This window comes from Micromys minutus (genome assembly GCF_963924665.1).
Source record: "Micromys minutus genome assembly, chromosome: 1".
Lineage (NCBI taxonomy): Eukaryota > Metazoa > Chordata > Mammalia > Rodentia > Muridae > Micromys > Micromys minutus.
The window spans coordinates 50,338,534-50,626,891 of record NC_137969.1 but is presented as its reverse complement, the minus strand read 5'-3'; the positions used below and the strand labels follow the sequence as shown (position 1 = coordinate 50,626,891).

Here is a 288,358-nt window from a genome sequence, read left to right as displayed (position 1 = left end):
GTAAAAGTGACCATTTTGCTCTATGGCAATGTACAAACTCAATGCAAACTCCATCAAAATTCCAACTCAATTCTTAAAGTTAGAAAGAGCAATTTGCAAATTTATTTGGAATAATAAGAATCCCAGAATAGCAAAAACCATTCTCAACAATAAAAAAAAAAAAAAAAAAAAAAAAAAAAAAAAAAAAACCTTCTGGGGTAATCACCATTTCTAACCTCAAGTTGTATTACAGATCAATTGTGATTAAAAACTGCCTGGTATTGGTCTAGAGACAGGCAAGTAGACCAATGGAATAGAGTCAAAGATCCAGAAATGAACCCAAACATCTAAGCTCACTTGATCTTTGACAAAAATGCTAAAATCATTCAATGGAATAAAGGACAACCTCTTCAACAAATGGTGCTGGTTCAATTGGCAGTCAGCCTGCAGAAGAATGCAAATCGATTTCTTTTTATCTCCTTATACAAAGCTCAAGTCCAAGTGGATCAATGACCTCCACATAAAACCAGGTACACTGAAACTAATAGAACAGAAAATAGGGAAGAGCTTAGAATACATAGGCACAGGGGAAAATTTCCAGAACAGAACACCAATGGCTTATGCTCTAAGATCAGGAATGAACAAATTGGACCTCATGAAATTGCAAAGCTTCTGTAAAGCCAAGGACACTGTAAAAAAGACAATACAATAACCAATGGATTGGAAAAAGGTCTTTACCAATTCTTTACTGATAGAGGGCTAGTATCTAATATATACAAAAAAAAAAAAAAAAAAAAAAAAAAAAAAGAAAGAAAGAAAAAGAAAAGAAAGAAAGAAACCCAAGAAGCTATATCCTAGAGCTTCAAAGAATCCTATTAAAAATGGGGTACAGAGCTACACAGAGACTTCTCAATGGAGGAATATCGAATGGCTGAGAAGCATATAAAGAAATGTTCCACATTCCTAGTCATCAGGGAAATGCAAATGGAAACAACCCTAAGATTCCACCTTGCACCAGTCAGAATGGCTAAGATCAAAATCTCAGGTGATGGCAGATGCTGTCGAGGATGTGGAGAAAGAGGAACACTCTTCCACTGTTGGTGGGATTGTAAACTGGTGCAACCACTCTGGAAATCAATCTGGTGGTTCCTCAGAATATTGGACATTGTTCCACCTGAGGACCCAGCTATACCACTCCTGGGCATATACCCAAAAGTAGCTCCAATATCTAACAAGGACACATGTTCAACAGTGTTCATAGCAACCTTATTTATAGCTAGCAGCTGGAAAGAACCCATATGTCTCTCAACAGAGGAATGGATTCAGAAATCGCAGGAAATATGCACAATGCAATACTTCTCACTTATTAAAAACAACGAGTTCATGAAATTCCTAGGCAAATGAATGGAACTTGAAGCTGCCATGCTGAGTGAGGTAACCCAGTCTCAAAAGAAAACTCATGGTATGAACTCACTTATATGTGGATACTAGCCACCCCTCCCCCCCAAAAAAAAGGGCTTGGAATACTCAAGAAAACATCCACAGAACTTATGAAACTCCAAAAGAAGGAAGACCAGAATGAAGATGTACCAGTCCTTCTTAGAAGGAAGAACAAAACAGGGAAGGAAATACAAGGTCAAATAGAGGAGCAGGGATTGAAGAAAAGATCTACAGAGGCTGCCTCACCTGGAGAACCACCTCATGTGCTGCCATCAAATCCAAGCACTATTTCTGATGCCAAGATGTGTTTACTGACAGAAACCAGACATGGAAGTCTCCTCAGAAGGTCTGCCAGAGTCAACAGATACAACTGAAGATGCTTGCAGGTAAACAGCAGACTGAACATGGGGACCTTAATGAAAAAGCTAAAGAAATGACTGAAATAGCTAAAAGATTTTTACTCTCATGGGAAGAGCATCATCATCATCAGTCAAGGCACTGAGATGGAGAGGGTAATCGGGAAAGGGAGGACCTTCATGAAAACAAGTTGAGGGGAAGGAGGGAGGGAAGTAGAGGGGTATAACATTTGAATTGTAAATACAGAGAATATCCCATTAAATAAACGAAAGAGAATCACCATCTCTCTTTTCTGTATTCCAGTTCTGGTCACATTCAGTTACTGTTAAACTTCCAAAATCCCAGGATTGGAATTTCAGAGTGAAATTTGACCTACAGAGGATAAACAACCTCCCTTGTATAACTGTGGACCTTCCCACCTACATACATGTTCCCTGAAATAAAGACTCTATGAGCTTATTATATTGATGAATACATTCCTAGGACATAAGCTTGGGCCCATTTCCTGAGTAGCTCATAACTTCCATATCCCATTTATTCTAGTTTAAGTCCTGATACCTGCCTGGTTACCTGATATCCTCAGTTTTTATGTGATTGTCTTACTCTGTGTCTGTGAGAATCTTCCCCCCCCCCCACATCCTAAATTTCTCTCTCTCTCTCTCTCTCTCTCTCTCTCTCTCTCTCTCTCTCTCTGTCTCTCTCTCTCTCTCTCTCTCTCTCTTCTGGATGTCCCACACTAATAATGTCTCAACTCATTGTCAGATGAAAATTTTATTGAGAAATGAATGCTTTTATTCGATGAGCAAGAAATTCTTTCTAGAACCTCGCTCCCAAGAACCTGCTTGAGTTGAGTCTGAGTTCTTATTTAGTACCCTACAGACTCATCTGACTCACAACATAATGTGGATAAATCTGAAATGTAAATATTTGCCTTTCTGGTTTGTAGCACATGACAAGAGATGAAAGAGCCTTGTAAGAAATTGGGGCAATAATTATAGCAACTCCATAGGGTTGGTTTAATAAGTAATTAATTTCATAAGAAAGATACTATGAACAGAAACCAGCACAAAGTTCTAATGAATTACTAGAAAAATCTTAGGTTATGTGTTGTTACCATCAAAGGCAATCTTCAGGCTGTTAGGCTGTGGAGAAAACACATTAGAAGGCTAAAATATGGCCATTCAGAATCAGTGAAGCAAAGATCTGTCCAAGGAAACCTAACCTGGAAACAAGGGAAACATTCCCCAATCAACAAAACCATAAGACTAATGTGTACCATCTCCTATTCTTTCAGACTTGCAGAGCAGTTGTCTAAATCCACAAAGCTTCAGATCCAGGTTTGTGTAGGATAGGCTTCTACCACCAAAGGGAGCTCAAAAATTATCTCTGCTAACTCACCTCTAAGTAGATTAAGCCACTGAAACCTAATTGTTCATGTGAGGAAACACTAGAAGACCATGGACCTGACCCTCTGGGTTAACTCAGCCCAGTGGGTCTATAGAAATTCTTAATGTAATCTACCCTTCCAAACTACCACTGGGAAGAATAGTTTAATTAATTAATTAGTTAGTTAATTAATAATTTTTTGGCAGGGAGCAGAGATTGCAAAGGGTAGAAAAAGAGGTTGTGGTAACCCATTACTTATCTAGCAAATTCATGTCACACCAATCTATGTGTTTAATGATTGTAACATCTATGGAGATTGGAAATTAGACTCAATGTTGATTTTAGGAGTTGGAATAGAAAGGTCTTAGAACCTGACATATGGGAAGGTAGGGAAAGTCGACTCTGCCAGTCCTGCAGTGCAGGATGCTGACTTAGTTGGTTGCAGTAACACATATTGCCCTAGTGGTCCTTAGAGAATCAGTGGTAATTCCCCAGAAAGGTCTTCCTTCCTTCCTTCCTTTCTTCCTTCCTTCCTTCCTTCCTTCCTTCCTTCCTTCCTTCCTTCCTTCCTTCTTTTCTTTCTTTTCTTTCTTTTCTTTCTTCCCTTCCTCCCTCCCTTCCTCCCTCTCTTCCCTCTGCTTCTCTCTCTCTCTCTCTCTCTCTCTCTCTCTCTCTCTCTCTCTCTCTCTCTCTCTCTCTCTCTCTTTCAGTTTTGTAATTATATTTATGTACAGAAAACTTCGTGTACATTTAACCCAGTCTAGTTCTTTAGCCTTTGCCTTTTCCAGCTTGGCAATGGGAGCTACAGAATATTGCATCCCCATTGGCGACGGATCTCGTCATATCCGTCATTACAATTGGTCCTAATAGCTTTCACCAGCTTAGCCAGAGCACCCTTGTCTTCTGAGTTAACCTGTGTGAAGGCAACAGTGGTGCATGTCTTTCTGTAGACCAGGTACCCTAGCCTTGCCTTTCCCTTGATAATGCAGTAGAGCACCCCCATCTTTTGACACAGAGCAAGCAGGAAAACCACCAGCTTAATGGGGTCTACATTCACAGGAAATCACCACCAGCTAAGTCTTCTTGTTCTCCACCAAGGTGGTGACTATACTGACTCCTGTTCAGAGGGCAGGTGGTCTTTTAGTTAGGATGTCTCCTTTACCAGCAGCTTTCTTCTCAACATGGCCAGTAGCCTTTGCGTCTTCTCTTACTTTGTCTCTGGTCTGTCCTTGTGGGCAAGCTTAAGTAGCTGCGTAGCTGTTTGCCTGTCCAGGGCCTAAGTGAACTGGTTAATGGCAGGAGGTACTTTGAGCTGCTTATAGAGTATGGCTCTTTGCCGCTGCAGCTTGATGTATCGTGGCCATTTGATGAATCATGTTAAATCTCTTTTGGGCTGAAAATCCTGCCCAGTGCTAAAGTTCTTGGGCCTTTTTTCAGACAAAGGATTGACCACCTTTTTGACTCCTGCTTCTTGCGGGGACTGGGCAACCTTCCTTTTGGACTTCTTTCCTTTGGGCTTCTTGCTCTGCTGGCCGAGAGAGACAGAAAGGTCTTTCTTTCTGGATGGAGGATAAAAACTCATCCAGGACAGTGAGGGCTGGAACTATGTCATCAGGACTCAGGGTCTGCCCACATGAAGCTGAGTTCCCAGATCAGCTGCACAGATGCCTTTCAACCTAGACCAGTGGTGAGCTTGGGGTCCAAGGCCTGGGGAGGTAACACCAGAAATTCTCAGATAGCTGAGAGTGTGTTGCTTTCTGGAAAAGGGTCTTTTCTGGCCCACGGGGCTAGGTCTCTGTTATCAAGACTTGGATCTGCCCAGGGAAGGCTGAGCTCCCAGATCAGCTGCACAGGTGCTTTTACACCTGGACAAGCAGCCAGCCTGAAGCATAGGCAAGCCGAATGTCCAGTGAGGAAACTCAGGGAGTTCTCTGAGTACAGGGAGCATGATCCTCTCTGGAAAAAGGTCCTTTTTGGCGTAGAGAAAGAGCTGGGTCCCTGCCATTAGGACTCAGGACCTGTGGGCAGAGGGCTGAACTCCCAGAACAGCCTTGTAAGAGTTCTCACACCTGACCCCAGGAAGACAGAACTGAATCATTGCCATCAGAACTCACTGCTTGCCCACAAAGAGTGGAAAAACCAGGAGCAATCTCCCCTACTGAGCACATGGGCCTTCAGATTCACAGAAGAGACAAGCACCAGTCACAAACAAAAAGATCACCAACAATCACTGAAAACAAGATGGCAAGAGGAAAGCATAAGAACACAAGCAATGGAAACCAAGACAAGCTAGCAACATCAGAACCCAGTTCTCTCACCACAGCAAGTATTGGATTTCCCAACACTCCAGATAAACAAGATTTAGACTAAAACAATCATACTTCATGATGATGATGGAGATATTCGAGAAGCACATGAATACCTCTATTAAACAATTACAGGAGAAATCACTCAAAGAACTACAGGAAAACACAGCCAAACAGGTGAAGAAATTGAAAATGGAAATAGATACAATAAAAAAAATCACAAAAAGGAAGAACCCTGAAAATAGAAAATCTAAGAAAGAAATCAGGAGTTGTATATACAATCATCACCAGCAGACTACAAGAAATGGAAGAGTTGGAACTCAGGGGCCAAAGACAACATAGAAAATACAAGCCAAACAGTCAGAGAAAAGATGCACAAACCAAAAAGCTCCTAACCCAAAATGTCTAGGAGATCCAGGACACAAAGAAAAGACAAAACCTAAGGATAATAGGTATAGAAGAGGCTGAAAAATATCAACTGAAAGGCACAGTAAATATCTTCAACAGAATAACAGAAGAAAACATCCCTTAAGAATGAGATGACCATGAACATACAACAAGCCTAAAGAACTCCAAATAGATTGGACCAGGAAAGAAATTCTTTCTGACACATAATAGTCAAAACACCAAATGTTCAAAACAAAGAAAGAATACTAAAAGCACTAAGGGAAAAAGGTCATTTAACATACAAAGGCAAATCAATCAGACTCATACCAGTCTTCTCAACAGAGATTATGATAGCTAGAAGATCCTGAAAAGTTGTCATACAGACCCTAAGAGAACACAAATGCCAGCCCAGGTTACTATATCCAGAAAAACTCTCAATCACCATAGATGGAAAAATCATGATATTCCAGAACAAAACAGAATTTACACAATATCTGTCCACAAATCTAACCCTACAAAGGATAATAGACAGAAAACCCAACACAAGGGGGGAAATTACACCTTAGGAAAATCAAGAAAATAACTATGCAAAAAACCAAAAGAAGAAAGATACACAAACATAATATTATCTCTAACAACAAAAATAGCAGAAAACAAGTTTCTGTAAGGCTAAAGACACTGTCAAGAAAATAAAACGGCATCCAACAGAGTGGGAAAAGATTTTTACCAACCCCACATCAGCTAGAGGCCTAGTATCCTAGGTGTACAAAGAACTCAAAAAGATAGACACCAGAGAATTAAACAACCCTATTAAAAATGGGGTATAGACTTAAACAAAAAGTTCTCAATTGAGGAATATCGAATGGCTGAGAAACATCTAAGGAAGTGCTCAACATCCTTAGCCATCAGGGAAATGCAAATCAAAACAACCCTGAGATTCCACCTCACGCCAGTCATATTGGCCAAGATCCAAAACTCAGATGACAATAGATGCTGGCTAGGATGTGGAGAAAGAGGAACAGTTCTCCACAGCTGTTGGGGTTATAAACTGACACAACCACTCTGGAAATCAGTCTGGCGGTTCCTCAGAAAAATGGACATAGAACTACCTGAAGACCCAGTTATTCCACTTCTGGGCATTTACCCCAGAGACGCTCCAACATACAACAAAGATACATGCACCACAATGTTCATTGCAGCTCTATTTATAATAGCCAGAAGCTGGAAAGAACCCAGATGTCCTTCAGTAGATGAATGGATACAAAAATTGTGGTACATTTACACAATGGAGTACTACTCAGCTATCAGAAACAATGACTTAACAAAATTCTTAAGAAAATGGATGCATCTAGAGAATATCATCCTGAGTGAGGTAATCCAGTCCCAAAAGAACAGACATAATATGCAGTCACTGATAATGGGATACTAATCCCAGAAAGCTCTGAACACCCCAAAAACAACTTACAGACTTTTGTGTGAAGTTCAACAAAAAAGAATATATTTTAATTAAAATAGAAATGTATCACATCGCCCTTTCCTCCCTACAGCCCCTACCAGTTTCTCTCCTATCCCCTCAAATTAATAGCCTGTTTTCCTATATTATTGTTACATATATACATATGTGTATGTATAAGTACCCAGAAATACTTAATTACAACCTTAAAAATGCATTCGTACACTTTTATGCAAAAATGGTGAAAATTTGTACATTTATCTTTGTTTTTAAAAATAAAGTAAAAAAAGAAAAAAGAAAGAAACTTTCAATCTTATTTAGTTCCATTTGTCAATATTTGACCTTTGATCTCGAGCTATTGGTGTTCTGTTCAGGAAATTTCCTCTGTGCCTATGTGTTCTAAGGTTTTCCCTACTTTCTCATCTAATAGTTTCAGTGTACCTGGTTTAATGTGGAGATCTTTGAACCACTTACACTTTAACTTTGTACAAGGAGATAAGAAAGGGTCTATTTTCAATCTTCTGTATGCTGAGTACCAGTTGGACCACCACCATTTGTTGAATACGCTGTCCTTTTTCCATTGAATGTTTACAGCTCCTTTGTCAAAAATCAGGTGACCAAATATGTGAGGGCTCATTTCTGGATCTTCTATTCTATTCCATTGATCCACGTCCCTATCCCTGTACCAGTACCATGCAGTTTTTAGCACAATTGCCTTGTAATATAGCTTGAGGTCAGGGGTAGTATTTCCCACAGATGTTTTCTTGTTGTTGAGGATGGATTTCGCTACTCTAGGTCTTTTGTTATTCCAGATGAAATTGCACATTGCTCTTTCCAACTCAATGAAGAACTAGGTTGGAATTTTGATGGGGATTGCATTGAATCTGTAGATTGCTTTTGGTAATATGGCCATTTTTAAAATGTTGATCCTTCTAATCCATGAGCATGGGAGATCATTCCATTTTCTGAGATCTTCCTCAATTTTTTTCTTTAGAGGTGTGAAGTTCTTGTCATACAGTTCCTTCGCTTACTTAGTTATATTCACACCAAGGTATTTCATAGTTTTTGTGACTATTGTGAAGTGTATCTTTTAACTAATTTCTTTCTCCACATGTTTGTCCTTTGAATATAGGAAGTCTACTGATTTGTTTGAGTTAATTTAGTATCCAGCCACTTTGCTGAACTTGTTTATCAGCTGTAGGAATTCTCTGGTGGAATTTGTGTGGTCGCTTAAGTACACTACCATGTCATCTGCAAATAGTGATGATTTTACTTCTTCCTTTCCAATTTGTATCCCTTTGATTTTCTTTTGCTGTCTAATTGCTCTAGCCAAGACTTCCAGTACTATGTTACATAGGTACGGGGAGAGTGGGCAGCCTTGTCGAGTCCCTGATTTTAGTGGGATTGCTTCATGTTTGCCACAGTTAAGTTTGATGTTGGCTGTTAGTTTGCTGTATATTGCTTTTATTATGTTTAGGTATGGGGCTTGGATTCCTGTTCTTTCCAAGACTTTTAACATGAAGTGGTGTTGAATTTTGTCAAATGCTTTCTCAGCATATAGTTAGATGACCTTGTGGTTTTTTCTTTGAGTTCGTTTATATGGTGGAGTACATTGATGGATTTCTGTATGTTAAACCACCCTGGCTTCCCAGGGATGAAGCCTACTTGATCATGGTGAATGATTGTTTTGATGTCTTCTTGGATTCGGTTTGCAAGGATTTTGTTGAGTATTTTTGCATCAATGTTCATAAGTGAGATCGGTCTGAAGTTCTTTATCCTTGTAGGGTGTTTGTGTGGGTTAGGAATGAGGGTTATTGCAGCCTCAAAAAATGAGTTAGGTAGTGTTCCATTGAATTCTATTTTGTGGAATAGTTTGGAGAGTATTGGTATCATGTCATCAATAAATGTCTGATGAAATTCTGCTCTACACCCATCTGGACCTGTGCATTTTTTGGTTGGGAGGCTTTTGATGACTGCTTCTATTTTTTAGTTGTTTTGGAATTATTTAGATGGTTTACCTGGTCCTGATTTAACTTAAATATCTTGTGTCTTTCTAGGAATTCATCCATTTCCTACAGATTTTTCAGCTTTGTTGGGTATAAGCTTTTGTAGTAGGGTCTGATGATTTCTTGAATTTCTTAAGTTTCACATGTTATTTCTCCACTTACCTTTCTGATTTTGTTAATTTGGATACTCTTTCTTTGCCCTCTAGTTAGTCTGGCTAAGGGTTTATTAATCTTATTATATCTATTGAGGTCAGTTTTCAAGAAGGTGCCATGAGGTGTTGAGAAGAACCTTTTTCTTTTGTTTAGGATGATATGTTCTGTAGATATCTATTATTTCTAGTTGGTTCATAACCTCTTCTTGTTTTACAGTATCCTTGTTCAGTTTCTGTTTCCATGATCTTTCCTTTGGTGAGAGTGGGGTATTGAGGTCTCTCACTATTATTATGTCGGGTGCAATATATTTTTTGAACTTCAGTAGGGTTTCTTCTATGAATATGGTTTTTTTTTTTGTATTTGGAGCATATATGTTAAGGATTGAGAGTTCCTCTTGACAGATTTCCCCTGTAATGAGTAAAAAGTGTCCTTCCTTGTCTTTTTTGACTCTAGCTTGCTTCTTGGGACCATTTTCTTGGAAGGTTTTTTTTCCCAATATTTTACTCTGAGATAGTGTCTGTCTTTTTCTCTGAGATGAGTTTCCTGTATGTAGCAAATTGCTGGGTTTTGTTTATGTATCCAATCTGATAACTTATGTCTTTTTATTGGGGAACTGAATCCATTTATTTTAACAGATACCAAGGAATAGTGGTAACTCTTTCCTGCTATTTTAGCTTTTGGTGGTTGAATTGTGCTTGTATGTATTTCTTCTTTTGGTTTTCTTTCTTAGGAGTTTTCCTCTTTTTATTAGGATGTAGTTCCCCTCAATGTATTGGGGTTTCCCCCTATAATTCGTTGCAGTGCTGAGTTTGTTGCCAGATATCGTGTAAATTTAGTTTTGTGTTAGAATATCTTCATCTCACCATCTATGGTGATTGAGAGTTTTGCTGGGTATAGCAGCTTGGGTTGGCACCTGTGCTCTCTTAGGGTCTGCATGATGTCTGTCCAGGCTCTTCTAGCTTTCATAGTTTCTGTTGAGAAATCAGGTGTGATTCTGATTGGTCTGTCTTTATCTGGCCTTTTTCCCTTACTGCTTTTAATATTTTTTTCTTTGCTTTGGGCACTTGGCGCTTTGACTATTATGTGTCGGGAGGAATTTCTCTTCTGGTCCAATCTATTAGGAGTTTGGTAGGCTTGTTTTATGCTCATAGTCATCTCATTCTTAAGGGTAGGGAAGTTTTCTTCTATGAGTTTCTTGAAGATATTTACTCTGCCTCTTAGTTGATATTCTTCGCCCTCTTTTATTCCTATTATCCTTAGGTTTGGTCTTCTCATTGTGTCCTGGATCTCCTGGACATTTTGGGTTAGGAGCTTTTTGGTTTTTGCATCTTCTTTGACCATTTTGTCTATGTTTTCAATATTGTCTTCGGCCCCAGAGATTCTCCCTTCCATCTCTTGTAGTCTTTTGGAAATGCTTGCTTCTGTGACTACTGATTTTTTTTTTTTTTAGGTTTTCTATGCTTAGGGTTGTCTTTTTTAGTGTTTTCTTTATTGTGTCCATTTCCGTTTTAAATTCCTTCTTCCATTTCTTCATCTCTTTCATTCTGTTTTCCTCTAGTTCTTTGAGTTCTTTGAGGGTTTTTTTTGTTTCCTTTTTAAAAGCTTCTGATTCTTTTTGCTTTTCCTCCCATTCTTGTTTAAGGATCTCTATCATTGTCTTGAGGTATGATTTTAGGTCTGCTTCTTCTTTTTCTGGAGTGTTTAGCATTCCAATGTTTGCCGTTATGGGAGAGCTGGGTACTGGTGTTGCCAGGTTTTCTTGGTTTCCCTGTGGTATGTTCTTTCCCTTTCCTCTTGCAATCTTGTTGTCAGTCTTGTGTCTCTGGCTCACTGCTGGCTCACCGCTGTTCCTGGTGGTGGATGGTCTGAGTTCAAGTTCTGCACTTAATGTCGTCTGGCTGAGTATAGCCCGATGCCGGGTTACTGATTCTCTGAACCAAGCTTGGGTAGGGAGGGGTACTGGGGAATCGCAATTTTCTCTTGCTCTGTAGAGATCTCTCTGCACCCAGGCTAGTGGGAATGCCTCCTCGCCAGTGTCCCTGGATCATTGCTGTTCCTGGTGTCGGATGGTTTGAGTGCATGTTCTGCAGGCTATATTTTTAAAGTTTGGAATATTTGAAAATAACCTTTTCAAGATTAAGAAGAAAGAAAAAATACTCCTATATTTACATCAAAAAATTACTTGTGTGTATGTAAATGTGCACATGTGTGTATATGTGTTTGTGTGTGAGAGTGTGTGAATGTATTTATATGCATGCGTGAGAGTGTGCTGATGTGTTTGTGTTTGTGTGTGTGTGAGAGAGAGAGTATGTGAATGTGTAGATGTATGTTAGTGTGTGTGAATGTTTGTGTGAGAGTATGTATGAATGTGTTTTTGTGCATGCACGTGTGTGTAGCGTATGTGTAGAAATTAAAAGGCAACTTAGGATAACTCGTTCTCTCTTCTACTTTGTTTATATACTATCTTTCTTATTGTTTTTGACATAGTGCATACTCTAGGCTATCTGACTTTCAAGCTTCTGAATGATCCTCCAGTTTTTAGCTCCCATAGGAATGCTGGCATTACAGATATGCACCACCACATCCAGGGATTGTATAAATTCTGGGGTTCAAACTGAGGTTGTGAAGTTTGTACAGCAAGTACTTTTACCTGCTCAGCTATCTTGGCTACAGATGGTCAGTGACTGCTGAGAGTAAGAGAATTACTTTCCTCCAGGGACAAGGTCCTGCACAGAATTTCCAATACCAAGTGGCCCTGGACACATGTACAATACAAGGAACATTAAATGGACTCAGTAAGATGTATACACATTCATGTAAATATGTATGTATGCAATAATAAAGACGAAACTATAAATTTTGGAGGAGGGCATGAAAGGAATTTGAGAGGGGAGGAGAGCATGGTAGGTGCAATGTATATGCCACATTTATACATGCCTCTAGGCTCTAAAAAACCCTAAAATTTAAAACGTTTGAAAAACTTTATAGTTTGCTGTATGTAAATTTGAATTCTCTTAACTCTGTATCTATCACCTCTCTATCTATTTGTCTGTCTGTCTATCTATCTCTATCTATCTATCTATCTATCTATCTATCTACCTATCTATCTCTACCTACCTATCATCTCTCTCTCTCTCTATCTATCTATCTATCTATCTATCTATCTATCTATCTATCTATCTATCTATATACCTATCTATCTCTACCTACCTATCATCTATCTATCTATCTATCTATCTATCTATCTATCTATCTATCTATCTATCTATCTATCTATCTATCCAATCTATCATCTATCTATCTATCTATCTATCTATCTATCTATCTATCTATCTATCTATCTACCTACCTCTCTATCTCTATCATTTATCTATATCTATCTTTATCCGTCTTTTTATATCTATATTTAATCTATACATATTTACCTATCCATCTTAGCTCATTATTTTGTAGACTGAAATGAGTATGTAGGCAGAAAGCAATTGAAAGTTGTAATAGGGTGCCATCTACTGGAGAAGCAGAAGAATATATTTAAAAAATGGTTTAATTGCAAAAGAAAAGAATGTGAAGCAGAAGAAAACAAAGGAAGAGATGTAATGTTTTGTTTAATACTGGAAATTTTCATTTAAACTTTATTATGCAACACTTATGTCATATTTTGTTTTAACATTTGGTCAGACATTAAGCATCTATAGAAACCTTCAGTATTTACTTAAAACTCTGCTATTTTCAAGACCTTCCTTTGCACTCTCATGATTCAGATGAAAAGTGGAGTCTCAGTGAGAAAGACTGACCCGTGCTCTCTAGCTGAGTGACAGATGATCCTTTGATCCTTCCATCACTGGGATGGCCTTCACTTAGATCTCATATCCATTTGGCTGAACATAAATTGATGACTTCTAGACAGTGATGCAGGACCAGGTTGGGCATCCTTGCCCTTGGCTGGTTTGACTTAGAGAGTTGTGTGATTGGTGCTGCTCTTTTATTTGGCTCTAATATTTCCTTATTTATGCTACACCTTCACGGAGACAGGCATTTCTGAATAGGTCTGTGGCCCTGTTTTGTTACAAGGCAATCACACAGTTGCTGCTTTAGGTCTAGTTCTAATGGGGAGATAAAGACGAGAATAAACATGACTTTACTGAAATGGTGGTATTTCTGGGATACATTGATGAGGCACAGACCCTTGGCATCAGACTTCCAAAAAAAAAGACAAACTTATTTGTTTTATTTGCATGGAATAAGGATGAAAAATAAAAAATGGATATACTGAGCTATCTTGTAGAGTCTCATCATAGAAATGCTAAATCATATGTCCTGCCACAATTTAGGGAAAGTCTGAATATGATAAGTGAAGTCCACAGCTAGAGATAGAACTCCATGTATAAAAGAAAACAAGAGTCCATGGAGCAGAGCGGGAGGGAAGACAGAGGAAGACAGAGGGTGAGGAAGGAGAGATGAAGGGTAAGAGGAAAAGAGAAATACAGAGACAGAAAGACAAACAGAGGAGAGTGGAAAGAATAAGAAAAAGAAGAGCCTGGATTCTGCAAATTGTAAAAATAGTAAGCTTGAAAGAGATGCTGTGTGCTAGAATAGGAAGATAATAACTCTAAATCTTAAAAAGCTACCACAACCAGTCAGGGTGAAAATGTCATCTATTCATTCTAAAGGAGAACTACAGTAGGAAACTACTTACTTCAAGGGTCAGGAATTGGCAGGCAAGATGGCCACAGAGGACCTCCACATAAAACCAGATATAAGGAAACAAAAAAGAGAAACTGGGGAAGAGCCTTGAACATATTGCACAGGGGAAATTTTCCTGAATAGAATACCAATGACTCATAAAGCTACAAAGTTTTGTAAGGTAAAGGACACTGTCAATAGGACAAAATGGATACCTACAGATTATCTTCACCAATAAAGATCTTTATCTGATAGAGGATTAATATCCAATTCATACACAGAACTCAAAAAAAAGTTAAACTCCAGAGAACCAAATAACCCTATTAAAAATGGGGCAAAGAGCTTTTCACCAAGTTGGTGCTGAAAGCGAAGAAGGAAGCTCCTGCCCCTCCCAAAGCCGAAGCCAAAGCAAAGGCGTTGAAAGCTAAGAAGGCAGTGCTGAAAGGCATCCACAGTCACAAGAAGAAGAAGATCAGAACATCAACCACTTTCAGCAGCCCAAGACCCTGCGGCTCTGGAGGCAGCCAAAATATCCTCAAAAGAGTGCACCCAGGAAAAACAAGCTTGACCACTATGCTATCATCAAATTTCCACTGACCAATGAGTCAGCCATGAAAAAAAATGAAAAAGGCACTCTTGTGTTTACTGTGGATGTTAAGGCCAACAAGTTCCAGATCAAACAGGCTGTGAAGAAATTCTATGACATTGATGTGGCCAAAGCCAATACCCTGATAAGGCTTGATGGAGAGAAGAAGGTGTATGTTCGCTTGGCTCCTGATTATGATGCTCTAGATGTTTCCAACAAGATTGGGATCATCTAAACTGAGTTCAGATTGTTAATTCTAAATATACACCCCTTTTCACCACAAAAAATGGGGCAAAAAATTCTCAGCTGAGAAAACTTGAATGTCCGAGAAGCACCTAAAGAAATGTTTAACATCCTTAGTCCTCAGGGAAATGCAAATCAAAACAACTCTAAAATTCTACTTCACACCAGTCAGAATAGCTAAGATCAAAAGCTCAGGTGACAGCAGATGCTGGTTAGGATGTAGAGAAAGAGAAACACTCCTTCATTGTTGGTGGGATTGCAAGCTGGTACAACCACTGTGTAAATCAGTGTGGTGGTTCCTCAAAAAATTAGATGTAGTACTAACTGAGGACCCAGATATGTTATTCCTTGGCATATACCCCAAAGCTGCTCCAACATATAGAAAGGACACATGCTCCACTGTGTTCATAGCAGCCTTATATATAGTAGACAGAAGCTGGAAAGAACTCAGATGTCCTCCAACAAAGGAATGGATAAAGAAAATGTGTTACATTTACACAATGGAGCACTACTCAGCTCTTTAAAACAACGACTTCATGAAATTCCTAGGTAAATGAATAGAACAAGAAAATATCTGAATGAGGAATCTAGTCACAAAAGAACACACATGGTATGCACTCACTGATGAGTGGATATTAGCCCAAAAGCTCAGAATACTCAAGACACAATTCACAGACCATATGAAGATCAATAAGAAGTAAGACCAAAGCTTGGATGCTTCAGTTCTTCTTAGAAGGGGGAACAAAATACTCAGTGGAGTTTTTGTACAGAGACAAAGTGTGTAGCAGAGACTGAAGGAAAGGCCATCCAGAAACTGCCTCATTTGGAAATTCATCCTATGTACTGACACCAAACCTAGACACTATTGCTGTTGCCAAGAAGTATTTGCTGACAGCAGCCTGATATAGCTATCTTCGGAGAGGCTCTGCCAGAGTCTGGCAAATACAGAAGCAGATGCTTGCAGCTAAGTACTGGGAAGTTAGAAAAAGGACTGAAGGAATGGAAGAATTTAAAATCCATAGGAAGAACAACAATATTAAACAGCTAGATCCTTCATAGCTCCCAGGGACTAAACCATCAACCAGAGAATACACATGGAAGGACCCATGGCTTCAGCTGCATGTGCTGCAGAGGAAGGCCTTGTAGGACATTAATGGGAAAAGACACACGTGGTCCAGTGTCCCAATGTAGGGGAATGCCAGGTTGGGGAGGCAGGAGTTGGTGGGTGAGCACCCTCATAGAAGCAGTGGGAAGAATGATGGGATAGAGGGTTTCCAGAGTAAAAATTTGGAAAGAGTATAACATTTGAAATATAAATAAACAAAATTAAAACAAAATAAAAAGGTGGCCACAGGTAATTATAAAGGTATGAAAGCAGCAGATAAGCCAGATACACGAGTATACATAAGAAGGCCCAGGGAGGCCCAGGAATCAGAGAGAAAAGTAGAGGAGGTACCTCAAATATAAAGTATATTTCCATTCTTTCAAGAACTTAAATTATTTCAAATTAATTTTCTAATAAGATGTAGATTGAACTATGTACATGGCATATGATATTGCCATGTCTGAATGCCAGTGATGGCCATGGATCAACAGTTTCATGGGGTCCACCCTCATGTAGAGTTTTAAAGCATGTTACCTAAAGTCTTCCATCACAATAGCAGGAGATACCCACGGTCATCCCACTCCAGCCTAATATTCCATTTGCAATTCTTATGGCTAATTTTAGCTATTTTTTTTTTTTTTTTTGCTGCTTATATTTACTGAGTACTACAATTTCTTTTTTCTAAGGTATATTTTTTCAATATTTATTTATTTATTGTATGTGAGTCCACTGCAGCTATCTTCAGACACAACATAAGAGGGTATTAAAACCCATTACAGATGTTTGTGAGCCACTATGTGGTTGTTGGGAATTGAACTCAGGACCTCTGGAAGAGCAGTCAGTGCTCTTAACCACTGAGCCATCTCTCTAGCCCATGGACTATGATTTCTTAATTTTCCATTTTAATGATATCTGTTAAACTTTTTATTATGAGGATGGAGACTTGACTGTCTTCTGTCAGCACTATCTTTTGTACCACATTCCTCTCTTTTGTGGCATTGTTATGATTTCTACTGAAATCTCTCTTCATATTTGCTTCCTTGATGTTGGAAGGGAACTCCTAACTCTCTATACTGTGAAGATGGTACCCAGCTAAACATTACAGTGCACTCTCTCGCTCTCGACTCATACATCTGCTCTTTCCATGGGTAGAAAAGGTCGACACTGTGTGTTGAACAGCCCTTTGCCTATCAGTTCCTCTGGATGTTCTCATGAAACAAAGATTAAAGATGCTTTGTATTTATTTCCCAGGCTGGCTCTACACTACTGACTGGGAAAATCTACCTATTTCTGGTATTGAAAGCCCATTTAACACTCAAAACCAAGCTATATGACCCAAATCAGTATTTTTGTTTGCTTGCTCATTTAAATAATTAATGTGATTCTATCAATTCTGTGGTTTGGGAAGTCCAAAAGTCAAGGTAGAAGTAGACTTTAGAATTTGGTGAGGGCCTCCACCATACAAGCAGCTGATAATTTTAACTCTACACAGTGGAAATGAGCCAAAGGGCTGTATCACAGACAGAGAGAGTGTGGGGGTGGGGGGGCATGTTGTCTTCAACCTGAATTCTTAAGCTTTCTTTGCCACATTGTTTAAAGCTTGGGTAGAAGAACAAAATGATCCATTAGACCCCATGGATTGCTCAGCAATGTGCCATGTGGTTCTGTGCCTTTGGGGTTTCTAAGTTTGTGAACAAACTCTTCTCTGAAAGCTCATCACTTCCAAGGACCTCTTTTCAGGTCTTTCCCAGTGTAGATGTAATTTCTTATCTCTGTCCCACCCATTCTTCAGTTCTCTGATAGTTGGTCTACTTTGAGGTTCATCATGAGCACACAGAAACTTGGTTTCCTTTCTTTCTTGTGCTGAACCATCAACATTATGGATTCCATGGCTTTTTCTTTCTTGGTTTGTGTTCTAAACTGACATTTTTTTTCCAAATAATTTTTTTAAGTATAGAATTTCATGGTAGATAAAATTCACCTGAGAATATCGAGGGAAGTGTTTTCTAGAGTTCTAGCATGTGATGGGGCATTTCAGGACCTCTCTTATAAATAAATACATTCTTCAAGGTAACAAAAAAGTTCAAGTGCTGTCTCATTTAAAGTGTCTGCCCCTCCATGGTCTTATTTTGTGCTTCTCTTTTCCCCTGGACTTCCTCTTGTCCTGAAGGTAGAACATTAGGCAAGTTCCAGATTGGAGCATCCATTTGTATAATTATTTCATCCTTTTCACTTTCTGTCAGAATTCTTATACTTTATCTTCCAACATAAGAGATAAATTTTAATTTGGCTCTTAGTTTGCCCTGAATTCCTGCCACCAGAACTCATGTCCAAGTCAAATTCACTGCTCCTTTGCAACAGAAACCAGTCACCCTAAGCTCACATACATGAGGGTGAGGGTGAAAATGGACTTCACAGCCTATGTCCATGAGTTTATAAATGGGAGTCAATTCTTCCTTTATGGAATCTCAAACAATGTTTTTATTTTCTGCTTCTCCTTATATATTTGTCTTTAGGAGTAATTTATTGGTCTAATTTCTGACACTTTCTGAAACACAAATTAACTGTTTTTATTATTTTATTTTATTCTTTACTTATTTTTACTTGTAGGTGTCTGTCTGTATGAGTGATGGAGCACACTGAGGCTGGACGTGGTCATTGGCTCCCGCAGAGCTGCCAATGTGAATGATATGAACTGTACTCTAGTTCTCTAGAAGAGCAACAATTGCTTCTAGAAAAACCAGCTTTCCAGGTCCTCCACTGGTTATAGTATTTTATTAATGTAACCATGACTAATTTTAGAACATTTTATTACCTGCAAAATAAATTCATACCCATTAATAATCTGTCCATTTTTATCTAGTCCTAGGCAACTACTGATCTACTTGTATATCTATAGATTTGCCTAATGTAGACATTCCATACACATGTAATCATATTATATGCCATTCGTATTTCTGATTTATTTATTTACTATGAAATGACATCTTTGTCATACTGTATTATGTTTCATTTTTACTCTTCAGTGATATTCTGCTATCTGAATATGCACTGTTGGTCTGCCTGCCTGTTGATAAGTAGCCACACTCTCCCCCATCTTAAGCAATTTTGAGTAATGCTGCCATAAATATTTGTGTACATTTTGTATGCAGACATGAGCTTTCAAACTTTCACCTCTTATGACTGAATTCTATGACTAGAATGACTGGATTGCTCTACTTGTTGTCTTTTGAGGAACTTCTGAACTTTTTCTCAAAGTGACTACACTGTTGCTGTATATTTCTGCTAAATGTGCGAGAGTTTTAATGTTCAACATCATTACAGCATTTTCTGTGATCTGTCTTCTAAATATAAGCATCCTAGTGAATGTGAATGCAAGATTATTGTGACTTACTTTACATTTTCCTGACAGATGGTCATGTTCAACATTCATATGTTTAATATGTTTCTTGGTCATTTTCTTTTCTTTTTCAGAATTAACTACCCAAATTTTTTGCTTGCTTTTAAATTGAGTCATTTGTGTTTTATTAATGAGTTCTAAGAATTATTTTTTATTTTTATTATATTATTTTTGTTTAGTATTTGACTGATATATAATCTGTAAATAGCTTACACTGAGTAAAGTATCCATACCTATGAAACTCACAGATTCAAAACTGTGTGTATATGTATTTGTACATATGCATTTCTATACATGGGATTTAGAATAATGGGAGATGAGCATGATGGCACACAACTGGACTTGTAGCACTTAGGAAGCTAAGGCAGGACAATCATAAATTTAAAGTCAGCCTAAGCAAGAGATTGTCTCAAAAAGTTTGTTTCAGTAAGTATATGTCAATAACAAACTATTATGAGTGCACATAGCAGACACAATTAAAGTCTGAGGCCTTTGTCCATTATGTAGTAGTCAAGAAAGAAGACAGGCACACATACCACAGAGGTTTGCTATGACCTCTGTCTGTTCCAACTTACTAAATGTTGCTATATTTTCTAAAAAAAATTAGATGCATAATACAACTCACAGACCATATGAAATTAACAAGAAGGAAGAAAAAAGGGTAGAGATGCTTTGATCCTACTTAGAACGGGGAACAAAATCATGGGAGGGAGGAAGGAACCTGGGAGAGAGGAGGGGAAGTGAAAAGGAGGGTAAGATCAGGTATTATAAGAGACAGGAGAAAAGTCCAAAGGGTTAGAAAAATTAATAGAAATATTTAACAGTGGGGAATGGGGAGGGGAACCCCTAAAAAATCCCAGACATGAGGGAAGTGAGAGGTTCCCAGGACCCAATGGGGATGACATTAACCAAAATATTCAACAGAGGGAAGATAGAACCTGAAGAGACCATCTATAGTAGATAAGCATGGCTTCCAGTTGAGGGATGGGGCTACCCACCCATCTCAAAAGTTTTAATCCAGAATTGTTCCTGTCTATAGGAGACAGAGCTATAAAAAATGGAGCAGAGACTAATAAAAACGCCATCCAGTGAACACCCCACCTGGAATCCATTTCATCTACAGACACCGAATACCGTACACTATTGCTGATGCCAAGAAGAGTTTCTAGACAGGAGCCTGATATAGCTGCTTCCTGAAAGGCTCTGTGAGATCCTGACTAAGATATGGATGCTCAAAGCCAACCACCGTACTGCGCATGGGGTCCCCAATGGAAGAGTTAGAGGAAGGACTGAAGGGGCAGTAAAGAATTGCAACCACATAGAAAGAACAACAACATAAAATAACTGGACCCCCACTCCCACCCCTGAACTCCCAGGGACTAAACTACCACCAAAGAGTTTACATGGATGAGTCCATGGCTCCAACTATATATGTAGCAGAGGATTGCCTTATCTGGCATTAATGGGGGGTGGGGGGGACTTTGGTCCTGTGGAGGCTTGTTAGAAGGGTGAGGTAGAAGTGAGTGGGTGGATGGGGAAGCACCCTCTTAAAGGCAAAAGGGAAAAAGGGATTGGATAAGGTGTTTGCAGAGGGGAGAACGAGAATGAAATGTAAATAAATAAAATAACCAATTAATTTTTAAAAGAGATGTAGATTCTCAATGATCAAGCAACAGATATTGAAACATTTGATTTATACAAATAATAAAGTTTGTTGTTTTGAACTAACTGTGCTTTCTCAGTAGATAAATTGTTCCATATAGTGATATACTCCACTATGATTGAAGTAAACCTTTACTCTTTTGTTACTGACAGGAGGTCACTTAGATATTATGTGAGTTTGAGTTGGGCTCCTAAGATTTCATACAAAGTCATTAACCACAATTTTCCACTAGGGAATTGAACTTAAAATGCTTGGCACAGTATTTTATTATAACACCATCTCAAAGTATAATTGTTTGAAATGACCTGGAAGAAAATTATTTTCCTATGCTAGTTTATATAAAAGGTCGTGATAGCGAGAAACCAGGAAAACAGAGAAGTGATAAAGATTGATGTGCATTTGAGAAATGATGGTTATCTCAGCTCTTGGACTAAAGCATAAAACCAGATCTGGAAAGCAAAATACTGTACCATAAGAGAAAGAATATTTGGTGACAATAAATCATCACTCATGAAGATGTTTCGAGTATTTACTATTTGACAGGTGCATGATATAGAAGAATGAATGAAATGAAAAATGTTTTTTTTACCCCATATAACTATTATAATAAAAGACATTATCTAATAATTTTTTCTCTGTTTTTTAAATTAGATACTCTGTATTTACATTTGAGATGTGATTCCTTTACCCCGCCCCACTTCCATCCCCCTCCCCCTCCAGTTGCCTTCACAAAGGTGCATTCTTTTCTGATCTCCATCTCCACCCCATTGCCTTGTCATTCCTGTACATTGGGAAAACGTGCTCTCTCTGGAACAATAGCCTCTTCTCATATTGATGCAAAACACTTTTATTTTCAGCTACATACATAACTGGATCAATAGGTCTCTCAAAGTGTGCACAAAGGCTGGTGTTTTACTCCATGGGAGTTTTGGAAGGTTTGGTTGGTTGATTATGTTATCCTCCCATGAGGTTGCAATCCCTTTCAGCTCTTTAGGTCCTTTCTTTAGCAATCTCATTGGGATCCCCGAGTTCACACTGATGGTTAGCTGCAAGAATGCTCAGCTGTATCTATATGACTCTACTATAGTCCCTGAGGGAGTATCTCTGTTTGGTTCTTGCCAGTAAATACTTTTTGAGATCAGCTAGAGTGCTTGGATTTGGTGACTGCATAGGTGGTGGATCTCCAGGTGAGTCGGCTTCTGAGTGATCATTTCTTCAATCCCTGCATCTCTATTTGACTTTGCATTCCTCCCATGAGAGTTTTGCTGTCTTTTCTAAGAAGGACTGAGGTATCTCCATTTCAGCCTTTCTTCTTTTTGAGCTTCATAAGGTTTGTGAATTGTTTCTTGAGTATTGGGTATTCAGATATTACTGAGGCTAGTATCCACTTATCAGTGAGTGCATACCGTGTGTGTTCCTTTGTGACTGGGTTACCTCACTCAGGATGATAGTCTCTAGTTCCATCCATTTGCCTATGAATATCATGAAGTCATTGTTTCTAATAGCTGAGTAGTACTCCATTGTGTAAATATACCACACTTTCTGAATCTATTCATCTGTTCATAGACATCTGGGTTCTTTCCAGATTCTTATTTCTATTATAAATAAGGCTGCTATAAACATGGTAGAACCTGTGTCCTTGTTATATGTTGGGGCATCTTTGGGGTATATGCCCAGAAGTGGAATAGCTGGGCTTTCAGGTAGTACTATGTTCAGTTTTCTGAGGAACCAGTGAATTGATTTCCAGAGTAATTGTTCCAGCTTACAACTCCACCAGCCTTGGAGGAGTATACCTCTTTCTCCACATCCTCTCCAGTATATGGTGTCATCTGAGTTTTTGTTCTTAGCCTTTATAACTGGTGTGAGGTAATCATTTGCATTTCCCTGATGACTAGGGATGTTGAACATTTCTTTAGGCGATTCTCAGCCATTCGATGTTTCTCAGTTGAGAATTCTTTGTTTAGCTCTGTACCCCATTTTTAATAGGATTATTTAATTCTCTATAGTCTCTAGCTTTCTGAATTCTTTGTATATATTGTATACTAACCCTTTATTAGATTTAGAATTGGTAACGTTTGTTTTTTTTTTTTTTTTTTTTCCCCAAACTGTTTGTTGTGGTTTGGCCTTTTGACAGTGACCTTGGCCTTACAGAACCTTTGCAATTTCAAGAGGTTCTATTTGTCCATTCTTGATCTTAGAGCATAAGCTATTGGTGTTCTGTTCAGGAAAATTTCCCCTGTGGCTCTAAGTTCTAAGCTCTTCCCCACTTTCTCTTCTAATAGTTTCAGTGTACCAGGTTTTATATGGAGATCTTTGATTCACTTGGACTTGAGATTTGTACTAGGAGATGGGAAAGGATCGATTTGCATTCTTCAGCACGCTGACCTCCAGTTTAACCAGCACCATTTGTTTAAGAGGCTGTCCTTTTTCTATTGAATGTTTTTAGCTCCTTTGTCAAATATCAAGTGACCATAGATGTGTGGGTTCATTTCTGGGTCCTCAAATCTGTTCCATTGATATACCTGCCGATCTCTTTATCAATATCATGCAGTTTTTTTTTTTTTTTTTTTTTTAAATCAAACTTGCTTTGCAATATAGCTTGAGATCAGGGATGGTGATTCCACCAGAAGTATTTTTGTTCTTGAGATTAGATTTCTCTATTCTAGGTTTTTTGTTATTCCAGATGAATTTGCAAATTGCTTTTTCCAACTCTATGAAGAATTGAAATAGAATTTTGATAGGGATTACATTGAATCTGTAGATTACTTTTGGCAAGATGGCCATTTTTACAATGTTGATCCTGCTAATCCATGAGCATGAGAGATCTTTTCATCTTCTGAGATCTTCTTCAATTTCCTTCTTCAGAGTCTGAAGTTCCCTTCATACAGATCCTTCCCTTGATTGGTTAGGGTCATCCCAAAGTATTTTATATTCTTTGTGACTATTATGAAGTGTTTTGATTCCCTAATTTATTTCTCAGCCTGTTTACCCATTGCATAGAGAAAGGTGGTTGGTTTGAGTTAATTTTATAACCAGTTACTTTGCTGAAGTTGTTTAACCATTGTAAAAGTTCTCTGATTGAATTTTTGGGGTATTCTATCATATCATCTGCAAATAGAGATATTTTGACTTCTTCCTTTCCAATGTGAATCCCTTTTATTTCTTTTTGTTATCTAATTGCTTTGGCCACAACTTCTAGTACTGTATTGAATAGGTAAGGAGACAGTGGGCAGCCTTGTCTAGTCCCTGATATTAATGGAATTGCTTCAAGTTTCTCTCCATTTAGTTTGATGTTGGCTTCTGATTTGCTGTATATTGCTTTTACTATATTAAGTTATGAGCCTTGGATTTCTGATCTTTCCGAAACATTTTTCATGAAGGGGTGTTGAATTATGTCAAATGCTTTCTAAGCATTTAGTGAGAGGATCATGTGGTTTTTTTTCTTTCTTCGAGTTTGTTTTTATGGTGGATTACGTTGATGGATTTCCATAGGTTGAACCATCCCTATAACTCTGGGATAATGCCTACTTAGTCATAGTGAATGATTGTTTTGATGTGTTCTTGAATTTGGTTTGCAAGAATTTTATTGAGTATTTTTGTGTAAATCTTAATGAGGAAAATTGGTCTGAAGTTCTCTTACTTTGTAGTGTCTTTGTGTCGTTTAGGTATGAGTATAATATTAGCTTCAAAGAATGAGTTTGGTAGTGTTCCTTCTGTTTCTATTTTGCGAAATAGTTTAGAGAGTATAGGTATTAGGTCTTCTATAAAAGTCTGATAGAATTCTCCACCAAACCCATCTGGTCCTGGGATTTTTTTGGTTGGGAGAATCTTAATGATTGCTTCTGTTTCTTTAGGTGTTATGGGACTGTTTAGATGTTTTATCCAATCCTCATTTAACTATAGCATCTGGTGTCTGTCTAGAAAATTTTCCATTTCCTTCAGGTTTTTTAGTTTTGTTGAGTATAGGGTTTTGTAGTAGGATCTGATGATTTCTTGAATTCTCTCAGTTTCTGTTGTTATGTCTTCCCTTTCATTTCTGATTTTGTTAATTTGGATACTCTCTCTTTGCCCTCTATTTAGTCTGGCTAAGGGTTTATTGATCTCTTTTCTTTTCAACCAGCTCTTGGTTTTGTTGATTCTTTGTATAGGTCTTTTTATTCCTATTTGGTTTATTTTTCTTCTAAGTTTGATGATTTCCTGCCATCTAGTCCATATATATATATATATATATATATATATATATATATATATATATCTGCTTCTTTTTGTTCTAGGGCTTTCAACTGTGCTGTCAAGCTGCTAGTGTATGTTCTTTTCAGTTTCTTTTTGGAGGCACTCAAAGCTATAAGTTTTTCTCTCAGTACTGCTTTTATTGCATCCCATATGTTTTGCATGTAGTGGTGTCATTTTTGACAAATTCTAAAAAATTCTTGATTTCTTTATTTAGTTTTTCCTTGATCATGTTATCATTAAGCAGAGCATGGTTCATCTTCCATGAGTATGTGGGCTTTTTGTGGTTTTTGTTGTTATCAAAAACAAGCCATAGTTCATGGTGATCTGATAAGATGCATGGGAGTATTTAGATCTTGTGTCTGTTACGGCCTGTTTTGTCACTGACTATTTGGTCAGTTTTGGAGAAGGTACCATGAGGTGTGGAGAAGAAAGGATATTCTTTTGTTTTTTTGGATGAAATGTCCTGTAGGTACCTGTTAATTCCAGTTGGTTCATAACCACTGCTAGTTTCACTATGTCTCTGTTCAGTTTCTGTCTCCATGATCTGTCCATTGATGAGAGTAAAAATTTGAAGTCTCTCACTATTATTGTGTGTGGTATAATATTTTGCTTTGAATTTAGTACAGTTTTTTTTTTTTTTTTTTTTTTTTTTTTTTTTGTAAATTTATGTGCCCCTGTATTTGGAGCATAGATGTTGAAGACTGAGAGTTCATCTTGACAGATTTTCCCTGTGATGAGTAAAAAGTGTTCTTCTTTATCTTTTTTGATAACTTTTGGTTGAAAATCTATTTTATTGGATATTAGAATAGTTACTCTAGCTTGTTTCCTAGGCCCATTGGCTTAGAAATTTTTTTCCCAGCCTGTTATTCTGAGGTACTGTCTGTTTTTGTCTCTGAGATGAGTTTCCTGTATGCAGCAAAATGCTGGATCTTGTTTACATATCCAGTCTGATAGTCTGTGTCTTTTTATTGGGGAATTGAGTCTATTGATGTTAAGAGAAATTAAGGAACAGCGATATTTGTTTTCTGTTACTTTTGTTTTTAGAGGTAGACTTATGTTTGTGTGCTTTTCTTCTTTTGGTTTCCTTGCATAATTATTATTATTATTAATATTATTGTTATTATTATTGCTTTTCCTTGGGTGTTGTTTCTTTCCTTGTGTTGGATTTTTCCATTTATCAACTTTGTAGGGCTGGATTTGTCGATAGATATTGTTTAAATTTTGTTTTGTCCTGGAATCACTTGGTTTCTCCATCTATGGTGAATGTGAGTTTTGCTGGATATAGTAAACTGGTTTGGCATTTATGTTTTCTTAGGGTCTGTATGATCTCTGTTTAGAATCTTCTAGCTTTAATAGTCTCTGTTGAGAAGTCTGGTATGATTCTGATTGGTCTGCCTTTATATGTTACTTGTCATTTTTCCTTACAGCTTTTAGGTTTCTTTCTTTGTTTCAAATATTTGGTGTTTTGACTATTATGTGTCAGGAGGAGTTTCTTTTTTGGTCTAATCTATTTGGAGTTCTGTAGGCTTCTTGTATCTTTTTGGCCATCTTGTTCTTAAGGGTGGGGAAGTTTTCTTCTATGATTTTGTTGAAGATATTTACTGTGTCTTTTAGTTGATATTCTTCACCCTCTTCTACATTTATTATTCTTAGGTTTGGTCTTCTCATTGTGTCCTGGATCTCCTGGACATTTTGGGTTAGGAGTTTTTTTTGGTTTTTGCGTCTTCTCTGACTGTTTTGTTTATGTTTTCTATGTTGTCTTTGGCCCCTGAGATCCTCTTTTCCATCTTTTATAGTCTTTTTCTGATGCATCTGTGACTCCTGATTTTTTTTTTTTTTTTTTTTTTTTTGGTTTTCCATCTCAAGGATTGTTTCTTTTTGTGTTTTCTTTATTGTTTTTATTTCTGATTTCAACTCCTTTATCTGTTTGATTGTGTTTTGCTGTAGTTCTTTGTGTGATCTCTCCTGGTTCTCCTGCAATTGTTTAAGAGAGTCATTTATATGCTTCTCCGAGATCTCCATTATGATCATGAAGTATGATTTAAAGTCTAAGTCTTGTTTTTCTTGTGTGTTTGGCAATTCCCTACTTGCTGTGGTGGGAGAGCTGGGTTCTGATGTTGCCATGTTGTCTTGGCTTTCATTGCTTAGGTTCTTTTGCTTACCTCTTGCCATCTTGTTTTCTGTGATTGTAGGTAATCTTGTTGTCTTTGAGCAGAGCTTATCTCTCCTGTGGATCTGAGGGCCCATGGGATTACTTCTGGGTATTTGGCTCTTTCTAGGCAGGCAGTGAGTTCTGGTTGCAGTGATACCTTTCTGTCTCTGTGGGCTCAGCTATTTGAGCTCTTCTGAGTCTATTCTGGGAGCTCAGCCATATGCAGGCAGGTCCCGAGTGTTGATGGTGGTCATTCGGCTCTCTTGCTGGGTCAGAGAGGACCTGCTCCCACAGTTCACCTCCCTGTCTGCTCAGGAGATCACCAGGTGTTCTTTCCCCTGACAGTGGTGAGTGTTTGTGGTAGCCTTAGGGCTTTCTGTGGGCTCAGGTTGGAGAGCCCTTTCAAGGCTCAGCCATGTGTAGACAGGTACTGAGTCTTCTGTATCAGGTTTTAAAGTATACAAATTTCTTCTGCTTAGAATAGAAAGTGTTCCTGCAGCTCCTCCAAGCACTCAGGAACCTGTGGGCATGTGGGCCGCCTGTCCCAATGCAACTTGGCCGACTCTGGCCTATGGTCGGAGGTGTGCACCCCAGGGCAGTTCAGCTGCTTGAACCTCAAGAGTTCTGTGCAGCCTTTCTCACGGTAGAACGTGGGCAGAAGTTGACTCACCCTTCCGCTTAGGATGGAAATTGTTCCTGCAGGTATTCTGAACTCCCAGGGACCTGTGCGCAGGTGGGCCTGCCGTTCCGATACAACTGATAAATTTTCTCTATGAAAGAAAAGAACAGGGTGCTGTGAAAAACAGAATGAAATAAATTCTCATAAAGGATGAGGTATCTCTAATAAGGTGGCACTGAAGCAAAGACATGAAGTTTGATAGGCGTCTAGATGCAGTTGAACCATCATTACTTCTGAAATGATGGATGGGGATAATATTTTATTCAAAGGTAACAGTAGCTGCAGAGGCTTCAGTTTAAACGTTTTGGTACCCAAAATAAATAAAAATATTCAATGAATCAAAGTACAATGAATGAGGAATGACACTAGGAGACAGCAGTTAATGTCTTGGAGAAAGGAAAGACTGTTTCTTTGAGATTTACACCAAAGGTGGGGAAAATGAGGTGAATTTTGATGCAAATAATATATATTAGTTTCTATATACTTTATCCTAAATTTCCAATTGTATGGGGCCAGTGTAGAAACATCTATAGTGCTGGCAGTTAGCAGTGACATTCAAGGCTGTATATATAGGCAATGAGCAATCTGGGTATTAGACTGTTTCTGTTTATAGCAGAAGTTGGTTTGATCTAAGTTGTCACACAAGATAACTCCTATACTAGTGTTTCATTATTGTTTAATTATGCTTCAGGTCTAACTAGAGAAAATCTCTGAATGTTGTATTTCATCTGCAGGGATGCATTTATATTTAAATGATGTCAAGGAGCCAGTAAGAATGAAACATGAAGGTCAGCAATGCCTTTGTCTCTATCAGATAAGCAACACCATCAGGTACCACATGTGACTATATGTCTGTAGGCCAGAAGTGGATTTTCTGTTTTCAAGGTAACCTTTAGTTTTAGCTATGAATATGCATTAATCTACGCTAGTCCGACACCAATTAATTCTACATTTTTATTATTATTCAATTCTTAGAAAATACATTAGTTTTATTGAAGTTACAAAATATACCTGAAATTCTTTCTTTCTTTCTTTCTTTCTTTCTTTCTTTCTTTCTTTCTTTTTTTCTTTCTTTTTTCTTTCTTTCTTTTTTTTTTAAAGATTTTAAACATTTTTTTGCTTAAAATTATACATTTTTGTCAGTACTGTTTGTTCAGACATTAAAATAAATTTTACATAAAACCATGTGAATATGTTTTTTAGTCAGTACTTGATTTTTTTCAAGGGCTTGACAGTATGCATTGAAAACGTACTAGTTGCAATAAGCGTAAAGTACATGCAAAACAAAACGCAACATGGAAATAGTTAAAGTCTTCTTGTTTTGTGAATATATGTATAGTTTTTGTTTTATTTATTTCTTGGACTTCATACAGTCTGTGAGTTGTTTCTGGGGGAGTGCAAGCCTCTGGGGTTAGCATCCCACTATCAGTGACTGCATATTATGTCTGTTCTTTTGTGACTGGGTTATCTCACTCAGGATGATCTTCTCTAGATGCAGCCATTTTCTTAAGAATTTGGTTAAGTCATTGTTTCTGGTGGCTGAGTAGTATTCCATTGTGTATATGTACCACAATTTTTGTATCCATTCATCTTCTGAAGGACATCTGGGTTCCTTCCAGCTTCTGGCTATTATAAATAGAGCCGCTATGAACATTGTGGTGCATATATCTTTGTTGTGTATTAAAGTGTCTCTGGGGTATATGCCCAGAAGTGGAATAGCTGGGTCTTCAGGTAGTACTATATATATCCAATTTTCTGAGGTATCGCCAGACAGATTTCCAGAGTGGTTGTATTAGCTTGCAACCCCACCAACAGTGAAGAAGTGTTCCTATTTCTCCGCAGCCTCGCCAGCATCTGTTGTCATCTGAGTTTTGGATCTTAGCCAATCTGACTGGTGTGAGGTGGAATCTTAGGGTTGTTTTGATTTGCATTTCCCTGATGGCTAAGGATGTCGAGCACTTCCTCAGATGTTTCTCGGCCATTCGGTGTTCCTCAACTGAAAATGATTTGTTTAGCTCTGTACCCCATTTTTTAATAGGGTTATTTGATTCTCTGGTGTCTAGCTTTTTGAGTTCCTTGTACACCTTGGATATTAGGCCTCTATCTGATGTGGTGTTGGTAAAAATCTTTTCCCATTCTGTTGGTTGCCGTTTTGTTTTCTTGACGATGTCCTTAGCCTTACAGAAACTTTGCAATCTCATTAAGTCCCATTTGTTAATCTTTGACCTTAGAGCTTGAGCCATTGGTGTTTTGTTCAGGAAATTTTCTCCTGTGCCTATGTGTTCTAAGGTTTTCCCTACTTTCTCATCTAATAGTTCCAGTGTATCTGGTTTAATGTGGAGATCTTTAATCCACTTACACTTGAGCTTTGTACAAGGAGATAAGAACGGGTCTATTTTCATTCTTTTGCATGTTGAGTGCCAGTTGGACCAGCACCATTTGTTGAATAGGCTGTCCTTTTTCTATTGAATGTTTACTGCTCCTTTGTCAAAAATCAGGTGACCATATACATGAGGGCTCATTTCTGGATCTTCTATTCTATTCCATTGATCCACTTGCCTATTTCTGTACCAGTACCATGCAGTTTTCAGCACAATTGCCTTGTAATATAGCTTGAGGTCAGGGATAGTGATTCCCGCAGATGTTTTTTTGTTGTTGAGGATGGATTTCGCTATTCTAGGTCTTTTGTTATTCCATATGAAATTGCACATTGATCTTTCCAATTCCATGAAGAACTGGATTGGAATTTTGATGGGGATTGCATTGAATCTGTAGATTGCTTTTGGTAGGATGGCCATTTTTAAGATGTTGCTCTTTCCAATCCATGAGCATGGGAGATCTTTCCATTTACTGAGATCCTCCTCAATTTCTTTCTTTAGAGGTTTGAAGTTCTTCTCATACAGGTCCTTTACTTCCTTAGTTAGAGTCACACCAAGGTATTTCATAGTTTTTGTAACTATTGTGAAGGGTACCTTTTCCCTAATTTCTTTCTCCACATGTTTGTCCTTTGAGTATAGGAAGGCTACTGATTTGTTTGAGTTAATTTTGTATCTGGCCACTTTGCTGAACTTGTTTATCAGCTGTAGGAGTTCTCTGGTGAAATTTTTGGGGTCACTCAAGTACACTATCATGTCATCGGCAAAAAGTGATGTTTTTATCTCTTCCTTTCCGATTTGTATCCCCTTGATCTCCTTTTGCTGTCTAATTGCTCCAGCCAGGACTTCCAGTACTATGTTGAATAGGTAGGGAGAGAGTGGGCAGCCTTGTCGAGTCCCTGATTTTAGTGGGATTGCTTCAAGTTTCTCGCCATTAAGTTTGATGTTGGCTGTTGGTTTGCTGTATATTGCTTTTATTATGTTTAAATATGGGCCTTGGATTCCTGTTCTTTCCAGGACTTTTAACAAGAAGGGGTGTTGGATTTTGTCGAATGCTTTCTCAGCATCTAGTGAGATGACCATGTGATTTTGGTCTTTAAGTTTGTTTATATGGTGGATTACATTGATGGATTTCCTTATGTTAAACCATCCCTGCATCCCAGGGATGAAGCCTACTTGGTCATGATGAATGATGCTTTTGATGTGTTCTTGGATTCGGTTTGCAAGGATTTTGTTGAGTATTTTTGCATCAATGTTCATAAGTGAGATTGGTCTGAAGTTCTCTTTCCTTGTAGGGTCTTTGTGTGGCTTAGGTACGAGGGTTATTGTAGCCTCAAAAAATGAGTTGGGTAATATTCCATCTGATTCTATCTTTTGGAATAGCTTGGCGAATATTGGTGTTATATCCCCAATAAATGTCTGATAAAATTCTGCACTGAACCCGTCTGGACCTTGGCTTTTTTTGGTTGGGAGGCTTTTGATGACTTCTTCTATTTCTTTAGGTGTTATAGGGTTATTTAGATGGTTTACTTGGTCCTGGTTCAACTTTGGGACCTTGTATCTGTCTAGGAATTCGTCCATTTCCTCCAGATTTTTCAATTTTGTGGAGTATAAGTTTTTGTAGTAGGATCTGATGATTTCTTGAGTTTCCTTAGTTTCAGTTGTTATGTCACCACTTTCCTTTCTGATTTTGTTAATTTGGATACTCTCTCTTTGCCCTGTAGTTAGTCTGGCTAGGGGTTTATCAATCTTGTTGATTTTCTCAAAGAACCAACTCTTTGTTTTGTTAATTTTTTCAATGTTTTTTTTTTTTTTGTTTCTATTTGGTCTATTTCTGCCCTAATTTTGTTTATTTCTTGCCGTCTACTCTTTTTGGGTATATCTGCTTCCTTTTGTTCTAGTGCTTTTAGCTGTGCTGTCAGGTTGCTGATGTGAGCTCTCTCCAGTTTCTTCTTGGAAGCACTTAGGGCAATGAGTTTTCCTCTCAATACTGCTTTCATTGCATCCCATAGGTTTGGGTATGTTGTGTTTTCGTTTTTGTTGAATTCTAGAAAATCCTTAATTTCTTTCTGTATTTCTTCTTTGACCTTGCTATCCTTTAACAGAGTGTTGTTTAGTTTCTATGTGTATGTGGGCATTTTGTTGTCTTTGTTGTTGTTAAAGACCAGCCGTAGACCAAGGTGATCTGAGAGGATGCATGGGAGTATTTCAATCTTCTTATATCGATGAAGGCTCGTTCTGTGTCCAATTATGTGTTCAATTTTCGAGAAGGTGCCATGAGGTGGTGAGAAGAAGGTGTATTCTTTTACTTTAGGATAGTATGTTCTGTATATATCTATTAATTCTAGTTGGTTCAAAGTCTCTGCTAGTTTTGCAGTGTCCTTGTTCAGTTTCTGTTTCCCTGATCTGTCCATTGGTGAGAGTGGGGTGTTAAAGTCTCCCACTATTATTGTGTGGGGTGAAATGTATTTTTTGAGCTTTAGTAGAGTTTCTTTTATGAATGTGGGTGATTTTTTATTTGGAGCATATATGTTAAAGATTGAGAGTTCCTCCTGACAGATTTCCACGGTAATGAGTGAAAAGTGTCCTTCTTTATCTTTTTTGATAACTTTTGGTTGGAAGTTTACTTTATTCGATATTAGAATAGCCACTCCAGCTTGCTTCTTGGAGCTGTTTGCTTGGAGGTTTTTTTCCCACTCTTTTACTCTGAGATAGTGTCTGTCTCTGTCTCTGAGATGAGTTTCCTGTATGCAGCAAAAGGCTGGATTTTGTTTATGTATCCAGTCTGATAGTCTATGTCTCTTTATTGGGGAGTTGAGACCATTTATGTTAATAGATATCAAGGAATAATTGTTTCTGTTTCCTGCCATTTTTGCTTTTTTGTGTTGAGTTGTGTCTGTGTTTTTTTCTTTAGTTTTCTTGTTTAGGAGTTTTCTTGTTTTTACTAGGCTGTATTTTCCCTCCTTGTATTGGGTTTTCCACCTATAATTCGTTGTAGTGCTGGGTTTGTGGTCAGATATTGTGTGAATTTTGATTTGTCTTGAAATATCTTTGTCTCTCCATCGATGGTGATTGATAGTTTTGCTGGGTATAGCAGCTTGGGCTGGCACTTGTGCTCTCTTAAGGAGTGCATGATGTCTGTCCAGGCTCTTCTAGCTTTCATAGTCTCTGTTGAGAAATCGGGTGTGAGTCTGATTGGTCTGCCTTTATATGTTACCTGACCTTTTTCCCTTACTGCTTTTAGTATTCTTTCTTTACTTTGGGCACTTGATGTTTTTACTATTATGTGTCGGGAGGTATTTCTTTTCTGGTCCAACCTATTTGGAGTTCTGAAGGCTTCTTTTATGCTCGTGGTCATCTCATTCTTGAGGGTAGGGAAGTTTTCTTCTATGATTTTGTTGAAGATATTTACTGTGCCTCTTAGTTGATACTCTTCTCCCTCTTCTATTCCTATTATCCTTAGGTTAGGTCTTCTCATTGTGTCTTGTATTTCCTGGACATTTTGGGTTAGGAGCTTTTTGTTTTTTGCATCTTCTCTGGCTGTTTTGTCTATGTTTGCAATGTTGTCTTCTGCCCCCGAGATTCTCTCCTCGATCTCTTGTAATCTGTTGGAAATGCTTGCTTCTGTGACTCCTGATTTCTTTTTTTGGTGTTCTGACTCTAGGGTTATCTCTTTTAGCGCTTTTTTTATTGTGTCAATTTCTGTTTTAATTTCCCTCTTCCATTCCTTTATTTCCTTGGTTCTGTTTTCGTCTCGTTCTTTGAGTTCTTTGAGTGTTTTTCTTGTTTCTTCTTTAAAAGCTTCTGAATTTTTTTGCTTTTCCTCCCTTTCTTGTTTAAGTAACTCTATCAGCGTCTTGAGGCATGTTTTCAGGTCTGTGTCTTCTTTCTCTGGAGTGTTTGGAATTCCTATGTTTGCTACTATCGGAGAGCTGGGTTCTGGTGTTGCTAGATCGTCTTGGTTTCCTTGGGATATACTCTTTCTCTTTCCTCTTGCCATTTTGTTGTCAGTGATATGTTCTTGCCTTTCCCTTGTATCTGGTCTGTGTCCCTGGTACACTTTCCTTGTGCACTCCTCAGAGATCTCTCTACTCCCCAGCAGCCCAGGTTCCGGGTGGCAGCTGGGCCAGGCTCTGCTCTGCGTACTGAAGTCACCTCCGGGTGGGAACAGATGTTCCTAAGATTTGTTCCTGGTCACAGTAGCTCAGCCTGTACGAGCCGCCTTTCCGGCTGGTGGTTGGGCCAGGCTCTGCTCTGCGACCTGAAGTCCTCTCTGGGTGGGAACAGAAGTTCCTAAGATCTGTTCCCGGTTACTGGATCGGGGAGGACAGGGCAGGTCAGGGCAGGGGGTGCCCTTTCCGTGTGCACTCCGCAGAGATCCCTCTGCTCCCCCGCAGCCTAGGTCTCCCACTCACCAGTTGCTCAGCCTGTACGAGCCGCCTTTCCAGCTGGTGGTTGGGCCAGGCTCTGCTCTGCGTCCTGAAGTCCTCTCCGGGTGGGAACAGAAGTTCCTAAGATCTGTTCCCGGTCACTGGATAGGGGAGGACAGGGCAGGTCAGGGCAGGGGGTGCCCTTTCCGTGTGCACTCCGCAGAGATCCCTCTGCTCCCCCGCAGCCTAGGTCTCCCACTCACCAGTTGCTCAGCCTGTACGCGCTGCCTTTCTCTTTCTTTCTTTTAAAGACACATTTATTCAGCATCATGATCAGACTATTCCATTTAGCAATCAACAGCATGAGTAAAAAAAAAAAAAAAAGGTCTACATTAAAACCATTTATTGGAATGTTTTCCACAGAACAGAAACTAAAATAATCTATTATACAATTAGTCACAAATATAGTCCTAAAAGGCTATCTTCTTAGCTCTTGAATTATTAATGATTTAAGGTCTAGTTGTACCCATCCTGACAGGGTGCCATACACTTGTTTTTGTTTTTGTTTTTGTTTTTGTTTTTCTAAAAATGGCTTAGGCTTCCACTTTTTGGCTTTTCTTTTTTTGATCTCCATATGATCTGTGAGTTGTGTCTTGGGTATTCAGATCTTTCTGGGGCTAGTATCCAATTACCAGTGACTGCATATTATGTCTGTTCTTTTGTGACTGGGTTACCTCACTCAGGATGATATTCTCTAGATACGTCCATTTTCCTAGGAATTTCATAAAGTCATTGTTTCTAATAGCGGAGTAGTACACCATTGTGTAAATATACCACAATTTCTGTATCCATTAATCTACTGAAGGACATCTAGGTTCCTTCTAGCTTCTGGCTATTATAAATAAGGCTGCTATGAGCATGGTGGAACATGTGTCCTTATTGTATGTTGTAGCATTTTTGGGGTATATGCCCAGAAGTGGAATTACTGGGTCTTCAGGTAGTACTATGCCCAATTTTCTGAGGAACTGCTAGACTGATTTCCAGAGTGGTTGTACCAGCTTACAACCCCACCAGCAGTGGAAGAGTGTTCCTTTTTCTCCACATCCTCACCAGCATCTGCTGTCATCTGAGTTTTTGATCTTAGCCATTCTGAGTGGTGTGAGGTAGAATCTTAGAATTATTTTGATTTGCATTTCCCTGATGACAGGGGATGTCAAGCATTTCCTTAGGTGCTTCTCAGCCATTCGATATTCCTCAATTGAGAATTCTTTGTTTAACTCTGTTCCCCATTTTTTAATAGGATTGTTTGATCCTCAGGAGTCTAACTTCTTGATTTCTTTACATATATTGGATGTGGGATTGCTGAAGATATTTTCCCAATCTTTTGGCTGCTGTTTTGTTTTCTTGACAGTGTCTTTAGCCTTACAGAAACTTTACTATCTCACTAAGTCCCATTTATTGATTCTTGATCTTAGTGCACAAGCCATTGGTGTTTTGTTCAGGCATTGTTTTCCTATGCCTATGTGTTCTAAGGTTTTCCCCACTTTCTGTTCTATTATTTAAAGTGTACCTGGCTAAGTATCTATTTTTATCATTTGCTAGTGGCTGCTTGGTATTGTAAGAACCATTGTGAGGTCTGATGCACATTTAGGAGAAAATAGTCTAGTGATCAATTAATAATGTCTGCCATTTACTTATTTATTACAGGAAATGAAAATGGCAGTTCTAGTGTAATATATCATAATCCCAGAGTGATGGGTTCATTAAAACTCTAGCGAACGTAAAGCATTTATGTTTAGTAGAATAAGTTAATAACGTGATCAGATTGGTTTGGTATAAAGTAAGAGCCAAAAATACAAATAAATGACATGAGCTTGTGTGTGTGTGTGTGTGTGTGTGTGTGTGTGTGCATGCATGCATGAGTGCATTTGTGTGTTAATGTTTTTCCTTTGGTAAATATTTATTAAACTTATACTAAATAATTTATTAATGTGTTAGCACCCTAGATTGGCTGTTACCCAAAGGAAAAATTGAAACAGAATCATTGTATGAATTTTGACCTTATGATGTTCTTGCACATCTACTCAGCCCTCCAGGTGTTTATATTTCAGAGTAAAATAATAATATTTATTCTTTGTTATTATGGTAAAAGCTAACCCAGGATTTTTGTTTTGTTGTGTTTTTAACTTTTGAAATATTTTTATTTTTTCATGGGAATTTTATAGACTGTATTTTTATCACAATATCCATCTCTTTTTAGATCTATTCCCATATTCCAAGTCCACCAAACTTTTGTCTTCATTTATTTATCTTAAACCATCAAGTTTTATTTGTGCTGCCTAAATACTTCCTAGTGTGTGGCCATCCACAGGAGCATCTTAGACATACCAGAATTTACACTATTAAAGAAAATTATCTCCTTTATTTTTTCCATTTATTCTATTTATATTCCAATATCAGATCTTCTCTCCAAGTCCCCTCTCACATCTTCTCCCCATGTTTCTCTACCTTTCTTCTCTGAGAAAGGGGAGCTCCTCCTAGGTTTTACTCCATTACCCTTTCCCAATCTACCCATCATCTCTGTTGTTGATGTTCAGCTTTAATTCACGCTAGTCTGATAAGGTACAAGGCACTTTAATTCTCTTGTATCTATTGAGACTTACTTTGTGACCAAGCTTATGGCCAATTTTGGAGGAGGTTCCCTGAGGTGCTGAGTAGAAAGTATATACTTTTGTGTTTGGATGAAATATTCTGTAGCTATCTTTTAGGTGTGTTTGATTTATAAGTTTTATAAGATTCATTTCTTTCTTTGTTCAGTTTCTATTTTGATGACCAACCCATTGGTGAGGATTGGATGTTGAAGTCTCCCACTCTTAACGTGTGGGGTTCGATGTGTAATTTAAGCTTTAGTAATGTTTCTTTCTTTGTTCTATGCATTTAGTGTTTTGATTAGTATATGGTGGAAGAACATTCCTTTTTGGTCCACTCTGTTTAGTATTCTGTAAGCTTCTTGTATGTTTATAGGCATCTTGTTGTTTAGGCTAGGAAAAATTTCTTCTACAATTTTGATGAAGGTATTTGCCAGACCTTTGATTTGGAAGTCTTCTTTTTATTCTTTTCCTATTATTATCTGAGTCTACTTTGAATAAATAACTTTCTGAGAGAGCAGTAAGAACTTTCAGGAACCCTTCAATTAGCACCACTCCTCCAGGATAGCACAGTCGTAAGGAAAGATTGTTGGCCTGAACATACTGCATATTCATCTGGTGCATACCAGTGACTGTGTAGATGCAATGTGGGTGCCAAATGTTGCCACATGCCTCTCTCACTACACTATGAAGTGCTGTGCAACCAACTCCTCTGGAGTCTATACTGTTGTATTCCTTAACCTGTGGAATGAATATTTCTAGACTGCCAGTGGTTACCTGAAACCATATAAAGCGCAAAACTCCATGTAAACCGCATTTCTCTTATAAACATACATATAAAGTGTAGTGCTATTTATGGTTGTCAACTTGACTATATCTGGAATGAACGACAATCCAGATTTGGAAGGCCCACCTTTGATCTTGATCTTGAGGCATAGGGGCTAAGAATCTTAGGAAACTAAGGCAAAGAGATCACTGAGCTCAAGGTCATCTGGGACAAGCAAGTCCCAGATCCAGGTGTGGTGGCACACACCTTTAATCTGGGAGACAGACACCTTCAGCTGGAGACCTACATAAGGCTCTCTCTCTCTCTCTCTCTCTCTCTCTCTCTCTCTCTCTCTCCCTCTCCCTCTCTCCCTCCCCCTCCCTCCCTCCCTCCTTCCTTCCCTCGCTCCCTCCTTCCCTCCCTCCACGTGCCTGCCTTGTGGGACTTTGCCTGCTTGCCTTGTGGGACTGAGCATTTGCTAGATCCTTGGACTTCACAGCTGCTGCTGGCCATTGTTAAGGAATTGGACTACAGACTGTAAGTCACCAACAAATACCTTGCTATATAGAGACTATTCATAAATTCTGTGACTCTAGAGACCCTGACTAATACATGAGGTTTGACTTATAACTTAGGTACAGTAAGAGATTAAAAACAGAAACTAATAAACAAATAGGATAGTTATAACAACAATCATGAAATCACCAACATTCTTGAACTTTAGGAGAATCATTAAGTGAAGTCTTACTTGAGCAGGGACTTCTGTGTTACCATAAGAGTTGATGTGATGATTTATAGCTAGGTAGTATGTAGCCTTTGTAGCATGACTGGATAAATAAAAGAGTGACCATGTACCTACTGAGGTGAAAAGGAATAAGTAAGTTTTCATCATAGTTGAAGATTTGCAAACTGTTTCTTTCTAGAACTTCCTATTTAATATTTTCATACTGTCATTTCTTTCAGGGAAAACTACAGGTAGGTGTGTAGAGGAGCACAATATCCACAACCTCACTCAGTGTCTGACACATTAAAGGAAGCACTTCAAAAGTATCTGTTAGCAGCACATGCTTAAAGTCTCAGATGCTTAGGAGACTAAAATAGAAGAATGATTTGGGCTAAGAAATTTGAGGCCAGCCTGGGCCATGTGATACAAACATTGAACCGAAGAATAGACAAAGAGAAAACTATCAGTTTAATATTAACTCCTGAGCAAGAAAGTGCAAGGGGATTTCATTTCTCTACATGGTAAGCAGTTTCCAAGGAAACAGCTTGTAGTAGCTAATGGTCTAGAATTTATCCATGACTGGCTTTATTTTTTTTGATTGGCAAGTGCAATATTAAACATCTCACCAATTTTCAACTAGATGATGCTGAGTAGATTATACCAATGAAATGTATAATCTCATGCTACTTCCAGTCCAGACATTTCAGCCAGTATGTTATGCCCAAGCTTCACTTTTTCTAGCAAGAAGGTTTCACAGTCCCGATTGTCCAGGATATGTTTAATACACAGAATGTCATATAGCTTTTCATTCTATGCCCGTGCACATTGAAACTACTCTTTGTCCCCCTAATCTGCACTGAGAGAGGTTGAAAATCATGAGAAACTTTTATTGAGATATTCATTTGAGACCTCAAAACCAAAGGGAAGCATCTGAGGCAACTCAGTACTCAAAGCAGAGGGAGAAACAAGAGCAAAGGCAAAGGCCCTAGGCTAGGACTTAGTGAAGTGTGTTAAATTGGATGTGGTACATGAAAGACAGTGGCAATAGCTTCAAGAGATGAGAGGGAACTCAGATGTGGATGGATTAACTTTGAGAAGTCCACTGGACATACATGATCTGCATGGAGATCGGACTAGTACACTGTCCAAGGAGTCAGGTGAGAAGCCATGTGTAATGGTTGGTCTTGGTGGGCAACTTTTCTGCACTAACAAGTGTCAGAAACCTGAAAAACATATCTCTGTGTGTCTGTGAGGATATTCTAGAGAAAACTGACATGTTGGACAGCAATTAATGAAGAACGACCTGCTCTCAATGCAAGTAGCAATTTCCATAGGGCTGTAGATCTTGGTGGCAAGAAGTGGAGGTAGGCAGCAGGTCTGGTTGGAAAGCCACTTTCTTTGCTGAGCAGTGGTGTCTGTCATCATTGTACTCACCAACCGATGCTGTGTAATCCAGCCCCCCCAAATCCCTTGCGTGATCCTTTTGTTTCTGTTATGCTAGAAGATCCTGACTAGGTCCAGTTTCACTAAGTGGGGAGTTAAATACTAAAGGCATTTGGAAGCTTGGATCATGAGTCTTGTGAACAGGTTGGTATGGTGTAAGCCTTAGTCAGGGCTTTTATTCCTGCACAAACGTCATGACCAAGAAGCAAGTTGGAAGGAAAGGGTTTATTCAACTTATACTTTCCACATTGCTCTTTATCACCAAAGGAAGTCAGGACTGGAACTCAAGCAGGTCAGGAAGCAGAAACTGATGCAGAGGCCATGGAGTGATGTTACTTACTGGCTTGCTTTGCCTGGCTTGCTCAGCCTGCTTTCTTATAGAACCCAGGTCTACCAGCCCAGGAATGGCATCACCCACAATGGGCTGGGCCCTTCTCTTTTGATTACTAGTTGAAAAAATGCCTTAGAGCTGGATCTCATGGAGGCATTTTTTTGAAACTGAGGCTTCTTTCTCTGTGACAACTCCAGCTCGTGTCAAGTTGACACAAAACTAGCCAGTACAGTATGCATTTCATTTTTTGTACAACTGAGATTAAGATGTTTCTATAAGAATTGATATTGATATGTTAGTAACTTCACTGGTACATGAGAGCTTTCTTTTACCATTAATAATTAGAATTTAACACTCTGAAATAATGGAGCTATAACCACCTATCTCTAAGATCCTGTCTCTTTATGTTTAGAACTATTTTCCTAGTTTTCAAATATAATGGATGAGCACAATTCATTTATATTTATTCTTTAAAATGTTTTTCAATTTTCAGAATTCTATGAATAAGTACACTGTATTTGCATTATTTGAGCCCCTTTCTCCCCATCTTACTCTTCCCATGTTCCCATAACACTCTTACATTTGACTTCTCTTATTATATATATACATGCATACATATACATCTTACAACGTTCAAGTAATGTTGCTCAGATGTTTAAGTGTTTAGGTCTGTCTACATAGGTATGAGTAACCTTTCATGGGTCTTGTACCTGAAGGAAACTGGTTCTTTTTCTCTTAGCAGCAATTGACTGCTTGCAGATTTTTATCTAGAAATAGGGACTTGTGAACTTTTCCCTCATCCCTGTTGGAATGTTGACTGTTTTAGTGAAGGTCATTTGCTACCAAAAGTATTGTTAAGAATTCATGGTCGACAGCTTCCCTGTCATGTCCAAGAGACACCATCTTTCTGCAGTCAATCAGATCCCCTGGCCCTTAAAATGTGCCTGTCTCCTCTTCACGATGGCCCACAAGCCTTAAGTATAAGGGTTATGTTGTAGATGACCTAGTAGGGCTCAGTCCTCCACATGTATTCTTGGCATTTTGTTCATGACTGTCTATAATGGTCTATCTGTTGGTAAAAACAAAAACAAAACAAAAATTTTTTAATAAGAGGGGATAGCTGCACTTTGGGTACGAGGACGACTAGAAGGCAGTTGGAAACTATATTATTTTTGAAAAATGGCAGAATAGATTTTCTTTCAAGGTCTATGACCTTTCCAGCCACAGATTCTTGGCTAGGTTTACAGTACAGGCATGAGTTCTTTCCTATTAACTTTCTCTTAAACCTAATTAGGCAATTGTTGGTTACTCCTAGTATATAATCACTACCATGTACCTGTGAGTTTCTTGCCAGGCTGGTCATTGCTTTGTTCAGTTTAAAATTTTCTAGGTCTATTGATAGTATTTTCCTTGGCAGCTTGCACAACACCATCTAACACTAGGAGATGGTGCTCAGGAAGGAGACTTTCAGGTTCTGTGATGGAAGTGTGTGGTGTCTCCAGCAACAGGGTCTTAGTCTCAGGTTCTGGCAGGCAACTAGGACAAATAGCCTATATTTTTGTAGGAGTCTCTTGGGCCTCCTGACTAACAACACAATGGGAAGTATAAATCACTAAATGGGGTTTTATCATATAGTTGATAGCTCCTGAGAAAGCATTATTTGCCATGTGGGGTAGCTCCATTTAAACTATATCTGTATACAAATGTATATATTATATATGTATTTAAAGTAATCTTATAGAATATAGGTTTTACTATGGCTTCCTCAAACATCTTTAGCATTATTTATCACTCCTCCTTTCCCCCCTGTACTCTGCTTTCTCTCCTTCCTCTGTTAGGTTGATCTGTTTGACTTCTGAGAATAAAAAAATTACATCTCCACTGCCGAGTCATATTTAGTTTCTAAGCCCGTTGCCATAGCAAGACCTCTCTGTTCCCCAGCTTTCCTGGCTGCATTGTTTATGTTCCTTGGCCAACATCTGAATCACTTCTCTCCCCACTCTCATGGTGCTGCTGTTCACTCCCTCCCTTGTCTTTGTCAAATATTTGTATACTGAACAAGGGAAATTGCACAGAGCCTTCAGGTGCATTCCTCCTCCTCCTCCATTTGTAGAATGGACAAATTAATGCTGACTGTTGTGTTCTGATACCAGCAGCACATTATTCTTAGGCTTAGGACATTGTACTCTGAGTTGTCACATATGTGCTGTACTTGACATAGCACCCTGTCTATGACTGGTAAACAGGGACTCATACCTTCTGTTACATATCTGCAACTTTTGGAACTCAGAACTCACAGAATGCTTACTCATTTTTATTTCTGTCAATTTTGAATTTATTTATATCATTCCTGTCCTTGATGACTCTCTTTTTCCCTTTCCTTGTTTATTTACTATTATTATTGTTGTTGTTGTTTGTTATTTTCTCTGTTCTCTTATTTCCAGCTCAGGTAAAAACTGTCACAGACACACCAGAAGGGAAAAGTCTGTGTTTTGTTTGTTTTGCTTTGTTCACTAAAAGGGAAGGTTCAGCATCATGCCCTTTCCCTGTGTGCTTCACTTAAGTTAGATAGTTTTCTGGAAGACCCTGTGTTAAAAACAAATAAACAAGCAAACAAGCAAACAAACAAACAAAGAAAGAAAAAAAAACATAAAAGTGATTTTTCATCCCAGTGGCTTATAAAAAAAGGCTACCTCTTCTTGTAGTATTAGATGTAGCCCAAATCAAGGTCAGTTCAGAAACTGAGAAGACATGAGGAAGGCTAGAGCGGAGGCCTATGGAGGCAAGACTCTAAGTACCAACTCTAGAAAACACCAGCAGTCCGTGGAGCAGATGTAATGTAGCCCATCCATGAGTCTACTATGGTACATAGTTCAGGGGAAATGGAGCTTGAATATGAGTGCAGCTTATGACCCACAATACACTGATGTATGGTGATTGATTTTGCTTTAATCTGACTGGGCCATTACATGTTACTATTTGTTTAAAATATTTTGGGCAAGTCTTTGAAGTATTTATGGACAAAGTTAACATCTGCAAGTTAGACTGTGTAAAGCAATCACATTTCCCACTGCAAGTAGAGCTCAATTGAGTTCCTAGAAAAACAAAGACAAGGTAGAGCGAGTGGAATTACCCGTCTATTCTCAAGCTGAGACAGTTTTTTTTTTCCCTTCTGATTTCAAACTTTGATACAGACTTTAACGTGCACAACTGTTCACCTGGGTTCCAGATCTTTAGTCATATACATTGATACTGTTGGCTCTCAGCAATCAGGTTCAGCTCTTGGGTCTTCTCAGCCTCTGTGATTATATTCTACAATAAATCTATATGTATAGGCTCTCTGTCTTCCATCCCTCCCTCCTCCCTCTCTCCCTCCATCCATCCTTCCATCCATCCATCCATCCATCCATCCATCCATCCATCCATCCACCCACCCACTCCATAGGTCTGTCTACCCAACTTTATTTATCAGGAGAACCCAGAGTAACACATAGCTGGAAACATCAGTGCAGAATAGTGCCTATTGCTAATTCTTACAAAGCTTCCCTTATGGATTAACCTAGGTTTCAGAATTGACTTGGGCATGGGTGTGGAGAGGTTGGTTGATATAGATTTGAATGTAGCTTAGGCATTGCCTGTGAGGTGAAACTCTTGTCCTTTACATAGTCAGTCTTGGAGTTCTGGAAGACAGAAACAAACCAGGGCATAGTTTCTTGGCTAGGTTAGTGGTGAATCTTTAGAGGAGACTTTGCTGGTTGGAGAGAGATTAGAATGTGGAGACAAATAATAACATCATAAATATTGTACTTTTAGAAACATGTTCCCTTCACAATTTTGATACAAAAGGTTTGATAAATATTGCTATCCTCATTTTAGTGGTACAGAAACCAGAGCAAGAGAGGGGCCACCTTGACCTAGTTGTACCTGGAGGTCAGTTTGCCTTCCTAGCTATCCCGTACACTGGGCTTCTGGTAACTTGCCATCTTTACCTATAGTCCCACAGGATTTCAGATATTTATAAAATCGTCTCACCTCATCTCTTAGAAAATTGAGATGATATATTCATGATCATACTTTTCAAATGGACAAACATTGGGAATTTGGGAGGTATAGAGTTCTGTTTGTTTCTTAATGAGAAAATGAGCTTATTGTTATACATGTCAGGGTAGATTTTTACTGTCATTGTCTGAGGCTTTCTGTATTTTAATTATAACTATAGAGAGGAGAATCTATATATATTCAAATGGACATGATAGAACACAGACATGCATTATCTATAGACACACACATATAGCATGGGCATTTTGTTCAGTGACTTGCTCAAATTAATAACTAAATATTTCTTAGGCATTACAAAAACCTCTGTAGCAGAGGCTGAATAAGAGGTTGTCTTTAGATTCTGCTATAATGCTCATCCTCAGCCAGTAGTGAAAAAATAGCAGGAATATTGTGATGCAGTTGAAAATTCTGTGTGCCCTAGGGAGAAGATGAAAGTCACTGAATAGAGAACCTGTGTTTCGATTTTGTTGTGCTTCCTACTACTCAAATTGACTTTATAATTTCTTGGCCTTTTACACAAGTTTCCCTTTGGGGCTCTGAATGAAAATTAAAGCAACATAGTTATCAACACTTTGAAATAAGCACATTAAATTTATGGGCATTATTAAAAGGTTCCTGAAAAGTTGTCTCAGCAATGGTGATCCCGACATTCACCCATTACCCCAGAAGAGTTGGGAAACATTCTAGTAAAGAATGATTAAAAGAGAATGGTTGAATTATATCTCAAAAACACTACAGAATCATCTTTATATGATATGTTACTGCTTATCCAAAGGTTTAGTTCTATGTGGAAAGGTTATGACATGTTTGGAACAGGAAGAAATTTAATGGACATTCTTAGGTCTCATGTGAACTTTCACTCTCTTTGAAAAGTGAAAGCCTTGCTTTCCAGGTTATATACTCTTGGATAGTATAGAAGCTTGGTGATTCTACAGAAGGATGCCCTCAAAGAGAGGAGCTAGAAGGATTTTACTCTAGTTCATCTTGACTTCTATTTGACTCTGGTTTGTGTTAACACCTCTCAGACTCTGGTGTGCTTACATATCACCCAGGGACCCTGTTTTAAAGCAGATGATTTTTCAGTAATTCTAAGATGCCGGTGGAGAGTCTGCCTGCCCAGTGCTTCTGGCTCATGGGAATAGCCTCAATATTAACTTTTTTTTGTTTAAGAATTATAACTCATCATATTTTGAAGGAAATATTATTTCTAGAATCTTGCTTATGCCTCTAGTATGTAGACAAATGGTACAGACAGCTCAATAGGACTCACGGGACTTTTTCAGGCATCAAAAACTCAAGTAAAGGGTCTGTAAAAAGGGCATCTTGTCATTACTCTTGCTGTCCATGGACAACCACAACCCCCAGCACCGCCAACACCAACAACAAATCAGACGAAGGAGATGGGCTAGGGTCCACATAGTTGTATTGACTAGTATTTTAAAAACAGCCTTCCAAGGGGCTATAGAGGTAGCTTGGCGGCTACCAACACTTTCTGCTTGGACCAGAGTTTGATTCTTAGCTCCCAAGTTAGACAACTTGTAAACTGTCTATAACTCCAGCTCATCTAATACTCTTTTTTGAACTCTGTGGAGATCCACATTTACTTGCACATGCTTTTCTACCCATAATTAAAACAAGGGTTTAAAGAGATGGCTCAGCAAGTAAGAACACTTACTGCTCTTGCAGAGATCCAATAGGTTTCCAGTAGCTACATGGAGGCTCATAACCATTTGTAACTCAAGTACTAAGGAATCTGAGGCTCATTTCTGGTCTCCACAAGCAGCAAGCACACCTGAGGTAAACACACATACATGCAGGCAAACACTTACAAAATAAAAACAAATATTAAAATGAAAATAAACATTAAAAGAAAAAAAAAACAGCTTTTTAATACATACTTGCATAGCTAATTTTTCACCAGTGGCGTGCAAATTTCCAGAGGGAATATGTTATGAAACATGCCACCGTTAGGAGCTCCCTATGCTGATCAGTAAATGTTATTAAATACCGAAAATGCATCCATTTCCTAAAAAAATTACGGAGTCATCTTATAGGGTAGACGACAGCAGCTGCCATGTTCCCCCAGGTACTCAGTTTACAGTGAAAATTAAGAGAATGGTAGTAAGAGCTGGTCTCTCTCCCTCCTGCCTCTCCTTCTTCAGCCTCTCCCCCTCATACCTCCCTCCCTCATGCCTCTCCGCTTCTACCTTTCTACCTCCTGTCTCTGCGGTTCTTCCTGACTCTCCTCCACTTCTCCTTGCCCTTCTATTTTTGCCTCTTCATCATATTTCCCAGGTAACTCTCTTCAATTTCAGTACTCAGGGGCAGAGATGGGTGGATAGTTGTGTTTATGTTCAGCATGATTGGCCTAACAATTTTTGGCCACACAATAAAACCCTGGGTTTTTTTTTGTTGTTGTTGTTTTTTGTTTGTTTGTTTGTTTGGTTGTTTGTTTTGTTGATGTTTTTACTGGGTTTTTTTTTTTTTTGGTTTGTTATTTTTTAAAGAATAGTAGTGGGAAATTTATAATATGTGTTGTGAAGGAAACAATGGGGTAGACTAAAGACAAAAGAATCCATCTATCCATTTTTAGAGGTGCTGGTCAGCAATGGGATGTGTTGTGGAGCTGACTTTTCAAGATGAAGGGATCACCCAGCAGCATGTGAAGCAGGGAGGTTTGTATGTAAGCATCTCTAATGGGCACAACATTAGGTTTAGCAACTTCTGCCAGTACTCCTAGAAAACCCAAAGAGACAAGCTACTACTGCCTTCCCAGTACATTATTCTGCAAGTGGGGGTCTTTACCAGGTGACAAAAGATTAAAGATTCCCTCTTATTCTCTCTTGCTCTTGCCTTCCTGTCCCCACTCTCTCCCCATTTCTTTCCCCCTCTCCCTCCACATGCTCATGGCTGTCCTCTACTTCTCTATCCTCTCTCTCTCTCTCTCTCTCTCTCTCTCTCTCTCTCTCTCTCTCTCTCTCTCTCTCTCTTTGCCTTTCTTCTCTACTGTCTTTCTCTCTGCCTTTCTATCTTCTTGACTTCCCTCCCAATGCCCTGAATAAACTCGATGATTCTATACTATATTTAAGAAAAAGACTAAAGATTTATTTTCTGACATCCCCACAGCCTCTTCTTATTGTTTGTTCTTTCCCTAAGGCCCACCCAATCTGTTCATTCTTTATTTGCTTTTGAATTTTAATTTATTTTATTCCATTTTATTTTTATTTGCTCTTTTGCTAATGTCCGGACTCTGTCTCACTGAATCCACCACAAAGGACCCACATGTTGCCCTCTTGAAGGCTCTCAAGCCTCTCTTCCCTCTTCTAGTGAATGTGAGCATTCGAAACCACTCTGATACCAGCTCCAAGAGTTTGGCCCTATCCTCCAACTTCTCTGCAGAATGGACTAGTAGCATGTATCCTGTAGGTGATTATGAAGACTGTGAGAAAGCACTTCTCCACTATGGTTATGGAACCCTGGTGGGGGTAGGGAGTAGTTGTCTGTTTTGAAGGGTACTCGGCAGGACTTCAATTTTAGTCTGATATTTATAACATTAAATGATTTGGAGGGGGGACTTGACCCAACATTTGGCTGATCCTGCAGCTGTTAGAGCCTGGACTGCTAGAGAAACACAAAGTTGATTTCTTTCCTAGCCTTCCTGATCCAGTATGAATACTTTGAGCAGTTTACTTCTGTACATAAAACAAAACAAACCTCACTTCAAATGTGTGATGAGGAGTGGTATTTTCCCGTGTAAGGCTCCTCATCATCTCCATTTCAGAGTCATGGGCAGACAGACTGGACTCTTCCTGGTGTTATGGCTTAGGATTTCGTGAGCACAGCAGCACCCGGCCAGTTCCACAGTTGCAGATTCTGCCTTGCAGTCAGGCCTGATAGGTAAACCCTGCATTTAACGTTCTCTTTTCTCTGTTTCCCAGGTTATGGATTCTCAGAAATACTCCAAGCGATGGGACCTGCAGGCAAGGCAGTGGCTGTGGTATTGTGTGTGATCTGTTGTTTCCTATGTGGAGATCACTTCGGGAAGTGGTTTCCCTTTTGTGCTTTTCTCTTTTGCACATCAGAGCACAAGCACCTCGGGGACTAAGCACTTTTGAGCAGCCTCTGCTGAACTTCAGCAGCAAATGCTTTACTTACCAGATGTGGTTGAGGAATGGGGTCCTTACACTCTAAAGAGGTAGAGGGCTAGATGGGACAGTAGGTATCCACTAGCTACACATTAGCCAAAGCACAATTGTACTTTGTTTTAAGTGGTGATTAATTTGTTTCCTGTCAAAGCTAAAAACCTACTGCCTTAAAACACAGAAAGCCAGAAGACTGAAGTGAATCTTCAAGAGTTAACAACAGTTTAATAGAGGCTATGTTCCTTTGAAATGCCTAGGCAGTATCTGTTTCTGTGTCTTTCTACTTCCGGTGGCTACTACAGAGACTGGAGGAGACTCAGAGACTCCAGCCTCTGCCTCAGTGGTCCTACCACCTTTGTCCTCTGTGAAAATGGCTCTCTTCCCAAACTGGTTGAGACTAACAGTGAGATGGCCTATTTCTTTTTTTCATTGTGACCATACCCAGCAAGAAGAAACTTATGGTAGGATGGATATAGTTTGGCTCATTGTGGGCAAGGAAAGTCCATGAACATGGGAGGCATAATTCTGGACTAGGAAATTAGGCATCAGAGGTGAACTGTAATGCATTTATGGTGAGTCTTATATATTTTCTGGGAAATTGGCTCTTGTTTAAATAAGTCGGAATGTGTGTATGGCTACCTGTATTACTGGGCTCAAAGCAGATAAAGTGAGGTCAGCCCTACATTACCATGCCAAATGCTATTGTCTGGCATCATCAAAAAATTATGAAATGAAATAAAGCACAGCAGCAACAGCAACAACAAAACTGTCAACTGGATGCAGTTTGCAGAAATTTGAGGCTAAGTAATTATAGGCACATTTTATCCTAGTTTTAAACAATTTGAAAAAGCTCCAACTCTGTACAACTTCTCTTTTTCAATAGTACAATACTAAACAGTAATTAATATTTTTAAAATTAAGGGTTTTTATATGTTGTGGGTTGTAAGACAATCCAATGAGGCTAAAAGAATGCCACAGATGAGTAAAAGTGCCTGATAATTTTGCTATCATCAGCCCTCTTTCTTTCCTCCTACTTTTATTTACTGCTTACTCTGAGGCAGAAGTTACCAGGTTCACAGAGATGAAAACTCACTTTCTTAGATAGCCTATTTGGGGCAACGTACAGACAATAGACAGTTCTTTCCCATGGTCTTGTGTCTCGGAAGACTAAGACTAGGACCAGTAGATGGGAGAATCTTCTGAAGGGGCACCTTGTCAAGGGGACTATGAAGGATGAGCGCATGACAAACAGAATAGAAAGGAAAAAAGGTAAGTCCTAAGAAATAAACGGAGCAAGGCAGTAGATTCTTGTCATCTAGGGATAAATACCATGGTGGTTCCAAGGTTCAGAGAAGAAGCTGCTCTGGGCACTGTGGTCAGTGGGGTGGGGTTTGCAGAGTCCTGTTGAAGCACTTAAAAGCATGCCATCTCCATGGGGCCAGAGTATTGGTGACTCAAGATTCATCAAAACCAACAACAAGAAATGATACTCATGATTTTTTATCTTACATCTCCTCATCACCAAACTGGTCTGAGGCATTGTTTTGAAAAACCTTCTGTGAATCTGAGAGACATGGAAATGTCAAGAAAATTGTACCAGACACAATTAAGACCATCAAGGCAGAGGAGAGACTGAGTTATCCGAAGTGAAAGGCTGGGAGGGTTATGCACTGAGGTGTGCAGTGGAAAGCCCTGCAATACTAACTAGGTCTTGGTCTCTTGAGGATGTTGTAGAAAGCTGTTACCAGGCTCCTCCCTTTGCTGAGACTTGAGAAAGGATCCAATTTCTTCTATGATTACAGTGCCTCACTGTATCAAGAAAGGCATTTTGGGGTTGCAAATATGACAAAAGATTAGTGGGGAGAAGAATTAGAACCCAGTATGTCAGACAGGTCAGAGGAAGTGCATGCTGTGAGAACAGAGATCAAACTTAGAGAGAAGTCTCTATGAGTGCAGGTGTGTGTGCATGTGTGTGTGTGTGTGTGTGTGTGTGTGTGTGGTGTTCTTGGTCCGGGGCAGTACTACTTTCCTTTGCTTTCTAGTAAGCAAAGGTCTCAGTCTCTCACTTGTCATTTTTTTTTACAAGCTTTAAAGTCCCTCATTAGAGGGACCGTGATTGAGGTCCTCATCTTAACAGAAACTCAGTTGATAGTGATTTTTTAATTTCCTGGTCCTGTCGGATTCCTATAAATGATGCTGTCAGGACCTTCTCCACCTGTCCTTTAGGAAAATAAGTATATTTGCAGCTGAAGAGGATCGTGCTACATTTAACCAGAAACTACCCCAAACATAGATCCCAAGTTATCTCCTTCCGGATAGGACCATCAAAGATCAGCCCAGTCTGCTGCAGAGAGGACTGAAAATCTGAGTTGGTATTTGTTGTGATAAACATTAAACAGTTCTGTTGTTATCTGCACCGTGGTCTCACTCCGTGGAGCCACCCTAGTGTGGAGCTATCACAAAATCCACAAGCCACTGACTCCACTCAGTTCACTTCCCAGGTGGTTTATTTCAGTAGTCCATCTCAGCAATAGCTCACACACTGTCCCACACACACTGTCCCCCATGGCGATCTCTCAGCGCTCTCTCCTTTAGTATGAAACTTTGGCTACTAGTTCTTGCACAGGCCACCACGCTGAAATCGTTCGCCCTGGCTACTTCTCTACCACCCAAGAACTTAGCACACATTCTCTACAGCCCGGTAAAAACATAACTCACAACTATCAATTTATAAACAGGTTTATATGTTAAATTCTCAATCCACAAACCCTCTACACAATAAGCTCACAACCAGCAGACAAAGATACAAACTACCCATCCAGAAAAGATAAATTAGACCCATAGAAACCCTTATTAATAATCATGACAACCTTATGAAGCTAGAGATGTGGGGGGAGGAACGTATAGGTCAGCTTCCATTCCCTTTCTCCATCCATCTCCGCCTACCGCCTCCCATTGGACTTCTCCAGCCTCTTTCCTTGCCTACCTCTCCACTGTCCAATCATGTACCACCTTAACCTAAACCTAAGGGTATTGGTTGGTATTTCAATTTATTTTGCTACAGGCAGTGGATGTGCAGACCTGAAAATCCAGGCCCTGGGAGAAGCCAAAGTTATTTTATTTTCTAAAGGGCTTGATGCTTCTCAAATGAATGTTTTAAAGGTCCAGTATTTCCTCCTGAACCTTCTTCATAAGGTGGTGAATTTTTAGAGAAAACAAAGACTTGGGAATGGGGTGAATGTCTCCAAAGGGCTGAGTTCAACGGCTTTTTGCCCTATTTTCCTGAGCTTGAGAATTTTGTGACCTCAGGTACAGGCTTTATTCCCTTTTCTCAAGTTCTCCGAAGTGTATCTAGCTAGCTATTCATAGGTCTTGCTCTGGAAATTTCTGCATCCAATTCTTCCAAGTACTGAATGTTTCTCATTTTGGTCAGCAGGCTGCCTCTCCGGCTTGGTAACAGTCTGACTTGCTGAGACAGAAGGGAGGGGACCGCCTTTTGTCACTTGGTGGCGCGCGCGAGCCTCGCAAGGCCCTGGCTGCACCTGCTCTAGACTCCAGCCCCACCCGCATCCCTGTGCTCTGGGAACCGCGCCCCCAGCCGTCCCTAGCAACAGAGCACCTAGTGCTCAGGGTACTATTGGGCAGTTTCGTCAGTGTTTGGCCCTTGCAGGAGGTGTTGAAGGATGCTGGAGTCCCGGGAGCCAGCTTCCTCCCCGCTGCCGCTCCTTAACCCCCGCCCATCCTCCCCTGGGCTCTTAAAGCCCAAGGTTTCCCAGACAGTTTAGGATCAGCGGCTGGACTACAACCAGCTGGTGGCGCAGAGCTTTCGGTGGACACCCTCTTCAGCCTCCTTGGGAAGCCCAGACGCCTAGCAAGTCCTGGGCGGCTAGGGGAGCAGCAGAGCCTCGGGGTTTAGCAAGGGGAAGGGAAGGGCGTGTGCGTGTGTGACAGACCGTGGGGGTGGCTGCCTCGATCTGAGCGAAGTAGAGGGCAGGAGATTGAGGCAGAGCTGTCTGCGTGTCCCCGCCCGTTCCTGCTCCTGGCGCCATTCACCATGGACTTGCGCGGAGTTGGAATGGACCACTGCAGCCACCGGGAGCTGGCTGTCGGGTTCCGGGATTCGGCAGGTACGCGCGCTTGGATGGCGAGGTAGGATGGCCGCGCAGCGCGATCCCCGCCATCCCCACGCAGCGGTCCCCGGGAGGTGCCGCTGACTCTCAAAGCACACAGGGGTGTGGGCGGAGGCCGCCCATCCGCGCCCGCACCTTCGCCAGTCGTTTCGCCTCTTCCACCCACGGGCACCTGCCGCTGCGCGGATACCATGTCGAAGGCTGCTGGAGGCACGGCGCCGGCGGCGGAAAGTTGTCCCTCGGCTTCGGCCAGCGTGTCGACACCCGCGGGCGTGGAGGATCTGTCTAAAGTGACGGACGAAGAGCTGCTGCAGTGGAGCAAGGAGGAGTTGATCCGTAGCTTGCGGCGAGCCGAAGCCGAGAAGGTGAGCGCGATGCTGGACCACAGCAACCTCATTCGCGAGGTCAACCGCCGCCTGCAGCTGCATCTCGGCGAGATCCGAGGGCTCAAGGTGAGTACTGGGCCTGGCAAGAAGGTTGGGCTGGGCGTGGCAAGAATCTAAGAGTCGCGGTGGGAGTAGGGTGGGAGAGCCAAACTTTCACCCCTCCGTCAACAGGTGAGCATCTCCCTTTTCCCAGAAGCACCCCTTGTCCCATCTCCAGTCCATAAAGTTTTCCAAACTTTGGAGGCCCTTTCTTTTCTTCTTACGGGACTGGCTTTCTCTGCTGCTTCTGAGACTAAGGGAACAGGAACCAAGGATGCCACGGTGAGCACTGGGGGCCTTTAAGGAACCAAGATGCACCAGGAATTAGGTTACAGTACCCCACGGGAGGAGACTAGCGAGCTTGCCAGCCCAGTACACCTTCACCTTTAGGGGTCGGGTGTAGCTGCTCGTGCGCCGCCACTAGCTTTCTGGTGAGCAAAGGGCAAAGAAAGGACACCACTGCTGGAAACAAGAGAAAAGCCTCGGGTATCACCCGCGGAGCCAGTGACTCTGTGCTGGGTGCAGGTGTGCGAAATCTCTGCCATTAAGCCTTTTACTAGCTTCAGTGATTATTCTTCTCTTACTAGTGTTGGCGTCACTTGGAGCTGCTTTAGTTCCCTGTACTTCCTTCACTCTGGATTTCATATTAATTATATGGAGTGGGGGCAAGTGTAGAGGGTGCCGGATAAACATTCTTAGCGATGCTTTGTTTTTAAGCCAGGCCTGCTCCCAAACCCTGGAACTTTCATTTCTCTTTGGAGAGCTTCAGTTTGCTAGTTCAGCCTCAGCAGACCTGGGAACCGCCCTGCAGTTGTGCACTGCAAACTTCCTCTGCTCATAGCTAGCCTGGAGCCTTCTGGTCCTCCTTCCTCTCATTGTTCTGCTTTTGTTTATAGGAAGTCAGACACAAACGAAATCAACATAGGAACCCCAGGGACCAAATCCCCCCCACCCCCCACCCCTGGCACAAAATGTTCCTGCTTCCCCCCTCCCCCCATTCTCAGGGAATAGTCACTATTCCTTAGATGCTCCAGCACTCCAGCTCTGGGAGTCTGGGTTGCTGAGGAATGTGAAGGGCCAGATGTTCCAGACTCACCTACGCGAGACCCAGATGACTCTAAACCTAATGTGAAACACTGTCTAGAGTGGGTGCAGATATGATTATTCCCACAGTCAAAACCTTTCTCGTTTTAATTTATTACTAATGAGTAAGTACCAGACTCCATGGGGAAATGAGAGGAAGGCTAAAATAGGAGAAATATGGTCTAGGAAGTAAGTTTGAAGAAACCTCATTTATCAGGGTGGCAAGCTTGTAATTAATTTCTCAGGTCCTTGTTTTATTGATTAAAGAAAATGTGAACGGTAAGGTCTATTTCCTAAGGTGCTGTAAGAATAAGCTACAGCAATGTGGAGGTTTGCTGGAAAGTGTGGTACTTACTGTCATCAGGAGACAGCATAAAGTAGGCCCAAGTGCCCCCGGGAGCTGGGTTTCTTGGCAAGGCTGGGCATTAGCTCTTGCTTGTAATGTCCCAGTTTAACCTTCTTCCATGGTTTGAAACCGTGTGGCTTGGGGGAGTTTTAATTAACTTCTAGAGATTTTACTTGGATGAAAAACTAATATTAATAACTCAAGAAATCCTCGGAAGATCTTTGGGGTGATGTCTGTTGACTGTGTGCATGTCTAGGATAGGGCAGGGAGAAGCAGCGGGAGTGGAACATTAGCTGGTTCCTCCAATGTCCTCATTGGGGCAAATAACTATTGAGCGTTAAGAGCAATTATTCTGCAAGCAGGCAGCTCTGAAGTCCGGATCCATGAGTCACCATTACTTAGTGGGTTACCTCTTCATTAGGTTCAGAATTGATGGAAGTGGGCACTGGATGTTCATGCATGGCTTGCATTCCAGATCCCTGACTGGGCCAAGGGCAGGAGGAAATGGCAGCACACAAACCCACAGAGAAGCTGGGATTGATTAGGGGGGATGTGCTCACTCTGGAGGAATAGAGCAGCATTCCTCAAGCTCAGTATGCTTATTATATCCAGTTGAACAGGGAGGCTGGATTATGGCATATAGGTGAAGAAGGAGGTGAGGTTGTTATATATATCTGGACAAGGAGGAAGGTTTAGCTAATCTCCCATAGGCTATCTCTGTAGGTTATGAACATCTGGTGAAGGGAGAATGTGGCGACACACTCTCATCTCTGCCATTTTTCTGAGCCTCACCTGAGGAAGGCTTTATCACTCTTGTGGGACTGTGAAATTAGGGTCCTTGACATGTTACTAACATACATCATTCATTCTTTATACCTCATTTTCTATTGCAGACTCTGTCCCTTTTTGTTGTAGGCATGGTAGAGCCAAGGAGTTTTGGTCCACCCTAAGTGCACTGTGGTATGAAGGCTCTTCTTCTGAGGCCATTGTTCACCCTTACACTTATCAGTTTGGATTAGACTTTCCTTGGATTCCACAGTGAGCCATGAATGTACTTGTCTAAATGAGTGATAGAAATACTTTCTTATTTTTGTTTTAAATGGAAGAAAGTGATTCCATTTTGGGTGCCTCTAAGGGCCTGGCACTTTTGAAGACTGTAAATGTTGGGTAATTGGACTTTAAAAATCATATCTAAACCTTTTGAAGGGACTAGGTGGCAGTGCCAGTGTACAGTTTGCTCAGTTTAGAGGAATCGTTGGCCCATCATCCCCAGTCTTTGATTCGTTCAGTGGTATATTATAATACTTTGTGAGCTTTTATGGAGGTTCAGTATTATGCAGTTATAGTGAGGCCAATGAATTGAGACTTCTTTCTCAAGAACACCCAGATGTGGAATGTCCAGAAAAGGCTTATCAGATACTCTTTGTCTAGTGTGTGGACTCAGAGCCATGGAGGGAGGAGATATTGGTTAGAAATGTTGGTTAGAGTGTGTACTGCTGAGCCTGGAATCCTGGTGGATTTTACTTTGGAGGAACTGAGTAGCTACAGATTTGTTGTCTGTATTGTATGATTTTTTTTTCTGAATATCTAAAGCGTCTAATTTCTTCTAAAGCATCACTATCAAGGACTAACCCTTCTACTGTACATTCCAACATAACAAAGGATATATAAACAGAACATGGGGTCCTTTCTCAGTAGTTACAGCTGTAGCTTGTTTGGGCTTAGAGCTTTAAAGAATTGAGATGCCCATACATATGTTTTATGTCCAGTGTATGCAGTATAGCATAAGTGTGCTACATATACAGAGACATAAGACACCTGCTTATTACATTGTCAGGGCGTATTACATGAGAAAAGAGAGGAAGGTGATGCCTAGTGAATGCTCAATGTATGTCAGAGGCTTATATGTTGGATAGGAGAGTCATTTCATCATCATATTATTACGGTTCTGGGGGACCTTCTCAGAGAAATCTCTTATAGTGTATAACTTCATATCAGTGAGGAGATATTTCTACTTGAAATGCATAATCAGATAGAAAAAGGGGAGGTACCTGAAGTGTTTCAGGACAGGCTCAATATGCATAAAGTGTTTTTGAAGAGCAGTCTGGAAGGAGTGCTGACTGAGGTTAGTGAGGAATGACAGAAGACAGAAGACAAGTCAGTGACTAAAGGTAGAAGGAAGAAGAAGGAAGAGGCAGGTTTCCCCCTAGCATGTTTTCATACATGTTAGTATTGTTTGAATTTGCTTTTTGATACTCCTTTACCAGAGTGAAAGCTGTAAGATGTTAGTTTCTAGGGTTTCATGAGTTTTCATTAACATTCCTAACATCTTCATCAGTCCCTAGCACTTTTTTTTGTTTGTCTATAGTTACTAACTCTTTATGAATGAACAAGCAGATGACCATTCATGCTACAGAAGTGGACAGAACATTTGAGGCTGTATTGTACTTGAGGAATTTGAGTTGTATCCTAAAGGGAATAGGAAACTACTAACACTTCATGGCAGGAGGAAAAAACATTAGCGTTTGGAGGTCCAAATTCCAAAGATTTGTTTGGCTCAGAAATGGAGGGTGAGGGAGAAGATACGGAATGACCCTGTATTTTTACAAAATGCAATAGGTGGCAGTGACATTTACTGAGAAGTGAACATTTAAAGAGGAGTATTAGAATAGCAGCAGCTTTGACTTATGTTAAAGATGAGTTGCCTAGGTAAACTTCAGTTGCTATGGCCAGTGAGGGTGGAGAAAATGCCCCTAATGGGGCATCTGTGCTTTTCCCCAGGGGGTGAGGACATTGGGTGGCTCCTGCTCTGTTGTATCTGAAAGTCACATCAACTTTTTCAAAGTGCTGCCACAGAGCTTCTCAGCATTTTCAAGACACAAGTAACTTCTTTTCTCTTTGTAATCTCCTCTTTTCTCCTTTCTTCTCTCGTTTCCTTTACTGGCATAAAATTCACCAGAGTTGCCTAAATTAGCCTTGAAGTCCTAGAAAGGCTCCTGCTTCAGCCTTGAGGGTTCCCGCGATTGCTATTTGATCCACCCTGCCACCATCTTTGTTTCTGGCAGGGAAATCTTGTCTCCAGACTAATTTCCTGTTCACCAACTGGCTACTCCCTAATTGCTGACTGAGTGAAGCTCCTTGAGGCCCAGGTTCTTCCGTAAAACTCTTAATTATTTTCTCCTAAGCTTTGGGGTAGAAAAACTGAATAAAATAACTGTTAGAATGTCCCGTAAGAACATAACCAGTACCTATAGTTTAACATTATGATTATCTTCAATTTTCATCTTTCTGTGGTCTCTCACCTGGCATGCAGTGGTTCTCAGTCTTCCTAATGCTGCAACTCTTTAATACCTTTCCTCATGCTATGGGGCCACCCTCATCCCCACCATAAATCACTTTCTTTGCTACTTTCTAACTATAATTTTGCTACTGCTATAAATAGTAATGTAAATACTTTTGGAGATACAGATTTGCTAAAGGGTTCAGAAACCACATGAGAACTACTGTAAGGATCATTCAGTTCTGGGGCTTTCCATATTGAGGGTCTAAATGAGATGCTGACTCTTCTGTCTGCCTCCCTTGAATTTCCATCTCTCTTTTCAGGATATTAACCAGAAACTCCAGGAAGACAACCAGGAACTGAGGGACTTATGCTGTTTCCTGGATGATGACCGGCAGAAAGGCAAAAGGGTGTCCCGGGAGTGGCAGAGATTGGGTCGCTATACAGCTGGAGTGATGCACAAGGAAGTGGCCTTATACTTGCAGAAGCTGAAGGAGTTGGAGGTGAAGCAGGAGGAGGTCGTGAAGGAGAACATGGAGCTTAAGGAACTCTGCGTGCTGCTGGACGAGGAGAAGGGCGCAGGATGTGCAGGTAGCCGCTGTTCCATCGACAGCCAGGCCAGCCTGTGCCAGCTGGTGGCCTCCACTGCCCCCTATGTGCGGGATGTGGGTGATGGCAGCAGCACCTCCAGCACTGGCAGCACTGACAGTCCTGACCACCACAAACACCATGCAAGCGGAGGCAGCCCTGAACATTTACAGAAGCCCCGGAGTGAGGGTAGCCCAGAGCACAACAAACACAGGAGCACCAGCCCTGAGCATCTACCCAAACCCAGGGCTTCCGGGACCTCAGATCACCCCAAAACACTGAAAGGACCCAGCCCTGAGCACCACAAGCCCTTGTGCAAGGGCAGCCCGGAGCAGCAGAGGCACCCACACCCAGGAAGCAGCCCAGAAATGCTGCCCAAGCACGTGTTGAGTGGGAGCCCTGAACATTTCCAGAAGCACAGGCCAGGAGGCAGCCCCGAACATGCCAGGCACAGCGGAGGGAGCCCTGAGCATCTTCAGAAACATGCCCTTGGTGGGAGCCTGGAGCACCTCCCCAGAGCCAGGGGAACAAGCCCAGAGCATCTCAAACAACATTACGGGGGCAGCCCTGATCACAAACATGCAAGTGGCGGTGGAAGCAGCGGCGGAGGTAGCAGGGAGGGCACCCTCCGGCGACCTGCTCAAGAGGACTCATCACCCCATCATCGGAGTATCTACAGCGGCATGAATGGTGGGTCAGTACGCGCTGGGCAGCTGCTTTGGCTTGGCAACTTAGTAGACCATTATGTACGCAGAGAGGATCTCCAGCAGTGTTAGGAAGTAGGAGCTTTGGTTAAAGGGTGGGTAGGTAGGAGATCTAACATTTGCCTGGAATAAAGATCATGTATTTCTTCCCCCTTCCGCCCTTATTCATTTTATCTTATACAAATATGAGCCAGATAGAGCTTGGGCGTGAGGGGTTACAGAGGAAAGGTGAACTGTTCATCTCATGCTGCCAAGTTGCCAGGGGGAAACCTATTCTTTATTGGTTAAAAATAGCTTCTTTTACTGTGTCCTTGAGCATTCTCTTAGTTGTATGCCGTTTCTTACCAGACATTACTTGAGGCATGGTTTCCAGATGAACCCAGTGAATAGCTCATGTACAGGAAGAAGTGAATATTTAAAAACAACAGTGCAATGTCACATTCCTAAGCAGACTCAATGGGGTTTGCTAAGAAATCTGCGCATGCGCCTTTATCTTGATTTTGTTTTAAATTCTCTGTTGAGTTGGGGTGAAAGCATCAATTGTGACCTTTTTAAAATTTACATCAATGCAGCAAATGACCCCTTCTCTACTCATAGTCTATCACTTCTTCACCAAAGTCTCAACCATATTCTGAACCTGATGTTCGGACATGGCAGGAGACATCTTTCTGGGTCAGTTAAATGTGCCTGTTTAAAATGTGCACTGTCTGGAGTCTGGAAAGTAGAACAATCACTGTAATTGCTGAAGTGACATTATGCTAGAGCTCTTAAACCTTCTGGAAGTGGCTTAATTTTCTGCATCCTGGTTCTGAAATCACATTTAACTTGAAAAAGAAACAATTTCTTAAAGGAAAAAAAAAAAAGTACTACCCCTGCCTCCAGCCCTGCCATCCAGTTCTTTTGTGTTATGTATGGTTAGGTTGGAGTGGTCATGATTGGGTTTTATTAATTATGGGGTTGCTATTCTAGATATCTGAGCTTTATCATTCTATTTGAAATCTGCTCCAGAGTCTGTGGACAGTCAGCTTCAAGCAAGGATGGAGGTGGCTGCCAGTTTTTAGCAATGACACAAAAGAGTGAATTTTCAATATTGTAGCTGGGGATTGACCTGCTGGATTCCATTTCATCTTAATCCTTTTCACTAGTGCTAAAATGGACTCAGCAAGCTGCTGTCCAGGATCCACTGCTCTGAGTGAGAAGGAAAAGAAAGGGGAGCAGGCAGGGAAAATATAAAGCTGTTGCTTTCTTTGTTATGCACATTGAGAGGTGGCTGGAAGAAGCCAGTTCCCTGTCCTGGTGCCTTGATGTCTGTGGGCAGATTTGGCCTCACAGTTCTCCACAAGAGAAAGTGATTTAGAGAGAGAGATTGGTGGCTGCTGTTATAAAAGGGGTGACTAATTATGATACTTGTCTTCAAGGACCACAATGGGTTATTGGGAAGGTAAAATGAAGGCCTTTTCCATTTGTGATTATTCTTTAATGAGCTTGAGAAATAACTCTGTGTACTATTTTAAGGAAATTTTCTTAAACAAAAAGACTGAGGGAGAAGTAATTCACTTACATACTTACAAAGTTTTTAAAATAAACTACAGTTTATTATTTTATCTTACTGTGTTGAAAACATTACTATTATTTTTATTTATAAATTATTATTGCATATGTATATTAGGTAAAATGGGTGTATTGGTTCTGTATATATAACACAGCATGGTTAAATCGATCTATTTAGCATATCTTTCATACAGCTTAGAAATCATGTTTGTGGAGAGACATTTGAAGTTTGCTTTTTAAATTTATTTTGAGATATGTAGTATCTTGTTAATGCCTATAGTAATCCTGCTGTGCGTACCCCCTCTGCCCTTCTGTCTGTGTGAAACTCTTAGCTCAGTCATAGAATGTTTGTGTAGAAGGTCTGTAAAGGTCCTTGGCTCTGAAAAAAAAATCAGTTGATCAAACATGTTTGTCTACTCTTGGATTTTTCTATCTTGTCCCAATGATCAGTGTGTCATTAAAAGTTTTTTATTGCACTATGTTGTTTTCATTATAATTAATTTATATTATAGTTTGAAATCAAGTGTGGTGTCTCCAGGTTTGCTTTTTTAAAATATTGTTTTGAATATCTAAGGTCATTTATATATTAATTTTAATTTAATAATTTTATAAATAACTTATTTGAAAAATTATATTGGGAGTTTGGTAAAGATTACTTTGATTAATCATGAATTATAGAGTATTCTTTAGTTTCTTTTTTGTATTTATTTTATTATTTTTATAGTTTCGGTATACAGGTTTTTTACTTCCTTGATATTGTGTGTGTGTATTTGTGTGTGTGTGTATGTGTGTGTGTGTGTGTGTGTGTGTGTGTGTAATATTGATGGTGAGTGCGCGTATGTGTTCATATGTAAAGTTTAGAGGAAGGACATCAGGAGTCAAGGGGATCCCTTCTCTTATTCCCTAGAGACAGGTTTTTTTGTTGAACCTGGAGCTAGGCTCATGCCCATTTGTCTCTGCAACCCACACCCTGACCTCTAGTGCTCAGCTTTTAGGCACATTATGGGCTATACCTGGCTTTTTATGTAGTTCCTGGGGATTAGAACTAAGGTCCTTATGCCTGCATAGCAAGTTTCCTTACCTACTAAACCATCTCATCAGACCCTTCATTAAATTCATATAGATCTTTTTACCTTTTGTTGCTTTTCCTAGTATAAATGGGATCCCTCTCCCCTAACCTCCCTTGTTGAATAGCAGCTAGTATCTAATAGATACTTATTTGGGAACTCTAGGTTTACATCTTTTAACTTCACCTAATTTGATTAACAGGTATAATGCATTTTTGTGGGGTTTTTTTTTTTTTGGTAGATACTTTAGACATTTCTCTATAAAAATCATGTTATCAAGAAACACGGGTGGTTTTCAGTTCATCCTATCCTATCAGGATGTGTTTGATTTCTGCCATGCCAAGGGCTGTCAGACCTGTCATAAATAGAGTGGCAGGAGTGCACACCTTAGAGAACTTACCTTCTGAGGTTGAGGATAGTGTAAGCTATGGGTTTATAGCGCTGGCCTTGACTGGACTGAAGCTCATTTCTTCAGTAATCTGTTTACTTCCTTTTTATGAAAAGATGTTGATTTTTGCCAAGTGTTTTTAAAGGTAGATATTTAGATAAAGATGATGTTATACATGACCTGAATTCATAGTGGACCAACAAAGAAATTTTAAAATTTAGCAGTATAATGATTTAAATCTAGTGCAATGGCTATATGGTTGAAAAAAATTCATAGCTCCTTCAGTTCTTGTCACTGTTTTCATTCCTAATGGCTCTTCTGCTGAGAGCTGATCTCACCATGCAACTTCAGTGCTTATGCACTGCATTTTTATTTCTGTAATTAATTGGAAACTGAAGTGGTACAATGAGATATTTATGGATCATCAACCTGAAAACTTGGGCATTGGTGACTGGTATTTATTCTGCCATTGCAAATTAATTTTTGATATGGATGGTAAGACATACTTTTCCCTACTTTTAAATCCACACACAATTTGTTGTAAATCATTGGTGTATGAACAGATAAGAACCAGCCAGAAAGTTAATCCTGAATTGCAGATTGGCTGAGCCATATCCAGAGCCACTCTGGTTGGGACTGGTGTGAAATGTGAGTGCTGCAGATTAAGCTCTTGCATATTTTTGCATAAAGAAGAAAGTAGGAAGAGGGTTTGAGATATGGCAGACTGACTCTGGTAAACTCTGTGCTGTCAGGGCATTGTCTTCCTAGAGGATTTGTATCCCTACAACCACAACCTTGCACACTAAGGAAATCTATCCCCAAACACAGCTATCTTACCTTATCATGTTTTTAGTCCTTGAAGTTTAACTACTAATGTCCTTTGGTTGTCATACTTGATGTAATCATCTCCATCTAGAAAGCAAAGGATACATTACACTCTTTAAGCTTCTAAACTCTTATAAATCATTCCTTCTAGTTCTTTGAAAAACAACAAAATCAGCATGCATAACCATGCATTTTCCAGACTAACTGAAATCTTCATTTATGGACATACTTTCTTATTTATTGTTTTTTATTTCTGTAACTACAAATCTGGAGTACAATCAACAATTTTAATAAATGGGAATATTTTTTAATGTTGCAATACTTCATTTTTTGAAAGTGTAACTCTTGGCTCTCTATATTTCTACCTAATAGAGAGCCAAGAGTTACACTTTCAAAAAATGAAGTATTGCAACATTAAAGAATATTCCCATTTATTAAAATTGCTGATTGTACTCCAGATTTGTAGTTACAGAAATCATGAGTAGCTATTCCTACCTTTAAATATATATATACAAAGAGAACCTCAAATATTGAAATGATGGGTTTTATTTACCTGATTTTGTGGAAATGAGACATTAAGTCGAAGTTTCCTAGGAGGTACAGGTATCTCCTTTCCCAAGTCTTGCTTACAGATACCAGCTAGAGAATCTTTCCCTTTTAACTAAATTCTAGCTCAGATCATGAATATCTTGGATGACTCCAGTTCTTTTAGCAACAACTCTTCTTTGTGGTTGATCTCAGACAGAGTCAGTTTACTCACTGGGCATTACCAGTGAGTCAAATACTTTTATTAAACAAACAGTTAAAAGTTTTTAATTCCATGCACTTTTTATTACTACTACTCTGTAATACAGCTTGAGGTTAGGGATAGTGATTCCCCCCAAAGTTCACTTATTGTTGAGAATTGTTTTGATATTCTGGGTTTTTTTGTTATTCCAAATGAATTTGCAAATTGCCCTTCCAAATTCTATGAAAAATTGAGTTGAAATTTTAGTGAGGATTTTATAGAATCTGTAGATTGTTTTTGATAAATGGTCATTTTTACTATATTAATCCTGCCTATCCATGAACATGGGAGATCTCTCCATCTTCTGAGATCTTCCTTGATTTCTGTCTTCAGAGACTTGAAGTTCTTGTTATACAGATCTTTCACTTGCTTGGCAGAGTCACACCAAGGTATTTCATATTATTTGTGACTATTGTGAAGCATATCATTTTCCTAATTTCTTTCTTAGTCCATTTACCTTTTAAGTAGAGGAATGTTACTGATTTGAGTTAATTTTATATCCAGTCACTTTGCTAAAGTTGTTTATCAGCTGGAGAAGATCTCTGGTAGAACTTTGGAGGTTGCTTATGTATACTATCATATCATCTGCAAATAGTGATACCTTACTTCTTCTTTGCTACTTGGTATCCCCTTGATTTTTTGTTGTTGTTGTTGTCTTATTGTTCTAGCTAGCACTTTGAGTACTATATTGAATAGATGTGGAGAAAGTGGGCAACCTTTTCCACAATTTTAGTGGGATTGCTTCAACTCTCCATCTAGTTTGATATTGGAGGTTGATTTACAATAAATTGTTTTTATTATGTTTAGGTATTGGCCTTTATTTCCTGCTTTTTAAAATATTTTTAATGTGGGGGGGTTTCATATTTTGTCAAATGCTTTTTCTGCATCTAAGGAGATGATTGTGATTTTTTTCTTTGAGTTTGTTCATATAGTAAATTACGTTTATTGATTTTTGTATATTGAACCAATCTTGCATCCCTGGAATGAAGCCTACTTGATCATGATGAATGATGGTTTCCATGTGTTTTTGAATTAGTTTTGCAAGAATTTTATTGAGTATTTTTGCATTGATATACATAAGTGAGATTTGACTGAAGTTCTTTTTTTTTTTTTTGGTTTGCTCCTTGTATGGTTTAGGTATCAGAGTAATTGTGGCTCCAGAGAATGAATTAGTCAGTGTTACTTCTGTTTCTACACTGCAGAATAGTTTGAGGAATATTATGATGAGGTCTTCTTTGAAGGTCTGATAGAATTATGCATTAAATCCATCTGACCCTGGCTTTTTTTGATTGGTGGATTTTTCCTTTGATGAATATGAAGTATACTTCCTCATCATGCTTAATAACTTTTGTTTTAAAGTCTATTTTACTGGATATAAGGATGCCAACTCCAGCTTGTTTCTTTGGACAATTTGATTGGAAGACCTTTTCCCATACATTTATCTGAGAAAGTGTCTGTGTTTGTTATTGAGGTGTTTTTCTGGTATACAGCAAAATGGTGGATCTTGTTTTCATATCCAGTCTGTTAGTTTATATCTTTATAGGTGAGTCGCGTCCATTCATATTGAGAGATATTAAAGACAGATGATTGTTGGTTCCTCTTGTATTTGTTTTTGTGGGTTACTTTATGTGCTTGTGGTTTTCTTCTTTTGGCTTTGTTGTGAGATGCTTAATATCTTGTCTTTTCTTTGGTGTAGGTACTTTCCTTATGTTGGGTTTTCCTTTTAGGATCCTCTGTAGGGCTGGATTGATAGACACTGTTTGAATTTGGTTTATGTCCTGGAATATTTTGGTTTCTTCATCTTTGTTGATTGAGAGTTTTGCTGGGTATAGTAGCTTGGGCTGTCATTCGTGTTCTCTTAGAGTCTGCATGATCTCTGACCTGCCTTTTCTGACTTTCATAGACTTTGTTGAGATGTCTGGTATAATTTTGATAGGTCTACCTTTGTTACTTGGCCCTTTTTCCGTGCAGCTTTTAATAGTCTTTCTGTGTTCTGTGCATTTATTATTGTGATTATTATCTGAGGAGAAGATTTTCTTTTCTGGTCCTAGTTGTTTAATGTTCTATAGGCTTCTTGTGCTTTTATGGCCATCTCTTTCTTTATGTTGAGGAAGTCTTGGTCTAAAATTTTATTGAAGATGTTTTTAGGTGCTTTGACCTGGGAATTTTCATTTTCCTCTATTCCAATTATTTTTAGATTTAGTCTGTTTATTATGTTCTAAATTTCCTGGATGTTTTGGGTTAGGAGTCTTTTTAATGTTTTGAATTTTCTTTGACAGTTGTGTTAATCTCTCCTATGCTACCTTCCATACCTGAGATTATTTCTTTTATCCATTGTATTTTATTGGTGATACTTACATTTGTAATTCCTGGCCTTTTTCTTAAGCTTTTCATTTACAGGTTTGCCTCCATTTTTGTTTTCTTTACTGTTTCTACTCCCACTTTTAGTTCTTGAACTGGTTTATGCAATTCCTTTACCTGTTTGTATTTTCCTGTATTTCTGTAAGGGACTTATTTGTTTCCTCCTTAAGGGCTTCTTCCTATTTAGCTATGTTTCCTTTTATTTGTTTCAGTGAGTTATTTATATGCTCCTTAAAGGACTCTATTATCTTTGTGAGATAGAATTTTAGGTCAGTTTTTTGATTTTTCAGGTGTGTTAGAGTATTAAGGTCTTGCTGTGGTGGGAGATGATGCCAGTGTAAGTTGGCTTCTGTAGCTTATGGTCTTGTGTTTGCTTCTGGTTATCCCTGATGTTTGCTGGTCTGCATGACTCTGTCTGGAGTGTGTCCCCTTTGTCCTTGGGTTGCTTCAGGTCTCCTAGTAGGCCTGTGGACCTTGCTGTATCAGATCTCCTGTGAGGAATTCCAACTGGGGGGTCTTCAGAAGGGCAGAAAAGCTGCTGATCTGTTGCCCTGGCTACAGTAGATATCCTGGCAGGCCTTCATACTGTTGGATCTTCAGTGAAGTAGTCAATCTCTTGTCCTGTGTGAAGCTATTTTCCAGAGGGGAATGTGGGCTGTGGCTTCTGTTTCCCTATCTGCAGCAGAACTACAGGGAGACATTCCGTCGTTTAGTTCAGTTGCCCTCCATGCTACAGAGCTCCTGGGAGGTCTTCAGTCTGTGGTGTCAGTTGTGCAGTTGCCCTGTGTACTGAGGATCTCCTGGGATGCCTCAGGATATGATGTCTTCTTGAGAGCAGACTACCTGGCAGTCTGCACCAGAAGAAAGTATTGGATGGAAGGGGAGTGGTATTTAGTGGGCAGAAATTTTGGGGTTGGGGGTCCCTGAGTTCATTTGGCATCCAGCAGCTGTGGAATTTCAGGAAGGTTCTTTCCAAATATTCTGAGTAGAGCAGAGCTTCTGGGATACCTCAGGTGTCTTCTGGGGAGCAGTTTGTTGAATAATTTGAGAAATATTGGTGCTAGATTTTCTTTGAATGTCTCCTTTTCTGTTGTTTGGAGGCTTTTAATGATTGCTTCTACTTTACCAGAGCTACTTTACTAGGGCTCATAGGTCTGTTTACACTGTTAATCTGTCTAGTTTAAACTTTGGCAAGTAGTACCTATTAAGAGTGTTATCTATTTCTTTTAGATTTTCCAATTTGATTGGTTACATGTTTGTAAAGTATGTCTTTACAATTCTCCTGATTTTTTTTTTTTTTTTGGTGTCTGTTGTTGTCCTATTTGTATCTAATTTTGTTAATTTTGATATTCTTTCTTCATCTTTTAGTTAGCTTGAATAAAGTTTGTCTATCTTACTAATTTTTTAAAAGAACCAACTCTTTGCTTCCTTGAATTTTTAAATCATTGCCTTTGTTTCTATTTTATTGATTTTAGTCCTCAGTTTGACTATTATTGCCATCTTGAATGTGTGTACTTCGTTTTGTTCTAGAGCTTTGAGGTATGTTTTTAAGTTCCAATCCCTTACCCTCAAGTAATATGTATCCTTGATGTTGAGTTGTGTTCCTCAAATGCAGCAGATAGATGAGTTCTGTTTTCATATCCATTGTGTTGATCCTTGTGCCTTTATTGGGAAATTGAGACCACTGATAGTGAAAGAGATAGGTGGTCAATGATCGTTAATTTCTATTATTTTGTTGTTGGTTTTGGTGATGTGTGTGTGTGTGTGTGTGTGTGTGTGTGTGTGTGTGTGTGTATGTGTGTGTATGTTTGTGCATGTGTATGTTTACCTTGCTTTGGTCTTGTTAGTGTGAGATTAATTATTTCTAGTGCTTCCCTGTGTGTAGTTAACCTCCTTGGTTTGGATTTTTCCTTCTAGCATATTCTGTAAAACTAGATTTGTAGTAGATATTGTTTAAATTTGACTTTATCATAAAATGTTTTGTTTTCTCTCTTGTGATTGAAAGTTTTGCTGAGTATAGTCACCTCTGCTGGCAACTTAGACTTTTAGAGGCTGTAGCACTTAAGCTCGTCTGGCTTTTAGTGTTTTCATTGAGAAATCACATGTGATTCTAACTATTTTATCTTACTTGGTTTTTTCCCCTTTGCAGTCATTAATAGTCTTTCTTTGTTCATTATGTTTTGTGTTTTGATTATCATGTGATGAGGGAATTTTCTTTTCTGGTCCAATATATTAGTGCTCAATATGTCTATTTTACCTTAATATGTATGTCACTCTTTATGTTAGAAAAAAAATTTTTATGTAGTTTTGCTGAAAATATTTTTTGGGCTTTTTTGTCTACCTTGATTCCTATTATTTTTAGGTTTGATCTTATCATAGTGCCCCTGACTTGTTAGATATTTTGTCTCAGAAAGTTTTTAGATTTTAACATTTTGACAGATGTATTTATTTCTTCTATTGTTATTTCGGTGACTCTGATTCTCATTTCCATCTGTTTATGAAGCTTGCCTCTATAGTTCCTATTCACTCATCTACAATGTTTTAGTTCTCAATGCCCCCCAGTTTGTGTTTTCTTTATTGCTTCTATTTCTATTTTCAGGTCTTAAACAGTTTTATTCATTTTCTCCAACTACTTTTCTTTCTTTAATGAATTTATTTATTTCCTCCAATTTGTTTGTCTTTTCCTGGTTTTCTATGAGGAATTTATTCCTTTCCCTTTTAAGAACTTCTATTATCTTTATAAAATTGGTTTTAAGGTCTTTTCCTTATGCTTCAGCTGTGCTGACATTTTTATGGCTTGCTGTGGTAAAATAGCCTGACTCTGATGTTGCTCTGGCTGTTGTTGAACATATTCTTTGCTAGCGTCTAAGAATCTGAGTCTGGGATAATTAGAGTGTTGATTTCTGAGTTTCTCTTTGTTAGGTGTGTGTTTTGTTCTTTTCTTTCTTTTTTTTTTTTTTTTTCCTCTCCTGTCCTCTAGTGTTTTTGGCTTATAGTTGAGCAGAGTGTTTTCCTCAGAGTCAGGGGCTGGATTATTTGCAGTCTCTATGTCTTCTGATTGAACAGGTGGTGTCTGCCAGAGAGTTGAGATCTGGGATGGGGCAAAAAGGAGCATTGGCATGATTGCAAATAGGGTAGGGGGCCCAGAGATAGGAGGATCTGTGGGTATCCATCCTACCTATTTTGCCGTCAGAGTGACTTTTTGTTGAGTTTGGGTTTTCTGCCTGAGTCAGGAGCATGTTGATGATAAGGCAGGGAAGATTGAGAATAATGGGGAGGAGAACAGCCAAAGAATCAGGGAAGTTCAAGGGTAGGTGGCCTACCTGGACTTCGTGTGGTCAGTTTTTGTTTGAGCAGAGAGTCTATACCTAAGTTGCTTTTGAGCACATTTCAACGGATAATAACTGTGTTTCTCTCAGGCCACTAAGACACATGAGAAGAAATTTTTCACTTAGCATAATGCAAGGTCTCTTTAGAAATTCCTTTGGCCACATTGGTAGGAGTTGCAGAATTATAAGCCTAGCTCTTGAAAGTTCCTTGTTTCTTCTTGTGTTAGCAGTTTAGAGAATATTTCTAGATACAGAAAGAGAGGTTGTATCTCCCAACAATTCTTAGTCCACAAGAGAAAAACTGAATCTAGATATTATCACTCCTTTCAAGTTGGCAGAGAGCAAAATTAAGACAGGGTTTTCTGGATGGCTCAAGCTAGCCTGCTTTCTAGTCCAGCTCCTCAGTGCTGTGATTAAATGTAACCCTGGCTCACAAAACTACTCTTCTATGAATTGCTTTCCACCTTGGCTGGAGACAAAATTTACTCTATTTTTGAAAATATCAGTGGTTGATATTTACTCAAGTATGCATATGATGATGACTGGGTGCTTACCCTGTACTCTTTCAGAAATTACTCACTAAGTAGCATGAATGACCAGGCCAGGGAAAAACCACTACATGTATAAGCAGATGATGCTTGGTGTGAATGCTTCAAATACTAAAATGTCCTGAGAAGAAGAAAGTCTATTTCTTCATTCCTTTGATTAACTCCATGGGTAGAAGGATTGAAAACAGAACACAGGACCAGTGAGTCACTTCTCTCAACTCTGTGTCAGGCTGCCTGAATGTTCAACTGCTTTGCAATAAAAAAAAAATCCGTGTTTTTTTCTGATTGAATTGTTTGACTAGATTCAGGGAAATGCTGTCATGTGAGCAGTGGAGGACTGCTTTAGTATTTAAAGATTTTGCATCTAGCTGGGAAGTGGAATAGAGCTTTTTAGCTTGTTCACAAAAGTACAATCCCTACAGTGCTGAGTATTTCCCACAGGAAGATGCTGCATTTCAAACCTCTCATATTGTTAGTTGTCATCCTGAGTTTTATACTACGCCTAAGTTTATACCAATGCTGTTATCAATAAGGAAAAACATGGAGTAGCTTCATCTGTGAGAGTACGATAACTAACCAGTGTAAGAGAAACTCTGAAGGATTTCTCCAGAGCAAGGTATGTAATGGTGTATCATAGTAGAAATGATAATGCTGACAAATCTGTTGCTTTGCTTTAAAAGTAAAAGCCAGAGAATTACTTATCCATGTATTCAGACTGTAGAAAGACTGGATTTTATCTCTCGCATGTTGTGTTGTGTTAAATAGTTGATGGAATGCATGGTGCTTTTTCTTAATATCTTAGCATAATTTGGTGACCTTATTTGTACTTGGATAGGAAATTATTGAAGAAGCTTTGAAAAGTAGTAATAATGTACCATACCTGCATGTGTAAAGCATATCATATTATCACAAAAGTCATTAAACTGGATGACAAAAAAAAACATATATAAGAGGGAAGCAATTGGAACACTTAGATGGATAAGCTTAATTTAAAATAATTTTAAAATTAGCATTTACTGTATTATACTTGTATGTGTAAAGCATGATGTATTAAACATCAAATATATTTGGCATAAACTGTTTCAAATATTATACTTTTTATTCATAAAAAAAACAGAGTATCTGAGAGGCCATTGGAAAATGTGGAAGATTTGGAAACGAACCGTTGTTGCTGTGATTGGTTTTCACCTCCCCTGAAAGTGAATGTATGTAAAGAACAAGTCATGTATGTTCTTTACATCTAGGTGGCCAGACTTTTCTATGAAAAGATTATTTGTGTTTGTTTATGTGTATGTATTTAAGTACATTTTGATAACTTAAATATTGTATCTGAAGAATGCCAAACACTGAGCTGATTGTTTAGTCAAGCAAATATTAAAATGTCTCTGGCATCCAGCTGCATGAGCTGTTGCTGCGAGTTCAACCAAGAATCGCTTTCCAATTATGGAAAGCCTATTCTTTTACACTTAATTCAAATCACTTAAATATGCCTATGTTCTGACAATTGTAACTTTTAGAAGATGTAATAGAAATAATAGTCATTGGATTAATTTGAATTTAGAGCAAAGTATAAGAAATGCAAACTTCTATGTTGTTGTGTGTCATGAGGTAAAGACTTTTAAAAATGACCTATGGATATAATGTTTATCCCCACATGAATAAGCAAATACTGTGGGAGCATGAACGATATAGAACTGCCAACTCAGCTATGATGCAGTATTCTGGAAGTATTGTCGTAGGATCTCAGTTAAGCTCACATTAGAAACAGAAATGTGAACCCAAAGTTTCCTAGACTGAAATTTCTGACAATCGTCTTTAATATTTCTCAAATTGCATTCGTATCCCTGGATGAACGCCCTGCTCTCAGTGGTGCTCTCTTTCACCCTCAGCAGGTTTCACTCATGCTATTGTTTTCTAACAGTCTACTGTAGCTGAGAAAATTTATAGCCACATTGTTTATAACTGTGTATATAGAAATTAAGAAATGACTTTGAGGGGTTCTTCTGTGAGTCATCTCTATGTATTTTATCTTTATCGTTCCCTATATCTCTCTGTTTACTTCTTCCATTGTTTCTTTCTTGTGTATAACACATGTTTGTGTGTGCATTTGTATGAGAGAACAGTAATGATACCAATAGACAAACTCACATGCAAGGGGGAAATATTATGGGGTATAAACCCTAGATAAAGAACTAGAGACAACTGAGGAATTCTGAGAGCAGAAAAAATAATTTTCCCCAGGGAAGAGCCCTGAAATTGGTTATCCAATGGTCAATATAATATATATATAGCTCCAGCCTTACACACATACAATAATTTTAAAAATAGAGAACAAGATGTACATGAAGATGTACATTCACATAGCACGTCATATCTTTTGAGACATACTCTCTTCTGAACTGAATACTTAATCTTTCTGGCTAGGAAGCTCTGGGATTTGCCTGCATTTGCCAGCCCTTCCAAGTCTAGTATTACAGATGTATATGATCTGAACTCAGATTTTCATATTTACCAACTCACATATTTCCAAGCACCTATTTTGCCTTTTTAATATCTATACTTTATTTCCCAGGTTTAGACTATACTTCAAATAATTAGCCCTCTGTGTAATATAAGAACTCAAATAGTTATGTTTTTTAGTTCTTTGGTATAAGCACACCTTGCTCTTAATCATATTTTAACACATAATGTGTATAGTAAGTGCCGAGTCCTGCTTGGACATATGGACAGGCTGGTTTTTCTTGGTTTCTTGCCACTAGTACAGAACCAGCAAAATGTGGGCCTCTGTGTATCTTGACAGTTGCTGGGCATGAAGCTTATTTGTGTATGTATTCACCTTTGGGAAATATTCTCCCTGCCAAGGTTATCAGGAAATATTCTTCCTACCAAGATTATGAGGAAATGTCCCCTCTGCCAAGGTTAATGACTTCATGATAATCCAAGATAGTATAAGTCCAGGAGGTGAGGATGAGTTCTTAGCAAAAATGGTAAATGCTGAGAGCTTCAAGACACCTGTTAAGGCTGTGGGAAAGAACTCTAAAAATATGAATTAAAAAATAGATAATTTCACAACTGTGCAAAATATAAGCATGCAATATAAATTATATGAGGGGCCTCACAAACCAAAAACAACAGACACAGCTGTACTATGAGCAAGCTATCAGAAAGATACAAAGTCAGGAAGATTTCTGAGTTCAAGGTCAGCCTGGCACAGTGAGGTGAGGCCCAGTGTTGGTAGCAAAGGCAGCTTTCTAAATCCATTTGTAATGTTTTTAAAAAATGGGCTTCCTATCTCTTTCTAAGAATGAAGGGGTTCTGAATGAATGTTGATTTCTGGGATAATCAGGAAGGAACTTGAAGTAAATGACTGAATTGATTGGTAAATAAAAGATTTGACATCCTTAGTCATCAGGAAAATGCAAATCAAAACAACCCTGAGATTCCACCTCACACCAGTCAGAATGGCTAAGGTCAAAAACTCACATGACAGCAGATGCTGGCGAGGATGCAGAGAAAGAGGAACACTTCTCCACTGTTGGTGGGATTGTAAACTGGTACAAGAACTCTGGAAATCAGTCTGGTGGTTCCTCAGAAAATTGGACATAGTAATATCTGAAGACCCAGTTATTCCACTCCTGGGAATATACCCCAGAGATGCTCCAACATACAATAAAGACACATGCACCACATTGTTCATAGCAGCCCTATTTATAATAGCCAGAAGCTGGAAAGAACCCAGATGTCTGTCAGTAGATGAATGGATACAAAAATTGTGGCATATTTACACACTGGAGTACTACTCAGCTATTAGAAAAAACGACTTTATGAAATTCTCAAGAAAATGGATGCATCTAGAGAATATCATCCTGAGTGAGGTAAACCAGTCACAAAAGGACAGACATAATATACAGTCACTGATAATTGGTTACTAACCCCAGAAAGCTCTGAACACCCCAGAAACAACTCACAGACTATATGAAGCTCAAGAAAAACAAAGGCCAAAAAAAAAAAAAAAAAGCCTCAGTCCTTTTTAGGAAATAAAATAAATGTATAACATCCTCTCAGAGTGTGATACACCTGGACCTTAAATCATTAATAATCCAAGAGCCAAGAATATAGCCTTGTGGCAATTTTTGGTATTCACAGATCATTATGCTTAATCTATACTCACCAAAAAATCTGTTTCAATGTTACATTTGGTCCTACATGTACTTTATGCTTATGGTAACTAGTGGGATTTCAATGCATGCTATCAAACCTCTAAAATAATTAAGTACTGACAAAAATATTCATATAGTATCATGCCAAAATGCCTTTAAAAACTGTATATGTATACCTCTTTTTAAAAAATAAAGATGTAAGTAAAAATAATAATAAATAAAAAATTTATTGCTAACTAACTATAAATAATCTTTAGTCATTTGCAATATGTATTTAATATAATCGAATTTATAAACATTTAAAACAGATTGGTCTTTGGCTTTCAAGGGAGTTATCAAGAGAAAGCTGCCTAGAGAGTGAACACAGCCCTTTAAAAATGTTTTATAGGAGCTGTTAGAGGACGCTGTCTGAAAACTGAATATATCCCTTTTAGAATGTTTTCTAGAAGCTATATATAGAGGACTGCTTTGAGAGCTAACACAGCTCTTTTAGATTCCTTCCTTATTTCTTTCTTTCTTTTTTCTTTTCTTCTTTCTTTCTTTCTTTCTTTCTTTCTTTCTTTCTTTCTTTCTTTCTGTCTTCCTTCCTTTTTTTTTTGTTTGCTTTCTGATTTTGATTAGAAAATTCAAAAATTACATTTATAATTTTTCTAATAGGATTTCTGACTTGATCAGAAAATCCATCAGTTGTTATCTAGAAATGGTTTCAAATTTGATGGGAAGACCCATGAGCTATTCAAAGAGGTTTTAGATTTTTTTTTCTAGCAAGAGAGATCTGTCTCAAAATGGTTTCTAGCAGAGAACTGTCTCAAGTGGAGATTTATTTGGAGAGCTGTCTCAAGCAGAATGCTGGCTGTCAGCTTGGACCCGTAATTTGACTTCAAATTACTTTTTCTCTGCACCATGACACCTTTCCTAACAATCCCTCTCCAAACCGAGGCTGATCCCTCTCAGATGTGCATTGTATATATTTGTGCAATTAATTTTGACCTTGTTTTTCTGAGACATATTAAGGATCTTTTCATGTTCTGAAATAAGCTGATTTTAAGCGAACCAGAAAATTTGAGAGCACACTATAAAACACTGTAAAACAGACATCTAAGATCTTGGCACTAATTTATATTGCCTATAATCTGTGAGATTCAAGTTACTGCTGTGCCTGACAGAAACCACATTCTTCTCTGAGTGCCATTCGACTATTTCTAGAAGAAAGAAGTGCTGCTCTTTCTTAAGTAGAGAAGCAGGAAGATGGCAGAGTGTGCCGCAGGTTACATTTTTATCTTGTGATTAGCACGGCTCCCTTTCCTTTATAAGATATCAGGGCTGGTCACTTACACCATTTATATTGCTACACTGTCCTGTGAATTCAGGAAGAGCAGCGCAGAATAGAGGAGTCCTGGTCCTCAGTTGAAACTGGACACACATTCAAGATCTGGGTAAATGAAACTCCAGGAACAGAACCTTCAGCAATTTAGTTCTTTGCATCTTCTTTAGGCTTTTCTATGGGGTAGAAAATGATGGATTTTATAGTTACTCAAAGGACATACCTAAATTGTATGCATTAGCCTCTGGGTTTCCTACTTCCTCCCACTTTCTTTTCCCTCTTACTTTTTTACTCACTATGTAATCTCTCTCTCCTCTTCTTCTTTTAATGTTTGTATTTATGTGGGCATGTGTGGGGATACATTTGTGCATTAGTGTTTATGTGTGTTTGTGTTGTATATGTATACATGACTGTGGAAAACAGAGGCACTTTAGGTATTGTCCTAGATAACTTTCCAATTTGTTTTCCATCGAACTAAAGAGCTCACTAATTGGCCATAGTGTCTGACTAGTAAGGCCTTGGGATTCATTTTTCTTGATGGACTTTTTAAATATCCCATCACTTCCATAAGTCCTGGAGTTACAAACATGTCATCAAGGCTTGCTTTTATATGTATGCTCAGTATCCAAAATGAGGCCCTCATATTTTTGTATGATAGGCAATTTGTCAACTGAGCCATCTTTCCAGCCCTTTTGTCCCTCTTTATCTTTGACTAGACATAGAATTAAGTACCTTATATGTACATTCATTTAACATTAAATGCTGTGAACTTAAATAATTGAGTGACTTTCCCACATGTACCTCTTTTACTTCATTTCCTTTAACAAAAAAGAAAATGGAATGATTTAAATCTGAAGAATATTTAGCACTACTTTTGCCTGCTGGTATGGTTGGGGCTATAAAATTTTAGTTGACTTGTTTAAAAATTGTGTTTTACTTTTAAAAATTAAAACATAATTTTCCCTTCTCCCTTTCTTTCCTTCAACCCTTCTTACGTACCTATGCTTTCCTTCTATCAAATTTATACCCAGTATTTATTTAATTGTTGTTACATGTGCATATGCCTAGCTATATAAATAAATACTGCTAAGACTGTTACTTGTATGTATATACTCTCATGGCTGCCCACTTGGTGTTGGATAACCAATTTTAGAACTCTTCCCTCTGAAAGAATATCTTTTCTGCTCTTAGAATTTTTTAGCTGTCTCTAGTTCGTCATGTAGAGTTGAAAAGCCATGATATTTTCCCCTTCCACATGAGTGTGTCTATTGCTTTCATCATTCTTCAGGTCTTGTTTAGTCAGCTGATGAGATTTCATAGGTCTAGCTTCTCCAACATTTGTAGGAGATTACATCTCACTGCCAACTGTTCCTTTGGCCCTTACAATCTTTCTACCCCTTTCCCCTAAAATAAGCCTTTAGCCTTAGGTATAGGAGTTGTGATTCAGATCAAGTCTGGGCTGGCAGCACAGAGTCACTTTTCTAGTTGCTTTGATCAGTTGTGATTTTCTGTAATGATCTGTGTTTGTGGCAAGGAGATATCTGTCTGTTTATCTGTCTGTCCATCCATCCATCTATATTCATCAATCAATCATTTATTTATTGGTGAAAGATGAAACCTGTACTTGTGTATATAGGATAAATATCTAAACATTCAGAATGTAAGAAGTCATGAACAGTTAGAGGGAGACCCACACACAGAAACACATGCACACAAAGATAGAGATAGATAGAGAGAAAATGGACCTATTATGGACTTCTCAAAGCTCTCTGCCACTGATAGAACTTCAACAAGGCAATACCTCCTCCAACAGGGACATACCTCCCAATTCTTCTCAAATAAATCTACTAACTGGGGATCAAGTATCAAGAAGATGAACCTATTGGGGTCATTTTAATCCAAACCACCACAATATTTATCTTTTTTTTTTTTTTTGTTCAACTTGACATAAGTTATTGTTGTCTGGGAAGAGAAACCTCACTGATAAAATCTCTTTATCAGATGGCCTATAGTCAAGAGTGTGGGGCTATTTTTCTTGATTACTGATTGCTATGAAAGGGCTCAGTCCACTGTAGATTGTGTCATTCCTGGGCTAGTGGTGATGAGTTATATTAGAAATCAGGCTGAGCAGACCTTGAGGAACAAGCTAGTAATCAGCATACTCTGATACTATCATGTTATAGTTGTTTACATGTTCAGGATAGTAACTTATAGTGTAAGAGTCACAGACAATCCTATGTAGCCTATCTGTGCCAAGGGTGTTATCATCTAGGTTCATTTAAGAACCTAGTATTTGTTTAATGACAAAATCACCCTTTTCATGTCTTGAGAGGTATCTTTGCTGAGCACAGGGATGTATGACATTCAGGAGGCTGAGACAGGGAGATCATTCGAGTCTAGGAGTTCTGGGTTTTTGGGTTTTATGTTGGTAAGAGGGTTTTCACTAAGTTCTTCATTAATATGGTAGCCCTTGGCAATTGGGGCTGGGTGTTGGATGGGTGGGACCTACCAGGCTAACCAAGGGGTAACTTTTCCAGGTCAGAAAATATCCCACCTACCTGGTCTATGTGTGCATATGCACAAATACACATTTAATTATTTGTTTTATTATTATTTCAGTTTTTACTAGATACTTATTTCTATATTTAAGAATATAAATTAGGGCAGTATAGTTGTGTTCAGTTCAGAAAGACATATGATCTTAAATATCTGTTACAGAGTGCTCTGTGTTACAGATATCCAATTATTCACGCCTCCAGACTTTTGGAGAAAAAAACTAAAACTGACTACTAGTGCTTAATGCATTGCTCAAGGCTGGTTTCCAGTTAGTTAGAGGGCTGGAGAAATTTAGTTACTGTAAGGTACAGAATAGTTTTATAAAAACAGAACAGTCTTGTGTTCTCTCGGCCTAACCCCAGGCTGCATTCTTTTATTTTAGATGCTTTCTTGGCAAGATGGACTGACCTTCATCCAGTCCTTACACAGGCTTTTGTACTGACTGCCAATATGCTATGTGTCTGGAAAGGTGTTGACTTCTGGACAGTAAGCAGCAGAAGAGAATCATAAGTGAGCAGATCAGCCAGATGGCAACACCAACTGGTCTCACAAAGCTGGGTTTTTAATAACCAAGCTTTCTGTAAACAAAACTAATTAAGCCAGTTCTTCTGATTAGAACACAATAGGCAGAAGTAAGTACAAAGTATACTCACATTCCACTTTTGATAGCCTATCAAACATCAGATATCTGATTTTTTCCCTCATAGCAGGCTGCACTTGAGAATTCAAATTAACTGTATTCATTAATTCAACAGCTCTCAATTTCTCCAGAGAGCAAGTACCAATTCACCTTCCACCTAATCAGAATAATAAGACCCTGAAAAGATAGCTGTTCATCATACCAGTAGGTGGTGAGTTGGATGGCATTTAATGGGAAAAGAAGATAAAAGTTGACATATGACAGGAGGGAGAATGAAAACGGAAGAGAAAGACAGTCTAGAAACACCACTAGTTTGAGAGGGAGAACTGCTATAAAGAACCTGAAGGAATTTGTCTGTTGGGTCATGCATACTGTTCTTGGGCTTAGGTTGATTGACAGGGTGTGTGTATTTGGTGTTACAGAAGCCACCCAGATTGCTGTTCCTGTAAAGCTATGGGGGAAAGTAGTTGAACCAATAATGCGCATTTTACACACGAGGAGAGCACATTTATAATTATGATGAACTTGAAGTCTTGGAGTCAACCATGGTATGTCAGGAATAACCTCTTTAGTATAGTGACTTTCATGAGAAGCTGTTAGGAGCATCAGGCTTCTCAAAAATCTGTAGGGCACAGACTTGAACTTGTTAATTTTTGCAGTATCTCCTCAGTACTTATACTTAAATCAGACCTTTAGCCTTTTGTATCCTAATACTATATACAATGTCAATTTCATGTTTAATATCTTTGGATTTTCATGTTGTGAATACAAAAGGAGTGAGCATACCCTATGGATTATTGGACTAATCTACAAACACATCTTCAAAAACATTTACCTAGCGTACATACAGTAGATGGTACTGACTTATAAAAGTTTCTGGTGTTACTGTGCTTTTGATAATAGACATGTAGTTAGTTTGATGTGTATAAATGTGTCTGAAGTTTCATCCCTGTGGTAAAGTAGATGCTCATCTTTAAATGGGGATATTTAAGATTTATTTATATAGCTTTAAAAAGACAGTGAAAAACAATTTGATAACCCCCCCCCCCTTATTTTCCCTCTTACTCTAAATTCCATTTTAGTCTTGAACAAAATGGCCAGACTTTGCTGTCAAACTCTTTAAAGTGATGGAATGTTGAACAGAGTCTAGAGAATGTGATGGACTAACTTATGAGGGGTAGGGTCGTGCCACATGTGTCCTGTCATAATTCAAATTGAGTTGACTCTGTTGGTGTCTTGCTGCGGGACCTTACATACAATGGGAAACATTGTGGACATACAATGTGTGCAGAATGATCTGTCTACCATGGGAAAAGCTAGTCAAGAAGTTTTACATTGGTAGTCTCAGAATTTGGACTTCACAACTAAAATTTAGGGATTTTATCTGGCAGGTTTTTGCAACATTGATTATAGACAATAAAATAATAGTTAAATGCTACCATTACCTCAAAAAAGGAGCCACTGTCATTCTAAAGTAAATCCACAATGGATTTAGTTAAAAGCAGTTTGTGCGGTGACATTTTACTGATATGTACCTTAAAATTATTCGTTCATTTTGAAGTAAAATGTGGTTCTGGGTTCTGATTCAACAATGCCATCACTGCGCATTTCTAGTATAGTATCTGGGAAATTTATTTTCATCCCATTATAAAATATAGTTTTTATTAATTAAACAACTTTATTTTATATAAAAAGGAGATAAATGTACAGATTTTAAGTGAATAAATATAGACAGAGTTGAGGTGAAGAAGCAGGAGTCATGGCCTATGCAGTTTCTATAGCTTCTTTCATTTCCTTTTCCTGGGACAGGAAGGATGAAGATTCATAGTCGAAGATTTAAGCCAGCTGGACCTGGGAGCTTCTTTTCCAATCTATTGCTCCACCTGACTTCCAGAAATTATGAAGCTAGTCTTAGTTTCAGCATGGAGAATAAGGACAACTTCTAAAAAGAATTATCTGCCAATGTGGACATTTCATCATGTATGGCATGACCTAAATCATTGATTTGGGTTTTGTCCTCAACTTTGTGCACAGTAGGAAACTATCAGGGTTCTATCAGTTTACCCCATATGGTGAATGGACCTTTTCCGCTCAGAATACCCACAGCAATGAGTCTGTACACTGTAGATGACAAAGAAAATCATGAAACTCTAGGGAGGTGGTGTGTGCTTGTATACTTCTTAAGTCTGCTGCTTCCGTTTTTTTGGCTTGGGCAGGTCTCAAATAGCACGCACACATATACTGGCTACTATAAAGTGCACACTGTGTTGAGATCCTTGTCTTTCTTACCTTTTCATGTTGCTTACTGTGATGGTAAGCTGGAAGATGAGAGTGAGTGCATCACTTTCTGTTCTTTTATACACAGAGTTATCTCAAAACTCTGCCAATGGCAGAGTGTAGTTTATCAGGAGAGTAAGCCATTGGCATACTAGAGGTGAGGCCATGGCCTCTGGCTTTCTTTGTAATTTTTTATGTTCTGTATCAACAGATTTTACTGTCTATTTTGGGTACAGTAACAGAATTCCTGAGAATGGGTACTTTGTGAAATAAAGAGGTACATTTTGGCTCATGAAGGCTATGTTCTTTGTTTTTCCCCATTTCATGGCAGAAAGCAGAAATATGAAAAACCAAGGATGATGCAAGACTATCTGTATAATCTGATTTCATGACAAATTAAGCCCTATTAAACACCCTTCTGCTGCTCAGCACCCTTGTCACACAGATAAAGAGCGAATGGGTAAATCCTATTCACTCTATACCACCAGATTTCCATTGTCCTTTCCCGGAATTGTTGGCTAAAGAGTCATATTATCTTTTATTGTTGGCACTTAAATATGGTTCATCTACAGCAAGAGCTTGGACTTGTTTGGAATAAAGCCTTCAGTGAAGGTGAGAAGGGCATAGTAACAAAAGGGATGGAATGGTTTCATTATATCATTTCTTGACTAATGAGGCAGTCACGCATTCTCAGTAATGTCAGCATACTGGAGATTTATCACAACACATGAAAGGCAGGTCGGAGTGTGTCCTCTGATAAACAGTGAAGTCAAACATACAGAAATGACAATAGAGAGAAGCACTGGGGAATAGTCAAAGGCTCATGAGTGTAGGTGCTCCAAAGAAGACCCTATCTACTCATATTTTCTTGTATGAATTTCTGCACTATTCCATATGCAGATGAGGAATTAAAAATACACATACACTACTTATTTCACAAATATTTATCTTTGATTTCCATGTGGGTACAATATGATAGACACTACTAGACAGAGTAGCATAGTGAGAGGCAAGAAGTTTGTGGTCTGCCCAACATATCCACAACTGAAGGAAAGTAGCCATGAGGAATATATTACTAAAGTGGAAATGCAGAAAAGCAAGAATGATACAAGACTATCTGAATATTCTGATCTCATGAAAAACTCATCCCTATTAAACAGGAGCCAGGGGATTGTTGGGGTTGTGGAATTTCATTCTTAGGGACATGGCTCACAGAATGCTTGTCATATTAGGATTGGCTACTCAAAAAAGCAATGATGTATGGTTGGTTCTTGAGCAATTTTGGGGTTTGGATGACAGGGATGTCTGAGGCTGTAGAGGTCAAAGTGAGTGGTGTTTTCAGGATCAGTGAGATTAGTAAGTCTGTGCTGAGCTCTTGCTTAGGTTGCGGGAGGTTGTTTTAGATAGTGTGTTGATGCCCAGCTATAGAGGGCATCATTCCTGGATGTTTTGTAATAGCAACATTAGTTTGTCACATAGGAATAATGGAAAATGGTCTCATATTAGCTGCATTACTTGTTAAGGTGACCAAATACCTGACAAGAAGCAACTGAAGGGAGAGGTTTTTATGGCTATTATTATTATAAGCCATAATACAGTCATTATGGCAGGCAAGACATGGAAGCAAGTTGCTCTATTGAAGACGCATGGTGGAGTGAGTCTGGCAGCAGCAGCGTGTTCACATTTCCTTAGCAGAACATGAAGTAGATACAAGGTTGGAATCAGGTTGGTGTAAACATGAAGAACTATCCCCTTCCCACCATGATCACTCTTCTAGTAGTCTCCTCCTAAAAGCTACACAACTTTGTAAAACATCACCACCAGCTGGGAACTGAGTGTGCAAATCGTTGAGCAGCCAGAACAGTTGTTCCTTCTTCAGACTTTGGATTTAAATTTAGTGGAGCAGTGAAGCTAGTTCCTTATTAGTTGGAGAGAGAACAGTAAAATTTCCTTAAAAGACATCAAGCTTTCTGTTGTCTTCCTATATGTACTGTGTTTCTTATTCTGCTTTCAATATTGTAGTCTTTCATGAACATAAACACTTTACCGGCAGTTTCTGTTTATAATATTCAGAATGCTAATTTTATTAACCCATAAGGGATAAATAACTGCTTATAGCTAATTCTATTTATAAATGAAATCTGAGTGTAGTCTCTCCCTGCTACCCCAGAATACACAACAATGCATGCATAAACCAAATGCTGGGATGGCAACACTGAGAGCTCTGTCTCATGGCATCAGAGTCTCTCGAAGGAGAAGTATGCATCACAACGCCGAAGTGCTCATCCATACAGTCCTCACTGTCAGAGTGATAAGTAATGAGCATTAAGAAGGGTTCATGGGAATTTTATTAGCTACATGGGGATTTACTTTCCTGGGGGTCAAGTTATTTCTACTTAAAGGGTCTTTCAGCTTTCATAGTGAATTTTAAGCTTTAGGATGATACAAATGATAGTGTCCCCATTCCAAGTCCATCCCTCATAGGCTCAACCGGCACTGTGGTAGGATGAAAGGGAGGAGAGCACAAAGAAACACTATTAGGGGAGCTTTGCTATTTGTCTTAGGGTGCATCATTTTATATTAATACTGGTTCACTTCATGGTCTTCAATTTATCTGTAAATGCCAGAGAAGCCAGAATTTCCCTGAAACTCCATACCCTACCCTCAAAACCCATCCACTTGTAAAACAGATAGGGAAAGGCAAGGATTCTTCAGCCTTCTAAAGACCTCCCTTATGCAAACCGATTACAAGAAAAAGAAAGTCAAAAGGGAGCTTCGGCCCTGGTACCAACATTTGGCTATTTTGAACGTCATACCTGAAGAAGCCCGGTTAGTGACAAGGTCTGAGGTTGGTGGCAGATGTGAATTGGCTGCCTGAATTTATATCTAAGCCTTTAGAATTAACTATAGATATTTCAGCTACAGGTCAGGTGGCTGTGGCACAGTGATTTTACAAAAAGTAGACAGAATGCTCATTTGTTCAAATGACACACTTGAAACTAAATGTTCTTATTGAATCTCATGTGAATTTCTTTCTGTGCTCCCTGGAAAGAAAATTAAATAAACACACAAACAGATAAAAACCCAAGTCACTTAAAAGAAGATTAAGTTAAGCCTGAATGATATTTACAGAGACGCAGATCTGTTTTCATTCTTTTTTTCTCATTATGAACAGTATTAAATTCTCCTTTTTGAGTAGTTAAATGGAAATTGCTTCTTTCAGTTGTTTAGTATGCTCATTTTAGACAAAGAGTTTACTTTATTGACTATGATGAACCGGCTCCATCGATAGGTCTCCACTTGTAATTGGAAATTTGAAGAACTCATCATTTCTGCTTCTGAGATCTAGCAATGCATATAATCCAGGAATAAGTGGTTCTGGGATATGGTAAGAAATTTCATTTTTATGGAGTTGTCAAAATGCAGAATAAAGGAAATCTAGATATTCAACTGACAAAGGCTACTTATTTCCTTATCTTTTTTGTCTTTATATATCTATGTATCTGTGTATATATGTATGTATGTATGTATATATGTATGTATGCATGTATGTATGTATTTATTCAGCTACTGTTATACATTAGATTTTGAGATGCTATTTTATAGTCCTGTTTCCTGGCTACTTGAACTTATATTTTCCTCTTAACAGGTCCTCAGCTTCAGATGGTCCCATCATTGCTTTCTATAACGAAATTGTGAACCATAAAATTCAGGGCAGATCTTGAAGAAAAGTAGATCTTAGAGAATTGTTCTGGAGATCGAAGTCCTCAGTAGAACTGCATCTTCTTTATTATGTAAGGAAAAGCAGCATCAGGTGATGCAAAGCAGTATTGATAACACAGAATTGCACTAGCTCTGTCCTCTTGGCAAGAGGGTCCATGTGGCTTCTCAAGATGTGGTAGGTTGTACTCAGTAGTCCAAGGGTTCAATCAAGTCACAGCCATGTTTTTATTTGGTCCTTATGCTTTATTAAGCAACTGAAAAAGTAACACAAAAATCTGCTTGACAAGTTGGTGAGTTTCCTGACACTGGCCCATCATCTACCCCCAACAGTGGGATCAGAGCATTACCTGTCTGTTGGAAGGAACATTCTAGTTTTTTATTTCTGTGTAGCCATATATAAAGTAAAACATCAACCATTTCATTATGTTTAGGGATTCTGTGTATTGGTGGGTGAGAATAGAGTAGTTTGTTTCCTCTCCATAGTGTGTGAGGTCTAAGCAAGAGGACATTAGTTCTGTGGTTGGAATACCATGGTGGTCTCTTTATATATGCATCCCATGCCTGGGATGGGAGAAGTAGGTTTTATTTGGTCAATCTGTGGTCCCTGGGATTCCAGAATTTCATGTGGTCTAAGTTTGAATCTAAATGTTTTGGGGAAAGCTCCTTTTATGAAGCTGAGTTAGTATGACTGAGGCTGCGAAGCAGGTCGCTGGAGGGGGCATTACATTCTTTGAGGTCTGGACTTGTTTTTTTCTTGCAGGGATGTGTTCTCTCTTTCACCCTCATTTCCTACTTCTCAACATTGGGTTTGTACATTTCTCCCCATCCTACCTCTTTCTTGGGATGTGACCATGATTTGCTTGATTACTTTTTAAAAATGTTCTAAGGATATTATTAATGTCATTGTGGACAATTAAATCATATTTCATAGTTCTTAGAACTCTCAGAAACTTTATAAATGAGAAAGTACCATTTTAGTAGGATTAAAATCCCTAAAACTAGCATTACAATCTCTTTTATTTCCACTGAAGTTCCCCCCTCAGTGAACTATTGATGGAAATAGTTTCAGCTGGAATATTGGAATATTGAGTGGAATATTGGACTCTCCCTCTCTTTCTTGAGTGTTTAGCATTCAGATTATCTGCAGACTTGGGCAATCTGTCCTCTCAACCAACCACTTCTTTTGTCCATCTTCATCACCTTAGCTTAGACCCACATAGCTTCTCTCCAGGGGCCTGCAGTTGTCTGCTATTTACCTTTGCTTTCTGTAATCTCTAGTACCTTCCCATTCAATGTGTCCTCTGTTTCAGAGTGATTATATTAAATCCTTATCAATTATTCTGATTCAGAGGATAATAAATCAATAGTAGAGTTTCATTACTACTGGGGGGTGAAACCCCCATGTCGTGTGCCCCACATCCCGCCGGCAAGAATGGTGTGCAACAACAGGATTCTTCTGCAAACAACCTTTATTGTACAGCTCTCTCAGCAGGGGACCCATGTGGAAGAAAAATGTCCTGCTTATATATGCCCCAGAGACTTGTGTTGCTACCTGATTGGTGCATCCTCCAGTAGCTCACTAGTATGCGGGCTGTGACCTCTCTGATATATGAGCACTATGTCTCTTGGGCCAGGCAACAGCTCTGTTAGCTGAGTCATTGGCGGGAAGCTGGCGCCATCTATTGGTGAGGTACCAACGGCTCCCAACACCCCCAGTCTTCTTTTATTGTATGTCATATGAAAAATCTGGATTTAGTTTAACTCTTATATCACATATCCAGGTCGCTTCATTCCTCTAACAAAGTTTTTCTCAATGTCCATGATCCCTTTAAAAGTTGAACGACACTTTCTCAGGGGTTGCATATCAGATATTTATATTATGATCCATAACAGTACAAAATTACAGATATGAAGTACCAATGAAAACAATTTTATAGTTGGGAGTCACCACAACATGAGGACGTCTCTTAAAGAGTCACAGCTTTAGGAAGGATGAAAACTACCAATCTAACACATCCACACTTCAAGTTGCTTTCATTAAAACTGACTGCTTGATTCTCAGTATTTGTTAAGTATATGTCCTAGGGTTTTATTGCTGTGAATAGATGCTAAGACCATGGAAACTCTTATAAATGAAAACATTTTACTAGGCCTTGCTTACAGTCCAGAGTTTTAATCCATTATTATCACGTTGGGAAGCTTGGTGACATGCATGCAGACATGATCATGGAGAGATAGTTGAGAGTTTTACATCTGGATCTACAGGAAGCAGGAAGAAAGAGAGATTTGGCTAGGCTCCAACAGCTGAAACCTCAAAGCCCACCCCCAAATGACACATTTTCTTCAACAATATCTTACCAACTTCAACAAGGTTACACCGTCCATAAAGCTACTCCTTATAAGTCTGTGGGAGCCAATGAAAGGACCACAGTATATCTGACCCAGATTCCCACTGGAAGCCTTCTCTGGTGTTAGGTTTCATTTGCATTTCATTTCCAGTGTTTTTAGTTTTATTTTTTCCTTCCATGTTTTGTAGCATCCCATAGCATTTGTTTGAGCATAATAGTTTTTATTGTCTGCCTGCCCAGTTCTAACTTAAATTTTCAAGGGAAGCAAATCTTCTGTCTCTTTTGATCAATACACAGGATAATAGGACTTATGGAAAGTGTCTGTGAAGTGGCTGTCTGATTGAAGCCCAGCAGTGAGCCCATTCCATATATCCCTGCATGAGCGCAGTGCTCTGTGTGCAGAGATGAGTTTGGTTTCATATTTGATAGAGAGAATGCATCACTTCTTGTGTTATTCACACTATAAGAAAAGGTGTATTTATTTATTTATTTTTTATATGTCAATAAGTCTTTATTTGTTATACACAGTGCTAACACAGCTACTATCAGAGAGCACACTGCAGTTTTCAAGTAATAACTGGGAAAGAGCAAGTCTGCATGCTGCCTTCATGGTGCATAGAAAACTGGTGTACTTACACTAGCTGGTAGGCTTAAGAATCACTCTGCAGTGTTAGTAAAGGCCACTTGAGTCTGGAAGGCTACTTCTCTGACAAGCTTTGAGCAGTTCTACACTGCAGGTCTCGTGAAGGATACAACAAGCACATACTGGGAAAATGTCATATCTTGTTTTGGATATGGAGAGTCGATTTTTGTACCGTTTGAGAGAGAGCCATCTTAGCTTAATGTTGGCTTTCCTTTATCACACATTGGCAATTTAAGAATCTAGAGTTGTTTTTTTTTTTTTTTTTTTTTTTTTTTTTTTTTAAGAACTTAGAGTTTTTGAAAAAGTTCTAGGGTTAAACAGAAAACTTGTCCACATAATAGAATTACTAGGTAATCACATTTGCCCAGTTCCCACCTGTTGCCCTGCCCACACCCCGAAGCTGATGAGGTTTTGTGATAGCCTCTAACAATTGTAACAGACTTCACATACTATGTATCGAAACGTGCCTAAGACATGGCTGTGTCCACAGGAAAATGGCAGTGCTTCTATTGCAGGTAAGTGTCAAGTTTTCTCTTGATGTTATCGAAAGAATCTGCTCCCATGTAATCAGCCTGGCCCTGTTCCCACCATTCCTTCCTTTCTTCTGAGGACATAGAAGGCTGTGGTGCAGGTGGGGCCTCCCCTAAGGACAGGTCTGACAAGGCTCCTGAGACATGTTCCATCATTAGATAGGAGCAGGTATCTTTGACAAGGCCATGCTGTTGGAGCAGGGGTAAGACGTTGGTGGTGAAGATCTCCCACCACAGGTTCAGAAACTCTGGGTGGCTCACAGTTGGGTCCTGGGATTCACATTTGACACTTTTTGTCTGGGGGTTGTAAGTATAATTCCATGGCTTGGTTCGTCCCAGGAAGTGTACAACTTTGGCATTTTTCCCAAACGCTTTAAATGCCGGGAGGTAGGAGTATATTGAGATGCTGCTCAGGTTATACACAAATGGCAGGTGTTTCGTGATATCTGTCATTGCCCAGCCACTAAAATATGTGTTCAGTAGGCCCTGGTCCCCGCCATCAAAACTACCTTGCTCAGAAGCAAGATGCAACAGCTGGTTATATGTTTCAATTGAGGGTTGATAGACAAAGACTCCAGAATTGAAACAGTCAGGCCACCCTGGGTCTGGTGCTGCTGACAATTCTTCAAAAAGATCATCAATATTTGAGATGACCAGAGTATCTGCATCCATGAACACACATTTGGAATACTGAGTAAGTGACCAGCAGTGGAGTTTAGTCAGTGTGACGCCCAGCTCAGGCCTCTTCATTAAGGTTAGATGAGCAGAATCACCATTGTCCAAGACATCTACCATGATGACTTCATCAAAGACAGTCTCTAAAACCTTTCTCATGGAGTCTGAAACCTGTGGGCTGGTGAGTACAACCATCCTCCTAGTAGTCCGGTGCTGTTTCAAAGATGAGCCCAGGACCAGTGCACCTTTGGCATAGGCATTGTTCGTGGTCAGCGTCACAAAAGCCTGATCTGTCATGGTGTGGCCGGGTGGGTTGGAGGAGCCGGGCGCCGGTAGGTGACCTCGGCCAGCAGGGAGCGAAAAGGTGTATTTATTTAGGAAGATAGTCATGACCTTTATTCAAAAACTATGTCTCTTGGTGGTGTCTTTTGTGTATCACCAAAGTATAAAGTTTACTGCTAAATGTCAAAACAAGCTTTCCTTTGTGTGTAACAGGACTTGCGATCCTGTTCCTGGGTCCTCTAGTGAAGAGCATGTATTTATTTCCACAAGATATTCATAGCTTCTATTAGTATCTATCTGGTAGGGAGAAGAACATGGTATTTGGATTCAGGTGACCTCATACAGATTCTGGCTTTTTTTTTCATAAACTTTATGCCAGTGAGGACAGCTTACACTACTTTTTGAAGGCTCATCTTATTTATAAAGTGTGGACATCAATTTTTGGTGGATGATGCTTGATTATTTTTTTCTCCAGAGAGAATGATGTAATAATGTTCTTTCTCACATTTTTATTGTTTAACAACAGAGTAGCCATCCCATCTCCTCTAACTCTTGAGATTCTGATTGTATCATTTCAACCTTGGCAACTAAGAAGCTAATAAACTTCATATACGAGCTATCATTAATGATGCAAATCAGGGCATAATCCCACAGTCCAAAAAGCTTGAGGTGAGAGCTTGCAGGGCAACAAAGACTTCGTTAGGGCTCTAGACATTTATGTTGATTCTTTAATATTGTGTTTTGAGACAGGGTCTTATGTAGCTCAGGTTAGTCTTGACCTTGACATATATATGTGAAGATGACCTTGAACTCCTGCTCACCTCTGTCTTCCAGGTTCTGGCATAAAAATCACAGTCACTATGGTTCATTTGTGGCAGTTCTAACAACCTGCAAATGGATCACTTTGGCCTCTAAAATTTACCACAATAAGCACTGAGCTAGGCTTTGACAACTTTTAGCCCACTTAGTCCTGGAATTGAGGCATCTTTTCACATGTTCTGTCACTCCTTGTAGAGACAGGCTGGCAGTGGCTCTACCACCTTATTTGACAAAGATCTGCCTTGAGATTAAGATCAGATTTTTAAGTTGCCATGAGGTGAAACTAAGAAGTTAAGATTACCTGTTTGAAACAAAAGAGGTTTTCTAGGGATTGCCTTTTTGTGAAGGATGCCGGAGGAAGGAAGAGAGAGAGATGACTTCTCCTTGGATCCCTCCACTCCAGGAACTAGGCCAAATGGGGATTGAACTGCCTCTTAAAATTTTTATTATTTTGCACTCTAGGAACCACTTGAAAAAGAGACTAATGCACAGTTAATGACTGGATTTTAAAGAGTATTTATTTCGAGTACAAAAAGTTGCTGTTAAAGTGATTCTTTTCTGCCTTGTTTCAGTTCAGATATAGGAAAGCCCAGTAACCGAAAATAGAACAATCCCAAAAGCCTCTTGTCTCAAATGTGGCCAAATCACAGAGGTTACAAGTTGGTAGGAAGGCTTTAGTATTAGCTCCCAGAAGGTCATTCAGAGGCAGGATGCAGCAGATTAAAAGAGAAGCACTACACTGCTCCAGATAAGGCTGTGTAGACATGTGGACCAGGATTGGCTGATAGAAGATGGTGATTCTGAACACTATTAAGATATTGCTAAATGAATAAGCACAACTTTTTGGGTGAAAAGTCACTATCACTGTACTGTGTGGTTAGCATGGTGGGCTTCAAGGACACATAGGTTTAAATCCTAGCATTTCCAGTTGTGAGTTGGATGACCTTAGACAAATTATAAAATGGTAGGACATAGGTTTATCACTTAAAGTATTTTATTTTATGTTTATGTGTATTCGGACTATGTTCATGGTTTTCTATTCACCATGTGTGTGCAGTACCTATAGAGGGCAGAAAGAGAGTCTCCTAAGGGCTAGAGTTACAGAGGGTAGTGAACTGCCAAAAATAAGTTCTGAAATTGAACCTGGGTCTTCTGGAAGAGCATCTAGTACTCTCAACCACCAAGCCATCTCTCTAGCATTTTAAGGGCTCTCCTTTTTAGTAAGAATGTTGTAATAACTCCCACTTTATAGAAGGTTGAATTAAGAGAATTGTGTAGGTAATTCAATGATATCTGTATGCAGTAAATGCTACACAAAGGTCTAATTTGAATAATCCGGATTTATACCATACAGTTTTCAAACTATAGATGAGGATTAATGGTAAGGTACATGGAAACCTTTACCAGCATGCATGTGGTCAGAGAGTTTTGTGATTGTGGTGGATTAAATAAGAATGCTCCATCTCCATAGATTCATGTATTAAATACTAGGTCACCAGGGAGTGGCACTACTTTAGGGACTAGGAGGTGTAACCTTTTTGGAGTAGGTGTGGCCTTGTTAGAATGTGTCACTAGGATTGGGCTTTCAGGTTTCAAAGGCCTAAGCCAGACCCAGTGTCTCTCTTTATCTGCTGCCTGTGGACCTGTATGTAGGACTCTCAACTTCTCCAGTGCCAGACCTACTTGTCTGCCACAATGCTCTCCACCATGATGACAATGAACTATAAGCCAGGTAAAGTTAAATGTTTCCCTTTATAAAAGTTGCTATGGTCACAGTGTCTCTGCACAACAATGGAACACCTATTAAGATGGTGGTTTATACTTAGGTATATGGTTCATTTTGGGTTAATTTTTATGAAGTTATAAAGTCAGTGCACACATTTTTGGATCAATATAAACCACCAGTTGTCTCAGCACTGTCTTCTGAAAGGATGCTTTTTCTCTATTGAACTGATTTTTTTTTTTTTTTTGATTAATTTAGTATAATTGTGTAGATCCATTTCTGAGTTCTCTCTTCTGCTTTGTTGATGTTTGTGACTATTGTTTTGGTAATTTCCTAGTGTTAATGGCTCAATAGTGGTTCTTTAGAGTAATTATGGAATTACTTTAAATGTTTTAGATGCTTCCTACAAGTTCATTGTTCTTTAGTATTGTGTTGGTCTTTCCTGTTTTTGTTTTTGTTTATATTTTTTCTTACCTGTGGAGGTTTGAATATGCTTAACATAGGGAGTGTTACTATTAGGAGGCATTGGCCTTGTTGGAGGAATTGTGTAGTTGTGGGTTGAGTTTTGAATCCCTTCTCCTAGCTGCCTAGAGACAATCTTCTCCTGACTGCCTTTGGATCAAAATGTAGAACTCTCAGCTTCTCCAGCACCATATCTACCTGCATGCTTCCATGCTTCTTGCCTAGATGATAATGGACTGAAACTCTGAGCCAGTAAGCCAGCTCCAATGAAATGTTACTTTTTACAGGAGTTGCCTTGGTCATGGTGTCTCTCATCACAGAAATGAACACCCTAACTAAGACACTACCTACATTAAAATGAATGCATTGATACACTTATAGTGTTTTGTTGGGAATTTTATTTAAAGTTCATCAAACCTATAAATCAAGCTTATTAAATTGAGTCTTCCAATTTACAGGCATAGGTTCTCTCTCTATTTAGATCTTTCATTTTATAAAAATCAATGTTGTAGTTTTCAGTGTATAAACTCATTTCATAAATTATTAAATATTTTAAATCTTTTATCTGCCGTTTTAAATAAAATGGCTTTAAAATTATGAATTTCCATTGTTCATTGTTTTAATTCTTAGCAATAGTTTTTATAACCTCATCTTTGACCTTGCTATTCTTACTTGCTAGTTTTAGAAAGCTTTTATTTCTTATCAATTTTGGAGATGTCCTACTTAGATAATTATGGCATCTGCCAGTATAAATGCAATGTTATTTCTCTTTCCAGATTTTACAGTATTTATTTCTTTTTCTCATCTTATTATGCGAGCTTGCATTTCTAGTACAATGTCCAACACAAATAGAGAGAGTATATTTCACATTATTCAGGATCTAGACTCTAGTTTCTTACTGTCAAATATGATGTTAACTCTAGGGTTTGGTGCCAGATCAAAGGTTCTCAGCCTGTGGGTCATGACTCCTCTAGTAAATTCCTATCTCAAAAAGTATTTACATTACAATTTATAAGAGTAGACAAGTTACAATTATGAAGTTATGATTGGAGATACCACAACATGAGGAACTGTATTAAAGGGTTGCAGCATTAAAATAGTTGAGAACCATAGACCACAGAAAAACAGATAATGTTTTATGTGTGTGTGTGCTCCCCTGAGCATCTCTCTTTTTCTCTTTTTTTCTCTCTCATTATATGCGTGTGCATGTGAGTGTATGCATGTATGTGTACATAAATGTTTGTGTATATGCATATGGAAACAAATGACAACCTCAGGTATAATTGCTTAGATGCCATACACTTTTATTTTTAGAGTTCTTCAGTGACCTAAACCTCAGCAAGCAGGCTAAGCTGACTGGCCAGCTATATTGGTATGCACCGCCTTCTCTACTTGAACACTGTGATTTTAGGCATATGCCACATGCTTGGCAATTTTTGTAAGGATTCTGGAGCTTGACCTTGGGTTCTCATGCTCTCAAGGCAAGTATCTTACTGACTGAGCTATCTCTGTAGCACTAAGTAATATTTATTAAGTTCTCTTCCTAGTGTTTATGGAGACTGGGTTTTAGGTTTTGTTAAATAATTCAAATGAGTCTGTGTCAATTGCCTCTTCAGGATGTGTTCTTTTTGAACTTGCTAATTTAATAACTTCAGTCTGTGCTGAAAAGTCTTTGGTCTTTTACAGGTAGATGTACCTTGTAAATTAAGAAATTGCTATATTGTAGAATTAGTAAACTCTATACTGTACTAGTTTTTATTTGACTCAAAAGCTAATGCTTTTTTAATATTATGACATACTTGAGAAAGATCTAAAAATGTTTGTGATATAAGTGTTATGCCTCTAAAGTTTCATTGTCCACCAACAGCTGGAACATAACTGCTCTTATTCAGGATTATAGGTTTTCCAGGTCTAAAATACTGAGCGCTTTGTGCAAGATATGTTTTTGTTATATAATATTCCACTATAAGAATAGCCCACAAACTACCTACTCATTCTAGTACCAATGAGCTCATTTTGCTAGTTCCTATTAATTGTGAAAATAAAAGCTACCATGAATATGTTTATGCAAGTATAATTGTGCATCTAAGCATGCAAACTTTGATTGGACTATCATTTCTGAGCCTGCAATGACTGTCCATGATTTTACTTGACAAGCTCTCAGTTTTTCAGAGAGCCTTGGTATTCAAGGCTCCATTTGCACTGTCAGTGGATGAAGTCCTGACTTTTTTAGGTGCTCACCTACAGAGCTTGTAGAGCTTAGTGTGTGTCCCAATATGGTAATGCAGTATTTATTGTAGGTTTTCCTTCCTGAAGAGCGATGGAGCCTAGTAAATTTCTGGATCTATTTCTGTAGTCTTTCTCCCTTTCAACACACTAATATTATATTATGTATGTTTTCTTTCATCAACTGTTATTCTAAGTCTGTCCACCTACTTCTCCCACCTTCTATTTTTATTCAAACTGGTGTGATTGTTGTGCCTACCTAAATCTCTACGTGCCATGTGCATACAATGCTTGAGGAGATGAAAAAGACGGTGTAAGATCCTGTAGGACTGAAGTTACACATGGTTTTGGGCCACTGTGTGTGTGTGCTATGAATGGAACTTTGGTCCTCTGGAAGAATGGTTAGTGCTCTGAATGTCTGACATGTCGTTCCAACCCCGGTCCACCTGTTTCTGATTTTGAACCTAATTGTATTTATACCACAAAGTTCTCTAATGTTTTTTTAGTTTAATAATAATTTCCCCCTTTCTACTAATTTTTATTTAAAGTCTATAGTCTATATACTTTCTCACAGGCAAACATTTCTACACATAGACTAAAATTTTTAAAAAGTTCTTGAAAAAATTGTTTAACATCAAGTTAAACTTGTATCTTGTAAGGATGAAATACTAAAGTATTAGCAGGATCAGAGAGTAAGGTGTAGTTATTTATTACTATTCAGTAAGCATTCATCAATTTAATATGGCTTATGAGTATAGTAATATTCTGAAGAAAAAAGATGGACTTTCAAGAACTGGGCAGCAAACCACACAAAGGGAGCGGCTGGTTGATTTCCAGAAACCATATTACTTAATATTCCTTTCATTGCAGGCAGCTTAGCAGGTCAGACATTTCTGAGAAGTCAGTTTGTACTCGATTATTTTCTTTCTCCATGCTAAATGGCATTCTGGATGATTACACATCAGAAATGTCAGTATTCTTAATGACAGTACAAACCACAAATGGATCGTCTGAAAACTCACTGTGACTTGCCTTGCCTAACAAAATAACAATAGCAGCTGATCTCTCCCTTCTTATTGCTTTCTCATTTCCAAAAATAGCATATAGTGAAAAAATTTCCACAAATCTGGAGGGGAAAATATATGCAAGTGGCCAAGAATATGGGGCTCTCGATTTAGCTATTAAACTACTTCTCCACTGTTACTAAAGGTCTTTCTCCATCCAGACAATTTGTAGCACTAGATTGATCTATATCCATTCCCTTTTCAAAATATATTTCTGTCTTGTGAGAACATTGCTTTTTAACGTTCCAATTCTCTATATATTTTCTGGGGGTTTTTGCTTTTCTGACTTTAGTTTCTGGTATATCCATAGCAAGCACTAGCTTATGAATAAGAGCTGAAGCTGAGGTAGACTGGACTCAGAGATAGTCACTCAAGAATAGAATCTGTCCACATGCAAGATTTACCTTGACATTTAAAACTGTCAGCTGCCAATTCAGTCAACCACAAACAGTGAAGTGCATGTAGATGACCAATGTTGGCCATTTATTTGACATATCTGGGAGGAGAGACTGTCAACTAAGGAACTGCTTCTGTGCAGCTGGCATGTAAGCAAGTGTGTGGGACATTTGCTTAATTGCTAGTTCATAAAGGAGGGCCCATCTACTGGCCCATTGTGGGTAGTGCCATTCCTAAGTAGGTGGGGTTTGGGCTGGAATCTAAAAAAGGAGATTGAGCAAGCCAGACAGAACAAACTGGCAAGCAGCAGTTTTTTTCATGACCACTGCTTCAGTTCTTGCTTTGGGTTCTCGCCCTGATGGACTAACATGTAAACCAAAGAATACGTTTCCACCCTAAGTTGGTTTTGTCCATGTTTTACCACGGAGACTAAAAGCAAGCTAGAGCATGAATTTATCCAACATCTGCTTTACCATCCCATTTTTCTGTGTCAAGCATTCAGACGGATGCTCATTTAGTTGAGCTGGACCAGGAGGAGATTACACAGATGCTTGTGAATGGGGCCCACTAGTGGTTTCCCGACTAGAGCTTGGCTTGTGTGCTTAAAAGTTTTCTTAATGTTGCTTGCACTTATTAAACATGTAATTTTAGAATTTAGTAAAACAGAGCATAGATGATGATTATAAGACTTATTTTCTATGAAAAATAAAAAAATACTCTGAAGAGTTTCAGTTAATGAGAACTGCCAGTAACTTAGAGATGAACAAGAAACTGATTCATATTTAGAAACACAATAAAAAATATGTAAATTCCCTAGGCTATAAATTTCTGATCCCATTGTGAGGTTTCTAGGGAGAGTTCTCATTTCTCTTTTGCTTTCTGAGAATGGTCTCACTTTGTAGCCCTAGCTGACCTAAAATTTTAGCTTTTGCCCCCTAAGTGCTGGGATTAAAGTATGTGCCACCATACTCAGCCAACTGTATTTTAGAAAACCCTTTTTGTTGTATTTTCTTCTCGGCTATAGTTCAGCCTTTAGAGAAATGCCTTTGTTTACATTTACTATTTTAATGTTGAATATCAAATGAAAGCTTTTAATTGGGATTCCATAATTCAGGTACAGGCATGATGTTTTGTTACTCATAATATGATTTCTAGCTCTAAAACTCACTAAGATATTTGTCACCATCTTAGGCCAAGATTCTGGAAGATAAGAACTCTTGTTTTTATGTGGAACTATGAAGAGGGAATATTCTCTGTGCTGGTGCTGGGCTAGAATACTTCACCTTTCAAAAAATAGAAGAATGAATTTCTGGACCTAGTCAGCAAAGGCAATGTAATGGCCCTTCAGCTATTAGGAAACCCATTATCAATAACTGAATCATGGAGAGTTAATGTCTTTGTAAATTTGTTTTCCTAGCACATACTATTCAGGGGCACATCAACCACATTTTCCTACCCATTGATAACACATGTATCTGAAGTTTCCAATTTAAAATGTGACTGGGAAATAAACAGACAGATTTAGCTAAAACTCTAGAATTTAGACATCCAAATAAAATTGCTTTTTCAAAATAGTGATAGTAGGAAGCTCAATAATTATTTGAGAGATGCTGTTTTTATTCAAATTACTATTTTAGAACTCATTTGGAATTACTTTTAAAGACAAGTTTACATGCTTTGTGGAATTATTGCTGAGTTACTTCAGAGACACACCTGATTTGTACAACAATGACAATTTAGCTATTGTGATTTCATTGCATTTCCAAACAGTAACCTATCTATCCCACAAACCAATGTTTTACATAGGTGTGATGCTCACATATATACATTCCAGGCTTAATTGGTCCAAGATAAATTTCAGGAATAGCAGGTTGGGCAATGCTAAACACCATTAAGATGTAAACTTCACAATGAGGTCAATGCTTTGAAGGAGTATCTGTTTGGATGTCTATATTGTTTAATAAAATTTAAATCATTAACACTTTCTGGAGAGATATCAACAAAATATTTTTATAAAAGACCTAATTATAGATATTTAAGGCATTTTATTCTGTATTTCTCTGTCACCCCATTTCACATTTTACAAAGCACAGAGAATACTTGAATGAACATACATGAGTGTTGTTTTCAAACACAGACAGACTGCAACTTGTATTTTGTCTGTAGACTACAGTATGTAAGTCATGGCACTGTCTTTTCTCTAAAGTACATTGATTGCAATATCTGTTTCATTCATTGAAAATATTCATTGCTATTATTGCATTAGTCTCAAATACAGTAATTACTATTGATAGAATAGCCTATATATAAAAGGAAAATGGGCCAAGGTATAATTATAATCCAGCATTCTTAGTACTCAGACAAACCACAGGGGAATTTGCTTGAATTTAGTTAGTTAAAAGGGCCTCTGTGTTATTCTGACCATCACGTTTGCTGTCCTGTCTGGGCACACATACACTTGTTACATTAGTATGTAAGAGGTGAAGAGCTAGGCCTTTCTTCTCTAAGTATGTCTCTCTGGGATGCACTTTAGTTTCTAGTGGCACTGTTAGGCTTCTGGCTTCCTTACTTCTGTTTTTCTGGTCTTCATTCTATTCCTTTAATATTGTGTATTATAAAATATAACCAGGTAAAGTGTGTGCTTTAAGTTGGGCCTGTGGCTCATGCCTATAATCTCCACTTGGTCAAGGAGAATCACTTCGGTTTAAGGTCAGTCTCATTATATAGTCTCAAAACTATAAGGAGTTCAATGGCTTTTTTATATATTTCCAGAAATATGGCTACAAATAAATTTAGAAAACATTTATCTCCTTAAGATATAATTTGCATTTAAGCATTGATAATTATTTTGAAATCTCTATTACCTCAAAGAAGCTAATAATTTGGTTTTTGTCTTAATAGTTTTTTACTATAAACATTTCATACAAATAGAATTATATAATATTTTGTTCTGTGGCTACTTTATTATTGTTTTTAATGGTTAGCCATCTTTTAGTTTATCTTAACCTCATAGTTTTGTTCTGATAAACAATATATTATTGTATACATTTATAAGGATTTTGGAATCTTCTTCAAACAATGGACTGTTAAATTGCTTTAACTTTGGTATCATGAATATCACTTCTGAATATTTGCACAAAAATGCTTCCACAAATTTGGAAAAATATTTAAGAATGGAATTCTTAGCTCATGTAACAATATATGTGCTTAATTCCTTTGTTGCTGTGATAAAACACCATGACCAAAAGCAACACAAACAAGACTGTATTTATGTTTACAGTTTCAGAGGTCTAAAACCTATAATAGTAGGTGTCCTATCTGCTTTCCGTTGTGGCAAAGCACATGATTAAAAGCAGCTTGGGGAAGAAAAAATTTATTCCAGCTTACACTTCCAGGTTACAGTCTATTAGTAAGAGAAGTCAAATAATTCAGGACAGGAATATTAAGGCAGAAAATGAAGTAGAAGCAATCAAGGGTGTTGCCTATTGGCTGGCTCCCATAACTTTTTCATCCTGCTTTCCTTTTTTTTAAATTCAATATTTAATTTATTTACATTTCAAATGGTATGCCCTTTCCCAGTTTCCCCTCCAAAACTCCCCTATCCCATCCCTACTCTTCCTGCTTTTGTGAGGGTAATCTCCCAGCCTTTCACTGACTCCCACCTCACTGCCCTGTCATACACTGGAGCACAGACCCTTCACAGGACCAAGGGCCTCTTCTCTCACTGATGCTGAATCATCCTGCTTTCTTATACAATCTAGAACAATCTGGCCAGTGATGGCACCACTCCTAATTAATGGCCCTCTCTTTCATCAACCATTAACAAGACATTATCTCACAGACTTTCCTATGGGCCATTTTTACTGAGAACATTTTCCAATGCTTACTATTGGAGAGACCTTTCAGCTTTAGAGAGTCTTGTGTTTAATGGGCCTGTATTAGTCTTTTTTAGTTACTGTCCTATTTCTGTGATGAAACACCATGACCAAGGCAAATAGAAGAAGTCATGTAACTGAGGTCTTATTTACAGTTTTAGAAAGTTATTTTATGACCATTAAGGCAGAGGGCAGAAAGACAAACATGGAGCTGGAACAGTAGCTGAAAGCTCACATTTGACTCACAAATTACAAGGGGTGAAGAAAGGAAGAAGGAGGGAGAGGAGAAGGAGGAGGAGAGAGAGAAAAAGAGAGATAGAGAGAGAGACTGACAGAAAAACAGACAGATACACACACACACACACACACACACACACACACACACACACACACACAGAGAGAGAGAGAGAGAGAGAGAGAGAGAGAGAGAGAGAGAGAGAGAGAGAGAGAGAGAGAGAGAGTAACACAGAGACACAGAGAGAGGGAGAGAAACTGAGACTGCTGTAAGATCTTCTCTAACAAGTACAATTCTCCTTATTCTTCCCAAACAGTTAAACTAACTGTGGATCAAGCATTCAAACAAATGAGCAACTCTATGGGGGAACTCTCTTTAAAACCACCACAGGACCCCTAATACTCCTCTCTGTATGCATATCCTTCCCCGAGGAGAGATCCTCAGCTATTTTGATTGTTTCTAGTTACAGGTTCTAGTTTCTCACTTCACTATCTTTCCTTCTTTCTTCCCAGTTCTCATTACTTTCCTGGGGCAACTAATGTCACGGTTATGCCAGAGAGCACCAATCCCTTGTCATTAGACACACATAATATTTATAATGTCTTATAATGTTTTATAATGTTTTTCTTAGCATACATATCATACCTCCTGTCCTTTTTTGTCTTTATGAATTTGTTCTTAATACTTTGCATATTCTGTCACTGTTGGAAAGCCCAAGAATTTCCTCATATGTGTCTCTTTTACTTTTGCTTGGTTAAGAAGATACATTTGACTCCATAGTAGCTTAACATGTTGACTTAATGTAGATGCTGTGCCCACAACTAGGTCTTCTCCAAGGTCTTCATTTGCTTGTTTGTAAATACCTCTTCAGCATAGGAGCATAGGGCATTCCACTAGTGAGTGTCTCAGAAATAACTTGGAACAGCCAGACTCCACTCTGACCTTAGAAAATGGCACCATTCTGGTTTTGTTGTTGTGTTGCTTTTTTCTTTTTTCTTTTTGGTTGATTTATTGCATAACTTTCTGCAACCAATTTACTGGCAAGTCCATTTCCATAATTCTACTAACAAAATTTTTCCAGAGCTGAATCTATCCTGGTATTCTTCCTGTCCCCAGGAATCAATGCTATGCCTGCCTGAAAAATTTGATTCCAGCCTCCCAACTGGCTGGTGCTTCTTTTGATGCAGATTGTATTGGATCATCTCCCCATAAAGGCTCAATAATGACTTAAAAATAACACCAGACATTTCTTTCCTTCCTCAGGAGAGTTCCTCCTGGTCTCCTTGCTCAGCCCATGTTGTCCACCCCCACCACACCCCCACATCTTTGGAGGACTCTGCAGGAGGTACTGCCTCTGTCTGGGGTGTTCCTTTATTTTTTCTTCCTGGCGTGTTCTCATTGTCACTTAGATTTCAGTTTACTACTCCAGGCTTCAAAAACTACTCAGCACGTTCTTAAGGTTTTACTATTGATTTAGTTACTAATTGACCCTGTGTAATACTCTCCTCTCTGTGGAGGAGGAAAGCTTGTATGCTCCATCCAGTGCAATCATGATAAGCCATGCTTCTCTCCCTTCAGCATCTCTGAGCGCTTCTGTATGGATAGTTATCTCATTCTGCCATGAATCTTGGCTCCTGAGGGCATCATTAGCATTTTTATCATTTTTTTTTTTTTTTTATTTCTGGATTACAAAGAGCTGTATGGCAAGGACAGCTTATCAGCTGTCTTCACATGGTATGTGTGTAGCTTCCAGTGGAACCTCACACTGAGTAGGACCTCACTAAATAGCTCTTGAATTGTATTAGTTCCCCCCCCAACTTCTTAGATCTTCATTTTAGCAGATGTTATTACCTGACAAAGCCTTAGCTTTTGTGATGAAAAACCAAGCTCAGAGAAAATCCCAGGAGAGGAGGCTGAAAGATCTAAATAATAAGCAGCAGGATGCAGGAAGCTGTGAAGTGCTGGCTTTCCTACTTGACTTGGCTATTAGAGGCATTTACAGACTCACAGCAGCCAGACTTACCTGCTCAATATATGCCTTAAGTCAAGTCTCTCACAATTTTAGCAAGGTTAAAGGAGGGGTCCCTGAGGCCCAACGCCATGCCTAGTTTAGAAGATGTTGAGGGTTAATGTCTGCTATGGGATAGAATTCACTCTTTTTTTTCTCTAAAGGAGTATAGGCAACGCTATACAGCAGATAGTTCCCTACATGTCCAGGAATGGGCAACATGAACTAGACTTGGCTCTACTAACTATAGGGAAAAAAGAAAAAAGAAGTGAAAAGAAGGGAAAGGAAGGGAATGGAAGGGAAGAGAAGGGAAGGGAAGGGAAGGAAAGAGAAAGGAAGGAAGGAAATAAAAGGAAAGGAAGGGAAAAGAACATAAACTTAGGGTACTGTGTTGGTCAGTTTTCTGTCAACCTGACACAAGGTAGAATCATTTGGAAAGAGGCATTTCAGATAATGCCTCCATAAGATTTGCCTGCAGTTGACTCTGTAATATATACTTTTTATCAGTGATCAGTGTTGGAGGGCCACCCATTCTCTTCTAACTCAACACCCTGGCATTCACCTAAACTGGGGAAACAAGACTTCATAGGACCATAGGGTTCTCCTATTGATGCCAGACAATGACATCTTCTGCTACATATGCAGTTGGAGCCACAGGTCCCAACACCCCTTCCCCTGAGTATACTCTTGGCTGGTAGTTTTGTCCCTAGATGCAGGTATGGTTGGTGAATATTGTTCTTCCTATGAGGTTGCAAACCCCTTAAGCTCCTTTAGTCTCTTTTAAACTCCTACAATGTGTTCCCCATGCTCAGTATGATAATAAGCTGCAAACATCTTAATCTGTATCAGTAAGACTCTGACAGAACCTCTTCAGAGACATCCATATCAGGTTCCTGTCAGCGAGCACTTCTTAGCTAGCATAAGCAATAGTGATGGATGTGGTGGTTGCATATTAGATTGATCCCCAGGTGGAGCAGTCTCTGGATAGCCTTTTCTTCAGTCTCTTCTATACTCTTTGCTCTTGTATTTTCTCCCATAAGTATTTTGTTCCCCATTCTAAGAGGGACTGAAGCATCCATATTTTAATTTTCCTTCTTGTTGACCCTCATATGGCTTGTGAATTTTATGTTCAGTGTTCCAAGGTTTTGGGCTAATATCCACTTATCTGTGAGTACATACCATCTGTGTTCTTTTGTGTCTGGATTGCCTAACTCAGCTTGACATTTTTTAGTTCCATCCATTTATCTAAAAATTTCATAAAGTCATTGTTTTTAACAGCCAAGTAGTACTCCTTTGTGTAAATATACTACATTTTCTGTAACTATTCCTCTGTTAAAGGACATCTGGGTACTTTCCAGCTTTTGGCTAATATAAATAAGGCTGTTAGGAACATAGTGGAGCCTGTGTTCTTGTTTATGTTGGGACATCTTTTGCATATAAGCCCAGGAGTGGTATAGTTGAATCCTCAGGTAGTACTTTGTCCAATTTTCTAAGGAACTTCCAGATTTATTTCCACAGTGGCAGTACCAGCTTACAATTTCACCAACATTGAAGGAGTGTTTTTCTTTCTCCACATTCTCTTCAGCATCTGCTGTCACGTGAGTTTTCAATCTTAGCAATTCTGTCTGGTGTGAGGGGAATCTCAGTGTTATTTTGTTTTGCATTTCCCTCATGAGTAAGGATGCTGAATATTTCTTTAGGTGCTTCTCATCCATTTGACATTTCTCAGTTAAGAATTCTTTGTTTAGCTCTGTCTGCAATTTTTTAATAGTGTTATTTGATTCTTTTGCAATTTTATGTGGTCTCATATGTCTATTCTTGATCTTAGAGCATAAGCCATTTGTGTTCTGTTCAGGAAGCTTTCCCAGTGCCCATGTGTTCAAGGCTCTTGCCCACTTTCTCTTCTATTAGTTTGAGTGTATCTGGTTTTGTGAGGAGGTCCTTAAACCACTTGGATTTGAGCCTTGTACAGGGCAGTAAGCATGGGTCAATTTGCAGTTTTCCACATGCTGACTGTCAGTTCGACCAGCACCATTTGTTGAAAACGTTACCTTTTTCCCACTGGATAGTTTTAGCATCTTTGTCAAAAATCAAGAGACCATATGTGTGTGGCTTCATTTCTGGGTTCTTCAATTTTATTTCAGTCATCTTTTTGCCTGTCTCTATATCAATACCATACAGTTTTTATTACCGTGGCTCTGTATTTAAGCTTGAGTTCAGGGATGGTGATTTCCCTAGAAGATCTTTTATTGTTGAGAATAGTTTTTGCTATCCTGAGTTTTTTAATATTCCAAATGAATTTGCAAATTAGTTTTCTTAACTTTATGAAAAATGGAGTTGGAATTTTGATAGGAATTGTATTGAATCTGTTGATTGTTCTTGTGAGGATGGCCATGTTTACTATATTAATCCTTCTAATCTATGAGCATAGAAGAACTTTTCATCTTCTGAGCTTTTCTTCAATTTCTTTCTTCAGAGACTTGAAGTTCTTGTCATACAGATTTTCACTTGTTTGTCAGAGTCATACTAATAGATTTTATATTATTTGTGACTATCAAGAGGGGTGTCATTTCCATAATTTCTTTCTCAGCCTGTGTATCCTTTGAGTATAGGAAGGCTCCTGATTTGTTTGACTTCATTTTTATCCAGCCACATTGCTGAAGTTGTTTATCAGGTATAGGAGTTCTCTGGTGAAATTTTTGAGGTCACATATGTATACTGTCATATTACGTACAAATAATGATATTTTGAGTTTTTCCTTTCCAATTTGTATCTCTTTGACCTCTGTTTTCTAACTGATCTGGCTATGACTTTTAGTACTAGATAACCATATGATAAGAGGGTATTTAGTGTCATCAGAAAGTAGTTCTCCTATCACAGCGAGCCCTGGATATCCCAAAAACTGGAAAAAGCAAGAATTGGACTTAAAAATCACATCTCATGATGATGATAGAGGACATTAAAAAAAACATAAATATTTCCCTTAAAGAAATAAAGGAGAATATTTTCTTTATTTATACAGGCAAATAAGTAGAAGTTCTTAAAAAGGAAACACATTAATTTCATAGAGTTACAGGAAAACACAATAAAACAGGTGAAGGAATTGAACAAAACTATCCAGCATCTTAAAATAAAAATAGAAACAATAAAGAAATTATAAAAAGAAACAATCATGGAGATAGAAAACTTAGGAAAGAGATCAGGAATCATAGATGTAAGTATCACCAATAGCGTACAAGAGAGAGTAGAGTGAATCTCAGAGGAAGAAAACATTGACACGGCAGTCAAATAAAACACAAAATACATAAAGCTCCTACCCTAAAACATCCAAAAAAAAAATTAGGACACAATGAAAAGGGCAAACCTAAGAAAATAGGTATAGAGGAGAGTGAAGATTCCCAACTTAATGGGTCAGAAAAATTATAGACAAAAATTTCCCTAACTTAATGAAAGAGATGCTTATGAATATACAAGAAGCCTAAATAAACACTAATAGATTAGACCAGAAAACAAATTTTTCTTGCTACATAATAGTCAAAACATCAAATCACAAAACAAAAAATATTAAAAGCAGTAAAGGAAAAAGATAAAGTAACATGTAAAGGCAGACCTATCCAAATTACAATTTGTAATGTTCAGACTTCTCAACAAAGAAAGCTAGAAGATCTGGGGCAGATGTTATACAGACCTTAAAAAAACATAAATGCAAGCCCAGGCTACTATATCCAGCAAAACTCTTAATTATCATAGATAAAGAAACCAAAATATTTCATGAACAAAAGAAAATCTACACAATATCTTTCTACATATGCAGTTCTACAAAAGATAATAGATGGAAAACTTTAACACAAGGAGGGAAACTACACCCTAGAAAAAGAAAGAAAGCAATCTTCCTTCAACAAACCCAAAAGAAGATAGCCAAACACACAATTCTACCTCTAACAATAGAAATAACAGGAAGCAACAATCACTATCCCTTAATATCTCTTGACATCAAAGGACTCACTTCCATAATAAAGGAAAAAGAGCAACAGACTGGATACATAAACAGCATCCAGCATTTTGCTGCATACAGGAAGCATACCTTAGTTACAAAGACAGATACTGTCTCCGAGTAAAATACTGGAAAAATATTTCCAAGCAAATGGTGTTAGGAAACAAGCTAAAGTATCCATTCTAATTTTGAATAAATTTGACTTTTCATGAAAAGTTATCAAAACAAGTGAGGAAAGTACACTTCATACTCATCAAAGCAAAAATCTACCAAGATGAAATCTCAATTCTGATCATCTAGGCCTCAAATGCAAGGGTACCCACGTTCAGAAAAGAAACTTTACTAGAGCTCGGAGCACACACCAAGCCTTACATAATAATAATGGGAGACTTCAACACCCCACTCTCATCAATGGACAGATCATGAAACCAGAAACTAAACAGAGACACAGTGAAACTAACAGATGTTATGAACCATATGGATTTAACACATGAGAATAGAATAAAATATTTCATTAAAAAGAATGTACCTTCTTCCTAGCACGTCATGATCTCTTCTGCAAAACTGACCATATCACCAGTACATCAAATAGGCCTTAAAAGATTGAAATCATCTCATATATCCTATTATATCACCAAGATCTAAAGCTGGTCTTCAATAACAACAACAAAAATGGAAAGCCCACATACACATGCGAGTTGAAACACACTCTACCCAATGATAACTTTGTCAAGGGAAGAAATAAGATAGGAATTAAAGACCTTTTAGAACTTAATGAAAATGAACCACAACATACCCAAACTCATGGTGCAAAATGAAAGCAGTGCTAAGAGGAAAACTCATATCTGTCAGTGCCTCCAAAAGGAAACTGGGGGGGAGCATAAATTAACAGCTTGACAGCACACCTGTAAGCTCTAGAATAGAAAAAAATATCAAACACACTAAAGAGGAATAGAACGCAGGTAATAATCAAAACAAGAGCTGAAATCAACCAAGTAGAAACACAAAGAAGTATACAAAGAATCAATGAAACCAGGAGCTTGTTCTTTGAGAAAATCAACAAGATAGAAAAACCCTTAGCCAGAATAATCAGCGGGCACAGAGAGAGTATCCAAATTAACAAAATCAGAAATGAAAAGAGAGACATAACCACACAAACTGAGGAAATTAAAAAAAATTATTAGATCCTACTACAAAATCCTATACCCAACAAAACTGGAAAATCTGGATGAAATGGACAGTTTTCTAATCAGATACAAGGTATCAAAGTTAAAAGAGGATTAGATAAACCATCTAAACAGTCTGATAACCCCTGAAGTAATAGAAACAGTTAATAAAAGGCTCCTAACCAAAAAAAGCCCAGGACTAGATAGGTTTATTTCAGAATTCTATCAGACTGTCATAGAAGACCTAATATCAATACTCTTCAACCTATTCCACAAAATAGAAACAGAAAAAACACTACCCAATTCCTTCTATGAAGTTAGAATTGCACTTATTCCTAAACCACACAAAGACACAACAAAGAGAAAAGTTTCTGTCATGAACATCGATGTAATAATACTCAATAAAATTCTTGCAAACTGAATCCAAGAACTCATCAAAAGGATAATCCATCATGATAAAGTGGGATTCATCCTAGTGACGCAGAGATGATTCAATACATGGAAATCCATCAATGTAATCCATTATATAAGCAAACTCAAAGGGAAAAAATTCATTAGATACTGAGAAGCCATTTGACAGAATTCTAAACCCCTTCATAATAAAAGTCTTGGAACAATCAGAAATTCAAGGCCTATACCTAAACATGGTAAAGGCAATATACAGCAAACCAGTAGCCACCACCAAACTAAAATGGTGAGAAACCTGAAGCAATCCCACTGAAATCAGGGACTAGACACAGCTTCCTACTCTGTCCCAACTTTCTTAATGATGGGCTATGCTATAGAAGTGTCAACTCAAATAAATCGTTTGCTTCCCACGTTGATTTGGTCATCTTTTATTACAACATTAGAGTCCTGAACATAGAGCCCCTGGCAGACACTAAGTGGAAATAGGAAAGTAAATAAAAATACTGAAATCCCAGAAGCTGAATGGGTTTTTCTTTATCTTCATATATTCCTCTGGACTATAACTTTGTTTCTTATGAAGTTTTTTTTTCATTTTCTTTTCTTTTATTTCCCTCTTTTCAATCTTGTCTGTTTCCTTACAGTCACTATTGTACATTTGCCTTGAGGTTTATTTCCTTTCAAAAGTGCATTTCTTCACAACCCACTTAGAATTTTCCTAATGGTATTCAGAAGTGATCTCCCTTTTCAGAGCGGCCTTCCTTTACCTTACTACATACACATTCTTTCCCTGTTCTTTTTTTCTGACTTTAGCGAAGACACTTTGTTTTAATTATTTGTTGAGTTATAATGAGCACATTATGAAAGGTTGGATAGTTTTTATCCTCTCTTCATGTAGAATAGCTTAGTAGATAGTCACATGTACTGGTTCACTTGGCATAAATGAGTTTATCTCAGGTTTTGAAAAACAGTTTAGTAAAGTCAGAAACAAATCAAAACTGAAGAGAAATGTGGGGGCCATTAATTTTTAAGAGGAATTAGAAAGAAGCTGAGAATATCTTCAGTGAGGTTTGGCAGTAACTTCTTCAATATTTGATGTGTGATGGGGAAGAATCTGAAGCCAAATGCTCATTCCCAGTCTGTTAGCTTATTAATGGCAGTGTGGACAAACTCACATGATATGGCTATTGACTTAGACATTCATAGCTCTTTGTACAGACTCTTAGCTTTTGCTAAAGGCCATTTACTGTAGTATCAACCAAAATCTGGATTAAAAAGTCTTAGTTAAGGCCTTATTGCTGTAAACAGACACCAGGACCAAGGCAACTATTATAAAGTCAACATTTAATTGGGGCTGGCTTACAGGTTCAGAGGTTCAGTCCATTATCATCAAGTTGGAAACATGGCACCATCCAGGCAGGCATGGTGCTGGAGGAACTGGGAGTTCTACATCTTCATCTGAAGGCTGCTATCAGAATACTTACTTCTAGGAAGCTAGGACAAAACCTAGCTTCTCCAATAGTGCCACTCCCTGGTCTTAGCATATATAAACTATCAGAAAGAGTCATCATGAAATCTATTTTGAATAATAATATAGTATTTACTACCTATATAATACTAAATTTACTCTATACTAATAATTATATAATATTTAATTATGCATAAATATATCATCTACATAAATTATTGTATTTCATATTATATCTATATGATTATATAACATATAATATGTATTTGTATAATTATATAAATTTATTACATATAACACATATCATACAACATGTAACATAATATATAATTAAGTTATATAGAATATATAATCAAATATAAAATCTTGTAATATATAATATAAGATTCATTCTGTATGATATATAATATTGATCATTATATATTTTAAGAGTATATAATTATAAGATATAATAAATATTATATTTATATTATAGCCTTCAGTGTTGTTTTTTTACATGTGAATGAAAAAGGTAAATTAAGGAAAAATGAAAATTGCAGAGAAAAGTATATATTAGACAGACCCTTAGAGCAGACATTAGGTATTTCTCTTTTCTAAGATGATGCTTCTCTGCAAGGCATTCCTGGAACAAGCACGAATACTGACCAGATGGCATTTTAGCAGAGGAGAGAGACCTACAAAATCAAATGCAAGTCTTATATATGTGCTACAAAAACAGGCAAAAATATATTTGTTTTTGATAAAAAGTTTAGGACATACTCAGAAAGGAGCTATGCTTAAGATCAGCTTTGAAAAGGGGGTCTTTTTAAATAAACCATATCTGCTAGTAAAAAAGCTACTAGCCAACAAGAGGTCAAAGGTGAAATACACAAAACAGTAGTAGAAAAGAATAACCCCAGATTGCTTGGTGGCCCAGAACAACTCTGGAAAAGAGGTTGAAAATTCATATTGACCAAGTACAGCATTATGAAATTATACTGGGAATAGTTACAATATCCCTCTAGTAGTAACGATAGAACCACAGCAGCTTTCTTTGGAATTTGCAAGTATTAGAAATCAAGAAGAAAAGGTCTCCTGTAGCACTGGTACTCAGAGTGCACTGTGACAATTGTGTGACAAGGTTTGTGGAGTGCGAGGAGCTATTCGATTACCGAGGCAACGGCAGAGTTTGGAGACACATATGCCTGAAGGATTGGGTTAGAGAGAGACTTGAAACAGCTGAGACACCAGAAAGAGTTACAGTGTGACCTGGGCTTGAATTCTGTGGTACAATTTTTTCCTGTCCTGCCTCCTGAGCCAGAAGATAGGCATTGGCGGTAGTGAGGGATGATGGCAGAGCAGTGGACCTGTCAGTTTGAGTTCCTGTCCGTCTCCTCTCTTGATTCCACATCCCAGTGCAGAGTCTAAAAACTCCTGGCAGATTGTCTGAATAAAGTGATAAGTCAGGGCAGAGGACCACTAGACTTAGCTTCAAAGGAATGTGCAGAACCCAGAACTCCCTCCAGAGTTAGTCCTTTCTTCTCTATAAATAGAGGTGTTTGCATTTTAGTTTCATACTTGTATAAAATTGTTAGATTTCCTAAATCCACATTGTTCTTACATCTGACCTCATCCCAGAGTGCCACAGGCATTCTATTTAAGGAATTAGCAAGGCAGGGACCTTCTGGTGTAAGAGTGATGATTCCTTCTGACCTGTTCTTTCTTGTCATGCCCAGTGTCCCTGTGAACTCCTCAATTATGGTGGTCCTTGGCATTTGTTTAGCTGATTACTAATCTCTGCAAAATGCTAATTTGACCCCAAAAGTCTAATTTTTGCTGGTGCCATGTTAGATGTCAGCCTTGCTCTGAGCTTGATTGCCTCTGCTAGCTGCACATCTTGTTCAGGATGGTGAGTTCATCACCTAGATGTGTTTGCATAGCTTCACCAGAGCCAAGCTATTCCTTTTAGATTTTTCTGGCTTGAATAGAGAGTAAAAGTAGCCTACAATTAGTATGTCAAATACATCTTGTTGTGGTGATAATTAAAATTACTGGCTGGCCTAGGTTCCTTGGTTAAGAAGGTTGAGCTCCAGAGCCAGACAGCAACTGTCTGCAGATGTCTCTGTCTTTATATTGCTTTGACTGAGACTCAGAAAATTGATCTTTAAAGCAATTCTGTGGGGAAAGTCATATGAGAATGTGCTAAGAGAGAGTAATAATTTCTAATGTGTTAAACATTTTGTTAAGCAATTTATCTAAACCCCACAACAATCGACTGAAAAAAAGTACCTCTCTACGCCTACTATGTAGACATACAGGGGTTGGGGATTTAGCTCAGTGGTAGAGCACTTGCCCCTCAAGCACAAGGTCCTGGGTTAGGTCTTCAGCTCTAGGGGAGTGGGGATGGGGTGGGAAATACAAACAGACTGAATTTGGGAGATTTGACTAAACTTGAGAAATTTGAGTAATGTCCACTAACTGGTATACAGCAGAAATAGGTTCGTCTCTCATTTTTTTGATCTCCCTGTGAGTGGAGCTCTTCCTGACGATCCTGTACTGCACTATCAAATAGAGCAAAAGTGGCTATGATGAAATGGGGTGTGTGGTACAAATTTCTTGTCTTGTTTCCTCAACTTTTTAATTAAACTTGCCAAAGTGCTATTTCCCTAGTAAATGAAGGGAAGACTATTGGCCCCTTGCGTCAGGTCTCCTCCCGGACATCAATGGCTTGCTCTAGCTTCTGGTGCTGAGGTATGCATGCAGTGTTGATTTTCCCAATGTGACTGTACATTGGGAAACTCAACCTTCATTGGGTTGTTGCAGCATTTGAAGGAAATGTCCTGACAAATTACTTAGCAATACGGTGACTTTAATGCGTATCATATTATAGCTCCTATTATTGAAGGGACAGGTGAGGGCTGATAAGGTGCCTGTGGCCTTCCCTAGTGCAGAGATCGGGACGAGACAGTGCTGGACTCAGTGCAGGTCAGTTAAAGCAGCTGGTCACCTCTTCTCTCAGCACGATACCTACATTATCTTTTCTCTGTCTAAAAAAATAGACAAACACAATAGATACCTTTTTACTGGCAATAATGTGTCATTCCTGGTATAGTACGCATAATCCATATTTTCAAATTTTTAGCTCTTGAACACTGTATAAATCAAACAATTAGAACATAAAGGGAGATTTTTGGAAGTTAATTCAAGGGCTTATTTTTTATGTGGATGTTAGGTTAATTGGAATAACTAAATTGTGAGATTTGTTCATAATCATAGGGTCTCTTTTCCTTATAAAAAACCTGGTAGTTTTTTTTTATACAGAAGTATTTTGTAAGAGTAAAAAACATCATGCTGCTTTTGAAACATGACCTCAGCACAAACTCATTTTTGCTACAGAATATTGACCCGCATCAGAGGTACCATGTCCTGTGCAGTCTTGGTTGTTTGGTTCCAGTTCTGCATTGGGTTTTGTTCAGGCTACTTAACTTTTCTAATTATTCTTTTAATTTGTTTTCCTAATGAATTGGAGTAGCATACCAATACACTTGCTTCTTACTCAGAAGTGCAAAGGATCCTTAGAATTATGCGTTTAATTATTAGCAAACTATGAATACAACAGAGTTTCCAAAGGGAAGACAGGGCTGCTTTTCAAACGTTTATATGCTGAAGCAGGAGGCTCTGCCTTTAGAAGGTCCTTGAGCAGACATTTTACTGTTTCTGCAAGTAGATCTCAAGGTCACTTTGCAACTTTCGAGGCTGTGTAACCATCCTGAGTGACTTAGAAACAGGGAAACTATGTGTTCTCATTCTCAGTGCGGAATCTGAGCACTCCTTTTGCTAGACATCTACCTCTGGATGGTGAAGCTCTGAGAGGACAGACTGGAGAGACACACTTGTGCAGGCACTGCCTTTCTTTGTGTAAGGTTTATCTGCATGTCTCTACTTCCTTTCTGAGTATCTTAGGAAACCACATGACAATGGGAGAGTGGTAAGTGCTGTCCAGTTGTCCAGTTTGAGTCCCTTGGGCTGGGAGTCTGTCAGAAAGCCCACACAACAGCTCAGATACCCACTACCCAGTACATGCTTAGGTTGTAATTAGTGGTTTGTTTTTAGAATGGATGCTCATTGAATAGGTTTCTGGGGTGAGGTGTGTTTTGCCTAAAGTATCTCAGCACTCATTTATCATGGTTCTTCAGGCCAAAACTGAAGCTAGCACCCGAGGTAGGCGGGGAAGGGTCTTGGTGTGGCTTACTTATTTCTGACCAGCAATGGCAATCACTGGAAACACGATTCAGCTGTTGACTGATTCTCTGAGAAGTTCTTTGAGAGACCACCTAGCCCACTTGGAAAATTGATCACAGCCTGAGATTTCTTGTCCCAGTGCTTTGCTTTAAGTATGTATGTTAGGTAACATGTTCTTAATGCAATTATTTGATCTTTAGCAAAAATTGCCATTTTAAATACATATGACTCAACTATAAACTTCTTTCCTAAAAAATTTGTAAATAGTTCATATATGCTATGATTTATTCAAGTTCCATGGTCTTAAATATTCAGGGATCTCTATAGCAATCAACTTATGTCATTTTAATTACTGTTTTTCCCTCTAAAGAGGAACAGCACACCTGTTAGCCATTACCCCATCTCTTCTTCTTTCACTGACTAGCAACCACTAATGTATGTGTGTCTGTCTAAATTTGCCTCTTGTGAATATTTCAAGCAGATGGACTTGTGTGGCATTACATGACCTTTGCATTTGTGTCTTTTACATCATATAATGATTTTAAAGGTTCATTCACTCTGTATAAGTAATATATCCAAGTCTGAGCAGTAGTTCATTCATTGTGTGATACATGTACATGATATATACATACACATATATATATATATATATATATATATATATATATATATATATATATATATATAGTTTTATTTCTTTATTTACCAGCTTATTTACACTGATTTATACTGACATTTTTACTATTATGAATGATGTTACATTAACTTTTATTATATTATTTATTATAATATATTATGTATTATATTATATTATACGTGTTTTGAACTTGCATTGGTTTTTGTTATGCTTTTAGGAACTACCAAACTGGCTCACAAAATGAATGTTTCATTTTATATTCACATGTGAATATTTTAGTTTCTCTATGTCTTTGCCAACCTTTGATATTGTCTATATTTTGATCAGTTATCCTAGGTGTGGAGCAGTAGCTCATTGTGTTTTTTATGTGTATTTCCTTACTGAAAAAGCATATTTTAGGTTATCAAATATGTTATCTGAATAAGTACTGGTTCAAATCCCTTGATACTTTTTGAGTTGGGTAATGGTATGATTTTAAAATAAAACATTTGGCTTGTGATATAGCATTACAAGGTAGGGTCTTTCTGAGGTGACATAAGCATCTGTATTCTTTTCTGATAGGATTACAATCCCTATAAAAAGCCTGCACTCTGTTTGGCTGACTTGCTTTGTGTTTCTTGTCATGTGTAGCTATGAAAAGCAGACTTTCATTTACATCTTCGGCCTTAGAGTGCTCAGTTTCCAGAACTGTGACAAATAGATTATATTCTTCATAAATTACTCTATTTCAGGTATCCTCTTGTAGCAACAGAGTGCAGACAGACATGTTTTATTGAGTCATAACAGTTCTTTATATGTAATCTAGGCAAACACTCTATGACTAAGCTCAAGGCCAAGTTCTTTACATAACCTCCACAAGCTGTTTATCAAGTATAATCTGCAAATGCCTTTTTCATCCTGTCCTTGCATTTCCTCAGGAGTGTTCTTTGAAGCACAGAATTGTTGATGTTGACAATAAAGTTCCTTTTACATTATTTAATTTTGCTTTTGGTGTCAGATCTGAGAAACTGGCTTATCTTTTAATGTTTTGACTGAGTATTTGTTTTCTTGTAGGAGTTTTATAGTTGTAGTTATAACTTTTAAACTTTTTATTAATTAATTGGTATAAGATATGAAGACAATTCAGACTTCTTTTAGTGTATTTGTATTTACGGTGTGTGAGTGGGTCTGTGTGTGTGTGTGTGTGTGTGTGTGTGTGTGTGTGTCTATTTAGTGTCTCAGTGCAATTAATTGGAAAGATTGTTTTTTTCTGCAGTGAATGGCATTATTACCTTGTCAGAACTCAGCTGGCCACACACATAGGCCTATGCTAATACACAGAGGCATTTGCTAACACACACAGGCCTGTGCGAACTTTTGATTCTACTACACTGATCTATGTGTCCATTGTCACACTGGCTTAATTGACAAAGCATATGATATAAGTCTTCACTCCATTTCTGACTTTTCCATCTTTGCTCTTCTTTCTCAAGTTTGTCTTATTTATTCTCCATCCCTTGGTTTTGTACTTATTTTAGGATAAAATGATTATTTCCAAAGAAGTATTTTTATTATTTTTATAGATTTTGCTAAATCTATAAATCCTTATCATATTTACAACTTTAAACTTTATAATTAATACCAATTTGTTCAGGGCAAGGTTTTGAATATTTCAGTGTACAAATTTTAAATTTGGTTGTTGAATTTATCCCTGTATGTTTTTACTTACTTTTTATGAGTGTTTTTATTTCAGTACTGATAATATGTAAACACAGTTTAATACTTTACATTGATGCAGTATATATTCTAAATTGAAAAATACAGCTCAGTAGAGTCGTAAAATGTAACATGATAGAATAATAAGATTAAGTGTGACTCTTTTAGTTGTCATTGTGTAGTTAGAAATATTTGCATTGAAAAAATTTAAGCTAAAAATTTACTTGGAGGTATGTTTTGATTGTGTTTTATAGAAGGTTGACTATTGAAGAATCCTTTGTTTCTACCTTCATGCTGTGAAAATATATAGATTTTGAGAGAAATCAGTTCTTTTCTGACAGGTTTATATCCAAGTTTATACAAAGGACTTGAAAGAGTCATATTATTATAACCTTCAAGAACATTTTATGTGTGGTCATTCACTCAGGGATGTTTTTACTAAAGCAGAATCCATTTGTCTTGTTACACTCAGTCGTATCCTCTAAACATCACTATGCCATTCTTTAGGTTTGTCTTGGAGAAAACATTTGCCTTAAACTTATACATATTTTAACACATTTACTCGAACTATCAACATAAGTAAGAATTCCACAAGTACCTAAAGATGCAGTACAAAGAATAGAAAAGGTTCATAGATTTATTTATAGGGTGAGGAGGAACTGAACTTAGAAAACAGAATTTCATGTAGAGATCATTCAGCATGGACTTGGAGGAGGAACTTCCTTGTCTAGTGAGAATGTTGTCCTGTTTTATTTACCTAATGGAGACTGATTTGGGCTTCTCAGTAGGACCCCACAATGAGAAATTAGGTCTTGGAAGCCACCTCATTTGAAGTTTGTTCAATTCAATGCTTTCTCCTGTTCTCCTATTAAAAGCTTTGTCTCCTCTCAATAGCTTCAAGGAACAGCAAGCAGGAAGGCACACTTGTACCATCCCCATTTCCTACTTGTTTGTTCAGCTCAGTGCTTCCATTTCTTTTCATAATGATCTCACACAGCTATAATATACATGATAATATTAGGGAAAGTGAATCTTCTACTATTGACCACGAATATCCTCAAAGCTATTTAGAGGTGGCTAAGCTATTATTAGGGGTAAGAGAAAGGTTCCTGCTGGGGCACAAGGAGTTGAATGCTTCACCCAATATTCAGAAAGCCAGAGAAACTTCATCTTTCTCTTTCACTGGATGCTTTTAGAAAGTGACAAGGGATATAAATGATTTTACTCAGATGACTGTTTCTAGATGTCTCAATTTCTGCAACTCAGAATATGTCATTGTGATACATGCCCCTACTTCTAAGTATTATACAGAAACATTGGCTATTGAGGGAGGATGTCTTGCCAGCTGGCATAAAATAAATGATGGACTTAAATGAAAAGTTATATCTTGAGCTTGGCTGTCCCTGATTGGCCTTGGTTGGCCTTTGTTTGGGTCTCTTTCCTGATGATTTCTGCTTTGGAGACAGTGCTGTCCTCATTAGGCACCAGGGTAGAACATTGCACTCACATGTATACTTATTTATTTATTTAATCAGTATAGTTGGCCTCCAGGGAAATGGTAAAACTAATAACACAAGCCTTTGGCATATGGTGAAAAGCCTTCCCTCCTGTGATACCGTCTGTAAACTCAGTTTCCAGCTAAATCCTTGGCATTCCAGGACTCCATTATAAAATCAGCTCTATTCTATCTGTACGGCCTGGTGTCATAACATTTTGAAAGCAACCAAAGTCAAATGAGAAGAGGAAACCTCAACTTGGAGCTGCTGGTAGAGCTCAGTGGTAATGATAGGCACTATTAGAAAGCAGGTTGAGAAAGCCAGTGAGTAGTATCCCTTCATGGCCTCTGCACCACCTCCTGTCTCCAGGTTCTTGCCAGGTTTATGTTCCTTCCTTTTCTTCCCATGGTGGACTGTGATTCTGGATATGGAAGTCAAATAAACCTTTTCCTCCTCAAGTTGCTATTGGTCACGGTGTTTAATCAGAGGATAGATATCTTTAATCTGGTCGTAGCCTGATTATGTGACTTCTGGCTACTCAGAGGCTGAACACAAATGTGGAAATTTCATATAGCAATGGAATTGCTGAGTGTTATTCTGGGTAATTTTAAAAGTAAACAACAGCAATAATAATGATAATTGATTTTTTGATTACTTTTATTATCTTTGATGATTTAATTTTATTTTTAATTATGTGTATATATGTGTCTATCAATATGTGCAGTTGAGTGCACGTGACCAAACAGGTCAGAGTTGGGCATGTGATCCTGTAGTTATATGTAGTTGAAGCTGCCTCATGTGTTGCTAGGAACCAAACTCAGTTCTTCTGCAAGGGTTTTAGGTGCTCTTAATTGCTGAGCAATTTCTCTTGTTCCTAAGCACTTTTATATGACAGAAACTGAGTCAATTGTCACATTTAAGATTTAATTGCCATTAAAATACTCCAAACTTTATTTCTAAGAAGCTTTACCATACAAAAGCTTGAATAAGGCAGGTCATTGATACAAAATCCTAGGACTATTTATTGGCATGTTCAGAATTTCTATTAGGTAGTCTGATTCTTTAATATATGTTCTGAGCTTCTATTATTGCTTTGAAGAACACATAAAGTTGGGTCTGTGTAGAGTAGTGCTCTGTCAGATTGTAGAGTTAGCAGGGGAAAAAGAAATTTCTGTGTCCTTTAGTCATAACGAACATGACCAGCCCAAGGTGACATTGGTAGTAGGTAGGTTAATAAGCATCATGCTCTTAACTTATACTGGATCACATTTCTTAAGTTGGTTCTTAGGTATCCATCCTGAAGGGCAGCAAGAGCCTGACAGTCTCTACTGATACTATTCATATAGATCTAAGTTGTAGGGGAGGAAATGTCCCTTACCAAAGACCATAGTCTTTGTCTTGTGATAAAAGAATGTATACTAGGTTACATGATAGGTTCCTTGGGAGTAAACCTACTACTATCATTCTTTGTTTTTACTTCTTTCAATTGACTATTATTGCCTGGGTTCAATGACAAGTTGAAAGACAGGTGCAACAGGTTGACATAGTCTTCTGGAACACAGATTTGGAGGCCAGAGTGAATCTGGGATATCTTACAGAACCTATTTGTGAATCCATTTTTGAAGGACAACCTTAGAAGACACATTATGGTGGCTTTGAGGTCAAAGAATCTTTGTAAACAGCTATATTTAGGCTAGTTTGCTTTGCATGCACATCTTTCCTTGACACAGAAACATGACATTTTTACACATCATGTGATTCCAGTCTTCAAGAAGAACCTTGTATTTGTTTATATTACCCTCTAAGTAAAAACTGTTTTTGCCGATAAAAGTTCTTCCTACATCTGGATGTCTTATATCCTTTGAAAATCCTTGCCCCTGGATGAGTATAACACATAATTGTTTCTTTGTGTCTACACCTGAGATCTGGGCCATTGTGTCCTTTGGATGCTCCTTTCTCTGCTAAACTTACTGAAAGTTCAGCATTTTCTTTGTCTCATTAAAGTTTAATTTGCTGTTATATTGCCAGCTCCTGCTGTGGCTATATTTAAATGGCTTTCTATCATACTTTGCATTGTTCTTTTTGAAGAGCCTGGAGCAGAAAATGCCTTCACTTGTGCCAACAGCCATGAAGGGCATGTGAGGTGTATAGGCGAAATGTATCTGTTCATTGGTTTTGCTCAACTGCAAAGCTTGAGAGTAACGAGGATGGGCAGGGTCTAGTGGGATCACTAGGAAACAAATAATTAAGGGCTTGGTTTTTCTTCAGTTTTTGGGAAGTTCACTCAAAGCTTTGTATTCTTAAATTTAGAATTCACTTATAACAGTGGAAATATTTCTGAACTCTGTTCTGTAACTGGAACAAAAACTACAGTAGTGTTTTAAAACCAAGCCCCAGTACATGAATAATATTTACAGAAGTCAAGATCTAGCATGAATTATTACATCATTGAGAAAGTTGGGCATTGCTGTGTCAAGAAGATGATAAAGAACTGATAAAGAAAAAGAGCCCCTTTTCCCTCCCTCCGGTAACATCCATAGAGCAGCCTGTTGATCTTTGAAAGAAAGCCGACAGAAGAAGGCAATAATGTTAACTACAATTTGTTAGTCAGTAGGTCTCCTAGGCGAGTTTCTCTTCCTAATTAGATGATTTTAGTTCATTTGGTTCAGGAAGCAGAGATGAGGAGGCTGAGTACCAACATTACAAAGCTTGTTTGTTTAGCAGCTAATAAACAGAGAGGCAGGAAGATGGAAACAAAATCCAAAAAGAGAGGCCAGGAGATCACTAGTTCACAAGTGCTTATGAACAAGGATTTGAGTTTTGATAGTAAACACATATGAAAAAACCTGACCACAGTCTTATAATTACAGTTTTAATGAGATACAAAGTTAGAATTCTTGGGCCTTGTTGGCCACAGAGCGTAGCTTGATTGGAGAGCCCCAAGTCTCAGGAAAACATTCTGATTGAGAAATAATGTAAATAATTCCTGTGGTATGACACCTGAGATCTGGCCTTTGCATTCACATGCATACATGTTAATGTGCATGTATGCATATACATATAGACATGTATACAAAATACTAAAAAAGCCTAACCAAAGAGGTAAAAGCTCTCTAAAATGAAAACTTGAAGACACTAAGGAAACAAGTGGAAGAAGACACTAGCAAATTGAAAGACCTTTCATACTTACGGATTGGCAGAACTAACATGAAATTGGCTATATGACTAAAAGTAATCTACAAATTTAATAAAATCTTACTGTATTCAATACAACCCCCACCAAGTTTGTAATTATATTCTCAACATAACTAAGTAAAACTATCCTAAAAATTATACAAAAATACAAATGATTATGAATAGCCAATCTAAACACAATTAAAAAAGAAAGCAAAGAAAATGAAAAGAATAAAGAGGTTCTATTCAGCACAATGAAAGAGCAAATCCACCACATCCAGATGAAAACACATCAATCCATTCTGAGAAGTAGCTTCTATTTTTTGCTGCTCAGTCTTGTTACATTTCTGTGTACTCTGGCTCAGCTACTCTGGCTGTGGGCTGGCATGTGCTGGCTCTTGTTTTCATTGTTGTCCTTAGTTCTGCACAATATCTTCTTCTTGGCTTCAGTCTTGTTCTGGAGATTAGGCCCTTTCCTTTTTCTCACTCAGTTTTCCCAAACAGCACAGGATTGTTCTTTTCAGTTTAAAAATAAATCTTCTAGTATATTATACCAGAATAAATACTAGAAAGTGAAAGGCTCCCTGAATAAGTAGAAGGTCCATAGTAGTCTAGAAGGTGGATGTGCTTAATTTATCAGAGATTCTGTGTCATTTGACTTGACCTAGTCTTGTATTTCTCAGTGGAGTTTATCCTGTTATAGTTACTTGGATGCAGTCACTGAATATATTCCTTACATAGTTTTCCTCTGTGCCAGTTACAATTGAGTGGGCGCATAGTAAGCATTAATCAAATGATATAAAATTTCATCTGTGAAATATGTAGTATATAAATCAGAATACATTATGTACATTGTGCACTATTTTTAAAAGATATTTACCAAAGCTAAATATGTAGGAAAGAAGCAAAGCTATTATAGATAATAGCTCAATGTATCTGCGCAGTTGATACACATATGGTTACTACAACATTACAAAAGAAAACCTCAGTACCCAGAACCTACTGGGACAAAGCTTGCCCCTCAGGAGTGCTGACACACCTGAGAGCACAGGTAAAATCACCACTTCTGCTCAAATTCCTGCCCCAAGAGAAGCTCACCTACAGCCCTCAAGACACAGGAACCCAGGAGCAGTTTGGGACAGGATCCTTCTAATATCTGCTTGTGCTCAGAGCTGACCCTGTGCCACAGCTCTCTAAACCTTGGCAACACTGGGAGAAAGCTGATTTCTCAAGACTGCTGACATACCAGAGACCACAGAGAAGACCACCACTTCTGCTTTAAGAGACCCTCCTGGAGTCTTCAGTACACAGGAATTGAGAAGCAGTTTGGGGAGCATTCTTCCAGTTTCTGTCTGCTCCCTGTGATGGCTTTGTGTCAATGCACTCTGTACCCAGGTCCCCCAGTTATGCTGACATACAGGCTTATAGGAGGGTCAAGCCACTGTCAGAATTAGCAAGACCAGCTAACCACAAAGATAAGCAAATGGTGAGAGGCAAGTCCAAGAAGCTAAGCAACAGAAATTAAGGCCACCTGGCATCCTCAGAATCTAGCTGCCCCATGATAGCAAGTTCTAAATATGCCAATATACCAGAAAAGCAACATTTTGATTTAAAATTACAACTTATGATGTTAGAGAACTTTAAGAATGTCATAAATGACAGCTTTAAAGAAATACAGGACAACACAGGTAAACAGGTAGAAGCCTTGAAAAAGAAAATACAAAATTAACCAAACAATTGAACAAAACCATCTGAGATCTAAAACGAAAAATAGAAACAATAAAGAAAGCACAAAGGTAGACAACTATGAAGATAGAAAACCTAGCAAAGAGATTAGGAGTCATAGACACAAGCATTATTAACAGAATATAAAAAATAAAGGACAAAATCTTGGGACAGAGTATACCATAAAAAACATTGACAGGATAGTCAAAGAGAGTGCAAAACACAAAATGTTCTAACCTGAAACATCCAGGAAATTCAGGACACAATAAGATAATTGTACCTGAGAATAATAGATATAGAAGAGAGTATAGCTTCTCAATGTAAAGTGTCAATAAACATTTTCAACAAAATTATAAAAGAAATCATCTCTAACCTAAAGAAAGAAATGCCCATGAATGTACAAGAAGCATACAAAATTCCAACTAGATTGGACCAGAAAAGACATTCCTCCAATCACATGATAGTCAAAACACAAAATGCACAAAACAGAAAGATTATTAAAGGAAATAAGAGGGAAAAGGTCAAGTAAGATATAAAGGAAGAACTTTTTTCTTTTTCTTTTTTGTATGGAATAGAGTTTATTCAGGTAGTGGGGGAGTTAAGAAGGTAGTAGAGGCAGAGAGAGGGGGATAGAGGAGTAGAGAAGTAGAGGAAAAAGTAGAGGAATAGAGGCCGGCCATATGCACATGGGTTGGGGGGGAAGAGGAGGAGTAAGGGTGAGAGAGCAAGAGTGCAAGAGAACAAGAGATCAAGGCAAAACTTTTAAAGATCAGAATCATATAAGACTTCTCAACAGAGACTATGAAAACTAAAAGATCATGGAGAGATGTTATACATATCCTAAGAGAACACAAATGCAGCCCAGGCTACTATATCTAACAAGAAACAACAATCATGGGTCCCTAATGTCTCTAAACATCAATGGACTCAATGACCCAATAAAAAGACATATACTAACAGACTGGATATTTAAATAGTACCCAGCATTTTCTTAAATAAAGGAAACACACCTCAGTAGCAAAAACTACCTCACAGTAAAATGCTGGAAAACAATTTTACAAGCAAATGGTCCCAAGAATCAAGCTGCAGTAGCTATTCTTAAATCGAATAAAATTGACTTTTCATCAAAAGTTATCAAAAAAGAAAAGGAAGGACACTTCATACTTGTCAAAGAAAAAATCCACAAAGATAAAAATCACAATTCTGAATATCTATGCTCCAAATGCAAGGGCATCTACATTCATAAAAAAAACCTTACTAAACATCAAAGCACACATTTTACCTCACACAGTAATAATAGAAAACCTTAATACCCCACTCTCATCAATGGACAGATCATGGAAACACAATTTTATTGGAGATACAGTGGAACTAACAGAACTTATGAATCAAATGAATTTGACAGATATCTATAGAACATTTCATCCTAAAACAAAATAATATACCTCTTTCTAAGCACCTCAAACTACCTTCTCCAAAATTGACCATATAATTGGTCACAAAACAGGGCTCAACAGATACAGAGGATAAAAATAATCCCATGCACCTTATTAGATCACTGTGGACTAATGCTGGTCCTCAATAACAACAACAACAACAAAAAAAGTAAAACAACCACATAAACATGGAAGCTGAACAATGCTCTAGTCAATAATAACTTGGTAAAGGAAGAAATAAAGAAATAAACTAAAAACTTTTTAGAAATTAATGAAAATGAAGGGCCAACATATTCAAACTTTTTCGTAAGCTGCTATTGTTAATTCTTCTGTTGTTTTGACCCTTTTATACAGTTCTTTATGTTATGATGATTTTCAACCATAAAATTATTTTGTTGCTAATTCATAAGTATAATTTTGCAACTGTTATGAATCATAATATAAATTTCTGATATGCATGCTCCTGATATAGGATCCCTTTGAAAGAGTTGTTCAACCCCCAATGGGTCATGATCCACAGTTTGGGAATTGCTATATTAGAGAGTTTTCATCACTTTTCTTGGTGAAGCTCCTCCATAGGTTTCATTGATACTGTCTCATTGTACTTGGGAAAGGGAGGTAGCAGTAGTATCAAAGATAAGTCTACTCTAGCCATGAAACAATTGAATAGATGTTATAGGGCATTTAGATGAGTATTTACTATTTATAGGAGTCTCATTCACTCCAATTATTGGATGTTTCAGCTACAAATAGAAACAACACACACTCAATTGAAATTCTTTTTCACTTTGTTACTTTTTCCCAGGGTTCATGCTATTTTAGAGTGAACTAAAACAAGCATGTTGTTTCTGATTATATTTACATCATATCTCTGGCCAGAAGAAGAAACGATCTAAAATCAAAGATTCAACAACAGTGACAATACTCTAAAAATAAATATATTGTGTTATAAAGACATAAAAGTAGAATATTATCTCTAGTTAGAAGTATCAGTGGAGGCTTGTCTGGAGAACTGATGAGATGAATGAAGAATAATATTATTTGGATGGAGAAAGTATAGAGAAGAATATTTTATTTAATGTATTTTAAAAAGTGAGAAGTGAAAAGATTAAGATATATGGAAATAACACACCCTAAATTCTAGGGAATAACAAAATTTTCTTTTTTTTCTTTTCAAGAAATGAATAATGTAGCTTGGTGTGGGCATTTTAATCTTCATAGTAACTTAGTGAACATTAAGTTATGGAAGCATTATTTTCCAAAGTATTGCAGTCACTGTAATGTGAAAAGAGAACACAGAATTTTCACACATGTGTTTTTCTCCCTTCCAATTTAGAAGTCACTTATTATGTTGGTTCATGACCCATGTAATTGGCCATGTGGTTTACACAACTTTACCTAAATGCTAGTTACCCTGTAATGTTTTCTGTGTGTGACTATCATAATGTTAATTGAGGTAATAGCATGGATATATAGTAGTAACACATGTCAATAGTATGTAAATTTTGTCTCATAGTGATTTAGCAGTTCACATGTGAGTTGGAAGGAATTTCAGAAAAGAGAAGTAGGTTTCGGTAGGTGATGATAAAGACCATGGGGAGAAAGAAAAAAAAAGGTTTAGTTTTCTTTTGTTGACAGTGTTAGAAGAATGCTCTGTTGGAAGTGTAGGAATAGGTCTTTCCAGAGCAGTGGGGACTGTAGAACACATTTTGGAGTTGCATTAATATGGATGTAAGAGGTAATGAGAAGAGGTGATAAATGTTTACACTGAAAAGCACTCCCATATCTATCACCAGAAGTAACAGCAGCATCAGAAGAGGGATGACAAGTCCGATGATGGTATCTGAACTAATGGCAGCCAGGATAAAGATATTTCAGGAGGTGTAACCAGCACTGTCAAATGCTAATGAAACAGAAGATGATGGAGAATATGACGCTGCTTTGGGGTCATTTGGGTATGTGTGAAAAGGACATGGTTCTTTAAGCTAGGAAGGAGGAAAATTAGTAGAATTTTGTGAGACTATTAAAGTCATCGTTCAGGGCCTTATTTTAAGTGGAGATATAATAATATTGGGCATGATGACAGGAATAAAGTAAAGAGGATGCAGAAAGAGGAGAGGAGACAGAGGATTCAAGAGTGAGTAGCATATACAGTTAGCTGTAGTAACCTGGAAGAACATTTCATTCTTAGAGATATGAGAAAGCACTATAAAGAAACTTCAAGAGCTACCCCCATTTAGCAATAAGGACATGACTCCATCACAGGAACCTACAAGAAAATGCTGGGTATGGGGCCACGTGCTTGTGTTCCCATGCTGGAGAGATTCAGAAAAGAGGTCTTGCATTCTCATTGGCCAGTTGTCTTAGATTAATTAGTGGGAACAAGATCAGTGAGAGAATCTGCCTCATAAGAAAAGTGGAGGGCTGCTGATGAATAAAACATAAGACTGTCTTCTGGCTTCTACATGCATACTCACTTAAGCAGTCATGAATCTATGTGAACCTATATACCTGGATATATACAAACACATATGAATGCACACACGTAATATACACATACACAGTAGAGAATTTAAAGTAATAAAGAATTATTGAAAGAATGTTTATAGGAATAATTGAAAATTATATATGCTATGAAATTCAAAATCTTTAAGAATTGCCTCTATACAATCCTAACAAATACAATAAACTTTGTATTAAATCTAGTTGGTCAGAAAGGTTAGAATTGAACTGTATTTTGATTACAGCTTAAAATATACATCACTTACACTGTAGTAGTAAATGTTTCATATTGAGTACATTCTGTGTTGCATTATTTTTGGAGAACTCAGGTCCAACCTGCTGGGTGAAAATGACTACAAGAGTACCTTGTATGACTGTGTGTGAATTAATTAATGAGAACACCATTCAGACATCAGGATGCTGCTTATTATCACCACTTGTTAAGTGAGCTCAATGTGTCCTTGGTGCCTCTTGACCAGTGTTATCAGCATTAAACTTATCAGTCACTCTAGGTGAGAATTGCCTGAAGAAAATTCAATTATAATGCAGTTGACTAAAATAAATAGCTCATCTATAAGGACATAATAAATTACATCTATCAGAAATCATTTGTAATATTACGTCAGGTACATTTTATGGGATTTTGTGTTTGCTGTTGATGTAAAATTAAAAGTAGAGGGCTTTTTATTCCTTGTGTAGGAGAAATACAGCTGACTTAGGTATTATTTGGCTAGATTTGATTTCAACCAGACAAACAGAACCTTTCTGGCTCAATCTCTACCCTGTTTGAATGACTTTTATTTATGTAAATTCACTGTAACCTCCTATTTAGTGAGGGGAAAAATCACACTCAGAAGATTACAAGATCATTACTTGTAAAGTATTGCTGGATGGATATGGTGTATATTTAATTTTATTTTTGAAGATTTATAAAACAGTTGCAGATTCAACATGTCAAAAATGTTTGTCAGAGACTGAGAAAAACTTGCTTATAGAGGTGAATTCAGTTTGATTCTGTATAGTAGTTGTACGCCATTGATAAATGTAGAACAACTGAAGAGATTGAGCACAGGTCATTAATATTAAAGGTGCTATGGTTTGGATATTAGAGAACTGTAAAGGTAAAATTTGGTTGCTGCCTTAAAGGACCTTAGAATATCACATAATTTATCCAAGGGGGAATTGGTGGCAAAGTAGGTTAAAGTAGAAAAGGCTTCATGAAGATTGTATTATTTATAATGTGAAGTCAAATTATAGTGCAGTAATGAAAGGTGTGGATGGGTGACAAGTATAATTGTACAATGAGAGTAAGAAGTATTGGAGAAAAAGAGATAGAAAGAAAGAGGTGCATGCCGTTATATGGCAGAAACAAGGGATAGTGAAGTAAGTCCCTGGAGAAGCATCTGGGAAGAATGTGACATTGTAAACATTGTGGGGACTTTTAAATGGTATGTAGGAAATTGATAATAAAACATTTAATAATCTTGGTCAGGTTTGTAGATGTCGGAGATGAGAAATCACAAAAGTATGAACCTGGAAAGTTTCTCTCTGAACCTGCCATGAGAGGAAGATATCAAAAGTGTTGTGGATGCCTCCTTATTGGGAAGGGAAGAGAAAGGATTGATGACAGGTAGCAAAACAAAGTTGATTTTCTTTCCATCAAAAGCAGTAGTGAGTTCAGAAGCAATAGTTGTTTTGATTAATGAATGTAACAGGTTTGCATATGTACTCATTATCCAGAGCATGACATGTCAGAATCTTCCATGATGTATCTTCCAATATGGCATAGGAAGAATGAATTAGTCTCCAAGGAGGGAGTAGGAGAATGTAGATGGCAGACTACAGTACAGCAGTTTACTGTGAGATAAGAAGTGTGCTTGTGGGTCAGGGAGAAGACACTGGCAAGGAGGATGTTGAAGAGGAGAGTGACTCTTTGGTCACTTTTCTGGGCACAGATCTGTCCACTCTGTGGCCACACTGAGAACGGGACAGTCAATGTGCCCATGGAGAACTTCCAGACCACTGGTAAATAAATGTGGAATTCATTATTTCTCCTGCACTATTCTTCTGGTTCTTGAGTGTCAACACACTTCTCCCTTCAGTTGATTTTCTCAACACTTGCAGGCTGTGGGAACATATATGCCTAGATTTCTGATTGCTTTTCCTTCTTGAAGTACATGATTACTCTGTACTTTGCTTGATTGACTGGTTTTTTTTTCTCTACATTTATTTAACAACTGTTCCCTCAGGACTAGGAAGTCATCTATTAGAGGACGTCATGTTTCCATTGAAGCAAATGATACCACCATTTTGCCTTTGTGAAAGGGATCTCTGAGACATGAGAATAATGGTGCTAAATATCTCAGTTCTATTGTGTTTAGTTGGTCTCTGAATAGACTCCAAACCTATAGTTACTCATGTAGGAGTCATTATGGCAGCTGAATTATCTCTATTGAACATAGGCAGGCCTGGTTTCTTGTGAACGGGATTACAAACCTCCTAAATGTTACTGAAAATATTAGTTTGGCAACCAGACTTAGATTTAGGATAGGAACACAGAATTAGAATAGGAAGGAAGAGAACTAGAGGTCAAAGTGCAAGAAGATGGACATTAGATAATACCAATAGATGTTTTTTGGTCTAAGTAGTTTAAAACCAAAACCATAGAGAAGAGTGGTCAAAACAATAGAGGGAAAGTGGCCTGTGTGGGTTCTAACAGCCATTGGGCCTCCTGCTGTATGGATTTTCTTTCTTTCTTTTCTTTTTTCTTTTTTGTTTTTGTTTTTTTTTTTCTTTTGGCCTGATTTTCTTAAGGATTTCAGCTAGAATTAGATTCAGTATGGGAATAAATGAGAAAGTAAAAGACCAGAATCTTTTCTTTGATCAATGTCCTTTTTTAGAAGGTGTTGGCTGGTGTCTATAATATGAGAAGTTATATTTGAAATAAGACTTTGTGGAAATAATTTGTTCACAGTGTACTGTGAAGTAAGAGAACTTTGTATAGTGTTTTTAAAAGTTTTTTTCTTCTCATTTTTTGTAATTAATGTGTGTTGAATGTGCCATGCCACACATGTAGAAGTCAGGGGACAATTTTGTCTTACCACTTTTCCCCAGCCACTTTTACCTGGATCCTGAGGAATGAATTCAGGATACCGTGTTTGTGTGATAGATAGGTTCCTGGCATACAGGTTCCTTAAGTTTCTCCAAGGTCTAGGTAGCTTATCTGGCGTACAGGTTCCTTAAGTTTCTCCAAGGTCTAGGTAGCTTATCTGGCAACAGAAGCACCCTAAGAAGTCCCTCCATATCTCAGTCCAATGAGAGGTCAAGGCTGTGTTAGGTATTATTCTATGTTGGTAACTTTTTTTAGGTATAGCAGGTCAGATTAATCATTTGAGGTGAGATGGCCTAGAAAAACTATGAATGTAAGTGGCCATGGAACACACATGTATCTGTGTTAATTTGAATAATCAGTGGTCTTATTCAGTCTATTTCTTGGGAATATAAAAAATGAATTAGACATTTAAAAGAGTGCCATCTTCTCAACATCTACTATAATTCTGTTTGTTGGCTGTTTTAGCTAGCACAAATTATCTTATTCTAGAGCAGTAAATTTTTTCCTATTCCTCATATTCCCTGCATTTACAAAAACTAATAATTTTAAAGTATTTCCTGTTACAAACTAATCCCATACAAATTTTTTGGTTTTATTTTTCTTTTTAAGACACAAAACCAACTTGGATACATAAGAAATCTGACTCTAGCAGCATGACCTTTGGTTTGTATCCTAGGTAATATTGGAGAATTTAGAAAATTGCTTCTTGGCAATTCACACTTCTTCCTCTTAAGTGGGAGACAGTGAAATGTCCTCTATTCAGAGGAATGCAAATGAAGCATGTTGAACTAGAGTACTATATAAAATACTGTTTCTGAGTTGTAACCAAGATGAAAACTTGCAGAGAGAAGCAGGCTGGAGAAGTGTTTACCATCAGAAGTGGAAACATTCTGCCCCTTCCTATATTGGTGTTCTCTGCTCATTACCATGGAATTTGGATGTACACTGAGGTGGGAGTGATGTTGGCATGGGCAGGCCCACAAAACATTCACTTTTCCCTCAACCAAATTTACATGCTAAAATTTATCTCTTCTAAACCCCTCTGGAATATAAAATGCATTGCATCCCAGTAGGACTTCTTTGATTTCATGCCAAAAACTTTTGTTTGTATTAGTATTAATTGCCTAACATATACAGAATGAGCATCCAACATGTTCAAGGTATGGTGTTAGACACTTGAAAGTATAAAGATTTGTATGCTATTGTTATGTCCTCAATAGCTTTCTTTTTTCCTTCCTTTCTCTCTCTCTTTCCTTTCCTTCCTTCCTTCCTTCCTTCCTTCCTTTCTTTTTTTTTCATTTTAAATTTATTTCTTTTTGCACGAGAATTTCTGGGCACTACTAGATACACTGGTATGAGTCAAGAGCCCTTAGGTAATCTAAAGTTGTATTCATCTTACTGGAATATAGTCATTCCCTATGGTGACCATCAGTAAACCATCTACACAATGCTCAGATTTCATTAAATTCTCTGTGGTGTCCAGTATCAAGTTGCAATCATGTTTGTGAGAAACCACAGCAGGGTCAAAACTCATGTTGAAAGGAAAGTGGAGGCCAAACACGAGTTTCCTTCATTTCTCTTATGCTTCATGAGAAAGCCATCCTAGGTAAGGTTCTTGATTCAAAAAAAATCGTATAAAATGAACATAACACCTAATAAATAGAAAATTTAAATACTTAATCTCTTGTCTTTATCAAGAAAGTTTTTTAACTCCTAAGTCTAGCAGATCACTCTATTACTTAGGCTAAATATAGCTACAATTTTCAATTCTATTGCTTGAAAATAAGACTGGCATCCGAAAACATTCCTTTTTTTAAAATCAAGATTACTTAAAGCCTTGATTAAGAAAGAGACCAATGAATAATTAGTTCAGAAGAGCACTAGAAATACTTTAAGTATTATAAAGCATGTGAAAGTACTTAATTAGAATGTGTAAAATTTGACCATTCTTGAGCACCATGACATCCTGTAGAAATACAATATAACCCACAGAATTCCTCCTACTGAGCCTATCAACCATAAGATTTCTATAGTCCTGATACCTCCCAAGAAAGAGACATTGCAGTATGCTTTGTCTGGTACTCTTAACTTCACTTTGTCAGTACTCATGGGCATGTGTTCATGATTCACCTACCTTATGGTATCTTTTCCGCTCTCTCTACCTTCTTCACTTTTGTCTCTCAAAGTCGCTACCTCAGACCCCAAGCATAGGGAAACAAAACCCCTGCCTACCTTTCTTCTGCTCAGCTACAGGCTGTAGGCATCTTTATTCAATCAATACTTTAAATTAAGAAGCAAGGTTACATAGCATCACTTGGTGCATGTAGCAATATCCTTATCCCTAGGGGCAACCAGATTTGGGGACCAGTATTTATCATTACAGTACAGAGCAACAGACCAAGCCTCAATGCTCTTTGTTTTCCTATCACTCTTGCATTCCCAGTTAACTCAGAAAAGTATCATATTTTCTTTAAACCATCTCTAATTTCTAAGGACAGGATCTTGGGAGTCACTCTCTACTCTTTCACATATTGATTACATCTCTTATATTTAAGGCAACAGGAAAACCTTTCTAGCTCTACATTCTGAATGTATTCAGAATTTACCTGTTTCTCCTGCCTACCTTATGTATCATCTGATCTAAGCTACTGTTGTTTCTTTCCTGGACTGCATTTTCTTCCTTGCTGAGCTCTCTGCTTATAACTTCCTCTTCCTGTCTTTTTCTCATGCAGAAAGCCCCTCTTTGTACAAAGCCCCCCAATAGGCTCCCATGAGTCTAAAAGTAAACGTTCTTACAGACTTAAAAACATACTGTGATCTGACCCATGCTTTGTATGACATTGCCTCTCTGCTCTCTACTTTTCTTATCTCTCTCTCCAAGCCATTGCTTTCCTTCTCTTTAGTCACATCAATAGCTCTTCTATCTTAGGACCACTGCATGTGTCATTCCCCCAATCTCCTTTTCAGGTACCTCATGATTCAGACCTTATGTTTTTTGGGTCTCTTTAAAAAGGTCACACTTTAAGAGGTTTTCTCTACACTTGTGTTTTTAAATACCACACTTGCAATTCTTTTGTTTTTCTCCAGTTTATCTTCTACATTGTGCCTTAGTGCGATAGTGGCTCAAATCTTGCTCATGGGTACGTCTCACACTTTTCAATCTTAGTCAAGGAGTAGAAAGAGGGAGAGAAAAAAATGTGCTGAAATACAAGCTATGGAGAAAGAAAAGAAAAGCTTTATATAATTTACCCCAAAGTTGTACATAATTTAAATAGCTTTCTGTTCTGATTAGAAGCGGTTTTCCTGCTGTCTCTAATTCATTACAGTCCTGTGTGCCCATACCCTCAATTGTGTTTTTTCTCCCAAAGATGCAGGTTGTTAGTGATGACACAGAGGATGCATGAGCAGTGATCCCAGCTCCCTGGATAACAGGATGAAGCCCAAGAACAGTATAGAGGATGAAACAGTTTTAAGAAAATTTTAGTCACAATGTCCAAGACACACTCCAAGTATCACAAGATCTTAGAAGATTGTACTTGTGAGTTTCCTCATGTGCTTGCATGCGTGTAAATAGGCTTATCATTTAGTTTATAAATGCCATATAGTGATAATATAATATGTAATTATGGATAATGGAATATGTTTATGGGCTTGGTCTGTGACATTTCCAACTGAGAAACAGACAATATTCTAAAATAGAACAGCTTTCATAGGCCCTAAAAATAGTCATTAATTCCTCCTTACTCGTCTGGCCCTATACTTTTTCTGACTCTGTGGGTCTCACCACCTCGAGCCAAAGCAACAGAATGGATTTTTAAACCAGCATTTTAGAACAAAACAATACATGGTATTGCTAGTTTTATTTTATTTTAATAACATATCTGAGCAAAGATTTAACACATCTATTGGCAGTGAATGTTTTTTAAGGTCATCTTTAGTGTTTGTACATAGTCTACACCTAAAATAACTTTAACTCTATCTTTGTTAATGTAGATTTTGATTCTTCTTCCAAAATATATTCGGTATATTTAACATAGTGTATAGAGCCCAGAATTAATTTGGACTTGGGCCAGATGGGACACGTGTATATGACAACCTGGCTCAGGCATGCTGACATGCAGTACTAGCCTTGGCAGCTGTAAGGTTTTACTGAGTGCTTACAGCCTTTACAGAGCAGAAAGTTGGCTGTTTTACACAGTGAACCTCAAAAGAGAATCAAACACACCTGTGTTTTACAAAGAACATTAGAGAATGGGATTTAGCATAATTCTACACTATTTTGAATTTTCTATTGAACCATATTTATGATAAAGTCTAATTGGTCGAATATCCATTCGAATTTTGAAACATCTGTAATAGTTCCTTGAACATAGTTAAAGCAACAGACTAAATGGTTAGCAGTCTTACTAGCTGGTAATGTTTGGTATGATGAATAGTAGTTTAAAAAAAGGCAATAGTTTTTTTTCTAAAACATTCTACTGAGAAATCAGGAAGGTAATTCAGACCCTGCCTCTAGCTAGAATTATTTAACTTTGCTTTTATTTTCTTAAATAATTATCAGGAGTTTAGAAAATTTTAAGTAGTCAAATCACATCCATATTTTTATGAATGATGTCAAATCTGGAAATTTTTACTAATGAAGCTTGTTTTGTTATCATTTTCTAATATTTGGAAGTATTTTTTTGTTTTTGAGACTAGTTTCTGGCTCTGTTCTTTTATTTTGAGGCTGTCTTTCTGCACACCATCCCTTCTTACCAATAGACATTGTAGGCTACATTTTTTTCATTTTTTTTTGTCTTGCATCCTTAGGTGACAACAGAGGGGCCATCGAGCAGTGGGTAGAAGAGTCATCAAACAGTGGGCAATACTAGCATTCCAGAAGCCTTTCTCTGTCCAGACCTGTAGAAATGAATTTCCTCCTCACACAAAATCACAATAACATAGCCCTACATCCCAGTACAATGTATTCTTCATTTTGTGACTGGGTACCCAAATAGATATCCACCTGTTCTACCCTTCAACAAGAATGTATGCATATAGGCAGGAAGACTAGTTGAATTAGAAGGAAGAAGTCGTGTGGTGATGGTGATTGATCACACTTGCTCAGAATCTGTAACAACATGAATCAGTGAGAATATTCAGAGGGCTCCTTCCAGGAGGCTTCTGTGAGAAGTTCTCTTTCATTATTTACACAGTAAATGGCCTTTGCTAATATACATTGATGATTCATTGAGTCCATCATTACGCATGCTCTCTAGAGGCAGCGTGACACTTCACCAGCAACTTCAATTCTCAGCATCACTTGGGTATCATAATTTATGCATAAGCCTTTGAAATTTCTCAGTGTAATTGATGCTTAGTTGTTCCCTCCACTGGCGCCATCCTGCTCTACACTCAAATTTCACTCCCTTTTAGGTTGGGAATATCTTGATAGTAGGCTGGTTCTGGCCAAAGTGGAGTCTATCCCCGTGAGATAGACTCAAATAATACACTCCTAGAAACAGTGTTATTTTTGTTTCCATATATATGAGCTTTGCTAGTGATTTTTTATTTTATACTTAATATGGAGTATGAAAACCTTTCATCAAGATCACTGGTAAATCAGTTGAATGTTTTCTCCCATTACTGGTACTTCCAGACTGACTCCATGTCAGAGTCATTTTGTACAAAAATAACCTGACCAGTATGCCTCATGTATTTGTATTATGTAGCAAGAATTCCTGAGATTTTTTGAGCATAATACATTTATGTGCTTGTAGGTCTGAAAAGGATGTTTACACTTTCATTTACACTAATTAGTCACAGGATCCCAAAATGGTGCAATGACTTGAGAATGAAAGTTGGCAAAGTTTCAGAAATTGATGAAAAATTTGCAACATTGTTTAAGTGTGATTCATATAACTTAATACTTTAGTAAGAAAAATGAAATCAAAAAATGGCAAAATAATTTTTTATCCCTGTTATTTCCCTAAATATCATTGAATGTATTATATGTTTTTAAGATGAGTCCTGTGTAGTCACATAGAATATTAGTACAATTTATGGATCTAAAAAAAATGTGATCGGGAAACACTAAAAGAAAGCTTTACAAGAAATAGTGTCCTAAAAGTTTTGTTTGCCAGGGGTAAAAACAAACAAACATACAAACAACCAATAGTTTAAGGTTATCTAAATTGTTTTAATGCTGTGTACTTCCTAGCAGAATTTCCATCAAAATTGATTAATCTATAGGACTAGTTTTTTGTTTATTTTATGGGTTCAAATTAATTTCATTATTTCTCAGGTTTTGTTTGTTTGCTTTTGTTGTTGTTGTTGTTTTTTTAGCGCACACTAGATGTTGCAATGTCTCAAAGGGTGTTTTGTCATATATAATTGAAATTTGACGTGCTTTGATCACCCAGATGTCAGACGAAACTATTGAAGTTAGTGCTAAAGAGATGGCTCAGTAGTTAAGAGTACATACTGCTCTTCTATATGATCCAAGTTTGGTTTCCAGCACCCATGTCTGGCCGTTTGCAACGACTGTAGCTCCAGCTTCAAGGGATCCAATGTTCCTGGCTTCTGTGGGCACTTCCACTCATATGTGCAGTTTATTATCCATTATTTTCTGAGATCTTCACGATTCTGTCCCAGCTTTAGCAGTCAAGGGGTCACACTCTCTTAGGGAGAGACTAGAGCTGCCTAGAGCAAGATGCTGTGCTGCAGAGCCAGTGGTGGGTGGAAGGAGCTGAAGGTAAGGTGCAGCAGCTAGGGCTGGCAGTAGTGGGTCTGGGGAGCTTCCTTTGGAAAAAGCTTCAGGAGAGAACTCTCTTCCCCAGGAAGTGTTACAGAAGCTCTAAAATAATCATTGTTGGAATAATTCTTATACCTTTACTTATTCTGCATAAGATCTTATACATTTTGGGATGGATTGGGGTCTGACAGATATTTTCTATTGGCTTGGTCTGAGATGTTAGGGATGCCTCATCTGCATGTGCAGGGACATGAGGCACTGACCCTATGTGACTGATTGTCATAATCCTCTCCATCGGTGCCATGGTCACATGACAGGGGCCTGGTCAGTAAGCAAGTGAAGCACCTATCATCTTCTGATATGAGGTTCCAGGATTTCCAAACCCACACAATCTTACCATGTTTCCTGGCATGATCTACTGCCCCACAACTCTTCTTTTTTATAAAGGAGGGGTGTCATCAGAATGACAGTCTCCTATGGTGAAAAAAGTTTGATATTGAATCAAGACCTTATTTGTAGTGATCTTTGCAGTTCTGCATATCTGCTGTTTAGATACTGGATAAGGCATAGAAATTGGATGAGGCAAGATGCTAAAACAGCAAGGCTCCAATGGCTAGTATGGGACCAAGAAGGGGAAGAAGACAAACTACCAAAAAAAAAAAAAAATGGGTGTTGGGAACATAGTTTCCCCAAAGATCCTCCTAGAGCTCTTTGAATTTGTTTGTCTGTTTGTTATTTTATAGCTACCTGAAAGTCTTTATTCCAGCCAGCTCTAAGAACATTCAGGTATTTGGGACCCAAGTATACCCCCAAGCACTTAGAGCAAAGCCCACATTCTGTTATCTTGCTCAGCAGCTGCAGGGGGAGCTTTTAACCAAGCAGGCAATTTTACAGAAGCCAAGATAAGCAGTTAACTGCACAAGGAGGTTTAATCACAAAGGGTATATAACAGAAGCCAAGATGCACATTTGTATATATTGTTCCACCAGCCCATATTCATTTACCTAGAAGCAACATTCCTTCCTCAGAAATATGCAAGTCCCTCCTTGTTCAGCAGTCAGTAAGTCCATGGTCCTCCACTTTGAAGAATAAGTCCTGCTAAGGAGGTTATTTGGAGTTGAAAGGACTCAAGACTGTCTGTCGTGGAAGCCATTGCCTAGTCCAGCTTGTCCTAGAAGTCATTGGCCAGATGTTGTATTTGAACAAGAGTTGCTTCAGAGGTTCCTGTCATGCCCAGTGAGACAGTAAGTTTCAGTCCAATTAGCAAAGGAATGAGGATCTCCTTCTTTTTTGTCTTCCTCCCATCTCTAAGGCAAGTTCTTCTGGTTTATAGATATAAACTTGGAGAACAATTATCATGAACGTGCAGGAACCTTGAAAGGTGTTTGGGGGGGTGTCTGGTTAATACAGGAACCTTTAGTGTCCTTGGTACAGATGAGAACAGGAGGGTTAGCACATATTGATTTGTTGATGTCGATATTAGAGGCTCATGAAAGATGGCATTTTGAGGAAGATCCTACAAGGCAAAAGGAAGTGAGGGTAAGTCAAAGAAGGAGAGGAATGTCCTGGGTAAGGGTCCATGGAGTTTATGAAGCAAAATGTTAATGAGAACAGCTGCTAATAGTGGTCAGGAGAGAGAAGCATAGAAAAAGCATTGGGAGGAGTTATTGTGGGTAGTTCAGGAAAGGTGGTCAGCTGCATATTGGATACTTTGTAACCAGGAAAGGGTAGCTTGGTGTTCCTTCTGAGATTGATTTTCCTGTTGAAGAATATTAACATGGGTAAATATTGTTTTGGAGTTGGGAACAAGCTCATGGGATACATGTAGGTCACCCATGGAGTACTTGGCATAGCTATTAGGGTAGAGTTTACCCTTGACTTCTATTCACCAGCCCTCATCACTGACAAAAAGCTATAAGAGTTTTAAACTTGGCAAGCATGGTGCTGCTAAGGCTGATGAATTCAGTTCTGCAGCTCCAATATCTTCAATCTCCATATGTGGGGACCTCTTGGAGACATTTCTTTACTTTTTCAAATATATTTGTCTACTTTGTTATATGCTGATGGTCTTCACCTTAAAGGGACATAGTTTAATATGACAGATTTTCTTTGGTTCTGCTAGTTCTCTTTTTGTTTATGTTATTAAACAATATTAAAATGCTTTGTGTTGATATTAAGTATAAATCCACTGCTAGATAAAATAGGATAGAATGTTAATCAAGAGTTTTTAATAAAGTTTGTCAGAGTAAAATGCTGAAAAAGAAGAGGTAAGGAACTTACCTAGACAGCATAAACTCATGTCTGCCATATGTAGAAGAAGATTCTAACCAGAAGCCAGAAGTAAGTAGATGGGTCTCACATGACTCCTTGTAATGGTGTAACTGATGAGCTATACAGAAGGGACTGGTGAGGTGAGTCTTAAACTCCTATATAATGTGATTCAATTACATCAGACACTGTGACAGGGTTTATAAATCCTAGTTTCTTTGTAGAAAAGAATCAAGATATATTTGTAGGAAAACATAACTTGGAAACTCTATGATCAGGGATATCTGTATAGCAGAAAGTGTGAATCACAGGACTGAAAAATCACTGATCTCATAAATCTATGTAGCAAGTGTTTCTGAGGTCAGAAAGTAGGATGTTAATGTCTTGTGAAACAGAATAATGTTTTGATAAAAAATTTCTGCCTGTATATTTGAGAGTATCTCAGAAGTGAGGAGGCGTATATGCTGGTTCATTAATCCTCATTGTGAAGTTCATGAATGTGAAAATGGAAATAAGTATTCCAGGCCACTTGAGGGGAATGTTCAATGGTAAAGGCAAAATAAGGCAAACTTGTGGAAAAAAGGTGAAGGCATGTCAAATAATATTTAAGCATATTTAACTTTTATATCTGAGTCAGCATTATATGAACTAAGAACAGATGGAAAGGACAATAATAAATAAAAGGTCTTATAAGATATATATCACCAAAATTTTGAAAAGTAAATAAAAGCAATAGAATGAAAAATGATGATATAAAACTTAGGAAAGCAAGATGAGAATGTTCATATCTAATATGAAATCTAGAAAGAAACCATAGAATAGAGAATAAAATATTAATGTATAACTAATTTAAAACTTTCAAGATTAGAAGAATCTTCCAAAAAACATAGTATTTGGTTGGAGAACCTAGGACAAGAAAAAGGATTGTTGAATTCTATAAGACTGGGGAAAAGAAATGTATAAAAAAGAAATTGATGTTACAGATATATAGTGACAACTTCAGATTTCAGAGAACATAGGAGTGACATCTTTAAAATGAGGAGCTCTGATTTTCAGCTTCATATTTTATTCCCAAGAGAATGAATATCCAGGTGTGCAGCAAAATAGCTGTGGTTTAGAAATATATTAAAATCTGCCTTTCATATAACCTTCCTCAGAAAGCTACTGGTGGGGGTACTCAGCAAAATGAATGGGTAACTGTGAAAAAAGAGAGGACTGGTTATCAAAAGTAAATTCAGTCATCACAGTAGAAAAAGCGGAAGCCCTAGGATTATAGCTGTGGTAAAGCTGAGACTGGGGAGAGCTAAGTAGCACAATGCTCAGTGAGGGGACCAGGAAAACAAAGTTGATAGACTTTCTGGCATTGCTTCACTGAGTTCAATTATTCAAATCTAGTGGTAAATATTATAGACAAGTATGTTAAACAATTTTAATGACTTTGGTAATTTTTCTTTTTTTTCTTTTTTACGAAAGAAAGCACCAAGTTGGACAAGGAAGGACACAGCTTCTTACATAAGATTAAAATGGTTTTATTTGGGTTTAAGGTGTCCTACTCAGACTTCCTCTCCATCCCTCTCTCTGTTGATCTAAATGGGTCCCTGAGCTCCTTCAGTGGCAGGTATTGGGTACTTGTCTCTGTAATTGTTGACTAGTAGGAATAAGAATGGGAAGCCTAACCTGCTGCTTTGCAGTGTAACAGATACAGAGAGAACAACTGCATGAGAGGGTACACTCACTCCTGGGAATAGAAAGCAGAAAGAAATAAAAATTTGCTGCCTATTTCTGGGGCACCAAGCAATAAAAAAAATCTTCAAACTGGGGCTATTTATGTTTTCTCTACTCTCATCCTAGAAGATCCTAGACACTAGAGACACAAGTCACCCTAAGCCTTGCTTGGCAAATCAGTAGCTGTATTGAGGTTTCTTACAGGAGAATACATAAGCCATTCACTCACAGAAGTGGGGGTAACTCAAAGGCAGCTGCAACACTTAAAAACCTCCTCCAATGTGGGTGACTCCTGTGGCTGCATCTTCAGAGCTCCCTGCCTTGAATGAGGAGGATCTGTCAGCTTCACCCTTTTCCTGAGGAATTGTACACTAGTTTTACAGTCTTAGGAACTTTGTGTGTCTTGAAACTTTCTCAGCTTCCTGAGCTTTTGTTTCTTAGCTTCCCAAGTCTCATGAGCCTCCTTCATTCCTCCAGTAAGAGCTGTTTTAATTTAGAGGAAATATTTACCCAATAATTCAGAAAGAGGGCCAAGATTTATCAGAGTCCAGGTATCATCAGAGTCACTTTCCTAACTCTAGTTTGATTTTCTGTTCTGGTGGCTAAACATTTTGACCAAAAAGCAACTAGGGGGAAGAAATAGGCTTATTTCACTTAACAGTTCCAGGTCACAATTTGTTTTGGGGGTAGATTAGGGCCAAACTCTTGATCCTGCCAACTCTTACCATACTTGCAGGAGGCCCTCTGAGTGCAGACACTGACTTGTTTTAAGGTAAAACTCTTCCCAATGATGGAATCAGGGGATTCTGGCAAGCCTGTCCTGGCACTTTGGTGGGACTGGTCGGGAGTGTCATTTGAATGGTGCTTCCTGTGTGTTCTGTTCATGTTCAGTATTCTCATAGTCTGGAGAGGCAGAGCCACCTAACTGGCTGGTCGCGCATGCAAATCAGCTCCAAAGGTGAGCTCTTCCTAACACCTTTCCAGTTGCTAGAGCTTAGAGGTAGAACATTCCTTCAAACAGCAAGGTGGAGGCACCCATCTACTGCCACGGTGCATTCTGGGAAGATGTCATATATATATGATTAGGGCCAAAACTCAAGGCAAGAATCTTGAATTATAGAAGAATTCTGCTTCCTGGCTCATTGACAGCTGGCATTGTATACATGCCAGGCCCCTGCTTTGGACAGCATTGCACACAGCAGCTGGCTCGTCTCCTATCTATAACCAGTCAAGGCAATCTCTCATACACATGGCCTCAGGTCACATGATTGAAAGCCCTAGTTTTTCAGGTGACTCAAGTTGACCCTAAAAATTATTCAAGGCAGTATCAATGTGTCCAGTTTAAATCTGATGTAGGAAAGAGGGATTTTAGTCTGTCTGACAGCCATTTATGAATTACATAAAATGAGTGTAACATCTTTATGTTTTTGGGGGGTGGGGATAGGTAAATTTAGAAAATCATTAATCTTTTTGTTTTTCTTTTTACTAGAGCTTTTGGGTGTAAATGTAAAATTATTCTGAGAATTCTATTATGATGATTTAACAATATTATAAACCTAGAGAATTGATTTTTCTTTAACGTATTGCTTTTGTATTTATGTTCTGATTGCTTGTGCACTAAGTTCAGCAGATGACTGCTGAATGGGTCCAGGGTACTTTCAGAGCCTTGGAAAGTGAGTTTTCACATGAAGGTGGACCTGCTCCTGGATTTCAAGTGCAAACTACTGGTCACTTAGCCAAGTTTCATCTGAAATGGACTCTGCTAATGACACTATTTGTTAGAAAAACCAGCCCCATCCTTAGATGTCCAGGACTCAGTCTTCAGTAGGCAAGTTCTAGGTTTCTCTGGTCTCTAAGACCCTCTGGGGCAACAAAGTGCTCCCCTTTTGACACCTTTAATTTTCAATTTCCCATTTATGTGAGGATATCAGTTTTTGGAAAAACTTTGACATCTTTATTAAAGCCATAGAGCAATACAAAGTGTGACTCTCCTAGATGTTTAATTAGAGCATTTACATTAACAATTTTTCTTCTGGTGGTTTCTCTATATAGCTCAGACTATGTTGTAATTCAGACTTTACCTTTGTCAACATCAAAGGGTTAAGATTACAAATATGTGCCATGCTGTTGAGATTTCATGGGTAAAACACCTTGCCATATCTAAAAGGAACTATCTGACAAGTTGTCCTGGCTCTTTGGTTTTTGAAATCATTTCATCTCCTTTTCCATGCTGCACTCTGTAACTTACCATGCGGTGATCTAAAGAAAAGATATAGAATGATCATACCAGGCTATAAGTCAACATGGATGGGGAAATTTTCAAAAAGTCCCACCCTTAGATGAAGAGCTTTAGGCAGTCATTGGCTGCTAAAAGAGAGAATCAATTTTTTTCAGCAGAGTGGTTAACCAGAAATATATGTACATAAGAACAACACTCAGTGTACTCAGTTGTATATGATTGATGTGTATTTATATAAATTTATATTTATGTATTATATATACATATAGTTACAGTTATTCGGAAGTAGAAAGGTAAGTAGTTAAAAAAATCCTGCATGCTCCCCCATTTTAACAATGCAACTGAGCCATTTACAATAGAGTGATTGGCTCTTCTCCTGAAAATTCTTTAAAAGAAAACTCCCAAGTATTACTCATTTTTTTCCTCTTCCTTGTGACTAACTTACATCTGCCTCATCCACTTGTCCTATTGGTTCTACAAAGAAATGCAGAGTCTAAGGTAGTTTTATAGTCAACAAAGGAACACTTTAGAGATTATTAAACCATTATTTTCAGTTGACAATGGTGATGTCCTTACGAAAAACTTATGGTTTGTTAAGTCATAGGAAAGTAACTATGTTTGACTTACTAAATAAAAACTGCTACATATGTTACATTTGAAAAAATTATAGAGGAAACTCATGCCAGGCATGTCTTCATTTACTCTCTCTCTCTCTTTTTTTCTCTTTAGTTAGCAATTATGGAGATACCTCTGGGAACCTGGCACATGGTTTAGTAGTGGAAATGGCAGCATGACTATACCTTTGACTCAAAGTCTCCTTGAAAGGTTCTTCTAAATTTCTTCTTAGCACATGCCATAACATGGTGGCGGTGCCTCTGTAGTTTTTAAGAGGCAATGAATGACTCTTGGTCTGAGTTTGGGCATGCAAGTTACGGTAGATCAAATAGGTATTGGAGGAAGAGCCATGGTTAAATAGACAACAGCATACATGACAAGTGATAGGAGAGGCCTTGAGGATCTGGAGAAGTTGCTCTGAATGAGAAAATGTAAACTCATGAGTATGTGTAGGTCCCCAGTGAGGCAGTCTGTGTCCATACCTGGGAGAAGAAGGTATCAGAGAACTTTCAAAGGGTTATATATAGAGACTGGGCTACAGTACTCTTTCGGAAGTCACAGGGGCAGCATCATGAAGAATGACTCACAGGAGGATAGGTAATGGCAGCCTCAAAAAAAGAGTTGTCCAAGAAAGAGCTACTGAATGCGTTAGGGTAGCCCTGGAAGGATAGGAAACACCGGAAGAGGATTATGAATGTGAAGGTGAAATTAGACATTGACAGGTCTGACACCTATGGAGTGAGGATAGCTTATAGATTGAGGGTGAGATGGCCAGTAGGCAGCTTGACAGGCTGCTCTTGATAAAGGCCTGGGCCCGGGATAGAGATGTGTGAAGGTCTACAACCGTGTCTTTAATGTCTTCCTATGCTGGAGAAATCTCTAGAACCTTGTCTAAGTTAAGCTTTCCATTGCTATGAAGCAACACCATGACCACTACAACCTTTGTAAAGGAAAGAATTTCACTGGAATGGCTTACAGTTCAGAGGTTTAGTCTATCATCATCATGATGGGATGCATGGCTGCACACAAGTAGATACCATGCTGGAGAAGCCAAGAGTTCTGCATCTAGCTTTGCAGGCAGAAGGAAGAGTGAGGCACTGGGTCTTGTTTTGGCTTCTGAAACCTTAAAGCCCACCACAAGTGAACATTTCCTCCAACAAGACCACACTTCCAATAGTGCCACTCCATATAAGTCTATGGGGGTCTTGTTTATTCAAACCACCATAATCTTTTATCTTAGTTTGCACATCTTTTCTAGCCCCAACCCTTTTCTTTGAGAAGCAAAACAATAGAATAATTTCTTTATAATATGCTATGCTCAATTGCTCTTGGTTGCATTTTGGGTTCATACCTTTCTTGCTATTTTAAAGTACATAACAGTGCAGCCTAATGTGCTGTACCATAGTACCTGGCTTGGATCCTGTAATACTGTTCTTCTCAGTATGATTGACACTTGGAGGGCCTTGGCACAGAAGCTGCATGGTTCATAATTCTATTTTTATTTCTTCTAGATTCTTTCTCCTTCAGTATATGTGTTTAAAAAACAAAACAAAACAAAAAAGGGAGATGAGAGAAATGCATGAACCACCTCCTTGACTCACAGTGAAACTCCTAATATTGTTGAATGGCTCAGTAAATTGTGTTGGCCTGAGCCCAGGGCTCCCTGGACAAACCCTTTCTTTTTACCCATGAGATGATGTTGCCCAGTTAGATCCTGTACTTTGCCTGTTCTTAGTTTTCTAATCCTTTTCTAGAGCAGTACAGATCTTATTTAAACATCTCAGATTTGGCTGTTTTAAAAGTCGTTTGCCAACAGTGGTGGCAATTAAAGTTTAGTAGCTGACAGAATCTCTTGTTTCTGTGTTTAGTTTAGGTAGTATCACAGGAAAAAAAAAATGAGCTGTAGGCGGGAGGCAGTGATGCTATAATTTATACATCTCAGTAAGAAGTTATTTCTGGCCCATTCTCTCGTTTTCCCTCCCAAAAAACATTTGCTGAGGGGGTAGTACTGTATGCTAATGACTTCCATTAGTATCTGGTCTACACTGATTAAACTTGAGAATTTCCCTTTCATGTTGGGAATTAATATTTATAGGTCATAGAAACTATCACAGATCTTAGTTTCTTACTTTTTAAAGATAAAACTTTAAATAGAATAAAATGCATATGGGAAATATGTAGCAGTTCTGCTTCCTGGACACACTGTCCCTCTCTCCTTGTCTGTGGTAATTTATCTTCATCTCTATTTTCCTTATCAGTTCAGCTGTGGCAGTGTCCATGTGTGCACCGTTCGCACGCTGTGCATTTTTTTTGTTAATGTCTTTGATCCTTTATATGGCTTTTGACTGTTTCAGTTAGACTTACTTAGAATATTTCTTTGTAATATCCTGGCTGATATTGTTAACGATGCTCTGACATTGCATATCATGTTTCTCTTTGTCCTAATTACTTTCCCTTCTCTTTGTCATATTTCCCTTATTCAGTCCAGTGTATACATTAATAAAATGTTTTAGCTATAACTTTATTAATGCTATTGCAAGGCTTTTTAAGTTTTTTTTTTTTTTAAGTTTGTGCCTGAAATTCGCAATCCTCCTGCCTTAGCTCGTTGTTTGACAAATGGCAGGTAAAATGTCCTACCTAGTTGAAAATTTTCAATAGTTATGTTTATTCGCCTTGTCTCTTATGTGTTATGTCATATAATTTACTTTTGTATGCATCTTAAACTCAACAGTGCAATATTACTCATTCTATACAACGTCTTTTTTGTGTTAATTAAGAGGGAAAGGTTGTTTCTCACTATTTACACATTAACTGTCTTCTCTGTTCCTCTTTTCTCCTTTGAAATTCGTATGGTTCTCATACAATTTGATGAAATCTCTTCATCCTGCAGAAAGGCTATTAGTGGTAAGGTAACACACACACACACACACACACACACACACAGAGAGAGAAAGAGAGAGAGAGAGAGAAAGAGAGAGGTGGGGGAGACAGAGATAGAGAGACACAGAGACAGACAGAGACAGACACAGAGACAGAGACAGATAGACACAGAGATAGAGATATGTTGGGTTAATGATGGGGAGTCCTACTCCTCCACAGCACCCCAGCCGCTGGGGAATGGGTGTCCGGCTGTAGCACAGTCACAGGACACTGCTCTGGGGTGGAGAAGCACTGTCTGAGGTGAGAGGGGGACAGTCAGTGCTCACTCAGGAGAAAATGCCTGAGGCCATCTTGTTTCCAGGCTCTTGGACACCCAGATGCCATGCCTCCGAAAGGAGTAGGGGACCTGCAGGTGGCATCTATCCCGGGCAGAGGGCGAAGGAGGGAGCTCTGGCTGGTTCTTCAGATCCTTGTCCTGATGGTGGTCTGTAGGCTTGGTTTTGGTGGCAGCTACAGCTAGGAGTGCAGGGATGCCTTCTACAGGAGAAGTGGATGAGTGAAACTGTACACCTCTCAGGACCGGCCTGAGATTTAATACCTTTTGCAGGGAGGAGTGTCTAGGAAGAAAGGCTAATTGGCTAAGTCTCCAGGCCTTTAGGTACCTCATTATAATGAGTGTCTGTCTTGAGCCTACAAGACCTGTGGCCCAATCCTCTCCTGTGAAGGAGGAGCTTGGGGCGTTGCCCAAAGTGACTGATGGCCACAAATCTATGGAGGGTGTGGCTAGTGAGGGAAGCCTGGTTTCTTAAGTAAAGTGAAACTCCTACCATCCCTTAGGGTCACTGGGGTTTCAAGCCTCATCTGAACTGGGAACCATTGTGCCTTTCATGGTCTCACAGAGGGAGGGAGAGAGGAAGGAAGGAAGGAAGGAAGGAATGAAGGAAGGAAGGGAGGAAGGAAGGGAGGGAGGGAGGGAAGGAGGGAGGGAGGGAGAGAGAGAGAGGGAGGGAGGGAGGGAGAGAGGAAAAGAGGGAGGAAGGAAGGAGAGAGAATGCCACACAGAGAAAGTCTTTCTACAAAGCAGAAGGCAAGTTCCTCATGAGATCTGGAGGTCTTTTGGGTCTTTGAGCTGGGTCTCTTTCTTTCCCAATTTACGGTTAGCGTATAACCAACACAGGGAGGCTGATTAACACACAAGTTTTAGTTGAACAAATTCTGGTCTGGCCTTTAACTTTTTTGATGTTTGATGGGTCCACACAATGGAGTCCTAGTGACAGGGGAGAAAAACCCATTAGCTTTTGTCTCAGGTCAGGAGGCAACCATCTTGGAAATTTACTATCCTTATTCTCTAGTTTTGGCTCTTTCCATATCTGTCTGCTTGTCAGAGAATCGATCCAACTGCGAGTCCCTCATTCTTCTAAGCAGTTTCTCTTTTGAGTGCAGATGGGTGGGATAAGCCCGAGATTTTGTATTTATGCTGAGCCTTTGTTTGCCTCCCTTGGCTGGATGTGGTCACAGGATAAGGAATGTTGAGTAGGGGATTCCCAGTCACTCCTGGGATGAACATGACTTTTCTGCCCATGATTGCTTTGAGGTAAAGTTCACTGTAGTCCAGATGCCTTCTCCTCCCGAGTCCTTTCATTTATTTTTCTGGCTGCTTTTGTGGTTTTTCTTTGTATCTTTAGTTCTCAAGTTTGACAGTATGAGCTTATTTGTGACTGTCTTCCCATTTGTGGTTCACTGAGCCTTTTAGAGCTGTAGGTATTTTTCACCAAAGTAAAGAATAGTCAGCCATTATTCCTTTAAGCACTTTCCTGCTCTGTTTTTTTTCATGTTCACCTAAAAGTTGCCCACCTTAGGCTAACCGGGATTATTGAGACTATCTTCACTGAAATTCTTATACTTTAAAAACTATTCCACCAATGTGTTTTAAATTTAATAATTAAAAACATCAATGTCTATTCTATTATCCCCAATTTGCTACTAGCTGGCTTGGTGCATTTTTAAAATTTTAAATATATTACTTTTCAGTTCTAGAATGGTGTGGTAAGAGTTCTCCATCTGTGTCCTCATATGTTCATATTTCTGTTGGGCCTCAACATATTTATAATACTCCTTTAAAAAGTTTTCTGCTCATTCCTACATCTGGGTCATCCCTTAGCCACATTTCATTTGCTGCTTAATTTTCTCTATTATGTCATATTTTCCTGCTTCTTTATATGATTTAGAATTTTCATTGTAAATTTAGTATCAAAGCTAATTCTCTATATGGAATCTGGAGTGTATTGTCTTCTTCAAAAGGAAATTGAGTTTATTTCCACTGGTGAGTTAAACTTCCTTTTGTCTTCTTGATTCCATCAAACATACCTCAAATTTATTTTATTATAGTTCTCTTTGTGGCTTATCCTTGCTCATAGTTCCTGAACTTGACTTTAGATGTGTACTCCAAGATGTGGCCTTTTCTGTTGCTTTAGTGCATGGCTTAGAACTCCAGTAAGGACTCTCCAGAGCATAACTGCCCCACTGTCTCTCAGCAGGGTGGGACACATGATGGCTTTGTTCATCTTTGTGTATCAAGCTATTTGTCCTGCCAGGTTCACTTTATCTGTGTAGGCCAGTCTTAAGTCTAGGACTCATGATGGACTTTTAAGTATACCCTGTCTTCTGGGGACACGATCTCACAACTATAACTTACCCCACAAAGTCTATTTGCTTTATCAATAATGAGTTTCCAGATCAAGCTCCTTGACTCTGGTCTTGTGATGTAGGCTCCACTTCCCTGTGGAAAGATTTGGGAGTGTTCAAGACAGGAAGCTCAAGCCTACATGGGCTGCATTTGTGGCTGCCTCCTCTTTTATGGGTTGCTGTGAAGTTCACGTCACAGTTCTGTACTGGTGTTCTGTCATCCTTACACTTTTTTTTTTTTTTATTACATCAGGCTCTGACATGTCACAAAACCCTTGTTTCTCAGCTCTCAGTAACCCTAAACTTTCTCCTTCATTTTTATTGTTTCTCAGTACTCTTTTCACAGTTTGCCTGATTGCAAGAGATGGGACATGACAGCACCCAGCACACAGTGTACTGTGCATATAAATAACTACTTTTGGGAGCATGAAACGTTTTCCATAATTTGGAATCTGATTTTAGGTCTCCAATCCCACCCCCACCCAGCCCCGTTACCTGTGGGTCTTCTTTCCTCCCCACATAGTTACCATGGGCAGACCAAGTCATGACAGACCTCCTCTAGGGACACTTGTGATCTCTTTTCTCCAGCCCTTCCTGGAGGCTGCCCATACAGAGCCTATTGTCAGTCTCAGGCCTGAATCCTACTGTTGACAGCTCACTGTCTGCTGATGAGTAGAGCAGCAATGGACTGATAAACTGACTGGAAGGAAGTCTACACTTTAGTTATTTATGGCAAGGTTTTCATGATACAACAGGCTTTGTAATTACTCACATCTCCTTACTTAAAATTTCCTTTTGTTCAATTTTTTTCTTTGAAGTATCAAGACAACCATCTGCATATGTATTACCTAAAGCAGAAAACTAGAGATGAATCACAAGGAAAAACGCTGCCAGTTTTAAAGTTTCTTTAATGTATAAAAAACTAGTGCGATGTTTTTGATTGACATGTTTCAATAAATAAATAATGAAGTTATTATGTGTTGCATTAAATTTTGTCATATCTCCTTGCATATTTTAGCTTTAGACAATGTGTTTAATTATGTACCTCTGATGTATTATACATCATTATGTTTATGTTGAAATTGGCATGAAATTTACATTTCTACAACCAAGTGATGTGGTATATTTTCAGACTAGTATTTCATCTCCCTGGCCCTATTTCTGCTTGCCCCAATATCCTAATACCATTAAAGTCAAACCGATGTGGGTTTTGTGTTGTTAATGGTGATAGTAGTGATACTTGTTATTTAATGAATCTCATTTCATCTAGCTTTCAAGACCAAAGCATCACATTTAGCACAACTCCTAGTACAATATGATGTAGTGTCTACATTCTGATTGAGAGGACCTGTGGGGCTTTCGTGCAATAACAATGTTAATTATATCCAAAAGTTGGAGTATCAAAAGCCTAGTATACATGATGTACAAACTGTGCCTACATCCACTGACTCTTCTGTTGCTGAGTTTCTTAATATGGCCTTAAGTGTCTTGATAGTGCAAGCAGCTGTGACTCAATAGCCTGGAGAGATTCAGCGTCCATGCCAGAGATCAGCTCCCAGATGGATCTGAGCTAAAGCTGTCATGTCAATTGAAAGTGGTTGTATCCACAAGTCAATAAACAAAAGGACCCATGACTTTTGATTATCTGCTCAATTCAGTCTCAGTTCTTCATCTCTTTTTGATGTGGATTTGTCATAGATGTGTTTATTCTCTTTGTATGTTTAGATTATTTCTTTTTTCCAAATTTTTTGGATATTTCATTTCAAATGTTTTACCCTCTCCCCAACTCTCTTCCCTCCTCCCCCTCAACTTGCTTCCATGAAGGTGCTCCTTCTCCCAATCACACTCTCCACCTCAGTGCCTTGGCTAGTTGATGATGTTGTTCTTCCCATGAGGTTGCAAACCTTTCAGCACTTTCAGTCCTTTCTTTAGCTCTTTCATTGGGGTCCCCGTGTTCAGTCTGATGTTTAGCTGCAAGCATCCTCATGTGTGTGTGTGTGTGTGTGTGTGTGTGTGTGTGTGTCTGTGTGTGTGTGTGTGTGTGTGTGTGTGTGTGTGTGTGTAAATGACTCTGGGAGCCCCTTTAAGGAGAAATTTATATATGACTCTGAGAGAGCCTTTAAGGAGAAATTTATATCTGGTTCCTGCCAGTAAACTTTTCTTGGTGTCAGCAATAGTGCTTGGGTTTGGTGGCTGTATATGGCATGATTCTCCAGGTGAGGCAGTCTCTGTAGATCTTTTCTTCACTCCCTGTTCCTCTATTTAATCTTGTATTTCCTCCCCTGTTTTGTTCTCCATTCTAGGAAGGACTAAGGCATCTACACTCTGGTCTTCCTTTTTTATTGAGTATCATAAGTTCTGTGAATGGCTTCTTGAATATTTCTAGCTTTTGGGGGAGGGGAAGGAGGGGCTAGGATCTGCTTATAAGTTGAGTGCATACCATGAGTGCTCTTTTGTGACTGGGTTACAACACTCAGGATGATAGCTTCAAGTTCCATCCATTTGCCTAGGAATTTCATGAACTTCTCGTTGTCAATAGCTGAGTAATACTCCATTGTGTATATGTACAACAATTTCTGTATCCATTCCTCTGTTGAAGGACATCTGGGTTCTTTCCAGTTTCTGGCTATTATAAATAAGGCTGCTAAGAACATTGTTGAACATGTGTTCTTGTTAGATGTTGGAGGTACTTTTAGGCATATACCCAGAAGTCTATAGCTGGGTCCTCAGGTAGTACTATGTTCAATTTACTGAGGAACCACCAGACTGATTTCCAGAGTGGTCGTACCGTTTACAATCCAACCAACAGAGAAGTGTTCCTCTTTCTCCACATTCTTTCCAGCATCTGTTGTCACCTGAGTTTTTGATCTTAGCCATTCTGACTGGTGTGAGGTGAAATCTTAGGGTTGTTTTGATTTGCATTTCCCTGTTGACTAGGAATGTTGAGCATTTCTTTAGGTGCTTCTCAGACATTCAGTGTTCCTAGATGAGAATTCTCTCTACAACTCTGTACCCTATTTTTAATAAGATTATTTGATTTTTTAGAGTCTAACTACTTAAGTTCTTAGTATATATATTGGATGCTAGCCCTCTATCAGATGTAGAATTGGTAAAGATTTTTTTCCCAAACTGTTGGTTGTCCTTAAGTCCTTTTGACAGTGTCCTTGGCCTTACAGAGCTTTGCAATTTCATGAGGTCTCATTTGTTAATTCTTGATCTTAGAGCATAAGCCATTGGTGTTCTGTTCAGGAAAATTTTCCCTGTGCCTATGCATTCTAAGATCATTCCCACTTTCTGTTCCATTAGTTTCAGTGTACCTGGTTTTATGTAGAGGTCTTTGATCCACTTGGACTTGAGCTTTGTACAAGAAGATAAGAAGGGATAAATTTATATTTTTCTCCATTCTTACTGTCAGTTAAGCCAGCACCAGTTTTTGAAGAGGCTGTCCTTTTTTCCATGGACTGGTTTTAGTTCTTTGTCAAAGTGCAAGTTACCATAGGTGTGTGGGTTCAATTCTGGGTCTTCGATTCTATTCCATTGGTCTACCTGCTTTTCTCTGTACCAACACCAGGCAAGTTTTACCACAATTGATCTGTAATACAGCTGGAGATCATAGATGGTGATTCCCACAGAAGTTTTTTTTTATTGTTGTGAAAGTTTTTTGCTATCTAGGTTTTTTTTTATTATTCTAACTGAATTTGCAAATTGCTCCTTCTAACTCTATAAAGAATTGAGTTGGAATTTTGATGGACATTGCATTGAATTTGTAGATTTCTTTAGGCAAGATGGAATTTTTACAATCCATAAGCATGAGAGATCTTTCCAATTATAGGATCTTCTGCAGTTTTCTTCTTCCTGTGCCTATGTGTTCTAAGGTTTTCCCTGCTTCTTTTCTAATAGTTACAGTGCACCTGGTTTAATGTGAAGATCTTTGATCCATTTTCACTTGAGCTTTGTACAAGTAGATAAGAAAGGGTCTATTGTCATTCTTCTGAATGCTGAGTGCCAGTTGGACCAACACTATTTGTTGAAGAGGCTGTCCTTATTCCTTTGAATGTTTACAGCTTCTTTGTCAAAAATCAAGTGACCATATATGTGAGAGCTCATTTCTATATCTTCTGTTCTATTCCATTGATCCACGTGCCTACCTCTGTACTACTACAATGCAGTTTTAACACAATTGCCTTCTAATATAGCTTGAGGTCTTGGATGGTAATTCCCGCAGATGTTTTCTTCTTGTTGAGGATGGATTTCGCTATTCTAGGTCTTTAGTTATTCCAGATGAAAGTGTACATTGCTTTTTCCAACTCTATGAAGAATTGGGTTAGAATTTTGATGAGGATTGCATTGAATCTGTTGATTGCTTTTGGTAAAATGGCCGTTTTTACAATGTTGACCCTTCCAATCCATGAGCATGGGAGATCTTTCCATTTTCTGAGATCTTCCTCGATTCCCTTCTTTAGAGATTTGAAGTTCTTATCTTACAGATCCTTCACTTGCTTAGAGTCACACCGAATTTCATATTGTTTGTGACTATTGTGAATGATATCTTGTCCCTAATTTTTTTCTCGGCATGTTTGTCCTTTGAGTAGGGGAAGGCTACTGATTTGTTTGAGTTAATTTTATATCCAGCCACTTTGCTGAACTTGTTTATCAGCTGTAGAAGTTCTCTGGTAAAATTTTTGGGGTCACTTACATACACTATCATGTCATCTGCAAACAGTGATGTTTTGACTTTTTATTTCCCAATTTGTATCTTTTTGATTTATTATTGCTGTCTAATTGTTCTGGCCAGGACTTCCAGTACTATATTGAATAGGTAGGGAGAGAGTGAGCAGCCTTGTCTAGACCCTGATTTTAGTGTGATTGCTTCAAGTTTCTCACCATTTCCTTTGATGCTGGCTACTGGTTTGCTGTATTTTGCTTTTTACTACCTTTAAGTATGAGACTTGAATACCTGACTTTTCTAAGACTTCTATCATGAAGGGGTGTTGAATATTGTCAAATGCTTTCTCAGCATCTAGAGAGAGAATTATGTGAGTTTTTCCCTCTGAGTTTGTTTATATAGTGTATGACATTGATGGATTTCCATATAGTAAACCATCCCTGCATCGCAGGGATGAAGCGTACTTGATCATGGTGAAGGATCTTTTGGATGTGTTCTTGGATTCAGTTTGCAAGAATTTTATTGACTACTTTTGCATCAATCTTGATGAAGAAAATTGTTTTAAAGTTCTCTTTCTTTGTAGGGTCTTTTGTGGTTTAGGAATGAGCATTATTGTGGATTCAAAGAATCAGTTGGGTAGTATTTCCTCTGTTTCTACTTTATGGAATAGTTTGGAGAGTAGTGGTATTAGGTCTTCTATGAAGGTCTGATATAATACTTCAGTAAACCTATCAGGTTCTGTGCTCTTTTTGGGAGGCTTTTGATGACTGCTTCTATTTCTTTATGGATTATGGGGCTGTTTAGACTGTTTATCTGATCCTTATTTAACTTTGGTACCTGGAATCTTTCTAAAAAATTGTCTTTTTCTTCTAGATTTTTCCAGTTTTGTTGAGTTTGGGCTTTTGTAATAGGCTCTGATGATTTCTTGAATTTCTTCAGTTACCATTGTATGTCTCTCCTTTTAGTTTTGATGTTGTTAATTTGGATACTTCCTCTGGGCCTTCTGGTTAGTCTGGTTAAGGGTTTAGCAATCTTGTTGATTTTGCCAACGAACCCCCTCCTGGTTTTGTTGAGTCTTTGTATAGTTCTTTTTGTTTCTATTTGGTTGATTTCATCTCTGAGTTTAATTATTTTCTGCTGTCTATTCTTTTTGAGTATATCTGCTTGTTTTTGTTCTAGAGCTTTCAGTTGTGCTGTGAAGTTATTAGTGTATGCTCACTCTAGGTTTTTTTTTTTTTTTTTTTTTTTTTTTTTTTTTTTTTTTTTTTGAGGTGCTATGAGTTTTTCTCTTAGCACTGCTTACCTTGTATTATTTAAGTTTGGGTATGTTGTGCCTTTATTTTCACTGAATTTTAAAAATTCTTTGATTTCTTTATTTCTTCTCTGAGTAGAGAATTGTTGAACTTCCATGTGTATGATTTTTGTTTTTGTTGTTGTTGTTATTATTGAAGAGCAGCTTAGTAGATGGTGATCTGATAGAATGCACAGGCTTATTTTTCTTTTATCTTATGAGGCCTGTTTTGTGATCGACTATACGGTCAGTTTTGGAGAAGGTGCTATGAGGTGCCAAAAAGAATATTCTTTTGTTTTAGGATGAAATATTTTATAGATGTCTGTTAAATCCATTTGGTTCATAACTTTTGTTAATCACGCTATATCTCTGTTCAGTTTCTGCATCCATGAATTGTCCATTGATGAGCGTGGGATGTTGAAGTCTCCCACTATTATTGTGTGTGGTGTAATATATGCTCTGAGCTTTAGTAGAGTTTCTTTTATGAATGTAGTAGCTCTTGTATTTGGAGCATAGATGTTCAAGATTGAGAGTTCATCTTGATAGATTTTTTTCTTTGATGATTAAAAAGTCTCCTTTCTTTTCTTTATGACTTTTGGGAGAAAATCTATTTTTATTCAATCTTCCAATGGCTACTCCAGCTTGCTTATTGGTACCATTTTCTTTCAACCATTTTTTCCTGTGGTAGTTCCTGTCTTTGTTGCTGAGATAAGTTTCCTGTATGTAATACATTTCTGAATCCTGTTTATGTAACTAGTCTGATAATCTATCTCATTTTATTGGAGAATTAAGTTCATTGATGTTAAAAGACATTAAGGAATAGTGACTGTTATTTCATGCTTTTTTTTTTGTTAGAGGTAGAATTATAATTGTGCATTTTCCTTTTTAGGTGTTTGTTGCAAGAAGATTAGTTTCTTGATTTTCCAAGGGTGAAGTTTTCATGTTTGTGGTGGAGTTTTCTATCGTTTATTCTTTGTAGTGCTGGATCTGTGAACAGATATTGTACAACTTTCTTCTGTCCAGGAATATCTCAGTTTTTCCATCTAAGGTAATTTAGAGTTTTACTGGATTAGTAACCTGGGCTGACATTTGAGTTCTCTAATAGTCTGTATAAAGTCAGCCCAGGATCTTCTCAGTTTCATAATCTGTTGAAATGTCTGGTATGATTTTGATTGATCTGCCTTTATATGTTACCTGTGTTTTTTTTTTCTTACAATTTTTAATATTCTTTCTTTGTTTTGTACATTGTTGTTTTGACTATTATCTTTTGGGTAAAATTTCTTTTCTGGTCAAATCTATTTGGGGTTCTGTAGGCTTCTCATAAATACATGCCCATCTCTTTCTTTAGGTTAGGGAAGTTTTCTTCTATAATTTTGTTGATGATATTTACTGAGCATTTTAGTTGAGAGTCCTCACTCTCTTCTAAACCTATTATTCTTAGGCCTAGTCTTCTCGTTTGTTCTGGGTTTCCTGGATGTTTTGATTTAGAAGCTTTTTGATTTTTACATTTTATCTGAATTTTTTTTTAACGATTTCTATAGTATCTTCTGCTCCTGAGATTCTCTCTTCCATCTCTTGTGTTCTGTTGGTGATGCTTGCATCTCTTACTCCCTATTCTTTTCCTAGATTTTCCAAATTCATGGTTGTCTCCTTTTGTGATTTTGTGATTTCTTCATTGTTTCTATTTGTGCTGTTAGTTCCTTCACTTGATTGTTTGTGTTTGCTTTTAGCTCTTTAAGTGATTTTTGTGGTTTATTTGTCTTTCCTCTTTAAGAGCTTCAACTTTTTTGCATGTGTCTCCTTGCTTTCTTGTATGCCTTGAAGCATGTTATTTATCTGCTTTTCCAGAATCTTCATCATCATCATATAGCATGATTTTTAAGCTTAAACCTTGTTTTTTTCCCCCCTTCAGTTAGTTTGCATGTCTACTATTTGCCATGTTAGGAGAACTGGGTTCTGATATTGCCAGGTTTTCTTGGTTTCTGTTTTTTTAGATTCTTGCTCTTGCCTCTTGCTATCTTGTTATAGGTGATATTAGGGGTGATCTTGCAGTCTCTTACTGGTGCTTGTCTCTCTTGTGGGTCTGTGGCCCTTTGGTCTCCATAGGGAGATTGTTCCTGGGTGTTTTTCTCTCTGGGTACTCTTTCTGTACCCTCTAGTTATTCTGAATAAGTGTTTATCAATCTTGATTTTTCTCAAGTATCCAAATCCTGGTTTTGCTTATTTTTTTGTATAGTTCTTTCTGTTTCTATTTGATTGATTTCAGCTCTGATTTTGATTATTTCCTGCCTTGCCTCATCTTCAGTGTATCTCCTTTTTGTTCTAGAGCTTTGAGGTGTGTTGCCAAGTTGTTACTGAATGCTCTCTTCAGTTTCTTTTTGGATGAGATGAGATCTATGTGTTTTTCTCTTTGCACTACTTTTACTGTATCACATTAGTTTGGGTATGCTATGCCTTTATTTTCATTAAATTCTAAAAAAGTGTTTTATGTCTTTATTTATTTTTTCCTTGACCAAGATATCTTTGAGTAGAGCATTGTTTCACTCCTATGTGTTCATGGGCTTTTGTTCTTTTTGTTAGTATTGAAGACCAGCCTTAGTCCACTGGTAATCTGATAGGATGCATGGGATTATTTCAATATTCTTGTATCTGTGGAGGTCTGTTTTGTAACTGAATATATAGTCAGTTTTATAAAAGGTGCTGTGAGGTGCTGAGAATAAAGTATATTCTTATGTTTTAGGATGAAATATTTTATAAATGTCTGTTAAATCCTCTTGGTTATAACTTTTTTAGTTTCACTGTGTCTCTGTTCAGTTTCTGCTTCCATGATCTGGCCAATTATGACTGTGGGTGTTGAAGTTTCCCACTTTTATTGTTTGTGGTGAAATACATGCTTTGAGCTTTCTTAGAGTGTCATTTACCAATGTGGGTGCCCTTGTATTTGGAGCATATATGTTCAGGATTGAGAGTTCATTTTGATACATTGTTCTTTGATGTGTCCTTCTTTATCTTTTTTGATGATTTATGGTTGAAAATCTATTTTATTCGATGTTAGGATGGCTACTCCAGTTTGTTTCTTGTGTCCATTTGCTTGGAAAGTTTTTTTCCCCAACCTTTTCTTCTGTGGTAGTGCTTGTCTTTGTTGCTGAGATGAGTTTTCTATATGCAGCAAAATGCTGGACCCTGTTTATGTATCCAGTCAGACAGCTTGTATCTTTTTATTGGAGAATTGAGTCCATTGATGTAAAGAGATATTAAGGAATAGTGATTGTTGTTTCCTGCTATTTTTGTTATTAGACATAGTGTTATGTTTGTGTTCTTTTTTTGATGTTTGTTGCAAGAGTATTAGTTTTGTGATTTTTCTAGGGTAAAGTTTCCCTCTTTTTTTCAGAGTTTTTCATCTATTATTCTTTGTAGGGTTGGATTTGTGGACAGATATTGTGTAAATTTGTTTCTTTCCTGGAATATCTTGTTTTCCCCAACAATGATGATTGAGAGTTTTGTTGGATGTAGTAACTTGGGTTGGAACTTGTTTCCCTTAGGGTGTGTATGATGTCAGTCCAGGATCTTCTAGCTTTCATAGTCTCTGTTGAAAAGTCTGTCATTATTCTAATCGGTCTGCCTTTATATGTTACCTGTCCCTTTTCTCTTACTGCGTTTACTATTCTTTCTTTGTTTTGAACATTCAGTGTTTTGACTATTATATGTCAGGAAGAATTTCTTTTATGGCCTATTTAATTTTGGTTTCTGTATGCTTTTTGTATGTTCGTGGTCATCTCTTTTTTTAGGTTAGGAAAGTTGTCTTCTATAAATTTGTTGAAGATGTTTACTGAACCTTTCAGTTGAGAGTCTTTGCCCTCTTTTATACATACTATCCTTAGGTTTGGTCTTTTTATTGTGTCCTGGATTATCTGAATATTTTCGGTTAGAATTTTTTTTAATTTTTGCATTTTCTCTGACTGTTGTGCTAATGATTTTTATCCTGTCTTCTGCTCCTGAGATTTGCTTCTCTATCTCTTGTATTGTGTTGGTGATGCTAGCATGTATGACTACTGATATCTTTCCTAGGTCTTCCAACTTCAGGGTTGTCTCCTTTTGTTATTTTTTCATTGTTTCTATTTCTGTTTTCACTTCCTTCGCCTGGTTGTTTGTGCTTTTCTGTAGCTGTTTAAGTAATCCTTGTGTTTTTTGTTTTTCCTTTTTAAGGGCTTCAACTTTTTTGGGTGTGTTCTCCTGGCTCTCCTGAACTTTTTAAGTGTGTTATTTATATGCTTCTCAAAGATCTCCATCATCACCTTGAAGTATGATATTAAGTCTAAATCTTGGTTTTCTGGTGAGTTGGGATATCCACTACTTGTGGTGGTGGGAAAACTGGTTTCTGATATTGCCAGGTTTTCTTGGTTTCTGTTTCTTAGAGATTTGCACTTGCTTCTTGCCATAGGTGATGCTAGGTGATCTTGTTGTCTCTTACTGGTGTTTGTCTCTCTTGTGAGTCTGTAGGCCTGTGGTCTCCAGAAAGAGATTGTTCCTGGGTGTTCATCTCTCTGGGTAGGCTGTGAGTCCCAATGTAGCTGTTCTGAGTCTGTCCTTGGGCTGGAAGTATGCACTCCTAGGCAGTACAGGGTTGACTCATCCTTCCACTTAGGATGGAGAGCACTCCTGCAGCTCTTCTATGCTCCCAGTGACCTGTGGGCAGCTAAGTCGCAGGTCCTAATGAAACCGGGCTGGATCTAGTTTTGGGCTGGAAGTGAGCTCTCCCAGATAATACCTCCACCCATGCATAAGAATTCTGTGTGGCCTCTTCCAGGGTAGACAGTGGGCAGAAGAATTTGACTCACCCTTCCCCTTAGGATAGAGAGTGCACCTACAACTCTTCTGAGCTCCCCACTACCTATAGGTGGGGTCCGGATGAGTTTAAGTCATTTGTTAATCATTAGTACAATAGAAACTGCACTAAGAAAGTGAGTTGTCAGTAAATAAATAATCCGACAGAACATAGGGTTTTGATATATTTGATATAGTTAAACTTCTGGCTAGCATGGAGGGCAACAATGAGAGGCAGTTGAAGTAAGGCATTAAAGATGAGCATGACATATCCCTGCAACAAGGAGTAACCTGAGTGCTGAAGGGCATGAAGTGAGAGCGTGTGGTCCTCAGGTAAAGGAACATGACTAGCCCAGTGCTGATGTCATGCCAAGCCCAGAGCAGTCTTGGTGTAGTTGGTTGAGAAATCCAACTGGACAAGTACATATAGATCAGTTTTTGAAAAGCCTCCTCAGTTGAAATCTAAGATCTTCTCTTCCAATGTTTCTCTGTTTATATGCTTTTTACAGAGTAATCTTTAGTTCTGATGTCTATGTTGTCATGAGTTTTAATTAGAATAGTTTAAACCTATTGTTTTATTATATTTAAAGGAAGTCAGTTCATCTCATTAAGAATTTTGAATTATATAGTGGGTTCTTCCTTTCTCTGTAATTCTTTGAAAAATTCCTTAGATTGAAGCCATCACTTTTCTGTCTTTCTAGATACTTGATTGTTTCAAAATACACATTCTATAAAAATCCTACAGGTTAATTATTTTTGTCTGGGCTAGAAGAGTACCCTCCTTTATTTCACTGTGTTTCATCATCCCTGGTTTTGTTGAGAGGTTCTTATGAACATGCTTTATCTTGGGACACAGGAAAGGAAAGTGCATGCTACTTGGTGCGGGTATATGCTACAATATGCCTAGGTCTACCCCTTCACAATAAAGCCAAATGACTTCTGTTTCTGTCTGTGGTGAAATCTTGTTGCATTATTTCAGAAATATCTAGGTACGGTTGAGTTTACAGTCATAAACAGCACTTATCATGATTCTTCAATAACATAGATGAAAATTAGAAGAAAACAGCAGAAAACAAAAACCTATAAAATCTTAGAATCATTGATTTGTAGAAAATTGACTTCTTTTTCTTTGTGTTTTAAATGTAGGTCAAAATTATGCCTTGAACCCAAAGTATGTTTTTCAAAGAAATTTATTTTGTTATTTATGTATACATATATACATTATTTTCCAGTATATTGTGAAGAATGTTGATTCTGATTATTATTTGTAAAACAATGGCTCTGCTATTAACTACTCAGAATCTTGGGTCAAACAGTTTATCTGGTTTCCCATGATCCAATTCTTTTGAAGCTCTTAAAATGCTAATGGGCAATGTGGAGTTCCTAGGCAAGAAAATAATGAAAACATATTTGTGTTCTTTTTAAATTTCATGTGACCATTAAATTCTTTCAGGATGTAATTTTATGAACTCATTATGAGTTGTATGATAATCACCAAGAACACAATTGAACTGAAAATTTTATGTTAAAATTTAAATTGATTGCTTTCTCATTTAGAGACAAATACTGAGAAGAAATAAACCACTGAGGAAAATATTATTTTAGAAACTTGATGATTGATATCAGAAACTGAATAAATTCATTCAATAGTTTACAGGATTTTATTAACATTCAAAAAGTACTGATCCTGTACTGGGATGGCTTGTGTGGTGAACACTGGGGATCCCTTTATATGCAGACAGCATTGATTATTACACTAGAAAACTCTCTACGAAGGAATGCTGTAGAGTGACAGTTGCTGTAGAGAGAATCAGAGGTGGGAGCCACTGTAGCAGGAGTAATTGAAAAAGTACTTTCCAAGTATGTGATCCTCAATCTCAGATGTAAAGAATATAGACACTCCATTCCTTGAAATGTGAAGAGGAATCAAATAGCAGAAACTCTCTAAAATGGGAAACAAGAGTCAATGTTGCTGAACCTTTGTAAGTTAAGGGAAACACAGAATGAAATGAGATAATAAATACAGATATAATATATTAAGCCCTGTAAGATAAGGTACGTTTTTAGCTTTTATTTACATAAAATGAGGACTCAATATAGAGATCTAGAAAGCAGCAACCTGCTTCCTGACTGAACCTGTGACCTGAGCAGACCTGGAGTACTGGCTTTACACACATTCCCACAATATCAAGAGGAAGCCCAATTCCCAGGTGCTCTTACATGCTAAGCATCACAGGTAAGGAGTCCACAACAACTACCCAACATCTGGAGTAACTGGGACCCCCTTGAATCTAAGGAAACAGAAACCCCTTTCTGTTCAGTGTCATGGGTTCCTTCCAGACTGAACCTGTGCCCAAAGCAGTCTTGGGGTGCTGGGTTCAAAACCAGTCCCACAATACCCAGAGGGAGCTCTACTCCCAGGTGCTCTCAAATGCACAAGATCACAGGATCCTAAAATTACAGGATCACATGATCACAGTGGAAGTTCCACTCCCATGAGATCAGACATACCCAGGAGCACTAGAGCTCTGACATGCTCAAGTTCCTGACACTGAATGTAACTAGGACCCCCATAGGAACCAGAGAAACAAAAACTCTTTTCCAGCCAGAGGCACTAGTTTCTTCCAGCTTGCACTTTTGCCCAGAGCAAACCCAGGGCTTTTGCTTCCCACATGCTCTTGCAACAACCAGAGAAAGCGTGATTCCGAGAATCTCTGACACAAGAGGATCATAGGTCGTTGGTCACAACAGGATTACAGAACTCCAGAGGCAACATGAGTATTAAGAAGTCTGACACATCCAGGATCTCAGGATTCCAGAACCCCATAATCACAGGACCACTGAGACAACAGGATTCTGAGAAGTTCTGACACAACCAGGAACACAGGCAGGACAGGCTCCACTCAGAGACTGCAAGGGCAGGGAGCATTACAGATAAACATATGGCAAGGGGCAAGCACAAGGATATAAGCAACAAAAACTGAAGTTACATGGCATCATCAGAACCCAGTTCTTCTACCACAGCAAGACCTGGATGCTTCATTACACCACAAAAGCAAGATTTGGATTTAAAATCACATCTCATAATAATGATAGAAGAGTTTAGGAAGGAAATAAATAACTCCCTTAAAGAAATACAGGAGAACACAAGAAAACAAGTAGAATCATTTAAAGAGAAAACACACAAAAAATCCCTTAAAAAATACAGAAGAACACAGTTAAATAGGAAAAGGAATTGAACAGAAGTATCCAGAATCTAAAAATGGAAATAGAAACAATAAGCATCACAAACAGAGACGAACCTGGAGATAGAAAACCTCAGATAGATTAGAAGTCATAGCTGTAAACATCACTAACAATGCATGAGAAAGAAGAGAGAATCTCAGGAGCAGAAGATACCATAGAAAACATTGACACAACAGTCAAGGAAAATGAAATGCAAAAAGCTCCTCATCCAAAACATCCAGGAAATCCAGGACACAATAAGAAGACCAAACCTAAGAATAAGGTATAGAAGAGAGTAAGAAGAGTAAGAAGAGAGTAATTTAAAGGGCTAGTAAATATATTCAACAAAATTATAGAAGAAAACATCACTAATCTAAGGAAAGGGATGACCATGAACATATGAGAAGCCTACAAAAATCCAAGTAGACTGGACCAGAAAAAAAATACACTTGTCACATAATAATCAAAACATCAATGCACAAAACCAAGAAAGAATATTAAAAGTAGTAAGGGAAAATGTCAAGTAACATAAAGGCAGATATATCAGAATTACACCAGACTGCTCACCAGAGACTCTAAAACCTAGAAGATCCTGGGCATATGTCATACAGACTCTCAGAGAACACAAATGAGAGCCCAGGCTACAATGTATAGCAAAACATTCAATCAACCTACATAAAGAAATCTGGGTATTCCATGGCAAAAACAAATTAACACAACATCTTTCCACAAATCCAGACCTACAGACACAAGGAGGGAAACTACACACTAGGAAAAGCAAGGAAGTAATTTTCTTTCAACAACCTCAAAAGAAGACAGCAGCAAAAACCTAATTCCACCTCTAACAACAGAAATAACAGGAAGCCACAACCACGTTTTCTTATTATCTCTTAACATTAAGGGACTCAATTCATTAATAAAAAGTTATAGACTAACTGACTGTTTACTTAGACAGGACCCTGCTAGTTTGCTGCATATGGGAAACAGACTTCAGTGACAAAGACAGACAATACTTCAGAGTAAAAGGTTAGTAAAAAAAAATTTTAAGCAAATGGTCCCAAGAAACAAGCTGGAGTAGTCATTCTAATATAAAATAAAATCAACTTGCTCCCAAAAACTATCAAAAAATAAAGAAAGGATATTTCGTAATCATCAAAGGAAAAAATCTACTAAGATAGACTCTTAATTCTGAACATCTCTTTTCCAAATACAAGGGCATTCACATTCATAAAAGAAACTTTACTACAGCTCAGAGCACACATTGTGCCACACAATAATAGTTGGAGACTTTTACACTCCACTACTATCAATGAACAGATCATGGAAAAAGAAACTAAACAGAAACACAACGGAACTAACAGAAGTTATGAACAAAATGGATTTAACAAATACCTATTGGACATTTCATCTTTAAACAAATGAATTTACCTTCCTCTCAGTATCTCATAGTAACTTCTCCAAAATTTACCATATAATTGGTCATAAAAGAGGGCTCATCAGGTATAAGAATACTAAAATAATGCCATGGACCCTATCAGATCACCATGGACTAAGGCTGGTCTTGAGTAACAACAAAAACAACAGAAAGCCTAAATTTACATGGAAGTTGAGCAATTTTTTATTCAATGATAACATAGTCAGGTAAGACATAAAGAAAGTAATTAAGAAATTTTTGGAATTTAATGATAATATACCCAAATTTATTGGACAAAATGAAAGCAGTACTAAGAAGAAAACTCATAGCTCTGCATGCCTCCAAAAAATGGAGAGAACATATATTAGCAGCCTGACAGCATACCTGAAACCAAAAGCAAGCAAATATGCCCAAGAAGAGTAGATGGCAGGAAACAAAGTCATGGGCTGAAATTAAATAAGTAGAAACGAAGAGAACTATACAAAAAATACTAGCAAAACCAGGAGCTGGTTTTTGAAGAAAATCAACAGAATAGATAAACCCTTATTCAGACTAATTTGAAGACACAGAGACAGCATCCAAATTAACAAAATTAGTAAGGAAATGGGAGACAAAAAAATAAAAACTGAGGATATTGAAAAAAAAAATTGTCAGATCCTACTAAAAACTCTTGTGCACAACAAAACTGAAAAAGATTGTTAAATGTACAATTTTCTAGGCAGGTACCAGGTACCAAGGTTAAGTCAGGATCATACAAATCATTCAAACAGTCCCAAAACTTCTAAAGAAATAGAAGCAGTCATAAAAATCTCCCAACAATAAAAAGCCCAGGATCAAATAATTTTAGTGCAGAATTGTATCAGACTGTCAAAGATTACCTAATACCAATACTCTTCAGATTATTCCACAGCAGAGAACCTATAGGAACACTGTCTAATTCATTCTATGAAGCGACACTTTTATGTATACCTAGCCCACACTGAGACCCAACAACAAAAGAGAATTTCAGACTAATTTTCCTTATGAATATTGATGCAAAAATATTTAATAAAATTTTTTCAAACAAAATCCAATTATTCTTCAACACTTAATCCATCATAATCAAGTAGGCTTTATCCTTGGTTTGCAGGAATGGTTCAATATATGGAAATCCATCAATGTAATCCACTATATAATGAAACTCAAAGGAAAAAAAAAGCCACATGATTATCTCATTAGATGCCTAGATAGCACTGACAAATTTCAACTTCTCTTTATGTTTAAAGTCTTATGATCAGAAATTCAAGGCCCATACCTAAACATGTCGGAACAAACCCACTAAAATCACTGTCCCCTTACCTATTCAATATAGTAGTGGAAGTCCTAGCCATAGCAATTAGAAAAGAAAAGGAAATCACAGGGATATAAATTGAAAAGGAAGAAGTCAAAATATCAGTCTTTGCTGATAGTATACATAAGTGACCCCAAAACTTTCACCAAAGAACTTCAACAACTGATAAACAATTTCAAATTTTGGCTGGATATAAAATTAAATAAGTAGCCTTCCTCAACTGAAAAAATAAACATGTTGAGAAAGAAATTAGGTAATCCATACCCTTAACAAGACTCCCAGATAACACAATATACTGTAGTGTGACTCTTTCTAAATAAGTGGTAGATCTGTCTGATAAGAACTTCAAAACTCTGAAGAAGGAACTTGAGAAAATCTCAGAATATGGGAAGTTATCCCATGCTCATGAATAGAAAAGAACAGTATAGTAAAAATGGCCATTTTTTCCAAAAGCATTCTACAGATTCAATGCAATCCCCATCAAAATATCAACTCAATTCTTCATAGAGTTATAAACAGCAATTTGCAAATTCATTTGGAATAACAAAAAGCACAGGATATAAAAAAACTATTCTCAACAGTAAAAGAACTTCCAGGGGAATCACCATCCCTAACCTCAAGCTGTATTACAGAGCATTAATGATAAAGTCAACATGATATTGGTACAAAGACAGGCAGGTAGATAAATGTAATAGACTTGAAGACATAGAAATTAACACACACAACTATGGCCACTTGATCTTTGACAAAGGAGCTAAAACTATTCAATGGAAAAAAAGACAGCCTCTTCAACAAATGGTGCTCCTTCAACTGGCACTCAGCTTGTAAAAGAATGCAAATCGATTCATTCTTATCTCCTTGTACAAAGGAGATAAGAATGTTCATGTGCGAAAGGCGGCTCATACAGGCTGAGCAACTGGTGAGTGGGAGACCTAGGCTGTGGGGGAGCAGAGGGATCTCTGCGGAGTGCACACGGAAAGGGCACCCCCTGCCCTGACCTGCCCTGTCCTCCCCGATCCAGTAACCGTGAACAGATCTTAGGAACTTCTGTTCCCACCCGGAGAGGACTTCAGGTCGCAGAGCAGAGCCTGGCCCAACCACCAGCCGGAAAGGCGGCTCCAGCCAGAAAGGCAGCTTGTACAGGCTGAGCTACTGAGACCTGGAACAGATCTTAGGAACTTCTGTTCCCACCGGAGAGGACTTCAGGTCGCAGAGCAGAGCCTGGCCCAACCACCAGCCGGAATGGCGGCTCCAGCCAGAAAGGCGGCTCGTACAGGCTGAGCAACTGGTGAGTGGGAGACCTAGGCTGCGGGGGAGCAGAGGGATCTCTGCGGAGTGCACACGGAAAGGGCACCCCCTGCCCTGACCTGCCCTGTCCTCCCCGATCCAGTAACCATGAACAGATCTTAGGAACTTCTGTTCCCACCCGGAGAGGACTTCAGGTCGCAGAGCAGAGCCTGGCCCAACCACCAGCCGGAAAGGCGGCTCGTACAGGCTGAGCTACTGTGACCAGGAACAAATCTTAGGAACATCTGTTCCCACCCGGAGGTGACTTCAGTACGCAGAGCAGCGCCTGGCCCAGCTGCCACCCGGAACCTGGGCTGCTGGGGAGTAGAGAGATCTCTGAGGAGTGCACACGGAAAGTGTACCAGGGACACAGACCAGATACAAGGGAAAGGCAAGAACATATCACTGACAACAAAATGGCAAGAGGAAAGAGAAAGAGTATATCCCAAGGAAACCAAGACAATCTAGCAACACCAGAACCCAGCTCTCCGATAGTAGCAAACATAGGAATTCCAAACACTCCAGAGAAAGAAGATACAGACCTGAAAACATGCCTCAAGACGCTGATAGAGTTACTTAAACAAGAAAGGGAGGAAAAGCAAAAAGATTCAGAAGCTTTTAAAGAAGAAACAAGAAAAACACTCAAAGAACTCAAAGAACGAGACGAAAACAGAACCAAGGATAAAGGAATGGAAGAGGGAAATTAAAACAGAAATTGACACAATAAAAAAAGCGCTAAAAGAGATAACCCTAGAGTCAGAACACCAAAAAAAGAAATCAGGAGTCACAGAAGCAAGCATTTCCAACAGATTACAAGAGATCGAGGAGAGAATCTCGGGGGCAGAAGACAACATTGCAAACATAGACAAAACAGCCAGAGAAGATGCAAAAAACAAAAAGCTCCTAACCCAAAATGTCCAGGAAATACAAGACACAATGAGAAGACCGAACCTAAGGATAATAGGAATAGAAGAGGGAGAAGAGTATCAACTAAGAGGCACAGTAAATATCTTCAACAAAATCATAGAAGAAAACTTCCCTACCCTCAAGAATGAGATGACCACGAGCATAAAAGAAGCCTTCAGAACTCCAAATAGGTTGGACCAGAAAAGAAATACCTCCCGACACATAATAGTAAAAACATCAAGTGCCCAAAGTAAAGAAAGAATACTAAAAGCAGTAAGGGAAAAAGGTCAGGTAACTTATAAAGGCAGACCAATCAGACTCACACCCGATTTCTCAGCAGAGACTATGAAAGCTAGAAGAGCCTGGACAGACATCATGCACTCCTTAAGAGAGCACAAGTGCCAGCCCAAGCTGCTATACCCAGCAAAACTATCAATCACCATCGATGGAGAGACAAAGATATTTCAAGACAAATCAAAATTCACACAATATATGACCACAAACCCAGCACTACAACGAATTACAGGTGGAAAACCCAATACAAGGAGGGAAAATACAGCCTAGTAAAAACAAGAAAACTCCTAAACAAGAAAACTAAAAAAAGAAAAAAAAAAAAAAACACGGACACAACTCAACCCAAAAAAGCAAAAATGGCAGGATAAAGAAACAATTATTCCTTGATATCTATTAACATAAATGGGCTCAACTCCCCAATAAAGAGACACAGACTATCAGACTGGATACATAAACAAAATCCAGCCTTTTGCTGCATACAGGAAACTCATCTCAGAGACAGAGACAGACACTATCTCACAGTAAAAGGGTGGGAAAAAAACTTCCAAGCAAACAGCTCCAAGAAGAAAGCTGGAGTGGCTATTCTAATATCGAATAAAGTAAGTTTCCAACCAAAAGTTATCAAAAAAGATAAAGAAGGACACTTTTTACTCATTACCGGGGAAATCTGTCAGGAGGAACTCTCAATCCTTAACATATATGCTCCAAATAAAAAATCACCCACATTCATAAAAGAAACTCTACTAAAGCTCAAAAAATACATTTTACCCCACACAATAATAGTGGGAGACTTTAACACCCCACTCTCACCAATGGACAGATCAGGGAAACAAAAACTGAACAAGGACACTGCAAAACTAGCAGAGAATTTGAACCAACTAGAATTAATAGATATATACAGAACATACTATCCTAAAGTAAAAGAATACACCTTCTTCTCACCACCCCATGGCACCTTCTCGAAAATTGACCACATAATTGGACACAGAACGAGCCTTCATCAATATAAGAAGATTGAAATACTCCCATGCATCCTCTCAGATCACCATGGTCTACGGCTGGTCTTTAACAACAACAAAGACAACAAAATGCCCACATACACATGGAAACTAAACAACACTCTGCTAAAGGATAGCAGGGTCAAAGAAGAAATAAAGAAAGAAATTAAGGATTTTCTAGAATTCAACGAAAACGAAAACACAACATACCCAAACCTATGGGATGCAATGAAAGCAGTATTGAGAGGAAAACTCATTGCTCTAAGTGCTTCCAAGAAGAAACTGGAGAGAGCTCACATCAGCAACCTGACAGCACAGCTAAAAGCCCTAGAACAAAAGGAAGCAGATTTACCCAAAAAGAGTAGACGGCAAGAAATAATCAAAATTAGGGCAGAAATAGACCAAATAGAAACAAAAAAAAAAAAAAAAACCATTGAAAAAATCAACAAAACAAAGAGTTGGTTCTTTGAGAAAATCAACAAGATTGATAAACCCCTAGCCAGACTAACTAAAGGGCAAAGAGAGAGTATCCAAATTAACAAAATCAGAAAGGAAAGTGGTGACATAACAACTGAAACTAAGGAAATTCAAGAAATCATCAGATCCTACTACAAAAACTTATACTCCACAAAATTGGAAAATCTGGAGGAAATGGACGAATTCCTAGACAGATACAAGGTACCAAAGTTGAACCAGGACCAAGTAAACCATCTAAATAACCCTATAACACCTAAAGAAATAGAAGAAGTCATCAAAAGCCTCCCAACCAAAAAAAGCCCAGGTCCAGACGGGTTCAGTGCAGAATTTTATCAGACATTTATTGGGGATATAACACCAATATTCACCAAGCTATTCCAAAAGATAGAATCAGATGGAATATTACCCAACTCATTTTTTGAGGCTACAATAAGCCTCGTACCTAAGCCACACAAAGACCCTACAAGGAAAGAGAACTTCAGACCAATCTCACTTATGAACATTGATGCAAAAATACTCAACAAAATCCTTGCAAACCGAATCCAAGAACACATCAAAATGATCATTCATCATGACCAAGTAGGCTTCATCCCTGGGATGCAGGGATGGTTTAACATAAGGAAATCCATCAATGTAATCCACCATATAAACAAACTTAAAGACCAAAATCACATGGTCATCTCACTAGACTCTGAGAAAGCATTCGACAAAATCCAACACCCCTTCATGTTAAAAGTCCTGGAAAGAACAGGAATCCAAGGCCCATATTTAAACATAATAAAAGCAATATACAGCAAACCAACAGCCAACATCAAACTTAATGGCGAGAAACTTGAAGCAATCCCACTAAAATCAGGGACTCTACAAGGCTGCCCACTCTCTCCCTACCTATTCAACATAGTACTGGAAGTCCTGGCTGGAGCAATTAGACAGCAAAAGGAGATCAAGGGGTTACAAATCGGAAAGGAAGAGATAAAAACATCACTCTTTGCCGATGACATGATAGTGTACTTGAGTGACCCAAAAAATTCCACCAGAGAACTCCTACAGCTGATAAATAAGTTCAGCAAAGTGGCCGGATACAAAATTAACTCAAACAAATCAGTAGCATTCCTATACTCAAAAAACAAACATGTGGAGAAAGAAATTGGGGAAAAGGTACCCTTCACAATAGTTACAAAAGCTATGAAATACCTTGGTGTGACTCTAACTAAGGAAGTGAAGGACCTGTATGACAAGAACTTCAAACCTCTGAAGAAAGAAATTGAGGAGGATCTCAGAAAATGGAAAGATCTCCCATGCTCATGGATTGGAAAGATCAACATCTTAAAAATGGCCATCCTACCAAAAGCAATCTACAGATTCAATGCAATCCCCATCAAAATTCCAACCCAGTTCTTCATGGAATTGGAAAGATCAATGTGCAATTTCATCTGGAATAACAAAAGACCTAGAACAGCGAAATCTATCCTCAACAACAAAAAAACATCAGTGGGAATCACTATCCCTGACCTCAAGCTATATTACAAGGCAATTGTGCTGAAAACTGCATGGTACTGGTACAGAAATAGGCAAGTGGATCAATGGAATAGAATAGAAGATTCAGAAATGAGCCCTCATGTATATGGTCACCTGATTTTTGACAAAGGAGCAGTAAACATTCAATGGAAAAAGGACAGCCTATTCAACAAATGGTGCTGGTCCAACTGGCACTCAACATGCAAAAGAATGAAAATAGACCCGTTCTTATCTCCTTGTACAAAGCTCAAGTGTAAGTGGATTAAAGATCTCCACATTAAACCTGATACACTGGAATTATTAGATGAGAAAGTAGGGAAAACCTTAGAACACATAGGCACAGGAGAAAATTTCCTAAACAAAACACCAATGGCTCAAGCTCTAAGGTCAAAGATTAACAAATGGGACTTAATGAGATTGCAAAGTTTCTGTAAGGCTAAGGACATTGTCAAGAAAACAAAACGGCAACCAACAGAATGGGAAAAGATCTTTACCAACACCACATCAGATAGAGGCCTAATATCTAAGGTGTACAAGGAACTCAAAAAGCTCGACACCAGAGAATCAAATAACCCTATTAAAAAATGGGGTACAGAGCTAAACAAATCTTTTTCAGTTGAGGAACTCCGAATGGCCGAAAAACATCTGAGGAAGTGCTCGACATCCTTAGCCATCAGGGAAATGCAAATCAAAACAACCCTAAGATTCAACCTCACTCCAGTCAGATTGGCCAAGATCCAAAACTCAGATGACAGCGGATGCTGGCGAGGCTGCGGAGAAATAGGAACACTTCTCCACTGTTGGTGGGGTTGCAAGCTAATACAACCACTCTGGAAATCTGTCTGGCGATACCTCAGAAAATTTTATATAGTTCTACCTGAAGACCCAGCTATTCCACTTCTGGGCATATACCCCAGAGACACTTTAATACACAACAAAGATATATGCACCACAATGTTCATAGCGGCTCTATTTATAATAGCCAGAAGCTGGAAGGAACCCAGATGTCCTTCAGAAGATGAATGGATACAAAAATTGTGGTACATATACACAATGGAATACTACTCAGCCACCAGAAACAATGACTTAACCAAATTCTTAAGAAAATGGCTGCATCTAGAGAATATCATCCTGAGTGAGATAACCCAGTCACAAAAGAACAGACATAATATGCAGTCACTGATAGTGGGATGCTAACCCCAGAGGCTTGCACTCCCCCAGAAACAACTCACAGACTGTATGAAGTCCAAGAAATAAAGAAAACAAAAACTATACATATATTCACAAAACAAGAAGACTTTGACTATTTCCATGTTGCGTTTTGTTTTGCATGTACTTTACGCTTATTGCAACTAGTACGTTTTCAATGCATACTGTCAAGCCCTTGAAAAAAATCAAGTACCGACTAAAAAACATATTCACATGGTTTTATGTAAAATTTATTTTAATGTCTGAAAAAACAGTACTGACAAAAATGTATAATTTTAAGCAAAAAATGTTTAAAATCTTTACATCTATCTTTGTTTTGAAAAATAAAATCGTTTAAAAAAAAAAATAGAATGTTCATGTGAATCTCAGACCTCCACCTAAAACAAGGTACACTGAAAGTAATAGAGAAAGTAGGGAAGAGCTTAGAACACATAAGCACAGGGGATAATTTTCTGAATAGAACACCAATAGCTTATGCTCTAAGATTGAGAATTGACAAATGGAACCACACAAAATAGAAAACATTCTGTAAGGCAAAGGACACTGTCAATAGGAAGAAATGGCAAACAATATATTGGAAATAAACTTTATCAATCCTACATCTGAAAGAGGGCTAATATGAAGAATGTACAAAGAACTCAAGGAGTTCGAGTCCAGAGAATCAAATAATCCGATTAAAAAGTGAAATACAGAACTAAAGAGAGAATTCTCAACTGAGGAATACTGAATGACTGAGAAATACCTAAAGAAATGGTCAATATCCCTAGTCATCAGAGAAATGCAAATTAAAACAATCACGAGATTCCACTTCACACCAGTCAGAATGGCTAAAATAAAAAATTCAGTTGACAGCAGATGCTGGGGAGGATGGGAAAAAGAGGTACCTTCCTCTGTTTAGGTGGAATGGCAAGCTGGTACAACAACTCTGCAAAGCACTCTCATGGTTCCTCAGAAAACTGGACATAGTACTACCTGATAACACAGCTATACCTCTCCTGGGCATATACCCAAAACATGCTTCAAAATATAACAAGGGCACATACTCCACTATGTTCATAGGAGCTTTTTTATAATGGCCATATTCTGGAAAGAACCCAGATGCCCTCAACAGAGGAATAAATAGAGAAAATATGGTACATTTACACAATGGAGTACTACTCAGCTATTAAAAACAATGACATCATGTAATTTATAGACAAATGGAAGGAAATAGAAGCTATCATCCTGAGTGAGGTAACCCAGTTACAAAAGAACACACAAGGTATGCACTCACTGATATGTGGATATTAGTCTAAAATATCAGAATACCCATGATAAAATCCACAGATTCCACGAAGTTCAAGAAGAATTAAGGCCAAAGTATGGATTCTTAAGTCCTTCTTAGAATGGGGAACAAAGTAATCACAGGAGAAAATATGGAGACAAAGTGTGGAGCAGAGACAGAAGTAAAGGCCATCTAAGACTGACCTACCTGGGGATCTATCCCATGTACAGCCACCAAACCCAGACATTATTGTGGATGCCAAGAAGTGCATGCTGAGAGGTGCCTGATATAGCTGTCTCCTGAGAGGCTCTGTCAGAGCCTGACATATAGAAGTGAATGCTCCCAGCCAACCATGGGACTGATCATGGGGACCCCAGTTGAAGAGTTAATGAAAGAACTGAAGAAACTGAAAGTATTTCCAACCCCATAGAAAGAATAATAATGAATCAACCATACAGACACCCCAGAGCTTCCAGGGACTAAACCAATGACCAAATAGTACACATGGAAGGGCATATGGCTCTAGCCATGTATGCATCAGTTGCTGGCCTTGAATAGCATTAATGGAAGGACAAGCTTGGTCTTGTTAAGGTTAGATGCCACAGTGTAGGGAAATAGCAGGTTGGGGAGTTGGGAGGCAGTGGGTGTGTATGTGGGGGAGCACTCTCTGGGGAAGGGGGATGGGATGCGCAGTTTCTGGAGTGGAAACTGGGAAAGGGGATAACATTTGAAATGTAAATAAAGAAAATATCCAATAAAAAAGAAGTAGAAAAGAAAGCAGCAACATACTCTGAATCTATATAATCTGATTTATAAGTTTGAAATTTATGTTGATTTCCCCATAATGAAAATTGTAAGACATGAAAGTAGATAGGTGAAGTGTATCCTGGTGAGGGCCTGTATGAGATATAATGAAGGCAAGTTTGCATTCATGAGATTTTCATAGTTATACCTGGACAAGACTATGAAAATTTGAGTCACAAGTCTTAGTAAGATGCAGAGTATTAAAATATTTACTTCTACAACATTACATTTAGAATTCCAATATATTTACTGCTTGAGAGAAGATGTACATTTTTGCTTACTTCTCTTGGATCTATCAAGCATATTATATCTATGGCCTGTGAGCCATATGTATACTAGGATAGCTGTGAATGTGGCTCAACACAAAGTTGTAAACTTAATTAACACATAAGATTGTGTTTGTGTGTAGGTTTGTATAGCTTGTTAGCAGGGTTCTCAAACGTGAGCTTTTCAGATTATGTCATGTCTGAATGACAAAAATTTGCATGGTTCTGGCATCCTCAATTTTTTGGCTTTAATACAGTCCTTCAACCTGTCTTAATCTTTTGGAACCCCTTCTCTGTCTCTGGGAAGGCGAGAGTGATAAGATTTAGTTGCTTTTAGGTAGTGTGGAGAATGATCTATCTTGTGCTGCTTTGATGTTGTGGATTAGTAACATCTGGTTCTCATATACAAGCAGCCCTTACCATAACTGCACATGATTTATGCAGGGGCCTCTGTGGAGTTTGGGGGTCCTTGGATGTGTTGTGTGTGTGTGTACCCCCTGGTACCACAAAAATACTGTGGAAAGATTTATGACTATAGAGCTTGAATTTTAGCTAGGCATAATCCCATTCTGCTAGAAGTGATATATATAGTGATATATATATATATATATATATATATATATATATATATATATATATATATATATATATATATATATATATATATATTACTTCTATAGAGGGAAGTTGTATTTTCACTGTATAAGTGCTGCTTTGTTTTGATGTTTAAAGACAGTTGCTCATCTTAGGAACCCAGCTGATTGAAAGAGGTATTAGTAGTCTTCTATGTTATGATATATATTGAAAAAAGAGTGCTTATAGAAATAGACGAAATTCACAAAGCCTCCCTTAATTGGAAGCTCAGGTCCTTAGGCACTAGGTAACAATGCTGATGGAGGAGTAGGTATCTCTGCATTCAGTAACTCATTAGCTACCCATTAGTTGTGTCAGTTGGACTGTTAAGGATTAAAGTTTTTGCACTGAAGAAAACCAAAGGTATCTGGAGATGTGCCTTTGATATCAGTCTGCTACATCATGGCATTTGTTTTCTTTACTTCAGAATAAATGACAAGGCTAGTGTTATCTGGTCACAGACTGTTTTGTTCTGTTCTTATTTATTATTTATCTCATTTCAACGAGATAAATCTCAGCGCTGACAATAATTATAAGCAATGTTGATTAACATCTGTTAAGTTACTTTTATTTTTAACCACAGAGGATCCAACTTACTACAGTAGATAAACTATTTACCCAAGCATCATTAAAATTCAGGGTTTTGGTATGGAAAGAGGAACATGTTTTTAGATTTAAGGGATAGAGAGGAGCCTTTTAAGAACCTCATATTTAAAGCTAAGTCCACTTCAAATACTGAAGCAAATGTTATCTGTTAGGGAGAGGATAGTGATTTCTATGATCTGTGTATCAATGTTTATCTTTTCCAAATGTCCAAGGTGAGTTTGCAGTATTAGTCTTAACCATAATAATGACAGTAATGACATTATATTACTGAGTAATGGAACTGTACATATTACTATGAATATGAGGTGAAACTTTGCAGTTCTTAATCACCCAGATTCTGGTTAGTTGGTTTTCTTTTGCCTAGTTTCCACAAACTCAAGTAGTTTCTATTTTTCCTATTCCCCAGATGAGATACTCTTTACTAAACATCTTCTATGCTGTCCCAGCCTAGAAAGAAATGATGTTTGATCAGAGCATCTTTTGTATTTTAAACTGAGTTTTCACTCTTGTTATTTTTAATATTTTGGCTTCTCAGCTTTTAAATTAGTTTGGTTTATTTTTTTTTCATAGTGAGTTCTACATAATAGTTCCATTATGCTTATGAAACATGTTCATTTATTTATTTATTTCTTCCCAAATAGTTTGATTTTACTATGCATAAATATAATTAATGTGTGGATAGCTTTTCACTTATGTGGTACATGAGTTCGGCCTACACATTGGTCAAGGAAAGTAGGTTGACCTTGTTCTGAAAGGATACTACCGGGGTCTACTCTTTGGGACCCAGAATGCTGGGAAAAGTTTGATTGACAAGTATGTGCCCATCTATTGAACTATGGGAGTCTTTTCCTTAGTACTGTTCCAAGTAACTTTTTGCTCAAATTAATAAGATAGGAAGTATGTGGAAATTTCTTTCTCATGAGTGTTGACATCATTACCTAGTACAAGGGAACTCTTTGAAGTATAAGAAAAAAGGCAAGGCCTGGTGGAAATATACATCCCATAGGAGAACAAGAAGGTAAGGAACAAGGCTGCATGTAGCACTTCCCAGGCAGTAGGTATCTGAGCATTTCCATGTCAGAATTCTGCCAATACAGCTGACAGGTTTTCTTCTATTTCCCAATTAAATCTGCCAGTATAATGTTTTGCATATAATAAAAAGAATATGGGAGGCAGGTAATTCTGAAATAGAAAAGAAGTAGGATTTTAAATTTTGAGTTATTGGTAGCAATTTTCATTTTTAGTATGTGAAAATGACATCAAGAACTTCAGCATGCCATCAAGAGCCATTGGGCATAGCTTTCACTGCTGTCAAATTCACCATATGCAGACATCATATATATCAGCATGCATGTATGTATATACTGTCAGAATTCCACCTTGTTAAAGGCTTATCCCAAAAATCTATTATTCTTCTTGTCCATATGTGCCAAAATCCTATGAAAGAGTTTTATATTTATAAACTACACACTGAGAATGTCCTAGGGGTGATGGTGGTGATAGTGTTAGTTTATTTTTAATTCCCCTTTCCATAAACCACAAATAAAATGAGGAGCTTGTAGACTATCCTACATCCACAGTACGTAGAAACATCTAGACTGTCACCAAGAGACCTTGCCATTAGCTGTTAGCTACGTGGAAGGATTATTCAGATTGTCTGCACTAGGGTTCTTGTTGAAAATGATGGCATAACATGGGAGTATGTAAGATAGTTTTAAAATTTTCTCATTTTGTTTGAACATTAAAGTATACTAAAATACATTGTTTGAGGATTATTGCCTGCTTTATAAAGGAATCATAAGACAGAGCACTTCAGTTGACTTTGGGTGTGAAAGGAGGTTAGACTATAATAAAGGACTTTTCGTTTTTCTTCAGAAATACTGAGTTGTCTCTAATAATGAAGAGAGAAAAGAGTTAGCAATTTAAACAATTTACATAGCAAATTAATAGTGCAATAATTATCCATTGGTTTATTTAAAATGGGCCAAGATTGCCTACTTTTCTCATGGAAGATTATTCATTGCATGTATTAAAATAGAATAATCCCATATAGAAAAGCAATAAAAATTAAATAAAACATTTGAAGACATATTAATGTATAAAATATTTATTGTACAGCCTGAGAAGTTTTGAATTTAATCATTTTTATTGGAGATTAGGGATTAGTCACTTCATTCTGAATTCTGAAAAATGAACAGAAGATGTTTTGCAAGCAATGCTTTTTTTGGAGTGTCTTCTCAGTAGGATTTACTGAGGTAATACTTACTTGCCTAAAAGCAGGATCATGTGTTTATAAGCACATTCTGAATGCTTTGCACAGTGAAACTAAAAAGATCAGAGGAAATGAAAGGCAAAGCTAGGCAAGGTTTCTTCAGTGCCATGAATTCTTACTGGTGTTTTCTATTGACTACAAATAAATTGAAAAACTCAGAACCATCTAGAAGCAGTTTCCTGTCTCTGCATTTAGACTTCTTCCTCTTTTCCTCTCCCTACCTTCCCTCATTTCTTTCTTCTCTTTTCTATCCCCTGTCTTGTCTTTGAATTAGCCTGTTTTTCATGTGTGATCCTTATGTGAAATACAACATGCATTCTCTACATAAAGTATACAGATATGTTTGTTTAACAATTAGGGGCAGGCCAGTGGGCTGGCTCAGCAGAAGGGCTCTTACTACCAAGCCTGATCACTTGAGCTTGATTCTCAGGACTCATATGGTAGGAGGAGAAAATTGACTTCTGCAAGTTGACCTCTGACCTCACAAGTGGCATGCATATTCCTCTCCCCCAGAATAACAAAAACAATTTTTTATGAGTTTTCCACACATTGGTGTATGATGTAGATACCAGGATAACTCAATTTAGTGAGCACTACACTGAAGAATTAAGGCCAAAAGTTGTGATATTGATGTTAACTGAGGAAATGGTCATAGGTTCAGGCTGCATCACAACACAGCCTTGGACAGTGATTTCTCTTTGACATGCTTTTTGTGTTACATTTTGAGGTCCTAAATGGCAGAATACCCTTCTCTTAGGAATCTCTAATAACACAGGCCAGAGGGCAAGGATGTTTGCACACGGATACCCACTGAATTTAGAGCATGTGCTTGAGATGAGTGGGTGTCTTGGATATTGACATATGGAACTAGGCCCTCAGCTTTACATTTCAGGCTACTTTGCCAGACTGAATGGCATTTGGCAGATGGTTACACAGAGCTTGGCTCCAACCACTGGCTGTTTAGGACTATAAAATGTTCTCTAAAACGGTAATACCTTCGAACCTGTCACATATTTGGGCCATCATGCTCTGATTTCAACAATGCATTTGTCTCTGGACAGGATTGGAGTTGTGATTTTCAGCTGTGTGCTTGCACAGACTTCTGGGGTGTACAACAAAGTAGGGCCTGTAGCCCGAAAGCCAGTCTTTATAGCCATGGATACTTCCTACGGTTGATCTCTGTTGGCAGGTAAAGTGGTTGAATGACAACTCTTCACAGAGATATTTTCAGGCAGTTGGGGACTGACTGAGCAGGACTAGTGGTGATATGGTAGAAGGAGCAAGCATATGGAAGACGGGAGTGATCTCCAGTGCTCTGAGACTGGTAGTGGGCTCATTGCTGAAGTAAGGCTCTGATTCGTGATCATGTTCTCTATAGACAAGATTTTCTGGAAAACAGTTAATTTTAGGTTAGAAAGGCACATCAGTGAAGGACAGCCCTTGTTTGCACTACTTTATTGGCTTCATTATGGGTTAAAAACAACCATGTTCTCTCATTAGTAAAGCAAATATGCTGAATGTTTAAATTCTGGATTGTATTTCAAGGCTGTGCTAAACTTTAAGAAATTCTAAATGTAAACTTTATTAATAGATATAGCATATATCGGAATCCCTAAGAAACTGGCAGATTTAGGAGATCCTTTTAGCCATTTTACAGTTTTAATGTTTTTCCATTTTCTTCTAGGATAATTGAGTCTAGCAGACCACCTAATCTTTGTAGTGATATTACTAATCCAAAGACCAGAAACAGCTGGAAATCAGAAGAAGGAGAGATAGGAGGTTAGAAATTTAGAGTGGCACTAATTGGGTATTTAACCATGCATATCACTTCTATTTACCCTGTGGCCTTTGAAATACTGTGGTTTTATTATCAAGTTAAGTTCTAGGAGTTGGGAGGGCAGATGCCTGGTTGGAGGTTGCCCATATAACAGCCAGAACAGCTAGAGAGAAGCTAAGGATGAGATCAAAGGTACAGCATCTTCCTCAGCTCTGCCATCCTCATTACCATTTGGAACACATAGGCTAGCAAATCCAGTCACAAGGCAGCAAATGCCAGGCTTGGCTCTGCATTAGCAGTAGGCTTGAATAAAGCTTCCTGCACCTGAAGTTCTCATGCATTATTTATTCCAGTACCTCCATTCTTGCTCCTCTTATAACTGCACTCAGTCTGGAAGATGAGGGAGCACAGGAAATCCTCAGTTCTTAGCCCTGTGCACTTAGAGAATATTGCCTGCCAATTTAGTAAGGGTAACAACAGCAGCAATGTCCTTGGATAGCTTGTTTCCAGGGCATCTTTAATGGGAGAAGAGGATGTAAGGAGGCTATTAGCCATGGCTGTGTTAAGTTTAGAGTGCTGTCAGTGATCTTCTGCATGAATGCCCCCTGCTGATTTCTTTCTTGATTAGTCTGTCTGAATGCTCTTATTTGGATGCATTGGCACTACATGATAGAATTAAAATTCATAACTTCTGCTTGAGATCCTGAGGCTGTACATGCTCTTTTCAGGAGTACCGATGTCTTACGTTCCTTGTTTACCACTGGAAACAAATCTTAGACCATGTTTGTTGATCACTGGTTGAATAGCTCTGGACATGCAAAGTACCCAGAATAGAAGGTAGTCAATTCACCTCTCTCACTTACAAGAGGGAATCCAGTTGCCACATAGATTAGCAAATCAAGAAACTAGGGAAGGGATAGGTGATTTTTAGCCTAGAAAAAGGCTAAATAAGTTCTTCAAAGTACAACTAGCCCTGACTCCTGTGCCCCATTTCTTTATTACCGCTGTTTCTCACAGCTGAAGTATAAGTTGTGCATGGGTTGGAAGTGAGTTTTCACTACAGGCCTGCCATATTTCAGTGTAAGTACAGTGACGTCAGAGTTCTAGAAGTTCTCTGATGAGATAATTCATATAACAATGTGGAATAAAGGATAAGAGAGCTTTATGTAGCTAGGGAGAACCCAAAGAGGTGAACAGTTAAATATACAAATGTGTGTACCAGTACTAACCTTAAGGCCATCACTATTCGAAAAGAGATGGTGAAGTTCTTTACTTCCTGAAGGGCTTGGCTTACTGGACACGTTATCAAGTTGTGGCCTTAAGAAATAAAGACATGTGTGACTGTTCTTGCACCAAAACAGGTGGCTTACAACTCCCTGAATTTCCATCTTGAAAGATATGACTTCTTCTTTGGGCTTTGCAGACATGTGCTCTCATATGCATATACTCCATCTCTCCGTGTCTAATTTTAAAGATAATAAGTCTTTAAAAAATACTCAGGAAGGGCAGACCAATTTTGACTTATTTAGTCAGTTAGACCCTTAAGGATAAAGGTCATGCATTTGTTCTGAATAAATATTCGTTGATTAAACATGGAAAATGTGCTTAATCTGAGAATAAACGCAGGTACAAGTTGGTAGCATGGGTAGAAGTGTTAATTTATTGGTGAACTAATTTAGATATACCTAACACTTTTCTCTCTCCTTTATTCCTGCCCCTTTGATCCTCTTGGATCAAGGCTGACCTTGGGTTTTGGAGGAGTATGTTTGAACTGCACTAAATGGTATTGATTGGATATAAGAAAATCATGGATGCTAAACTACAGCTATGCTGCCACATGCTCAGGCATGCTGCTGCCTGGCTACCAAGGAGAAGATTCCTTTGAGTACAGGTATTCTCCTGTCTTCTAGAGGATTGAGGGACTGTATCCAAAGTACATTCACGACAATCAGATGTAATAAAACAGGAGATAACACCTGGTGTGGAAATGTGATACAGGCCTGCTCATACAATATGCAGTTTTCAAGATGATAATTTTCCTAAGCACCACCTTCAGTGGTGAAGTTTTCCTTACAAAGTTAAAGAGTCCTTCATTGTAAACCTATGTTTTAACTACATTTAATCACATTTCTTCCTTTTCTTTTATTGCAAGCACAAACTGGGATCTTCTGGAGCACCATCTGGGTACTCTGTTTTTAAAAGCACTGCTCTTGTTCTGTAAGCAACAGCAATTGAAAGAATAGCATCCTTCCTGCTCTCCAAGGAGGAAATAAACAAGTTTGCAATGTAAATGGTAGAAGTAACCTCTGGGTTTCAGATGCTCTCATGGAAATAATAAAAGACTTTTATAAACACATTTCTTAAAGAAAATAACATGGTAGCATTTATGAGCAAATGAGCGAATGATGCAGATGCATGTTTTGTAAACAAATATTTGTGTTTATTGTGCCTATAATGTATCTCATGTGTGTTTAACATATAGGAGTTTGAAGAGTACTGTCAAAGATGTATTTACTATAGGGACTCTTTACTGGGGTATAATCTTTTGACCACTCATGACAGACCACCGAAATGTTGGTTAAAATGTGACTAGCACCAAGCTAACACAAGGGAGTAAGGAAGGAAGAGTTTGGAGATAGTACTAGAAGTATTAAAAAAAAAACAACAGAGACAGCCGAATATAAAATTTCTAGGGACTGGAGTAGACTTTAATACAAAACAAAGAGTGACTTAAGTAGAAAGTGGAATTAAAGAGAAAGAAACCTGCCCCAGAAGGAAAGATTTATTTGACAGAGTGTGGTATAATGAGGAGAAAGGAGAGAGAAGAGAGAAAGACACACACACACACACACACACACACACACACACAGAGAGAGAGAGAGAGAGAGAGAGAGAGAGAGAGAGACAGAGACAGAGACAGAGACAGAGACAGAGACAGAGAGAGAAAGAGAGAGAGAGACAGAGAAAGAGAGAGAGAGACAGAGACAGAGAGAGAGAGAGACAGAGAGAGAGAGAGAGAGAGAGAGAGAGAGAGAGAGAGAGAGAGAGAGAGAGAGAGAGAGAGAGAGAGAGAGAGAGAGAACTAGTACCTGGAGGGGAACATGTTTTAGGAAGTACCAGTTGACACAATACTCAGTGGAGTTGTTTCCTGCCACCCAGAAGATTCTGAAATAGAGAATGATGTTGACGTTTTAAATCGGCTGTGTGACAGATCAGGGGAACAGGGTTTTGGCTTTCAAGCTGGCACATTTTCCTCTAATGGACCACAGCTGTTTGGGCAGTCATTATGGGGTTTCAAACGCCACTCTCTTCCTAAAGAGAATCCATTACAAACCTGTTTCCTTGCACTGCAACTGCAATTGTTTCTATCAGCTGTATTAGATTTATTAGGGCTGGGGTCAGATATCTTCTTCACTATATATTTCTAGTCCTGACAATTACTAATCATTATATAAGCTCACATCCAAGAATACAAGCTGTTTTCCAAATAGAAATAGGTCAAAAGATGTAACACTAGATTTCAGGAAACTATATGGTGGCCACTGTTTGAATTTTTTTCTACTGTACTATCATTCTTGTTACAACACGTGACACAGTGCAAAGAATTCTTCAGTAATAATCACATAAAGAAATAGAGGAGAGTTAGGAGGCATAGTAAGGATGATTCCTGCTGTGAGTGAAGGCTAGGAAATATGGAGTTTCTCCTTAGAGGGCTGCATGGTTATCTTTCTCTAAATATTTACTGTGTTTCTAGTGCATAGAAGTTACTAGCAGCTTTCATATTTGATTGAGAAATTCAAGTTACTAGCTTCTTAAAAGCTGTGAGCTGCTCTGTCCAAATTCAAGGATCAATTGTTTGTCATGTATGGGTTATAATTTTAAACAATGACATTATTAATGGGTGAGCAATGTATTAGTAGATCCTGGTGTCTCTTTTGATACAGACTGCTTAGCACTGTGCATTCTGCTTGGAGATGCTAGAAAACTCGGCAGTAAGATCTGAGGATGCGGATTATAATGAGTGTGTCAGGACAGAGCTGTGAGAGAGATAGGACATAGACCAAAGAGAGGGTAGACTGGTTTTATATAGCCTGTTCTCATTTCCATCAAATGTAAGCACTTGGTTGAGCTGTTTTGGTTTGGTGGCAACTGTGTTTGTTCCTTTTATCACTGGGACCTGGGTTTTTGCAATTTGTATTTATATTAAGAAATTTTGTTCTTACATTCTAATTAGGAAATAGGAGGCAGTATCTGAAATCCCATTCCATTTCATGATCAGTGCCACTGAAGATGAGGTTCACCATTGCTCCTCTAGTTTCATTTTTAATTACATATCTTTATTTATTTTGGTAGCAAATAAGCACTTGCCACATTGTACATCTGGGGGAGAACAGAGAACAACTTGCAAGCATTGACTTTTTCTCTCTCCTTTTTAATATTTTTATTGGATATTCTCTACATTTACATTTCAGATGTTATGCCCTTGCCCTAGTACACATCCCCTTTCCTCCTTCCATTGCCTACCTGAAGGTGCTTCCTCTCCCAAGCACAATGGCATTCCCCTACACTGAGAAAACAAGCCTTCTCTGAATCAAAGGCCTCTCCTCCCATTGATGCCAGGAAATGCTGTCCTCTGCTGCATACACAGCTGGAGACATGGGTCTCTCCATGTGATCTCATTGGTTGGTGTTTTAGTCCCTGGGAGCTGTGGTGAGATTGGTTAGTTGATAATTTTGTTCTTCCCATGTGGTTGCAGATCCTTTCACCTCCTTCAGTCCTATCTCTAGCTCTTTCATTGGGGTCCCCATGTTCAGTCCTATGATTAGCTGCAAGCATCCTCCTCTGTATCAGTATGGCTCTGACAGAGCCTCTAAGAAGGCATCCATATCAGATTCCTGACAGTAAGCACTACTTGGCATCAGCAGTAGTGCTTGGGTTTATTGACTGCATATGGGATGAGTTGGAATTTTGCTGGGGATTGCATTGAATCTATAGATTGCCTTAGGCAAAATGGCCAATTTTGCTATGTTGATCCCTAGAACCCCTGAGATAGGAGGTCTTTCCACGTTCTGGGGTCTTTTTCAATCTCCTTCTTCAGAGACTTGAAGTTCTTGTCATACAGATCTTTCACTTGCTTGCTTAGGGTCACCCCAAGGTACTTTATATTCTTTGTGACTATTGTGATAGGTCTCAAAGAACCAGCTCTTTATTTTGTTGGTTTTTTGTACAGTTCTTTTTGTTTCTATTTGGTTTATTTCTGCTCTGAGTTTGATTATTTTCTGCCGTCTACTGTTCTTGGGTGTATCTGCTTCTTTTTGTTCTAGAACTTACAGGTTTGTTGTCAAGCTGTTAATGCATGCTATCTCCTGCTTCTTTGTCAAGGTGCTTAGAGCTAAAAGTTTTCCTCTTAGCACTGCTTTGATTGTATCCCATAACTTTGGGTAAGTTTTGCCTTCATTTTTGTTAAATTTTAAAAAGTTTTGATTTCTTTCTTTACTTCTTCCTTGACGAAGCTATCATCGTGTAGAGCACTGTTTAGCTTCAATATGTATGTGGCCTTTTTGATGTTTTTGTTGTTATTGAAGACCAGCCTTAGTCTATGGTGAACTGATAGGATGGGAGTATTTCAATCTTCTTGCATCTGATGAGGCTTGTTTTGTGACCAACTGCACAGTCAATTTTTGAGAAGGTGCCGTGAGGTGTCAAGAAGAAGGTGTATTCTTTTCTTTTAGGATAAAATATTCTATGGATATGTTAAATCTATAGATCTTAATTATAGATGTTAGTTTCACTGTGTCTCTGTTCAGTTTCTGCGTCCATGACCTGTCCACTGATGAGAGTGGGGTGTTGAAATCTTCCACTATTGTTGTATGTGGTGCCATATATGCTCTGAGCTTTAGTAGAGCTTCTTTTATAAATGGGGGTGCTCTTGTATTTGAAGCATAGATGTTTAGGATTGAGAATTCATCTTGATAGATTTTTCCTTTGATGAGTAAAAAGTGTTTTTCCTTATCTGTTTTTGATGGCTATTGGTAGAAAATCTATTTTATGTGATATTAGGATGGCATCTCCAGCTTAATTCTTGGGACCATAAGCTTGGAAAGTTTATTCCCAACCTTTTTTTCTGTGGTAGTACCTCTCTTTGTTGCTGAGATGAGTTTCCTGTATGCAGCAAAATACTGGACTCTGTTCACATATTCAGTCTGATAGTCTGTCTTTTTTTTTAAATTGGGGAATTGAGTCCATTGATGTTAAGAGTTATTAAGAAATAGTGATTGTTTCCTGCTATTTTTGTTGTTAGAGATAGAATTATGTTTGTGTGCTTTTCTTCTTTGGGGTCTGTTGCAAGAAGATAATTTTCTCACTTTTCCTGGGGTATAATTTCCTTCTTTGTGGTGAATATTTTATTTATTAACCTTTGTAGGACTGGATTTGTGGACAGATATTGTGTTAATTTGCTTTTGTCCTGGTCTTTCCACCTAACTGAGAGTTTTGCTGGATAAAATAACCTGGGCTGGCATTTGTGTTTTCTTAGGGTCTGTATGATGTCAACCCAGGATTGTCTACCTTTCACAGTCTTTTTTGAAAAGTCTGTTGTAATTCTGATCAGATCGCTTTTATATGTTACCTGTCCTTTTTCCCTTACTGCTTTTAGTATTATTATTATTTTTTGTTTTTAACATTTGTTATTTTGACTATTATGTTTCAGGAAGAATTTCTTTTCTGGTCCAATCTATTCGGGTTTTTTAGGCTTCTTGTATGTCCGTGGTCATCTCTTTCTTTAGGCTAGGAAATTTTTTTTTTTTTGATAATTTTCTTGAAGATATTTACTGAGCCTTTTATTTGAGAATCCTCGCTCTCTTCTATACCTATTATGCTTAGGTTTGGTCTCCTCATTTTCTCCTGGATTTCCTGGATGGTTTGGTTTAAAAGCATTTTAAATTATGCAATTTCTTTGACTGTTGTGTCAATGTTTTCTATGGTGTCTCCTGTCCCTGAGATTCTCTCTTCCATTTCTGGTATTCTGTTTGTGATGCTTGCATCTATGACTCCTGATGTCTTTCCTAGGTTTTCCAACTTCAGGGTTGTCTCCTTTTGTGATTTCTTCATTGTTTCTAGTTCTGTTTTTAATTTCTTCACCCATTTGGTTGTGTTTTCCGGTAGCTCCTTAAGTGATTTTTCTGTTTTGTGTTTCTTCTTTATCGGCTTCAACTTGTTTGTGTGTGTTCTCCTGGCTTTCCTATACTACTTTATGTGTTTTATTTATGCACTTCTCAAGGATCTCTACCATCATCCTGAAGTATGATTTTAAGTCTAAATACTGCTTTTCTACTGTGTTTGAATAGCCACTCTTTGCTGTGGTGGGAGAACTGGGTTCTGATGTTGCCAGGTTGTCTTGGTTTCTCTTTTATAGAATCTTGTGCTTCCCTCTTGCGTCCTTGTGATTGGTGATGCTGGGTGATCTTGTTGTCTCTTACTGGAGCTTGTTTCTCCTGTGGGTCTGTGGGCCCATAGTCTCCAGAGGGAGATGAGATTTCTGCTGGCAGTTTGGCTTTCTAGTAGGCTGTGAGTTCTGATTGTAGTGCCTGGTGTTGATGCAATTGGGAAGGCTCTGTCCTTGGCTCAGAAGTGTCTGTTCCCAGGCTAAACTGCTACTTAAGCCCTGAGATTTCTGGGCAGCCTCTCCAGGGATATTCAGTGGAGAGGTAGTATGAACTTGCCCCGGGGCTCAGGAGTGAGAGTCCTCTTGCAGCCCTTCCAGGTGCCCAGCCACTAACGGGCAGTACGGCAGTCTAGAGGAAAGTTACTTCTTTCCACTCTATGGTGACAGGGACTGAATTCAGATTATCAATCAAGGCAGCAAACACCTAAGCCAATTAACTTTTTTTTTAGCCCCTGATTCCATAGTTTTAATTAATTTTAACAACCACAGTTGGGATTTTCTGGAGTTATGGAAAATTTATAAAACTGACATTTCAAACAAATTATGATTTTAAAACGTTGCCATGCTAACCAATGGCAGTGAGAATGTTTTCTGCATCCAATCTTAGCTCTGAGAATGGTGTTATGCCTGAAAATGTGACTTTTCTTTTGTGGCACTGATAATTTCCTTTAGGACTGTGTGAGTTCACCAGGCCAAGACGACTTAATTACAAGGCAAATGACTTTCTGTGATTCTTTGTGACTTTAATGGTGATGGAATGAAAATGTTACGTCCTATGAAGAACTCACAACAGTATAATAAAAAGAAAACAAACACGTTGAAATAGCAAATATTCAAAAAATATTTTTCACTCTAGTTTTACTCATGGGAAATCTGGGAGACAGGAAAATATCTGACTTTGGTACAATCCTTTAAACAATATAGCAGAAATATTTATGGACAATTATTCTTGAGATAATTTGGAGAATTAAAAAAGCATAAGTCTCTTAATTATATTGGGGGATAGAATACTGCAGATACATGATTAAGCATTGGAGTTTAACACTTGCATTTATTAGTAACTATTCAACTGTTGCCATGTAGTAAGTACTATTTTAAGTGTTTCATAGGCATTAATTTGATCTCACAATAAGCATGTGGTATGGGTCCTACTGATGCATAAAGTACATCTCCCGAGCATTACAGTGACCCGTGCATAGTCACACAGGTGGGAAGTAGGAATTGGAACTCACATATTCTGTAGTTCTGTGCTTTTAATGTAGTTAAACTCCCTGAGTTTCAAGGCAGCAAGATGCTCTTGGAATACAGCCTCTGCTAGTTACTCAGAAGGCAAGGGCATAGCCCAGAGATACTGACATTTCCAAAAGATTCTGTAATTTGTGTATCTGCCACACAGGCAACAAGATTAGATTTCAGCAATGACTTAAGTTTTATTAGATGTAGAATTCAGCAAACTGTATCTCAGCTTTCGCTGATTAACGTCAGTCTTGATTTTAATTGGTTGGTTGGTTTAAATGGTTAAAACTCAATATTAATATTTACAAGTGACCACTGCTTTGATTAATTGCTGAACTGAATTCAATGCCTTCTCATTCTGCAATCAGCATTGCTGATTTAATAATCAAGGCCTCCTGTTGCCTGGATCATGATATTAATACCCAAAATGATTACTAAAGGATTGTCACATTTCTTCTTATTTCAACTCTAAACTCTCTCTATAGCGTGAGTCCCTCTTGCCTTTGTGAAGTTTCCCTGTATTGTGCCAAGTGTGACAGCTGTGGCAGGAAAGCTGTGGCTACTCTTCCATTTTGCAACTTTATTGAGACTTTTAATATTTCATCTCTCCTTAAGTAGTAGCTTTGAGTTAAGTTGAACATAACCAGTAATGTATTTAACTGTCTATTTGTATTAAGTGACCACTCAGACAAATATATAAAATAACATTAACTCGGCAAAATGTGAGATTGCAAGTTTAAGATGGTTTAAAATTTTATGAATGATGATTGTTTAACTACTCCACATTTATAGTAACCCAGTGGCTTATTAAATATTTCCAGCTAGGAACCTGGCAGGTATGCTCAAGTTACAAATAGGCTCATTAACCACCTGCGTTGTCAGTAGCTATTTATTGAGTATCTACTGTGCCAAACTGAAGTTAGAGGCTGAGCTACGGCAGTATAACCTACCCAGCCTTCACTGTTGAACAAATGATCCTAGTAAAAGATACTGATGGATTTGAGGAGATTGTCATCGGATCCCAGTCATGCCTTTTCTTTCCCAGCTGATGTTATTTTAGGAAAAAATATAAATATATATAGTCTTCTCAGATTATTTCATATTGGATGACTGAAAATTCAAAGTTCATAGTTTTACTTGGTTGGTGAAACTTTTCTTTCTTTCTTTTTTTTTTTTTTTTTTTTTTTTGTTTTGTTTTGTTTTGTTTTCTTCTTGGACTTCACATTGTCAGTGAGTTGTTTCTGGGGCAGTGCGAGCCTCTGGGGTTAGCATCCCACTATCAGTGACTGCATATTTTGTCTGTTCTTTTGTGACTGGGTTATCTCACTCAGGATGATATTCTCTAGATGCAGCCATTTTCTTAAGAATTTGGTTAAGTCATTGTTTCTGGTGGCTGAGTAGTATTCCATTGTGTAAATGTACCACAATTTTTGTATCCATTCATCTACTGAAGGACATCTGGGTTCTTTCCAGCTTCTGGCTATTATAAACAGAACTACTATGAACATTGTGGTGCATGTATCTTTGTTGTATATTGGAGTGTCTCTGGGGTATATGCCCAGAAGAGGAATAACTGGGTCTTCAGGTAGTATTATGTCCAATTTTCTGAGGTATCGCCAGACTGATTTCCAGAGTGTTTGTATCAGTTTACAACCCCACCAACAGTGCAGAAGGGTTCCTCTTTCTTCACAACCTCGCCAGCATCTGCTGTCATCTGAGTTTTGGATCTTGGCCAATCTGACTGGTGTGAGGTGGAATCTCAGGGTTGTTTTGATTTGCATTTCTCTGATGGCTAAGGATGTTGAGCACTTCCTCAGATGTTTCTCAGCCATTCGATATTCCTCAATTGAGAACGTTTTGTTTAGCTCTGTACCCCATTTTTTAATAGGGTTGTTTGATTCTCTGGTGTCTAGCTTTTTGAGTTCTTTGTATACCTTGGATATTAGGCTTCTATCTGATGTGGAGTTGGTAAAGATCTTTTCCCATTCTGTTGGCTGCCATTTTGTTTTCTTGACAATGTCCTTAGCCTTACAGAAACTTTGCAATCTCATTAAGTCCCATTTGTTAATCTTTGACCTTAGAGCTTGAGCCATTGGTGTTTTGTTCAGAAAATTTTCTCCTGTGCCTATATGATCTAAGGTTTTCCCTACTTTCTCATCTAATAGTTTCAGTGTATCTGGTTTAATGTGGAGGTCTTTGATCCACTTACACTTGAGCTTTGTACAAGGAGATAAGAAAGGGTCTATTTTTATTCTTTTGCTTGCTGAGTGCCAGTTGGACCAGCACCATTTGTTGAATAGGCTGTCCTTTTTCCATTGTATGTTTATGGCTTCTTTGTCAAAAATCAGGTGACCATATTCATGAGGGCTCATTTCTGGTTCTTCTATTCTATTCCATTGATCCACGTGCCTATTTCTGTACCAGTATCATGTTTTCAGCACAATTGCCTTGTAATATAGCTTGAGGTCAATACTAGACCTTAAAGATGGAGACAAGTATTTATTCAGAAAAAAAAAAATTCAAGAACTACATCTAAAGCCTCTAGAAATCTAAGAAATTGCCTTTGTGATTTAGTTCATTTATTTTGAAGTGATACAATTGAAGCTTTTATTTTATTGTTTTAACAATTTTTATTTTATTTTTTATTAATTATTCTATTTACTTAAATCCCAAATGCTGCCCCCTCCTGGTCTCTTCTGGCAAAATTCTTCCTTTATGCCTCTCCACTTCTGAGAAGATGCTCCAACCACGGGTATCACTCTAGCCTGAGGCCTGAAGTCTTTACAGGAGTAGGTACATCTTCTCCCACTGAGGCCACACAAATCAGCGCTCTGCTATGTATGGGTCAGGGGTCTCAGGTCAGTCCCGGTATTCTCTTTGGTTAGAGGCTTAGTCTCTGGGAACTCGCAGGGGTCCAGGTTAGTTGACACTATTGGTCTTCCTTTGGGGTTGTCAACCCCTTCAATCTTTCCTCTAATTCTTGCATAGGGTTCTCCAACCTCAAGTGAAGCTTTTATAAAGAAAGTCTTATTATAAATAATAGTTCTGAATTTAGTTTTACTTATTTCTAAGGAGTAGTCTTATGGGTTATAAAGGTTGCCTTTATGTTGAAATAGAAAGGCAACAGTACATCATGATTAAATAGAAACTGTACAGCCTGAGATTTATTGTAGATGTTCTAAAATATCTGCTTCAGATCCAAGGGCTTTTCACTAATGTTAAGTTCCAAGTATACTCCTCTTGCCAGCCCTTGTCTTTACTGGTGACTTTGACACATGAAAATCTCAGACTCATTCTTTTTACTTTTCCTAGCATGCAAAGGTAACAGCAATGAATGTTTACTTTGTTCCAAGTTAATTTTGCTGTTTCTTTATAGCTCTTTCACTGGATAATTTTATAGATCTGATAATCAAGGCTCAAAGAAATTAAGGTCAATGGAAATAATATACCTACGCATTTTCAGAGTCAGAACTCAGTTCCCTGTGATCTCAAAACTCAAGAGGCTTTTCTGCATTCTGTGAAGATGATAAGTGTGGTGTGGGTTTGTGATGAATAGCACCCATCCTTGGCCACAGGGTATCTGAATCTTGTTCCTGTGTGAAATGACTAGGGTAGTTCAAAATAGCTGTTTTTCTTCTTCTAATGACAGGGCGTTCTTGCTGTCTCCAACACTGCCTTGAAGAAATAGGTTCTCGTGCTAAAGAACACTCCCCAAAATTTTTTGACATTTTAAATTTTGTTTAATATAAACAGAAAACAATGTCAGAAGTGTCTGTTCTGTGCAGGCAGGTGGCATTATTCCTACACATGCCTGATGTCTTGAGTGTTTTGTGCAATGGCTGTTTTCAGGGAGTCGGGCTGGATGGTTGTATGTATGAGCACAGAGAAGAAAAGCCTCTTATACAGCCATAATTACATCATTGTTGACCACAAACCCTTAGGTGTTATCAGGACTTACATTTTACATGACTCACTCTGATTCTGGAGTTCATTCATGCCGATACAGTCTTATTTTATTCCCTTGGTGTAAACAAGCTTTTAGGGAGCTCTCTGGTGAGTCTGACATCTCTGGGCAGATCTTGACTTTTTTTTTTAAAACTAGCCATCAGGAGTCTGTAAACTTCATTACCTTCAGGTATTTTGTTTACTACAGTGTTTCTCCTCTGTGAGATGTTTATACTTCTGAGGAGATATCTCCACTGTCCCCACTAAGGCTTACATTGAAATGAAAAAGTATACTGGAGAATCTCTCACTGGCATATTAATTCATAGGTTCTTGATTCACCCACCCACATTTTTCAATTTTGTATTATGTAGAAAGTTATGACTTGTTATGATCGACTTGACATGGTAAGATTTAACTTCTTTGGACACAAAAAGACCAGGGCTCTCTGAACGTCAATAAGCTGCTTTCTAACTAATGGACATAGAAAGCAAAAGAGCAGCAAAACCAAACCTTAATCTCAATGTACTTCAGCATTCTTGAACTGAAGCTGAGACCTGAGAATACCCACCTTGGTTATCTGTTGCAAGTTTTCCTTCTGTTTGGGATTGTCATCTCCTAGTAACAGAGTGGTCACTCTTTGGACTCATATTTGTTAGTGAACAGGAAGAAAGACAACTCAGTTATTGAATGTGCACAGAACTGAGACCACTGGAAGATTCTCTGCTAGGGTTGCTGCCTATGAGATCAGCCCTGGAGGAAAAGAAAAGGGACTAGGCTTTGGAGTTTCATAGCTTCAGAACCAAGTCTTCTTTGTGTGTTCAGGAAGGTTACTAGATGGGGAAAAGAGGATGAAGAGTCCTAAATCTATGTTAAGAGGTGCTGGAGCAAAAACTGTAGAAACCAGTTAGCTCCCTAGAAAGTGAGAAATGGGGATCTGCTTAATTCTAGGCTTCTTTGGTTTGTGCCTGAAGCTGTCTCTGTGTAAACAATGAGAAGATAGTATTCTTCACAGACTAGTTCTACCAAGCCAGACATTTGATGGAAATGAAATGCTTATATGTAAAAAATAAATTAAAAAAGCATACAAATGAAGTTCTGTGGAAAGTCTTTTAATAAGAATACTATTTGTAGATTAAACATCAGTTTTATTTCTTGTTCAGGGGTCCTTCAGAAACAAGAAATATAAATGGTTTATGGTATGAGACCTTGCTAAGATTATTAAGATAAACTTTCTTGACAGCAGACCTAGCTCCTGGATGTGAAAGGCGTCTGTGTAGATCATAGCATATTTGTAAATGTGTTTTATATGGTTCAGCTTGTAACACATTGACATGGTCAACTTAATTATTCTAAAAGCTTCATGGAACCTCATTGCCTTTGCAGTTATATTACTAAAATAAATCATGGTATATTGATAAACTACATATTGCCACAAGTTACAATAATGTTCAAAATTAATGGTGATCTCTAAGAGAGGGCTATGAAAAATTTATGTGAATTTGGTTAACAAAGCAATTTCAAAAACAAAATTTGGGGTAGGTATGTCAACTGAGGGGAAAAGCAGTGAATTGGGTGAGGTAGATGTATTTGGAGATCATTCACTGTTTAGTTGTCTCTTTTAGAAAACAGCTCTGGGAGGAGATAGAACACATGAAACTACTGTATTCTGATATGAAAGGCTGCCATTGAATTTAACCATTTTGCAGCCAAGGCCTGAAAGGATGTAGCATACATTCTTTTGAGAAAATCCTGGGGTCTGGGCAGTGAAGTTTGTGGTTGAATCTGTCACAGCATAGCTGATTTATTCTCAGACTTTATGTGGTTGCTGGTCAGTTGTAACATGATATGCACTTTCCCAGAGTAGGAAAGACTGGGATTATTCTGCTTACATTCTTGATACTTTATATATTTAGCTCCTGATGTCATGAGGTTCACACTGCCTACCTTTACCCCCTTGCCTCAAATTACATAAAAAGAACTGGAGACCCAAAGAGATTACTTGTTTCCAGTCTCATCTCAGTATGACAGGGTTAAAATTATTTTCTGTCTCTACCTCCAGCCACTAATGAAAGACCCCCACAGAGGGGAGACCCTCAGTCAAGTCTCGGGATAACACGAGCCCCCAAGAACTCATAAGAGACCATCTTTGCTGCAATTACATGAGGTGTTTTATTAACCAGTACACTGGGGTCGAAACTCATATCCCATGCAGGGGTAGAGGAGTCTGACCTCAAGTGGCTGGGAGAAGGGGATTTTAAAAGAAGCCTGGGTGGGGGGGGATACATCATTGGAAAATACCAAAAATACCAGTGAAGAATTGTAAGGGAAATACCTGGTTTTGCCTGGAAATGCCTGGATTGCCTATAAGGTGAAAATTACCACTAAAGAATCATGAGGGGAACATCTGGTTTCTCAAGATTGCTTATGATGTGTTATTTAACTTTTCTGTTTTTATGGTCAGCCAGTTCCTGAAACAGAGTTGCTGCACCTGCTATCCTACATTTTTGTCTCTACTCTACCTGCTGGGGTTTTTTTACTTTACCTGTTATGGGGTCAGGATTTATTCCGGTCTTTCACTGTTAAGTACACTGACAGTCTTCAGTAAGGCGAGGGTATGTCCTGGGTGAAATGTTACGGCCATATTCACTGATGCAGCTGATGGTTGCTTTTTCATTTTGACATGGGGGGTGGATATCTAGATAGGGAAGTTCTCTGAAGGATAAGAAGCAGTTTCAGACTGAGTAAGGGCCGGCTTAGGATCTCGAAGAGGTTAGCACATCTTGCTGGAATTTAGTATCTTCTAATTGGTGTCCTATTCTGTAGCTAATACAAGTGACACGAAATCTCAGTGTTCATCGGCATCTAACCAATGGTTTAGAAGAATTTCACTCAGACAGAATAATAGGTTTCCTCTATTATAATCTGCAACAAAACATGTGCAGAGTTCAACCACATTAACGTTATATAAGTTAAGAACCAAGCAATTCAGATCTAGCAGAGAATAAGAAATACCAAACAAAATCACACCTGAAATAACTGATGTGCTGGGGAGCGCTTGAGAATGCGATGTAACGATGTTTCCCAAGGGAAGCAAAAGATAGGCTATCGATTTTCAGAGATATTCCCTTCCATATACTCACACGTGGTTGAGAATACTTCCCATGCCAGAGAAAAAAATAACAGCTGGCCTTTCCTCAGAATCCAAGTGAAGCAAAGCTATGGGGATAATAACTAATGTGTTCTTCAGTAAGAGAAGGTTCATTCCATTTGATTTCTACTCTAGTTTCTAGATCTAAATAAACAGAAAACAGACTCTGAGCAAGCCATGTTCTCCTTAAAGAATGATACATTTGTCTTTCTTCTAATTTGTCTTTCAAGGAACCCTTGCAATGGTAGTGACTTAATTTGGGGAGATGAACTGAGATCTCACATTTTCTCCTTAAATTTCCTGCAGGTTGAGTAGTAGCACACCTCACACATTTGCAGGCACACAGTTTTACATGCAAGTGTTTTGATGTGTGGTACAGAAGGTTAACGAAGTTTGATTCATATATGTAGTCGATTTAAAGCATTTTTGAATGTTCTCGATCTCTGGTAATAAGGGAGAGAAGAAGAAGAAACATGGACTCTTCTGTCTCAAGCTATAGTCAAGCATTAGGAGCACCCTTTCTCTTTGCTCTGGCTCACTGACTTCCCCCACCCACACTATGTAGTTTACCTCATCCTTCAGTTTCTATGTCTTATCCCACTTACTTGAGAGCTTCTGTCAACATCCCAACACAAGATCTGGCTTCTAGCAACTCTGATGAGAGTAGTTTTGAAATTGTTTCTAAAACCTCAAGCTAATAAGCTATTAATTGTTGACACTGTTACAATTTTTAACAACTTTGTAATAGAGAGACAGTAATTAACATTTATTGAGAATTGAGACATGTGTCAGGTATGGTGTAAGGAGTTTTCACATGAGTCTAGTTGATTATATGAATCTGCTAGGAGTGTGGGAGAGGTCTTGGGTTTGATACAGTACCAAAAATGTAGGATTGTAATTACTCTTAGCAGGCATTGAAAACATTCCGAGAACAGGTATGAGTAAATTGAGGTCTTCTACCTGGGAGATGGATTTAAGTACCCACTGTGGTTTAAATACTTTTCTTAACAGGTTATCATTAAATGAGTTCTGGAAGTATCCTTTCAAGACAGATCCATAGACTCTTGAGTGAAGTTTGAAGACAGAAGTTTAGGTATAGGAGACAGGAGATGAAGGTTTCGCCATCCCCTTTTGGTGGCCTTGTTTATGCGCCGGTGTGATGCTAGACATATCCCTTTCCAGCTTTAAATGAGGCAAATGATAGAATTGCAAAGGGCAGCACCAAGTGAGTGTGTTCTGTGGATGACTCTTTTCATGTAGGAGCAGAGTCATAGTTGTCATGGTCTATGGATGATGTTTTACACGTAGGAATGTAATCATGGCTGTCATGATCTAGTGACCACCTCTCAAGTGCCGATCTTTAAAGACAGCTCTCAGTTTAGAAAGTTCTGAGTTGAGGGAATGATTCTGCTCACTATAGTGTATATATTAAAAAATAGGAGCCTAAAATCAGAATATCCTATACTATTCTTATAGTGTATAAGGAGGTAATGCTAAAAAGGCAGAAAATAATTTGAATGAAAGATTTACTATTTATTATGGCCACTCCAGTATTTTAAATTTTAATGGGTAATGTAATAGCGTATTTTGTGATATAGGAACAATTTATGATGCATTAGAGCCCTTTATATAATCATTGTGTACTGTACATAGTACACGAATTACACGGCTTGAAAAACAATGTTATTATTTTACACGATTATAAGAGTTTATGATTATTTTATCTTCACTTTATAATATTGTAAATCATGTTCATGACAGCTGTAATAGTGATTCCCAGCTCAGAAAGGAAGAATTAATTTTAGGAGTTTGAGGAAGAAGCCATGGTGTACTTCAGGCAGCCCTGATTGCACAGTGAGCTAAAGGATTGTAACTGGACAGAGAAAAACACTTTCTGCTCAGTGCTTTGGTTGTGACATTCATTCTTTCAGTGTTTAGTGAATACTTATTATGTACTGTATGTAAGTGAATTGATTCTTGATTTTGAAAATCTGTTACTATTTACTGAAAATCTGTTGAATATTGAAATTCATCTAATACAATGAATATTCCTAACATTTTATAAACAGTGGATACCCATTTTATCTTAGGTTTATTTTCTGAAATGCACAAGCATGAAGTTAAGTAGAGCTCTTTAATCCTTCACAGTGTTTCAAGGCACATGGGCTTATTTAATCAGTAAATTGGTTAAGTGGTGTGTCAATCATATAGAGAGGTCAATGAGCCAGATGATGTCAATGCCTTGTGAAGGATTGCCCTGTTTTCTGAAGACTGATATTGTGTGACCTAGTTGATTATACGTGTTGTTCCTTATTGTCACATTCTTTTTTTCATCTCTGTAGTCTGCAAGTCATATCTATCTTATTTATGCATGTGGACTTCATTTTTTCTACATGTTCTCATTATTACATCATATTTGGCACATTTTGGAACGTATTTAGTTGAATTGAAATAGGAATGCAAACTTATATCCCAATTCTTCATTTATCTCTTTTGTGGACACTGGTTTTGTTTTATAGGTTATTTTTTTACCCCGATTAGCCAGGCCTATGAAGCCCTTCTCTCCTTTCTAAGTCCTTACCTTAAACCATGTGTTATTTTCCAACAGACCATGACAACAAAGACAATGTAGAATATAGTATGCTCGGCTTTGCTAAAGGTTCACTGCTCCAATAAACCATCTATTGACTAAGCTAACTTTGGGGAATTGTTTATAAACTTTAATTTCATTTCCTAGCCCCATCTGGTTGCCATGGATACTTGCTGTGGCAAAGGTTATCCTACAGAAGTAGATACATGATGTTGCCTGTGGCAACAAATTGCTCAGTGGGTGGAAAAGGAACAGGGCTAGGACTTGAGTTCAGGATATTTGGGAAGGGCAGAGGCAATGATTGGAGCCAGCAGAGGCTGTGGGTAACGTTCTGATGAGACTAGAGGCTGGGCTTGTTGAACCTAGGAGACTGTTTTGCTGCAGGCAGAAAATTAGTATCAAAGAGATCTACTGAGGCAGTAGGTGATATGAGGACTCTAGCAGGAGGGAATCTAAAGACTGTTGTTACTGAGTCTGGATCTGAGGATGAGTAGAACCAGTAAGGCTACAGTGTCAAGGCAGATGAGTGAACTTGCATCCTCAGACATGAAAGACAGATGACAGAAAATTTAAAGAAACTGTATGTAAAGGCATTTTCGCCTGAGAGAACTGAAGTTGTTGTTGAGGCTGGAATCCAAACATGTACAATAGTAGAGAAGAGAGAAAATTGATCAGGAATAGAATGGGAAGTCCTGAGTTCTAGTGTCTACTCGTCTAGTTATGTTGATTCTCTGGGTCTCAGTTTTCACATCAATTGATAAAGAGGGTGGGAAGATGGTGATTTTTCATCATATGACCCACATACCGTTTTAAAGAATTGCTGAAATAGTTTCAGAAATACTACATAATTTATCTTCTCCTGAGCAGGATAACAATTCTAATGTCCTCCTAATATAAAAGTAGCCCCGAATGAATGATGATTTGTGGAAGGGAGGCTAATAGTTCTAAAACTGTGTATGATGTCTCCTGCAGCATGTCAGTCTTTCATTTTCAGGCCCATTGAAGCAAAACCCTATATGTAGTTGAACAACGAGGCTCCTTCTCCTCTCATAACTTTTTACACAATGATTCTTCCTTGTCTGCTCTTACACCTATAGTTTAGATTCTGTTGATGTTGAGATTTTCCCATCTTCTAGTTCTGGGGCTTTGTGTTTCTATCCTCAGGTCATTACTTGGAGAAAGATGTGTGGATGATGACCTGTCTCTTCTCCTTTCCCAGAGCCTCACCTTTGGGGTTACATTCAGCATTCCTAGGTTTTCTTCAATGTCTTTGTCAGGGTGTCTCTTCTTTCTAGTCCCCTTGATTTCCTTTTCCTTATGCTACTAGGAAATGAACCTCATGTGGCTCATCATTTCTGCATTGGGAGTTGAGATCTTCTCCTTTCCCAACCAGTAATTTCCAAGTAAGGGTAGGAATTCCCATGAACTGGGTAAGTTCTTAAACACAATCAGTTTAAATATTTATAGTCCATAAGAAGAAACACATTAATTATTTTATCAGAGTACATTTTCCATAAATAGCAACTTTCCCTTCCCTTTATAATTTCCACCAACCTTCGGGAATGGAAATTGCACAGACTAAATATGGTGGAATATATTTATGGTTTTAAGATGAAATATCTTTACTCAAATATCAAATATTTAAGGGTATCATAATACCTCCCTACTTACTCCTGCCCTTAAGAAGTCCATGTAGAAAGTTGAACCACAGTATAAAATGAGTGCTAATATTTTTAGACTCTCACTGAAGCAACAGAAAACACAAGGTGAATTCAGACATTCATAGCTAATTTAGTAAAGGAAGCCACTATCACGATGGGAAGATATATGGTCAGTCTTTGAAATCATAAAGCTTTCAGAAGAAAGTAGCAATGGGAAAGGTGTGGGCAAATGCATGAGGAAATTTGGCTGCTTCAAATAAAACATATTTAAACCTTGCTGTGTGTTAGTGCACTCTTAAAAACATTTATTTCCCATTTATTTGTGAGAATGTATGTGTGACTATCTGCCCACAGAAGCCAGAAAAAGGTGTTATTCACTGGAGCTGGAGTTACATGTGGTGCTACCATATGTAGGTTCCAGGAACATGAAGCAGTGCTTCTCAGAGTACCAGGCACTTGAGCCCCCAGGCTGCTCTTCATCACACTGGATATTGCAGTTCTTAAACCAATGAATAAGTGGCAACTCTTTCTCTCTCTCTCTCTCTCTCTCTCTCTCTCTCTCTCTCTCTCTCTCTCTCTCTCTCTCTCTCCCTCTCCCTCTATCTCTCTCTTTCTGTCTCTCTGTCTCTTTCTCTGTCTCTGTCTCTCTCTGTCTGTCTGCCTCTCTGTCTCTGTCTCTCTCTCTCTGTCTGCCTCTCTGTCTCTGTCTCTCTCTCTCTGTCTGTCTCTCTGTCTCTTTCTCTGTCTCTGTCTCTCTCTCTCTCTCTGTCTGCCTCTCTGTCTCTGTCTCTCTCTCTGTGTGTGTCTGTCTCTCTCTCTCTCTCTCTCTCTCTCTCTCTCTCTCTCTCTCTCTCTCTCTCTTTCGTGTGTGTGTGTGTGTGTGTGTGTGTGTGTGTGTGTGTGTGCCTGCAAGCTATAAGGAAAAAAATAGCTAATTCCAAATGCCCTGCTGATTTTAGGTCTAGACTTTCCCAGTATGATGAGATGGTGTAGATGAAGTGAAGGGACCAGATCAGTGCTGCCCTTGAAACAGGAAGACCCACTAAAGGGTAGCAGTGCTTTGTAAGTTAAACTTGGTCTGTGGGTCTGTGTATTAGAAAAACATACTCTTTAAACATCAATGGTGTTATAAATGTCACATAAAATGTTGTCAGTGACATTTTAGGTAATGTAGAACATAGGCTTCATTTACAGATTTGTTGTTGTTGTTTGGAGACTGGAACACAGTGTTGATGAGGTTACATCAACATAGATGTAATTGTATGGCTATGCTCTCTTAAGTATACCTTGGGGGATTTTTGTGTTAGTACAAAGAAATACTTGACTACCCATAAATGTTTAAAGTATGTGGTTCGAGATTACTATTTATGTTTCAACCAATTATTTACAAAATGTTTTAAAAGTTAGTTTTCTATAGTAAAGAGAAATCAATGACATTCACTAAATTGAAAGTATTAATAATATTTTCACAAAGAATTTTAAAATAACTTCCTTTGTGTTATCTAACACACATGGATTTAAAATGTTACCAAAGTAAAGTTACAATTTTTCTTATTATGTTCAGGTAGACTTTCTATTAATATGGCTTATCACAGCTTCAAATATTTAGAAATTAAACCCAAATTATCTCATGTTATAAGAGATGTATATATATACATGAAAGATGGTAAGTTAGAGGAATATTGTTTTCTTTTTAAAAGCAAGCATTTTACAGACGTAAACCATTACAATAGCGTTATGTATTGTATTGTCTAAGCTTTTCAAGTACCAAACTTTAATTAAAATCTATAGTTGCTATGGTTTCTTATTTTTACATTTAAGAGGTTTAACTGTTAAGATATTTTTATAAATAATTTGCATGTTAGTTGGAGTTGTACTTTCTGCTTTAAGGAGCACACCCACTGTAACATGGAACTTTCTAGATGTTTTAACTAGGATTGTCACATAGCACTTCTGTGCATCTCCATTCCAAATGAAAATACGACATTTTTATAAATAAAAATGATGAATGAAGGTTAATTTCTTTGTTTTGCAGAGCTAAGTAGAAAATTAAATACTTAGCCAGGCAACCCAGTTCATCTGTCCCCAGACTCCTCTGTTTCCTCATTATAAAGAGGTTTTACCTGAAATATTGAGTTGTGCTCATAATTGGAAATGAGGTTTTCAGAAGGGACTTGGCAAAAAAATCTGTTTATCAGAGCCTCCTGCAGAGTGTTTTGACTGACGTTCTAGAAAAACCTTTGAAATTTAAATTTTAAAATAAAATTACCATGTTAGTGTAGAGAAAGGAATCATAACGTTCTAATAAAAGAGTTGTGTTTTAGTCCTTCTCTTGGTTCTGCTTCTTGTCTTTTAGAGATGTGGTTAGAACATCACACACTGCATTTTCTCACTCTCATGTCTACAGCCCTAATCATATTCTGTGTTCTATAAGGAAGGCTGGTACCAGCTCTGCACATGATCTCCTGACACACTTTTCTGGCCTTAGTGTAGCTCAATGTCATAATCACCAGTAATACTGATTTTTATATTAGCACACTATTTTCTATTGACACTTATGGAGTTTAGTCATGTATCTTTATAATATATGTGGTAGATGTGTGACTTAATGTTTAGCTAACACTCTTTTGCCTAATAGTGGCACTACTAAAGTACCTTTTGCTGTCCCCCAGTAGAGTAGCCTATAAAACCTTTTCAAAACTATTCTTCTTTATTGTATATTCTGAAGCCTAATGAATATATAAAGCTTTCTGTTCTCCTATCTTGTTAAGGCCATCTCACCACAGACCCTTTGCACGAACTGCCTTCCACTAACTTCCCTGACATTGCCAGTTTCTTCATTGTATGTATCATGTTTTAAATAATTTTACTTTGGACTGGAAAGATGGTGCAGGGGTTAAAGGAACCTACTGATTTGCAGAGGATATGGATTTAGTTCCCAGCACCAATATGGTGGATCACAACTGTAACTCCTGTTTCAGGGGGTCCAATGTTATCTTATGACCTTTGCAGGCACACACATACTTGTAGGCAGCACTTGTACACATGAAAAATGAATAAAATACTTATACTTGTTTACATTTCTCTTTCTTATCTCTTCATTGTTTATTATCTCCTTATATCTGCAACATTCATACATTGTTAAACTTAGAAACTGTTTAATGTATGGTCCTTCCTCTGACTTAAATGTAAAGATTAAGAACCAAGATATTAAACAACTCTAGAATTGGTAGTTGGAGAAATTGTTTTGTGTATAATTGTTTAGTCAGTTTTGCTCCAAGATGTAAGAAAGGCATGTGAGTTTCTCTAAGGACCTTTTAACTTCTTATCTATTTGTAGTAGGGTTTTTATATTTTTGTCACAGGTTTCTCCTTCTTCTTTTCAGTGCTCGCTACAGCAGTGAGTGTGTACTTGCTGGAAACTTTTGTTCTTGCTAGCGTGATGTATGATGGATGTTGTGACTAAACAGCTCTGAAGGCCGGGGACTGAACTCTAGGTAGAGGAAGACTGTATGGCTCAATGGTTGCATGCGGAGGTTCAGTATAATCTTATTTTATGTCATAGCACTGGTGGAATAGAAGCAAACAATCTATTGGGGAGGGCAGAGGCACAGGAGTAGTGGTATTAGTGATGTATAAGACATAGGTAGCACCAGGAGCCAATGCAGGTAATAATAAGACTTGCTTTGTGGAACATTCTGTATTAGATGACTTAGACACAAGCATCCAATTAGCAGAACAATGCTATGGAATAGATGCTTTTTATTGGTCCATTTATAATAGGGGAAAAGAGATGTAAGCATTTAGTATATTGTTAAAAGACCATGTTAGTAGAGACAGGATTCAAACCTATACTGTCCAGATCTAGAACCTATGTTTTCATCTATGTGACTCAAATGAATTTCAGATATGTGTTTGCAGAAAGGTAATAGTTAAAGTAGCATAAGTCGAAGATTAGAAAAGGCAGAGTAATTTTAAGTACCCAGACAACTTTTCCATAGATCACATAAACTCCTGGAAGGGGTAATTTTTATAAAAAGTTGTTTTTATTTTCAGCTCCCATGGACAGTAAATTAAGCAATGGGTACAGTTGCCATAATGCTGAACATATAAGGAAGTATGACAAATTATTTTATTCTGATGCCCCCCACCTCTTGGTGGGTCCTATGGACTTAGTAGGTCTGAACTAATGGCACCTGAAGTCAAGTAGAGAGCACTACACTGACAATGTTCTGGAAGTTGAATAGAGAGTTCATTGGCAGTCCCATTACTGACCATGTACGCTGACCTCATGTGCTGTAAGACTAGACAACAGGACAGAGAATAGCTTTTGAAAATTTAGGGACAAAAAAATATCCAACCAAAGTGTTGGTCCAGCTTTGAGCTCTTTCAATGAGGTCCAATTGAGCAGAAGATGTTAGTGAATGTTCTGATACTCTGATTTCAGAAAATTGTAAATGACCTCATTTATTATTTTAAAAATTTTGAAATTATAATATAATTGCATCATTTTCTCCTTTTTATTATGCCCTCCAACTCTCTTAGGTACCAGCATTCTCTTGTTCTCTAGGCCTGCACCCATGAAGTTTCACCAACATGGTTGCCTCAGCATGACTTGAACAAACATCCTCCTTTTCATATTCTTTCCTGGGGTAGAATCTTTCCCAAACTTATGTGAAAGTTTGAACTGAGCTTGTAAATTATTTTTTTCCTTTAAATTTACCCACTAGGTAATTATGAAGATCATTACAAAGAGTATTTTTTTTTATACCTCAAGACTAAAGGCTGGCACATCTTATTAGCCCAGAATCAATTATTAGCCCATAATTGTTTCAAACTTATGATGTGTATGGTTTGCAAGTAGTTAATTTTTCTGTGTGTTTTAAGAAATGTACTTCAAGCTTTATTGCAGTGAATAGATATGAGAGGTTGATTTATCTTAATGATAAATGGACTCTTCAGGCACGTCCATATAGACTGATCTAGGGACAATATATTTCAAAGAAACAGTTATATACACTAAGAAGATTAATTTTTCATCGAAATGATCTTTCTCAAACATAAGTACAGTTGTAAATGTGAATAGTATCCAATATTTGTCATAAATTGAGTATGAATTTACAGAGACTGTAGATCTATTGTTTAATTCTGCCTTAAAGTTTTTGGTGCTTTCTGAGAACAGATTGCAAATGGAAAACAATTCATCCTGTGCCATTCGCTGCACTGGCATGGTAACTCAGGAAGCCTTCTGCTATGGCCACATCTTCTTTGGCCTAGGATGTTGGTTTTGACAGGAAGCTGAGCTTCTGGGAGAAGAAAGTTTCACTCATGATGATTTTATTAGCAGACCCGCCACTTGCCTACATTACTTAAAATTTTGTGTAACTTTTGTTTATTTCTCCTGGGAAAATGGACCAATCATTTGTTGTATACTCTGGCTCTGCTCCCCACAGCTGTGCATTCCCAGAAGAGTCCATAGAGAATGACATTAATAATTAATTAAAGAAATGGGGCAAGAGATATTCCTCTAGCCAGGTTCCTTATACTGTCGTGCATGAGGATATTTTATTACAATGACATTTTTCCGAGAGTATGAATACTATTTAATCATTATTGCTTTTAATTAGATTTCCTCACTTAAATCATCTGGGACCACATAGACTTTTCCCCTTTATTCTTAATGTTACCTCAAGAAGGATGCTGTATGTGTTATTCCTTGTGGGTTGATACGTTATTCACAGTATTATTTATTTCACAAGTCAGGTGTTTATTCTTGATTTTAACTCTTACAATCTACAACTTGATGGGCATAATTTGAACTCTTAAGGGTGTTCTTATCTTGGGAGGCATGTGCCTTAGTTACGTAGTGCTTGGTATTTAAGATTGATGTCTATCTTGAGCCTTTTTCTCACAGGCATGAAGTTCAAAATTTACTTGAAATTTTTATGCTATATTTGTTTCTGATTTATCATTTTTTTGTTTATTACTTAAGGTCTTCCTTAAACACAATTACTATGCAATGAAAATTCGTTATTGAAGTAACTTTGAAAGGCTTTTTTTATGTCATCTGCTTTGAAAGGCAAAGCAATACTTCTCCCTTTGTGGAAGTTAACAAAAAGCTATAGATTTAAAAATTCCATTTGGTAATCTAGAAGTCCATACCTTTAGAGTGATATAAAATCAATCTGAAAATAATACAAATCTCATGAAATGTAACAGATTTTATTGTCTTGAAAAAAAGTTTAAAATATCTTTTTGTATGGAATTGTATACAGTGCAGTTATTTTAGGTGTGAAAATTGATTATATTTTAATCTAGTCTTCCAGATACCATAAATATTGGTACATACTTTGAGAGTTCATAGTATTTTGCTATCAAAATTACAACTCTTTCTCTCTCTGTGTGTGCACATCTCTCTGTCTTTGTCTATGTCTGTCTCTGTTTCTCTTTGTGTATGTCTCTCTCTGTCTCTCTCTCTCTCTTTCTCTTTTATCCTCTCTCCCCTCCTCTCTCCCTCCCTCTTTCCTTCATCAGTCCTAGTAGGTATGTATGCATGTGAATATAGGCCAGTAGCTGACAATGTTCTCCCATTTATTTGTTGACTCAGAGTCTCTTTGTGATGCAGGAGCACAGACTGAGAAAGGTAGGCTGCTGTCAACCACAGGAATTCCCCTTTCTCCAACTCTTCAGTACAAAGATTATAAATACAGTCTTTTGCTTAAGCAGATTTTATTTTTTAATCATAAGTGCTAGGCACTGAACTTGAGCTTATCTTTCTTGCTCAGCAAGCACTTTAGCACCTGAGCCATCAATCTGCCCAGCCCCAATAACCTTTCTGTTTTTACTTTTAAATAATTGCATATATTTTATTTACATTTCAAATGTTATTCCCTTTTCCAGTTTTCCCTCCATAAGCTCCCTATGCCATCCCCACTCCCCCTGCTTATATGGGGGTGCTTCTCACTCACTAACCTCTTCTGCCTACTTGCCCTGACATTCCCCTATAACAGAGCATGGGGCCTTGGTTGGATCAAGGACTTCTCTTCCAACGTTGATGCCCAAAATGGTTCATCTCTGCTAAAAATGAAGCTGGAGCCATGGGTCTGTCCATATATACAATGTGTATAGTGGTTTTACTCATTGAGACCTATGGTTGGTTGGTGTTGTTGTTCTTATGGGGTTGCAAATCACTTTAGCTTCTGTAATCCTTTCTCTAACTTCTACATTACGGACCCCATTTTCAGTTTAATGGTTGGTTGTGAGCATCAACCTCTGTATTTGTCATGATGTCAGAGCCTCTCAGGAGACAGCTGTATCAGGCTCCTGTTAGAATGCACTTCTTGGCATCAGCAATATTGTCTGTGTGTGGTGGCTATGTATGAGCTAAGTCTTCAGGTTGTGTAGTCTCTGGGTGACATTGGCTTCAGACTCTGCTTCAAATTTTGTCTCTGTATTTCTGCCTGTAAATTTTTTTGTTCCCCCTTCTAAGAAGGACTGAAGCATCTTTGGTCTTTCTTTTTCTTGAACTTCATGTGGTCTGAATTGTATCTTGGGGGACCTGAGCTTTCATGCTACTATCTACTTATCAGTGAGTGCATACCATGTGTGGTGTATTTTTTTCTTTTTTCTTTTTTCTTTTTCTTTTTTTTTTTTTTTTTTTTTGCATTTGGGTTACCTCACTCAGGATGATATTTTTTTAGTTCTATCCATTTGCCTAAGAATTTTATGAGATCATTGTTTTGAAAAGCTGAGTAGTACTCCATTGTATAAATGTACCAAATTTTCTGTATCTATTCCTATGTGAAAAACCATCTGGGTTCTTTTCAGCTTCTGGGTAGTATAAGTAAGGCTGCTATGAACATAGTAGAGCATGTGTTCTTGTTAATTGTTGGTGCATCTTTTGCATATAAGTTCAGGAGTGTTATAGCTCGGTCCTCGGGTAGTATATTGTCCAATTTTCTGAGGAACTTCCAGAGTGATTTCCACAGTGGCTGTACCAGCTTGCAATCTCACTAAAAATGGAGGAGTGTTTCTTTTTCTCCACATCATCACCAACATCTGCTGTCACCTGAGATTTTGATCTTATCCATTCTGTATGGTGTGAGGGGCAATCTCAGGATTATTTTGTTTTGCATTTCCCTCATGAGTAAGAATGTTCAACATTTCATTTATTAGCCATTTGATATTTCTCAGTTGAGAATTCTTTGTTTAGCTTTGTCCGCAACTGTTTTAGTAGGGTTATTTGACTCTTTGTAGGCCAACATTTTCAGTTCTTTTTACATATTGGATATTAGCCCTGTATTGGATATAAGCTTGGCAAATATCTTTTCCCATTCTTTTGGTTGCCATTTGGTCCTAATGGCAGTGTCCTTAGTATTGCAGAAGCTTTGCAACCTTATGAGGTCCCATTTATCTATTCTTGATCTTAGAGCCTAATCCACTGGTGTTCTGTTTAGGAAAATTCCCCATGTCTATGTGCTCGAGGCTCTTCCCCATGTTTTCTCTTATTAGTTTGAGTATATCTGGTTTTATGTGGAGGTCCTTAAACCACTTAAACTTGAGCTTTGTAAAGGGCAGTAAGTATGGGTCAACTTGCATTTTTCTACATGATGACTATAGTTGGACCAATACCATTTGTTGAAAATGGTACCTTTTTTCCACTGGATGGTTTTTAGCTCCTTTGTCAAAGATCAAATGAGCATAGTTGTGTGGGTTTGTTTCTGGATCTTCAATTCTATTTTATTAATCTACCTTCCTGTCTCTGTACCAATACCATACAGTTTTTATTATCACGATTTCTTTGTAATTCAGTTTGAGGTCAAGGATGGTAATTCCTCCAGAGTTCTTTTATTGTTTAGAATGGTTTCCCTATCCCAGATTTTTTGTTCTTCCAAATGAATTTGAAAATTTTTCTTTCTAACTCTATGAATAATTGAGTTGGAATTTTAATGGGCAATACATTGAATCTGTAGATTGCTTTTGGCAAGATGGTGATTCTTACTATATTAATCCTGCCAATCCATGGGCATGGGAGATCTTTTCATCTTCTAAGATCTTCAATTTTTTTTCTTCAGAGACTTGAAGTACTTCTCATACAGATTTTTCCCTTACTTGGTGAAAGTCACACCAAGGTATTTTATATTATTTGGGAGTACTGCGAAGAGTGGCATTTTCATATTTTTTCAACCTATTTAGCTTTTGAGTAGAAAGATATTATTTATTTCTTTGAGATAATTTTATATCCTGCCACACTGTTCAACTTGGTTATTAGGTTTACCAGTTTTCTGGTGGAATTTTTGTGGGCACTTAAGTATACTATCATATCGTCTGCAACTAGTGATATTTTGACTTCTTTCTTTCCAATTTGTAACCCTTTGGCCTTCTTTTGTTGTCAAATTTCCCTTGATAGGAATTCAAGTACTATATAGAATAGGGAGAGAGAGAGAGAGAGAGAGAGAGAGAGAGAGAGAGAGAGAGAGAGAGAGAGAGAGAGAGAGAGAGAGAGAGAGCAGCCTTGTATAGTCCCTGATTTTAGTGGAATTAAATCATGTTTCTCTTCTTTTTGTTTGATGTTGGTTTGCTGTGTATTGGTTTTACTGTGTTTAGGTATGGGCCCTGAATTAATGATGTTTTTAAGACTTTTAATAAAAAGGGGTGTTGAATTTTTCAAATGCTTTCTCAGCATCTAATGAGATAGTCATGTGTTTGTTTGTTTTTTGAGTTTGATTATATACTGGATTTCTTTGATAGATTCCCTTATATTAAGCCATCCCTTCATCCCTGGTATGAAGCTTACTTGATTATGTTGGATGATCATTTTGATGTGTTCTTAGATTAAGTTAGCCAGAATTTTGTTGAATATTTTTGCATTGATATTAATAAGGAAATTTGTTTTGAAGTTTTCTTTCTGCATTGAGTCTTTGTGTGGTTTAGGTATAAGTGTAACTGTGGCTTCATAGAAGGAATTTGGTAATGTTCCTTCTATTTCTAATTTGTGAAATAATTTGGAGAGTATTGGTATTATGTCTTCTATGAAGGTCTGAGAGAAATTTGCACTAAACCCATCTGGTCCTGGGCATTTTTTGGTGGGAAACTTTTGATGACAACTTCTTTTTCTTTAGGGGTTATGGGACTGTTTAAATGGTCTATCTAATCCTGATTTGCCTTTGGTACCTGGTATTTTTCTAAAAAAGTTGTCAATTTCCTCAATTTTCCAGTTTTGCTGAGTATTGATGTTTTTAGTAAGATCTGAATATTTTTTAAATTTCCTCAGTTTCTTTTGTTGTATCACTTTTCTTTTCTGATTTTGTTGATTGGATTTTTTTTTCTTTGAATATTGTCTCTGTGCCCTTTGGATAGTCTGGCTAAGGGTTTATCTATCTTGTTAATTTCCTCAAAGAACCAGTTCCTGGTTTTGTTGATGCTTTGCATAGTTCTTTTTGTCTGTATTTGGTTGATTTCAGCTCTGATTTTGATTATTTCCTCCCGTCTATTCCTCCTGAGTGCATTTGATTCTTTTGGTTTTAGAGGTTTTAGGAGCACTGTCAAGCTGCAAGTGTATGCTCTCTACAGTATCATTTTTTGGAGGTTCTCAGAGCTGGCTTTTCTCTTAGTACTGCTTTCATTGTGTCTCATAACTTTGGGTATGTTGTACCTTCATTTTCATTGAATTCTAAAATGTCTTTAATTTATTTTTTTAATTTCTTCCTTGACCAAGTTATCACTGAGTAGAGCATTGTTCAGCTTCCATATGAATGTGGGCCTTTTGTTGTTTTTGTTGTTATTGAAGATGAGTCTTAGTCCATGGTGATCTAATTGGATACATGGGATTATTCCTTTCTTTCATTTTATTTACATTTTATTAGATACTCTCTGTATTTATACTTGAAATGTTATTTTTCCCCTACCCCCTCCCACTCCACTTATCTTCAGGAAGGTGCACTCTCTCTTAGTCACCCTCTCCACCCCATTTTCTTGGCATTCTCCTATACTGGGAAGACATGCCCACCCTGGACAAAAGGCTTCGTCTCACATTGATGCCAGACCCTGTTATCTTCAGCTACATAAGCAACTGGAGCCATAGGTCTCTCAATGTGTACTCAGTGGTTGATGTTTTAGTCCATGGGAATTTAAAGTGTTTGTTTGGTTAATAATGTTGATTTTTCCATGAGATTTCAGTCCCTTTCAGCTCCTTCAGTCCTTTCTTTAGCACCTTCATTGGGGTCCCCATGGTCAGTCCAGTGGTTAGCTGCAAACATGCTCAGTTGTATCTGTATGACTCTGGCAGAGCCCCTGAGAAGGCATTTATATCTGGTACCAGCCAGTAAGTACTTCTTGGAATCAGCAATAGTGCTTGGGTTTGGTGGCTGCATATGGGCTTGATAACTGGGTGAGGCAGCCTCTGAATGATCTTTTCTTCAATAATGTGTTCCTCGATTTGACCTTGTGTTTCCTCCCATGGGTGTTTTGTTCTCCCTAATAAGGAGGACTGAGGCATCCCCACTTTGGCCTTTCTTTTTTTTAAGCTTCATAATGTCTATGAATTGCTTCTTGCATATTCAGAGCTTTCTGGGGCTAGTATTTGCTTATCGGTGAGTACATACCATGTTTGTTCTTTTTGACTGGGTTACCTCACTCAGGAACATAGTCTTTAGTTCCATCCATTTGCCTACAAATTTGATGAAATCATTGTTTCTAACAGCTGAGTAGTACTCCATCATGTAAATAGACCACACTTTCTGTATCCATTCCTCTATCGAAGGACATCTGGGCTTTTCCAAGCTTCTGGTTATTATAAATAAAGCTGCTATGAACATGTTGCAGCATGTGTCCTTATTATATGTTGGAGCATATTTGGGGTGTATACCCAGGAGTGGAATAGATGAGTCTTCAGGAAGTATTATGTTCACTTTTCTGAGGAACCACAAGACTGATTTCCACAGTGGTTGTACCAGTTTACAACCACACCGACAGCTTTCCTCTTTCTTTACATTCTTGCCAGTACATCTACTGTCATCTGAGTTTTTAATCTTAGCCATTCTGACTGGTGTCAGGTAGAATCTCAGGGTTGTTTTGATTTGCATTTCCCTGATGAATAGATATGTTTCACATTTTTTAGGTGTTTCTTGGTCATTTGCTACTCCTCAGTAGTGAATTCTTTATCTCTGCATTCCATTTTTTTTTAAAATAGGATTGTTTGATTCTCTGGAATTGAATTTCTTGAGTTCTTTGTATATATTGATTATCTATCAGATGTAGGATTGGTAAAGATCCTTTCCCAATCTTTAGACTGCAGTTTTGTTTTTTTTTTCCAGTCTCTTTAGCCTTACATAGACTTTGCAATTTCATGATGGCCCATTTATCATTCTTGATCTTAACACATAAACCAGTGGTATTCTTTTCAGGAAATTTTCCCCTGTGCCTATGTGTTCTAAGCTCTTCTCCACTTTCTCTTCTAATAGTTTCAGTGTCCTGGTTTTACGTGGAGATCTTTGATCCACTTGGACTTGAGCTTTGTACAAAGATATAAGAAAGAATCATTTGAGATCAGGTCCAGTAAAATAAGGACCAGTAGCCTGACCGTCCACAGGTCACAGGGAGCTCAGAAGAACTGCAGGATCGCTCTCCATCTTAAGTGGAGGGGTAAGTCAACTTCCTTTGCCCACTGACTACCCCTGCAGAGGCTGACAAAAACTCTTGCAGAACAGATGGAGGTGCTGCCTGGGGGCACATACTTCCTACCCAATGATAAACCTGGTCCAGATCATCAGGACCTGGGTTCCTGACCACAGGTATTTAGGAGCTTAGAAGAGCTGCAAGAGAGTTCTCCATCCTAAGTGGAAGGGTGAGTCAACTTCTTCTGCCCATTGTCTACCCTGGGAATGTCTGCCCAGCACTCTCTTGGCTCAGGCAGAGCTACTCTCCCAAAGACAGACCTGGGCCAGTTTCATCAGGACTGGGGTCTGCCATCTGTACTCGCAGCCTAGCCAGAGAGACAAGCATCCAGCAACAATCTTTCTCTGGAGAACATGAGCCCACAGACCCACAGTGAGACAAGCTCCAGTAAGAGACAACAAGATAACTTAGCATCACCTATAACAAGATAGCAAGATGCAAGGTCAAGACTTTAGGAAACAGAACCAAGAAAACCTGGTAATATCAGAACATAGTTCTCCCACCACTACAAATAGTGGATATCCCAACTCACCAGAAAAACAAGATTTAGACTTAGAATCATACTTCACGATGATGAGGGAGATCTTTGAGAAGCACATAAATAACACCCTTAAAGAAGTATTAGAAAACCAAGAAAATACTAATCAATAAATTGAAACCCTTAAAGAAGAAACACAAAAATCACTTAAAGAGCTAAACAAAAGCACAAACAACCAGGTGAAGGAACTGAAAACAGAAATAGAAACAATGAAGAAACCAAAGAAGGAGACAATCCTGAAGTTGAAAAATCTTTCAAGATGAACTCTCATTCTTAAACATCTATGCTCTAAATACAAGAGCACCCACAGTCATAAAAGAAACTCTACTAAAGCTCAGATCATATATTACACCACACACAATAATAGTGGAAAACTTCAACACCCCACTCTCATCAATGGACAAATCATGAAGCAGAAACTGAACAGAGACACAGTGAAACTTAAAAAATGAACTAATTGTATTTAACAGACATCTATAGAATATTTCATCCTAAAACAAAAGAATATACCTTCTTGACACCTCACAACACCTTCTCCAAAACTGACCATATAGTCCGCCACAAACAGGCCTCAACAGATATAAGAACATCAAAATAATTCCATGCATCCTGTTGGATCACCATGGACTAAGGCTGGTCTTCAATAACGACAAAATTAACAAAAAGTCCACAGACACATGGAAGCTAAACAATGCTCTCTACTCAATGATAGCTTGTTCAAGGAATAAATAAAGAAATATATCAAAGACTTTTCAGAATATAATAAAAAAGAAGGCACAACATACCCAAACTTATAAAACACATTAAATTGCAAAGCTTCTGTAAGGCCAAGGACACTGTCAAAAGGACAAAACTGCAACCAACAGATTGGGAAAAGATCTTTACCAATCCTACATCTGATAGAAAGTTAGTATCTAATATGTACAAAGAATTCAAGAAATTAGACTCTAGAGAACTAAATAATTCTATTTAAAAAATGAGGTACAGAATGACACAGAGATTTCTCAACTGAGAAACAATGAATGGATGAGAAGCACCTAACAAAATGCTCAACATCCCTAGTCACCAGAGAAATGCGAATCAAAACAACCCTAAGATTTCACCTCACACCAGACAGAATGGCTAAGATAAAATCTGAAATGACAGCAGATGCTAGTGAGGATGTGGAGAAAGAGGAACACTCCTCCACTGTTGGTGGAATTGTAGACTGGTACAACCATTGTGTAAATCAGTCTACCAATTCCTCTGAAAATTGGACATAGTACTACCTGAGAACCGGGCTATATTACTCCAATATCTAACAAGGACAAATGCTCAACAACGTTCATAGAAGTCTTATTTATAATAGCTAGAAGCTGGAAAGAACCCAGATGTCCTTCCACAGAGAAACTGATACAGAAACTTTAGTACATATACACAATGGAGTACTACTCAACTATTGAAAACAAGTTCTTGAAATTCCTAGGCAAATTCATGGAACTTGAAGCTATCATCCTGAGCGATATAACTCAGTCACAAAAAAAAAAAATCACTAATGGTATGCACTCACTTATAAGTAGATATTAGTCCCCACCCTACATTTTCCCACCCCACATTTTCCCACCCCACATTCCCCCCCCCCCCGCAAAAAAGCTAGGGATACCCAAGAAACCATCCACATAACTTATGAAGCTCAAAAAGAAGAAAGGCTAGAATATGGATGCCTCCTTTCTTCTTAGAAGGAAGTACAAAAAACAGGGAAGGAAATACAAGGTCAAATAGAGGAATAGGGATTGAAAAAAAGATCTACACAGACTGCCTCACCTGGAGAACTACCCCATATGCAGCCACTAAACCCAAATACTATTGCTGATGCCAAGAAGTGTTTACCTGCAGGAACCAGAAGCCTACTTGATCATGGTACATGACTGCTTTGATGTGTTCATGGATTTTATTTGCAGGAATCTTTTTGAGTATTTTTACATCAATCTTCATGAGGAAAATTGGTCTGAAGTTTTTTTCTTCATAGGGTCTTTGTGTGATTTAGGTATGACTGTAATTGTGACTTAGAAGAATGAGTTGGGTAGTCTTCCTTCTGTTTCTATTTTTGTGGAATAGTTTGGAAAATATTGGTATTAGGTTGTCTATGAAAGTCTGAAAGAAATCTTCAGTAAACCCATCCGGTCTTGGGTGATTTTTTGGTTGGGAGGCTTTTTATGAGTGCTTCTATTTCCTTAGGAGTTATTGGACTGTTTAGATGGTTTATCTGATTATTACTAAACTTTGGTATTTGATATCTATCTTGAAATTTGTCCATTTCTTCTATATTTTCCTGTTTTGTTGAGTATAGGCTTTTGTACTAGTATCTGATGATTTCTTGAATTTCCTCACCTTCTGTTGTTATGTCTCCCCTTTCATTTCTAATTTTGTTAATTTCAATAAGGGTTTATTGATCTTTTTGATTTTCTCAAAGAACCAGCCCTTGATTTTGTTGATTCTTTGTATAGTTCTTTTTGTTTCTGCTTGGTTGATTTATGCTCTGAGTTTAATTATTTCCTTCCATCTACTCCTCTTGGTTTTATCTGCATTTTTTTTTTTTTTTGTCCTAGAGCTTTTAGCTTTGCTGTCAAGTTTTTTATGTATGCACTCTCCATTTTCTTTTGGAAGTGCTCAGAGCTTTGAGTTTTCCTCTTAGTACTGCTTTCATTGCATCCTATAAGTTTGGGTACAATGTACTTTCATTTTTATTAAATTCTAAAAAAATATTCTTAATTTCTTGCTTCATTTCTTCTCTTAATTATGTTATCATTGAGTAGCCCATTGTTCAGTTTCCATGTGTATGTGAGCTTTTCATTGTTTTTCTTTCTTTTGTTGTTATTAAAGACCAGCCTTTGTCCTTGATGATATGATAGGATGCATGGGATTATTTTCATCTGCTTACATCTGTTGAGGCCTATTTTGTGACCAACTATATGGTCAGTTTTGGAGAAGGTACTCTGAGGTACTCAAAAGATATATTCTTTTGTTTTAAAATGAAATGTTCTGTAGATATTTGTTAATTTCAATTGGTTCATAACCTCTGTAAGTTTTGTTGTGTCTCTGTTCAGTTTCTGCTTCTATGATGTATCCGTTGAAGAAAGTGGGGTGTTGAAGTCTCCCAGTATTATTGTGTGTGGTGTAATATATGATTGAGCTTTAGTAGAGCTACTTTCATGAATGTGGTACTCTTGTATTTGGAGCATAGATGTTCAGGATAGAAAATTCATCCAGATAGATTTATTTTTCCTTTGATGAGCATGAAGTGTCCGTCCATATCCTTTTTTTTTATGAAAACATTTGGTTGAAAATCTATTTTATTTGATATTAGAATGACTATTTAAACCTCTTTCCTAGACCATTTGCTTGGAAGTTTTTTCCCAGCCAATTATTCTGAGGCAGTGTCTGTGTTTGTTTCTCAGATGAGTTTCCTGAATGCAGCAAAATGCTGGTCCTGTTTTCTTATCCATTCTTATAGTCTATATTTATTGGGGAATTGAGTCCATTTATGTTAAGAGATATTAAGGAATAGTGATTGCTGTTTTCTATTACTTTTGTTGTTGGAGGTAGACTTATGTGTATGTGTTTTTCTTTTGGTTTTCTTGCATAATTATTTTATTGCTTTTTTTTTAGGGTGTAGTTTCCCTTCTTGTGTGGAGTTTTCTACCTATTATCCTTTGTAGGACTGGATTTGTGGAAAGATATTGTATAAATTTGGTTTTGTCATGGAATATCTTGGTTTCTCCATCTATGTTCATTAAGGGTTTTTCTGGATATAGTAGCCTGGGCTGGGATTTGTGTTCTCATAGGATCTGTATGATATCTGCTCACAAACTTGTAGCTTTTGTAGTTTCTGTTGTAAAATCTGATGTGATTCTGATAGGTCTGACTTTATCAGTTACCTGACCATTTTCCTTTAACTGTTTTTACCAATAACTTCCAAAATAGTAGCCCATGGTATCTGTTATGGGGAAGAAAACATCATATTCCTCTGAAATATTTACGATTGATCATACACGTGTTGCACATCAAATTCTCTCGTTTGGTTCTCAGGTCAATATTAACAGAGTCAGTAGTCATGATTTTAACTGGGGTGACTAATTTTTTGCTTCTTTTGCTTGGGGAAAGTCCACAACTTTCGAAGTCATACCTCTGCCAATTAGCCCTCTTGGCTGTTTGGCTGACTAATTTGATACTTTGTCTCACTCTTGTTTACCCAAAGGAACCATCAAAAAGTTGAAAAGCTTTCTGCTGTTTTAGAGTTTTCCTTCTACTGTTTTATCAACCTAATGACAGATGAGAGTTTAAATCTGGTAGACTATTCAGTGCTGCTCACAGTCTTTGAGAAGTGCTTTATCGAGGCCTTGAGATTGCCATATTGGGGCTTTTTCTACAGTGAGGTGTGTAGTGCAACAGGAAGGGGTGTGGGTAGTTTCAAGACTCAGGTTGTGTTTCAGAGTAATATGTAGTCTTTTAGTTTTTTGGCTTTCTTAATACCTCTATTATTCCATCTTTCACATAAGAAGGAAGACCACACCCACATATTTGCCGTATAGATTAATTATAATCAGAAATGTCTATTGATTTTGATTTTTTAAAAGTGTTTGACATAGAAAACAAGGTAGTTAATATCCATAGTGTTATCTCATTTTTTTACATAATGATATTAACTATCCTGCTGTTGTCTAATAACTATTTAGTAAGGAAAAGGTAATAACATTCTTTCAGGACTTGAGAAGCCCAAATGAAATAGGGAGTCAACCAGAATTTTCCTGACTGGATCTTTCTTTTTTTTAATTTTTAATATTTTATTTGAAATAACACACGGGCAGTACACAACCAAAACTTCCTCCCTTAGCTGCCCTATATTTATAAGTGCTACATGATAAAGAATATTTTCAGCATAAAAACTCTCCATCAAAATGGCCTTGCAATCTCAAAATAAAAGATGTTAATCTTTAATATGTTACATTTTTTTTGGCCAGGTGTTGAGGATACATGCCTTCAATCCCCATCACATATGAAGTGCTCTGTAACCACAAGTACAGAGAACACCTTGCACATACTCTGGCTAGCTGTTGTGGGTTATAATCAACATGAAGTTTTTGATTCATGAATGTTAGTATCAACCCTTAAATCTTATCATTCTTAACATGTATATATAATACTTATATAACATACCTACATATATATTTATGTGTGTGTGCATGTGTATGTATGTATGTCTTTACCATCTATCTCTCTATCAATCATCTATCTCTCTATAATATGTGGCAGCTGTTGGTTATTGTCAAGATATGAGTACCACTGTCGTACTTGTAGGGATATATTGCATGCTAGACATTGCTACAGGCATTGTTCATAGGCATTTAGGCTGGATGTGACTATTAACTTCTTCCATCTCCTGTGGTATCCTGTGTAGTATTTTCTGGTACTATACAAATTAGAGAGAAAAAGGAGACTTTCAGGTTAGATCCAGATTCAATATTCTTAGTGCAGTGTGTGAAGTGTGAGGTCTTCAATAATAGGGAATTAACTTCAACTTAGGAGATTCAACCAAGGGTAACAGCAACAGATGTAGCCATGTAGCTAAATTCCCTATAGTCCTATTTCTGCCCCCATTCTTCAACATAGCTATTTGTTCTTGGTTTCTACATTTAAAAGGCCTTAGCTATACATCAATAATAATATTGTCCTGGTCTTCCTCCAGACTCTCACACACTCACAGTGACCACTGTTCCATAATCACTCACGACAGAATATAGCTTGCATTCTTATTCATTAGATCTTCATTTATACACTATACATATGCTTTGGTGAATTACATCACAGAGATTACTTAGTATGTATATTGTTTCTTTCTTTATTTATTTGTTTAATTTTGGCACCACTAATGTGGCTCACATGTGGCCCTCCATCTTCTCAAAGCCCATCTTCAACTATACCTTTTTATTGGTCTCCTGTTACAACTCTTTTAGCTCCTCTCTCAATCTTCTATGAAAGCAAGAAGAACTAAGATATTGCTTTGTGTCCCATCTCTTCCCTTTTCCAATGGTTCACTGCTGCAAGTGTTACAAATCTGGTTCTTTGTTTAGTTGTTTGTTTATTTTGTGTTGTTTGTTTTAATGGTACAGAATAGAGTTTATTTAGGTCCCTCATTAGGACTTCAGAGAATAGTAAAGGCAGAGAGAAGATGAGAGTAGAGAAGTAGAAGTAGAGGCCAGCCATGAGCACATGGGGGGGGGAGGAATGGGGGGAGGAGGGGCAAGGGAGGGAGAGCAAGAGTGGGAGACCAAAGAGCAGGGATATAAGAGAGCAAACCCAAGCTCTTTAAGTTGGTTTATTTCTCTTTCCAAGAGACTGATGCAGCTCCTTCCATTGTTATTCTCAGATATTTTGGATGTCCAGTTTTATGTATTCTAGTTTTCTGTTCTTTGAGTGCAGCCAGTACATCCATTTCTTTGAAACATTACAGTCTCTTGTTGCATATTTGAAATATATTTCTTAGGTGCTTGTATTTATATGTAGATTTGAATATCTAGGTCTTGTTTGTGATCCACATACAAATTAAAGTATGGGGTGCATTTAGGGCAGTAGTGTGGTATATACACATATGTGCATATGTATACACATATTTATATGCACTTATTCTTACTGCAGTATTTTTTGAAGAAAAGAAGAAAAGTTGACTATCAATATATTGTGTCTAGTATATGTGACTAGAGCATAGTAAATGCTCAATAAATGAGTTCACCCTAATTAAAATGTATTCAATAAATATACTAACATAGTTTGGTCCATAAGCAAATTGATTTATATTATTCATTTTAAATACAAAAATGTTACACAAATGGCATTGTTTCATAGCTAGAACAAGGAATCTACACAGTCAGAATATGGCAAACTCTTTATGAATTACAAATACATGAAGTTCAAGTTAATGAACTCTTTGCTATACAATTTGATATTTTCATTTTTTTGAGAAGTATAATAGCAATAAAAAGCAATTTTAGGCATATAAAATACAGAAATATATAAAAAAACATATTCATTATTCTAAGAGAAAATAACATTTTATAGGGTTATTGTCCTTAAGAATTTTTTTTTTACAGATTTTATTCCTTGTGCATTCATTGATAATACTGTTGAGATACATTTATAAAGAGGCCACATGCATTAAAGAAAATTGTTACGCACATTAAAATGACATCCATTTTTATCCTTCCACATTAGGAAAGGCAGTTATTGTCTCTGGGAAATGACAAACAACTCCAGCAGCAATAGAGCTGTGGGAAGCCACATACATCTCAGCCCTGAAAAGCTGCTAGGGTGTTGAGTGTGCCACGTAGCTCTTTGAAATTTGAAATATTATTATATTTAAGTGTATAGCCAGGATTTTTTTTTTTTTTTAGCTAAACTGACTGCTACCTACCTTCTCAGTGTTGTGTGCTAGATGCTAACAACTAAAGTAAAAGTAAACATGATATCAGAGCAGAGAAAGACACACTTCAGGTACACTGCTTGTTAGTGTGTTTTATTAGGGGAACTTTGGTTACATTTTCAGAGCACTTCTTCAAATAGGCCAGGAAACACACACACACACACACACACACACACACACACACACACACAGTGTAAGGCCCCAGGGCATTTTGGAACACAGCAAACTCAACAATGAACTATTGAACACTGCTATTTAAAAAGCATTGTGCTCATCACTAGGAAGAATAACAAGGTGAGACCTTACTTAATGGAGTCTCCAACTTACATATAAAGAGAAAGAAGTAGAAGCTATAACAAGGAGGTTCCAACTTCCAGGGCTTTGCTCTTTTTTCTGTTGCTATAAAAGATTACCTGAGAGTAGCTGTTTTAGAGAGGACAGAGTTCTGATAGGTGGAAAATCCCAGAGCTTGTTGTTGACAACTGCTCAGGTTCTGGGCAGATGAAGGATATGGTACAGTGAGATCGGACTTGTATGCTAGAGAAAACTTCCCACAATAATAAAGCCACTTCTTGATAACCTGCCATTCCAGAGAACTCTGTCTAGTCTCCTTCCAAAGGCCCAATCTCCCAACAACCATTAGCATGTGATTTTGAGCAATATCTTTCTGAAACATGACATTTGAGAAACACATTCTTTCTGCATTGGGGAGCTGGATTGCATGTGGATGAAGGCAAAGATATACCAAAACACCATTTTATGTTAATCAGAAATGAAGGATATGAGAAATAAACAAATTTTGGTAGTTATTTTCTAGGAAAAGATAGAATATAGACTGATTTTTAATTTTTAAATTAACATAGATATAAATTTTTATTTTGGATATCTAATTAACCACTTATTCCTTTATAGAAAATAGTAATGTAAGAAGCCAGAAAATATTTCTGAAGCCAGCTCTCATAGCACTACAGAACAGCAAGCATGATTTTTCTGTCAAATCATTCTAGATAAACAATTCAGGACCCCCAGGCTTTATTCCTAACAAAATAAACAAGACAGCAACAGGCTCTGCTGTTCTTTTCTTTGGAAGTGATGAATTTTTCTGGTCTCAAGGAGACACACTTGGTCAGATAAGGACTTCTGACTTCACTGCTCCAAACCTAATCCCTGACAGTTCAAAACCCCACTCCTCCATAGCCAGTAAGCCCTTGCCCTATGTAGTGTATTATTTCTGTTGAGTTTGCTTTTGCTGTCAGAGTAGATCCCTGGTCAGGAGAAACTGGAAGAGAATGTACAGATGATGCTAAATGTCTTCCAGTGATCTTCCATAACCAATCTTTCCTAACTGGAGCACATTTGTAGTATAGTGGCATTTGTATTGTGTTCTGTGATTGCAGAGGCACAAAGGTCTAATGGTAAAATTTTTTTCTGTAATTGATTCTGTCATATTTCTTCACACTTCTTGTTCCAGCTTACTGCGACTATTTATTTGTTTGTTTATTATAGATGCATAACTGAAATACCCTAGAGTGGGGTAACTTATAAACAGTCCCAGAGGCAGCAACAGACACAGAATCTGGTAAAGTGCAACTTTTCATCAACGAAACCTGTAATGAAGAATCAGGTTTATTCTGGCCTTCTTTAGAAGACTCATAATCTTATTTCTTATGACCCAGTCACCCCTCACAAGTTCCCATCTCTTAAAATCATCATGCTGGGGAAGTTTTAGTATATGAAAATTTGTGAAGACATAATTTTGTAGACCACAACAAGTTTTCTTATACATACACACACACACACACACACACACACACACACACAAACACACACACACACACAAGCATATGCATTAACCAAATGAGAAGACATACCAAAATTGTTTACTAAAATTATTTACAAATCACTGAATGTGACCAGTCTTTTGGGAAACTTACACATGTTTTTATCTATAGTTTTGTATTATCCTATTTCTTGAAGTTCTTTTGTCCATTCTAAGTGCTACCTTTTATGGTAGGAGGTAATGCAGAATTTTGACAAATAGATATAAGCCAGGGTTACCACTATCAGGTAGGACTGCAGTGTTAGTCCTCTACATAGGGTAGAGGCAGTAGTCTAGCAGTTAAATGAAAAGGACGGAGACTTCTGTAAAGTTAGATTAAAAACAAAGACTTGAAGGAGCAGTTGTCAGTTAGGGTCTGTGCAGGAATTAGGATATTTGGAAAGTGCTGAGACTAAGGCAAATCTCTGAGGCAGGAAAACACTTGTGGTGCTCAGGAAGGAAAGGAAGCCCCATGTCTGAGGTAGAGCAAGTGATGGCAGGAGACAGAAGTCAGTTGGTCACATCATGTGAGACCCCAGTACATGTTATAAGGACTTTGTGTTTTCTGCGGATCAAATTAGGAAATGAAGAATGTGATCAGAATGAACACTTCAGAAAACCCTCTGTGTGCCAAATAGATTGACAGTAAATGTTTGTTTGGAGCAGGAGGGGCATGAATGGAAATGGGAAAGCATGTGAGGGGAACCTCAAAAGACTATTCTGATGGTAGAGCCACCAATTTCCAGGGATGAGAATTAGAACACATGAGAGAGGAGTCACACAGAACATTAAGGCTCTCTTCAAAAGCAAAATAGTTTAAGCGGTTTACATAAGGTTTTAAAACCTTGAGCACTGGGGAGTGGTGATAGGATAAATAGCTCTGTCTCAAGCTGCTTTAGCTTCCTGCTTCATGACTAAACTAGGCTGTGCATGCTGCGTCCTTTCTTCCCAGAACAGCTCTCCAGGACCTTTGCCTAGTCAGCTTTCTTTTTCTTTCTTTTTTAGTGGATATTCTCTGTATTTACATTTCAGATGTTATCACCTTCCCTTAATCCCATCCAATCTCCCCCTCCCATGGACTCCATGAAGGTGCTCCCTCTCCCAACCACTCTCTCCCACCTCAGTGCCTTGGTGTTCCCCTACACTGGGAAAACGAGCCTTCGCTGCATCCAATGCAAAACAGTTTGGCAAGTGATAAGGAAACTAACAGGGCCATAGAGAGTTAGACAAACTTACATGTAAAATATTGATCTGAAGTGTCAAAGGTACCTTCCAACATCTCCCACTGAATATCTGCTTCATTTCCACATGCTGTCATTGAACACCATCACAACATGCTTTATGCCAGTACAAAGAAGGTTATTCTAGGCTCTGGTGATTCTAATTCCTTGAATGCTACCTTTCATCTTGCTAATGGATGATCAGGGAACATTTGCCTAGGCAGCAGGATGGGGAGAGTACTTCTGGCTAAGGTAGATTTAACAGTTAATAGAATGCCAGGCCAATAAAACTGGTTTCCTCTGAAAGTAAGTCCCTCAGCTCAGTGTGCAGTTGGTAGGTCTCTGGTGAGTGAACTAGCTTGACAGTGTTGGGCATGGGGTAAATTCAACTATACCTTCTACCTACTTAGAATAACTGAGTTTTCATTTGGTGGGTTATATGGGTTGTTTTATTATTTTCAAGACTGCCTGCCAATAGGATTGTCTGAATGAGGCAAATCTGAAAGGGCCCAATTCTTACAAGAACTTTTAAAAATAGAAACATTAAATTATAGTGAATTTTAAAATCATTTGTACTTTTCTGGTTAATACAAAATTTAAGTAGAAGGTTGACATTTGCTTCCCAGGGAAATAAAAAACACCTTTTGCCGGTTCTGAGGCAATTTTAGGAGTATGTAAAAACCTGTGACCGTAGTGGACCCCAACAAACTGTGACCTGGGAGCTTGGGGTTTGCTGAAGAGATGGTTGATGGACTAGAAGTCACGTGGCTAGTGGACTCTTGCTGCAACTTTGATTAGTTTGGTCCATACAGCTTAAACAGCATCAAAAGAGCCAGATTTACAAGCAATAGATAAAAGATAGATATAGAGGCCTTGGTAACGAGACCAGTGTCTGGTTAGGACCTGGTTTCTGCTACTTCCCTGGTTGAATAAGAGACTAAGGTGGGCTTCACATGCAGGCTTTCGTACCACAGGGGTAGCAATTCTATCGAGGGGGGATTCTCCCAGGGCTCCATCATTTTTTCATGGCTAACACCCCACCTCTCATTTTCAGGCCAGGAAAAAGTGAATTTGAGCCTGAGGCTTGGAGAAAATAATCATTTGACATATAGACATATGTTCCGATAAATATTAAAAAGAGTCTTCTGCTACCCACCTTATGTGGTCTCACTCCAGCAGGGTTCTCACTTCACAGGTGTCTCTCCAGTGTGGAGCCATGATCCCAGTCTCTTTCTCTACCACTCAGTCGGCAAGCCGCCCACTCCCAGCTGTCTTCCTGACAGCAGGGACTTTACCTCAAATTCCTTATAGCCTGGTAAAATCATCACTCAATAATCAATCATTTATCAATCAGATCTATGTGTTAAATTCTCAATCCACAATCCATCCACACAATAAGCTTACTTATAACCAGTTGACAAAGATATAAATCACCCACCTAGATAAGATAAATTGACCTATAGAAATCCATGAGTTAGGAAGAATACACAACTACCGATCTCTACTCAAATGCCCGGGGATGGAGATGGGTCATCTTCATTTTCCATGCTGATTCTCCTCCTTTCTCCTCTTCCCCACCTTACAAAAACTGTCGTTGCCCCACTTTCTGCAGTCCAATCATGTATCACCTTGACCTAACTAGTGCCAGCCCTCACCTGCATATAGACATCAACCTACACTTCATGCTTTCTGTTTAATTAAAAAAAAAAAAAAAACACAAACACAAACAAAAAATCTTTCCTTCAAATGTAAGCTGTGAATAACTATTACCATTTCAAAATCATCTAGTGACTATGTTTTCTCAAAGTTAATTAAGCCAGGGCAGGCTATTAGACTAAAATAATCTTCAACTCTGTCAGAAATCTGAGAATGAGTAATATTACCTGAAATTATGAGAAGCATAAAACATAGCTTTTAAAACTTAGCCATCTTATAGAGACTGCTGATCCGCTGGACAATTCCCCATTCCCCAAAACTTTGGAGAACCATTCTTCAGCCTTCTCGCCCAGGATCATCTGACAGACCTTTATAATGCAGAATTTTGAACGGCTGAGAATTCTGGCTCATCAAAGATTATCAGTTGACTACTCTGCATAATATGTCCCATTTTGGACAGTAGATGAATTGAAGCAGTTCTTGCCTAGTGGCTGTCTCGCCATAATTGGAGCAACTACATTGATGCTCAATTTCTTCCAAGAAGGGTTGCTGTCAGGAGCAGACAGGTCTCAAGTCAAATGATCTTTAAAAAAGAAATGTGGAGTTTCTTCTAGAGATTTCAAAAAGGCAAACAAGTAGGAAATAATAATTAGAGCGCATCGCTGGGACATTAGAGAAATGAACTAAGTGCTGGGACGCGTGGCGAAGAAGGCAGGCTTTTTCTCTCAGAGTGAGTGTACAGTGCAGCCTGCAGCTCCTGACATGGAAGAAAGCCAACCTTCTCACCGTGTTGCCTCCTCAGCTTTCCATCAACCACCACTGACCACATAGCAGGTGTTGACCTGGGGTGACTCTTGTGAATCAGTGTTGCCTGGAAGTGATTCATAGTCACTGTTCAAGAAGGAAGCAGCTAAGACAACATGAATGAACAGATGAAGACAATGGCAGACAAGAGGCCAGAAAGGGTGAAAGCACCCTCAACAGAATGACCCTAAAACAAGACAACTTGAGGCCAGTCCAGAATACCAGAGTGGAGCCTCCCCATGTAACATACACCATACATGAAGAAGATGAGATTAACCTTGAGACGGAGGACTATGACTACCCTGAAGGAGACCTAGAGTGCATCATAAGAGGTGAGTTTTCTGAACCCATTTTGGAAGAATTTTTACTGTTTAAATCCTTTGAAAGCCTGGAGGAAGCAGAACAGGTTCCGAAAGTGAGTTCCCTTCTCGAATGTTCTTTGGAGTACATGACAAAGGGCATAAAAGAAGAGAAAAGGGAGACTATGCAAGAGGTACCTCAGCAAACTGTTGGAGCAAACTCAGTACTTGGTTACTCGGAGTACATGAGAAGCAGGGAGCTTCCTGTTGCAAAAACCTCTTAAGTTGATTTATCCTATTATAATCAGTCGCAGGCTTTACTGGAGAGAAGCCAGAGGGCAGTCTACTGTGGTGCCTTATGGATGCTGGAGTGTCCTCAAGCTGGTGCCAGAAGAAGCTGAGGGATAAAACGGCCCTGAGGAAACACATGCTTGTCCACGGTCCCCATCGGCACGTGTGTACAGAGGGTGGGAAAGCTTTTATGGAGAGCTCTAAACTAAAGCGGCATTTTCTCGTTCATACCCGAGAGAAGCCTTTTCAGTGCACCTTTGAAGGCTATGGGAAGCGCTTCTCGCTGGATTTCAATGTGCGCACCCATGTCCGCATCCACACCGGGGAGAAGCTCTTTGTGTGTCCTTTTGAGGCTGAGAGAAGAACCTTATTCAGTTAGATAACCTGATGATTCACCCATGCAAAGGCAGGCAAGAAGAGCTTAAAGTCAAGACACAGACTATCCTCAGGCTGGGCAGTCTTAATGACAGGGGCGCTGGGGATACTTGCATTGTGGATTATTATTTGTAGGGATGGGTTCTATGTCTAAAATTATTTTGCAACTCTGGAAGCTATTCTTGTATTTTTTATTTACTTCATTATACACTTTTAAGAGCTTTTTAATATTCCATAGCGGAGTTCCAACAGAAAAGTCAATAGTGAAAGCGGTTCAAAAAGCATACTCTTTAATATATGTACTAATATATGTGATTTTTTTGCATACTTCATAGAAAATCACTTATTTGTTTTTGATTATGCAACTCTTAATTGCTTAGCTTTTACCTGTACAAATGTACTTCATGGCAAATGAGATAATGCTAAAGAATGGGGAGCTTTGACTGCAGCATAAATAAGTGGGAACTTACAGTATTGATTTTTTTTGTTTTCCTTATTGTATCAAATTATATTAATCATAGTTAAATGTAAATATTTATATAATAAAGTTGATCCATCTGAAGAGCTTCATACCACTCAGAGGGCAGAGGCAGGCAGGTCTTTGTGTTTGAGGCCAGCCTAGTCAAGCTCTGGGGTCATCCAATACTATATAGGGGTACCCTGCCTCATAAAAAGGAGAGACATGGCATTTCATTGTTCTGTGGGGTGGGGTGGTATATTGTTGATCCCAGCATCCAGTAAGTATACGCAGACAGATCTCAGTGATTTTGAGATCAGCCTGGTTCACAACATCAAATGTCAGCTCATCCAGGGCTTTTGGGGAATGAGACTTTCCCAAAAGAGAGTTACTAGCATTCAGTATTGAGACACCAGTCCATTAAAGAGAATTGTCCACGCTATTTTGATATTTCCAAAAATTCTCTATTACATTTCTGAAGTCCACAGTGACAAAAACTACCTCAAACACCAGAAATGTATGTTCTTGTAGTTGTGGGAGCTAAGAAGCTGCCTGTCCAAAGGAGAAGGTCACCCAGCGTGTTGCTTACTGCATCATTCTTCCTACTTGCTGAGTAGCCCTCCACCCTGAAGACCTCATCTTCATTATCTATAAATACCTCTGTAGATAAGATCACATTCTTGTGCTGAGGTACTAGGAGTTAAAGTTTTAATGTCTGAATACTGTGGAAGGATACAAACCCATACATTTTGTGCAGTACTCTGGGCCTAGTAATTTTTATTTTGCAAGTTTTTTAGAAGTGCTTCAGTCATTTTTGAAAGTATTTCCTCAGGGATACTGAGGATGTTCTGTTTGAGTGTAGTCAATTCCTAACACGAATGTCCACTCAGTAAAAACATTTACCTAAATCCTACTAGATCTCCTCAGTGGAAAAGTTTGCAAATGTAGGAAGCTGCGAAGGGAAATGGCAATAAGAGTCATGCCTAGAGGAAATGCATAAATAAAGAGTTTTGTTGTTTTTAATGGATAGTATAAACTTGTGTGCATGCTAGGGAATGAATTCAGAGCAGTTAAATACAAAGGGAAAGGTACCTTGAATAAAACTCTCCCTATAGGATTTAACGTATTTGTATCTGGATAGTTTCAAAGTAAACTGTCTGGAAAATGAGCAGCCATCAAAACTACAACTCAACCTACCAGTCGATATAAGTTATTTGGTTTTGGTGAAAATGGCATATTCCATATTAGTTAAAATTGCCACTTGGCTTTGAAGACTTACCATATCCCTGGAAATTAAAGCACATAATCTCAGAAGAAGAAGAAAAAAGAAATGTCCATAAACATATTCTGTGGACTTCTTACACTTTTGAAGACTATCTACACAAAGCATTTCCGACCTGCTAAATCTTAGCCATTTCTAATTGAAATATTTCAAAAATGCTCTTTTAATTGACTCAGAACTATGAGATTGCTATTCAGCTATTAACGCATATTGTTTAGTCAACTAAAAACAGTGTATAATTGGAGTTATAGGACTTGGTCTAAGCCTTGCATTCCCAAATATGTTATATAAGTATAATACCTATATGAAAGCAACAATACTAATATCAGTTTTAAATCTATAAGAAATTATACCAATAAAAACCTAAATATGTATCAAATAAATTCTATACCAATGTAAAGATTATAACTTCAACCATGAATCAATTACAAAAATTTATACCAAGGAAAGATATGACTTTAGCTTAGTTACCAAATGAGATTATGGCTGTACAAATCAATTTAGCTATTCTTCCCTGTTAAATTATGACTTTTTCTAAATTCCTTGTAAAAACATCTATAAAACAACCACCTTCAGCACCTGCCCTCCCCCCCAAACCAATGTCCAGGGAATCAGGGTGATGAATCTTCATTGATGTATTAAAGCTGTATATGGGTGTTGAGATATCCTTTGGGGAGGTAGGGAAAGTGGGAGAGTTAAATGGCCTTAAGAAGGCCACCCAAGGATTATGGTGACCTCTGATGTGCGCCTTTACTGGATCTGGCTGACAGTCCCTGAGACCTGGAATCCAAGTAGGCCAATTCAGCATTCTTATGCTTCACTGAAGCTGCAAATTCTGCAATATATAAATCTCAAAACAACATTTTAGCATCAAGATATCTTTTTGTTTGACTCTCTTGAATCTTGTTTTTCAGGTTATCCTCCTCTATCAAATCTGATCCATATAACTCTGGAAGGCATCCAGAACCTAATCATTTTTTTAAAAACACAAAGATAATACCTTTCTCCCAATATATCATGTTCTTTAGTCATCAACCAGAAAATCTTGAATCTTGTATTCTCTCTCAGAGAAATAATATAACCACAAAACTCAACATTACATCCATAAAACAATATAAAACAAATGAAAACAAATAAATCACTGCATGAGCTTACCCCTTGGCCTCTAATAATCTTTTATGTCAGGAAATCAACCTAAAATTTACCTGGAGCCCATGGTAAGAGAATATGAGACTCTTATTGTGGTTTGTGATTGTTTTTAAAATTACCACAATAGGAGGCTCATATTCTCTTACCATGGGCTCCACGTAAATTTTAGGTTGATTTCCTGACAAAAAAGATACTGTCCAATGAAAATATTTGATTATGAAACAGGGTTCTTCAGAGATATTTTTGATTGAGGTGAAAAGGGGGAAGCAGTATTAAGTGATTTATGTGAACAGTTGACATAAAGGTATGATGATAAATTTCAAGGTGGGGTGATTCTTGTGTCTTAATAATGAAACAAAGTTTTGAAAAAGATTATCTGACTAATTATATAGTATTACATGAATTCTGAAGTGTAGTAATTCTCACGTGAAAACTGTCTGGGAGTTGGTGGACTGCAAGGAATAGAAAACCAGTATTTCACTCTGTCTACACTGGAATCATGTGGAAAATATATAATGTTGGGCTGGATAGCCTGCACTGCAAGAGCACTGACTACTCTTGCACTTTTGCATAAGACCCATGGTTAATTCCCAGAACCCATCCAGAAGCTCACAGCTATCTGTAACTCTAGCTAAAGTCTGACGCTCTCTTTTTACCTCCTTGGTACTGTGGACACTTGGTGCATAGATATATAGTGGATTCTTACATATATTTCTTTATTCTGCTTTTTCAGTTGTTTATTTGTGTTTGCTGGTATTTGTTTGGCTTTGTGTGTTTATTTTTTGTTTTTGACAGTGAAAGTCTACTATTTTGCTGATGGCTTGGTACTTGCTGTGTAGCTTCGTACCTAGAACTTGCAGCAATCTCCAGAGAGCTTCCATTACTGGTATGATAACACACTCAGTTTACATATGTTCCTCACACTTATTATGAATGAGAGCTCTGAACTCTTACCTGAAAGCCCAAGGAGCAGTGAGGTACTTGGAGAGAAGTGACTCCTGCATGAGCATCTCTAGTGTGTTATTAAAGTAAAAAATCGATTTCCTTTGCTTGACCTAGCTCTTCAAGGGCCAGGTGACCAAAAGCACCCAAGAATAAGAAGAGAAATAAGAACCTTCAGAACAGTTAAAAGCAAAAACCCTCATCTTGTGTGGGTGATGCTGTTCCTTTGGTCGTGTAGCTATAAGCATTCCCCTGATTACCAGTTAGTCCTTGTTGCAGTATATATTAAAAAATAGAAATGGTTTATCTCTTTATTGACCCTGAGGTCTCACGTCTCAGGCCCGACCCTGATATGGAGCAACTTGCACCACACAGCCCAACTCCTCAGCACAACTCCCTTCCCTTGGCAGGTTTTTTGCTGGCTGTTCTCTGCCTCTGCCCCACGGCATTTCTGTACCCCCAAATCCCACACAAATACAACTCTAAAGACCAATAGCTTTGCATACAGGTTTATAAGTTCAACTATCAATCCACAAATCCTCTACACAAGATTGCATCAAATAGACAAAGATACAAACTGCCCTTCTATATGAGATATTAGAGCTATAAAATCTTCAATGTTCATAGCTTTTTAACACCAGTAAATTCCACCTGGGTCCAGCTGGTACTTAGGAAGCTCCATGTTGCCATAATCTCTAACCTCCATCCACTCACCTCTTCAGAGTTCTCAGCCCTCTCCACTTCTCTTGCCCAGTCCAGTCACTGGCTTTTCTTTATTTTACTAATTAAAATGGGAAGGTTTAGTTGGAGTCACATGACTAGTCAGCCCTTCTTGGGGAAGTGGAATTAACATTAAAATACAAACAGCTTCAGGACAACGTACAAGTCCCCTTTTGTGCTGTTCTTCTATGTACAACAGAGTTACAGTGTCTTTCTTGGATGTCTGCCTTGCTATGGCTCCACATGTGCTCAGGCCTGTATGAGTTCTGTTGATGTATTTTTAAGGTCAAGGCTTTCTTTTTAAAGAATGAAGTCAACATGGATTGCTTTATTTCTATGTCCCAGTACTGAGTTTCTTTATACACTTTTTTTTTTCCTTGAACTTTTTTCTTCACAGCTGGTTCAAGATTTCTTAGAGACTGGGTCCTTCAATAACACACAGATATTCTCTATGCCCACCCTGCACATGCACATATCCTCTATAGTAGTTTACTTGTCTGATGATCTTTTGGTATCTCACTATAAATCTAAAATTATATACTGATATCTCAGTCTTAAGAGGCTTTAAGTCCATAGCATAAAGTAACAAGCAATTTGAATTGTAATTTTGTTGAGCACTTTCTAAGAGGAAGAATACTCATGTTTATCAAATAGTTCTCTTAGACTTTTCATGTTCCTTATGAGGACTGTGACTAATTGAGAAAAGCAGATGTGTTAAGAGTCACAGTAGAGATGAAAAGTAATTCTGACAATGGAGGGCTTTATTTTTTTTCTTTACCTACAAATAATTTTGTGAGTTTATAGTCTGTTGAGACTGGGAAGTAGTTTATAATGAAAAATTTAAAGGCATGGGTTTTCTTATACTTTATCCTATTGTTTTATTGTTAAAAAAAATAGCTCATGTATTCTGTACCCCATGTTAGTAAATTACCACTAGTCAAGCTTGGATGACCTATGATTCAGAGATAAATGAGTGATGGAATTTTAAAGGATTAACATAACAAGGATTGATTTTTATTTGATGTCCTTGTTACAGGATTAGTTTTTCCTTCCTTCCTTCCTTCCTTCCTTCCTTCCTTCCTTCCTTCCTTCTTTCTTTCTTTTTTTCTTTCTTATTTTCTTGGTAGTTTTTCTTCCCCAGTAGCTATTGATACAGAAACCCAAAATTTTGAGATGATATATTATCCAAAGTGTATGCCTACTCACACCTGAAATTCATTGAACAGAAACTGCATCAACAGCATGAGTATCTAATCCAATGAGATTAAATACTGTTTTATTTTTTGTCCCTAGGATTTTTTTTTTTTCCCATGTGGGATATCTATTGGTTATTTAAAAAAATTGTGTGAAAAGGTTAAGTAAGAATTCTTGGGCCAGGACACCAGCTTGTTGTCTAAAACAAATCTTGTATTTGGAAGAGCTTCTAATGACTTAAACTCTTCACTAGAACAGTGACTGACACAAAGGAGTCACATGATCAATTATTATTGAAGAGATAAGTTCAACACTTCTTTTTGCTTTCATTATAACATGATTTATGAAATGAATTTTACCAGTTTAAAGGCTTTTCTTATCTCTTCATACCTGGATCTGCATTTTCAGTGTGTACTTTGGAGCATTCATGCTTGCTTTATTATAATTCATCATGAAAATTAGAAAATAAAAATTGGTTTTCTAGCTCAAAGTATAAACTTCCTACAACTTAATATATATAGTCTCTCTCTCTCTCTCTCTCTCTCTCTCTCTCTAGATATATATATATATATATATATATATATATATATATATATATATATATATATATATATATATATATATGTACATATATATTCTCACACATACACACAAACACATACACACACACACACACACACACACACACACACACACAAACACACACACACATATGATGCTCTGTGCTGAAGTCAAAAGTTAGCAAACCACGAGCTGTTATTTTTTCCTAAAGAGAGGGAAAAAAGTATGAATTTGGAAAAGTGGAAACTGATCATAGTATGTCATCTGAAAAAAAATCAAACATTAAAAAAACAAAGGTAAAGCAACTAGAGATGGCTAGTGGTTTAAAACTAATTCTTTGTAGTGGCATTTACTATTAGAATCCATCTCAAAAACATGTCTCCAGTGCTTTAAGTTTCATGGCCTCAAAGACAGTGCAGTACAAGGGCAAAACAGATGAAGCTATACGTTGGGAAAATAGAGAAAATATTTTTTTGTTTGTTTGTTTGTTTTTTATGTTTTAGAGTTGCTGTTTTACTTTTTTAATTGAATGACTTTATTTTAAAAAAACAATGATTAATGTACAGATTTTAAGAATTTTTGCATAAAAGTATACAAATCCATTTTTGTCAGTATTTGATTGTTTTAAATGTTTGATAGTATGCATTAAAATCTTACTAGTTACAATGAGCATAAAGTACATGTAAAACAAGATGTAACCTGGAAATAGTCAAAGTTTTCTTGGTGTATAAAGATTAAACATAATGGTTTGTTCTTTTTTTTTTTTTTTGGCCTTTGTTTTTTTCTTGAACTTCATATAGTCTGTAAGTTGTTTCTGGGGTGTTCAGAGATTTCTGGGGTTAGTGTCCAATTATCAGTGACTGCATATTGTTTCTGTTCTTTTGTGACTGGGTTATCTCACTCAGGATGATATTCTCTAGATGTATCCATTTTCTTAAGAATTTCATAAAGTCATTGTTTCTGATAGTTGAGTAGTATTCTAATGTGTAAATATACCACAATTTTTGTATCCATTCATCTACTGAAGGATATCTGGGTTCTTTATAGTTTCTGGCTATTGTAAATAGGGCTGCTATGAACATTGTGGTGCATGTGTCTTTGTTTTCCGTTGGAGCTTCTCTGGGGTATATGCCCAGAAGTGGAATAACTGGGTCTTCAGGTTGTACTATGTCCATTTTTCTGAGGAATCGCCAGACTGATTTCCAGAGTGGTTGTATCAGTTTACAACCCCACCAACAGTGGGGATGTGTTCCTCTTTCTCCACATCCTTGCCAGCTCTGCTGACATCTGAATTTTTGATCTTAGACATTCTGGTTGGTGTGAGGTGAAATCTCAGGGTTGTTTTGATTTGCATTTCTCTGATGACTAAGGATATCGAGCACTTCCTTAGGTAATTCTCAGCCATTCGATATTCCTCAATTGAGAACTTTTTGTTTAGCTCTGTACTCCATTTTTAATAGGGTTGTTTGATTCTCTGGTTTCTAACTTCTTGAGTTCTTTGTATACCTTGGATATTAGGCCTCTATCAGACGTGGGCTTGGTAAAGATGGAGAAAATATTCTTTTGCCATTGGCTTAAGTAGAATATGATTGGTCAATTGTTAAGGTGGAAGGTTTTTAACAGGTTATTTTTCTAGAAGAGAAAGTTGGATTGGAAGAGCTGTGCGAATCAGTCACTCCTCCTTGCATCTTTATCTGCAGAGCAAGGCTGACAGACTCATAGGGCTATAACCTTACCATTACATCATGCAGTGCTCTCTCTTTTCTTTGTTCAAAATGTTCATATAGCATAGCGTTAGCATTTCATTATGATTTGATGAAAACACATTTTAGCAAATGTCTTCAGTTTCCCTGTGTTTCCACCTGCTTGTATGAAAAATTTGAGGTCATTGTGTCAATATGTTAGGTAATGTAATTGAGGGTGGTTTATCTGTATATCTTTGTGCACATGAACATAATTAAATATATTTAAAACAAAATGACCTTGTTTTATTTGTTAATTAAACACTGAATCTCATATAAAATACCAGCTTCTTACTTTAAGTTAATAAGAAGATAAGTTTACTTAAGTAATTCCCAGGAAAAACCAATAATAGTTTCCATGATGATTTTTGGATTACCACTCTAACACATATAAGTAGCTTAAGCTCATCTACTCAGTTTTCAGCATTTGCTGTTAAATGTGCTTAAATTCCATGCTTTGCTCTTCTTTTGTGTTTCTGAGACTCCCTATCAAGAAGCCTTAAGCATGGTCTGCTCTTCTAGTGTTAACTAGAAATAGGGGTATGTGCTGGAGGGATTGCACTGCTGTGCACTTTTGACTACGCCTGAAATGTTTCTGTCTCTTCTTGGGTGATGCTAAGCATGCAACTGCACTGATGTATTAGACACTTAAATGTTGTCATTTAGTGAAGAGTCTCCATCAGTCACACTCTGTGTCCCCTGTTGTGGGTCCTCTTATGACATGAAGCTGTAAAATGTGGAGTTTGTATGAACAGAAATAGAATACATTTTTCATGCTCTAACCTTGCAAAATGTAAAACAAATATCAATTGTAACACTCTTGCTTTAGTTACTTAAAGATTAGAGGGGAAAAGACAAAAAAAAAAAAAAAAAACTTACAAAGGAAGCAACAATTCTTAAATCCTTAGACTCAGCCCAAATAAAAGAAGTCTAGCCCTAAGTTAAATATATAAGCCTTATTATAAATTAGTGAGAAGAATAAATGTTATTTCTAAACAATCAATGTTTGTTGGGAAATTTCAAAGAACTCTGCTTTTGACATTAATTCTAGTTTAAGAAGTTAAGGAAACATTGAAGCTGACTGTGGTTGCAAATCACATCATAAAAATGCCTGGTATATTGGGACAAAAAAAAGTGATCCAAGAAGTTCTTAGAAGGTTCAACATTTGTCAAGAAGTCTCAGCATCCTCATTTACAATTTCTTTAATACAGTTAACATTGAATAATGCTCAAAACTTTGTATTGTAACTGGTTTCTCTGGATAGAATTGTCTTTCTTTTTTTAAAGAACTGACTAAGTAATCTCTTGGTTCTACTTAATAAATCAAGCAAAAATATCCTTAACAGTAAACCAAACAAGACCATGTGGATAATGTAAGTTCTTTCTTTTTAATTTTAGAATCAACCTTGTCCTATGTTAGGCAGCTGGAGGCCAGAGTCAGACAGCTGGAAGAAGAAAATCGCATGCTGCCCCAGGTGGGTGACTTCTGGAAGCTCATAGTTAGCCAGTTTCATTTGAATTATGCCTTTTATTTGAAATTTAAAGTCTCACTTATACGTTTTCCTTGAAAGGATAAATAAAAGGTTGTAAGTATTCACTCATCATATAGACTGTTGGGGTTCCATGATGGCCATCATCCTCATTTCTGAGTGGTACACTGAAGGATGTGAACAGCAATCAATAAGAATGTGAAGTGGTTTATAATGAGGAAGAAAATAACACCCATTTTACTGCCCATCACATCATGCATGTGGACTTGGGGAGGGGGTAGTGGGAAGGGACTCATTTAAGTTGAAATTTTGCTAATTTATTAGCTTCATAAAATTGTAGGAGTTCATGATTTAGTTAACTTAGTGCTTTTTGAAAGTCCTTGATTGAATTGAACTCTTTTAGTGGAGCAAAATAAAGACAGTAAAAATTGCAGGTTTTATTTAGGACTTCACTAACTATCCCTGGTAAGTGTAAAGTTATATTTTTCTGGATATTAAATGACTTATCATATATTTCACTTATAAAATTGTTTTCATAGCTGTTAGTCTGATAAAAATGAGACTTTTTTTGTGAGGCAGTCATTTTAAGAAAAGGTTTTGTTGAGAAATTTTACAAATCCGCAGGTTTTAGGGTAGCTCCCTATCTGACAAGAAGGCAGAGACTCCTTTCAATGTCTAATAAGGGGTTTCAAAGCAACACATACTTGAATTTCTTCCACATTCCATGGACATGTTCAAATTCAGAGTACCAGAAAAGACTGTGTTGTGAAATATAATAATAATGTGGTTTGTTTTCTTTCTTTTCTATTCTTTACTTTATCTGTTCACTTTAAGTCCACTCACTGGCTCATTCCCAGTCACCCCCACAATCCTTCCTCCATCCTTCTCCCTTTCTACTCTGAGTGATGGAGCCCCCTGGGTATTTCCCCACACTGACACATTAACTCTCCATGAGGCTAAGAATATATGTTCTTTATGTTCTTCTTTATCCTTTTGCTTTTTCAAATATATTTCCTTTTACAATGAATGTTTAGTATGACTGCAGTAGAATCCTTGATTGAAAACATTAAACTTCCATTATTCTATCAAGAAAATTAAAAACATAGCTTCTTGTGCCCACCATATCTCAAGAAACTGTAAATTTGAAATAAATAAAGAGAAAGAAATGTAAAAAGGTACACGTTAGTGTTCCTGTTAACAGGGATCTTGTGTCCTCTCAAACTCCAAAACGTGAGTATGTACAGTGCAGGTGACATCTCGTGAGAAAGAGTAAAGAATAAATGATGGTTATTTTGTATTTGTTTGTTTGTTTTTAAATTTGGGACTGGAAAGGCAAGACTAGGTAAAGGTAGAGTTCTGAAGGCACTGTCTGATTCTTGGGTGCTCACTTGGAGGAGAGAACCTACTTCTACTAGTTGTACAGGGACCCTGCACATACTGGGACATGCTCCTACATATAGAACATGCACACAATGAATAAACAAACTAAAAAATGATGAGATGTTTTAAAATCTGTAAAAATAACATTTATAGAAGAAGCAGTACTAAAGTTTAAAGCACATATTGAGCCTCTCAACATAATAATGAGAGAGTTTAACACCCCACTCTCACCAATAGACAGATCCTGGAAATAAAAACTAAACAGAGATACAGTGAAACTAACTGAAGTTATGAAATAAATGAATTTAACAAATATATATAGAACATTAGATTCTAAAACAAAAGAATATACCTAATTCTCATTACCTCTGGTACCTTCTCCAAAACTGAGCAAAAATCTGTCACAAAACAAGCCTCAACAGTTATAAATAGCTAAAAATAATTCCACGTATCCTATTAGATCACTTTGGCTTAAGGCTGGACTTCAATAAAAACAAAAACAACAGAAAGCCCACATACATAAATAAAGTGAACAACTCTCTACTCAATGATAACTTGGTTATGGGCAAAATAAATAAAGATAGGCTTTTCAGAATTTAATGAAAATGAAGACACAACATACCTAAACTTATGGAGCAGGGAGAAAGTAGTGCCAAGAGGAAAAGCTATAGCTCTGAGTGCCTTCATAAAGCAATTGGAGAAAGCATACATTAGCAGGTTAACAACACATCTGAAAGTTCTAGAACAAAAAAAAAAAAAAAAAAAAGCAAATATACCCAAGAGGAGTAGAAGGCAGAAAGTGATCAAACTCAGGGCTGAAATCAGTCAAGTAGAAATCAAAATTATACAAAGAATCAACAAAACCAAGAGCAGGTTCTTTGAAAAAAATCAACGGAATAGATAAACACTCACCCAGACTAAACAGAGACAGTATCCACATTAACAAAATCATTAAAAAAGGGAGATATAATAATAGAAACTGAAGGAATTTAAAAAGCAGGCAGATCCTATTACAAAAGCTTTCCTCTATTCTAGATTATTCTATAAAATAGAAACTGAAGGAACTCTACATAATTATTTCTGTGAAGCCAAGAACCACACAAAGACCCAATAAAGAAAGAGATCAATTTCCCTTATGAATACCCATATTAAAAAATACTAATTTAAATTCTTACAAACTAAATCCAAGAACAAATCAAAATGATCATTCACAATGATCAAGTAGGCATCATCCCAGAGATGCAGGGTTAGTTCAATATATGAAAATCCACCAAAATAATTTATTATATAAACAATCTTAAAGGAAAAGAAACACATAATCATCTCATTAGATGCTGAGAAAGCATTTAAAATCAACATGCCTTCATGATAAATATCTTTGAAAGATCAGGAACTCAAGGTCCATACATAAACATAGTAAAAGCAATATACAGCAAACAAGTTGTCAAAATCAAGCTAAATGGTGAGAAACTTGAAGGAATCCCTCTAAAATCTGAGACTAGATAAGGCTGCCCACTCTCTCCCTATCTATTCAATATACTACTCAAAGTTGGAGCCAGAGCAATTAGAAAACAAATGGGGGTCAAAGGGATACAAATTGAAAAGAAAGAAGTCAAAATACCACTATTTGCAGATAATATGATAGTATACTTAAGTGAGCCCAAAAATTCAACCAGAGAACTCCTACACTTGATAAACATGTCAGCAAAGTGGCTGGATATAAAATTAATTCAAACAAATCAGTAACCTATTTCTGCTTGGAAAGAAATTAGGGAAAGCACACCTGTCACAATAGTCACAGATAATATAAAAACCTTGGTGTGATTCTAACCAAACAATTTAAAGATCTGTATGACAAGAACTTCAAGTCTCTGAAGAAAGTAGTTGAAGAAGAACTCAAAAGATGGACAGATCTTCTATGCTCATGGATTGGCGGGACTAACATAATAAAAATGGCCATTTTGCATAAAGCAATCTTCAGAATCAATGTAATTCCCATCAAAAATTTCAACTCAATTCTTCATAGAGTTGAAAAAAGCAATTTGCAAATTTATTTGGAATAACAAAAGCCCAGTATAAGGAAAATTATTCTTAACAATAAAAGACCTTGTGAGGAAATGAATCGCTCGCTACCCCTAACCTCAAGCTGTATTACAGACCAATAATGATTAAAAAAAAATGCAGGGTATTGGTCCAGGGACAGGCAAGTAGATCAATGAATTTGAATCAAAGACCCAAAATTAAACCCACACACCTATCATCATTTGATCTTTGACAAAGAAGACAAAACTATCCAGTGGAAAATGACAGCATTTTCAAAACCAATGCTAGTGAACGGCATGTAGTAGAAAACAAATTTATCCATTCTCTTCTCCTTGTACAAAGCTCAAGTTCATGTGGATCAAGGACCTCTGCATAAAACCAGATGTGCTGAATCTAATATATATATATTAAAAAAAAAACGTGGTAAAAGGCCTTGAACACATCAGTACAAGGGAAAATTTCCTGAACAGTATACCAATGGCCTGGGCTCTTAGATCAACTATAGACAAGTGGAATCTCATAAAATTAAAAAAAAAATACTTAAAGGAAAGGACACTGTCTCCAGGACAAAATGACAACCTACTGATGGGGAAAAGATCTTTATCAATTCTATGTCCAATAGAGGACTTATATTCAATATATAGAATGAACTTTTGAAGTTAGAATCTAGAGAACTAAATAACCCTATTAAAATGTGGTACAAAGATAAATAGGGAATTCTCATCCTAGGGATTTTGAATGAGTGAGCAGCACCTAAAGAAATGTTCAGCATCCTTAGTAATCAGGTTAATTCAAATAAAAACGACCCGAGATTCTACTTTACAACATTCAGAATGGCTTAGATCAAAATGTTATGTGACAGTAAGTGCTGGTAAGGATGTGGAGAAAGAGGAATGCTCCTCCATGGCTGGTACAATTGCATGATTGTGAAACCACTCTGGAAATCAGTCTGGTAGTTCCTCAGAAAATTGGACATAGTACCTCCTGAGGACCCAGCTGTACTACTTCTTGTCATATACTCAAAAGATGCTCCAACACAAAGGATATGTGCTATTTTCATAGCAGCCTTATTTATAATAGCTAAAAGGTAGAAAAAATCCAGATGTCCTTCAACAGAAGAATGGATATAGAACATATGGTATACAATGGAGTATTACTCAGCTATCATAAACAATAATTTTATGAAATTTGCAGGCAAATGGATGGAACTAGTAAATACCATCCTAAGTGAGATAACCCCATCTCAAAAGCAAAAAAAAAAAAAAAAAAAAAAAAAAAAAAAAAAAAAAAAAAAAAACACCAAAAACAAAAAAATAAACAAACAACAACAAAACCTTAAAAACCAAAAACACAGATGGGATGAACTCACTAATAAGTGGTTATTAAGCAAAAAACTCAGAATACCCATGATACAAGTAACCACTCAAGAAGAAGGAAGAGCAAAGTGTGGATATTTCAGTCCTACTTAGAAGGGTTAACACACTAATCATTAGAGGTAGAGTGTGGAAGTGTCTGGAGAGAGAGAGAAGAGGGGTTGAGAGGGAGAAGGGCGGTAGGATCAGGTGTGGGTGAATGTGCTGAAGATGTACAGAAGGTCAGGGAGTTTAACAGAAATAGGTAGCAGTGGGTGATGTAGAACTGGACGTAGCAACCAGTAAGTCCCGGACACCAGGAAAGCAAGAGATTCCCAAGACCCAATGAGAATGACTTTGGCTAAAATACCCAACAAAGGGGAGAGAGAACCTGTAGAGACCATATCCTGAAGTTAGGCAAGGTCCCCGGTTGAGGAACGGCCCCACCCACTCTTCTCAAAATTGTAATCCAGACTTGTTCCTGTCTAAAGGAAATACAGCCCAGAGACTGGAGGAAAGGACATCGAGAGACTACCCCACCTGGGGATTCATTTATATGTAGCCACAAAATCCAGACACTTACTGAAGCCAAGAAGTACTTGCTGTTAGGAGGCTGATATAGCAGTCTTCTGAGAGGCTGTGCCAAAGCCTGACCAATACAGATGCAGATTCTTGCAGCCAATCATAGGACTGCATATAGGGACCTACGCCAATGGGGACCCCAGTGGAGGAGTTAGGAGAGAGGCTGAAGGAGCTGAAGGAGTTTGCCACACTATAAGAAGAACAATATCAACCAACCGGAATCCCTAGAGCTCCCGGAGAATAAACCACCAACAAAGGATTATATGTGGCTCCAGTCACATATGTAGCAGAGGATGGCCTTCCCTGGCATCAGTGGAAGGGGAGGCCCTTGGTCTTGTGAAGACTTGGAGCTCCAGTGCACTGGAATGCACCCTCATAGAAGCAGGGTATAGAGTGGATGGGTGGGAGTTTTGTGGAGGGGAAACTAAGAAGAGGAGTAACATCAGAAATGTAAATAAATAAAATAACCAATAAAAATGTACAGAAAATAATTTATATTAAAATAAAAAGTGTTACATTTGTTCTGATATAAACTCACATATAAATACAAGTTTTTTTTTTTTTTTTTCCTTCTGGATATAAAGCCATAGGTTTTCGGAACGCATTAGAAATTTCCATACCTTTAGGACAACTCACATTATAAATGAAAGAATATGACAGCTATCGAGTCCACAGAGATTAGGAATGCTGTCCTAGACAGATAGCTAGCCAAAAAGGACTCAAGCTTAGATAGATGAAGGATGACTTCTTAATTGAGTCATGCCATCACTGGTTTTCATTGGAATGATGTCCCTTACTCTATTATTTTCTTCTGCAGACATTTTTATTGTCCCATCCCTTCTTCTTTTAAGGAAACACTTTTTTTTCTTTTTAGTGAAACAACATCTCCCATCACAAACAAGAAAAACCCTGTATTTTATAGGAATTTTCTCCTTGAGATACCTCCAAAATATTTTAGAATCATAAAGTTGTAATATGTAATCATAAGTCTGCAAAGACAATTGACTTCTAACACTGTGGCCAGAGCAGCTTTCTGCTCATGGGACTAAAGTTGCTGGTTGAACAGAGTCACAGTGACACTCCTCAAATTGAAATTTGAAATATAATTGTTTTGCCCAAAATTCAAGACTCATTTTAATCCCTCAGCTTCATTCATTAATTCCAGTATGTCAATGTGTGCTAGTCTACAGTGGGGAATTCTATTCAGCCGTATCTTTAAAACCTGATGTAGTTACCTGAGGACCTTATTGTAAAACATGGTGTTTCCCTCTTATGATTTAAGTTGATTTTCATATATTACTTTGATGTAAACTATCATTTTTGAATAATTATTCTCACATAGTCTGTATTGACTAAATTTTGCATCACAGTGAACACTAAAGCAGTTTGCTGCAGGTCCAAAGCCAGTTAAGTGCATCTGTTACAAGTTCTATTGAAAAAACTGTTCCCTTTGATCAAACACTCTGGCAGCAGCATCTGCTTGGCAAGAACTCTGTGTACTTTGTGCCTCACAGGGTACATACCCACCTCTTGAAAGAGACTAGGGCCAATAAGAGTACCCAGAACTGCCTGATACATTCACCACACTCTGTGCTGGGCTTCATCAGACCTTCTTGACAGACATGGCTCTGGGATCTCCACCACCAGGGCCCCTTTTATTGAGCGTGGCTATTTTTGTTGTGCTAGTGTACACAGAAGTATCTAATTTTAGAGCTGAAAATGAAAAAATACCCTCTCATGCAATTTGATCACAATGTGGCCTTACAATGCTGTCTTTCAGAGCTTTGAGAAGGAACAAGAGCTGTTTTCAAACCAGTTTCTGAACAAAGAAAAAGAACCTGTCACTATTGCCAGAAGTGCTGAGAAAGGGTACACGGGAGCTAAGGAAATTGTGCCTCTTACTTCCATGGCAACACATTATTAGTCCAGCTTCACATCTCCGAACTGCTCCTTCAACTCCGGTTATGTGCAAATATCAGCAGCCCAGAGCTCAGGCAGAGATGGCAGGATTCTCTGACAAATGCAGACCTTCTGCCCTTTCCCTTTTCTGTAGTGAAAATTATTATGTGCTGTTTTTGTCTATTTTTCTTTGTCACAATATCTGACAATATGATTTGCTAATATTTTTACATCTTCTAGTGCTATACACATTTCTTTTTTAGTAGCAAGTACTCTCGGGGGATCAGTGACTGTTTTGCACATATACATAGGCATGCAGATATGCACAGATGCACAAAAACAAACAAATACAAACACACACAGTCACACTGACAGCCTTTCTGGGCTACTTACAGGAAAGTGAAATCATAATGCTTTCCCACTGCCTTGTGGAGTTTTCTACTCTGTTGTCTTTCAAAGCAATTGGTATAAAATTCTTCCTTTCTTAGGCATTGTGATCCCAATATGGCAACACACTTGGGTAGAGAGGCTGGAAACTTAGTTAATCTATTAAAGACTAACAACTTTTGGAGCCATATTTGGAAGGAAATGGATAATTTATATAATTAATGAAAGAGGAAGTCTACACTTAATTCAGAAGAGCTTCATAGGACAAATGAAACTCTACTAGTGAGAAAACTTTGGAATGGAGACATATGTAAATACAGAAAGCAAGTTGCTGGGGTGTTGGATACTAAGAGTTCTAAATGAATGGATACTTAAACTAATGTCTATAAAGGATAATGTCAATGGGTAAATTTATAGGGGAAAAAAGTCAGACAGCCTAAGAGCTTTCAAAATTCTAAGATACATTGTCCTCTAATGAGCTCCCCTCATTCTTAAAGGGTCATGCTCAGGAGCCGGATCCATGAAAATACATGGCTGGCTCTTAAAAGTAGGTGTAGAAAGCTTTTGTAGAAATAGGTTATTTCAAAAAAAAAAAAAAAAAAAAAAAAAAAAAAAGAAAGAAATAGGTTATTTCTTCTGTAACTGACGTCTAGGCCAAACTGTCTTCCTCGTTCAGGTTCTGATGTTTCCTACAATGGGATTGAAGCCGTTTTTCATGGAATCTTGTGTTCCCATATTACTCCTCACTGTAGCCTAAAAAGTAAATATTGCTCATAAAATAAAACATACTGAAAACTAAGGTTGTTTCCACTTAATAATTAGTAATCACCTGTGTCCCTTTCAGTTGAGACAAGCAAACAACTATGCAAATAGGTAATATCCATATTATCCAAATTTAACCATATCATGCACAAGAAATGTAATATAGAAAAACTATAATCTTTAGCAACTTAAGGTTGTTGGTATGTACATATTTTAAGTGATTTTAAAATTCCTTGAGTATTGTTCTTGCTTAGTACAAAAAAGCACAATTCACTCATATTGAAGAAGCCTTAATAATGAATGAATTTGGACTCAGAGTAATCATATGGTTAACAGGCACTCTGATATCACAGAAAGAACACTGAATTGACGTAATCTGAGAAAAAAGTACATATAAAAATAATTGCAATGTTGCCTGCCATAAAAAGAGATGTGACATTCAATAGAGAAAAATTTATAAATTATGAGAAAAGAAAATGAAAACAGAAGAAGTACAGGGGCCCAGACTTATCTATCTTTACTTCATAGTCAAACGATAGGTAATATTTACTTTAAAATGCACTATAAATTTTCAGCATTCAGTTGTCAGATAAGACAAATTACTACAAAAAAGACAAATTGCCATGATATGATGCAGGATATCACACATTAGCTTTATTTATTTATTTTTTGTGGTGTTACTAGACAAAAAAGAGAAACAGAAGAGGAACTGCCTATAAACCAAAGTCCGCTGAAATGTAATACTCATAAAGATGAGAGTGCAGAGGAAAAAGACATTTTTCCAAAGAGATCTAATTTATTGTATTCGCGTCATAAACCAAAGAATACAAAGTAATAGCCAGCGACAGAGTTTGGAGCTTTCTGTACATTGTGTGGTTCACATAGAGAGTGTGAACAAATCAAAAACTGCGGGAGGTCCACTATGGGACGATAATCAGTGTAGCTTTCACAGATTAAGGAATAAGTGGTGACTTGGCCTTTTACATTGACCCCATGTTGATGTACTCCATTGATTGAAGGTGCCTTGAGGGTCAGCTTGAATGTGCATAGTAGACAGATGGGAGCGGCATGGATCTGCTTTACTACCTGAGAACCTTTGCTTAGCTGAGCAAATGCTTTCTGGAACAGTTAAGGGTCCTTACAGAGTTTGAGTTGAAATGTCTATGAGGTATTTCTACAATGATAAGCAGTGGAACATTTTAGAAGATGACTACCACACTTGTATCAGCATAACTGTTATTCAGGCTATAACATCCCAAATAGATGTTCTAGGTGATAACAGTCTATTCATTGGTTGACTGTCCTTGTTCCAGTATATGGGTTTCCATCTATAGTCTTAACAACCTAAATCTTGTATAGGTTTTTAGACAGTTTCCCCACTCCCTTTCACAGAATTTGACTGGTTTCTTCTTGCTACAAGGATCCATTTCCTTGGTCCAGCCACTTCTGAGCTGAAAAAAAAAATCCCCTTAATTTGGGTTCTGATTTATGACAGGCCAAAGATTTAAACATTCATTTTTCACCCCAGAGTTTCGGGCATCATAGGTAGGAAGGGATAATTAGAAGCCAAGAACCCGGTATTAACTTAAATTCACATGCATATCTACCTAGTCTGATTTTTTCCTTCTGTGAGAATTTTTTTCCACCTAACTTCACAGAATATCATCAAAATGAACTCCTCTCAGTTATTTGTAATAGTCAGAGTACAGAATCAACACCTACAAACAAGGAAATCCTCTCTCAGAATTTCTATTAATTTAAAATTTTGTGACTTGATCTCAAAAGAGTAGGCAAAATTGTTGAAATTTCATTGTTGCTGTTTTATGTGAGAACTGTTTCACTGAAGCCCTGTGAATTAAACCATATATGTTAAAAAACAAAACCAAAAAGCTAGCCAAGCTAAAACACCCTTCTATCACAGAGTTTAGTGGCATAAGTAGAACTTTATATTTGGTATATTTTAAAAGGGGAAAAAAACAAAAAAAGAACATAGCTATCATTAACATGACCTGCCAAAATCCTCTGTATAAATATTTTTGTTAAACCTATTTATGTAATTGTTATTCTCAGATAAATTTCTTGACTGAAAAGATACATTTCAGAGAAGGCATATATATTTGGGTTAAATATAATGAAACAAATAGAAGAATTTGGTATGACCTTCCCATGACCCCTGATGCCTCTTATTTGCCACACACAATGTTCAAGGCAAGAGTTCTAGTTTTTGAAAGATAACAAATAACTAATAAATTTACAACCAAATGGGAGCCATTTGAACTGTCATATTTGCTGGCCCTGAGGAAAGAAGCTTTTCAATAGCCAAGATTCATCAGCTGTTTCTGATTCCATGATGGGCTTGTCATCATGCTGAAAAGAAAAAAAAAATGATTCCCATTGAAATGTTTTAAGCAAGGAACTTTATTGTCCATAACTACAAAAACATCCTAAGTTCAAAACAGAAAATAATCATGTAGAAACCCAGTGTATTTCCTCATAGTCAGTGTGTATGCTGACAGAAGATGAGGTGGCAGAGGTGATGGGGAGAGGAGGAGGGTGGGAGTGAAGGGGCTGGGTGGGGAATGAGTTCTCACTTCCTCTCATTTGGGATGATTTACCAGTATCGAGTGTCAAAAGACAACAGAAGCTCCATTTGAGATTTCAATAATGTCTTTAGAAAAGGTCTTTTACACAAAGAATTCAGCAACTTTGTGCTTAAAAGCATGTTATTTTTTTTGGAGAAGTTTCATTTACTTCTTACTCCATTTTTCCCTTCCCAGTAATAGTTTAACATTCACAAAACTCAACATATTATAATCAGTGAGTACTAGCCCAGGTCTAAACCAGTAGAAGCGGTCTTCAGAGAAGGCTGTGCAGGTTTGCCTCCCATGGTTGCTGGTGAGAAGTATGGCTCATGTGGCTCCACAGGAGGAGTTGGTTTTCTTTACAGAGAATTACTTGATTAGGAAAACCGGATCTGCCTAGCTTTTTAAAGCTTTGAATGTGGGAAGGTTAGATAAGGAAGGCATGGATACAAATATTACTTCTTAAAAGTGGATTCTGCTAAGAAGCTTGATACTGACAAGATCCAGACATGGGAATATTGGAAGACATTTTTCCATTTATGTAGGTTGTTCACTAATGCGTATTAAGTGATCCTAGCTTTATAAACTCAAAGTATCTTAATTGTTTTGAAAAATTTTGCACTTTAGTACCTTATTTCAATATCTGGCAGTGTTTTTTTTTCTTTTAGATGTATTTTTGTTTTGCATTTTTGAAGCATCAATTTTAGTTGGTTTTAAGTCCATGTTCAAAATCAGAGTCTTTCAGGCCAGCAGAAACATTCTAGATCACCTAAAGGACAGTACTTAAGTCCTGTCCTTCTGGGATGGACTTGGGAATCAAGGTTCTTTAGATCCTACATAATTTAAAAATAATCTGAAATCATTTAAGGCAGATCTGCCTTTGCTTGCAGTTGGTGCCCAGGATGGACTGTAGAGATACGCGCTCTATTATGGGTGGCTTAACAGCAAGTGCTAACCACTGTACTGTACCATTGCAGCCCCAATCTAGTCCATCTTGATGATTTCAATTTTCACCTTAGCTTTAATGATTATCTCCATTTTGTGGATGAGACAATTTCTAGTAAGAGAAAGAAGCAAGTTACATAATACAGAATTTCTGTTAGCACCAGTTCAGTGTCCCTTCCACTTGCTCACACTTGTGTTCTGTATGCCATGTTTGAAGCCCTTTATCTATGAAAACAGCACTAATATTCTCATGTGAAGTGCGGTGCTGCCATTGGGAAGCTTGGAGTTAGGTGAGAGATCTGGGCCTTATTGCTGGTCTATCTACTTTGACATTTTCTGTGAGATTTTTATTATTATGCTCACAATTAATCTTACAATGACTGGTTTCAGTTTTAGGAAGAAATAATGGCATTTATACTCCCCAAATAAGTTGTTCTTTAGAAAAGAACTTTTTTCTTATTCTTCATGTCCTGGTTCAATCAGTTTCTCTTTAAAATCTTGCCTGTTTCCAGAAACTTCAAACTATACCAATCTAACAGCTTCTTTATCTATAGGAACTCACAACCCTTTAACATGAAGATCCGTTTAGTAAATACTTTTTAAATTTGTTGCCACTATTTGCGGCACAATTATTTAGGTGTTCCTTCAAAGCAGAAGAATGACAAATATAGCCACTAAGAATATAGAGATGATGAGTCTGTTGGAATTGTGTTTTTAAATAAACCTTTATTTATGGTATATGCAATAAGCTTTATTTAAGTTTGGCAGTAGTTTACTGACTCTGTCAGATTATCTCAAAACTAAGTTTTCATAAATTGCTTTTGGGTGAGGTCTTACATCTTCATCATTTCTTTTATTAAAGAAAAAGATGGAATCTATGCAGAGATAAAAACATAAGTGATAATATAAATGCTTCATTATGCATACTCTTTTCAAAAAGTTTTGTTGTTGTTCAAATTATTTGTCTTGATGTTTCCAAATCTACTTTATCTGTTTGGGGGCTTTTGACTTTGCTATAATGCACTTGGGGAATAGGAGTAGTTGAGGGAAGCAAACCCTTTGCTAAGAAAGAGTATCTTTGAGAGAAAAATATATCCAAGACCAGATGCTTGCATTTGACTTGAAAAGGCAAATTACCTTTCAAGGGTTGTGGTTCCATTGAGTGGGACATTTTCAGACATGTATCTATAGAAATGTAGCTGCTTTTTTTTCCTTTTGAGTGAGTGATTTTACTAATTTTGTGTCCTGGTTATTCTTGCATCCCCTTGAGAGACTGCTAAGAAAATAACATGAGGGCATCTTATCTTTGAAATAGATATCACATAGATGGTAGCCATGAGAAAATGATATTCTATACTGCTCTACAAAGAACAAGTGAAGCTCTAATTCCATGTTTAACAATGAATGACAAAATCTACTTCTGCCTAAGGATGGAAAGTCTAAAATTAATTTCTCATTTTTCTTTAAATGAGCAAGCATTGTATTGAAGAATGAGAAACTTGCAGACGTTGATAGAAATTAAGTGAATTTTGTACTTTTCAAGTCATTTGTATTGATATCCTCTTTTCCCATTATCTCTAATCATGTATTCTGATAAAAGATAAGCTGGCTATTTATACAGCATTTATTCATCAAGACCATGCAGGGCACCTGGGTGGAACAAAGGCTAGTTTACTGTCTGCAGCACAATTTATGTTGTGGGAATGTGAAGAGAATCCTCACTTACTTGTTGACATTAAGATGGATTAGCATTAGAAGAGCTGGAGTAGAAAGGGCTTTAAAAGATTACACACTGTGATGTTCATGTTGAGTTCTGAAATGCATACAATTACCACTCATCAATTAAAATGAAAGAAAGCTTAAAAGGAGAGATGAGAGAATTTTGTATTGACAACGCTTGGGTGGTGACCCAGTGGCACTGGCACTTATGAGGCCTCTCTACTGCACTCAGCATTTTCAGAGTGCTTCTCAGTCACATTTGTCACTCTTCACTTCTACCACAGGAAACTAATTGATAGGGATTTAGAACAAGTGCCATGCTGAGAGTCAGCCATTCACTTCCTACTGAAGCTCATTAGTCTCTGACCATTTCTACCTTGGACTAAAAAAGTACCTGTTTGTTTTTAAAAAAGACATCTTTGAGCACCCTTAAAAACTCATTGCTTATACTTTCACTTTAGCACTTTCTGAATCAACTTTCCAATCAAAACTTTCTGAATCAACTTTTCTAATATTTTAGCTTGAGTTTTAACGGTTACCTTTATTTAGATTGTAGCCACAGGGATTTGGTTATTTGATTCCTTTCAAGTCATCCAGAAATTTCAGGAAAAACAGCATATTTTTAAGCTAGAGAGCCTCAGTTTATGTCTTTGCCTGTGGTCAAGATTTGTATTGAGGAAAGGGATGAAGAGATTTTTATTTCAGTTTTTAAGTGCTGCGTTTTATCCATAAAATTTTATGTAGACCTTATTGTTTGGAACAAAAGAAATGTGAGCATTTAATTATATCAGGGAAAGTGGATATATAGTAGAAAATTAGTTGCTTCTCTTTACTTTTGCAAGTGTAACAAAAACAACAACAAAAACTTTAATAATCAGAAGCTAAAATGTCTTTTGTTTTGCTTTTTTTTTTTGTTTGTTTTTGTTTTTTTAAAACAGGGTTTCTCCATGTAACAACTTTGGCTGTCCTGGAACTTGCTTTGTAGGCCGGAACTCATAGAGATCATCATGCCTCTACCTCCTAAGTGCTGGGATTAAAGGCCTGTGCCACTGTGCCTGGCCATCTTTTACCTATTGAATGTGTTTTGCATATCCCTCCCACAGGACATTTGTTTAGTCAATGGGGACATAATATTGAATAGGAAATTCAAGGTCTCTCACATGGTTTACAGTTTAACAGGTGGGTGGTCCTTAAGAGCTTCAATGCAAACAAAATCAGCATTTAGAAATGGAGACTGATGAGGATACATTTAGAAGAAACCTCTTTCAAAGTTAGAAGGAACATTAAAGTGACCCTAGCCAAAGGAAAGACCGTGGCATGGAAATAGGGAGTCTGGAAAGTAAGAACCTAAAGATCTAAAGCATTAGATGAAGAAGTAAGTCACACTAAGGACCAGGAATGCAAAGACCCAAATGCTGATGTGCAGAGTGTGGAACAGAGGAGTAGCAGATGAGCCAGAGACAGGCTCATCCATGGAGTTCATTGTTTAAAGCCAAAGTTTAGAATTTGAGTCTGAGTTGGTAGAAAACTACCAGAGGGATTGAGCTTGAGGCACACTATCCTTATTTACATTTTACAAAAGGTAATTTTCAACATTGTGTTGACTGGATTGTAAAAGTTAGAAGTGGAGAAAGGGGATATAGAGAAATCTTGAATGAGCTGTTTAGTAGTCTGACACAGCTTAATGGTATTTAGTGGCAAATTGAAGTCATAGTATAATTTAATGTTTTTTTAATACTTACTTTATGTGTATGTGTGATCTGCAGATATATATGTGTACATGTCCACATACCTCATTCCTGTGGAGGTCAGAAGGAGGTGCCAGATACACTGAAACTGGAGATCTAGGCAGTATGGAGTAAGCTGTGTGATGTAGTTGCTAGAGACTAAATTTGGGCTCTTTTCAGGATCAGTAAGAAGTCTGAACTACAGTGCTATTTCTTCAGCACCCCCACTGTATTCTCTGAAACAAAGCTAATAATACTCATGGACATACTGAAGGTAGCATAGAAGAAGATGATGCATACAATGTTGTGGCTGGCCATTGACTCCAGAATGAATCAAAAACAAAGCCCATGTGTAGACTGTGAAATCAGGAAGGCACAGGATCCTCTTTCAACTAAGTGGTCTTGGAAGAATCAAACATGAAATTTTCTGTAAGGCATGGAATGGGCAACACTGTTGTTGAGATGAGGAAGAATGGAATGAACAGGTGAGGAGTCTCAAAACAAACAAAGCCAATTTGAGGTGTTAGAAATCAACAAGGAGATACTATATACAGGAACTGAACATAATACATGTGTGTATCCCTGCCCATTGTAAAGTCATGGGTCTTAGTGAAAACTTCTCATCTGTAGTAAGAGAAGCAGAAGCCTGTAGACTGTCCATAACAGTCTATGGTTCAAAGGTGAGATGAAAGAAGCGAGCTGTATGGACCAACAGAAGAAACCAACCTGGCACTTTTAGTCTCTCAGAATCTCTGAGTACCTCCATGGCCTTTCTCTGCAAATTTGTTTCATTTTGTATGATCCTTTCTATACATGTTAAAGTTACCTTTGGATGTCATTCACTTAAAACAAACAATCTTTTCTATTATATCCTGATTTTTTTGCTAGAAAGCAGAGCACTGGTGAACATGTTCAGCATCTTACGTTTCTTCCTAGTAATGACTGTGTGTGACTGTGAGTTCAGGAGTCTTCTTATCAACCACCATGGACACACTTGGTTTCCGATAGCAGAGGTTACACTGTCTAAATCATTTTGTCTGCTTTTTTGTTTTCTTTGTTTTTTTTTTTTTTGTTTTTTTGTTTTTTGTTTTTTTTTTTTTTAAAATTTAGTAATAGATGAATATTGCTGTTCTAAGACCTTCAATAGATGGCCTGGATAGAATGACAGTCTGTCACGTGACTGGACTGACTCACTGACAGCCAGCTGATTCCTGCTAATCCTTTGACTTTATGGTGGCCTTCCCACTTTCTAGGAGAGTTTTATGTATCAGAAAACACACTGAAAAACTTATGGCCTTTCCGTTTTTACAAAACCAGAAAGGTAGCTGTACCTTACAGGGTAGATATGTCTATTCATCTCCACAAGCATTTATCATAAATAGCTTTTAGCCACAGGGCAGGGGTGTTCTGACTCCGTGTTCTGCTGGGCTCTAAGAGATGTGCTGAGGTGTTTAACACACCTACCTATTCCTAATTTGTACTCTGCATCCAAATGCAATGCTAATGAGGATTACTCCACTGGTTACTGTTCCCATGTTGGTTCAGTTCTTTGCCTTTTCACCTGTGGTAATCATCTCCACTGAACCTACCCTCCATGGCATAAGCCCAAACCTAGACATATCCTCTTTGGTTCGATACTAGACAATTTTCCTCTTTGCTATCGACCAATAAGAAGTGCATTTTTGTGTATCACCCTTCCAATGAGTTCAGTTTGTCAGTGAGAGTTGTTTGGTTAATGAAAGTCTAGTATTAAGCATACGTACACCATGCAGAAGGAGGATGCCAGTGAATGCAGTGGGACCACATTTCCTGCATGTTGTTTAGCAGCTGCTTTCTAAGGGCACCTTCATTGTTATGCTTTGTTTGTTGACAATATGAATCTGGGATAGAGTGTTTGCTGTCTTTTTCTCAAAATACTAATGCCACACTTCCTGGAATTTGTCCTCTGGAACTTTTAATTACTCACATCATTTTATTTTCTTAAGAATTACACTTACATGTTCAAAGACTTCATCTGCATTAACAGCTATTTCTATCCCCCCACCCAAACATTGCAAAGTTTAATCCTATATTATCAGTAATAATGTGCTTGAAGCTAACAACATTTATAATTTAAATATTTTACATACTCCTTTCTTTTATTTTTTAATTTGGCTCAGGAAGAGAAAATGATTTAGAGGCTGTTGGTGAGGAAGATGGTTTCTGGGCTTTATAGCACTAATCACCCCTTTCATCTTGGATTGAAATCTGAGGAAGGAGTTAGACATGTTGCTACCTTTGGTATTTCCTGTCCTGGTTAATGGCATGACAATTTAGCTGATACTCAGACAGAAAGCTGAGAGCAATTGCATATTCTTTGCAACCTCATTACATCCAAGCCCACATCAAGGCTCCTACAGTCCCGCCCTTTATATCATTATCATCACATCTCTTTTAGTTCTTTTGCTGTTACTCAGTGTAGGCAGCAACGGTCATTTGTTACCCCATCCTTTTTGTTAGTCACCTTACTAGGTCTTCACACCAACTAGACTGGCCCTGCTGAAATGATTTTTTTCATGTTGTTGTTAGATATGTCTTGAAAATAGATCCTATTACAGACCATGGTTCCATCCACAGTAATTTCACTATTTCCTGTGACCTGGAAGATTAATCTGACTGTGTGTCACACTGTCTTAGTGTCTATGGCTCTATGACTCACATCTGATGCTTTGCTTGTGTCTTTACATTGCTTCCATTTCTCTGGGATGTCAGCAGACCAGTGGCATCACCAGGCCCAGGTATGCTGCACTGCAAACCAAAGCCTCCCACCACCTCCCTCATGAAACTCTCCACAGATGCCAATTGCCCTTGAGATGGATGAGACATGAAAACATGCATTTCTTCCTGAATTTTGTGAAGTGAAAACAGCAATTCTGCTTAATATTTATACCCATACCTACACGCACGCACACACACACACAATGTGATTTTTCTGGGAATAAGCATTTTGATTTAATGCTCCATAGATGAAGTCTTCATTTTTGTTCTGCCAAGCTAATCATCCCTAGTTAATTTATTTGAGCTTAACTTTATTAAAAATGATAAATTTGCCACAATATTTTGTATTATCCTTAATTATTTGCTCATTATAACATTAACATTAATTGTTATAAAATGTTAAAACAATTTATTCACAAAAAAATCACTTTAGACTACATTTAAATAGAGTAAATTTGCCAAGTATGAACCATTTTTCGGTACCCACTTCAGGACCATAAAAGAGAGGGGGGGGGCGGGAGGGAATGAGGGGGGAGGGAGGGAGAGAAAGGGAGGGAGGGAGGGGGAGAGGAAGAGATGGGGAATTAGACTAAAAAGAGTGGCATTTTCAGAGTGAAAGATGACAAGAAAAAGCATGAGACCCATAAATATATCAATAAAGCACAAACACAAAAGCAGAGAATTTTCACAGGAAACACACTGCTTTCCTGGAGAGATCACTGTATTTGTTAGACCTCCTCTGTTGTTTCATTTATAGACTAACCAACATAGTATGCATTCCACAGTGAGTACAGTGACTACATCGAACACCAAGTTTTACAAGGCCTTGTGTTAGCATGAGCAGTGTTTTGTGAAACTACTGTAGTTGTAGGAGTGTACATAGGAGTAAGTCAATCACATGAACACAGAGATGTGTGCTAAGCTCATCCCCACCAGTCCATAACAATATTCTCTGAATCTGGTACCCCAGGCCCCGAAACATTTCAAGAAACATAATCTCCTCTAGGACCGTCTCAGTCTCTCTGAGAGTCTAAGAGCTAGATCTGTAGACAAACACAGGGAGTGTCTCATAGAAGAGTACTACTAAACTGATTCTTATGAAGCATAAATTATTGAGAACAATGCCAACTATCTACTTAACGTGTTTTAAACTTTGAGGTCATTGGGATGGCTCATCAGGTAAAATACCTGTACACACCTAAAGACCAGCTCTATCCCTGACACCCATGTTGGGAGTAGAAACTGACTCCATGAAATTTTCATCTGTCTTCAGAATGTGTGCTGTGGCATGTACACACAACACTCATGTATACACATGCATATAACAGTAATAAAATAAAATGTTTTTACATAGCATACAAAATACTGTGTCTGAAATAGTAAATCTAGTTAATAAGTATATCTTCTCATAATGTTATTTTCATGGCTATATGTTTATTGTTAGCATTTTACAAGATAACTTATGCATTATTACTAATATGTTGTAGAATAGATCTTTTGAATTCTTACTACTACTAATTGATATACTGTATTATTTGGCCTCCATCTTGCTAACACTTCTTCTCCCATTCTGCTCTGGTAGCCAACCCATTTGCTTCACTCCTATATGATCAAATTTTTAAGATTTCACATATGAATAAGATAACATTATCTTTTTGCGGTTCTTTTATTGGCTTATTTCACTTAGTATAGTATAGTTCAGGATGTCTGTATTATCAAAATAATAGATTTTTATCTTTTATATGGTTAAATAGTATTCATTTACATATGTGTGTATGCATATCCAATTTTATATCTATGTGTGGATGTCTCTGTTACCTGGTTCTTAGCTATTTCCAATAATATTGTAGTGGAAATTGAAGTACAGAATTTTCTTCCGTTTCATTTTATTTTTTAAGAAGTATGAATTACTAGATCATTCTGTGGTTCTATTTCTAGATGTCACATTGTTTTCCATTGTAATTGAACTGGTTTACTTTTCCATCAGTGATTTATCACTTTTAATTTCTGTGAACCCCTTTTCAGAACTTGTTATCTGTTGTACTTTGATCAGTTGCTTTTCTAATTGGGTTTGTATATTTGTCAGTACATTTCCAAAGTCATTAGGGGTATTAACTTTTTTTCTATTTACCTGTTGGTTCATTCATTCTTTGTCTTCTTTTGAGAAAGCGGGTTGCATACAGTGTTCTCATCTGTAATCTCAGCACTTTGGAGACTAAGATAGAATGTTAATTAGTAAGTCTCACACAAGTCTGGGCTGCACAGGAAAGAGTGATTCTATCTGAAACAAATTTGTGCATATGAGTTCCTGGCTCCTTTTCTAACTGAATTACTTGGTTTTATGATACTGATGTGCTTGAATTTCTTACATATTTTAAACATTGTCTATGTATTATGAAATGAGTTATTTTCATATAAGAAGAGTTTGTATTGGTCAGTTTTAGATTTTACTGATAACATTTTAGTAGTCCTAACTTAGTAGGAACAAAGTGATTGGAAGCATTTATGGGTAAGAGGAGCCTTCCATGTGTCTCTTTGCTTGCTGGGGAGACATGTGTGTAAACAGACTGAATGTCCCAACTGTGTGCAAAGCAAATACTCATTACTGCAATGTGTATCCAAATTTCTTTCTGATTTCTCTCTTTGTAGAGTGCTTTGGTCAGGAACAGTATGTTATTTTATGTGTCAGACTCTTTACTTCTATTTTCTGTCAGTTTTTTTTTTCTTTCCTAATGAGCATGCTTAAAATATAGTCTATTGTCTTTGCATTGTATATTAAGGAAGCTCTATTTTGCTTCCTGAATCTCATCAAACACTACCAAATTCATTTGATACATCTGTTTTTAAGGAACTGCTGCTTGCTGTATCTCTCTTTATGGGACTCTGTTATTTGGGCCATTGCCCTTTGTCTGCCCATTTCATGTATATTTTTGCATCAAATTGGTACTGTAGGATATTAAGAGCACTTTTGATTTGAATCCATTTCTTAGAGTAATTTCTTATTTGTGGATAAACTTAGACTGCTCAAGGACTGAAATATAGGTACTTTCTTTTTAAATAATTTCAAGCTCTATATTTTCTTAAATGCAGCATGTTGTATTAGTTACTTACGGCTGCAATGCTAAGATGTCATGATCACAGCAGTCTAGAGGAGAAAGTTCCTATTCAAGTTTGTGGTTGCAGAGGGAGAGAAAAAGAGAGAGAGACAGAAACAGAGGGACAGACAGACACAGGAGAGAGAGAGAGAGAGAGACAGAGAGAGAGACAGAGAGAGAGAGAGAGAGAGAGAGAGAGAGAGAGAGAGAGAGAGAGAGAGAGAGAGAGAGAGAGAGATCCATCCATAATGGTGGCTGAGACATGAAAGCAAGTAGCTGGAGCAGGAAGCTGAGAGAGATTATAGCTTGTGAAACTGAGAACAACCTGGAAATAGGGTGAGGCTATATACTCTCAAAGTCCAAATCTGCGATATAATTAACATTTTGGGCAGCATCCTTTTTTGTTCTCATGGAGATAGACCTCTGAGTTCCAAGTTGTCTAGCAGTATTTTAGTCATCTATCAACTCAGTGGTCATAAAAACTGCCTAGTTTAGCCAATAGAATGCCTAGATAAATTTTTCTCCAAAGGTATCTCCCTAGGGAAGAAAATTGCCCCCAGTTGAGAGATATGTCTATATATAAAAACATGTGAAAGTAAATGACACATTATAAAATGTGTTGACCACCAAACCAAAAATATTTCCGATAATGAGAGTAAACACAGAACTGTTGTATGGAAATGCAGTATTCTGAGAGATTGTTTCAGGTCAGCTCTCAAATATATAGAAATCCATACCATTTTGTCACTAATACCTAAAGTGAAACTGAGGCTCAGAGAGACAATATAGCTTTCTTAAAGTCATGTAGCTCCTAAATGTCATATAGAGTTAATAATTCAAGCCTAATCTCTTTTCAATAAAAATTCAGTGGAATATATAATTACATGGTGTTTATTACATGGTAGGTTTGTATGATATACATATATAATATAAATATAATTATATATTATATACATGATAGATATTCATAATATAATATATTACATCATAGTTATCTAAAATTTTTAAAGTAGCAAATAATCTTATAAATATAAAATTATTTTAATATAGTATTTTTATTAATTTTTTGAAAATTTTATACATGTATACATACAATGTAATTTGATTGTATTTGTACTCTATTCCTTCTTTTAACTTCTCCAGAATCCCCTCATTACACTCCCTGCTAATTTCCATTTTTGTTGTTATCTTTGTTAATAACCCATTGCATTTAATTAATTCTGCCCAAGTGTGGGCTAATTCACTAGAGAATGGTCAATCTGCAAGGTAACACACTCCTAAAGAAAACTGGTTATCCTACTTGAGTAGCGATCAACTGTCAATAGCCTGGGTCATAGGCTCCTGACCATCCCCTCCTCCCTACTGAAAGGCTGATTAGACTGATATTATTTAAGTCCTGTGTAACAACCATAGGTGCAATGAGTTCATGAGTGCCATTGGTCTTGCTGTCTAGAAGAAACTGTTTCACCCTGGTCCTCTTGGCTTCTGGATCTAATAGTCATTTCGCCCCCTCTTCCAAACAGCCTGGAGGAAAGTGATGTGGTAGAGATGTTTACTTTATAGTTAATAATTTCAGAGAAAATTATTCTCTGCACATTTAATGCCTTATGAGCTTCTATGTTACTACTCCCACTGCACAAATAAAAGCTTTACTGAAAAGGACTGAAACTGCACTAATCTATAGATATGGAGGGAGATGTGCATTTATAGAGCAAATTGATGCTGTGTCCATTAAGAAAAAAATAGTAGATTCACATCTGTGACCTGTGCTTACCTAAGCCCAGGTTCTTGACAGATTGATAATACCGGGCATGTATTTTCCTTCCATGGAATGGCTACTAAATCCAACTGGGACATGGTTCGTTACCCTCTAAAATTCTAGCTCCTGTTGAATCCATGTGCTAATTTGCCAAGCTGGTCACTCACTCTTGTAGCGTTCATATCTCAGCACTACTGTTCGTGACTTTCCCAGCAGTGTGGTACTATGACAGTTAGCCTCGAAAAAGTCTTCCTGGTTAATACCAACTTAGTTTCACCATGTTTTGTCACAAAGTGATTATTAACTCTCAACAACACTGTCTTACTTTCAAGTTTTGTTGGTCAATAGCCTGTATTGCTGTGAGGGGGTCTTAACTTCCTGATCAACATCTTGAATGGAGGTATACAAAATTTCTAAATAAGTTTTTAATATACTTTATAGGTTATTTTAGATTTTATTTGAACAAAAACGGTTATCTTAAATGCAAAGCAAAGGGTATATATCATTGCCTTTCTGTGCAATGAACTCTTCTGGGTAGTCTGCCAAAAAGATCTTCAACATCTCTTCTTTAATCTACACTTCTCTTTGTATGTAGCACAACTTTTGCAATTCTTAAAAGTGGAGATTATACAAAGAAACAAAGGATTCCTTTTTAAGAAATTTGAATAACATTCAATAAGATCGAGCAAAGATTCATTTTTTTTGATTCATTTGTGTGTGTGTGTGTGTGTGTGTGTGTACGTTAGTGTGAGTGTATTCAATAATAAACCTTATGTGTTCATATTGCATAATTCCATAGTAGAATATAAAACTCAGGAAACTTCAATTTTTAATTGATTTTTCCCTTATTACAGAAAATCATTGGGAAGACTTTTGTGGATGCTTTATTTCGTTGAGGCAAATTTTCTGTAATGTAGAAACTACAGATCAAATTTTGCATAATCATCTTATGTAAATTATGTTTTATTTAAGATAATAATAGGTATTTTTACATGATTTTTTTGACTTCTACAAGGATTAATTAACAATATATATTGATTCAGATTTGAAAATATAATAATGATTAAGTGAAATTTGGTTTTTTTTTGCAAAATTGGCTTTTGATTTCTTAATTTACATATGTAATACATTGAGAAATACTAAAAAAGATGTTTTAGAAGACCCTATATATGTTCAGATAATTACAAATATTTACTAAATGGGTCCTGGTTAGAAGTTAAGTGCCCTGATATGCTGATTGAAAGCTGTGTTTAAATTCTGAGGAGCTTCAAAAGCCACTAAAATTCTGACCCCTCAAATCCTGAGACTGTAGGCACTGACTCCAGCACAATCTCTAGAAGATTTTGAGAATGGTTCTTATTTTTTTCTTCCTTTCTAAGTCAGTGAAGTAAAGTCTGTATATCAGACTAATTCAAAATGGCTAAGTTACCCTTAGCTTAAATATTAGCTACTTAATGTTTTCCAATCCCTTAGTCCTAAGAGTTATTATTAATAAATTTGTCTATTAATCTTTCAAGGGGAAACTTTATTTTATTCAAGGTTTGTTGGGATGCCTTGTCTTACATTGCTGTGCCTTGTTAACAGTCCCCATTGCCTTTCTCTCAGGTCTTAATTTTTACTTCTCCCTTCTCACAGATTTCTTACCTTTCTATGGCCCTTTCAGAAATTTCTAGAGTTTGGGAAAATAAAAACAAGTCATTATTGCATATTTCTTTCATTCATTGTTTTTCAAAGTTAAATGAATTTCTTATTGGCTCACAGTATCAAACAATACATCAGAACATGTAGAAAATTAGTAACTTTTTAACTTTCAAAAATTGTTTTTCAGTGAAATGGCTTCTAGGTTATAGGAATGTGGTTATTAATGGGACAGTTGGTGTATACTATTGGGTTTCCCATGTTGCTGTAAATAATTCCAGAGTTAGAGATACTGAAGATTCCTTCTACTTTATGAAGTTGTCCTAGAAAAATTTCATGGTAGACAATTAGAGAGCTGGAAAAAGCTGAGATTTGTTGGTGGTATGAATGAAGGTCAGAAGACAATAGTTGTTGCTGACTGCATTTTTATATGCACCTAAGTTCTCAGACAAGTGTTGATATATGTTAGCAAATCAAGAATCCTGATTCTCAAGAGGCATGGTTATCTTTAAAATAGATATATCATCAAACAGTTTATTCCACAGCCAAGATAATTGTGTATATCATTCCTACTTAGGGGTTTAGTGATACTCTACAAACATATTTGGTGCACCTTACAAAGAATCTTTTATAAGACTTAAATGTGAAGCTACTTTATGTTGCATGAGTAAATAATGATAAAATGTGTGCATTCTGTTTGTGCTCTCTGAATGGTTCTTCATTCTTACAAACTTCCCACTTAGAGATTCTACTGTAGATTTCAGGGGTGAGGTACTAAGATTTCAGGGGTCAGGTACTGAGATTTGGCTTACTACATACTATGGGAGAATGAAAATAGGTTTTAATATTGTATGATTTACTCACCTAAGTGTATCTGAAAAATTTAAGGTCCAAGAGATTCTGAAGTCATGGAAATCACCAAATTCAGATGACTTAAAAGTAACTATAAAATTTACAATTCTTTTTTAAATTAGGAAGTAATTTATTGCTAGATTTATGGACAATTCTTGAGATTTTTTAATTTTTATTTTACAAAACATCTTTTTTCCTTTTAAATTGCATATTATGTATTTATATTTCAAATGTTGTCCTCTTTCCCAGTTTCCCTGTCCCCCATCCATCTCCCCTTGCTTCTATGAGAATACATCCCTTCCTACCCACTCCCACCTCACCATCCTGGCATTCCCCTACACTGGGGATATGAGCCTTCACAGGACCAAGGACTTCTCCTCCTATTGATGCCAGACAATGTCATCCTCTGCTACATTTGCAGCTGGGGCCATTGGTTCCTCCACGTGTACTCTTTGGTTGGTGGTTTAGTCCCTGGGAGCTCTTTAACTATTCCCTCAGAAATAGAATCGATTACTGTGAATGGCTAAGAAACTTAAAGCAATCAACCATTTTATAAATTTTGATGATTGAATAGGTCATACATTTACATATGAAACAATTAATCGAAGGTTGATTTCACATTTCACATCAGCATTTCATGCTGATGTGATTACTGACTGGCACAGATATGCAATTTTTTCTGATACATATGAGAGGAGAATATGTCAGAAATGGTAAGCATCCCAGTGCTGAATTTGCAGAGTGAGCCCAGTCAACTGCTGTAACCCATTGCTACCTCTGACATAAGACCATGCTCTATTTTCTCTCTTGTTCCACCTCTAAAATCATTGTGAAACTACACCAAAACACAAAATTCTAGGAAACATACTTATGAGAACAAGGTGCTTTTTAAGAATATGTTTTATTTTTGAGATTATAATAATAATTATAATTTTACCTTTTATTTCAAGCCCTTTCATATACCCCTTCTTGTTTTATTTAAAATCCATGGTCTCTTTTTTTCATAAGTTATCTTATACATATATGTATATACAGTTATGTTCCTGACCACAACATGCTGAGTCTGAATGATGTTACTCACACATATATTTTTAGGTCTACGCATTTGGTGTTGGATAAAAGTTGGCTCTCTAATAGACAGGCCAATAGACAATGTCTAGTAGATAATAGATGGAGGGAGGATAAAGCTTCATCCATGAAAAAGAGAACTAAAGTATTTTATTCTCAGCTTTGAACTCTCAAAATTAACTTACATATTTCCCAACTGACATTATTGGACATTGTATGATAGCATGTGGTATTTTTGTTCAGTTGTTTTGCTTTGGGATATAGTACTCTTAGCAATAAAAACAATACCTTAATCATATAAGTTTATTTTGCTTCTAATCATTTTAATAGAATTATACAGGTACAAAACTGAAATTTTAGTGCCATTACTTTTAGAAATTTTTTTTCATTTATATTATTTCTACTACCAAATGAGTATAAAGATTTGAACATTAAGTAAATTATTAAAAAGAAGAGTATAAAAGTTATTTTAATGCAATGATAATCTCTAAAGACTTTAAAATTTTCATGATGCGACAATTTTGTTGAGAATTTGACATATTATCAGTTATGTCTTCAACTTTTATTCTTTACCTAAAGTATTTATTGCTTCAAATTACATTACTAATTATTTTTGTTTGGTGATTTAACAGATTATATATCTGGAAGATTTGTGATAATGTTTCTAATATGTAAAGTCCATGAAATGACATCATTTAAATATTTTGAAGTATTTTTCTTTAATTTTCCTTTTATCACCTCCTTTTGATAGTTTGGGAGTGAAGATTTTATTGTGTAAGAGACATCACTATGAGGTCCCGCATAGACTTCTGACGGGTATTTTGGATTTTCCCCTAACTACGGGTGCATGTTACAGCTTGCCATTGTGGTCATGGTGGTTCATCTCATTAAGCTTCTTATACTGTCTGCTTTTTTGAGTCTTGGGAAATAGCATTTTTCTGAGTGATTGTACCATATTGTTCCAAATATAAGGCCACCCAGAATAGAAGTCAACCTCCAACTAGAAACAGCTCAAATATGGAGAAAGGCTGGGGGCCCAGAGCCCGGCGGGTCTTGCAGTGGTGGCAAGGGTGCCGAGGAATAGGACGATGCCTGCCCTCTCTCCCGGTGAGTGAAGATGAGCGAGTGAGTTGTCTGCGTTTGCTTGTGAATAACCAGATAGCCTCTGTTGCTAGAGGAAATATTATAGTTTGGGAGGGGGCATAATTGCTAAGTCTGTGTCTGTGGAGGAAGGTGTTGTACGGGGAGGGGAGGGAGGGCAAGTGTGGACTGGAATCCTTACTGCTTACCCGTTGTCTTAGTTTATTCTGACCTACATTTTACGTTTGAGCAAGCCTAACTATAGGAGAGGGCCAAAGCACCCTTAGGAAAAAAAGTGTGAAGTCCAGGTGTATCAGGCTAGCTTTGAAATATATCCCTTGCCCACTGACTGGTGTCTAGTTATTTTTATGTATCATGTGTATTTGCAGCAGGTCTTCATATGTAGCTTGAACACAAACAACTCAAGATTGGAATCATAGTTCCAATTTTATTATGGTTTTCTATGTTTAAATATCTCATCTTCTGAGCCAGCCCAGTATAATTTAAATAAATGATTAAGATCTTATTGGAACAATCTCTGAGAGACTATTTAATATTATTTAACGCACTGCATTCTACTCACTAGCACATTAAAAACTAGTTTAGTCAAACTGATAAGTCAACTGAGAGTACGTACTGAATGAACCAAGGTAATTCTCAAAATATTCTCATAAGTATTTAGAGAGCTGAACTTCTACTGTGTTACAATGAGGCAAAATGGGATGCTGGATTCTATTATTACAATCCAGAAAGCCATTTATTACAGTAGGCATTAGGTGTTACATTGTACCATGAATTTGGTTACTTTTGATCCTCCAAGACATTATATATAGAGAAAGATTATCTATCTAATATTTGAGAAAGAAGAGGAAGTAGGGAGAGAGGCAGAGGAAAAGTGTGTGTGTGCATGAAAGAGAGAGAGAGAGAGAGAGAGAGAGAGAGAGAGAGAGAGAGAGAGAGAGAGAGAGAGAGAGAGAGAGAGAGAGAGAGAGAGAAAGAATTCACCTTGATCTTTCTGGTTCATTGCTAGTCCATGGGTTTCAAAGCTAATTTAAAGTTAAGGTTTTGAAAGATACATTTTTTCCCCAATCAATACTCCAAGTGAGAACTGATTATAAACATTTTTAAAGGAAGCTAATAAAAGCTTTTACTTGTTTTTAGTAACTTTGATCAGCACAAGAGTCTTCCTAAGTTTAAACAATGCCAGTTGTCTTAGGTCATTAGGTTCAAAGATAGTTTAATGTTGAGTTTAAAATCTTTGCTAATCCAAAATGTTTTTAAAAGCAGAGGTCCACTGTTCAAGAAAATCATGCTGTTACTGATGTGTCTGCCTTTTGGTTAAACATGGGAAGAGAAGATTTAGAGATAAACTTTTCATGAAATGGGCCTTAAGGAAGGAAATGGCAGAGTGATCACCCACAACAAGAGTGTTTATGGTTGTGTGTACCAGATCATCAAGCAGAAGAAAAATGGCACCATATGCACTGTTCTAAACAGAGGTGTAATGAATGCAAACCCCACTCCTAGACAGCTTGTTTTGAAAGAGGTCCTAGGATAGTATCCACAGGAGAGAAAAATAGCAGAGGAACAGTGTCACTTAGGGAGGAAGAGTTTCATTGTCACTCATCTCTTTGGAATCACTTAATCTAAAGAGAAAAACTGTATAAAATTTAGGGCCTGCTAAGGTATATTTTGTCAACTCTTATTAAATCTCAGATAATTCCTTTGTTGTATATTATTCATATAGCATTATTAGTTCTGATTTAAGTCACAACTAAAAAAAAGCAAATTTAAAAGTTTAATTTTCAAGTGTGTTTTGGGGTTTATATATGTAGACTATCTCATCTCCTGCTTTCTATGTAAGACTTTGTAGAAATCAAGGAAAGAAGCTAAAAGAGTATAAGGATATCTCATTGGACTGCTTCCTTTTACTACTGGTTAGTTCGGGTGGCAGGCAGGTGTTAGATTGCACAGTTCTTGTAACAGAGAAAAACACATCTTTCCTTCATAAGCTTGCCAGGAGGAAACCAGAGCTTTGAAGAGTATAGAAAGAATATCTCAAAATAAGGGCATAATATTCCAAATGTTAGGGGTTGTTAAATTCTGTATGAATAACATTGGGAGTATGCAGCCTTATAGATGGTCTCTAGTAACTGCGGCTATGTGCAGCCTACCCTTCTCCTCCCTAAAAATACCCACTGTCGAAGGTCTCCTGTAGCTGGTGTAACTGAATGTCCCAAAATACCATTATTTGCCCCTCTATCAATTCACAACGCACCTTCATTGGTTCCTACTACCCAGATGCGTATGTTAATAGGATCAACTAAGTGGATCACTGTTGACACTATTAGCTGTGGCCAAATCTGTAGGTTTGATGATGGGTATAAATTGAAATTCCTCAGGTTCCTTAAGAATGAAATACTGTACAAAATCCAGCTTTGGAAAATTCCTCTTGCTACTTTCCTAAGAGATGATTATTGTAGCTCCCTTTTCCCTTGATGATCCATTGGTCTTTCTTTAATGAATATTCAGAAAAAACTGCAGACCCCTGAGATGACTGGCTCACACAGGTCTAATTAATCATTGCTCACCTACTGAGTTGAAGAATCATTGATTAACAAATATGTAAATTATATCTATTTTGGTTTTCATTTTAAAGGAAGTTAATAAATAAATACTTCCTCAAGGATATCATGAATTTAGTTAAATCTCTATTGAAAAGGTTCCATTGTTATAGGTATTAAACTCAAGAAAGGTTTGTTTTGTTCTTAAATAAGAGAGTTTCTCCAATGCAACAGTGTTTATAAGATAGTGGTTTTTTTGGGATATTTGGAATATGACATTTGACTTGCTGAGTAAACATGTTTAACTCAGTTGCAAAGTGATACATGAATTTACTGTTCTTCAAGTCTTTAGGTTTCAACAATCATTCTTGAAATGTTATCAATGACCATTTCTTGAGGGAATTGTAGTCTTTAGTAGATTGGAGATGGCATTCTGGCATTTATGGGGCTAGCTTTTTTCTTAATGCTTAAGTAGCAAGTGTATTCCAGTGAAAAAAATGAGACTGCCTTAAGACAGGCTAAGAAAACTGAGGGGAGTTAGTAAAAAAAAATCGGACAATATGAATATTGCTCATTTGATTGTAGGATTGAATGTTTAATGGCACCTATATAGTTATGAACGACTTTTGTTTTAATAACAAAGTTGTTGATTTTCTACTAAGGGTTCTTTTAGGTTGTCATCGGGGGCTGATGGGAATAACAGTTCACCCAACTCTCCAGCTAGCTTCAGTGGACATACCACACCTTCTCAGCAGCCTGAACCTGTGGTACATTCTCTTAAGGTAACCATTTACCCGGAACCTTGGTTGTGTCGTGGTTTGCTTGCTGTAGTCTGGCAGTCCTCCGTCTTGCTGTACCCATACATACTTTATTTTAACCCCTTTGCTGATATAACTTTTTAATCTCTGATTTTAATTTGTAAACTGACACTGGGCTTGAGTGTTTAAGGACAAATTTCTACTTTTATTATTTTCTTTGAGTACTGTGATTCATTTCTATCTGTATTGAAGCTGAAGTCTGCTGTGCATGCATAATCATGTGAAAAATGTTACAGACTTTGTATGTGAAATGTTATTGTGTAGATGTCACTAATCTGTAGCATTAGTAAGATTATCAAAGTAAGGGAGGCAGCTGAATTTATTACATGATTATTCAATGAGTAATGAAATAAACTTCAACCTATTTTTTCTTCTATTTAAAATTGCAGTAATTGTTTCTCTATAGGCATAGTATAAAAAAAATGTTCTCTAGTTTTGGCTTTTCAGATTTTGTAATGTCTTAATGAAAAGTTGGGCAAAAATTAATTATTGCATTAACTAATAATATTTCCAGTAAATGAAATTACTAAGTATTATAACTAAAATTAATAAAAATTAGTTTATATGTTTACCTAAAAGTAGAAACTAATAACTTATGCAGTCAATAAAAATAACCTTAAAAACTGATATAGTTCCTAAGTATGAAATACTGTTCTTTAGATAGACTTATGACTTTGAAGAGTTTTTAATAAACTCTTTCTGAGCCATAATGCAGGAAGAGGGTTCAAGGTCTCCTTTGTCATATACGTTTTATAACTTAAATGATTTCACTTTATGACTCACCGTCAGACTGAAGTTACCCTTTTTGGACTGTGTCTTATGGTCTAAAGTGTTCATGATATGCAGATATGTCTATGAGAACCTCAAAGAAACACTGATTTTTGTGATTTAAACTTGAAAAGGAGATTTAGCTCTCAGGCTGTTTCCCTTTGGCAAATAGAAAAATAAACTTCCATTCTTCAAACACGTACTGACTGCAGAGGAGAGCCAGTCGGCGGCCACTGGCAGTGCACTTTATCCTTCCTGCACTGGGAAAATAGGGAAGCAACTGAGAGGAACTGGTGGAGAGCCACAGCCAGCATCCAGGGCACTGGCCTTTCTCTGGCAGGCACTGGCTGATTGAGTGATAAGCAGTTTTCTTCTCTGAAGTCGTATTTGGTTGACTGTTAATGTGAGTCAGGCACTAATCTGAAAGCATTTTAGAATTCAAAAAGAGCCTATAGGTTAGCTTCAATTTTGTAGCAGTTTATTTTTTTCACAAAATTCAAAAGCACCACCTTGCCCTACTATTCATACTGCTTGAAAGTCATTTCAAATTGCTGCTTTGTTGAATGTCAAATGTAACACTTGAATCCAATGCACATAATAGAGCACATGGGAATCCTCTAATTTCTCAGTGCAGCTCTGAATGAAGCCTCAGAGTACAATAAGAGCAAGAAAGAAATCCTTGCTTTTTTAAAAAAAAGGTTTTCTCTAATTTCTGTGTAAAATATTGTCACAAGATAGGAGAGGGTGTTTTATCAGGAGAACACATTAGTTTCCTTAATGGGCAGGTGGTGAGACTTTAGCTGGCAGAGATCTTTAGAGTTCTTAAAATATCATATGTGCTTGTTGCTGGGACATTCTGTTTAAGAAGTATATATAACTTGGAAAACATTTCATAAGTTCAGTGTATAAAATCATGTAGCCAGAAAATAATGGTTCAGTTTCTTCCTTTTGATGCATTTGGTTAAAAAAAAAAAAAAAAAAAAAAGAAAGAAAGAAAAAGAAAAAACCAAAAAACAAAAACAAACAAAAAATAAAAAAACCAAAAAAAAAAAAAAAAAAAAAAAAAAAAACCTTAATGCTTTAATGAAAGTTAGGCTTGCTTTGTGGGGAAAATGTAAATCACAAAAGAAGCTAGTCTGTATTAATGATACCATATTAGGCAGATGTTCAAGAGGATCTTTACATTTTCAATGACTTCTTTTCTCAGTATGTAAAAAATCATCAGGAATCTAGTATCAAGACTTTTAAAGGAAAGATTGGCTATGGTAATAATAAGGATAAGTTTTTAAATAAAACTATTAAAATATTAAACTTTGTCTCAGTGTTTATGAACTTGAAATGGAGGTAACTATTCATTGGTGCTGATTATTAGGGCACACAATTAGAGGTGGCCTCTATGACTATGGCGACAAAAAAAAAAGCTATTTAGTAAGTCACAATTCAGTGTGGACGTTCAAGGTAAGAATTCATTTTTATCATACCTCAGTGCTTTTGCTTTCAAACCACCACAACAGCGACAAACAGCACACTTTTGTTCCACCAACTGTTACTACAAAATGCTCACATTTTAAAAGTAATATATTTAGCCTATTTTGGTGCAATTTATAAAAGGAGAAAGATAGGCTAATAAAGTTGTCCAAAGCACATTCAAAACACACTTTGTTCAAATGAAAAATATTTGAAGTGTTTGGATATTTTCATTGAAAGGGGTCTATATTCTTTTCAAGATCTCTTTTTAGGCTAGTCCCAGGTGAGAAATATGAACTCAGTAATTCTCCATCTGCATGCTTCACAGGCCTATTCTTTTGTAGCCATTTTTTTTCTATAGGGCTTGTATACATATTACTTGGACCATTTGGCATATAATGAATGATATTCACTGTTGTATTGAGTCAAGAATTATTGAGTATATCCAAATTGGTTCACACAGTATATATCTTAATGACCAAGTTACCTGTATCTAATTATTTTAGAAGTTAGTGAATACAATTGACTCTTAGTGATATTACTTTGATTGCTTTGAATAAAAATAATTAATGGAATTCATTGCAGGTTTCAGAATAACTAACTACTTAAAAAGATTTTGCCATATTGAATCCATTCTAATGTGCAGACATGGAGAAATCTTAATATTTGACAAAGTGGACATCCTTGATGGTATTATCATAAACTAACAGATTTTTCCCATGTGAAATTTCCTTTTCTTTTTCAACGAATCCAGGTCTTGGATGTTGAGGAAACTATAGATCGTCAACAGGGTAAAGAGTATGACCATGACCTTAGTGAGACAGAAAAAGCTATAGTCAGAGAAATGTGCAATGTAAGTTTGATGTGCTTTATTGTATATTCTGTGTTGAAAGCCTCATCACAGCTTAGTTATTCCTTTCAAAATATCTAGTTTGAAATTGATGACCAAATGTCTTTACATTTTTTTTCATGAAAATAAAACAATTGCCCTTGTTTTTATTTTCAGTTTATTTTATTACAGAGATATTCTCATAGTGATGCTAAAAACGCCAATCAGTGGAATTGGTGATATAGTTAGTAGTTACCTTCTACATGAGAAGCCCTGGGCATGATCAGAAATGATCAGTCAGTCCTGCATTCCAGAAAGACCTAAAAATATTTTTAAATATTGAGTTTAAGTCATTATAAAACACATAAAAACGTACAATGAACAACACCCAAAACCAAATACATTGCTACCTAATGTTTACGTGGTACAACTTTCATATCATACCCAGTATTGTCTTTACCTTTTATGAAACAACTCAAACTTAGACATTCCATATGTGTACCAACAGCATATATGAACAGAAATCTATCCTGGAAACCAGTCAAATCAGTTGAAAACATTTAAATGTTATTATTGATTGACATATTGTTTAATCAAGAATACAGCCATGCAGCTTTAAAGAGCTAAATGAAAAATTATAGAGCAATGCATTTGTTAAATCTAAGAAGTCATGGCTAGGCCCTAGTTTTACTTGAATTTGTATTGCATTTTTATTACTTATTTTATGCTTATATTACAGAATGGCAAAATTGCATAGAAATGCCTATAGCTTCACATTTATGAATCCCATATATTCTCAGACCAATGAATAACCACGTCAAAATATTTCTGGAATTCAGCCAATGATCTTTAAGTTCCATGGGCATTTTATATGTGCTAGGGCAATAAGTTGAAAACCCCGTGCTTTCCCGTGTTGTGGCTGCCTTTATTTTGCAATCCTTTCCCAGCACCTTTCATTGCTGCACATCTGTTCTATGGTTTTAATTGGTCATAGTACTACATATCATTTTCTCCATGCACTAATGTTTTCTCATTGTAGCGTTTTAATATGTGTTTAGGGTCTTTCTATTTGACTATTTACCTTAGATACATGTGGAACTTCGATAGAAAAGCCTAAGGTTCCTATTGTTTCTCATCTATTGGCTATTAAGTAAAATTCAGATGATGAAAATTATAGTACTGGAAGAGAAGCTCAGAGTAATCTTCTGATGCATCCTGAGAATCTGTAAAACTCCTTAATTGGATTTATGCCTTTAACATGAGTTACAGGTGATTTGGGTGTGACAACTTGGCCAAAAGCCCCAACATTCAGTGTATGCTTGAAGGAACTAAGATCCAGCCATGAAGTTATGTGCTTTAACTCATTAGTGAAGTCAACATATAAGCCAGGTCTCCATTGAGGACCAGCTTTTCCTATATCTAATCAAAACAACTGAAAGCACTGTAATTTATAAGTAATACCTTCTTTATTTTGCTCAATACCAGATTGGTTTGTGACCTCATGCCCTTTTCCTTTTCTTTCTTCCTTATGAAAAACTCTTTAACATGTCTTGGAGATCATGGTTAGTTTTTGTTGATCTTTATGTTTGCTTTAAAATGATACTATATTCTGTGGTCCTTAACTGTACAAGAAGGAAACCCTAAGCCCACTCTTCTTATTTCTTTTCACATTTCCTATAGGGTATTTTTTTTAACTGTCGATGTTTGTTTTTGATTCTTATAATATAAATGAAAAATGAAAACCAAACTTTAAGATGTAATTTTAAAATTCCTTTGTAAACAATATCAAATATGGCACAATTATTAACTAGACAGCCATCAAAAGTGCACAGGAAAGATTGGAGAATAAATTCGAGGGGATATTGCAGGGTGGTGAGTAAAGAAAGCAGACTACAATGCAGCCTAATAAATAATTTTCATGGGAGGTAGCAAAGATTACAAACACTTCCTATTGAAAGATCTATAAACTTTTATGACATTGCAGATTTATATGTGACATGATAAGCTTCATAAAGCTCTGCAAGAACTCACGGTAATGAGAATCTTGTCAGTTTCTGACATTCTTCCAGAATATAAGCAGGTAACATCAACTTACTGAAAGGACTGCTATCCGTATAGTGTAACATTGTTTAATGAATCATTTGCTGGTTCTCTTCTAAGGATGAATACACTGCCCTCTGAGAAACATAAACATCATTAGGGACCTTGTCATTTTAGGTTTGTCTGAAATCTCCAAAGGACAGTTGAGATACTTGGTGATCTCACTCACACTCTTGTGCATAGAATTTTGCCTTTTATTCATTTAATATCTCTAGTGTTATTGCTTTAGTTCAGAGCTCTGACTTCAGCAGCAGTTTCCTTTTCCCTCACGTCAATGCCTGGGTGTGGCCCCTTGTGTTCCATAATTCACTAAGTTAACGGGAGTTGCGCTGTTTAAATACAATTACCGTTTTTTAAAAAATATCTTTAGTGATTCTGTAGTCTTCAGATATATCCTTTGCTTCAAAACCAGACATTCAGAACATTCTTGGTAAAGCTGATTTTTGTCTATGGGTAAGATATGGGAAATGCATAATATCATCTGAGATTTTCTTGACTTTCTGCATATATGGAAAGCTGTCCATTGCTATATAATTCTCTTCCTAGTATTTAAAAGCTACATCTAAAATTCCCCTTGAGTGTAACAGACTGTTGCCCCTGCTATGATGAAATCTTAGTTTCACTGTCTTGGAAATGAGGAAAAGCAGGACTGTCCGTGGATCAATGTAAATGTTAGTGGATATCCTTGGTGAATTTACTAAAAGAAAAAAAAATGTGCCTCAATTACTAATGAACTAACTGGTGCTGTGTTCATGTTAGAGCACTGTTTTGTGACATTCATCAGTCTAACAGTATCTTCATAGTGAATAGCCTAGAGCGGTTAGGTGCTTCTACTGTGTATAGACATGCATGTGCTTATTCTAGTTAGTGCTTCTATATTGGCATTTTGGTGACTTCCACAGTTTTATACTCATAATATTCCTTCTCCCAAAATGGAGTACTTTTTAATAGGTGTAATTGTATTTATTTCAATAATTTTTGAATTTTCTTAATCTTGTTTATGTATTTCTCTTCTGGAAATGAGAGAATTCTTCAGTAGCTCATTAGCAGAATTTTATGATGACCACACCTCCCATATTCCAAAGTTTAGGAAATTAAGATTAGATGATTAGAATTTTTGTGGCTCAAGAATACAAACTCACTTTTCTAAATAAATTAGATATTGTGTATCTCCTGTTATAGATGTATGCTATAGAAGCCAGTTTACTCTCTTAGCCAAGGGCTCTTAATTCTAAGTGCATATGGAAAATACTTTGGGAACTTTAAATAAAAATCAGATATCTGTGCCTCCTTTCTGCTAGCATCCTCAGAATTTCTGTAGGTGTGGATTACTGTTATATCATAATTGAGGACAACTCAGATAGATAGGATGAGATGTTATATCTTTTTTTTTAAATATCAGCCCTGATGCTGAAGTGTGGTATAGCACCCTAGCCGCTGATAAGTGCTTGTTTCAGAAGTTGTCACCATCACTAAGTTGTCACTATCATGCTTTCCTTTGTGTTTCACCCATCCATGTAGAAAGTCTGTCTCGTCTCTGTACCCACCTTTGACCTTCTCATAGTCCTCCCAGAAATTCACATCTGTTTTTGCAAGATAACACCTAATTTACTTACCTCTTATTATTTTTTTAAGGTTGTGTGGAGGAAACTTGGAGATGCTGCAGGCTCCTGTCCTGGAATTAGGCAACATTTGTCAGGAAACCAGTACAAAGGGCCCATGTGAGAAGCACTGCCTTCAAACATGATATCTCCACTACTAGAGACAGAAGAAAAAGAAGACAAAGAAGAAAGTCAGTTTCTACAAAAAAAGGACTCATTACATCACATGGTGTGATTGTACATTGCTCATATCTCCCCTCTAAATCCTTTAGTATACCTTCCCCCATGCAGCTAATATGTGCTATACGTCTCAACTTTAGTGTTCATAGCAGTCTCAAGCTAGCTTTGGAAAATTGTTTTAGTATTAATACTTTCATGACCGATGAAATGTATTCGACTCTTCACAACCATGATTGACATACTGGGTAATCTGCATGGTTGGATGAGTCTAGTAGAGCCCCTGTGGCTTTGATTAGAGGTGGTTCATTGTATCTAATGGTAGTAGCTTTCTACTGTGTGGAAGATATGAAAACGTATTTTCAAGCATACAACCTGGGTTGGGAAACTCCCTCCTATATACAAATATATATCACTTGATGAGAGATTGCTTCCTAATGCACAATTAGTTCGATGCAACATATTATTTGGTTTTCTCATTTGAATTCTGAGGTGCTAAAAAAAACCCACACAAAATATTTTACCAGCTAGAAAGATAGGAGGATTTTTTATAGAGCTTAGCAGAGAGTATCATTTTCTTTTTTCAATTGGTTGAAATAAATAATTTTGATGAGTTGTTTATAAAAGCATGTCTTTGGATCATACAACCATTCATATATATTAAACATACCAATGTCAACAAACAAGGAAACAAACATAATTTTTTTAGGTGTTCCAAGCTGTGAGATTGTTTGTTTCTGCAATTTAGTTTCTAGACATGCTGTATATTTAATAAACTTTATGTAAAATTTAAAGTCTTGCACTGCACTAGAAAACAGAAGCTTTCTTTGCTTATCACTGCAGCTATCTAATGTCTTAGGAAGCTAACGCATGTCCATTATTGAGGCTTAAAGCTCTTGTTCAGATTGCTTGAGATGTGTGCTAGCTTTGCTAGTTTTCTGACTTTTGGTATAGATGTATAATATTAGAGTGTGTGTACTGAAAATGCTATGATAGATATTTTGTGTTTATCTAAATTCAATGATAGTTTCTTGTATGAATGTGCAAGAAGCCTGTGACAGAATGCCATTTTTACTGTAGCTGAAGACTATAAAGAAGGGATACAACAATTCCTGGATAGCTTCTAAACTTATGATTTGATTCACAGTAAATATTCTTTGTTGTCTATAAATGAAATGGTCTTCTCATATAGTGTATTAAGGGTTATTGGCAGAAGAATGGGAAGAAATTTATCATAGTAAAAAAATAATTGTGAATTTTAAAACTGCCCTCTATTTTCTGAAAGTATTTATGACTTCATTTAATATAGATGTATCTTTGTAATTGTCATAACTGAAATATAATTTAAGACTTCCTTTAAACTGCTATAGTTTTAGTGTCTAAATTTGTTATATATATATATATATATATATATATATATATATATATATATATATATATATGTATATCTTCTTTCATAGAAACATCCTTCAATTGTTATATTCCCAAAGTCTGAAGACATTTAAACAAGTTTATGTGCTTGCAGCAGAGCCTGCGGTAGTGATAACAAAGGACATTGGTCTTTTGACAAAATACTTGTGTAAATTTTGATACTGTATGAAAACTATTTTTTTAATGTTCCATATAAAATTGAGTATTAAGTATATGTGTTCATCTTAGCAACAATAATAAATTATTTAATCTCACAGTATTTTTTGTCTGTTTGAAATGTTCTTCCTTACTGGAGTAGATTCCTAAGTCACTGAATATCAATTGTCCTTTGTTTGATTATGATAATAATAGTAACATAGATAAAGTATGAAAGAAATGCAAAAAGGCAAATTTAAGTATGCTTATAAGGGACTTAATATTCAGAGATATCCTAATTTATACCACTGTCTATTACATTCTCCTGGAGTGTGATTTAGGAACGGTTGAAATGTATGGTAAAATTCTTTCTTTAAACTTATACTTGCAATGGAAATACTAAAATAGCTTTTTAAATAATCAGTCTTATTTTATGTATTTGTGGGAAAATACATATAGTACATAAGACTTCTCAGTAGTTGCTAATAAGATAGAAGAATGAGGCTTGCTATGCTGAGCATTAGCCCAGTTTGAAATAATGGAGTAGACTGATCACATGTGTAGCACCATTTTCCTATGGGATCATTTTTATACATTTACTATCCAATGATTCCTGCAACAAAGGTTAATTTACATATCTTGAAAATACTTTTAGCTGCCATGAGGTTGATAGACTGTCACAATCTAACAGTTAATGCATGCCTTTCTCAGTTTTAGCCCATGCTTAAAACTTTGTAGAAATTTTCATCTCATGTGACATTCCAAAAGTTTAATTGGTATGATTATCCCTTGTTCAGTGATCTCTTAGTGGTGCCTTCCACTGCCCTGTAATTTTTCCTAGCCAACCATGGTTCTTAGGAATTCTTAATACTTACAAGGATGGATAATATCTCAGACATCTTCAGGCACTTCCTTTATCCTTGACACCTAAGATAAGATTGTCCCAGATATTTATTTTACTTGATCTGAAGAAACCTACCCACAATGCCTTCCATTAATTCTCAGACTTTGCATTATGTAGTAAACTTCATTGCTGCTACATCTTTCCTCCATCTAATGGGGAAACTATCAAATATTGGCATGGATTCCTATAAACATACCATCAAACTAGCTTATCAAAGTAAATCACCAACAAGATCAAGACAACTGTGTGGAAATCATATGTTGATTTTGAAAGAATTGAAACTTCTCTACCATGTCTAAGGTAACACCTGAGGCTGAAAATTATGAGGCTGACACACATTGTCACCTTTGTCTATAAGACAAAAATTTTCTATAGTTCATCTCCAGATAGAGAGGTTTTTACATAGGTTGGGAGGATTGATAAGTGTATTATCAGTTAGAGAACAATCACCACATTTTCCAGGTCGCAATTATTTACAATCACGTTCTGTTTTTTAAATATCAACCCACTCACAAGTCTTACATTTATGGTAATGGCATTATCATAACGAGGGACTCTGCTTTGATTCTTATCTATGAATACTATTATTTTAAGCTAAAAATCTCTACAACTATTTAATTTTAAATTGTTGATGTCTCTAAAAATACTTAGAATAATAAGTGTTTTAAGTAACAAAGGCAGAATCACTATAGTCTCCTTTTTTCATTGGAAATATTGAAATGGTTTAAAAGCCATTTCAATAAATTCATGATCTTACTACAAACGCATGAAACCTTATGCTCTATAACACAGAGATTAGTATTAATTTCTATAACAGAAAAGATGACTCAAATAAGGAATGAATCTACAACGTGGCATCCATGATGGAAGCTATTATTGACAAAAAAACATATTTCAAAGAAAAAAGAATTTGATATGGGGTATTGTGTAATCCTGGGGTAAGAGACAATAGCTAGTCATTTTGATTTCTATAAATAAACATACCCTCTTTGGGTCAGAAAATTGACAACAGTTAAGAGTAAAGAAAAAACAAATACAGTCCTCAAATTGTAACACCTGGGTAGGAATGGATCTGTGAGACTCAGAACAGTAGCCCCAGTACAGGAGTTTTTCCCACTGTTTTCTTGATACTAAAGAGGACTATATGTCTTCTAAACCCTAGTGAGAACAACTAGCAATTTATAGAAAAATATCACAGGCTAAGACAGGATTTAATGTAAAATCGAACACGTATCACAAGTGACTCCACATAGGAGGAAATATTTCAACTATGAAGAAACACAAACTAGAGCAAAGAATATCCACCAAATAAAAGAATTTGAGGACTTCATTTAGAAGAATTAATTCTGTAATAAATATGATTGTTCATGCATTTAACCTCAGCAATCAGGAGGCAGAGGCAGGCAGATCTCTGTAGGTTAAAGTTCAGCTAGTAACACAGTGGGACTCTATCTCAAAAAAAAATCAACAAAACACATTAATTTTGAGATTCAATATGGATGAACAGAGAGGCCCAACCCTCATTTCCTTTCTTCCAAGGAAGAGCCCATCTTGAAGGTAAGGAATAATTAGGATAATACAAAGTCTGCACCTAGGACCCAGTAAGATCAGAAGCCTGAGACAGCAGCATAGAAACATGGCATATGCTACACTGGGGTCACAATATGGGTTGGGGGGAGATTATTTTTTTTATAGGGGTGAGGGTAAAAAAAGAAACCAAGCCAGTGTTATCTGTCCTAATGACCATAAAAACTAACAGTACCCATAGGCTTACAGCCTGACATATTGGAATCTGAAAGCTGTATAATACCCTTGCTTTGGGAAGGATTTCATACCCTGAGAAAAGAGCTATTCACTCTATTTAGACTGCTTTATGGTCCAGAGCACATTTATCTTCTTATCTCTTGTGTTCTATAATATCCTTGTAAGCTGGCAGGAGAATATAGCTGCCACATATACAACTTGACACAGTGCGGTGAATGACCTAAGCCTGCTGGGTTACTGGACTGATGTTGTCACCTGAGGTATATGTTGTAAACTGCTCCCAAGAGTCCGGCACTTTCCCTGGGAGAAAAGGTGTCAACTTCCACACAGTGGTGGGACTGAAGGCAGCTGTACATGTGACATCTGTTACCTTTCCTGAGTACCCCTCTTGGGTGCTTTTTGCTGACAAAAATGGGAAGGGGATACTGAAAATTTTTGCTGTTCTACCCATAATGGCTTGCGGATAAGGCCTTATAAAACTTTTCTTTCTTTCTCTGTCAGTTTGCAGCACCATTATGGGTTTACAACAGTCTGGGTCCTGGCAGGCATTGTCACCTAGAAGAAGCCTAAAAGAAACACCTGTTTCCATGGCCACCCTACATATAGTTGTTCCCATTGCCATTCCTTATACCTAGTCTTCTCGTACATTGCTGTCAGGTCACTGGGTGACGGAGAGGCATCACATCCATTTTGATATCTTTGGATCTGTGGATAGAGTTGTTATTTTGGGGATCACCAAGACTGTGGTAAAAATGTCTTATCTTGATCCACACTAGTGCTTATTAGAACTTCAAATATCTCATAACCCTATATCAGCTAGGAGCTTCCTTGTCAAAGGACTTTGCTAGTGGCAAGACTACTGACAAGGGTATTTAAGGGGATTCCCACTGCTTAATAAGAGCCATGACAACCTTTTTGGCTTTTTCATTGGAGCAGGACATCATAATCTGTCATATACAACATCTTCTGAACAATAACTACCATGTGCTTCCTGTCCCGTGGCCTAGAGAACCTGAGTCTCTGCACTCCACCTCTACCCTGGCTACAGTTCCAAGTTGACTAGAGTGTAAGGAGTTACACAGAGAGCTAGTATCCTGATAGTGTCCATGCCAGCAACAAATACAAACCTGACACCTTCAGATACAATTTTAGAATAAATGGTTTACCCTATGGTCACTTAATAAATATGGCAACAGATTACTGTATATTCTTTCTCAACAAATAAAAAATGCAGTGTCGAGTAATACATATATGTTAGGATAAAAATTATATTAATATACTGTAAAGCTATTAGAACAAATAAGACACCTTAAATAAATTTAAGAGAGCACTATTCAAAATGATCAATGATAGTCATAATAACACAGGTAAACAAAGGACTTAGGAAGACTTTGCAGAGTATGAATGAGAAATTCAGCAGAAACATTTAAGAAATCACACATATATTGGAACTGGAGTGCTTAGTGAGTCAAACAGTGGCTGAAGTCAAGTCAGATAAAGATGGGCTGTACTAAAATAGTGCATTTTCAACTCAAAATACCTCAGATTTGCTTTTAAAAATCTGTACATTATTCAGTTCATGTGGATTACCATATTACTATCTGTCTGTGATTTTGGAAAGTCTATAATAAAGAGTAAGCAGGAGCAGAAAAGCTACTTTATTAACAAATAACAGACAGTATTGCCTAACTGTAAGACATCCATGTACTCTTCAGGACAAATGTTATGATATGGGAAAAACTTTACAACATTATGTCAGTTGAACAGTCAAAAGCATAAGACAGAGATTTATAAAATCCAAAGAAGCAAAAAAGTACCTAATCACCATTAAGGGTATCCCTTGGACTAAGGACATTTTGTCCCAATAAAATCTTATGATCCAGGAGGGAATGTAATGAAATGAGATAGTTCAGGTCTTAAAAACAAGTAAATACAGGCAAGATTCCTGTTTCCAACAGGGCTGTCATGAAGATACAAAGGGGAAGCAAAAACCTTCCAAGACTAATAAAACCTTAAGTATTTGTGACTAGCAGACTTTCTAGCAGAAGATGAGACAAATGAGATATACTTAGAAATAAAGAAAAAAAAATCTGTCATCATGAAAGCATGAGAAATATAAATCTCACTTGAAGAAAATTGATACTCAGAAGAGAATTAGAAGCAAGATTAGTATAGAAAACCATAAAAATCAAAGAAATGGAAGGAAAGATTGTTCCTAAATCAAGTAGAAATAACATTATCTGACATGTAACTTGTAAATTCTTATCAACTACAACCATGATTGTAAGTATACAAAATTCTACATTAAAAGACATAAACTGGTTTAAATATTTCAAAAAACAAATAGTAAATTCAAAAAGCACCTTACGAGTAAAGATATATGCAGGCCAAAGTGGGAAGATTGGATGTGATATTGCTAGCAAGTGGAAGTATAAAGCCAGTAGACAAACTAGATATAAATTTGACGAGTGAGACTTTAAGCTAAATGGTAATGAAATACAGACACTCACTACGTAATAATTGAGCAATCAGAGTGATGGTATAGTGTCTATGTCACTGAATGTCAGAGCACTGATTTTTACCAACTGAAATCTGCTAGGCATTTACAGAAACATTGTAATATACTACCATACTTATGGAAGATATCAACACCACCTTGTTGTGAAAAATAAATAAAAATGAAAAACAAAAACAAACAAACAAAAAACAAAACCCCCAAAACACCATGCTACCACCAGCAGGCAGGCTGGCTGGTCTGGCCTGTTTTCATCTCTGCAAACTATCTGACATAAGGCTCTGAAATCTGTTCCCATGGTGGGTCGCTGCCATGCCTGCCAGACATATCCAAATTCACAAGTCTAGCTAGAGTGTACTTTTCACAAACCCACACTTTGCTGCAATACCTTTCTCTCTGGAACGCAGCCAACTTGTGAAGGAAACCACCATGCAACCTTAATTTAGAGTCAACAGGTAACTCAATCAATGAGTGTACCAACCATCACCCCAATTTGTAAGCCAATCTAAGTAAAATCCTCCTGTGGCAAATTCTGGTAGATATGCCATCTAAACTGGGGTTTCTTGTTTATTACACCTTGTCCTCCCAGGTCTCCCCATTTTCAAAAAAGTCACCTTTTTCTGCCTTGTCTCTTCCCCTCTCTGACCCGAAAGTCTCACTTACTCTTCCCTCAGTGATTGGTCTCTAAAATCTTATTTTTCACAACAGATAATGTCCAATGTGGCAGGCAAGAATCCATTAGAAATTTAAGATCATTAGCCTATAGTTAGAAATTTAGTTAGAAATTTGGAGGTTTGGGGAGCTGGGTAGAGTCAGGTCACATGTTTACTCAAGCCTAGAAAACTTGATACAAAGAGAGGGAATCTGAGGTCCCCTGGTGTAAAAAGAGACAAAATGGCTGCTCTGACTCAATAAGCCAAAGAATAGAAGCTGCCTACTTCTTGGGGAATATACTGATTTAACTGTAAATTTTTAAAATTGGGATTATTTGCTTTTAGGACAGTTTTTTATACAGATTTTGTCTGAATCACATGGGGAATTTCACCCATGGTTTGGAACTAAAATAGGTAAAATTTGGACACTGACTCCAAGTAGAAAGCAGTGATAATTGCCTGCTATGAACAGGTATTGATTAATAAAAGTCTGTGGCTCCAGGTAGAAAGAATAACAGATAGATGGTATATTAAGTCTGCAGGAAACTCATATCCTTTGAATGTGGGCTTTGTGGGAATTTTGAGTTGATATACTGGCATGCCAAATTAGAAAGCCTAAATGGGATCATAGAGTATTTGTATGGTTTACTTCATTTGTTTTTTTACATTGTTTATATTATCAAAATGGGTGTGATTTTGGGTGGTGTTATTGTTTTATTGTTCCTAGACAGAGGGCAAGCTACACGTTTTCCTGGTAGCAAGCTAACCTAATAGCTGATTTGGGAGAAAGGTTTTGTCTTTGTGTTTTTAGAAAAAAATGATTAGGCTCTAGACACTTCCAAAGCTATGTGAATCAGATTTAATAGAGAGATACTCCCAGAAGAACTAGATTCAAGAGAATAAAACAAAGAAAGAAGATTTTATCCCAACAAGACTATGCATTCTACACAGACTGATACAATCCATACAGATAACTTGATGGTACCTAATCATTGTTTTTTAAATTTTTATATTGCAGAATGTACAGCTTGATGAGATCTACTGTCAGACATGCTGAACGGACCTACTTGAACTCCTAATCTTAGGCATTTTCAGCCAGATCCAGTCAGGACATACATCAGAGACTACAACAATCATGGTGTGGCCTCCTAATTTTCTCTCTTTTCTAACCCAAAAAAGATAATCTCAATGCCCATATTTACCTGGAAGTACTTATGAAGATCCATTGCTCTAGTTCCCTGGACTTGGGCGTCCTCAAGATGGTTATTCAAAGTTTGTCTTTCTGTGAAATTTTGAAATGGTCATAATTTAGCATGGAGATATTAGCTAGAATTAATTGTGCAGCCATATCTCATTTGGTAGAAATTCTTATAATTGTTACTAAGTTGAACTTATAATTTCTCACATTGCTGCAGAAGTTGTTTTGATGCAAAATTAGTGTTTTCATTAACATATATTTCCTCTACTGTTACAAAGTTTTTAAAAACACAAGGCTTAGATCCAGTCCTTCTATAAATGCCATTACAAACTGATCTGAGATGAGTAAGCGTACGAGTTAAAGACCAGATAATAAATTCTTGGCTCTGAGTTAATTACTAGGGTGTTTGAAACATATTTCTAGTAGAAATAGCTGAAAGTAGTTAACAGACAACAATCTAGTTACTTTACATAGTTTTCAAAAATATTACCAGTTGACAGAATGTGGCATTTAATGTTATTTATTCATTTGTTGAGATATATCTAATCCTAACAGCTCCCCATTTGTGTATTCAAAGACAGCTGATCGTCTCTCCCTTTGGTGAGGCTGTACTTTGTGGCTATGTGGCCATATGGGTAGCGATTACCTATTTTTTCTGCAGACCTGTACTGTTCTTGAGAGGACATAAGTTACAGGTTAGGACAGCTTAGTTCTGCCTAGAGCTAGTTCTTAATAATAACTGTTTTTCAAGGTCTGTCAGATATCCTGGGCCAGAAGTCCAAAGACTGATGCTCCAACATCCTGACATACTGGGGCAGTATAAGTAGGCAGCTGTCTCTACAGTTTCTCTCAGTTCTGGAAGCTGTGTTAGGCTTCCTATATTCTCAGATAATATTGGTTGTTCTCAGATTTCAGATAGGGTGAAAGACTAGTTATAGTTTCATGGGAAAATCAGGCTAGTTAGCAATGAGAGAATATAGTAAGAGAATAATTGTCAGTATACAAGCTAACCAGGACACAACACAAATTTTAAGCCTTTTTTTATTTTATTTTAAAAAACAAAGATAAATGTACAAATTTTCACATAAAAGTATATGAATACATTTTTAAGGTTGTAATTAAGTATTTTTGGGTATATATACATACACGTATGTATATGTAACAACAATATAGGAAAAGAGGCTATCAATATGAGAAGATAGGAGAGAGACTAGGAGGGGCTGTAGGGAGGAAAGGGGGATGTGATACAGTTCTATTTTAATTAAAATATATATTTTTTGTTGAACTTCACATATTCTGTGATTTGTTTCTGGGGTGTTCAGAGCTTTTTGGGGTTAGTATACCATTATCAGTAACTGCATATTATGTCTGTTCTTTTGTGACTGGGTTATCTCACTCAGGATGATATTCTCTAGATGCACCCATTTTATTAAGAATTTTGTTAAGTCACTGTTTCTGATAGCTGAGTAGTACTCCATTGTGTAAATGTACCACAATTTTTGTATCCATTCATCTACTGAAGGACATCTGTGTTCTTTCCAGCTTCTGGCTATTATAAATAGAGCTGCAATGAACATTGTGGTGCATGTATCTTTGTTGTATGTTGGAGCATCTCTGGGGTAAATGCCCAGAAGTGGAATAACTGGGTCTTCAGGTAGTAGTATGTCCATTTTTCTGAGGAACCGCCAGACTGATTTGCAGAGTGGTTGTATCAGTTTACATCCCCACCAACAGTGGAGAAGGGTTCCTCTTTCTCCACATCCTTGCCAGCATCTGTTGTCATCTGAGTTTTGGATCTTGGCTAATCTGATTGGTGTGAGGTGGAATCTCAGGGTCGTTTTGATTTGCATTTCCCTGATGGCTAAGGATGTTGAGCACTTCCTTAGATGTTTCTCAGCTATTCGATATTCCTCAATTGAGAACTTTTTGTTTAGCTCTGTACCCCATTTTTTAAAGGGTTGTTTGATTCTCTGGTATCTTGCTTTTTGAGTTATTTGTATACCTTGGATATTTGACCTCTATCAGATGTGCGATTTTTAAAAATCTTTTCCCATTTGTTGGCTTCCATTTTATTTTCTTGACAGTGTCTTTAGCCTTACAGAAACTGTGCAATCTCATTAAGTCACATTTGTCAATCTTTGACCTTAGAGCTCGAGCCATTGGTGTTTTGTTCAAGAAATTTTCTCCTGTGCCTATGAGTTCTAAGGTTTGCCCTACTTTCTCATCTAATAGTTTCCATGTACCTGGTTTAATGTGGAGATCTTTGATCCAGTTATACTTGAGTTAAGCCTTTTTAAGGATAGATAACAATGTTTTTTATTTAGTTGACAAAAGTGATGGACAGGGTGTCAGGTATATTTTGTACTTTTTAAATTACAGAATGGTAATAGTTGTGCTCAGCTTATATTTGAGAGAAAAGTTCTTTTTAATTGGACAGAAAGGACAGAACCTTTCCCTAATGAATAAAGATTTCAGAGGACCAGTCACTGGGTAATGAGTAGGTGGGACTTCTGGTTTGGAGAGGGAAAGAGAGGAGGCAGGAGAAGGTGACTGGTTTGGACAAGGAGAGCTTGGAGTATACACGTAGCTAACAAGAGGCCCTCAGTTTAAATGGCAGCTCTGTCAGGATTTGCCACCGGAGAAGTTGTTGAGAATGTATTATGAAATTAGCTTGTTAGTTGCTCTGCCCAGCGATTCAGTTACCTATTGATTCTAAGCTAAGTTTGTTTGGCGGTTTCCTTCACACAGCGGCTCAACTGAGTTCCAGAGAAAGGAATGGTGGCAGGACCCTCCAGCCATAGGTATTTGGAAGAGTGGCGCAGGCATGGCAGTGACCTGCCATGGGAACTTACTGAGTCAGGAGGAAAGATTTTTGGAGCTCCAAATCAGAAGGTCTGCCCGGCTGAGAAAAGGCCAGGTCGGACTACCCACCAGTGCCCTGTCGTTGGATACATGGGTGCTTTCTTATTATTTCATGCAACAACACATGGATAAAGACTCCAAAAGCTAAGCTTATAAAATCACAAATTGGTTGATGGAAATCTTTCAAACTAGGAAGCTTCCAGAGAAGGAATATTAAAGAGCAAATATTCAACCTACAGAATGAGAAAAATATTTTAAAATCCAGGATTCATATCCAGAATAATTAAAAAACCCAAAATGCAATAAAAGTGAAAAGTGGATCAAATAATTTAATAATTGTGCAGATGAAATTAAGAGAAAGTTCTTTAGAAGAAGTATGTCCAATCATTTGACCAACAATATATGTCTAATTCTTTTACCATAAGAGAAATGCATATCAGAACACAAGGAGGTACTACCTCACTTAAGAATATCAAATCTAATGAAGATAACTTAAAAACTGTTGGCTATGAAAGAAAGCACTCTTGTTTAGTGTTGATAGATATATAAATTAGCATAGGTGTTGTGAGGAACACTATCAGAGGAGGTACCAGGAAACTGAAATGTATATATCACATAAAACAGATATATGGATAGATGTAAAAACTTCCCAAAAGGCTCTTATGTTTGGAAATTTTGTTCTCTCCTGGTTACAGTGTTTTGGTGATCTGTAGGACCTTTAAGAGGTGGACATCTACTGAACCTTTGGGAGGGACCAGACCTAGAGGTTTGTTGCGTTTTCATGCTTTTCATTTTATCCCTAGTTTCTCATCTTTGGCATGGATCAAGCTTTAACAAGCTGTGCAGCAAGCTTCTGCAATGGATGGAGCCCTCCACCATACCACCCCACCCGGAATCTATGAGCCTAAATAGAGCCTCTTTTCACTAAGTTGTTTCTTGTGAAGTATTTCATCAAATCAATTCAACAAGTTGCTAATACAGAAACTAGCAGCAATACTTTCATTGCTACCTGTGATCAGCCTGGCTACATGTTCCATAAGCCTTCCAAACCTTTTTGAGGGGGTAGATAGATTTAGAGCTATGGGCTGGGCTCAAGGATGACATGGTTGGAGCTTTATCAAACAAAATGCTGATAGAATTGGGGTTGATAGAGATCGATAAAGGCTTAATTCCGGAAGTTTCAAAGAACAAAGAACTCTCTTGAACTGGTTTTGAGGTCTTTTTTTTTTTTTTTTTTACAATATGTTCTAGCAAAGACTCTTAGTACATTCTGTTCATACTGAATCCCAAGAAACCCTAATCCAAAAATATTAAAATAACTTTTGATAGATGAAATTTTAACTTATCATAATGTTTAGGATGTGGTATGTTTATGGATCACTTAATTCACCAAGATTCTGTGTGGAGGAGAACAGAAAGTGGAGACTACGTGGAAGTCACGCAAAGTGGCTATTTTAGTTGAAGGCAGAGGAAACCAAGTATTTATATTAGAGAGGTATGTGCCATTAACGAAAACCTTATGCTTCAGGAGGACAACAGGAAAGGCGACGTCAGAGCAAACCCCAGGGTATTTGGTATTCCAGAAACATGGCATTCATAGAAAAACAGAAATATCTGGTGAGCGCCAGAGCAACTGTACTGTAATGACAAGGCTGTGAAAACCACTGGAGCCCAGGTGGGGCCTCGAGAATCCCAGATATGGAATGAGACTGCCATTCTCTCTGCTGCTTTTCCTTCTTTGCTCTTATTAGTATGATTTTCATATGCCGGCTTGTTTTCTCATGGCAGAGAAGAAGTGGATTTTGGTGAGGAGAGAAAGGGAGCAGAATGGAGGAGCTCGGGGAAATGAAACTGTAATCAGAACAATTGTTCAAAAGTGTATTTTCAATTAAAAATAATTATGATGATGAGTTTTTATTGTAAAAAGAAAAGTCTGATATTATTGGAAATTTAGTTTTGCAATGCTTTCATTTATTTATTTATTTATTTATTTATTTATTTATTTATTTATTGGCTTGTATCTTTCCCTTTATTTATTTATTTTTTACAGAGGGACAACTTGTTGTATTATGTAAATGTAAATATTTTTACAGAAAGTTTTGTTCTCTTTTCTTTTCTTTTTTTTAAACAAATTTATTTTACAAAACAAAGATACATGTACAGACTTTAAGCATTTTTTGCATAACATTATACAATACATTTTTGTCAGTACTTTTTTTCAGATTTTAAAATAATTTTTACATAAAACTGTATGAATATATATTTTAGTCAGTACTTGATTTTTTTAAAGGTTTAATAGTATGCATTGAAAACTTAATAGTTACAATGAGCATAAAGTACATGTAAAACAAAATGTAACATGGAAATAGTCAAAGTTTTCTTGTTGTATAAAGATTTTTTTGTTTTGTTTTGTTTTCTTTATTTCTTGGACTTCATACAGTCTGTGAGTTGTTTCTGGGGCAGTGCAAACCTCTGGGGTTAGCATCCCACTATCAGTGACTGCATATTATGTCTGTTCTTTTGTGACTGGGTTATCTCACTCAGAATGATATTCTCTAGATGCAGCC

At 37.5% G+C, this 288,358-nt stretch overlaps 2 protein-coding genes and 2 pseudogenes across 5 annotated transcripts in view; 3 read left to right on the top strand and 1 right to left on the bottom strand.

Annotated features, from left to right (window-relative positions):
* LOC308425743 (large ribosomal subunit protein uL23-like) overlaps positions 1-14,971 on the top strand; it is a 23,814-nt pseudogene extending 8,843 nt beyond the window's left edge. Inside the window, exon 2 of the transcript in view lies at positions 14,505-14,971. The product of the transcript in view is annotated as a large ribosomal subunit protein uL23-like (transcript). The remainder of the gene's footprint in view (positions 1-14,504) is intronic.
* Positions 14,972-53,153: 38,182 nt separating this feature from the next.
* Positions 53,154-275,592, top strand: CCDC85A (coiled-coil domain containing 85A). Of its 2 annotated transcripts, XM_080942184.1 has the most exons (7): positions 53,154-53,651; positions 58,657-59,611; positions 236,287-236,363; positions 263,898-264,032; positions 267,232-267,351; positions 270,377-270,475; positions 274,187-275,592. In XM_080942184.1, exons 1-7 carry the CDS (start codon positions 53,391-53,393, stop codon positions 274,274-274,276), a joined length of 1,737 nt encoding a protein of 578 aa, XP_080798310.1. In that variant the 5' UTR covers positions 53,154-53,390; the 3' UTR covers positions 274,277-275,592. The 2 variants fall into 2 exon arrangements, with proteins under 2 accessions (XP_080798310.1, XP_080798311.1); XM_080942185.1 differs by lacking the exons at positions 263,898-264,032; positions 267,232-267,351; positions 270,377-270,475.
* On the bottom strand, positions 88,117-89,697 carry LOC308440193 (glycogenin-1-like). Its single transcript, XM_080942205.1, has one exon. The coding sequence runs from the start codon at positions 89,652-89,654 to the stop codon at positions 88,659-88,661; it is 996 nt and encodes a 331-aa protein (XP_080798331.1). The 5' UTR covers positions 89,655-89,697; the 3' UTR covers positions 88,117-88,658.
* LOC308435073 (zinc finger protein 42-like) lies at positions 226,058-226,845 on the top strand (annotated as a pseudogene). The gene is made up of 2 exons: positions 226,058-226,406; positions 226,484-226,845. The product of its transcript is annotated as a zinc finger protein 42-like (transcript).
* Positions 275,593-288,358: the final 12,766 nt, after the last annotated feature.

Excerpts from the sequence above, each read along its gene's own strand:
- LOC308440193 (XM_080942205.1), bottom strand. The coding sequence starts at position 89,654 with ATGACAGATCAGGCTTTTGTGACGCTGACCACGAACAATGCCTATGCC.
- CCDC85A (XM_080942184.1), top strand. The coding sequence starts at position 53,391 with ATGTCGAAGGCTGCTGGAGGCACGGCGCCGGCGGCGGAAAGTTGTCCC. Across the intron at positions 53,652-58,656 it reads GCGAGATCCGAGGGCTCAAG|GATATTAACCAGAAACTCCA; the intron begins GTGAGTACTGGG and ends CTCTCTTTTCAG. Across the intron at positions 264,033-267,231 it reads GATGCCTGCCCTCTCTCCCG|GGTTCTTTTAGGTTGTCATC; the intron begins GTGAGTGAAGAT and ends TTTTCTACTAAG.